This window comes from Cricetulus griseus, chromosome 3, assembly GCF_003668045.3.
Source record: "Cricetulus griseus strain 17A/GY chromosome 3, alternate assembly CriGri-PICRH-1.0, whole genome shotgun sequence".
Taxonomy (NCBI): Eukaryota; Metazoa; Chordata; class Mammalia; order Rodentia; family Cricetidae; genus Cricetulus; species Cricetulus griseus.
In genome coordinates, this window is record NC_048596.1 from 31,201,726 (window position 1) to 31,490,083 (window position 288,358).

The 288,358-nt window shown below is 41.7% G+C and overlaps 4 protein-coding genes, 2 non-coding genes and 2 pseudogenes across 6 annotated transcripts; 3 read left to right on the forward strand and 5 right to left on the reverse strand.

Moving 5' to 3' along the window:
- Positions 1-21,522: 21,522 nt before the first annotated feature.
- On the forward strand, positions 21,523-21,623 carry LOC113834794 (annotated as a pseudogene).
- Positions 21,624-25,098: 3,475 nt separating this feature from the next.
- On the forward strand, positions 25,099-112,115 carry Gldc (glycine decarboxylase). The gene is made up of 25 exons (XM_027406416.1): positions 25,099-25,359; positions 25,882-25,960; positions 43,602-43,737; positions 50,639-50,803; positions 52,440-52,517; positions 53,849-53,996; positions 54,293-54,489; positions 56,272-56,368; positions 66,242-66,347; positions 68,652-68,791; positions 69,478-69,558; positions 72,984-73,081; positions 73,843-73,927; positions 74,084-74,125; positions 75,772-75,914; positions 84,611-84,686; positions 90,361-90,486; positions 92,548-92,697; positions 94,660-94,772; positions 96,042-96,183; positions 99,119-99,230; positions 105,774-105,869; positions 109,368-109,540; positions 110,654-110,734; positions 111,470-112,115. Exons 1-25 carry the CDS (start codon positions 25,099-25,101, stop codon positions 111,611-111,613), a joined length of 3,069 nt encoding a protein of 1,022 aa, XP_027262217.1. The 3' UTR covers positions 111,614-112,115.
- LOC113834791 lies at positions 47,824-47,930 on the forward strand. Its single transcript, XR_003483595.1, has one exon. It is a non-coding gene; the product is annotated as a U6 spliceosomal RNA (small nuclear RNA).
- Positions 112,116-118,348: 6,233 nt separating the features above from the next.
- On the reverse strand, positions 118,349-192,089 carry Uhrf2 (ubiquitin like with PHD and ring finger domains 2). Its single transcript, XM_027406417.2, has 16 exons — positions 191,684-192,089; positions 182,146-182,379; positions 162,143-162,402; positions 143,447-143,665; positions 139,203-139,312; positions 137,900-138,086; positions 136,179-136,302; positions 135,835-135,942; positions 134,148-134,252; positions 130,427-130,533; positions 126,117-126,279; positions 125,206-125,346; positions 123,958-124,054; positions 123,482-123,639; positions 120,338-120,436; positions 118,349-119,356 (listed from the first exon to the last, which is right to left on the reverse strand). Exons 1-16 carry the CDS (start codon positions 191,834-191,836, stop codon positions 119,210-119,212), a joined length of 2,412 nt encoding a protein of 803 aa, XP_027262218.1. The 5' UTR covers positions 191,837-192,089; the 3' UTR covers positions 118,349-119,209.
- Positions 141,532-141,682, reverse strand: LOC113834787 (annotated as a pseudogene).
- An 18,536-nt stretch (positions 192,090-210,625) lies between the features above and the next one.
- Positions 210,626-211,318, reverse strand: Tpd52l3 (TPD52 like 3). The gene has a single exon (XM_027406765.1). The coding sequence runs from the start codon at positions 211,316-211,318 to the stop codon at positions 210,626-210,628; it is 693 nt and encodes a 230-aa protein (XP_027262566.1).
- A 14,847-nt stretch (positions 211,319-226,165) lies between these two features.
- On the reverse strand, positions 226,166-226,330 carry LOC113834786. Its single transcript, XR_003483586.1, has one exon. It is a non-coding gene; the product is annotated as a U1 spliceosomal RNA (small nuclear RNA).
- A 25,861-nt stretch (positions 226,331-252,191) lies between these two features.
- Il33 (interleukin 33) lies at positions 252,192-266,747 on the reverse strand. Its single transcript, XM_027406419.2, has 8 exons — positions 266,591-266,747; positions 262,600-262,707; positions 260,187-260,312; positions 259,553-259,669; positions 257,810-257,920; positions 257,233-257,283; positions 256,156-256,253; positions 252,192-254,282 (listed from the first exon to the last, which is right to left on the reverse strand). The coding sequence occupies exons 2-8, from the start codon at positions 262,694-262,696 to the stop codon at positions 254,091-254,093; spliced, it is 792 nt and encodes a 263-aa protein (XP_027262220.1). The 5' UTR covers positions 262,697-262,707; positions 266,591-266,747; the 3' UTR covers positions 252,192-254,090.
- Between the last annotated feature and the right edge of the window lie 21,611 nt (positions 266,748-288,358).

Genomic DNA, 288,358 nt, shown 5'->3' on the forward strand with positions numbered 1-288,358 from the left:
CAGTCCATGTCCAGCTTGGTGCACAAGCTGCAGCATGCATACCCTATCTGGGATGGTCAAATGGCAAGCAAAATAGAAAGAAAGCAGCCAAAGACATGCCCAGAGGGGAACCCTGTTGTGGGGTTTCAGCAGACTTCTACATCTCTGTGAAACACCACCTGGAATGACACAGCCCATGGTCATTCTGGACTGTGGGTATCTCTCAGGGAGTCCTCTAGAAACTGAGCTGTAGCTGATCCGGCATCTAGGATTGCTCCCTCTCCTACTCAGAAACTTGCTGGGTGAATGCCTTCTCCTCTCTGGGCCATTGTTTTCTCCTTTGCAAAAGGAGGTACTTGGAGAAATAAGCTTCAACTCTCCCAGCTCTGGAGTCCTGCAATGGGATTGTTTAACAAGCGCCCCAGCAAGGTATCTGGCTTTCAGCACCATGGACAGGATGTGGCAAGCCCTGAGTGGGGTTCACCTGACTTGACTCTGCAATCAAAACTGATCATCACTGAGAACACCCAAGTGTCACGCAAATCCTGGGGCTCCCTGTGAGCCTATGGGCAGACAATGTCTCTTAAGGACTCGGTGCTCCTGGCTTCTGAAGCATAGCTGGATGGGGCTCACGTGGTCCATACCCTCCACCGTTCCCTGCTATCCTGCACTGTCTTATAGTGTTTTGATTTCTATGCTGTTGGTACCAGTGTTCACTTATGGAAGGAGTACAAAGAGGTTGAATGTTCCATGGCATCAATACTAAGGCCCTGTGGTTTACTGGGTACCTATATGTGACCATGCCCTGGGCTCTGGACAAGCAGGGACCTAGAAGAGAGAACTCGGTTGCTTAGGTTGTTATTCTTCACTCTCAGGTTAAGTCCTTTTTCAAGGAAGCAAATGCTTTCTTTCTAGAGTGATTAATTTGAACAAATCTCTGGACTTATCAACATTCACACTGTATGTACAATAATATGCCCTTTATCTCTTGCTCTGTTGATTTCTCAGATTCTTTTGTTATTAAAAATGAAAAAGACAGTGCACTGTGGCACATTCTTTTAGCCCTGACACTTGGGAAGCAGAGGTAGAAGGATCTCCATGAGTTCAAGCCCAGCTTTGTCCATATAGTATGTTCAGGATAATCTAAACTGCATAATGAGACCCTTGTCTCAAAATCTGAACTGTCTTTACCTTCCCAAGATGCCTTGTCAGAGAGCACTGAGGGGTGGTTTTCCATTGCTGAATTGACTTGCAGATGTCTGAAATGCTATCTTCCAGCTAAATTGCCCACCATGCTGGCAGCAGAGTCAGTCGTTACAACACACAAGTCCACATGATGATTTTCCTGTCACTGTGATGGAGTCTGGTCCCTTAGCAAGAAGGACAACAAACTGCTCCCTTTACTGCAGCATTGCATTAAGTCATCAAGCCACCTACTAGGTGTTCGGAAATTCACCAATAAATACAGAGAGCTCTATTTTCCTATCTAACAGAGAAAGCCAGGGTCAGTCACTTTCTCCTTGTTTGTTGAACCCTCCAATTAACCACCAACAATGATAGATTAGATATTGTATCCAAACATTATACATAGCCTAGTGTTTAGAGGAGCAGTAAACATATGACATACCTTTTGTAAATAATAATAATAATAATAATAATAATAATAATAATAATAATAATAATGTTTCAGGGCTGGGGAGATGGCTCAGTGCCTAACAGTACTGATTGCTCTTCCAGAGGACCCAGGTTCAATTCCTAGCACCCATATGGAGGCTAATCACCACCTGTAATGCCAGCTCCAGTGCCGCTACACCAACTTCCCTCATTTTTTTGTTTTCATTCCTTTCTTCTTTTTAGTTAGAAGACAATTGTACATAAAAGAATCATTTCTAGTTGCTAGTCTTGCTATAAGTACAGAACAGGAGTGAGGGTGAGAAAAATAAAGTTATATTCTATATATTCTATATTCGAGAGACTTAAACATTACAAGTACTGACCCAGAATGTTTCTTACCAAAAAAAAAGCCCTAGTGATGGACGAGGAGAGGAGAATAAAAAGGTTTAACAAGGCTGTGTGTTATTAGCTCCCCTTTGAAGGCTGTTGTGTAGAATCCCAGCTTCAGTGCTGAATGGCCCTGGCAGAATCACATCACTATTCCACTGATTTCCCTTCCACTTAAGATGCAGCCTCCAGTCCACTGTAGAAAGCAGATACAGTTGCTAGGCAACCTCCTCCTGGAGGTTGGGAATAGAGTTTGATGTTGGAGGAAGCAGGGTAGAATTCAGCCTGTAATCCAGCACAGAATGGCTGGGACAGACAGCATCTGCAAACTCTACACATGTATTTTAATTCCCCACAAAAATGATTGAATGTAACTGTGATTTTTTGTGCCAGTTTGACTATTGATGGGAGAAGATGAGGGTAGATGGAGAAGGTTGGAGGGGGAGGCCTTTCAGAGTCCTCCTACTTCTGCAATGAATAATTCATTCAATATCTTACACAGACAAAAACTGGGGTGGATAGGTCAATGTAAGTGACTTTCTCTCTGCAGAAGGGAGGGGCACAGAAGACATGGTTAGTTTTATTAAGGACCAAAATATGAGCATTGCTTTTTGTTTTTCTTTTTTCCTTTTAAAATGTTAGGTTAAAAAATAACCTAAGTAAGCCGGGCAGTAGTGGTGCACACCTTTAATCCTAGCACTCGGGAGGCAGAGGCAGGTGGATCAATGTGGTTTGAGGCCAGCCTGATCTGCAAAGCTACAGAGAGAAACCCTATCTCAAAAAGTAAAAAAAAAAAAATCATAAATGTTGGGTTTTCAGATTTTATACCTCTTCCCTGAAGACCTATTCAGAGGAGAAATTTTAAGATAGTGTTTACAGTCAATCAGGTCCCTTGAACCCAGAACCTGTGTCTTCCCAGCCCAGACTTCTCCAATCTTTGAAGGCAAGAGTGAGTACCATGACCTTGAGGTGATCAGCATCAATGTTCCACCTTCACAGGCTGGATCCTCATGGCTGCCATCTAGGCACTTGCTGGATTTGTCCCATGTGCTGACATCAGAAAGAAGCAAACTTCGGGAACACAGAAAAAGAGAAAGAAGCATCACCAGGGTATTTCAAATTAGAGAAAGTCTCCTAACATGCCTATGACACAAATTAGGCACCATGTGTTTTCACTAAAGCTGGCCATTAGTGCCTTGAAATTTGCTGACATTCGTGCTGTTTTTGCAAAACCATGTCTCTAAGAGGATTTTCCATTTGAATGCCCAAACATTTTCCTAAAGATGTCAAATGTCTTCCCTCACCCAGACCACTAAAGACAGATCTGTGCCTTTCCTAACCTTGTCTTAGCTGTAACGTGTAGAAAGCATCTTTAAGAACACAAGGTCAGAAGTTGAACTGCAGGACCCCAGTTCCCACATCACAGCTTCTTTGGTGCTCTTGGCTGAATCAGGACAGATAGATGGCAATGTCAGACATACACTCACTGGGATCACTCTGCTGTGAATGACCAGTGTGAAGATCAAAAACTCGGCATGACAAATGGTCAACAACACCTTCCCTGTGTTCACATGTCTCATTCGTTAATAGCACTAGCACATGAAGAAACTAATACCCAGTACCCACAGTCCAGTCCATAACTGACAAAATGGGACATGGCTTCAATGGAAGAAAGCAAAGGAAAGTGTCTCGAGATGACAGACTACACTGTAGTCTAAAGACCTGTTGGATTTTGTTCCGGGGATTTCAGTGCTGGGATAAACACTGGTCCTCACATGTGTTTGGCAGCTGCTCCATCACTGGCATCATACACAGTCCCTGTATTAATTTTTTTAATTGGGGGAGGATGGGTAGATATAGAGCATTGAACCCAAGGCCCCATGCATGCCAGGCAAGCACTCAACCTCTGAACTGCAGCCCACAAAATATGTTGAGAAGTGGTGGGTGGTCGGTGCAGTGCTGCAAACCCAGCTCCTGTCTCACTTCAATGTCCTTAAATCTTAAATCTGGTACCCAAAAACAAAATAGTATTAAAATTGTCCTTGCTGGGTGTGTGTGATTTTGGAAAGTGAACACTAGATGGCAGCATGTGGGCAGGTTCGTTTGAATCTCCTAGAAGCTGCCTCAGGCCCACATCCGGATTGCTTCAGTTGGAACCTCAATTGAGGAAAAGTATCTGTAAATGTAATTACTGTATTATGTGAGAGATGAAGGCAAAAATGAAACTTTTCTGACATTTGTGTCCAGCACTCACTGTTTTAAGCACTTCTTTTTCAAAGAGCAAATAAGGTCTTTGAGGACACAACAGGACCAGATGGACACACCTAGAAGTATCCTTACATAAATACTTATTTACATATATACACACACATAAGCATACATTCTACTATAAAAAATAAGCAAGAGGTGATTTTATCTTCACTGTAGTGAAAGGGTCATAGATTTTTAATCTCGTTTCTTTCCTGTTAGTCTCATTCATGCTTTCAAAAACTATTTCTTTTTTAACTTTCTTTTAGATTTATTTATATTATTGTATAGATGTTAGTGCTTTGCCTGAATGTGTGTCTGTGAACTACCTGTATGCCTGGTTCCCGCAAAGGCCCACAGAGGATGCTGGATTCCTTGGAAGTGAAGTTATAAATGGTCTCCACGCCCTCAACAACTATTTCTTAAGTACATTGTGGTCAAGGTATTAAGTGTAAGCCACCCCATCTCCAAATCAAAACCCAGTTCCAGCCAGAGTATGGCTAATATCCCACATGTTCTAAATGCCCTTGTTGTAAAACCATATGCATGCATCAAGGGATGGGGCCTGGGCTTGCTTACCTCTGAGCCTGAGGACCTGAGTTTGATACCTGGAATCCACTTGATGGGAGGAGAGAACCAACTCCCTCAAACTGTCCTCAGACCTCCACATGCACACCCAAATATGCACAGGAGGTTTCTCTCCATCTCGTTTTCTCGAGCTCTCTCTCCCTGAGATCCAGGCCAGCTTATTCTACATAGTGAGCTTCAGGAAAGCCAGAACTATATAATGAGACCCTATCTCAAGGAAGGAAAGAAGAGAGGAAGGGAGGGGAGGGAGGGAAGAGAGAGAGGGAAGAAAGAAAGAAAGAAAGAAAGAAAGAAAGAAAGAAAGAAAGAAAGAGAGAAGGAAGGAGGGAGGGGGGGAGGGAAGGAAGGAAGGAAGGAAGGAAGGAAGGAAGGAAGGAAGGAAGGAAGGAAGGACAAATAAATACAGCCAGGCATTCTGATAGGATAAGTGCCTGTAATCACTTCCAGCTACTCTGAAAGTAAAGGCAGGAAGACCATGAATGCAACACCAGGCTGGGCAATGTAGGGAGACCTCATCTTTTCTCACCCAAGATAAAACTGATTTGTTTTCCTGATAGACAATAGTATATGCACCTTACAGGATGGTAGAGTTTTGATAGGCCAGGTGCTGCAGAAAAGCATCTAGACATAGCATAACAAAGCACATGAAGTCCACAGAGTGTGGGGCCAGACAGCAAGTATTCTGGAGGGAATACACATAAATACAGCGCATCCCTTTTTAGACAGGATATTGCTATATAGCCCAGGTGGGCCTTGGACTCACAATTCTACTATCTTAGGGCCACAGCCTCCCAAATGCTGGGTTAGTAATAGATCACCATACTAGGCTAACAGCCATTTCTAATTTTTTTACATTTTGAGATTATAATTTTATTAATTTCCCACCTTCTCTTTCCTCCATCCACCCCCTCCTACATAACCCTCAGCACTACTGTCTTTGAAATTCAAAACCTTTTTTTCTTTAACTGTTATTGCATATATACATACATATAAATATACACACGGTATGTATTTCTAAATACACAAATACAACCTGTTCAGTCCGTACAATGTTACTTGTATGTGTGGTATGGGCTGACCACTTAGTACTGGATGGATAACCTTCTGCTGTGCTTTTCCTTGGGGAAGACGACTTCTCGCACTCTCGGGCATTCCTTAGCTGCCTGTGGTTCTTTGGGTAGGGTTGAGGTCTCATGAGTTTGCCCACTTGCACTTCAGCATATCCAGGCAGCATGCTCATGTTTAGGCAGCCATGTTGGTGGGACTTTATGGGTATAGCATCCCTGGTATTTCTAGAAGACATAATCTCAAAGCAAACTTCCCCATTTCTTTTCTTTTCTGTGTTTGTTTGTTTGTTTGTGGGGTTTGGGGTTTTATTTTTGTTTTTTTGTTTTTTGGGTTTTTTTTTTTTTTGGTTTAGCAAGACAGGGTTTATCTGTGTAACAGTCCTAGCTGTCCTGGAACTCACTCTGGAGACCAGGCTGGCCTCAAATTCACAGAGATCTGCCTGCCTCTGCCTCCCAGGTGCTGGGATTAAAGGAATGCACCACCACTGCCTGGCCAAACTCCCTGTTTGTTACAATCTTACAATTGGCTCTTACAATCTTTCTGCCTCCTCTTCCACAGTGATCCCTGAGCCTTAGGGGTAGGAATTGTGCTGTAGATATCCATTAGGGACTGGGCTCCACAATTCTGCATTTTGATTGGTTGTGGTCCTCTGGAATTGTGTCTATCTGTTGCAGAGAGAAGTTTCATTCATGAGGGGTGAGAATTACACTTATGTGTGGGTACAGGATAAATATTTAGAATATACTTAGGGAGTATGCTGCTTTAGTTAAGTGATTGCAGGTTCTGTCCCAAGATCCATGAAGTCATTAACCCTGGGTAATTGGCAAGGTTTCCAGTACCAAACATGATCTCCCTCATTTTGAGCAGGTCTTAAGTCCAATTAGAGGGATGTTGGTTACCACCAAGGTATGCATGCCACTAGTGCACCCTCAGAGTTATCATGCTATGCTGGTCATTGCTGTGGCTCATATGCATCAGAGCTGAGTAGGAGTATTGATTGCTTCCCTCCTTTGGGAGCTTGCATGACTTGCAGCCATTCTTTTAAGCAGACGAATTTTTTGTTTGAAATAGCCCCTGAGCCAGATGTGAAAATGCATGGCTGCAACTCCAGTGCTCTAGAGTCATGCAGGAATTGGCAGCTCAAGGTTAGCCTGGACTGTGTTAGAGAGACGATCTCACAAACAAACAAATAACAAGAGATGGGGGATGCCTACAAAGTACACCACGCCTGGCTTTGTATGCATTCATCTTAGTGTGTGTGTGTGTGTGTGTGTGTGTGTGTGTGTGTGCGTGCGTGCGTGCGTGCGTGCGTGCGTGCGTGCGTGCGTGCGTGCGTGCGTGCGTGCGTGTGTGTGTGTGTGTGTGTGTGTGTGTTTTCCAAGTTAAGGTGGGAGCCTGGGTGATTTGACTGCCTGGTACCCCAGCTATCTTGAGTGAAAGATTGTCAGCCAAGCCACCAGCAAGACTGCCCTCACACCTGGACTGGCTGCTTTGAACATTCCAGAGACACCTGGAGGAAGCTACACAATAGTTATAGCTGCTTACCGTTGAAGAACAACTTCAGGCCAGTAGATACTATGACTATCTCAAAACAGCTTGCTTCACATGTTTTGCCATCACAGGGCTCAGCGCACTCGAGGTGACCTGCTGGTCACTTTCACTCAGACTAGAAGGAAAGCACTTCGTCTGATGAGCCAACAAAAGGCCCGTGGCTGGTACAAGAATACATTCTCTTTTGCATGAGGAACTCTGTCATGATTGATGCTAACTGTCCTTCTAGGGACTGCTGTGACAGGTGCACATGCCCAGCCATATCCTCTGTTCCTGTCAGTAAGCTGTTTGGTACAGTGGCCATCTGGTAGCTGAGTGAGTTGGCACACATCTGTGACACCGAACCATGAGTGACGGCGATCTCTAGCACCCAAGGATTGAAGTTACATGCCGTATGCTTAATTTCAAGTGTCTGGCCCTTTCTTTGAAGCTCCTGCTTGCTAGAACTGTTCCTGCTTGCTGGTCTGCTATAACTTAAAAAATAAAATAAAAGAGATTGACCTAGCAAGTGCTGGCAGCGGAAAAGAAAAAAACCCTTTCTTGCCACAAAATGGCTGCCACTAGCAGCATCTCAGATTCCAACTCCCTGAAGGACCTACTCCACCCATTAGTCACCCCTTGAGTTACAAGATGTTCCCATGAACCTCCCTTCAGGCCCCACAACAGGCTATCCACAACCTTCTTCATCAGGACACTCCGCTCTTCACCAGGAGCCAAGCTGGACCTAACAAGGACAGATGTTTACATCTGTGCTTGAAGCATGCCGGAATATAATATGCCCCTTTGGCGTGCAGATAATTTTAAAATTATTTTAAACTAAAGGTCACTAAGAACAAGCCATCCTGAAATAGTGACTTAGGCAAACACAGGAAAAAGTTTATTAACCTGGGACTCACTTGGTTTGGGTTATACACACCTGTCCCCTCAATTATACACTTGACAGCCTAGCTCCTTCACCTAAACACACCAATACCCATCTACACCCCTCTCCAAAAAAAAATGCACTGACCATACATGCCTCTCTGAACAATGGGATAAGTTTCTCCTCTTAGGGTAATCAAGCTACTACTCAAATATATTCTCAATATATCTAAATTATGAGGGATAGAAAGGCTTCCAACTGATCTTGAATCCAAGAGTCTGGCTCCACCAGACCCTGAGCACTGGTGACGATAAGACTGAGCTTTTCCTTTGTTATGAATTTTTTTTGTTTTTTTTTGTTTGTTTGTTTGTTTGTTTGTTTTTCAAAACAGTGTTTCTCTCTGTAGCTTTGGAGCCTATCCTGGCACTCGCTCTGGAGACCAGGCTGGCCTCGAACTCCCAGAGATCCACCTGCCTCTGCCACACACTAAGATGAATGCATACAAAACCAGGCATGGTGTACTTTGTAGGCATCCCCCATCTCTTGTTATTTGTTTGTTTGTGAGATAGTCTCTCTAACACAGTGCTGGGATTAAAGGCGAGCGCCTCCAATGCGATTAGCATTTGTGAAAGGTATCTCAGCATCCCTCTTAAGGCATGGCACTAGGGACCATTGCAACTTAAATCTGCATAGCAGACCTTCCTAAACAGTACTGCTCACCATGCTTTTCCTCACCCATTGCTGGCTTCCCCAGGCCCTTAGTTTAGTGCAGGACACTTTAGAAACCCACATTTCTAACCACATTTTTGCATTCCATCTAGGTATTCCCGTGTGTTCCAGTGAGCTACTGATGTTAATAACCAGTTTGTCATTGCTGGCTTACACAGCTCCAACTGGAGAACCTAAAACCAAGGGAAGAAAAGTTGTTCCTCCTATAGTTGTCCTCAGCCTTGGCTGTCCCCAGCTTCCCTTTATTAACATGAAGACTATCAAGCCTCCATGCCCACATGTGGTTGAACTGTTCGTCCTCTTATTAAGTATTTAAATCCCCACCAGGGAGATGGCTCAGCAGATAAAGGCACTGGCTACCAAGGCTGCATTCAAACCCCAGGATCCACACTGTCCCCTGACTACTAAAAGCAAACTATAGTGCACACACACACACACACACACACACACACACACACACACACACACACACACACCCCTCTCACACACACACACCAAAGCAACAGAATTTTTATTTCATATTTTTATAAAAGTAAGATGAAGTCTCTAAATCCTACGGGACTGAATTCTGAAACACGCAGAAGAGACCTGTGTGCTCTTCCAGAGGTCGTTTATGTAGAGATCATGGGCCACCATGGTTTATTTGCTCTTTGCACAAGCTGGCCACAGAGTGACCTTTGGAGTTGACTCCCTGGGATCTGTTGGTGTAAAGCTCTGACCAGAGAGTACTGAATTACATCACAGGCCAACAGCAGCCAAGACACCTTATGTGGAGATGAGATAGGGTACAGAGGGGAAATTGAGGGGACACAGGAAGGGGCCCTTCACTCTAGAGTTTTGTTGAGGCCTCTCTAGCTGAGAATCAAGAATCCTGGTACAATTAACAAAATTTGCTGTGAAGAGACAATATCCCTTTTATGTAAAGTTTTTTTTTTTAATAGGAAAGAGAAAATAGGAAAGAACCATGCTTTGACCTAAGAGTGTATGTCCTTACTCCTTTCCCACATGTAAACAGCGATTTTCTGGGAGTCCCATAAGTAAGTCTGTAAAAATATCTTAATTGCCTTATGCATCCCTTGGAACCTTGATTTTAGCTTATTAGCTATAATCTTATCCAACACAGCTAAGGGACCACTCTGTAATCTTCTTATAAGACTCAGGGTCCCAGATTGTGACCCAATAAGTCAGGTTCAGCTACCTGATCTAGATAAACTGATTAAAAGAGCCAAAATAGTACTGAAAAGCAAAAAAGGAAAAATTATTTGATATGATCATATTGGGAAGGAAGACAAAGGGACCCAATGATTCCCACAAGTCCACCTTCAGGGTCCTAACCTGAGAGTAAGGTTTAAATAGAAGGTAAGAGATACCTGTGACTAAACAGTCCAACCATGGTGTGGGCACACCCATCATTGTCTCAGTCCCAACTCTTTCTTGCATGATCATCTGACAAGTTGTAAATCCCCAAGAGACTACTTCCTCCTCTGCCTGCCCTCCAGTGTGTTCTTCTTCCAGTTAGTGGATCTATTATTTGAATAGTTTGACAGACAGAGAAAGGGGCACACTTGTTTAAAAATCCGAGGTGCAAAGAGTGAGAGACCTTGGAACACTCTGTCCTAAATGCTATGTCTTCATTAAACTCCTCCTCTCAAGGCTCAGAAAACTGTATGGAAGAAGAGGTAGAGTCAGAGGGGACGGATGAATCGAGGAAACGGTGTCTTCCAGACATAACAGGAGTGATGCAGACACTGTGGAAGCATCACAGGGCCTACACAGGTCCAAGCCAGATGGGGTCCCAGCACTGAGAAGGGAACTGGACACCAACTCCCATCCTTAACCAAGAAGCTATCTCCAACTGAGATGCACTCACACCGGAAAAATCCATTTCTTCCAGGGAGTCTCAATGGGTAAGCAAACCACATTGATGTGCAGGCTCCATGCCCGGCAGTAGATGGCCAACGTAAGATGAACTCAAAGGTATTTTTGGAGGTTTTTTTTTTTGCGTGTGTGTGTGTGTGTGTGTGTGTGTGTGTGTGTGTGTGTGTGTGTGTGTGTGTGTTGTGTGTGTGTGTGTGTGTGTGTGTGTGTGTGTGGTGTGTGTGTGTTGGGTGTGTGTGTGTGTGGGTGTGTGTGTGTGTGTTGTGTGTGTGTGTGTGTGTGTGTGTGTGTGTGTGTGTGTGTGGTGTTAGGGTGTGTGTGTGTGTGTGTCTCATATTACTTCGTTGGGTATTTTTTATTTCACTGGGTTTTTTTTTTTTGCTGACACATTATGGTTTCCAATTTTGTGTTTTTATAGGTTATGTGTGCATGTGTGTGTGTTTCTCAGGCTCCTTCTTCCTTTATTCACTTTCTTTCATTCTTATTTATTTGTTTTATTTGCCTGGTAGTTTTCTTAAGACAGCAATAGTTGGAAGGGTGGAGAGGTGGGGAGGATCTGGGAGGATGAGGGAGGAGACTCCGTCATCAGAATGTAATATATAAAACTATTTTTAACAAAACATATGTTTAAAAATGTATTTTTGTCAGACAGTGGTGGCACACTCCTTTAATCCCAGCACTTGAGAGGCAGAGACAGGTGACTCTCTGTGAGTTCAAAGCCAGCCTGGTCTACAGAGCTAGTTCCAGGACAGCTAGGGCTACACAGAGAAACCCTGTCTTGAAACACAAATATTTTGTGTGTATGTGCGTGACGTATGTGTCTGAGTATATGTATGGATGTATACCACCTGAGTGCAGGAGCTCACAGTGGTCTGGAGAGATGCCAGATCCCTGGAACTGGAGTTGCAGATGGTTGTGAGCTACCGTGCAGGTGCTGGGGACTGAACCTAGATGTTCTCCAAGAGCAGTAAGTGCTCTCAACCAATGAACTATCCTCAAACCATGTTTCTTCAGAATATCTTATTTCTTCCAGGAAGACTGGTTATTTTACAAAAAAAGAAAGGGAGAATGTTCCTTAGCAAATGTTTGATGTTTCACTTTTTTTCTTTAATTACATTTATTTATGTGTTTGTATGTGTGAAGCTTCAATTCTTTTTTTAATGTGATTTATGTATATGAATGCTTTGCCTATGTGTGTATATGTCTGTGCTCCATGTCCATGACCAATGCCTGGGTCCTGTGGAACCTAAGTTGCAGATGGTTATGAGTCCAATCTGGGTTCTCCAGAAAGCAGCAAGTGGTTTTTACTGCTGAGCCATCTCTCCAACTGTAGAAGCTGGGGCTCTTGACTCTGCTACAGAAAAGAATTTCAGGAAGAGCCAGGAAGTTATTGATTGAGAAGGGATTTTAAAATAGCTTAAGCATGTAGGTTAAATGAAAAAGAGGCACTTAGGGAAATGATAGCACTTACCCAAGTGTGGGCAGGGGCTTCTCAAAAGAAAACCTAGCTTTAAAAGTCTTTGTAATAAACCAGTGGTGGTGAGCATGCCTTAGATCCCAGCACTCGGGAGGCAGAGGCAGGGGGAATCTCTGTGAGTTTGACGCCAGCCAGAGTAAGTTCCAGAACAACCTCCAAAGCTACAAAGAAACCCTGTCTTAAAAACAAAACAAAACAAAAAAGTCTTTGTGATAGCCATATATATGATTTTGGTAGCATCTAAAGTTATATCTCAAAATATTGGTTAAAACAGGAAATGATGTCCTACACCTGTAACCCAAGCACTGGGAAAGCTGAAACAGGAGGATTACTTTGGGTTCAAAGACAATACTAGAGCTATGTAATGAGTTCCAGAACAGCCTAGACCACAGAGTGAGACTCTGTCTCAAAAAAAAAAAAAAAAACAGAAACAACAGACTGGGGAGATGAGATGCCTCATCTGGTAAATGTCTTGCCACCGAGTCTGGTGACCCAAGTTTGATCTTGATGAGAACCGAATCCTGCAAGTTGTCCTGTGACCTCCATGAGCGTACACACACACACACACACACACACACACACACACACACACACACACACACACCATAGATAGATAGATAGATAGATAGATAGATAGATAGATAGATAGATAGATAGATAGATGCAAGAAAAATAATGACCATGTTTCCCAAGGGTTGAGCTCAGTGCTCACACCACTTTGATTTTCAAGTTCCATTTTTTCCAGAGCTGGACAATTCAAGCGTTTTCTTGCCTCGTCTCCAGTATGAAGTGTCATTAGGAGGTTCATGGTTGGGAGAACTAGTTTATAGTTTATCCCATCAAACATTCTTCCATAATCTCGCCACACTTAATTATTTTTTTTAATTTGAAAATATTTAGGTTTGTTTTTGCTTCAGGTTCATTTATTTCACATGTTTTGTTTGAATGTTTTGTTTGCATGTATGTACAAAAACAGCAAAAGCTCTTAACTGTTGAGGCTTCTCTACAGCCCCCCTCTCCACTTTTCAACCTACTTTATCACTCCATTGGCTCAAATTTGAGACTGCAATTGAAAACTGTGAGACCACCACATGGTGGTGGTGCACACCTTTAATCCCAGCATTCAGGAGGCAGAGGCAGGTACTTTCAAGGCCAGCCTGGTCTACAAAACAAGTTCCAGGACAGCCACCTGACTCTGCCTCCTTAGTGCTGGGACTCAAGTGTGCACCAACACACCGTGCTCAAAAGACCATTTTAAACATACCTCTCTCTCCATGCCAAAAGAGATATCCAGACTGAGCTGGGATGTGTCTTTTCTACTCACAGCGGGCCCAGCCTGGAACATTAATCTTTGTGGCATTCCCAGAGCTCAGACATGCAGCAAAATTAACAAACTGGACCTGTTTTCATGTTGGCTTGTTTTTTGTTCAATTCTTAAGTGGGGTTAGCACTCCGACTTGTTCTTTTACGCTTTTATGGAGGGAGTAAAACAAGTTGAGTTCCGGCTAATACTTAAGTGCTTATTTATTTAGTGAAATGGGTGAAAGGGGGTTTTGCTGCTGGCTTCTCCTGATGCTTTAAGTCCTAGGGCTCGTGCCCCGGGCAGACCGACAGAAACGCAATCCCAGTTTAGATAATACAAGATGAGTTTGGGGAGATTTTTACATCTTGTTTAATACTGAAATGACAAGCCATCAAATCAGTACTACAGCTGCCCTTCAATGTTAGGTAATAAAGAAGATATTCATTGGGGTTTAGAGGTAAGAAAAATGTCCAAGTGTGCTACCCTGTCTCCCTGACATCCATCATCTTATACCTGACATCACTACCTTGTCTCCCTGGCATCCATCATCCTATACCTGACATCACTTGGGTTTACCATAGCCCCTTGATCTTAGGAATGATCTGGCTTTTGCCATTCTGCATCCTGTGGTACTTTTGACAAGATTTGAACCCAGCAAATGACCAAAAAGGTCTTGTTCTAATTGCGTCATGTTGAGTCACCCAAGTTAGGAAAGTGTGCTGGAAGCAAATAGAAATAGCAGCCTGTTCAAATATTTGGCATTGTGAAGCCTAACACATTGGTAGTACAAGAAAAAATAAAGGGTAATGAAAATGTTTGTAACTCAATGGTATTCTTATATTAACATATATTAATTATACACAGTAACAGGTTCATGGGACATTTTAATATGCTGATATAATGTATTTTGATAATATCCACCCTCATTACTTTCTCTTGTCCCCCCACATACACACTCAACGATCTGCCTCCTCTTTCCAACTAGTCTGTCTTCCACGTTCATGTTTTTTCTTTTATTGTTTATTTTGTGGCTCTGTTTCATTATTATTATTATTATGTGTGCATGTTTATCAAGGGTTGGCACACATGTCACAGCTGCATTCGGAGGGCAGAGGACAACTTTATGGCATCAGTTCTTTTCCATCCACCTTTGTGTGAGTTCCAGGGATTGAACTCCTCACCAGGCTTTTACGGCCAGGATCTTTACCCACTGAGTCATCTTGCTGACCCTTCACTCCTCTTTCTAAAGATCCACTGGGTTTAATTGGGATTGCTTGAATGAGCATGGGTGAGGGAACATGGGCTAGCTACACTACTGAGGAAATTGTCTCCCCCTCCCCTCAGCAGACATTAGCGGCTGACAGGTCTTCAGGGAAGAAGAGTAAGGCCTCAGGAGCCTCTCTTGTCTGTGATGTGATGTGATGTGTCCAATCTTGTGCAGGTAATTCCAGCTCTTGTGAGTCCCCGGGTGCAATGGAAGACGGTGGTCCACACCATTCCTCCTCTTCCTCTGCCTCTTACATTCATTCCGTCCCCTCTTTGACAATGTTCTCTTGGCGTAGGGCATCCACAGAGAAGGCCATTAGGACAAAGAGGTTAAACCAATAGGAAGTCTTGATTAGTGAGCCAGCGACTACACTGGGTGTTTAGGATCCCAGTGTAGCCCCAAGCTTTTCTAGGGTGAGCTTTTAAGCATGAAAACTATAATCTGGGGTGTCACACTTCGGTTAACAAGAACAGTTAACCAGAAGCAGAACTAAAGAAGCCAGAAAGCAAGGTGGGCGTATTGAGAGACTTTCCCAGAACTATGGACTTTGATGGATTAGGTCTTTGTTTTCATTTTGGCAGGTGTTGCTGCTTATGTGCTGAATTTAATGGCTTGAATGGTACTTCCATCATGGCATCAGTTGCACTAAGGTCTGGGGGCCTGTCACACTCTGAGCCTTGGAGGGAGTGACATAGCTGTCCCATTTAAGGCTGAATATTCAGCACTCATGTTTTCTTATCATTTTGACCAGCTATGAAGTCTCTGCAGTAACCACTGCCCACTGCATCAAGAGAGAGATCATATACAGTTAGAAGATATTTATTATTTTTTTTTGTTTTGTTTTGTTTTTTGAGATAGGGTTTCTCTGTGGCTTTGGAGGCTGTCCTGGAACTAGCTCTTGTAGACCAGGCTGGTCTCGAACTCACAGAGATCTGCCTGCCTCTGCCTCCCGAGTGCTGGGATTAAAGGCGTGCGCCACCACTGCCCGGCAAGAAGATATTTAGAAACATGATATGTACTCACCAATATGTGGATTTTAGACATAGAGTAAGGGATTACCATCCTACAATCCACACTGCCAGAGATACTAGTAAACAAAGAAGACCCTAAAAGAGACAAACTTTGTTCCCTGGAGAAGGGGAAAGGGTCACCATCCCCTGAGCACATTGAGAACATGGGGAGAGGGGGTAGGAAGCTACGAGAGTGAGAAGGGAAGAAAAGGAAGGATGCAGAGGTCATGAGGGAGCAAAAAGGTTGAGTCAGGTGTAGATTAGAAGAAAGGACATATGACAGGTAGGATTTTAGTTGGGGGGTGGTAGAGGAGGAAGGGAGGGAGACGGGAACTGGGATCGTCATGCAATTCAATCTTGTTTGTAATTCAAATATATATATAAAAAAAGAAAAGAATGGGGAAAAGAAGATATTTAGATGTACACAAACATTTCCATTTAACAAAACAGCAGGACTATCTAAACTTATTGTATTTTACAAATGAGGGTCAGAAATAGAGCAAGCTTAAACAATTGGCTACAATGTGTACTTTCAGAAAGGGGAAGAGAGGGAATTCAGCGACTGAGAGCTGAGAGACAGAGACACCCTCACTCAGGCTAGAGTGGGAACACTGTCCATGTGATACTGTTTCCATTACAAAAAAAAAAAAAAACCAAAACACTGTATTTTATTATAAAAAGCTTCTTTATTCACAAATAATACTCTGGCCAACTGTGGTAGCACATACATATAATTTCAGTGCATGGGCGGAATGAAGGCAGAAAAATCAGGAGTTCAAAGTCATTATCAAACACATAGTGACTTTTAGGCCAACCTGAGCTACATGAAACCCTGTCCAAAAATCTGAAATAACATCAAAATAAGAACAAGGTTTTGAGGCTAACCTGGTCTACACAGAGAGTTCCAGGACATCCAGGGCTCTACAGAGAGACCCTGCCTCAAATTTAATTAATTAATTAATTAATTAGTTAAAATAAAAACAGTGCAAATTCAACAACAACAAAAACACAAGAGAAAATAAAGGAATGATACAAGAAAGAAATCAAATTTCTTTTTTTCCCTTTTGTGTGCTTGTGTGGGTTTATGTGTGCATGTGTAGGTGTGTGTACACATGTACCATTGCACACTTGTAGAGATCAGAGAACAGATTGCAGGAGTCACTTCTCTTCTGTTACCATGTGGGGTCCTGGGATCAAACTGGGGTTGACAGGTTGGCAGCAGGAGCCTTACCACCGAGCCACGTCACTGGCCACAAGTGGAATCACCTTCCCACTGGCTCCACAGATGGAACGCTGTGGACTGGATGTGAAATGTCCCACATAGGAGTGTGTATTTGAACAGTTGGTTTCCAGTTGGTGGAAGTCTGTCCCTGTAGAAAGAGGAGCCTCAATGGAGGGCATGGGTTACTAAAGGTAAGATTTGAGGATTTCTATTTTAGCCCATTTCCTGACTGTACTATGTTTGCCAAATGCAGACGCAGTGTCACCAGCTGCCTCACCCTTCATGCTTTCTCCATTATGATGGACTGTATCCCCTCCAACCATACGCCAAAACAAACACTTCCTCCCTTGGTTGCTTTCCATCAGGCGTTGGGTCACACCAACAAGAAAAGTAAGTGACACAGATTGAGGCTGAAAATAGGACCATCGCTGTGGTAAAGCTGACCATGTGGTTCTTAGGCCTCTGGAACTGGTTGTGAGAGGACTGTGGAAGAGTTTATAACTTCAGGCTGAAAACCCTTAGAATGCTAAGGGCAGAGCTAAATGGGCTGTTTTGGTGTTTGGAAGCCCAACTGCCAGGATTATGGTAATGTACCACCATGCCCAGGTCCATCACTCCTAATGTAGAAAAAAAATAAGTCCAACAATTGTTATTTATTATTTCAGATAATATTTAGACCTTACTTGTATGATACTCCAGATCACTGGGTTTTTAATTATACTTCAATTAAAACACATAACATCATTGAGTCCCAGTGAGGCCCCTGCCTCAGTGTCTCCCACCCCACCCCTATTGCTGAGGTTACAGTCACACAGCCACAGCTAGCTTGTATGTTAGTGCTGGGAATCTGAACTCAGGTCACCATGCTTGCAAAGTAGTCCCCCTTACTCACTGAGCCATTCCCTAAGCCTTTGCATGAACAAAAACTTACTGCAACTTTTATTTACTCTCAGAACACTCTTTAGTTTGAATTGTTTTTTCAGTTGATTTTGATTTTATTTTGAAGTTTCTTTTGGTTTTTTTGTGTGTATGTTTGTCTGCATGTATGTATTTGTACCACAGGACTTTGTGGTCCCCAAGGAAGCCAAAAGAGGACACCGGATCCCTGTTGCTGAGGCGGGCTTTGAGAATTTAAAGAATGGGCCACTCCCAGTGTGCATTCTTTGCTTCCTGTTTATCATTCAGGATGGGAGCCCTCAGTCTCTATTCCAACAGCCTTGCTTGCTGTTTCCCTGATGTAAGGGACCGTTATCTCTCTGGAAGTGTAAGTCAATAAATCCATTTCCCAAGATGCTTCTGGTCATGGTGTTTTTCACAGCAATAGAAAAGTAATTTGTAGCATGAATTCTAATTGGTATTAATAATAAAAACCCAGAGTCAGATATAGGGGTTAATGTTGGAGATCAGAGAAGCAAAGCGGCCAGCCACTACAAAGTTCTCACCTCAACCAACGCTCAGACGGAAGGGGTGATCCTGTCCTCAGATTGCATCCTCTCCACCAAACCTCAGACTGCACTGAGCTCCTGTCTCCTTCCACCTTATATTCCTCTCTAGAGTTGAGATTAAAGGCGTGGGATCCCAAGCGCTGACGCCACCTTTGTGTGAGCTCTGTTTCTCTTTCAGACTGGTTCAATTTCATGTAGTTCAGGGTGGCCTTGAACTAACAGAGATCCATCTGCCTCTGTCTCCTGAGTGCTGGGATTAAAGGTGTGTGCCACCACTGCCTGGCCTCTGTGGCTAACTAATGTGGCTAGTTTTGCACTCTGATCTTCAGGCAAGTTTTATCTGTTAGATCATCAGCAGAATATCACCACGGTAGCTAGTACAATACTTGTGGGAGAGTATGCCTGCAGACTACAACTTTGTTGCTGCGCAAGCGCGCGTGCACGTGAGCGTGCGCGCCTTTAATCTCAGCAGTTGCCCATCATCTGCCACCTACGAGTGATTCTGTTCCGGGTTCAGCTCCTTGTATAGTCACAGTTTGGGGGGTTTGTTGTTTTGTTTTGTTTTTTCTTAACCTGTAGTTAGCTGATCCTAACTTCCTCTTGGGGAAGGCCTGAGCCATTGGTGGGTTAGTCAAGTTTATAGTTTTGCCACCAAACATGGAAGTATGAGATGCTTCCAAAAATGCTCTGAATTCTAGATACAATCCCCACTTTGGTTTTTCGGGACGGGGTTTCTCTGCATAGCCCTGGCAGTCCTGGAACTCGCTCTGTAGACCAGTCTGGCCGTGAACGCTGCCTTCTGAATGCTGGGATTAAAGGTGTGTGCGTGCCACGGGCACAGCTTGATACACCCCTTTCTGTCCCTACTGCAGAGGGGTAAAGCCACTTCCCATTGACAAGCAGCATGAATTGTCCAACCGGTACAAATGATCTTCTCTGTTTATTGAGCCAGTGGCACAAAGAGCTACAAACATCCTCATGGCTATCTTAACGTCCAGTTCAACAGAATCAGTGTTCCTCCTAGAGGAAGATGCCTAAAATGACAGTCAAGGTGTAGGCCTTTAATCCTAGCACTTGAGAGGCAGAGGTAGGAGGATTTCTGTGAGTTCAAGGCTAGCCTGGTCTATGCAGTGAGTTCCAGGACTACATAGAGACCCTTTATAAAAAAATAAATAAACAGCTAAATGGATAAATGAAAATTATAGTGGTAAAATTTTGAAATGAGTCTAGCCTCATATTACTCATCCCATATTTAATTGCATGGCCTTTTTAAATTGAAAAATGTTACTATATTCTTATTTATTTATTGGTGCATATGTGTATGTGCACACGAGTATACACATGTGTATGTGGAGGTCAGAAGACTACTTGTGGAAGTCGGTTCTTGCTTTCCACCATGTGAGTCCTAAGGATTGAAGTCAGCTGGTCGGCTTGGTGGTAAGCATCCTTACCCGCTCAGCCTTCTCATCACCCCTTCTTCCATGTTTTTTGAACTAGGTTCTCACTCTATGTTCCAGACTGACTTGGAACTCACAGAGACCCACCTGCCTCTGTTTCCCAGTGCTGGGATTAAAACTGTGGAACCTTCTTTTTTAAATTGAAATCTATTCTTTTAAGTCCATACTAAATGCACGTGTGTGTGTGTGTGTGTGTGTGTGTGTGTGTGTGTGTGTGTGTATGTATGTAAAATGGGTTTTTCAATTACCAAGATGGATCATCCAGTAAAGGCACTGGCTGTGCAACCCTGACAACTCAAGGTCCAACCCTGGAAGATCAAAGCAGCGATTTGTCTCCAGAAGGTTATACACACACAAAAAAATAGTCTTTTTGAGGCAGGGCATCATCACTATGTAGCCCCAGTTAACTTGAGTTAAATTCACTGTGGAGACCAGGGGTGGCCTGGAACTCATAGAGGTCCCCCTGCCTTTGCCTCCTGAGTGTTGGGACTAAATGATGACAGCAGGAGGTAGAAAATGGCTACTCAAGAGTAAAAAGATTCCAAGGAAAAGCAGCCAGTTTATTTCTCTAAGCTAAAACCAGAAATATCTTTGGGCCTCTAAGTAGATTGTCTTTCCAGAGGCCAACAATGCAGAATATATTTGGGGACTCTGGACCCTTACCTGATTTCTAAATGACTTCAGGGTGGAAGGTTAGAGTAGAAAAAATCCTGGTCCAAGGAATGGAATCTCTGGCCTGGGTGGAGACCTAACATTCCAGTCGGTTCACTTTGGCTAAGGACCACCTCTGGGAAGGTGTAGTTACCTTAAGCCATGCTAAAGAGATAAGCGAATAATTGGCCCTTTTAGCTTTCTTTCACATCCTGGGCTTCCTTACACACTCTCTCTAAAACTTTCTCCCAAGTGGCTGCTTGTCAGTCCTGTGTCTGATCTCCACACCATCTTTTTCCTCTTTTCTCCATCCTCCTCCAGGCAGCTGCTGAGGTTTTATAACTTGCCTGACCTGAGGTTTAAACTCTAATAATACTGCCTTTGTGCTTCCATTTGACTCCATTCTTGTATTTTTGCTTGTGAGCTTAGCCTAGGGCTGCTGAGCCATCTCTGCAGCCCTAGATTCCATTCTTAAATTCTTTTATCAATGACACTAAGAACCCCAAGGGGAACCTAATTTCCTTCACATGAAGATACGTGCCACCACAACAGGCAATTTTAAAGTTTATTTTTATTTTATGTGTATAGGTGTTTGCCTGCATGTATGTCTGTGTACCATGTGCAAGCCTGGTGCTGTGTGAGGCCAGAAAAGGGCACCAGATCCTCTGTAACTGGAGTTATAGATGATTGTGAGTGCTAAGAATCAAACCTGGGTCCTCTGGAAGAGCAGCCAGTGTTTTAGCTCCTAAGCCATATCTCCAGCCCCCAGTTTAAAAAAAAAATAAATGTGCTCATGTCAGGACATATACTAAAATTTGGAAGGTACAGAGGTTAGCATAGTCTCTGTGCAAGGATGATACACAAATTCATGAAGCATTTCATAGCTTGGTACCTAAGAGTACTCTGACATCATAAGGTCTATGAATGTTGTCCTATACCATCACCTAGACGTCAGCTGATACATCTCTGCTGCTGTCATTTCACAAAAATTAATTAACTGATAAAAAAAAGCATGCCTAGACTTTTCTTATTGCAAGGATGAATACAATGACCCCATGACCCTTATGAAAAGGAATTAAATCCGTAAACCCTGGTCTCCATTAGTAAGCTGTCTTTCATAGCTCACTGTGGACTGTGGTCTGTTTCTGTGGATCTTCGGGGCTTTGTATCATCATAGAACCAGGTAACGTAATCCACCCAGAGTCTAGATAGTCTTGTTTCTTTGGTAAGTAGCCACAGGCTGTGGTGAAGAACAGGAGCAAGGTCCTGAGAGGCTCCCATGAACTGGGTCATAGTTCAAATGGGGTCTCTTTATCAGCAGCTTTTCAAGTTTTAGTTTATCAGATCAAGTAAAACGTTAGTGGGCTGTACAACCCTATAGACCATCTGGGCCACTGCCTGTTAGGCTGACGTTCCCCACCTTTCTGGTGGCCAGCGCTGCCATGGCTTCTACCACTCTGGGATTGGGTTATTACTAGTGTAACACAGGAGCCTGTTTCATCAGTGCCATCTTACACTATCAGTGCACCTGCAGGGGACAGCAAACACCTCACTTCCGATACCGCCGGTGTTCCTCTTACCCAAAGCTGTGGTGAAAGGCCTGTCCTCTGTAAGATTGATCTCATGCTCTTTCCTCATCAAAGCTTAGGATCCTCCCTTCTCAACTTCACCAATGATCATGTATGTTACCCCAATTTACAGGAGAGATTATTGTGTTGGCTTTCATCAACCAACTTAGCAGACCGAGGGCCACTCCAACTTGAGCTTAGGTATTGCCTTTTTTTTTTTTTTTTTTTTTTCCTTTTCTTGTTGCTTCGAAGAAGTGTTCTGATAGAAAAAACTCAGGGCAGGAGAAAGGGTTTCTTCAGCTCATAGTTCCAGGTTAAAACGCACCATGGGTGGGAAAGTTAAGGCATCAAAGCTTGAAGCAGCTGGTCACATTATGTCTACAGTCAGAAAAGAGCATGGTGTTCTCACTTGCTCCATTTTACACGGTCCAGGATACCAGTCCTAGAGATGGGAGCCACTCATGGTAGAAGGATCTTTCCACCTCAGTTAATCAAGATACCCCACAAACAAGCATGCCTAGTGATTCTAGATTCAGTTAAGTTGATTATTAATACTAACCATCACATAACTGAATGCATAATCTCTGGTGCTGAAAACACATCAGCAATTATTATTACATCAATTTTCACTTGCTCTGGAGTTCAATGTCAAGCAGAATTCCTGTCATGATAATGCATATGAGAAACATCTTCTGATTCATTCCTCGTAGAAGCTTGTCATCTGGCATCAAGTGTCTTATCTTCCTGGAGCATGCTAAGACCTGACTTTCGCTCAAGGTCTGGAAGCTAAATGATGTTGATAGGTTCTTGCAGGGCTAATGTCTTTATGGTGAACTTGATATAGGACCTTCAAAGAAGGTATGGCCAATCTGCTAACAAAGGAGAAACTAGTTCAGCAAGCCAGGGAGGCTCAAGGAAAAAAAAATTAGGTTAGGTGTAAGGCAAGGCCTCGTACAGGCTAGTCTGTGCACAAACCCCCAAGTATCCAAGGATGACTTTGAACTCCTGAGCCTCTTGTCTTCATCTCCCTAGTACTGAAGAATTTGCTGTTCAGAATAATCACATATATCCCAAACTACTAAAATGCCCTCATTCCAATGTTCAGATAGAAGATCAAATAAAGTCACAAAGTCAGCTTGCATGGGAATTTGGCAATCCATAGGATCAAATGCTGGGACCAAATGATTTGTTAGTTTCTTCCTATAGCAACAGGAATGAAGAAATTCCTTCTGAGCACTGAAGTCTCTAGTTTTCTGACCCGTCATTTTAGTCTGCAAACTCTTCAGGGGTCTTAGCCCTCCCTACAGGTCTTTCCATCGGAAAGGCCTAACTAACTTAGCAACTATCTGGTCTACCAAAGACCTGCCCGTAACAGGCACTTCAGTCACCACTGATAGTTTGGGAAGACTGTTTCTTATGTCTTCCCTAAGACCCGTCGTTTTCTCTTTTCCCCGTGACTGTAAAATCATCATCAAGTTTATGTATAAAGTCCCAGGTTTCTGTCTTTGGCAGTAAGTATCCTGAAGATGCTTTCACTTCAGCATCTGTTAAGTTTTATCCAGGGAAACAAAATATATTCAATATACCAACAGCATACTCAACTATTTCAAGTAAAGGAAGATTTAATTCAGGAATGGGTGCATATCAAACCATTGTAGAGGGAAGGAACAGGGAAGGGGAATGGAGGGAGGGGGAGATCCATTTACCCAATAAAGATAGGTGCTGGGATACAGCTCACTACTAGAATCCTTGCTAGCAGGTTGGAGGCCCAGGGTTTGATTCCCCCATCATATTGTATCTCAAAGTGTGTGTGTGGCGGGGGGCAAGAGAGATGCCTCAGTGGTTGAGAGACTCCCGGCTCTTATAGACTATCTGAGCACCCACATGGCAGTCCACAACCGCCTGCAACTCTGCTTGCAGGGGATCCGATGCCTACTTGTGACTTCTGAAAGCATTAGCATATGATGCGTACACATACAAACATATGTGCGTTTGAGAGCGCACGCATGTGTGCGCACGCACATGCACACACACAAACACAAACACATGAATAAAAATAAAATACATCTTCATGAAAAAAAAGATTAAAGCGAGTCAGTAAGAGGTTTTAGAGGCTGTGTTCTTTGCCCAGAATTTGATAACAGTTAAAGAACCTTCATTTGCACATAATGGTTCTCATGACATGTGACACTAAAACCAGTGAGTGGGGAGCAACTAACTATTGGAGTCTTCCTTCTGTCTCAGTGGATTGGTCCAGGAACTTCACGAATTTTAGGGCTGCCCACACTGTCCGTACCACAACGGGCCCTACACGCTGCCAGCGGGCCCACGCAGCATCCTGAATCCCACATCAGCATCCCGAACCCCATGTAAGAAGTGAGATTGGGGACCTCAGGTTCCCTGATATCAGACAAGGGGACTCCACCCAGTTGCTGAAGAGCAGAGAGAAGTAGGAGGAGGCGGGAGAAGAGGAGGAGAGAGAAAGGGAGGGGCCTGCCTCGCCCCCACTCCCCGAAATCCACTCTCATTGGCTAAAGGCTCCCTGGCCCCATCCTACTGCCCGCCTTCGGGCGACGCTTAAAGTGTGCGGAGCAGGTGTCTCCAGTGGAGGACGAACTTTGCCAGAGTTAGTGCAGTACGCTGCACCCATTCATTGCCTGCAAGCGTCTATCCTTCGGTCCGGCCCGCAGTCGTCGGGAAGGGAACCCAGGGACTGCAGCGGTCACTGGGTCCAGAGGAGGGCCGGAGAGCACCGCTGACCCTCGTGGGCTAGGGAGGTGACGGCGGCTGCGTCCATGCAGCTGTGTGCCAGTGCATGGGGGCTGCGCCTGGGCCGCGGCGTCGGGAGCGGCCACCGCCTGGCTCGGGGCGCGGGCTTGAGTTGGGCGCCGCAGCGCCGGAACAGCAGCAACGGCGGCGGTGGCGGGGACCGCGGCGCGGCTGGGGCCTCGCGCCTCCTGGAGCGCCTCCTGCCCAGACACGATGACTTCGCTCGGAGACACATCGGCCCGGGAGACAAAGACCGGAGGGAGATGCTGCAGGCGCTGGGGCTGGCGGTAAGGCCCTCCACCTTCCACCTTGCTGGGGCTCAGCCCGCAGGGCCTCCGGACTCCCACCTTGCTTCCTCTTGCGTCCCGGGCCCCAGTTTGGAAGCGAGCTCGCTTATTAGTCTTGGTGCCTCCTCCTATCTTAACTTTTCTGCTGTTCCCGCTCTTCAAAAGTGTATTTTAAAAATGTCCCCAACTCCAAACGAACCCCAATTTTGCAGGAAAAGGAAGAAGAACCCCTTCTTAGAGTGCATCAATCCGGTCAGCTTCAGTTGCAGACTAAAATCGAACCCGGAGTGGCGGATTTACCACCCGGTTCCATCATTTTTTTTTTTTTCCTTCCAAAAGATTTCTGTTGCCTGAAGTTCCCCTTTTAAAAGAAATCCCAATTAGACGATTTAGATGAGATTCCTACCACCCTTTGATGATGAAAAACACAGGGGTGGCTCTCTTAATTCAGGCATTATAACTCTGCTTGTCGTGCTCACCAATTTGCGTTTGTTTTGTTGTTGTTGTTTTGTAAAATTTTAGAGCATTGATGAACTCATCGAGAAGACGGTCCCCGCCAGCATCCGCTTGAAAAGACCCTTGAAAATGGAAGACCCTGTCTGTAAGTGGCCGGGAGGACCTCCTGGGGCTCTGCTTGTTCCGCCTTATTTGCCTCATATAATCCCTAATGGTCCGCTTTGAGGTAGGATTGGTCAGGACTGAAAACATGCAGTACTTAAGAGCCCTAAAACTGGGATTTTACTTCCCGGGAAGAATTCATGCATCTCCTTTCGTGGTCTGCATCCCTGGCCTGCGGAGGCAGGTACCTACAAGCTTCTGCAAGGAAGGCCATGCCAAACACGTGTGGCTGACTCTCTGCTGCATTCACCCCCACCTGAAGGACTTTGAGGTCCTTTGAGCTGGGAATGTCATTATCTCTATAGATCAGGTGAGACTCAGAAAGGACAAAGGAATCACCTAGGCGGTGCATTCATTCGGAAGGAGATTTAAGACTTCTCAAAGTTCTTTGCTTTTCTTTACAAAGTTTCAAACTGTTCTGTCTTGCACCCACCCCACCACACACACACACACACACACACACACACACACACACACACACACACACACACACCTACTGAAAGGCAGTAGTGCTTTGCAGACTCCGAATGATTTTTCTAGAAGAGCACACAAATATGGTTTATGCTTGATTAAGAAATCTCAGGCAATTTATAGACCTTCCTGTTTTAATTTTAAAAAATTTTGCCTGCATTTATCTGTGTGCACCACGTGGGGTGTTGGGTCTTTTATAAACGGAAGTACAGAGGTATAGTTGTGTTGCGTTATGTGGGTGCTGGGGCCACACCTGAGTCCTCTGCAAGAGCCGCAGGTGCTCTTAACTGCTGAGCCATCCCTCCAGCCTCCTCAGTAGAAATGTCTTTTAATGCTCTAAATATTGTTTGGCGGGTATTTTTATATGGTATTGACTTCTACTAGTGTGGGGAAGAATCTAGACGCCGAGGGCGTGGTCAGAGTTGAAGAACTCTTTAAGAAAGGTTAAAACCACCAAGCTCCTTCACATGGTTATGCTTAGGATAGAAATACTTCTCTTTTACTAAGGCAATTGTTTTGTTTTGTTTGTTTGCTGTTGCTGTTTGGTTTGGTTTCTGTGAGAGGGAATATCAGAAGCAAACCTGATTTTCTTTTAAAAGATGATGCTAGCCTGTTCTGGCTGCATCTGGGGAATGCTGTGCCTCAGTTCTACCCTTGTCGCTGTTGGAGTCCAATAGCAGGGAGCTTGCTCACCTGCCTGAGACCCAGAAATAGCCACAAGCTGCAACTATCTCAATTTCCGGAAATCAGAATTCTGAGCCATCAAATGTGGAAAAAGAGAAGAGGTTGCCTTGTTTTTGAAACAAAGACTTTCTTGCAGCTTAAGCTGGTCTCAAATTTGTGACTTCCTGGTCTTTACTCTTATGTGTACTACAATGTGGAACAACTGTATTTATTTGTTTGTTTCTGAGCAAGCAGTTCTGTGGGTGTGGTTTGTTTCTGTGTTTCTTTTTCTTTTTTCTTTTCTTTTTTTTTTGGGGGGGGGGGTCTCAAGACAGAGTTACTCTAGCTTTGGAGGCTGTCCTGGAACTCACTCTGTAGACCAGGCTAGCCTTGAACTCACAGAGATCCGCCTGCCGTTGGTCCCCCCCCCCCCCAGGATTAAAAGCACACACTACCACCGCCCAGCCTGTGTGTTTCTTTTTTAAAGTTAGGGCCTCACTGTGTTGCCCTTGCTGGTCTAGCTATGTAGATCAGCTGGGATTAAAGGAGTGTACCACCATGTCCGACCCTAGTTGTATAGTTTGAAAGGAAGCCATTGGTGGATATTTGTGCAAATAAATACCTTCTGAGACTTTAAAATACAATATGCTCTAAAGTAAGATGTCCTTTTCAGAGTGTTAAAGCCTGGAAAATTAGTCATTATTGTCTCTTTTTCTTTTCTTTTTTTTTTTTTGCTTTTTTTTTTTTTTTTTTTGAGATAGGGTCTCCCTTCCTATCTCTGTAGCTGGCCTGGAATTTACTTTGTAAACCAGTCTTATCTCAAATGCAGAGATCCACCTACCTTTGCCTCTTGAGCGCTGGGAGTACTAGGCTTAAAAAGATGAACTTGTTTTGTTGTTGTTCAGTTCAGGTGACTAATTTTTCCATCAAGCCTACTCCCCCTAACCCCCCCCCCCAACCCTTGAAACAGGTTCCCAAGACATTGCAACTTGAGTATAGAACTTAAACCTAGTAGCTTCTGAAAGATTTTAGGTGGGTCTGTCTGCTTAGTCTGAAGTGACTTGGAGAAAATATTGTAGAGTCAAGATTCCCACCGCCCCTTTTCTTCAAAGCTTACTTTGGAATAAGGAACAATAATGTGAGGGTTAGAGCTGCTGAATTCACAAGACTTGGGTGTTTTACTCTGCTCTGTCATGCCTAATGAAGAGTTTCTGTTGAGGAAAGCCAGTTGATTCTTGCTGTCTCCAGTGGGAGCAGTTTGGAGTGAGGCAGCTTTATTCAAACCTTGCTTCCTATGAGTGCTGATGCTTTTGTATACTTGGGAGGAATTGTGCAGCAAGGATTGGTCAGCCATGGTGGCTGTAGGAGCAGGTTGCTGTCTTTAAGAGCCTCATTGTAAGCAGTGAGATACCACCGGGGTTAATTCTTAAGCGTAACTGGCTAATCTTAAACATTTATAAAGTGCTTCCCATGAGCACTTTTGAAAAGTGACCTCTGTGTGTTACTTATTCAGTCCTCATCATGACCCCGCAAACTAAGCTGGTCTTTCTCACTCTCTGTCCTCTCTTTTGGAGACAAGAGTCTCAACTGTGTTGCCCAGGCTGGTCACAAATTTATGGACTCAAGTGGTTCTCTTATCTTCCCTTCCCAGGTATCTAGGACTAGAATCCCTCACCATCATGCACAGTCAGTATCCCCTTTAAAAGGGAAGAAACCAAGGTGTGCAGAGGCCCTTTAACTTGTCCAGGTTCTAGCTAGTGACCTCGAGATGGGAGCAGGATGCAAACTCAGGCCATCTGTCTCCACCCTCAACATTCTCCACATTCACACATCTGTCTTCATGGTGTCCCAGGAAAAGCAGGAACTCTTACCCTGACTCTTCTATGGTACACAAAGCTAAGTCACATTGCAGTCACCCTTGCCATGTGCAATCTTCCCCAGCTAAACGAGACATCACGATGAGGGCTAGGGCACAAGTATGGGAGCTCTCAGTTCTACAATTAGGGTGAAGAAGTGTAGTTAGCATTGCGGGCCAGTGCTTGCATGGATGGGAAGCAACCCCTTGGTAACAAGCCTGGAGGATGATCCTGTAGGCAGAGGGGCCAGCTAGTAATGGACAAAGCATAAAGGGTCCCAGCAGTCTGGAAAGAGAACTTTCCTCTCAGACACTTCAGAAAGTGCCTTGAAAAATACCTTTATCTGTTAGTCTCTCAGTAAGACATTATTCAAAGAAGCAAGCAATGCCACTCAGTTCAAAATCCTGTTAGCTTAGTTCCTCTCAGGTGAATTCCCCTCCCCCCCAAGCCACCACCTTGCACCCAAATAATAAATAAATTAGTTTAAGAAGTATATTTTAGTGGGAACATTGGTGTCTCTTAAATGGTGCAAGCTGTCTTTTAATTATCTTGTATTCCTGCAGTAGTATCTAGTAATGTTATAATTAATTAAAAAGTACGCCAGAAACCAAGCGGATGACTTTTAGTCATGCTCTGTTTTGCTGTGTAATATTTCCAGTCAAGTCATCTCAGAGAAGCCAGATTAAACTAGCCCAAACTAACCGGACAAACAGCATAGAGATTAAAGTTTACACAAAATCTCACACTTCTTTTCCTGGGCATGCTTTGGGAGAGAGAGGAGAAGCAAACCCTCTAACTTCAACTTATTCCACGGGAGCTGAGCTGTCAGAATGAGAGTTCTGATGGGCTTGTGAGAACTGAGTGTCCTAAGATGTGTCGCCAGAATGAATTTTTAAATAAATGTTTAATGGAGTGCAGTGATCAAGGGAGGGACATTATGCAATGTGGATAAAAGTGATGACTTTATCACCCCGGAGGGTTATGTAGTCCCTGAGCTGAGCTGAGCACTTAGAATGGGCAGCTATCCTTCCCAAATCAGTCTTGCCTATGGGGTCCTCAGTCTATCCTGAGGCTCTCTTGGCTATTTCTGGCTTCTCCCTTTCCCAACATATACCTCATTTATAACTAGAATCATTGAAATTTTTTCATCTAATAAATATCTGGGGCTATAAAGAGTAAATGACAAAGTCAAGGTTATTTATTCTGAACTTATGGCAAGAATTAGACTTGAAGCTGGGCATTGGTGGCACATGCCTTTAATCCCAGCACTCGGGAGATAGAGGCAGTTGGATCTCTGTGAGTTCGAGACCAGCCTGGTCTACAGAACTAGTTCCAGGACCTCCAAAGCCACAGAGAAACCCTATCTCAAAAAACAAACAAAAAAACAAAAAAACAACAACAAAGAATTAGACTTGAATTTTGGGGAATTAAAAAAAAACGTTTATAGTGTGGGGGTGAGTGGGTTTTGAGAATGTTCCAATAGGAGGCTGTTGGCTTCCAGGACACTATAGAAGGGTTAATGAGAGGTGTAGTGATAAGACACAGCTTCAGAAGAGATGTGGTATATATGGCTTCCTCTGATTGTCCCTGAGCTGGAGGTGGTCTTTGCAATGCTAAGAGTCAAACCCAGAGCCCCTGGACTGCTAAGCATCCCAGAAATTCCAGTCTTTATGAAGTTTATTTTTAGTATTGAACTTTTCTTGTGTTTTGATATATAAAACCATGCTAACCACACTGTTGGAAGAAATACCTAAATATTTCTTTTCCAAAAAAAGAAATTATGTGTGGGGTTGGGGGTGGGGTGTGGTCGTGAGTGTAGATGCCCTTGGAGTATGAAGAGGGGTGTTAGACTCCCTGGAACTAGAGTAAGCAATGGTTTTGAGCTGCTTGACCTAGGTACTAGGAATGTCTAAGCCATCTCTCTAGCCTCCATCCTCTTAAAGAGACATGGAACCCAACCAGAATCAACAAAGATGGATCTAATTTTTTTTTTTTTAATTTATGGGTTGGTGAGGTGGCTTAGTGTGTAAGTCTGAGCAATCCCCAGGACCTCGAGGTAGAAGGAGAAAGTGAACTGCACAGATTGTTCTCTGACATGACTTTCTCATCTTCTCTGAGCACACACAAAGTGCAAACTAGTCTTTTAATGATCATATTTTACAGGAGTAACATTCCTAACATTGTTTTTAAGTGAACTGTTCTAGAAAAACTATGGGTGATCCATTGCTACTTAGAAAGATTGCTCAGTGGGAAAGAAACAGGATTTGGGTCCCAGCACCCACATGGCAGCTTACAACCACCTGGAGCTCGGTTCCCAGGGACTTATGGTGTGGGCAGAGGTGAAAGTGTAAAAACACATGGCTGTTTGAGGACTGGTGGATCCGCTGTACCTCACTAGCGGTCGGGAAGATTGTAAACAAGGAGTGAGTTACCGCTCTGCAGGATTCAGAGCCAAAAAGTTCATGTGGCATATGTTAGATATGAGATGGTTCAGTTCTCCCCAGAAACAGACACCGAGATGATGTAAGTATACAAGAAGGGGGAAGCAGAGATGGCAGGAGCCCTCAGGCTGCTGCATGTCCGACCCTGGTGGAATGAACAGAGGTGACAGGACACTGAGCAAAGAGACTCTTAGATGGCTGTACAAATCTGGAAGAGGTAGGCGTTGAAAAGCAGAGAGAGCTCAAGAGAAAGATGTGAGGTGACGTCATAGACTTAAGAGAGTCTGCAGTGACTTCATGGGAATAAGTGATTTCCCCGATGGAACGAGGAGAAGAAAGGCTTGATGTGCCAACGTAGATAAAGCATGCAGAGGGGGGCAGAACAGTCAGGCAGTGTCACCAGGGTCAGGAAGACAATTCTCCACAAGACCTGCGGCCCCTGTGTTGCATACTGGGCCTCTCTTATGTCCAAGAAGGAAGAATGTGCACAGAATCAAGAATGCCCCCCTAGTGTGGTAGAGTTTGGGAGCTGCCTGCTTGGGGTTCTCTTCGCATGGTAAGCAGGAAGAAAAAGACTGAATGAGGCAAAAGTGGAGTTTCAAAAGCATCAGCATGTCTGTCTGGGTGGTAAAAATGGAGGTCACCCCTCACAGAGAGCATGATGAGGTCAAATGGCATTGATTCTGCCAGGCATCATTTAGTAATCCCGGAGCAAGAACCAAGCATTGAGTACAAATGAGGTTGAGGACTGGCATCCTCAAGTGCCAAGTACTTCAAGGTCTATCAGTCAGCTCGGGTCACTGGGTTCAGAGAGAGATGGAAAGGCTCATCTCATCTGCCTTGCACCTAGAGTTTCAATGATCAACTTCATGAAACGGGTCCAGGACAGGAAGAGCGCACTGATTCTCAATCAGAGGCTCTGGGACAAGTGCTAGATCCCAAGGTTATGCCCCGCTCTCAGTATCTGCCTTCTGATTTTGTGTGTCTTTGGTAAACCACCTGCCCAGTAGCTCCATGCCTTGCTTTATATATGTTCTATGACCGATGAAGACTTACATCTCTTTTAAGATTTATCTAAAGTTATGGCCAGGCATAGTGGCTCATGCCTTTAATAATCCCAGCACTTGGGAGGCAGAGGCAGGTGGATCTCAGTGAGTTTGAGGCCAGCATAGTCTGCACAGTGTCCCCCCCCCACCCCCCCCCGCAAAAAAAAAAAACACCAACAAAAGAAAATATTGGGGGGTTTTTTTTGGTTTGTTTGTTTTTAATTTATGTGCATGTGTGTTTGTGTGTGCACTTAGAGGTCAAAAGAAGGCGCTGGATTCCTGGAGCTGCCCAGTGTGGGTGCTGGAAGTTGCTCTCTCATTCTCTGCAAGAGCAGGAAAGCCCTCAAAGCCACTGAGCCCTCTCTAGCCCCTTAGATCTCATTGTCACTGCTCAGGCCTGTTTCTCTTATTAATCCCTGGATATTTTTATAATATAAACTGAGAGTTTTAGTAAGGATTCCCCATGCTGATTAAACTATGATGAAACCTCTGAAAATCTAAAATTATTAGAGGCAATGATAGGAACTTTGCCAATAGTGTCAAGTTTCCATTTATGAATGTTTTTCAAAAGCTTTTACTGGGAGGAATATTGTTGAACCACACATGAAGACAGTTTTCATAGCAGCCTACTCTGGATTCTGTAATAGGTAAGTTATTAGGTGTGCTGAACTACCTGTATGGGAGGCCTTAGGTGATTTTCATTGAAGCATACCATTCATGTTCCTGCCTGCAAAGAGATTACAGTTCATTACTTAGTGAGATTATAAATTAAGCCAGATCTCCGCATTGACCGTTCCTTTGATCTGTAAAAAGTTGTCATTTGCCTTTCCCTCAGGCAGAGTAAGTTGTTCGAGTTGAGCTCTTAGAACATACACTTCCCCTTGTGCTCTTGCTCTGCAGGCCATAACAGTGTGCCCAGGAGGCAGAAAAGAGGGAAAATAAACCCTCCCCAGATTCTCATGTCAATCTGGCCATCTGGCCTGACTATGAATACATAGGTCATCTGGTGTTCTAGATAAATATTATGAGTTGCAATGTTTCTCTGTTTGCTTAAAAAGAAAGAAAGAAAGAAAGCTAAATAGAGACGCCATGTTGGAGGGCTCTCTGAGAAAGGAGAGATTTGAGTTTGAGGAGGAAAATAACAGACATGATGTCCCTTCATCTTCTCTCCACCACTGTGGCTGCTGTTCTGTTGATCTTGAAGCCCTGTGTCTTTCAGCTGAGCAGGGCCCACTGCAAAGGACTCTGGCATTTGCAGATGTGAAGGAAGGAGCCATCAGACACTCAGAGACACGAGAGGTGGTGATGGTGTGAGGAGTCAGGTGGTTGCTAATGGAAGAGTCTGACCAGTGGAGGATGAGGGAAGGAGGAGTAGGGTAAGGGGAGGTTAACCTGTGTGTTGCTCCTGTTACCTGGCCACATAGTAAAAACCATGTGATTTTTTTCATATTAATTGTCAATCTGACATCGTCTAAGCTCATCTGGGAAAGGAATGTCTAAGGGGGAAGAATAGGTTGGCCTGTGGGCACATTTGGGGCAGAGATCACCTTGATTACATTAACAGGAACCATGATTGGAGGCACCATTCCCTAGGCAGGGGGTCCTGTGTTGTTTAAAAGTGGGAATGATGATCAGAGCAATGAGGCTTTCCTTTAACAGCTCTCAGTTCTTGACTGTTGACTTGAGAAGAGCGAATGCCTCAAGCCTCTGCTGCCTTGACTTCCCCACAGTGACTGCGACTGAAATTGTGGGCCAAATGTACTCATTCTCCCTTAAGGCTGCCTGTAAAATGTTGGGTATTTTTTATCCATGTAACAAGAATTATCTAAGGGCCTTCCATTTGAGTTCCCATTCTACAGAGGCCAGAGAATCTGGTGTGGTTTGGCTTCCTGTAATGAAAAAATTCTGTGATTGAACAGACTTTGATCATGAAACCCTCCACTGCCCAGGGAGGAAACTTGACACCAACACATACATGGACAGGTGTGGCAGGGGGTGGCTTAAGCCATGTGGTTATGGGTAAGATAAAAAGGGTGATATAAATGTCTGGATGCGATGAAAACAGGGCTAAGTTTTTAAACATTCTGACCTTTCCTCAGAAAATCATAATACACAATATCACTCAGGAAACTTATTGCATTTATACCTGCCCCTCTCCCCCATGGTTCCCACATGGATATGCATGCTTTGGAACCAGGGATATGCATGCTGGCAAGAAAAATCTGCCAAGGCAATCCCCACCCTCACAGTCTGTCTCCAGCTTTCCTCTTCAACCGGTGGCAAAGAAAGACCTTTCTGAAACTGGTGACATTGTCTGGGGAAACTCAAATATGAGTGTGCTGGTTGTCAGCACTGATGATTCCCTTGGAGCCTTTCTTAGTGTCTTGTCGCGTGTAGGAGGGTGACAATGGGAGGGAGACTTGACACTGCTTGCTGTCTGCTCTATTAAGAAGCTGCTGGCTGGGCTGCCTGGGAAACAGTGTCACTCATGGAGCTTCGACATCGGTCTACTTCACAAAGACTACTGCGTTGCAGGAGTGATGTCACCACTTAATCTTTATCATAAACCATATACGCTCATTGTCCAGAACTCAGAAGCACAATATTTTTCAAGGGAAATTTACCAACTTTCTGTGAATCATCCCCAAGATGCTCCACTCAGTTCAAGCACGAATATGTTTATCTTCTGTTGTTATTATGTACTTTGTGTGTATGTAGGAATATGTGTGGAGTTCTGAGGACAATTTGCAGGGGTGGATGGGACTTGGTTCTCTCCTTCCACCATGGGGGTCCCAGGGATTGAACTCAAGCAGGCTATCAGGCTTCGCAGCAAGCACCTTTACTGGCTGAGCCATCCTACCAGCCCTATTGTTTTGTTTCCTGGAGACTCTAGTTAGTTAGTTCAGGTTGGCCTTGAAATCAGGGCAGTCTTCCTGGCTCAGCTTCTTAAGTGCTGGGGATTACCGCTCGTATCTATTAGTTCTTTAAGAATATGAATGATGCTGGGCGTTGGTAGAGCACTCCTTTAATCCCAGCATTTGGGAGGCAGAGGCAGGCAGATCTCTGTGAGTTCAAGGCCAGCCTGGTCTCCAGAGCGAGTGCCAGGATAGGCTCCAAAGCTACACAGAGAAACCCTGTCTCAAAAAACCAAAAAAGAAAAAAGAATATGAATGATTAAAAAAAAAAAAGTTTAGACATTCTCAGGGTAGAATGCTTGCTTATCATGAACAAGGACATTAAGTTTAATCCCTTATACGACACACAGACACATACACACACACACACACACACAGAGAGAGAGAGAGAGAGAGAGAGAGAGAGAGAGAGAGAGAGAGCACATAAGCACATAATCATGATCTAAGCAGTGTATAGGACCACAGGAATGCCATCTTTAGATGACAGGGACAAAGCCAAGCATGAATATATCTTCCTATATAATTAAGACCAAAAAAAAAAAAAAATAGGTTTTGTCATGAGTTACACAGAGAGCATGTGTTCAAGTGGGCATATGCTTAGACAACAGCACACCATCTTGACTCACTTTCAGAGAATTTCTTTTTTTGTTGTTTTTGTTTTGTTTCTTTGAGACAGGGTTTCCCTGTGGCTTTGGAGGCTATCCTGGAACTAGCTCTTGTAGACCAGGCTGGTCTCGAACTCACAGAGATCCGCCTGCCTTTGCCTCTGAGTACTGGGATTAAAGGCGTGCACCACCACCGCCCAGCCAAGAAGAGAGTGCTTACCTGACCTGGAATTGAACCCCAGGCCTCAGGGGTGTGAGGGCCGAATCTTAACCACTAGACCACCAGGGAGCAGCATTTCTTGTACAGAGACATTTATCTGAAAAATCTCAACAGCCATAGCAATGGGCTAAGTGTATAAGACCTATGCTGTTATAAAATGTTTCTTTGAATCAGGTGTGATGGCACACACCTTAATCGCAGCACTAGAAGACACAAGCAAGCAGATCTCCAAATTTGAGGTCAGCCAGGTCTATTTATCAAGGGTTCCTTCCAGGTCAGCCAGAGCTCCGTTGTGAGACCCTCTCTCAAAATGAAAAGAAAAAAATTATTTTGTGCAGAGTCCTGGATATTTTGGGCACACAAAGTGAGGAAGCTGCTATTAGGAAGTCTTTCTCATTTGGAATTACATAAGGAGGAAGAAGGCGTACTCAGTGAATTCCAAGAAGACGCTGCAGTCCCCTCCTGGAGCCTCTAGAAAGCAGAGCCCCAAGGGCGCTGAACTCTGTCCTCTGGCCATCAGGACCAGGGCATTATGCAATGATCTGAGGCAGAGGCATAAACAGGTTAGGAGCAGGTATTTGTTCCACAAGAGAAAAAAAAAAAAAAAAAAAACCCTGCTGCTTGGATCTGAGAAAGATTGCTTAAGCTCCTGCGCAGTTGGGGGTGCACTGCACACAGTCCAGCAATCCTGCAGGGCTGAAGGCTAATGAAAACGACAGCTTGTCTCCAAGTGGTGGTTCTTTTTTTTTTTTTTTTTTTTTTTTTTTGTTCCCGTGAGACAGGATCTCACTGTGCAGCTCAGTCTGGCCTCTGACTCACTATGTAGCCCAAACTGGACTTGAACTCATGGCAATCCTCCTGTCTCAGTCTCTGAAGTGCTAGGATTAATGGCATGAAGTACAGTGCCTGACCTCCTCATGGCTTTTAATGGATGTCGCCTTCCTCATTCTGTCTCACTTCTCTCTTAGTTATTTTAATTGTTCCCCACTCAAGAATCAGTGCCTAGGAATTCCTGTGCCTAGGAACATGGTCTTTGTGTTAAGTTGGGAGGAAAAACTCGAGGAAGGTGCGTGCACCTTCTTGTTCTGGGCTCTGGTGTGAGAGCAAGGGAATCTGTTCTTTTCCCTCTTTCCTTTGTCCATACAGCTTCCTGGGGATGGGCTTCCCAGGGATCGGGTGCCACAATCTCTTGTGTGTGGTCTTCTCTTACTAGGTATAAGGCAAAGGCTGCCACTTTGGGATCAGAGATGTCATATTTTCTGTAGAAAGGGAGGCACTTTCCAAGGCACATGAGAAGTGGCAGTGACAGGCACTGTGTTCTTCCAGTGGAAATTAGATTTGATTATGGCCCCAAATTTAGTCCTGGAGACATGGTTCTGCTCAGTTCCATCTCTACTGGTCCATAGTCGACCTCTACATCTCTATGAATTTTCCCCTTTCTCTCATCTTCTTCCCTTCTTTTGCTGTGTGGGCACACAAGATGACAGCTAACTCTGGGCTTCTAAGTACATTGGGATGCCTCTTCTGCAGATATACTCAAGTGACATTTTTCTGAATGGGTATGAGAAATAACAGTGGTGAAACATTTGAAGCTAGTAATACACTAAGCTCTGTGTTCGGAGAATGGTTTTCCTTATGTGTGGGTGAGGAAGCCTGAGGTCTTCGATTTTTATCATAGCAATGTCCTAGCTTCTAGTTGGGGAGTTCAGTTATGATAGCAATGGATGACTGAATGGGAACAGCTCCTCACAGCAGTCACACTTTCGGGAGCGTGACCAAGAACTGACTGTTTTAGTTTAAGTTTCCAATTGCCGTGATAGTTAGTCTAACCAAATCATTTAAAGGGAGAAGGGATTTGTTTGGCTCAAAATTCTAGGTTCCCAGTCCATCTTTGTGCAGAAGTGAAGGCAGCATAGCAGGAATGTGAGGAAACCCAGCCACGCTGAATCGACCATGGAGAGCAGAGAGTGGTACATTAGTGCGTGCTTCATTAATGCTCCTTCCTGGAGGATTCAAGAATGTGTCAAGTTACCAATACCCTGTGCTGGGGATAGAACCCAGGGCTTGTGCATTGCTGTATTACTGAGCTACAACCTCAGCCCTTTGCTTTTTAATGACAGCCTCTGCCTTCAGAGAGCTAGCAATCACAAAGCCACAGCATGGCTGGCTTACATACTAACTATGGTACAGGTGTCTATTATCTTGATGGACAGGACATAAAACACTCTATTACCTCCCTTTGTTTTCAACAGAAAGTAAAAGAGTGCATAAAAGATCCGGCTACACTAAGTTCGCACAGGAAAGAAATCCTATTTACACTACCTGAGTAGGAACAGAACCAACATGAACTTGGTAAATTTGGTTTTTCCTGTAGGTAGGTGTGAGGATACAGAAGGAAGAGAGATGAGAACTAGAGACTCTGGCAACTGGAGTTCAGTATTCCCCCATTACATCATCAATTATTAAAGGTTTGATTGTGGCTCCTTAACTATTCTAGTTTAGAGTCCAGGGTTTCTAGAAATGTCAGCATCTCCCTTGGTAGTGTTCAAACTTTCCCACTTGAGATTTTTCACAATGTTTATGTTTGTTTTAATGATGATCTCATTATATAGATAGCCCTTGCTGACCTGGAACTTGCTTTGTAGACCAAGCTGCCCTTGAACTTACAGAGATCCGCCTGCCTCCGCCTCCCAAATGCTGGGATTAAAGATGTGCACCACCATCCTCAGCTTAAAAAGCATTTTTATGCTTCTGAGTATAATTAGTTTGTTCCTCATTTATGCTGAATTGCCTTTTTAAAAAAATCACACAAGCCAGGTGGTGGTGGCACACGCCTTTAATCCCCCTCACTTGGGAGACAGAGACAGGCGGATCTCTGAGTTTGAGGCCAGCCTGGCCTACAGAGTGAGTCCCAGGACAGGCTCTAAATCTACAGAGAGACCCTGCTTGAAAAACCAAAAATAAATAAATAAATAAATAAATAAAATAAAAAATAAACATTTTATGGGTTTCTTCACATTAAGGTTTCTGCTCCCTTTTTTAAAGTGTCTTAGTTCCTATGTCAAGTGAAAAGACAGTCCTAGCATTTATCCCCTGTAAGATTGTCACTGGATTTAGTCTTACCTGGTCTTGAGAGTTGGGTCTTGTTGGACTACTTATAGGGAGTGAGATAATAGATGATATCTTCCTCCAGGGTTCCTAGACTACTCTCCTTGGGGAAGCTGGCCCACCTCTCTTACTGATCCTTGGGAGGGTCCTCCATTGCAGATCTATAGTAGAAACTGTCTTTCGTATTATTGGGAATGAACACACACACACAGCAGACATCATCAGAGGACTAGAAAATGAAACCTTATGAAAACGAAAATAAAGAATGAAAGAATAAAAAGAAAATTCCTGCTGGCCTGATGGCAGAAATCCAACAGCACAGCGGAACTTCTTCTACCAGGAAGGGCAGTAGCTTTCTGTTGAAGAAAACAGACCGGAAGTGACTGGCAGTGACTGGCCGTGTCTACTCTTCCAAGGGAAGAGGTCAATAGGTTGATTTGGAGCTCCTGTCCTGCCTCTGACCTGCTTCTGAATCTTTGAATTTGAGTTTTAAAAGCACAATTTTGAGGGGCAGCAAGATGGCCTATTAGAAGGATGCTTGCTGTGTAAGCTTGGAGACCTGGGTTTGCTCCCAAGAAGCCATGTAGAGGTAGAAAGGGAGGGCTGAGTCCTTGAAGATGTCCTCAAACCTCCACACATGAGTTGTAGCAGGCATGCGCACACACACACACACACACACACACACACACACACACACACAGAGAGAGAGAGAGAGAGAGAGAGAGAGAGAGCACATTTTTCAGATAATGTGACTTAATGAGAAAGGTGGGTCCATAATTGTGGATCTTGGCACAGTAGCTATTTTTCTATCTGTGAGGCTCATGTGTTTCCACAGATCACCCCTTTTCCACATAGTAAAGAGTCCTCTGTGCTGAATGAATTGTATTGGTAGTCTGAGTAAATGTCAAAACCTAGAGGTTTTCCTGAAGTTGAAACCACACTTGTCAAATTTGAAACATTTGTTGCAGTTATTTCTGCTCTAGTTCTTTCAAGACTCAACTGAGAAAACTAAAATATGAGGGGAGGGTTTCCCCAGTTCTTTGATGGTTGTGTCAAAAACTAATTCATCAAAGGGGAAAAAAAGCCAAGCAGAATCACTTGACCAGCATCCTGTGTGTGAGTGAAGGTGCTTGCATGCCATGCATGGCACATGCGTGATGGTCAAAGGACGCCTTCCCACAGATCAGTTCCATCCTGCTACTGTGGATTCTGGGGATCAAACTCAAGTCTTTAGCCTTGCATGAGAAGCATTTTTACCCAGAGTCACCTTGTCAATCTTATTTCTAAGCAAGTCAATAACATTATATTAGTCTTTGCCAGGCATGGAGCCAGCCAGAACAGAACTGCTTATGCCACCCAGTTCAGTTATTTGTGGAGTATGACTTCAAGATTCTCCTGCCTCCCCAGGATTAGACTGTGAAGATGAAACAGCAATGCCCAGAGCAGATCTTTTTATTTGTTTATTTGTCTTGAGACAGGGTCTCCTATGTGGCCTTGGTTATCTTGCAATTTGTTATGTAGACCAGGCTGGCCTCAAACTCAGAGGTCCTCCTACCTCTGCCTCCAGAGTGCTGAGATTAAAGGTATGTGCTACTATGCTGGACTCAGGGCAGGGCAGATCTTGGGACTGAGTAATTGATTAGGGCATTTGCCCCAGTCTCCTTGAGGTGGTGTGGGAAAGCACTACGCCTCTGCATTTCTTCATTTTTCTCTTCTTTTGATAACAGCGTTTCCCTATGCCACCTAGGTTGGCTTCGAAGCCTCCCCAAGTGTGTGCTGCCTGGTTTTTAGTTTTTAATACAATTAGAAACATAGTACCAGCCATAGATAGTGTCAGTAGATAAACATCTTTTAAACTATTTGGGCTGGTTACTTTGGGTGATAGAAACTTCATAATGTATGGAAATTTTTTTTTGTCTGGAGAAGACCTGAAGACCAGCCTGGCCTGCAGCTGTGGTTTAAGTGTCCAGTAGGGCCCATCTATTCCACAGCTTCTCTAGAAAACATCTGAGGCGATGTCTTTATTGTTCTGCTAAGGTTGCTGAAAGTCAAACTGCAATCTGGATGGCTCAAGCAAAAGGAATTTGTTCTCTCTTAGGCTGAGTTCAAATGCAAGGTGTTGACAGGTTGGTTCCGTGTTGGCACTCTGAGGAAGGATCTCTTCCATTCCTCTCTAGCTTCTAGTCATTGCTTCGATTCCTTGGCTTATCCATGTATGACCATAGTCCTATGTAAAACAGCATTCTCTTTGAGTGAAAAATGTCCAGTGTGCCCAAGTTGCCATGTTGGATGGAAGATGACCCTGATCAGTAAGACCTTGTTTTAATTTGATTATGTCTGTGAAGTATCCATTTCCAAGCAAGGTTACATTCAAAGATACCAAGATTATGATTTTGATGTATTGTTTTAGGAGACACAATTCTATTAACAATACATCCATCTCCTTCCTGGACTGTGGTGCTAACTTTTACCCATGTTTCTCAGTGGCCAGAATCTTTTCCCTGTGGGCTCTCCATACCTTATATAGAATGATCTTCCCATGATACAGTCGTATTCTCCGTCGAATTTAAGGGCTAAACTCTTGATTTGGCCAGCAAATCCTTTCAGACTGCCCTCATTTGAGAGCCGGACCTTTACCCAGATGGCACAATGTGTGGAACCTGTCCATCTCGCACAGGATCTTAATTGAAGCAGGGTTGGCCTGCCAGGCACTGCTAATTAATCTCCTCTCCCACTGGGCTTTTGAATCAATCACTCTGCCCCTAAGAAGATTGTTTGGGAAGTGATTGGATTTTCTGCATTCAAGAATTTTATAATTCCTTGCTAACTAGGTCCCTCTATGGGAACACCAGTTGAGAGTTCATGTGAGTTTTTCATTATGATTGCTATTTTATATTTTGGGATACCAACTAGGTTTTGTTGTTGTTGTTTTTTTTTAATAGCACTTCAAATGACAGAGGGAAATATTCAGTTCAGTAGAACAATTACAAACAAAATTTAAGCCGTGTATTATATAAGCCCTTGCCTGCTTCCAGAGACTGTAAGACAACAGAAAAAGAAAGAAAGAAAGAAAGAAAGAAAGAAAGAAAGAAAGAAAGAAAGAAAGAAAGAAAGAAAGAAAGAAAGAAATGGGGGAGGGGAAGAAGGAGCAAGAGAGGTGACTCCGTAATTAGGAACCCTGACAGCTGCTGCAGAGGACCGGAAGTATGATTCCATGCACCCACAATGGGCAGCTTGAAACTGCCTGCATCTCCAGATCCAGGGGTGGTCAAACAGCTTCTTCCAGATTCTGAGGGTACCTTTATACACATGCACGCATACATACATACACACGCAAATACAATAAAATGATAAAGTTTACAACAGAAGAACATTACTGTGAGAAGACGCTTTGTTTAGAGGAAATAGAGCAGAAATTTTAAAAAATGACAGAAGAAACATGGAATTAGGCAACTGTTAAAGAATTGAATAAAGATGGATGGTGGGACACACACCTTTAAACTCAGCACTCGGGAGGCAGAGGTAGGTGGATCTCTCTGCCAGCCTAGTCTACAAAGTGAATTCCATGACAGCCAGAGCTACAGAGAGAGACCCTGTCTCAGAAAGCAAAGCAAACAAAGAGTTGAATAAAGAGGCTGTGGGTGACGGTCCTTGCCTTCAATCCCAGCGCTGGGTGGTGGGCTGATGGCCTACATAGTTCCAAACCAGTGAAGACTGCATAGTGAGATGTCTCAGAGAGACAGAGACCTGAATGAAGGAGGAGGAAGAGAGAGAACCAAAAGAAGAAGAGTTAAGAAGAATTCTGAGGGTCTGGGAATGGCTCAGTGTGTAAAGTGCTTGCCACAGAATCATGGTCCCTAGCACCCATATAAAGGCTAAGCATGACACAATGCTGTGGAGGCTGAGACAGGCAGATCCCTGGGGCTTGCTGGCCAGGAAGTTATCAGAATCTGTGAGCTCTGGGTTCAGTAAGAGACACTATCTCAAAAGTAAACTGGAGGATGATTAAGGAAAGCATCAGCCTCTGGCTTCCATTCGCACGGGTAAGCACGTGCACCTACACACGTGTAGACATATAAATGTGCATATACACAGATGAAAAATGATGAGAGACTAAAATTGAGAAACCAAGTGCCCTTGGGGGATCCTCCCACCAGATTTCCATATACAGTTTAGTGACTGTATTTTCTGTGTAGCTGTCGGAACACCCAGACTACATGAGTGAGGCTTTTCAGCTGTAAGTGGAGCTCCCTGCTGGGGCATTTTCTCTAGTAACCTGTCTCTTTTTCCCACAATCAGGTGAGAATGAAATTCTGGAAACTCTGCATGCCATTGCAAGCAAAAACCAGATCTGGAGATCGTATATTGGCATGGGCTATTATAACTGCTCAGTGCCCCAGACCATTTTGCGGAACTTACTGGAGAATTCTGGATGGTAATGTATTGCCTCACTAGAGAACAGGACTGCTAGACTGGTGGTCCCTGTGTCTCAGAAATCTCACACTGATGCCTGCCCCCTGCTGCTCTCTAAGCTCCAGGAATCTACCTGCCTTCTCTAGCTAGGAAATTCATTGCAGGGTGTTGACCATAGATTCTTTTCCTTCTCATTTCCATAAAGTCCAAAGCCAATGGTCTCTTCTGTGACAATCTGAATCTCTATGCCACTTTTGAACAAGGCTTCATTCCTCTTTGGTGACACCCTGGGGCTTTTTAGACTGTGTCTGAACTTAGTCACTCAGTATTGCAGCCTGGGAAACAATCTTGGGCTTTTGTCTTTTGCCAGCGTTTTCAAAGGACAATACTCATGTTCCTCTTCTCCCTACATTTCTTGGTCCCTATCCAATAGAAATGAAGTGACATAGTCTCAGAAGAATGGACACAGTAACATCAGCTTTATTGGCGGCACTTTATTGAGAAAGTGAACGTATGTCTGTGGACAGGTCTGCTCTTGTACGGCCACCTTCTTGTTCCCATCTCACCTTGCCAATCAGATAATTCATTTCCACCCCTGGGAGTTCTGTGTGTCGGAAGACGATCCCAGGAGTCAGTTCTCTTCTGCCATGGGATCTGGGGATGGAACTCAGGTTGTCAGGTTTGTCCAGAAAGCTAGTTATCCCGCTGAGCCATCCTGCTCATTTTGCCTCATCTTTACAGGAACCCATCTGTTCGCACCCTCATGCCTGCCCTCCACCCCATGTGGAGATGCTCACTGCAATATATTCTATTTCCTTATTAATAAGAGAACAAGAAAGCAGGCCCATCCACAGAGCGAGTGTTTCAGTTTCCCGGAGATGCATGAATGTGCTTTGTGAGTGTATTTGCATTGCCGAGGCTCTGGTGAAAGTTTGCATGGTAAACTCTAAGGTTGATTTCAAAAACAAATAGCCGTTCTCTCTCCCCGCTAAAAATCAAAGCCTCTTAACTGCCCATGAATGGGCTGCAGCATTCTCTGTCTGAGCTCTGCCCTGTGGCCTTTGCTCTTAGTGAGCATACAGAATATCTGCCATATTTCTGTCTGGCTGTATGCTAGTTAATGTGCGGGTAGCCAGTGTTTTGAGAGGGAGACAATACTCTGTCTTTTCAGTCTCTGGCTTTGGGTGCATTTTAAATATTGCTGTTTTGCATTACCCAGAAGCTGCTCTGAACCCTAGCGGGATCCTGCACCCTGCCCTGCTGATAGGCAGGGCTGTGAGCACATGGGTGGGAGACTTCACTTTATACTTCTGAATGGTTTCCATAGCGATGGAGCCAACAAATTCCGGTGACGTGAGGTGAAAATAAATGGGTCACATAGACTTGAAAGAATACAAACATTTGGGCTCTCAAAAGAAACTGTACGCTGGGTCTAGAGTCTGTCTCATGTGGTCCACTATCCCAAAATCTCAAATGCCCATAACATCAATAATGAGTACCGACATTTGCATTTTCCTTGTGGCTTTCTGGTTTTTATAATCTTGGCAGTAAGATTATATGAGTTTTATGAGCCCTCCTGAAAGCCCCTTACTTTTTCCCAATTCTAAAAGAAAGTAATAACCAAAATGATAGAGAAAACTGATTATTTTGAAATAAATGCCAATATCATGTCCAGTATATTACCAAGGAACCTATTTCAGAACTGTAAGCCTTCTTAGATATGGAGATACTTTTAAAATACATATATTAAAATGCATCTAGAAGAAAACCATTTGAATTAATGTCAATTAAGACATAACCATGGAGCCGGGCGGTGGTGGCACATCTTTGATCCCAGCACTCGGGAGGCAGAGGCAGGCGTGGATCACAGCTACCATTCTTTCCTCTGTTAATTCTTCCTGGAACCTGAGATTGAACACTTATCCTCACACTTGTCACTGTGAGGGACCACTGAGCAACTTTTGCACTTCCTCAGATAATTTTTTTGTCCATTTTTATTATTTGTTTTTCAAGACAAGCTTTCTCTGTAGATTTTGGAACCTGCCCTGGAACTTGACCTGTAGACCAGATCAGGTTGGCCTCGAACTCACAGAGATATCTGCCTGTGTCTCTGTCTCCTGAGTGCTGAGATTAAAGGCATGTGCACTACCGCCCAGCTCAGACAATTGCTTTGTTTTTGTTTTTGTTTTTTCGAGACAGGGTTTCTCTGTGTAGCTTTGGAGCCTATCCTGGCACTTGCTCCATAAACCAGGCTGGCCTCAAACTCACAAAGATCTGCCTGCCTCTGCCTCCTGAGTGCTGGAATTAAAGGCATGTGCCACCAACGCCCGGTCCAGACAATTGTTTTTAAACACATTTTTCTTTGCTGTATATATGACAGCAGCTCTTTGGTAACATCTTTTAAAATCTTTTTTTTTTTTAATATGTTAAAAATAATTTAGTTCTGTGTGGGTGCTTGCCTGAAGGCCTTTCTGCTCCACACGAATGCCTGGTGTCCACAGAAGCCAGAAGAGGGCATAAGATCCTTTTGGAACTGGAGTTACAGAAGGTGTGAGATATCATATCAGTTTTGGGACTTATACCCTGGGCCTCCTGAAGAACAGCCATTGAGTGCCCTTAACTGCTAAACTGTCTCTCCAGGCAGCCTTTGATAGGGTCTCACTATAACCCTGATTGTCCTAGGATTTGTTGTGTAGGCCTGGAATTCTCACAGATTCTTCCACCTCTGCCTCCCGAGTGTTGGGAATAAATGAGTGCCATCATGGCTGGCTTGGTAGCATTTTTAACCCTTGAAATGCAGGTTATTCTTTACTTCCTTTCAGAGGCCATTGCTAAGAAAAACATGTATGCCTGTAATATCTCCCCTGAGTAAAAAACAAAAACAAAAACCTGTAACTATTTTAAAAGTTAAGCCAGGCATTGGTGGCACACGCCTTTAATCCCAGCACTCGGGAGGCAGAGGCAAGTGGATCTCTGTGAGTTCGAGGCCAGCCTGGTTTCCAGAGCGAGTGCCAGGATAGGCTCCAAAACTACACAGAGAAACCCTGTCTCGAAAAACCAAAAAATTAAAAGTTAAAAAAAAAAAAACCCAAGAAACAAACAAGCAAAACACATTTTGGCATTTTGATAGGTTTTTTTGTTTGTTTCTGTTGTTTTGGTTTTTTTTTTTCTTTTTTCTTTTTTTTTGGTTTTTTTAGAGACAGGGTTTCTCTGTGGCTTTAGAAGCTGTGCTAGAACTCACTCTAGGCTGGCCTCGAACTCACAGACATCCACCTGCCTCTGCCTCCCAGGTGCTGGGATTAAAGGCGTGTGCCACCAATATCCGGCTAGTTATTTTCTTAAAAAACTTAGAAATTTTCATATGTATGTGTTTGTGTTTGTATGAATAGGCCTCATGTAGCTGGCTGCTAATCTTGACAATGTTTCCACCCTCATTACCCTCTGTATATTTGTTCCAGATAACAACTGTCTTGCCTCTTTGAAAGATTTAGGTTTGGTGGTGGTGGTGCCGTCCTTTAATCCCAGCACTCAGTAGGCAGAGGCAGGTGGATCTCTGAGTTCAAGGCCAGCCTGCACCTAGAGAGTGAGTTCCAGGACAGTCAGGGCTACAAAGAGAAACTGTCTTGAAAAACCAAAGGGAAAAAAAAAATTAGATTTAGCTGGGTGTGGTGAAGTATGTCTTTAATCTCAGCTCTGAGAATTTAATCTTTTGATTTGGAAGCCAGCCTAGTCCACAGTAGACAGTTCCAGGCCAGCCAGAACCACACAGTGAGACCCTTTCTGCAAACAAAAAACAAACAAACAGAAAGAAAGAAAACTTGTCCATGGGATAATGTTAACTGAAGAAAAAAACAAGACCTCACACAGACTACAGTTCTGCTTCTTACAAGTGTAAATATGGTTATTATGTGGAATAGAAACTGCAAAGGACACCTAAATGCTGACTGAGTTATCTTGAAGTTTGGGGATTTGGGATGCTTTTGCTTCTCCAACCCATTCCAATGAGCGTGTTTAATATGCAACAACAAAAGGTACTACAGATAGCAAATGTCTTTGACATTTGGGGCATGCAGTAATGAATTAAATAATTGTTTAGTGTCACCACACAGTGCTCACCTCTGCAGCACATATACTAAAAATGGAATTGCACAGAGAAGACTAGCATGGCGCCTGTGCAAAGATGACACACAAGTTGGTGAAGCCTTTCATATTTTAAATGACACAGGCTTTGGGCTTTTTGACTAAACCTCATTTGTTAATGTTCAATAACAAGCTCAAGTTGTTGGTCTGTTAGGTTGGGGAAGAGAACAAGATCACCCAGAGGAGAATCACTGTTTACCTTTTGGTTCATTTGCTTGCTTCTGTAAACTTACAGAAATGAGATATTTTATATTTTGCTTTTTAGGGTCTTTTATTCCTTTTATTTGTTTGAGTTAATACTCTGCTTTTAAAAATGAATATATTACAAACATTGTCTCACATCATGAATATTTATAGCATTGTTTTCACTGACTGCAAGCATTGTGTGCACATGGTTTAATTTGCCTCACCATTCCTCTTTTAACAGTCACATAGCTGGTTATTCATCTTTTTCTACAGTATTTATTACCATGCTGAATTCTTTGGGAATATTTCTCTCTCCTAGTATATTCTATTCCTGAACATATATTCAGTCTTTCCTATTCATCAGCTGGGGTGACTGGTATGTGCACTTATTCTTCTGTGGGAGTGTGTGTGTCTGACTACCTGTCTAAATCTCAAATGATGGCTCTGAACACAATCCAAGTGTCCTGCTGGGCAGTCAGTCTAAGCGTATGGCAGGGACAGTGTCACATCTGTCTTCATAATAGCAAGCTGCGTGTGATGATCTTGTCTGGCTGGAGATCACCACTGCCTCATTGTCTAGGCTCTTGTGTGACCTCCTTTCTCTCATGTTCCTTTCAAATTGCCTGCCCTGTGTATTGTATTGTATGAGTCCTTCGTTCCAGTTCACCACTCAGTTAGAATTTGCCTTTACAATTTTGAATCCAGGCTGTTGAGGGAATTAACTGAAGTAACAATGTGCTCTGCTGCGCGCACACACACACACACACACACACACACACACACACACACACAGAGAGAGAGAGAGAGAGAGAGAGAGAGAGAGAGAGAGAGAGACACCAGTAAAAGATTCAGAAAGTTATTTCAAAGTGCTGATGTAGTACTGTGTGCTAAGCCTGTCTTCAAAGCTAAACCATGTTAAATAAAGCCAACCTAAGCATGCTTTCAAAGCCTGTGTATAATTACCAGGACAGGAGAAAAAAGAAAAGGATAGAAAAGTCAAAGCCATAAATAAATCACTTAAAACTCTTTTGGTTTGGTGTCTTAGTATTGCTGGGATAAGACACCATGACCAAGGCAACTTCTAGAAGAAAGAGTTTATTTGGGGGCTTACAGTTCAGAGGGCGAGTCCATGGCCCTCATGGCAGGGAACCTGGCAGCTGGTGGCTAGGCAGGCATGGACTTTGAGAGCAGCTTATAACAAAACACATGCAGATGCCCTAGGGAAATAGCTCTGTCAAGTGTTTGCAGAGGATCTGTGTTCAGATCCCCGGAACCCATGTAAAAGCAACTAATCCCTGTACTGAGGAAGTAGGTATATCCCTGGATCTCACGGAGCTGAACTCCAGATTCAGTGAGCATTCGTGTCTCAAAAGATAAGCTGCAGAATAACCGAGGAGGACACCCAACATTAACCTCTGCCCTCCACATGCACATACAAAACACATCCGAAATACATGTGTATAATAAGATAATTAAAATAGTACTGTAACAAACTATAGTGTAGAGAGCGGGGCCTGATGGTGTACACCTATAATCCTAGAACTTGAGAGACTGAGGAGGGAGAACCAAGGCCCATTTAAGGCCAGCCTGATCTACCGAGTGAGTGACAGGTAGCCTGAGCTACATAGCAAGATCACATGTTTAAAAAATAGTAACACAAAATGTCAGGGGGCTAAAGAGCATGTGTTGCTCTTGCAGAGGGCTCAGATTTGGGTACCAACACCCACATGGTGGTTCACAATTATCTGTAACTCCAGTTCCAAGGGATTTGATAAGCTCTTCTGACCTCTGTGGGCAGTAGACACACATGTAGTGCTCATACACACATGCAGGCAAAGCATTCAGACATGTAAAGTGAAGCAGGTAAGTCTTAAAAACATGCCCAAAGAATAATATTGTTTCTATGAAAATTCCGTTCTTCCCCATAAAAACCCAAAGAAAGCATGCCATTTATTGGCTTTTTATTGCTGTGACCAAATACTCAGCGTAAGTAAGTTAGGGGTGGATGATTTGTTTTGGCTCAGGGTTTCATCTATTTGTTTAGTGTGTTGGGGGTGGGGGCTGTGCTCCCTGAGATCTGTGCCAGGGCATGCACATGGAGGTAGGGCTACTTGCCAAGTCAGCTAGCTATCTCTTACCATTTGGGTCTCAAGGATTGAACTCAGGTTGTCAGGCTTGGTGGCAAACACCTTTACCTGCTGAACTAGCACCTAGCCAGGTTCATCACAGATGTCAGTCTGTCATCATCGGGGAGGGAAAGAGCAGTTTGTGTCCTGGCAGCTAGGACCCCGCCTTCTTTTTTAATCCAATCAACCTATTGGACGGTGCTGTGCAATCCAGGGTGTGACTTTGTCCATGTTCTGGCTGGGTCTTTTACTTCAGTTTCCTTTCTGGAAACTTCCACACAGACACACTCAGAAGTGTTCTTTATTGATTTTTCTAAGTCCTATCAAATTGATCATCTCAGAATCTTACTGTTGGATGTGTTACATAATTCTCAGGAGATTTAGGCATTCAATTTACAAACAAAGGAATTTCATGCACTTTTCTGGATAGGAGAGGCACAGTTTGGACATGGTCTTTTGTTTTCTTCTCAGGATCACCCAGTACACTCCGTATCAGCCAGAGGTGTCTCAGGGGAGGTTGGAGAGTTTGCTCAACTACCAGACCATGGTGTCTGACATCACAGGTTTGGACATGGCCAACGCCTCCCTGCTGGATGAGGCGACTGCGGCTGCAGAGGCGATGCAACTGTGCCACAGGTGAGAGGCTCTGGGGGAGAGTCCTTCCAGGAGGAGGGTATCTCCTAGTCCCCAGCATCTTAAACTGTGCATTGCAACCTCATGTGGTGTTCCTTAGATAAATGTAGAGTTTGAAAAAAAAATTGTTTTCTGAATGTGGGGTGAAAGGGGAGTCCAACCTGAACATCTCCCAAGTGAAGGAAATGGAGAAGGCTTGTAGATTCAAAATACCTTTATTCAGATAAATACCAGCCAAGCGCAAGCCAGAGTGTGCCCAGAGGTAGCAAGGCAGGGAGGCCAGAGAGGGGCCCCCACGTGTCTACAGCACCTTAAGAACCTAACATGTGTCATCCTGACCTTCCCTTGACCGCGCCCTAACAGGGATGGTCAAGCACATCTGTAGCCAGCCCTTTGGAGGCGTGGTTATAGTGTCTCCCGACAGTGGGGCAACCAAAAATTAAAATAAAACACTGAGGTATTTCTGGTAGAGCTTGAATTATCTGACTTCATTGCAGCCTTGGTCCTCAATACACATGACACATGTACACTTTGTACCTCACATGTCTTCATGTCACACACTACCAACAAATGTTACCTGAAACATCTCAGCAAAGGTTCAAGGTTATTGCAAGTATTGCATGATATGAATTAGAGGAGTGAGGGTTTTGTTTTTGCTTAGTTTTTGGTTTTGTTTGTTTGTTTGTTTGTTTTTGGTCCGGCCTCAGGCACCCTAGGCTGGCTATATAGCTGAGGATGACCTTGAACTCCTGATTCCCCTGCCTCTACCTTCTGAGTCCCAAGTTTAGGATTATGGGAATGAGCCACCATGACAGACTGAACTACAGGAGGCAATCTGTGCACACTCACTCTCTGAGGCTAGGAGGCAATCTCTGTGCACACTCTCTGAGGCTAGGAGGCAATCTCTGTGCACACTCACTGATGCTAGGAGGCAATCTGTGCACACTCACTGATGTTAGAAGGCAATCTCTGTGCACACTCACTGATGCTAGAAGGCAATCTCTGGAAGTCAGTTCTCCTTCCACTCTGTTAAGGCAGAGTCTGTCTCGTTTTGCCCAACTGAGACTCTAAGCTGAAGTACCCCAGTGACAACGAAACTCTAAGATGGGTTATTTTAGAAGACTTTTTTTGGTAGTCATCTCAACTTCCTATTCTATCTAATACTTGCCCTTTTATCATGATATAGATTTTTTAAACTGAATTGACTTGTTAAATTGTGTAAGAACACAATTTAATTTCAGTGAGTTGCAGTCACGAACCACCAGTCATTAATCACTTGTTTCCTTTTACAATATTCTTCGATTTTCCCTCGCTGCTTAGAAACTCTGATTTTAGTTCAGGGAAAGTGGCTCAGATAGATAACTTGGCCTGGATTAATCCCCAGCACTACCCGTACTAGGCTTAGTGGCGGCACACACCTTCAATCTCATCTCAGCACTGTGGAGGCAGGAGAATCAGAAGTTTAATAGAGTTAGCAGCCAGGCTGGGATACCCAAGACACTGTCTCAACAAATAAAAAATAAAAGAAAAGAAAAGAAAAGAAAAGAAAAGAAAAGAAAAGAAAAGAAAAGAAAACCCCTGATATTTGGAAACTCCTTTGGAAATGTTCAAGTTTGAATGTGGTTTTTCTTTTCAACAGACACAACAAGAGGAAGAAATTTTTTGTTGATCCTCGCTGCCACCCACAGACAATAGCTGTTGTCCAGACTCGAGCCAAGTAATTGATTTCATTTGTGTTTTGAACCAAGGGTAATATCATGTGACCTCTACCTCATCTGTCTTCCCCGCTTCCAGTCTCCCTGGAGGTGAACTTGCTTTGCACTGTGTTTGCCGAGTTTTCTTTTCTTCCCTCCTTTCCTCCATGGACGTCTCTGCTAAGTACGTCGTCAATTCTGAGGGCCAAATGATCGGTGAATTTAGTAGCCTTTGCACCATAGCAAGTTACCATGCTATTCTGTTATCTTTTGGTAAAACTTAAAATGCTAACATCAGCTTGAGTCAGGAGGATTTTAAGTCTGAGGCAACAATGAGCCATGTAGTGTAAACAATAGATGTTGGGCCTATAGCTTAGAAGTAGAGCACTGGCCTCAGATGGGTGAGGCCCTGGGTTCTATCCCTGGCACCACGAAGGACCTGACTCACAGTGGATAAATTCATAAACAAAAAATGAAATGAAGAAATTTCATCAGTGTTTTTGGACAGTTGGAAAAACAGAACTCCTACACAACTGCTATGGTTTCCCGTGTCCTTCGGGCAAATGTAGTCTCTAAGGAATCCACACAACACCTAGAGGAGTAGTGTAAGCAGCTCTAAGTTCCTTTGCCATCTGGAAGTTTAGTCCTGTAAGCAGCTGAAAAAGCCCCAGCTCAGCTACTGCTGTATTTGCTTTCTGCGTTGGAAATGCGGGTCATCCTTCTGCCCCTATCCACGCTTCAGAAGGGATATTGAGTCTTTGTTAGAAGGTTTTAGGAATCGTAAGGAAGCCCTTCCTAGCATCAGGAGGTTTTTCTTTTACCATAGCTGACCTGGAGTAAATGTCACAGTGATGGCTCGGCGGCTGTGGGTGTTGGATCTTTAGCTCTAGGGGGTGATATTCCTCTCAGAGTAGGTTGCAGAGTTGAGGAGAGGGGAGTGAGAAGGACGGAAGAAAGGGACAGAGCAGAGTGAGGCATGCATGTGAGTTGGTGTGGAGCACTGTTACTGAGGAAGGGCCAAGTATGAAGTGAATTGGGCTGGAAGGACACAGAGGTAAGTAAAACACAGGAAGGGAATAGTTTCACTGGAAAAAAGCTGGTGCTCATTGAATTTCTGGGCTGGCATCATGGCCTGGTTGGCCCGAAGGCCTGAGATCTATCACCAGAACCGAGAGAGCTTACTCTCCAAAGTTGTTGCCCTCTGGCCTCTACACATGTGCCTGGGCATGTGAGCATCTGCACTCAGAAACACATCACACACATGCGAGCACACACACACACACACACACACACACACACACACACACACACACACACACTAATAAAGAAAACAATTTTTCCCTTCTACTTACAGATATAGGGGGGTGCTTGTTGAGCTGAAGTTACCCCATGAAATGGATTTCAGTGGCAAAGATGTCAGTGGGGTACTGTTCCAGTACCCAGACACTGAGGGGAAGGTGGAAGACTTCACAGAACTTGTAGAAAAAGCCCATCAGACTGGGGTAGGTAAGCCCCTTGTTGAAGCCCAGGAAGGTATGTCCCAGTTTTCATATCTGTCTGCCTTTTGGTATATTTTCATTTCTTTCCAATTGCCACATGGAATGGTGAAATTCTCTTGCCCTACTCCTTCCTCTTTGTTAATGCCATTCACTAATGTCTGGTGCTCAGTAGCGTTCAGTAAATATTAGTTACACGAATGCACAAGCAAGTGGAATTGGCAGGGATGCAGCCTCCCCGCCAGTGTGTCTGCAGTGGAGATGACTCCTGTGTCCTCATGACTTCTCCATTTCCTCTCCAGAGCCTGACCTGCTGTGCCACCGACCTCCTAGCTCTGTGTATTTTGAGGCCACCTGGAGAGTTTGGAGTGGACATTGCCCTGGGCAACTCCCAGAGATTTGGGGTGCCACTGGGCTATGGGGGACCACATGCAGCCTTTTTTGCTGTCAGGGAAAGCCTGGTGAGGATGATGCCTGGAAGGATGGTGGGGGTGACAAGGTAAAGTTTCACACCCTCTTATTGTGATTATGACCTTCCTTGTTTACTTTTTCTTTCACTTTCATCTCTCGTGTGTGTGTGTGTGTGTGTGTGTGTGTGTGTGTGTGTGTGTGTGTGTGTGTGTGACTGTATGGCATGTGTGCCTAAGTGCCCAAGGAGACCTGAAGAAGGCATCGGATGATAGATCCGGAATGTCCTTCTGTATGATGTGAATATGTGTTGCTTTCATTGATTAATAAATGAAGCTGTTTTGACCAATGGCCAGGTAGAATATAGCTAGTCGGGAAATTCAGACAGTTACAGAGAGAAAGAAGACAGAGTCAGGGAGCCGCCTTGGAGCTGCCATAGAAGTAAGATGCCAGAACATTACTGGTGAGCCACAGCCATATGGTGATACACGGATTAGTAAATATGGGTTAATTTAATTGTGAGAGCTAGTCAGCAATGTGTCTGAGCTTTTGGCCAAACAATTGTAATTAATTTTAAGTCCAGAATGACTAATAAGTGGCTATGGGGACCAGTGTGCCCGAGAGAAACCGGTGCAGGGTAACTGGGCAGGACGAGAAACCTCCAGCCACAATCAGGTCCCCTGAAGATGGAGCTATAGGCATTAAGAGTTGTGCAGTGTGGGTGCTAGGAAACAAACCAGGTCTTCTAAAACAAGCAGCAAGTGCTCCGCAGCTGAGCCACCTCTCCAGCCCCCAGCCCCTCCCCGCCCCTCCCTGTTTTTTCCCCTCTGATTTCTCTCTAAATTTAATTGGCCCATGTCAAATAGACTAAAGACAAGTATGACACAAATTAAGAAGAGGGAATCTGGGTGTGCACCGGTACTTCTGCACACTGTAATTCAGACAATATGGAAACATGTGTTTGTCCTTCGTAAGGCATGAGTATAATCATGTACAGCAATCTCGGTTGATAGACAGCCTGGGGAGGCCTGCATAGTTTAAGTGCTTTGTGCCTAACCAGTTTCTTAAGTATCCCATTGTGGAAGGAAGAACTCACTTATGCAAGTTGTCTTTTATACACACACACACACCAAAAACAAGTACAGAGAGGAATTAAAAACACAAACCGAGTGTGATCCAATCGGTGTCTGGAGATTCCTGCCATGTGGCTTTGAGTCTCGATGGCTTCCCTTGGATGGTGCTTCCTTCCTTCTCAGTTTTACCACAGTCCCCCCAAACTATTCATCTATCCATCCATCAATCCTTTCATCCATCTGTCCATCCATCCCTATCTATCATCTATTGTCTAATATTTCTTTATCATCTATGATCTATCTATATCTATGATCTATCTGAATATCTATCATCTGTCTATATCTATATATCTATTTATATGTTATATTAAAGAAGGGAAGTCTTTATGAGGTAAGTAGTGAGACTTTTTTTTTCCTTTCTGTTTTCTTAGTAAGCATTCAGTCTCTTCACACCTTCAGTGGAGAAATCGTTTTCTTGGCTTATCACCCTTTCCCCTCTGTCAGCCATGGAGATCCAGTGACGTATACTCCTTGGTCCCATCATCCTATCAGGCAGAGTAATTCCTGGGAAATTTTCTTTCACTGTTCCAGGCTTGATTGTATATGCCTTGGTGCCTCAAAGCTCAAATTAACAACCTATATATAGTCCTATTGAGAAAAAGGGCATTTGGGGGCTGTTTTTTATGAACTTGCACCCACACCGAGCTACTGAATCCCCTTCAGCTTTGAGAGCAAGTACATCTAGGACAATCCCAGTGCTGAGATTAGCGGTGCTGACTGGATGTGCTGTCTTGACCCAGGGATGCCGCAGGGAAAGACGTGTACCGGCTTGCTCTTCAGACCAGAGAACAACACATTCGGAGAGACAAAGCCACCAGCAACATCTGCACCGCTCAGGTAAGTGTCATATCCAACCTGACTGCTGCATGATGGGAGGATCTCACTCACTCTCTCATTTCCTCACTCATTGTCCACCTGCTGAACCATGAGGAACACGAGAGATGGCAGATCTTATTGACAGAGATGTCTGGTCTTATATCTTACTGCTATCCTATATCACATGCATTGCCCATAAATTCATTTCATCATTATTAACAAAACAATAAAAAGTACAACATTGGGACCAGTGAGATGGTTCAGTGGTTAAGAATGCTTGCTATTCCTCTAGAGAATCCAAGTCAGGTTCCTAGAACCCATGTTGGGAGGCTGCCTGAAACTCCGGTTCCAGTGGATCCAAAGCCCTCTTCTGGTCTCTGAGCACACCCTAACACATGTGACATGCATTCACAAAGACACACACATGCATACGAAACACCTACAGATAAATAAAAATAAATCTTATAAAAGACTTTGTGTTTATTTTTGCCTAGAATCACGCCTTCAACATCTTTTTTTTCCCACTACATTATTTTATTCTCAGAAACAGAATACTCTTTAGTTCAATAAGAAAATTAGTTTCGTTTTTGTTTATTGTCCGTGACTTTAGCTTAGTGACATAGTACTTGACCAAAAAAGCACAAGGCCCTGGGTTGGCTCCTAAGAATTACATCAAAATAGGAGTTTTAATTAAGTCTCACTCAAACATGTTTAGTTTTGTTTATCCCAGTGTTTTCCCAAATGCATTGTCTTGGCTAATCTTCTTCTTTTTTTTTTTATTTTATTAGTTCTAGTTAGGGAACAAGCTTATTTCAAGTCCCTTCTCCCTCTCCCTCCCCTCACCCCCAGCCCTCCTTCCCCACCCCCAGTCTACCCCCCACCCCATCCACCCACCACTCCCCAGGCAGGGTAGGGCCCTCAACTGGGGCTCTGCAAAGTCCACCAAGTCTTCCTATGCTGGTCCTGGGCCCTTCCCCATGTGTCCAGGGCCAGAGTGTAACCCTTCATATGGGATGGGCTCTCAAAGTCCCTTCTTGCACCAGGGAAAAATACTAATCCACCACCAGAGGCTCCCTGGAGTGCAGAGGCCTCCTTATTGGCATCCATGTTCAGGGGTCTGGATCAGTCTTGTACGGGCTTCCCGGACAGCATCTGGGGTCGATGTGCTCTCCCTTGTTCAGGTCAACTGTTCTCCAACCTGGTACAGACCCCTTCGCTCTTCATTCCTCCCTCTCTTCAACTAAATTCCCAATTTCGGCTCATTGTATATCTGTGGATGTCTGTCTCTGTTTCCATCAGCCACTAGATGAGGGCTCTAGGATGGCATAAAGAGAAGTCATCAATCTCATTTTAGGGGGAGGGTTTTTAGGTTATCCTCTCCACCGTTGCCTGGATTGTCAGATTGTGTCATCCGTGTAGGTCTCTGGAGATCTCCCTAGTTCCAGATCCCTTCTCGGGCCTATAGTGGCTCCCTCTGACATTGTATCTCTCATCCTGCTCTCTTTCCTCTATTCTTCCCCCAACTCAATGTTTCTGCCCCTCCATTTCCTCTCCTCTTCTCCTCTTCTCTTGCTCTTATTGTAGCAGCTCCTTTCCCCCCCACCCTCATGCCCCCAATTAGTTCGGGAGTTCATGCCACTTCCATTCCTGGGGACCATTTAACCCTTAGAGTCCTTCATGTTTCCTAGTTTCTTTGGTGAAGAGCATTATATACTGGTAATCTTTTGCTCTATGTCTAAAATTCATATATCAGTGAGTACATACCATGTTTGTCTTTTTGTGACTGGGTTACCTCACTCAGGATGGTTTCCTCTAGTTCCATCCATTTGCCTGCGAATTTCAAGATTCCATTGCTTTTTTCTGCTGAGTAGTACTCCATTGTATAGATGTGCCACATTTTCTCAATCCATTCTTCAGTAGAGGGGCATCTAGGTTGCTTCCAGGTTCTGGCTATTACAAACAATGCTGCTATGAACATGGTTGAACATATGTCCTTGTTGTAAGTACATGCCCTATTTGGGTATATACCCAAGAGAGGAATGGCTGGATCTTGAGGTAGACTGATTCCCATTTTTCTGAGCAACCGCCATACTGATTTCCAGAGTGGTCTTACATGTTCGCACTCCCACCAGCAATGGAGGAGTGTTCCTTTTTCTCCACATCCTCTGCAGCATAGATTGTCATTGGTATTTTTTATTTTAGCCATTCTGACAGGCGTGAGATGGTATGTCAGAGTTGTTTTGAGTTGCATTTCTCTGATGGCCAATGATTTTGAGCACTTTGTTAAGTGTCTTTCAGCCATTTCAGATTCCTCTGTTGAGAATTCCCTATTTAGTTCTGCACCCCACTTTTTAATTTCATTGTTTGGTGTTTTGGTGGCTAGCTTCTTGAGCTCCTTATATATTTTGGAAATCAGTCCTCTGTCAGATGTGGGATCGGTGAAGATCTTTTCCCATTCTGTGGGTGGTCGTTTTATCCTACTGACTGTTTCCTTTGCCTTGCAGAAGCTTCTCAGTTTCAGGAGGTCCCATTTATTAATTGCAGACCTCAGTGTCTGTGCTTCTGGCGTGATGTTCAGGAAGTGGTCTCCTGTGCCAATTTGTTCAAGGGTAGTTCCCACTTTCTCTTCTAGAAGATTCAGTGTGGCTGGATTTATGCTGAGATCTTTGATCCATTTGCACTTAAGTTTTGTGCATGGTGACAGGTATGGATCTATCTGCAATTTTCTGCATGTCTGAATCCAATTGTACCAGCACCATTTGTTGAAGATGCTATCTTTTTTCCATTGTATAGATTTAGCACCTTTGTCAAAAATAAGGTATCCATAGGTGCGTGGGTCGATATCAGGGTTTTCAATTCGATTCCATTGGTCTATCAGTCTATTTTTGTGCCAATACCAAGCTGTTTTCAGAACTATGGCTCTATAGTAGAGCTTGAAGTCGGGGATGGTGATGCCTCCAGAAGATCCTTTATTGTAAAGAGTTGTTTTGGCTATCCTGGGCTTTTTATTTTTCCATATAAAGTTGAGTATTGTTCTTTCAATGTCTGTGAAAAACTGTGTTGGGATTTTGATGGGGATTGCATTGAATCTGTAGATTGCTTTTGGCAGGATTGCCATTTTTACTATGTTAATTCTACCTATCCAAGAGCATGGGAGATCTTTCCATTTTCTGGTATCTTCTTTAATTTCTTTCTTTAAAGTCTCAAAGTTCTTATTGTACAGATCTTTCACTTTTTTGGTTAGTGTTACCCCAAGATATTTTATGTTGCTTGTGGATATTGTGAAAGGTGATGTTTCCCTGGTTTCTTTCTCATTGGATTTATCATCTGTGTATAGTAGGGCTACTGATTTTTTTGAGTTAATTTTGTATCCTGCTACCTTGCTGAAGGTGTTTATCAGCCGTAGGAGTTCCCTGGTAGAGTTTTTCGGGTCACTAATGTAGACTATCATGTCATCTGCAAATAGTGAAAGTTTTACTTCATCCTTTCCAATTTGTATCCCTTTGATCCCCTTTTCTTGTCTTATTGCTATAGCCAGAACTTCAAGTACAATATTGAAGAGATATGGAGAGAGTGGACAGCCTTGTCTTGTTCCTGATTTTAGAGGAAACGCTTTGAGTTTCTCTCCATTTACTTTGATGTTGGCTATTGGTTTGGTGTATATTGCGTTTATCATGTTTAGATATGTTCCTGTTATTCCTGTTCTCTCCAAGATCTTTATCATGAAGGGATGTTGGATTTTGTCAAAGGCTTTTTCAGCATCTAGTGAGATGATCATGTGGTTTTTCTTTTTCAGTTTGTTTATATGGTGGATTACATTGATGGATTTTCGTATGTTGAACCATCCTTGCATCCCTGGGATGAAGCCTACTTGATCATGGTGGATGATTTTTCTGATATGTTCTTGGATTCGGTTGGCCAATATTTTATTGAGTATTTTAGCATCGATGTTCATGAGGGATATCGGTCTGTAGTTCTCTTTCTTAGTCATATCTTTGTGTGGCTTGGGTATCAAAGTGATTGTAGCCTCGTAGAAAGAGTTTGGCAATATCCCATCTGCTTCTATTGTGTGGAACAGTTTGAGGAGTACTGGAATTAGCTCTTGTTTGAATTTCTGGTAGAATTCTGCAGTGAAGCCATCTGGCCCTGGGCTTTTTTTGGTTGGGAGGCTTTTGATTACTGCTTCTATCTCATTAGGGGTTATAGTTCGATTTAAACTGTTTATCTGATCTTGATTTAATTTTGGTAAGTGATATTTATCCAGAAAGCTGTCCATTTCCTTTAGATTTTCCAATTTTGTGGAATACAGGTTTTCAAAATATGACCTAAAGATTCTCTGGATTTCCTCAGTGTCCGTTGTTATATCTCCCTTTTCATTTCTGATTTTGTTAATTAGCATGCTCTCTCTCTGCCTTTTGGTTAGTTTGGCTAGAGGTTTGTCTATATTATTGATCTTCTCAAAGAACCAACTCTTTGTTTCATTGATTCTTTGTACTGTTTTCCTAGTTTCTACTTTGTTGATTTCGGCTCACAGGTTGATTATTTCCTGGCATCTACTCCTTGGTGTGTTTGCTTCTTCTTGCTCTAAAGCTTTCAGTTGTTCTGTCAATTCTCTAATGTGACTTTCCTCCAGTTTCTTCATGTGAGCACTTAGTGTTATGAACTTCCCTCTTAGCACTGCTTTCCGAGTGTCCCATAAGTTCGGGTATGTTGTGACTACATTCTCATTAAATTCTAGGAAGTCTTTAATTTCTTTCTTCAACCCAGGAATGGTGCAATTGGGAGTTATTCATTTTCCACGCAAATGTAGGTTTTCTGCAATTCGTATTGCTGTTGAATTCTAGCTTTAATGCATGGTGGTCTGATAAGATACAGGGGGTTATTTCAATACTTTTGTACCTGTGGAGGTTTGCTTTGCTGCCTACTATGTGGTCAATTTTTGAGAAGGTTCCATGTGGCGCTGTTATTCTTTTGTGTTTGGATGGAATGTTCTATAGATATCTGTTAAACCCAGTTGTGTCATAACGTCTTTCAGATCCTTTGTTTCTTTGTTAAGTTTCTGTCTAGTAGTTCTGTCCAATGGTGTAAGGGGGGTGTTGAAGTCTCCTACTATAAGTGTGTGTGGTTTTATGTGTGGTTTGAGCTTTAGTAATGTTTCTTTTACAAAAGTGGGTGCTTTCATATTAGGGGCATAGATGTTCAGGATTGAGACTTCATCTTGATGGACTTTTCCTGTGATGAGTATGAAATGCCCTTCTTTATCTCTTTTGATTGCTTTCAGTTTAAAGTCTAATTTGTTAGATATTAGGATTGCTACCCCAGCTTGTTTCTTGAGCCCATTTGATTGGAAAATTTTTTCCCATCCTTTTACTCTGAGGTATCGCCTGTCTTTGAAGTTGAGGTGTGTTTCTTGTAAACAGCAGAAGGATGGATTCTGTCTTCGTATCCATTCTGTTAGCCTGTATCTTTTTATGGGTAAGTTAAGACCATTGGCATTTAGGGATATTAATGTCCATTGTTCATTGGTTCTTCTTTGTTTTGGATTTATTGTTGGTGGTATCATTGCGCGTGGATTTTGCCCTCCTGTTTCTTTTTGTGTTTGGTGAAATTAGATTAACTACTGCCAGTGTTTTTGTAAGTGTAGCTATGTTCGTTGGGTTGGAATTTTCCTTCCAGAGCCTTCTGTAGTGCTGGATTTGTGGATATATATTGTTTAAATCTGTTTTTGTCGTGGAATATCTTGTTTTCTCCATCTATAGTGATTGAAAGTTTTGCTGGGTACAGTAGTCTGGGTTGACATCCATGCTCCCTTAGTGCTTGTAGGGTATCTATCCAAGACCTTCTGGCTTTCAGAGTTTCCATTGAGAAGTCGGGTGTGATTCTGATTGGTTTGCCTTTATATGTTACTTGGCCTTTTTCCTTTGCTGCTCTTAATATTTTCTCTTTATCTGTAGATTTGGTGTTTTGATTATTATGTGTCACTTCTTTTTGTGGTCCAGTCTGTTTGGTGTCCTGTAAGCTTCTTGTACTTTCATAGGCATATCCTTCTGTAGGTTGGGGAAGTTTTCTTCTATGATTTTGTTGAATATGTTTTCTGTACATTTGAGCAGTGTTTCTTCACCTTCTTCTACATCTATTATTCTTAGGTTTGGCCTTTTTACGGTGTCCCTTATTTCCTGGATATTTTGTGTTAGGGATTTGTTGGACTTGAGGTTCTCTTTGGTTGATGAATGTATATCCTCTAGCATGTCTTCAGTAGCTGAGATTCTCTCTTCCATCTCTTGAATCCTGTTGGATATGCTTACATCTTTAGTTCCTGATCGTTTATCCAACCTTTCCATTTCCAACATCGTCTCATTCTGTGTTTTCTTTATTGTGTGTATTTCAGCTTTCATGCTTTGAACTATTTCAAGAGCTTCCTTCACTTGCTTGGATGTTTTTTCTTGGCTTTCTTTAGATTCTTTAAGAGATTTATTTATTTCTTGAATTTTTTGGTTTGTCTTTTCCTCCAATTCGTTTAATTTTTTGTTTGCTTTCTCTTCTATTTCTTTAAGGGATTTTCTTGTTTCCTCTTTAAAGGTCTCTATCAACTTGCTGAGATAATTTTTGAGGTCCATCTCATCTTCATGCTCTATGTTGGGCTTTTCAGCTCTTGCTGGAATGGAGTCCCTAGATTCTGGTGGTGTCATATTGGTCTTTCTGTTGTTGGGTGAAATCTTATTCTGTCTTCTCCCCATATCTTCTTTTAGTGGGTGCAGGTGGGTTCTCTTATCTCCTCTTGTGGCCCAGTGGTGTGTGGGGGCTAGGAATTCAATGTCCATAACTCTAGATGATCTTGACGCTCCTGGTAGTCTCCTCACTAGTTCCTATTTCCTCGGTCGTTCGGCGGAATGGAAGAGTGGGGTGCTAGCAGATTTGGGGCGCAGGGAGCTCCTCCCTGCCTGGGCGTGTGGGCAGAAACTCACTCACCTAGTTCCTGGTCACAGCCGGCAGGCACAGGCGGGGGTGGGAGGATGGGGGTGGTCGGGTTTTTCTGGCCTGGGGTCGGGAGTGGGCAGAAACTCACTCACCTAGCTCCTGGTCAGTCGACGGCGGCGGAATCGCCTTCAACATCTTGAATTGATAAAGTTCAGAGAAACCATAAAGGAATGCTCTTTAATCTCCATGTGCTTTGAGTGTATTTATTCTGAAGTTCTGGCTGGGTTCATGGTCTCATTGTAGTTCCATTGAGCTACAATGGAAGATCTCCAAGAAGGGGGCCAGGAGGGCAGAGGCGACATGATGTAACATGCTTTTGGGGGTCATGAACAGTGTTCCTGACATTGACAGAGGAAAGGTAGTGATTCTGGGGCTTCTGACCTCCTTAAAGAGACTCAGCCGAGGCTGAGTGCACGTGTACGCACGCACGCACACATCCCCCCAACAAATAGGCACAGCTAGGTGTGGTGGTATATGCATTTAATCCCAGCACTGCAGGAAGCAGGTATAATCTTCTGGAAGAGTATCCAGTGCTCTTAACAGCTGAGCCATCTCTCTAGCACCTATTCTATTTTTCAAATGTTATGTGTGCATGCATGTGAGCAATGTGTGTGTGTGAGGGTGGATGCACGTGTGCCATGGCACACTTGTGGAGGTCAGAGGACAACTTGCATGAATCAGTTCTCCCCTTGCACCGGAGTATCTGGAAATTAAGCTCAGGTCATCAGGCTTGCACGGCAGTTCTCTTACCCGCTGAGCCATCTCACTGGCCCTTCTGCTTCAAACTTTGAAAGTCATTTTCCCAGTATCCTGGCCTGTAATCGCTCATACTACTCCAGGGTTGCTCACTGCAAGCACGAAATTGATCTTCTGCTGAGACATGGCTGACCTTTCCTGAGCTGTGCCCTTTGTGATATCTTTGAGGATCATCTATTGGTACTTCTATCTACTGTTGCTTGTTCTTAGTCATGCGTTTTCTCAATTAGCATCATGCCATCCACCCTGAACTTCTGTTACTTAAATTTGCATCATTGAAAGAGCATGGCTATTTTTTTTCATCTCTGAAAGTCTGTTAATGGATTATATTTCAGATCTTTCTATAACTTTGTGGCCTAACTGATATAAAAAATCCTCACCATGTTTTGTGCCCCACTTCTTTCTCTCACTTTTCTTTGAAACAGGACCTCATGCATTCCGGGGAGCCTCAAAGCCACTATATAACTAAGAATTCTCTTGAATTTCTGATCCTCCAGCTTCTAGAACTTGCAAGGTAGAGAGGCAGGAGGATCATGATATCAAGGCCACCCTGGGTAGCATAAGACCACTTTCCCCAAAGAAATATAATAGAGATTTATTTTCAATATATAAAACGTTGTGTGTGCTTTACAGGAGGCAAGATAATGTCTAAGCAAAGCATAGACAAAGAAAATCAGACATCAGAGGATTGGACCTGGAACAATGACTATTTAGTGTGATCTGAATGTAAGCAAAGATTTTTTTTTAGGTCTCCCAAAAAGCCAGGCATGTCTGAAATCTCTGCAGTAGGGAGACTAAGGCAGGAGGATTCTGAGTTCAGGGACAACCTGAGCCATACAGCAGGATCCTGTTAACAATAGTAAAGAGGAGCAGAGGTGAGATGGTTCAGTGGGTAGTGCTCCTTGCACATAGAACTCATGACCCAAACGCCATCCACACAGCCTACAAAGTAGCCGGGGCAGATTGCCTTCCAAGAATTCTCATCTTACTTCTGTGGGCTTGTTCTCTCCCTTTCCCTCTTTCCCCCATACTCACACAAATAGATAAATATAAAGGTGTGCAGGTGAATATACAATATATAAATACTTTTTAAAAATTACAGAGCCTGCCAGGTGTTGTGGCACATGCTTCTAAGTCCAGGGTTCAGGGGATAGAAGTTGGCATATTTTTGTGAGTTTGAGGCCAGCCTACATAGTGAATTCTAGGACATCTGGGGTTACATAAAGAGATCCTGCCTCAAACAAAACAAAAAATAAACAAATGACAGGGCCTGGAAAGATGACTCTGTGCTAAGATTCCCTATTGCTTTTGCAGAGGACCTGGGTTCAGTTCTCAGCATCTGTGTGGTGGCTCACAGCTGTCTGTAACTTCAGTTCCAGAGGATCAATTCCTCTTCTAACCTCCATGGGTCCTGAATACCTGTGGTGCACATACGTGCACCCAGACACACACATACATGGAATATTAAGTGAATGAATGTTTTTGAAAGACATTTATATATTTAATCTGTGTGAGTGTGGGCACACACATGCCATGACACTTGTGTAGAGGTCAGGGGACACACCTGTGTCAGGTGTTGCACTTCTGTGTCTGTGGTTATGTGGGTTCTGGGGATCTAAACACAGGTCCTTACACTTTGGGGTAAGTGCTTTACCCCTTGAGCCATCTCCCCAGGCTTCACCGACCTGTTGATTACAGAAGCTCAGTCTCTCATGCTTTAGCCTCAGAAGAATTGTTTTCTTGGAGTGTTCAGGTGTTTGGAAATTGCTTGTTGTTTTGATTCTTGGAGAAATGTTGAATTGTGCATAAAATCTCCAGATCTCACTTTTTTCTCACTGAGGTCTTTACTGCTCCACCGCCTTGCAACAGTAGATGTTGCTTTTTGAGTTGATAGCAGCCCGTGCTCCCCTTATGACTGACATGCTCCTATTGTACCAGTGAGACCCCCTTAATAAGGGTTAGTGTGATGACTCCAGTGCCATTTTCCCTCAGGCTTTATAAACAGTCCTTGGTTGTCATAGAGAATGCAGGATATTAAATCATTTTGACTCAGTTTTCTTCCTTTTGGACATCCTAAGTCAATCATTCCCCCCTCCCACCACCTGTCTTCCAACATGTTGCTGTCATTGTTGATACCATAAACACTCTTTCTTTTTTCAGGCCCTCTTAGCCAACATGGCTGCCATGTTTGCCATTTACCATGGTTCCCATGGGCTGAAGCACATCGCTAAAAGGGTTCATAATGCCACTCTGATTTTGTCTGAAGGTGAGTCAGTTATGTTTCTAGCATAACAAGAATGATACATGTGACTAACTGCATGCAGACTTGGAGTGTGTCCAACACTGAATACAAATAAAGGTCAGATAAGAAGGAGGACAGTATTTTCAATGTCTACAACAGTATGGCAGACTTTTTTAGAAAGGCTCTCACTATGTAGCCCTGGCTGGTTTGCAATTCGCCATGTAAACCAACTGGCCTCAAACTCACAGTAATACCTCTGTCTCTGCCTCCCAGGTACTGGGACAAAAGGCATGAGTCACCACACTTAGTGAGTGTTGATATTTGTAATAGATGAATAAACATTTCTATGAGAAAATGAGCAGAAGTTATTATACAATTTAGAAATAAATAAATATACAAATAGATGGCCAGTGGACCCTATAATTTGAACCTGATTATTAATCCAGGAATTATTTTATCTTTTTGTTGTGTTCTTGACAAAGTCTTGTGTACAGCCTCAAACTTCTGATGTAGCAGAAGATAACCTTGAACTCATAATCCCCTGCCTGTGCCTTCCAAGTGATGAGATTACAGACATGTGCCATCCATGCACACCGTTTTATTATTTTTAAGTTTTAGTTTTTGTATGGTTCTGGGGATGAAGCTCAGGACTCTATGTGTGTTTTATCACTGAGGTAGGCCCCTCAGCTCTTGTTCCTTTACGATGGGGACAAGGTAAAGAAACAAGATTAAGGAATGTCAATACCCTATTGGTGTAGTTTTTTATGGATGACAGTTAAGTATTGTGTATTTAAAACTTCTAAAGTGATGTGGGGAAGATGGCATCACAAATACAAAGGAGATTTATTTGCCCCAGAGTGACAGAGAACAGAGATAAGGGACAAAGACAGGAGATAGAGGAAGAGAGGTAAAGGGGAAGGGAGCAAGGGAAAGGGGGCAGGTGTTGTCCCAGAGGACAAAGGATTGCCTCTAGATGGAGAGGAGACAGACATGGCACATAGAAGAACGGTGGTTTATAAAGGTAAAGGCACCTCACATTAGGATGAGATGTTTAATTTTAATTGAGCATGTTCATTCGGGTAGCCAAAGGGAACTTTTGACTGATGGACTTCAATACTTTGATAACTGGACCTTGGTAGTCAGCCTTAGAAAGAAGAATTGGTCAAATAAGGGAATAGACCTTGGCGGGTAGCTTTAGGCATGTAATTTAATGTTTTTTAGCAAGGCAGAGGGAATTGGGGAGAATTCCCTGCTAGAACCACATGCTCCATTCATAGTTCAGATCTTCAGATTCCTCTTTAAAAGCTGAGGTGTGGCTCAGGTTACACTACATGGCTGTAATCCCAGCAGTGGAGAAGTATTGACTAATCCCAGCAGTGGAGAAGTATTGACTAATGATTCCTGGTATTTACTAGCCAGCTAGTTTAGCTGAGATGGTTCACTTCAGATTCAGCTTGACCCTGTGTCTGTCACAAAACAAAACAAAACAAAACAAAACACAAACAAATGGTAGAAAGAGATTGAAGAAGACAGTGTTGACCTCTGGCCTCTACATGCACACATTGCACACACATAAAAGTACAGTTGACTAACAACTTCTAGCTGCCAAAACAACAGCAAAAAAAAAAAAACAAACAAACAAACAAACAAAAAACCCTTAAAAATGGTGCCTGCTGCCGGGCGTTGGTGGCGCACGCCTTTAATCCCAGCACTCGGGAGGCAGAGGCAGGTGGATCTCTGTAAATTCGAGACCAGCCTGGTCTACAAGAGCTAGTTCCAGGACAGCCTCCAAAGCCACAGAGAAACCCTGTTTCGAAAAACCAAAAAAAAAAAAAAAAAAAATGGTTTCTGCAATTTGATCCAGCTACACCAATATTAGGAATTTATCTAAAGGAAGCAATCAGATAAATATCCCAGTTGTGGAAGCAGATTAAATGCTCGATAATTACATAATGGTACATCCATATGTTTGACTACTATACAGTTATTGAAAATAATTATGTGGGAATCGATCTATAGACATGCACACACACACACACACACACACACACACACACACACACACACACACACACAGCCATTTCTCATATGTACATCAAAACTTATTTCTGGTTGATCTGCTGGTGGTTTTACTTCCCTTGTTTGGTAAGTATTTTATTATTTTCTATAACATAGTGATAAATTCATTTAATACCCCTTTAAAACAACCACCAGTGTACTGACCAGGAGAGGCACAACCTACAGTAGGGGTCGCCTCTTGGCATCTGTGATGTTAGTGGCTATTTTGCTCAGAGCTCCGAGATGACTGTGTTCCCTGTGCTGTTCTAGGTCTCAAACGCGCAGGACACCACCTCCAGCACGACCTGTTCTTTGACACTTTGAAGGTTCAGTGTGGCTGTTCAGTGAAGGAGGTGTTGGGCAGAGCAGCTCAGAGGCAAATCAACTTTCGACTCTTTGAAGATGGCACAGTAAGTCAAATGCTTAGTATTTTTACCAGTTCTTTGTGCTTTCATGGATTCTCTCATGAGATACCTTCTATTTTTGTTTAACTAATATTGGGATTTGGAGTCTTTTTTTTTTCCGAGACAGAGTTTCTCTGTGTAACGGTCCTGGCTGTCCTGGAACTAGCTCTGTAGACCAAGCTGGCTAGGAAGTCACGAAGATCGACCTGCCTCTGCCTCCTAAGTGCTGGGATTAAGGACATATGCTGCCACCACCACCCGGCTGGAGTCTTTTTTTTTTTTTTTTTTTTTTTGTAGTTTTTAATTTCGAACTTGCACTGTGACTTTTTCAAAGAGGAATGATTATCCTCAGCTTTTCTCAAGACTGTTTTTTGTGTAAGAGACTATTCATGATTAAACCTCTAAGTTAGCAAAGAGAATTAAAGGATGAAAAAGCTTACTATGTTTAGTTCCTGTGGGAGCATCCTGAAGTCATTAATTAGACTGTTAATGTCTACTCCAAAGCTTGTCAAGTCAGAGACTGGTCTAGTCACTTTCCATTAAAGATCAGTGTGGTCCTAATGATATCCTGGTGTTCTAAAGTGGATGAGGAGTTTGACCAGAACCTTCTTCTGCTTTGGTAACTTGTATAGTTTCCTGCAGTGGCCTGGAGTTTGGAGCTGATGATTTCCGTCTGATTTCTGTCTCTGTAGCTTGGCATTTCTTTGGATGAAACAGTCACTGAGAAGGATCTGGATGATTTACTGTGGATCTTTGGCTGTGAGTCATCTGCAGTAAGTAAAGACGCAAAGTCTTCATACTGATTATTAGATATGGTGTCAAGGGTGGCTCTGCTCTGCCTCTTGCGGGTCTGAGTATGATGAGTGAGAACAGGCTCAAATGTGGCAATGACCAGTCTGCTGTTCGAATTACGGCACTGCCTGTTCCTTTCTCCCTGTAACTGCTGATAGCTAAAGGTTCCTGTTTACGAACCCTTCCAGGCTAGGGAGTCCAGGCTAGGTGGATTATTAGTGATATGACACCCTGATTTCAAAGACTTGTGACATTGTATTCTGGGAAATGTATTACACTCACTCATTTAATGACTAATTTTCAAGGATGTAATATGTACCAGGTATTATGTTATGCCCTGAGGTTATGATGGCAAAACGAACATGGTCCCTGACTCCACTAAGAGTCTAGACCAGTGAGGAGCCAGACACATAATCCCAGCATGTTCCGTGAGGAAACTGTGAGCAGAAAGGGTCAGTTTCTCACCAGGGCTTGGATCAGTTTCCTACTCTAAGATCTGAAACATGAGGGTGAGTTGTTTTACACCAAGATGGTGTGACAGAAGAGGAGGAGGGTGGGTTCAGATGTCCCTCTCTCCTGGGGAAACATCCATAAAGGCTAGGAGGAGAGATAGTCCTGCAACAATGAAGCAGTTCTTTGTGGCTGAGTGGGTTTCCATAGCAGTGAACTATCAGGAATGAGCAAGGCGGGGTTACCCTTCCATAGGATTGAAGTGAAAGAGAAGTCAGTGGCTCCCTAGACCTCTGGTGAGATCTACCCAGAGCACTCTACACACTTTCTCCATGGCTTCTTGCATAGATGTGACTTTAGTGACTATCCGTTAAATGAGCCAGTGAAAGGAAACTTTTATTATAGATGCTGAAATACCTTCCAGAGTGCTGAGTGGTGATCCATGGTTGCCTGGACTCTTTTGAGAACATTTGTTAGCTCCAGATACCAATTATTTCAAATTCCCAGGAAGCTTCACAATGTTCCCCCAATGTTGAATTTTATTAATTAAATAGGATCAAGTAAACTCCTTCCCCCGTAGAACCCTGAACTGATTTTCCTTAAAGCTATTGATCTGTGTGCATTTGAGGGATGTTTCTATTAATACAAGACCCAAGGTAACTGTGTTTCCATTTGGTTTTGTTGCTGTCATAGCACACTGACCAAAAGCAACTTAGGGGCAGGAAAGGCATGGCACACCATGGAGGGAAGTCAGGACAGGAACTAAGGTGGAGACCAGGAGGGAGTGCTGCTTACTGGCTTGCCTCCTCACACAATCCACGCCCTCCTATCAAGTGTGGCAACATTCAAAGTGGGCCACACCCTCCCTCATCCATGTCAATCAAGAAAGCACTCCACAGACTTGCCTGCAGGCCAATCAGATGGAGGCAATTCTCAGCTGAGATTCCCTCTTCCCAGGTGACTTTAGTTTGGGTCCTGTTAACAAAAACAAACTGGCACACCAAGCCATTAGCAAAGAGAGGGAAGGGGAGCTGGCCATGCATTTAATCAGATGTTCTAGATAGAAAATCCTTAGGATCTGCATATGTTTTCTCCCGTTATTTGAGCAGCTTCTTGACTCTCTGGCTAATATCACTAACAAGGTTTTTGTTGTTGTTGTTTTATTTTGGCTTATTTATTTTGTTAGCCTAGTGAATAAACTCAGGACCTCACACACACTAGACGAGTAAGAACTTGACTACTGATCCCTTCATTTACAGCTCTTGGTTGCTGTTCTTTTGGTGGAGTTCACTAGGTTTTTAACTTGGGCCTTGGTTATCTGGTCCTGAGCTACACCCACAACTCAATTGTTCTTATTATTTATTTTAATTTGTTGTTGTTGTTGTTGTTGAGACAAGGTCCAGTATAGCCAACCATTGAACAACTTTATTTTTTAGATTTACCTATTTTTATTTTACACGTATGAGGGATTTACCTCCAACAATGTATGTGGTCGGAAGAGGGTGTCAGATTCCCTGGAACTGGAGTTACAGAGAGTTGTGAGCCACCATGTAGGTGCTGGCAACTGAACCTGGGTACTCTGGAAAAGCAAGCCATTGCTGTTGTTAACCACTGAGCCATCTCTCCCTCTTCATCAAGATTGACCTGTTAATCTTCTTGCCTCTACCTCCCCAGCACTAGGATTATACGTGTGTGCCACACATCCAATTCCTGCTGTTCTGTAGGTAAAATGCAGATCTCATGCATACTTCAGAAGTTTTCTACCAATTTAACTACAAACTCAGCCCCTCAAATGTTTTTATTTTTTTCACTTTTTTTTTATTAGAAAGAAAATTATTTTACATGTCAATCCCAGGTCCCTCTCCCTCCCCTCCTCCCCTGCCCCCCCCAACTAACACCCTACCCATCCCATACCCTTTCTGCTCCCCAGGAGGGTGAGGCCTTCCATAGGGGGTCTTCAAAGTCTGTCATATTCTTTGGGATAGGGCCTAGGCCAACCCCCTTGTGTCTAGGCTCAGGGAGTATCCATCCATGTGGGATGGGCTCCTAAAGTCCATTCCTACGGTAGCAATAAGTACTGATCCACTACAAGAGGCCCCATAGATTTCCAAGGTCTCCTCACTGACACCCACATTCAGGGGGTCTGGACAAGTCCCATGCTGGTTTCCCAGCTATCAGTCTGGGCAATGTTTTTAATTTTAATGAAATACAAGTCTGCAACATCCTCTGTGACCTTCATGGAAGCAGAGAGGTGAGCTAAGGGAGGTAAGTAGTCACTGTGACTCAACACAACTCAGCTCCTACCAGTTTGGTTCAAACTTTGGGAGTCTGACCCCAAGTGGTTTATTTTGGGTGTATTTAAGCACAGCACAATTTGGTGAAAATTATTCTGGTGATGATTAACTCAATCCCGACTATACAACAAAGCTCATATGTAACTACATCGAAACTCTTTGTAAAGTCCATAAAGATAGTTTTTAGTGTTTGACTGAGGAAAACAGATTTGTTTACAATTGATTGAGAAAAACAAATTCACAGTAAGGATCTAGAAGAGGGTCCAGTGCTGGAAAAGTCTCCAGTCATGAAGATATTGACGATAGCACATTAAAATCATTGTGAAGGTTAGACATGGTAGTGCAATGTACCCCTTTAATCCTAGCACTTGGGAGACAGAAGCAGGTAGACCTTTGTGAGTTCAGGGATAGCCTATCTACATAGCGAGTTGCAGGCCAGCCAGGACTACATAGTGAGGCCGTCTCAAACAAATAATAACAAAGGACAAGAGACTATTGCGAAATCATAGGTCCTGTATGTCTGTCCCTCAATTTTCTTCTAAGTGTTCAATTAGTTTGGCTTTTAAATGAATGTCTTGATACACTTTCTTTTTAAATTTTAATCTAGCCTGGAAGCTTCCAGCCTTGCCCCTGTCCCTCAGTTCCCATGGTCTCTCTTGTAGGAATTGGTAGCTGAAAGTATGGGAGAGGAATGGAGAGGTATCCTAGGGTCTTCACTCAAGAGAACCAGCCCATTTCTCACACATCAGGTGTTCAACAGGTTTGTGTGGCTTCAGTCAACTCTGCATTTTGTGTCCAGGCAGTGATCCAGGGGCATGGGAGGGCGTTACTTCTGATGTCAATGATGGTAGGTCCTGGGTTATTGCCACTCAGCTAATCTTACCAACATATCCATGCCAGAAAGACCCCATCCCTGGTGTGAGCCAAGCATACCTTGTCTTCTGGCAGTTCGCTGTGCTGGGCCTGTGATAGGGAGGGGAATTTGCAGATGTGCTTGCAAGGCTGAAGTTTATCTCAGGGCCTCTGTCCTCTTCCCAGTGTTCTCTCATTCTTTGAAACATTAAGCTAACTAATCATTATCAATAAAAAGTCAGGAGTCAAATATCAGGGTAAGAACCTGAAAGACCAGAGAAGTAGGGAGCAGCCACCAGTCACCTCCTACCTCTTCTGTTCCTCCATCCCCAAAGGGTCAAGATCCTCTCTCTGCATTGCCTTAGTACTTCCTGTCTCCTCTCTGTCTACAGTCCTCCACACCTCTATGGTTAGTTTAAGTCACCTAGTGGCTAGCTCCGCCCTCTAACTCAAGGCAAACTTTATTTGTCAGAACTCAATCAAAATATCACACAGCAATTCTTAAAGGTAGCGTCTTGCATCAGGTGTGCTCTGAGACCCACTAGAGTCTCTGCCCTTCCCTATGACATTCCATTAAGGCATGTTTGGAGTTAGGAACTCCTTTCTTACTTTGTGTGAGGATCGTCACGGCTAATTCAATGGCTCTGACCTTGTGTTTTATATTCACAGCTATCACTCAGAAACCAATCTGGTCCGGTATATGAAGAAATTGGAGAACAAAGACATTTCCCTTGTTCACAGCATGATTCCATTGGTACTGTTCGTGGCCTTTCTTCTCGATTCAGCCCCATCCCTGCATCATATCTAATACAATGCATGAGGGAAGAAGCTGTACCTTGAGGGGAGGTGGGAGGGTTCGTGGGCTATAGAAAATCATTAATGTGATGCTTCTTGGATCTGCTTCTTCAAGGGATCCTGCACCATGAAGCTCAATAGCTCCTCCGAACTCATGGTAAGTAGGGCTTATCTACCAAGTGGGTATTCAGGAACAAATTTCCAGTTGTTCAGAAATGGATGAGAGAAACCTACCTGGATGGTTACTATGTGCTCTAATGATCCTTTACTTTGCCATTCTGCAATCATGGCAGAGGCCCTGATATTTCCCTCAACTTGATCAGTTAAATTTACGGATAAAGCCAGGTGTTGGTAGTACATGCCTTTAATTCCAGGACTCAGGAGGCAGAGGCAGACAGAGCTCTGAGTTGAGGGCTAACCTGGTCTAAGAATCAAGTTTCAGAACAGAGAAAACTTGGCCTCAAAAAAGAAAATAAAACAAGAACAACACAATTTATGGATAAAATTTATTCTTATTGTCAAAGTTTTACCTCAGGATAATTTTAAAGCCACCTATATAAGCAATTGTCCCAGCTCAGGGTCCCAAATAGCTAGGTCTTACATAGTGGGGCATATGTAAGATTGTCATTGTTATAATCTTTTATAGATTTGTTTAGTGTGTGTGGACATGCACATGCATGCCACAGTGCATTGCAGTTTTGTTTAGTGTCTGTTGTATGTGTGTACATGCACATGCATGACACAATGCATTACAGTTGTGTTTTGTGTGTGTACATGCACATGCATGCCACAGGGAACAGTGGTTCTCGATTCCACTCTGTGGGTCCCAGAGATCAGTCAGGTCATCATGCAACATCATCATTGAATCACCTTGCCTACCCTGTAAAATTAATTTTTCTTTTAAGTTAAAATAGGTAACTAGTTTTTGGGTCTTTTGTTTTGTTTTCTAAATCTGAGTTTTTCCACACTCCTATTTTTATCAGTTTGTATTTAGTCTCAAAGGTAGACTTAAGAAGATAAGCATGGGCTGGAGGTTGGCTCAGTGGTAGAAACCTTGCCAGGCATCTGTGGACTGCGGTTTGCTTCTTAGTTACAGCAAAAGAGAAAAAAACTAAAGGTCTAAAGCAAACTTTTGGCAGTCACATGCCTGTAATCCCGGTACTTGGATAGCAAAGGCGTGATCTTGAGTTCATGTGTCAATAACCAAACAGAAAAATAAAAATATGCCTCTTTCTAGAAATCTATTCTCAATGTCAGAAGGGTGAGATTTGAGGTTTACTTTTATTCTCTGTATCAACAGAAATTTGATTGACATGGTGTTGTGAGAGATGCTCATCTATAAAAGGCCAAGATTGTGTCAACAGAGTTAGCATATTCCTTTTATTTCTTGGGAGTACTAGGAACTGATTTTGGATTGTATTAGGGAGAGTCTTTCCTATTTGCATTTCTGTTCATGGCTGATTCTGTTCAGTGAAAAGAAAATATGAATGCATGAAAGCACATGTAAGAGTTGGATGAAACTTACTGTTTCATGGATGTAAGTCTGTTCTGGGACCTTTCTGCTCCTGGATAAGTAGAATGGTGTTTCTGTGTGAGTTTTCTTTATGGCTTTCTTGTCCCACTTGTACAGAGTAGATAGTAATAGTTCTTATTTCATTAGGTTGTGCAGAGAAACCGAATGCATATTCTAAGGGCCTTGACAGCCCGTGGCCCCTTGGTGTTGCCATATTGTCATCATCATTATTAAAATCATTGCTACTTTTACAGTGCACGCATGCTTATATTCCTCTTCTTGCTCTTCAGCCCATCACATGGAAGGAATTTGCAAACATCCACCCCTTTGTGCCTCTGGACCAAGCCCAGGGATATCAGCAGCTTTTCCAAGAGCTTGAGAAAGACCTGTGTGAACTCACAGGCTATGACCAAGTTTCCTTCCAGCCTAACAGGTAAGGGGCTTTGTTCCCTCATGTCAGCAGCTTATACCCACTTCCAAAAAGCAAATTGGCATTTCTATATGTCCTATTTTGTCATTTATTACCATGCATCACCAACGCCTGGTCCATGAGCTCCTTGTTAAGGTCAACTGTTTCTGTAGGTTTCCCCAGCCTACACAGTGTTTTTTATCCTGTTGGTTTGTTTGTTTAATCCCAGTTTTTCCATTTATTTCCTTAAAGTATAAGCCTAGGGGACATTTATAGCCTGGCTGAGAAAAGTCTAAATACATACATACATACATACATACATACATACATACATACATACATACATATCTTATTTTACATACCAATCCCAGTTCCCTCCATCTCCTCCCACCATCTCCCCATCCCACCCCTCATCCATTCCCCAGGGAGGGTGTGAGGTCTCCCATGGGGAATCATCTATGTCTGTCACATCATTTGGGGCAGGACCAAGGCCCTCACCCCCGTATCTAGGCTGAGCAAAGTATCCCTCCATAGGGAATGGGCTCCAAAAAGCTAGTTAATGCACTAGGGATAAATACTGGTTCCACTGCCAGAACCCCCATAGACTGCCAAAGCCCCCCAACTGACACCCACGTTCAAGGGTCTTATGTAGGTTCCCTAGCTGTCAGTCTGGAGTCCGTGAGCTCTCACTTGTTCAGGTCAGCTGTTTCTGTGGGTTTCTTCAGCATGGTCTTGACCCCTTTGCTCATCACTCCTCCCTCTCTACAACTGGATTCCAGGAGTTCAGTGCAGTGCTTAGCTGTGAGTCTCTGCTTCTGCTTCCATCAGCTACTGGATGAAGGCTCTATGATGGCATTTAAGGTAGTCATCAATCTCATTCCAGGGGAAGAGCATTTAAGATACCCTCTCCACTATTGCTAAATTTCTTAGTTGGGGTCATCTTTGTGAACTCCTGGGAATTTCCCTAGTGCCAGGTTTCCTCATTAATCCCATAATAGCTCCCTTTATCTTTCCTTGCTCTCCCTTTCTGTCCTTCCCTAACTAGACCTTCATGATCCCCTATGTTCTCCTCCCCCTCTCCTTCTTCTCTCCCCTCTCCTACCTCCCCCCATGCTCCCAATGCACTCAGGACATCTTGTCCCTTTCCCTTTCTCAGGGGTCCATGTATGTCCCTCTTAGGGTCCTCCTTATTTCCTAGCTTCTCTGGGGTTGTGAATTGTAGGCTGGTAATCCTTTGCTTTATGTCTAATGTCCACTTGTAAGTTAAGTACATACCGTGTTTTTCTTTCTGTGTCTGGGTTACCTCACTCAAGATGGTTTCTTCTAGTTCTATCCATTTGCCTGCGATTTTTTTTTCCCCCGCTGAGTAGTACTCCATTGTGTATATGTACCATGTTTTCTTTATTCATTCTTCTGTTGAGGGTCATCTAGGTTGCTTCCAGGTTCTGGCTATTACAAATAATGTTGCTAGGAACATAGTTGAACAGCTGTCCTTGTGGTATGAGTGTGCATCCTTTGGGTATATGCCCAAGAGTGGAATTGGTGGGTCTTGCCTTTCCATTTCCCAGTGAGCCCAGCATGGCTTGCTTCAACTTGTTCCCAGAACTCTTTTTGCCATTCTTAAAATCACTCAATAGCATACAACAAATACACTCTAGAAACCTTTGGCTCAGAATCATGATACAATGTTTAAGGCAAACAGAAACAAGAAGTGAATCATCCAGGGACACAAAGTGAAAGGCAAGCTGAAATTATTGTCAATGTATTTGGCTTCTAAAGTTGAGGAAGTTGCTGTGCTGGCTAGTTTTATGTCAGCTTGACCAAAGATACAGTCATCAACAGAGGAGGTAGCCTCTATTGAGAAAATGCCTCCATAAGATCAAGCTCCAGGCAAGCTGGTAAGACATTTCCTTAATTAGTGCTTGATGGGGAAAGGCTCAGCCCATTATGGGTGGGGCCACTTCTGGGCTTGGTGGTCCTAGGTTCTATAAGAGAGCAGGCTGAGCAAGCCAAGAGGAATAAGCCAGTAAGCAGCATCCCTCCATGGCCTCTGCGTCAGCTCCTGCCCTATATGAGTACCTGTCCTGATTTCCTCCAATGATGAACAGTGTCATGGAAGTGTAAGCCAAACAAATCCTTTCTTCCCCAATTTGTTTTGGTTCTGTGTTTCATCACAGCAATAGTAACCCCAAGACAGTTGCTTTTCAAAATCCAAAGTGCAAATGGGTTGGGGAGATGGCTCAGTGAGTCCAAGTGCCTGTTGAGCAAGCCTGAAGCCATGGTAGCAACCCAGGCTCCTACAGTGAGATGGGAGGCAGATGCCTCAGAATCTGTTACTGATTTTTGTTGTCGTTTGCTTTTTTTTGGTCTGTTTGTTTGTTTTTAAATCTAGACAAGTTCTTCCTCTGGAGCTTATGCTGCCATCATATTCAGAGCAATTTTCCCAACTCAGTATCCCAAATGCTGAAATTATAGCCCCAAGCCACCAGCCCAGCTTCAGCTTTTTAACTGTTATAGTCCATAATATAACCTTTTCTGTAGGGATTATTTTAAACTCTTTAATTAATTAGTCATGGTAAGAACTCACTATGTAGTCCTAGCTGGTCTGGAGACTCAATATGTAGACCAGGCTGGTCTCAAACTCATAAAGATCTAACTGTCTCTATCTCCTGAGTGTTGGGATTAAAGCTGTGCGATACCATGCCTGTCTCATTCTCATTTTTGGTGTTGGGTTTGATGGAGGGCATCATGTATTCTAAGTCTGATGTCTGCCACTGCAGGTCTTGTTGACCCAAAGTTCCTTTTGACTTATAAAAATGCAACATTCTGAGTTGGACATGGTGGTGCACTCTTGTGATCCCAGCATTGCAAGATGGAGGTTGGGGGATCAGGAGTTCAAAGCCTGCCTGGGCAACATGAGAGCCAGTGGGAGAGCTAGGGACAGCTGATGTTTAGTGTGTTCTCACTGGTGAGTTCTATGTTGCTTTGTATGTGGAAAATATGTAGAGATATTTTTCATAAAAATACTGGCTATAGTGACATGTTTCTCCAAATATTCCAAAGCAGCTTTAATTTGAGAAATTTCTATGGTGTCCAAGAAGTTTAACATCATACTCTTCTTCAGACCCAAGGAAGGACTAAATGTACAAACCTAGATAAAACTAAGCTGAGTATGTGGCAGCTACTTCTAAACCTCAGGCTCTTCACCCAGGACTCCTGGCAAGGAGGCTCTAATTAAAAAAAAAAAAAAATCACTAAACCGGGCGGTGGTGGCACACGCCTTTAATCCCAGCATTCGGGAGGCAGAGGCAGGTGGATCTCTGTGAGTTCGAGGCCAGCCTAGTCTACAGAGAGAGCTCCAGGACAGGCTCCAAAACAATACAGAGAAACCCTGTCTCAAACAACAACAAAAAAAATCATTGAGCTTTATGTAGCCTTAAATTTTTATTCCACTCTTAGGAAAGGAAATTTCAGATTTTATAAACTACCTCCCTATCTCTGAGTACAATTTATGATTTTTTTTTTTAGTTTTTCCTAATTCACACTGACTAGCTGTTCTTATACACTGGTGTCCAGGCACCTGGACATGGAAGCTTTGCTTTAGTCAACCACAGAACAGAGGGGTCTCCTCAACTCCAGCCTCTCACCAGCTCTTTGGTTCTTGACCAGTTTTTCTGGTTTCATATAGCATATTGAATTTTCTTAGGGATTCTTTGAAGAATAAGTACTAGTTTTCAGGTGAAACGGTTCACTGGTTTCCCTTCATTTTGCACTAAAGAGTGAAATACAAGCCACTCCTTCCTTTGCCCGAGTGACTGCAGAGCGTCCAAGCCACTGCTCACTCAGCACTGAGGCTCAACATCCCTAAGCAACCCCCTCCCCGCCAGCCTGCCATGAACTTCCAGGCCATTAGCTTTTCATTTCAGATGGATGTGACAGCTGCTATCTAAAGTTCCCTCCACATGAAACACTTTCTGATCGTCTCTGCCTGCTTTACACAGAAAAGCATTTTTTATAATACTTTTCCACCAAAAGGTGGCACTCATAACTTTACTTAATGATTCCCCTATAGTTAGCTTCACATGGTATTCAAAAGTACCTGTGATATTTAGATGAGACAGCTGATATTAAGAGCATCTAAGGCAAAAAGGATTCGGCATTTCCAGCCTTTCACATAGTACTCTCCTGTTGGATTACTGGCTCTTAGGTCCAAACAGTGTCTTCTTCAAAAAAAAAAAAACAGAAACAAAAGTCTATTTATTTGTATATGAGAAAGTGTGTGTGTGTGTGTGTGTGTGTGTGTGTGTGTGTGTGTACCCATATACACAGCATTCATGTGGTTAGAGAACAAGCCACATAAGTTGGTTTTCTTTTCCCTTTCCACCATGTGGTCCCTGGGGATCAAACTCAGGTCATCAAGCTGGGTGGCAAGCTCCTCTTTAATTGGCCCATCGAGCCAACTCCCAGCATCTTCTTTCAATTCTCTATACCTGTTTTTACTCTGCCACAAAAACACGGTGAGTGGAAGATATGAGAAAAGGGTAGGGGTATATCTAAAATACATTTTTAAAATTCTTGTTTTTGAAAATTAAAGTATCTGTATCATCCTCCCCACCTTTTCTCCCTCCAACTCCTTGCCCTACTTCTTGCCCCCTTCCAAATTCATGACCTCTTTTTTTTCTTTGTTACACACACACACACACACACACACACACACACACACACACACACACACACACACGGTGACTCTGTTTAGTGCTGTTGGTGTGTCTCTGACTTTAAGACTGATCGCTTTGTGTTAAATAACAAATGAGGGGGAAAACTACTTGCCTGTCATTCTCTGTCTGGGGGTGGAGCCACATGAGAAATTTCCCCTTCCATGTTAGCATATCTATTGGTGTTGTCTTTGCTCATCTTGTGTTTAGGCAGCCATATTGTTGAGGTATCATGGGTGTGGCTTCCCTGTCATTTCCAGGAGACACATTCTCATGGTTCTCTTGTTGTTCTTAAAGCCTTTGTGCCCATCTTCCTTAATGTTCCCCAGCTTTAGTTAGGTTCAAGAGGTGGCTTTGTAGATGTGTTTTTCACTGACCCTGGGCACCCATGGTCTCTTGTTCTCTGCGTGTTGACAAGTTGTGGTTTTCTTCAGTGGTCTTCATCTGCCATAAAGAAAAGCTGCATTGGTGAGGGGTGAGAGCTGCACACAGCTGGGGTGTAAGCATACCTGTTTAGAATGCAGTTAGGGATTGTGCTGGTTTAGTAAAGTGGTAGTTGTAGGTTCTCCAGGATTTCACTAGCCCTGTGTAGTTGTCTAGGTTTCTACTGTCAGCGTGGTTTCCTTCCTGTTGGGTAGGCCTTCAGTCCAATTAAACAGTTGTTGCTTACCTCTAGGGTATGAATGTCACAATGAAAGAGCCCCGGAGGCTCAGGACCCCAGGATCTCGGTCCAGGACTGCAACGACCCCAATCACCAGGTGGAGGGGAAAGCTTGATGCATACAGCATGAGGCTTTATTGTAGTTGTTTAATGAGCTAACCCCATGTTAGCACGTGCCTTTCATCCATCCACCATGGAGATTGGCTAGGAAAGACGGCGTGAAGCCACGACATAGAGATCTTATAGGGCAGTGTAAGGGGAGTGTCTAAGGGTATGCCCAGGTTCAGGATTGGTGTGTCTCCAGGCTTGCCCTGTGTTGATTGGTCAACTGGTTGTTATGGCCTATAGGCCCTCCCAGGGTGGTTGCTATGCTCTGTACATCATTGCTGTGCACTTGTCCGTAAAGCACACCCAGAGCCGGAAAGCATAGCACCACCAGCTAACTTCTGATTGGTTCCTTGCCACGAGGCAGGCATCTGATCTCCTAGTGACCAAGGCAAGGTCAGGCAAGCATGCGTTACTGTCATGGCTGCCAAAATGGGGAGCTGGTCCTTCAACTATTTATTTTTTTAAAGTCCCTTTCTACAGGGGAGAGGATGACTTGTGTGTGAATTGCCTGGGCTGAAGGGCAGACTTCTATTTGGAACAAATCTCCTGAGCATTTATTACAGAGCCACTTGATAAAGATACAGTTCTTTAGAGTCCTTGTGGGATGCCAAATCCAGACCCTGCTGTCTAGTGTCTGATTTAGCTGAGATAAGGCAGGCACACAGTGTGAGCCCTGCAGTAACTTTCCATGCACAGTAGGTGCAAAGTAAGTGCACAGTAGGTGTGTGGGTTGGTCTTAGGTCATGTGAGCATGTGAAGTAGTATGAAATGAGGTTGTTTTTTTCTTAGATTTTCAAGACAGGGTTTCTCTGTGTAGCCCTAACTGTCCTGGAACTCATTCTGTAGACCAGGCTGGCCTGGAACTCACAAAGATCCACCTGCCCCTGCCTCCCTGAGTATTAGGATTAAAGGTGTGTGCTAACACCACCTGGCTTCGTTTTTTTTTCAGGATCTCTGGGTGTGGGTGTGTGTCCGTCCATTTGTGTCTCTGTGTGTCTGTCTGTCTGTGTCTGTGTGTGTGTGTGTATGAGTACCCGAGGAAGTCAGAATAAGGTGTGAGGTCCCCCAGAGCTGGTGTGTTTTAGGCAATTGTAAGCTGTTCAGTGTGGATGCTGGGAACTGAACCAGCCCCTGGAAAGAGCAGAACTGTTTTGTCTCTAGCCCCTGCAGTAAGAGTTTGCTGGAGGAAGATCATTCTTTCATCAGTGTTTATTGAACATCATTTTCCCTTTTTTTTCATCAGTGTTCTTGGCACAGAAAATAAAGTTAAGAACAAAGTGGACAAGAACTTTGCTTTCAGGGACAGCCTTTTAGGAACCTTTATATTGAAAAGTCCACCATATGAGGATCTGAAATAGTGTCCAGCACAAGGACCTTGTGTGGAAAGCCCCAGCATGACAATTGGCTTGATATTGTTCAAGAATGGCCTAGGCAGCTGAAGGATAGTAGAAGTAGGTATAAAAGGCCACAGGAGTGGGACTGAGATGGCCTTGACAAAGAGTTGGGCAGGTGGCTTTGGGAAGGCTTGTAGAATTGGACTAGTTGAATAATGGGTAGGATTGGAATGATACACTTTGTGTGACTTCCTCACCACTCAAAATATCTGCAGTTTTAATCCTCATTTAGCAGATGACAGAGCAAGCAGCACAGCGGGACCATATAATGAGTGGTGACAACAATTTTCAAAGTGCCATGTTCATTTTCTTGTTCGGAAGTAAAAAGCGTCATCCAGGCAATGATGGTGCACGAAGAGGCAGGTGGATCTCTGTGAGTTCAAGACCAGCCTGATCTATAGAGTGAGTTCCAGGGCAGGTAGGGCTACACAGAGAAACCCTGCTTGAAAAACAAACAAACAGCAATAATAAAAGTGTAAAGTATGCTAGTTCTTTGGTTTCAGAAGTCAATAAAGCTAATGAGTAGTAGCTTTTGCCTGAGGAAAAGCAGAGAGAGGCAAAAACAATGTTGGGGGACAGCTGCAAGGTGTCTTGGTTGTTGTCAGACATATGGGGTTTTTTGTTTGTTTGTTTGTTTGTTTTTGCATTTAATTAAAGCCCCCAGTTTAGCCAGTCAGTGTCTGTCTCCCCTACCCCACCTGTCTCCCTCACTGGTGATTTAGCATAGGGCCTCAAACTTGCCAGGCAAGCACTCTACCCAAGTCTATGCCCCCATCCCAAGAGTTTGCTCTTTCGACGGTCAGTCCTGAGGACACTAACATACTCAAAGAGCAGTTCTATTTGCAAAGGAAACCTGTGGCTCCTTGACACAGGCCGACCCCATTCCAAACTCTCCACCAGTCACTGTTAGCCCATTGGACAGGTGACGCTCTATCCTCAGCTTCAGCCATAATATGAGGGAGTGGTGGGATATATTTCAGGGGGTGCAGACTGGAAGGCAAAGCATTGTGAATGAGACAGAGAGACTATTGCTCACTTCCCTTTCCTTGCTTGCTTCCTGGAGTACCGGAACATTGACCCATTTGCAGTTGACTCAGCCTTGCAAACAGGAACATTAGTCATTAAGAATGCTCTTCAAGTGGTGCCTGCAAGATAATGGTAGAGCTTCTAGCAGCTGTGTAGATTCAGGGCAGGACTGATGCCATGACAACAGCAGAAAGTTGCTGTGGAGATAGTGTGGTCTTTGTCTGACTCAGTATTTGATAATATTAGAAAAAATGTATTATTCTAGCCGTGATTGTGGCAGTCATAATTTTAAAATATCTTTCCTTTGATATGCATATTGGTTTGATCATGAGCCTGAGCTTTGTTTTATAATTGCTTAATTCAGCATGAAAGGGTTTGGTAAGTGAAGCGTGTATTTAAAAATAAGTCATCATAAACTAATCTGTATGTTTTCTTACAATTTCAAAAGTTCCCCCTTGTTATTGCTGGGCAATGGGCTCCTTATATTTCTTCACAATTTTTTTCTTTGGTTTTTTGTTTGCTTGTTTGTTTGTTTTACTAGCCAAATTCCCCTTAGTTAAACCAGATCTGTTTGTTGGTCCTGAGCCGTTAAGCAAAAAGCCTGCCTTTTGTTAGAGCCAAGCTGTTACTTTTGTTCCTGTAAAGATCCTAGATGAACTAGGACTATGTTCAACTTGTGGTCAGTATCTGCTAAATGCTGAACGAATGAACCCTAGGACCATGACTGCTTAAAGTATGGTTAGTGTTTGGTAAATACTGAATGAACAAGTGAAAACCTAAAGAGCCCAGCCCTGACTCTTTTCTTTGTCTTTGCAGCGGAGCCCAGGGGGAGTATGCTGGACTGGCTACTATCAGAGCATACTTAGACCAGAAAGGAGAGAGGCACAGAACGGTGAGCATGGCAGGTGGCACTTTGCTCCCTGTGGGTGGTCGCACGCTCAATCACAGGGTGCCTTTTGTTCCTTGGGATCTGCCTTTCCAGTCTTCTTGGAAGTGGACAGAGAAACAAATCAAGAAGCACATTTCTGTGTTTCCTTGCCTCCAGGACATCCCATGCAATCTTTGTGAGGGGAAACCTCAGAGATAAAAGGCTTTTGTGCAAACCCAGCTTATGGAGGCAGCCAACTGGCCTTGGAAGTGCTCTCTAGGGAGCACAGGGAGGCAGGCAGCAGGATTGTTGTCATTCTTGCCCTCCTCATTGGCTCAACCCTAGCCCTGGGCCTAAGACCGTAACAATTTTGAGCCTAAGCATCCTCAAAAGATACCCAGTGAAGAAATATGATCCCCATGGGATTGCTCTTAACTCTAAACAACCACGATAGGGAGCAGTGGCATTTCTGCTATGCCACTTGCTTTGAGCATGGGAGTCAAGTTTGCTAAAGTGACTCACTCCTCAGATTTCCTGGGGACCAGCTGATGCTACCGGGTACCATTAGTGTCCCAGAAAGATGTATTGTGATCTAACCAAAGCCTCTAGTTATGGCCAAAAGAGGCCTCAGTTCCTGGTCCCTCCATTTTGGAGGTCAGCTCTGTGCTAGGGTTTCTAGAATGCTGTGGAGCTGCAATTCTTAGAGGGGTTTTAGGGAGGGTGGGTGTCAGGAGCAGGACAAAGGCCCCAGCTGTTCCGGAAACTTCCAGAAGGTTCCTACTACCTGAGTGAGTACTACCAGTGATTCGTAGGCCAAGCTCAGGTCCTTTCTGAGTTTATTGAAGCTGAAAGGGTGTTCTGGCTAGTCTGGATTTTTCAGTGAAGACTTTTGAAACTTTCACTTCCTCCTTGGAAAAAAGTGGAGAAGGAACATTGACTCCCAGTGTCTTCCCATTGGGAATAGAATTCTTTTTTTTTTTCCTTTTTGGTGCTGGTGATTGAACTCAAGCCTTTCCGACACCAGGGCAATACTGTATACATTACCAACAGTTTTTGTTTTGTTTATTTACTATTATTGTCACAGACATATAGCCTGGGCTGGCCTCATACTCTCTGTCCTATTGAGAATGCCTTGAACTCCTCACTCAACCACCTGTCTCCACCTTCCAGGTGCTGAGATTATCTTCCTGAGCCCATGCCTAGCTGGTTTTGGTATTTCGAAAGTTCAGGCTGGCCTTGTACTTGCAAATGTTTTGCCTCAGTAGCCTAAGTGCTGGGTTCACAAATGTGTCCTAACATAACTGTCATTGAACTGACTTAACAATCATTGAAACAAGCCATTTATGAATCCAGAAATTACTGGACCCTGAGCATGCACAGGGACTATGTGTTTCCTGAGATCTGATGATACAGTAGACAGACATTGGAATTTGGATTTGTTCAATCAGTTTTCTTGGGATCATAATCTCTTAACTGTATGAGAAATGTTCTTGAGACCTGAGAGACGCATAGAATCAGAAGAGAACTGTGGAGCTGAGATGTCCAGTGAGGGAACACCAGATAAGGAACCACTCCTGGTTCCTCCATGGTTCCCAAATACCCATATGCCTTGGAGCTCCTTGTCATTGACTCTTCCACTGTTGTTTGTTTGGGTCTTGCAGGTCGTACTGTGAGACAGAGAAGCCATCAAAGCAATGGCTTCCTAATGCTGCGACCCTTTAATGCAGTTCCTCATGTTGTGGTGACCTCCAATCATAAAGTTATTTCGTGGTTACTTCATAACTGTAATTTTGCAACTGTTATGAATTGCAATATAAATATTTCTCAGAGATAAGGTTTGCCAAAGAGGTCTCAGCGCACAGGTTAAGAACCACTCCACCAAACCCCCACACTGGCAGTGTCTGTGGAAGGCCCATGACTAAGCAATGCTAAAGGGCCAGACAGAATTCAGATTCACTCTGCCCAAGCCTCAATATGTACCTAACTCTGCATTCTGATACCTGGAAATAAGTTTCTTTGCTATAGGAGTTGGGGACCAAGTCAGAAACTCCAAATTAGAGATCTTCTGAATTGGGTAGACCTGGATCTCTGGTGATTGGCTTTCTATGGCTCTCGCTTCCTCTCTGAGCATCCCAGTCTCCTTCTCTGCTCCCCATGCCCTGGATGTTATATCTTCCCTGGCACCGCTGCGCACACTGTCATCACAGAAGGCTGAGAGGACATTCCATTAGGAAGTGTATGGTTCTGCACTTCTGGACAGTAAGAGGAGAAAGGCAGGGAAGCCCCCCCAGCCACTGAGCTCAGAAACATGACGGAACTCACCAGTCTGGAAACAAACATTGGCTTCCTTCTGGACAAGCAGTTTTAATTTAAGCCCTTTTTTAGAGAAGAAAAGAATGACTTATTATTCAAATAGCCAAGGAAGATTTTCCACATTAGTGATGTCTAAGGCAGCTGCTCCCACACAATAGGCTCAAATGGAGCTCGGTTAAACATACCCTTCTCTTTTGAAAAGGAGTTGGAGACAGTATGTGCAGAAAAACCATAAAACAAAACTGCCTAGGTTACTGATGGTTCTCTGCCTTCAAGCTGCTTTTAGAAGTTATTTCACTTTTGCTCTTTGGTCAAGTTTCAGAGGCTCCTGAAATAGAATGCCCAAGTTCATGATTCATAGTTTAATTTGGGAAAATGAATTATTTAGCAATCTCCATGTGCCAGGCACAAAGCATTTTACAGCTCATCTCTCACTTTGCTGGTCAAATCTCAACTCAAGTGTCCTGACTCGTATAGAAAGGGAAAACATTGACCTCTCACAGTACACACCTACACCTCTTTGTTACTTTTGAGACCCGTTTCTCTTCTTAAATGCCTGAGGCAGTCATAGCCTTTAATTGTCAGGTTTTAATCCCTGGCAAAACACAGAAGTTTTAACTTGGCATACATTCAGTTCTTTGAGGATGAAATCTGTAGTTCTACACCAGGTTTCCTGGAAATTAGGACATAGCTTCCTCCTACAGGATATAAGCATACCATAGTTGGATTCACCTTAGACGCTAAGGCTTGGAGAAACCAGTACATCAAATCTGAGTTCTAATACTTCTGTGTCTGACATAACATATATGATTTTAAAGAGAGGTAAAAGTAACACTGTGAAAGTAATGTAAGGTCCGCAGATTTCCCCAAACACAAGCATGTCTACAGTGAAAGTAACTTGAAGTCCTTAGATCTCCTCAGAACACAAAAGTTTCTACTGGGAAAGTAACTTAAAGTCATTAGATCTCCCCAGAACACAAGAGTGTCTACAGTGCCTCTCTCCATTGTTCCAGGGTCGGATTGATTTTTCCATGGCTGCTCTAGCAAATGACTGTAAACTCAATGTCTCGTGACAGCATTCAGGGACTGTCCTACAGTTAGAGGCCAGAGTCAGAAACTGTCCTCATGATGTTGACAGAGCGCTTTCCTTAGACCGAGCTAGGGAGGACCTGTTGCCTTTCCTAGTTCCTGCAGGCCACCTTCCCTCCTGAGCTCATGTCCTCTTCTTGCTATTGCACAAAATTCTTGCTTTGTCCATCGCAGCTCCTCCCTCTATGGCCAGATCCCTATGATGGACACTTGTGTGCACACTTAGGAATAGCCGAAAGTTCAAACTCAGAGTAATCCTCTAGCCTCCAGGTCCTTCTGTCTTCTCTGCCATAGATGCTGACCCTGGGTTGTTCCAAGGCCTTGGTCAAGAGAACCTGGGAGATCATTACTTGCCTGAACACAGGACAGTTGACATTTTCAGCTCTTATTATTATTTTTTTTTTGGTAACCCCCTTTGTGGGAATTCTTAATTTTGTCCCATTAGGAATATTTTATATTCATTTGTAAGATTCTCCTTTCCTCTTCTTTTTTAAAATTTTTCATTTTTTTCTTTCCTATTCTTTATCAATATCCTGTCCTAAAGTGTTGCTTTCATCCTAGGATGTAGTATAAAAATAACTTGTGAGAAAGGATAATGCCTCCAGCGTTGGTCCTGATAAATGAAGGAAAAAAGAATTTAACCACATAAAAGAAGTGTTTGAAAAAGAAAAAAGGATTGAGGAAAATTGAGCATACACAGTGGATGACTAATAGCTATTTAAAAGGAGCTTAGTCAGTTAGCACGAGGTTGACAACTAATTTTATTTGCCCTTTGCTTAAAGTTCTGGATGGTGATGGTGTGTGTGTGTGTGTGTGTGTGTGTGTGTGTGTGTGTGTGCTCGAGCATGCCTGCACATGCACATCCTGGAGCTAGGAAGGTAACAGAACTAAGGCCCTCCTCAAGAGCAGTACACACTCTTAACTTCTAAGCCCTCTATCCAGCCCCTCCCCCATTTTATGTGAGCGCATTGGTGTATTTGAGTTTGTGTTTGTGTGTTTATCTATGTGTGTTTGTATATGGGTTTGTATGGGGGTAGTTGTGTGTGTTTGCACACGCCTTTTTCTTAAGTTGACCATTGTTTTGGAAGAATCAGCTGGAAGCCACATTTTTTTCCTTCAGAAGCCCATTTTTATAACCAATCTCCAGAGGAGTTGCCATACTGGTTCTGAGATTTTCAAGGTAGGCTCGCATCACTTGAGTTCTGTTGGGGAACTTCTGCCCTGTTGTGTCTTATTATGGTTCTCCTTGAGATCTGTAAACTGCAAGTTTCCTGTATTCACACCATGTGGAGGAAAGGAACTAAGAACCTGGGCTTGCAGCACTGTTCCTACCATCTGCCCAATGCTCATCAAAATCCTTTGTGGGGCTACAGCTCAGTGGTAGAGCACTTGGCTTGCCTGGCATGCATGAGATGCCTACTCCCTCTACTCCAGTAAAAACAGATAGATGCAAAACATCTTCATCTCAGTACTGAAATCCAAAAACAAAATCCAACAGATCTTTTAGTTTAGTGTCATCTGTATTCTTGAGACACAGTCCCTTGATTTCTTCCACTGAAGCTGTGTCCCATTTTGTCAGTTGCCTACTGTACTGTGGATAGTAGGCATTTATTTCTCTGTGTGCTAGTGTTAATAATGGATGGGTCATGTGAGCACAGGCAGGTGTCCACCCATCATGGTCCATCCGGGGTTTGAGATTCTCACACAAATCATTCACAGCGGAGTAAGCACCCAGGGAGTGCTGGCACAGTTGTGTTGATCTGGAGAGCCCTGGGGTATGTCTGTCATTGTCATCTATCTGTCCTGGTTCAGCCAAGAGCACCATAGAAGCTATGATGTGGGCATTGGAGTCCTACAGTGCAACTTCTGAACTTGTGTTCTTAAAGATTCTTTCCATATATTACATCTAAGACAAGGTTAGAAAAGGCAAGGCTATCTTTAGTGGTCTGGCTGAGGGGAAGACATTCTGATATCTTGTATATACTCTGTATGAGGGTGTGGGATATTCTGGAGCTGGAAATACAGACAGTTGTGAGCTGCCATGTGGATGCTGGGAATTAAACCCAGGTCCTTTGGAAGAGCAGCCAGTGCTCTTAACCGCTGAGTTATCTCTCCAGGCCTGACATTCTGATATCTTTAGGCAAGTATTTGGGGATTCAAAGGGCACTAGTGGCCAGTGAAAACATGTGGCGCCTAATTTTTGTCACAGACATGTTAGGAGACTTTCTCTAATTTGAAATACCCTGGTGATTTTTTTTCCTTCTCCTTTTCTGCTTCCTTTCTTTGTGTTCCCAAGGTTTGTCTCATTCCTAAGTCAGCACATGGAACGAATCCAGCAAGTGCCTACATGGCAGGCATGGAGATCCAGCCTGTGGAGGTGGACAGATACGGGAACATTGATGCCGCTCACCTCAAGGCCATGGTACTCACTCACTCTCCCCTTCACAGATTGGAGCCGTCTGGGCTGGCAAGACACAGGTGGTGGTGATGGGGCACAGGGAGTATATGGATGGTGTAAACATTGCCTTCTCTTGTATGTTATTGAAAGACAACAATTCCTCCTCTGAATGGGTCTGTGGGAAAGAGTACAAAATCCAAAAAAAAAAACCCAAAAAACAAAAAACAACCAACCAACCAAACAAACAAACAAACAAAAACCCTAACAATCTTTAAGGGAAAGAGAAAAATAAAAAGCAATTGTATTTTGGGTCCCCATTTAAAACTGGCCGTGTCTACTCTCCCCCTCACTCCCTGGCAGAGAAGGGTCTTTTCACTGGGCCCTTCATACCCTGATTCTTCCACTTGAAATACAACGAGCGATGTATTCACTGTGATACCTTCATAAGAAGCCTCCACTGGCTGTCCTCATAGTCCTCCATTTCCAGTCACACAGACAGTCATGGATGTTGGGAATTAAAGTAAGCATGACACATTCCCATTTTTGTAAATGTCCCAGCCGTGCTGTACTGGATCCCAGGCAACATTCTACCCTGTTTCCTCCAACACCAACCCCCACTCCCAGCCTCCCAACCTCCAGGAAGAGGTTGCTTAGCAACAGTATCTGTTTTCCACCAGTGGACTAGAGGCTGCATGTTAAGTGGTAGGGAAATCGGTAGAATAGCGATGTGACTGTGTCAGGGTTATTAGGCACGGGTACTGAAAACCTACGTAAAAGCCTTCAAAAGGGCGCTGAAATGTAACAGCCCTGCACATCTTTTCCATTCCCCTCTTTCCATTGCCTTCTCTTTTTAACCACAAATATTCTGGGTCGTTTACTGTAGTTATTAGGATTGTCCAATATAGAATATGTGGACTATGACTTGATTTTTCTTCCACATCACCCTGCTCTGACTTGCTAGGCAAGAAAAAAAAAAAAAAAAAAAAAAAAACCCAAACCTAGAAATTATTCTTTATTTGTCCAATTGCTTTTTTGGGAGATAACAGTGAGAGAAGTACGTGTACTGAGGTAGTTCTCAACCCACTGAGGTGGGTCACAACCCCTTAGAGGGGGCAAACAACCCATTCACAGGCTTGCCTAAAGATCACCTGTACACAGATATTTACATTACGTTGGTTGTTAAAAGCAGCAAAATTACTTATGAAATAGTAGTGAAAATAATTTTATGGTTGGGGGTCACCACAACATGAGGAACTGTGTATTAAAGGGTCACTGGCATAGTGGCACATACCTGTATCACCAACACTTCACAGAAGAGTCAGAAGTCTAAAGCCATCCTTGGTTACATGTAGGTAGGAAGCCAGTCTGAGCTGCCTAAGATCCTGTCTCCAAAACACAACAATGTGGGGGAGATTTTTATAGGAAGTGTAACACTTCCAGGAGTCTGTGAGAGGGAGGGTAAGTGAGAAAGTATACACCAAAAACAAACAAACAAACAAGAACAAACGGAAAAGCTAGCTGGAAGATTAGCCATGTACAGAGATACCTCCCCACACCTGCCCAATAGCCTGGAATAATTTTTGAGGTGGCTTGAACCAAAGCAGAACCATTTTACAGGACTGGACCCAAAATATCCAAAAAGCTCCTGAGCAGCCTCTTGCTTTTTGTTTAATTTATGTTGAGACACAGTCCCATGTATCCCATTCTAGCCTCAGAGTTGCTGTGTAGCCAAGGATACCCCCTCCCTCCCCAATGCCATGGTTATGGGAGTGTTCCACTATGCCTAGTTTTTTATTTGGTACAGGGAGAAAGCCTAGGGCTTTGCACATGCTAGCTAGACCCTTATCAACTGAGCCACAGCAAAGCTGGATTTCTTTATCTGGACCACAGAATCCTGAGAGGACTTGCGGCTGCTTTGGGATGATTTCTGAAGGAGCAGTTGACTGTGCATTTTAAGCACTGTTGTAGACTGAGATGTTGTCAACAATTCAAACACAGAGACTTTGCATTTCCTAGCCCTTTAAAATAAAAAAGCAGTCTTGGCTGAGAAAGGATCACTTGCTCTCATCACTATTCTCCCCACAGGTGGATAAACACAAGGAGAACCTGGCCGCCATCATGATCACGTATCCATCTACCAATGGTGTGTTTGAAGAGAACATCAGCGATGTGTGTGCCCTTATTCACCAACACGGAGGCCAGGTCTACCTGGACGGGGCAAATATGAATGCCCAGGTGAAGACACTTATTCCTACTGAGAAAATGGATAATGATATTTTATTTATTTATTGTTAATTTTTAAAATATTGATTACTTTATGAGTGTTTTGCCTGAATGTATGTATGCGCACCAGTGTGCTTGGAGCTCACTGACGTCAAAAGCAGACATCAGATCCCCTGGAACTAGAGCTCACACATGGTGGTGAAACACCATGTGGGTGCCTGGACCTGAACTCAGGTCCCCTGCAAGAGCAGTAAGGATCTTTACTTCGGAGCCATCATTCTAGCCCTGTTTGGTTTTGTTTTGTTTTGCTTTGGTTTGGTTTTTGAAGCAAGGCCCTAAGCTTATCCTCAGCAAGGAAAACAATTCTCTCTTGGCTTCTTGAGAGTCCTCTTTGACACGAGACACTGAATTCAGAACCAAGGTTCTGTTCTTTCCCTTTTCCTTTTCTGTGTGATGCTGGGGATCAAATCCAAGGCTGTATGTAAGTGATTCTGTGAGGCCATCAAGTTGACTTTGCTGCCAGCCTTTCATAGGCCAAATCAGTTCCAATAGGGATTATAGATCCTAGAGGAGGTAATGGGGTGAACAGGGTACAAAAGTTGAAACAAAGCAGCGCTAGGGACAAACATGCTTATGTTGTCAGGAGTGCCGTTCCTCTGAGGACATACCTGGGCCAGGTCTCCTGATTTCCCTAGCTGATGAAGTTTAGAACCAAGTACTAGCCATGCTAGATGCCAAACTCCCATGGACCTGGAGTTTTAACTTCACTGGGACCCCAAGGGATTCAATCCTGCCTACTCCAGGTTGCAGGAGTGACCGAGAGTCTATGTAATGTGAGCACCTGCCCCTTACTTCTCTCCTTCTTTAGTGATTCTATTCATAAGTGTCATTCTGGAATTGCCTTCTGCTTTGGCAGCCTAAAGCAAACATATCTGTCCACAGTCAAAGTGGCGGGGTTACCACTTGAATACTGTAGCTGGGTATCTGGATTGTCTCAGGAAAACTGGTAGCCCCATTCCCACTTTCTCAGTTTGGCATCCTCTAGACCAGTCACGACCTTTCAGGGGTTGAACAATCCTTTTGCAGGGTTCCCAAATCAGATATTTCTATTATAATTCATAACAGTAGCAAAATTACAGTTATGAAGTAGCAATGAAAATAATTGTATGGTTGGGGTCACCACAGCATGAGGAGCTGTATGAAAAGGGACAGCATCAGGAAGGTTGAGAACCAGGGCTTTAGGCACTTTCAAGGGGCCATGTAGCCAAGCACATAATAAACACCCAGCCTTGAATTTGCCTGAGAATGTGGTGCCAAAGCAGCCTCCTGTTCAATAGTAACTTCAGGGTTAGTGGCATTTCCTCTCCTCCCTCTTTGGTTTTTCGAGATCGAGTTTCTCTGTGGCTTTGGAGGCTGTCCTGGAACTAGCTCTTGTAGACCAGGCTGGTCTTGAACTCACAGAGATCCGCCTGCCTCTGCCTCCCGAGTGCTGGGATTAAATTTGTGCACCACCACCGCTCAGCCCTCTCTTTTCTCTTAAGGTAGACATTTAGGTACAGACTACCCAAGTATGTATTTTAAATGGAGCTACATGGTCAGTTGCTGTTTCCATAGAAACCACAGTCACTTTGCCTGGGAGATGTCAGGTTGACTGCAGAACCTATAGGAATCCTTATTGATATTTTAAAATTACACCGTGTGTCTGCACAAGCGGATGTCAAAGGACAACTTGTAGGAGTCAGTTCTCTTCTGTTCGTTCATTGTGTGTGTGTCCTGTCGATCGAACTCAGGTTGTCAAACACCTTTATCCACTGAGCCATTTCACTCCCTAGGAAGCCTTTTCTGTGATCATTATGGATGTGGCTCTGCCTGCTTTCCTGGGAAGACAAACATCACAGAACAGTTTGCCCTTCCCTCATCAGGAGGGACCTTGCCAAGCTCTGATGTTTACTCTTCTCTTTCCCTTTGGGGTAGGTGGGCATCTGCCGTCCTGGAGACTTTGGGTCTGATGTCTCTCACCTAAATCTTCACAAGACCTTCTGCATTCCCCATGGAGGTGGCGGCCCTGGCATGGGGCCTATTGGAGTGTAAGTCGTGGGCTGCTGGCTGAAGGATCCTTTCAGAAGCAGGATGGCCCTAACCATGTTGTTCTTCCCATCTGGGTCTTCAAGTATGGAGAATATTTTATAGGCAGTGTGCCCTCCCCACAGCTGGATGCAGAGCAGGGCAAGCAGCATTTTTAGAGTGTGTCCAAAGAAAGCACAATTGTCTTAGTAACCCCACTGTGTGTGTGTGTGTGTGTGTGTGTGTGTGTGTGTGTCCTGCCTCGCTGAGCTCTAGAGTAAGCTTGTCAACAGTCATGAGCAGGAACTTTTCTAGTGTGAGAGGTCAGAACTAAAGTGTGAGCTCCTGTGTCACAGATTTGCACCTAGATTTCCAAGAGCTTTATAAAAACATATGTATTTTCCTCATTTCCTAGAACATGAGTAGCTGGTAATATTGAGAGTAAATTGGATGGAAGGCACTTAACTCCTTACAGCTTTAATTTTTATTACATCTGTGATAAGTAAGGAGGAAACAAACTTTATTGCTAGAGATAATTGGATGAAGTCACTGTTTACTGAAGGAATATTTCTTAGCAGTTGATAGCATCCTCTCTACAGTAAGAACAGCCTTACCCAGAACATCTGGAGTTTCCTTTCTTTTTGATTTTTATTTTTTCCAGACACGGTTTCTCTATATAACAGCCCTGGCTATCCTGAAACTCACACTGTAGTCCAGGTTGGCCTCAAACTCTCAAGAGATCTGACTGCCTCTGCCTTCCGAGTGCTGGGGTTGAAGGTGTGTGCCACCACGGCCTGGCTGTTCTGGAGTTTTCGGGATGTGTGGTGGTGGTCAGGGAAGGGCAGTGTTCAGGGTTGCTGGGAGCCTGACTTTCTTGCTTCTCCTTTGATTTGTATTATGAGTGGGTGTTCTGGGTGGTTCAGAGGGTGTGTAATGGTATGGTGTTAATGTGTTAGCCTCCAAGTGGAGTGTCCAAGGCATCTCTTTGGCAGCCTTCTCTACCCAGTAGACAGCTTTAGAAGGATGTGGAGGCTGCTATGAGAGACCTCTGTAGGCCTGCCTCTGAGAAGTCCTCCACCACAGTTCTTGGAAGCTGTTAGGTGGCAGAAAAGGGAGGAAGGAATCTAGAGATCTCTCCTTAGTTGTTTCCTTGTTGTCTGTCTCCCAAGAAGTGTCAAGTCCCTACAACCATCAGCTTGCCCCTACTGAGATTAGAGTTCCTAGAGTACCACCCATTTAGTTCAATTGTATCTTTTTGCATCATTTCAATGTGTACTTTAAAACCAACACAGGAAGAAGCATCTGGCTCCTTTTCTGCCCAGTCATCCCATTGTTTCCATAAAACCGAATGAGGACACCTGGCCGGTGGGGACTGTCAGTGCCGCCCCATGGGGCTCCAGTTCCATCTTGCCCATTTCATGGGCTTATATTAAGGTGAGGCCTGTGAACTTGTGTTGCTATGGGACTTGAGACTTTCTCAGAGGGTTAAAAATGAAGGAGTCTGTGACTTGAGAGTAGGATTCAGTGAACACTGCTGGTGACTGGGGTCACTGCCAGTACTGGGGTGGAAGAAATCCTGTAGAAGACCAGCTAAAATTGTTTCATCTGTTCCTTTGGGTTCTCGTGATGGGTTTACATTTTTCCAGACACAATTAAGTCCCATGAGTCATGTGAATGTACTGGCCACAATATGTGGTTTCCTGTCAGCCTCAGACAGAGAGCCACACAAGCGAAAAGCCGTGCACATAGTCATTATGACACTTTGCTGAGACCCTGGCGAACATGTTAGGGGGCATTTCACTTCACATTGTGTGTCTTGTCAGCTCGGAGGATGAGAAGAGAAGCAACGGGAATTTGTTTGGGGGTGGTTTCCAAAGCGCTGCACTTCAGGGCCTAGGGAACTGTGTTTTCAGGGGTAATTGGGCTTTGTCAGAGAACAGGCTCCCCCCTCCCCTTTGTCTTTCTCCACAGAAACACTCAAGCCAGAACTGATTTTATGCAGCTTGTTAAGACTGGCCTGCCACCTCCTAGAATGTCAAGACTGGATAGGCACAGTTGCTAATTAAAGAAGCTTTTTCAAGCCGATGGCCTTTGTTAAAGGAAGGGTGGCCGCTGCTCAGACAACCCCAAACTAAGCTACACAAATTGTTCTGGGTGACTGCAGAGCTAGCCGGCTATTAGTGAATTCAGTGACATTTATGATTCTTCATTTTTTTAAAAGTGCATTTTCTGTTTTGAGCCACAGCCTCCTTATACTGTTTCATCTGGACACAAGTATAGGACTATAGGCATGAATGGGTCGCCATAGCTAACTGGCATTTATGATTCCTCTTTAGATGAGATCTTGAGACATTGTTTATTGTATGTGTATGGGTGTTTTGCCTGTTATATCTGTGCACACCGTATCTATGCAGTGGCTGTTGGGTGCATCAGATCCCCTGGGATTGGAATTATGGATAGGTATGAGCTACCACATGGGCCCTGGAAATTGAACTTTACTGCTGAGCCATCCCTCCGGCCCCATGATTCTGTTTTTGTTTATGTTTTTTTCCCTTCCTAGTTTTGTTTCTGAGATTGGGTCACATGTATAAAAGCTGTCTTTGAGCAGCTAATCTAGCCATCTATATTGCCCAAGTGCTAGCTTTGCAGGCGTGTGTCTCCATGCACAGCCAGCACCATTTGTGATTGTAGTGAAAAGTTTCTTGGAAGCAAGAGCAGCAGTTCTGTACCTCGGAGCTTTGAAGCTTCCTTTAAAACATCAGGCAAGTTGTTTGCAAACTAGAGGAACAAAAACAATGAGAAAGAAAAATCTGCTTCTTTGCAAACAGCCAAATCCCCAGTTCCCTTTGATCCATGAGTTACATAAATATGGATTATTTGTCCAAACATTTGGGCCAGAGATGGCTTCTTACATATAGAAAATAAAGGCCCCTAAGGCTGTTTTGGCCATATGCCTAGAACACAGAACAGAGCAAGAGTTTTAAAACAAAATAAATAGTGTTTATTTTAGCCTTATTTCAGGCTGTTACTTCTCCCCTAGACACTAGTTGGAGCCTCCTCCTCCTCTAATGCACTGTGGAAACTCTCTAAGGATAGTCTCTCCCTGCCCCCCACACGCCTCCTGACTTCCCACCATCTTCACTACCTGGTCTCACCAGCATGTGCTCCCACTCCACTGAGAATAAAATCCAACTGATGGGGACGTGTGCTTAGAGCATTTAGAGACTGATGCTCGGTAACCGACACGTAGCATGACAAGAAGCAGTGGGCTGGACCTAGCCCATGTCAAAGCAAAGGCTTAGAACATGAGGTCCCAACCCATGTTGCTATGGTGACTTCCAGATGACAGTCATGTGCCTTTCCCACACTTGTGCCGTGGTCAGTCCTCTCTTTTGGCACGATTCCCCTTTCCCTTTAGAAATACAGCCTCCACTCATGGACTCACTTTCAAGGTCATGGTAGAGTTCAGCTTTGTCTTTAGAAAGCCTACTTTGACTAACCTGGGGCCACGTTGTTCTCTCTTTGCTTTGGACTTTGTAGCACTGTTTTATTCAGTTAAGTACTTGGATGTGAGGTCACTCAGTCATGAACGTTGGTGTAATCTTGACTTTAAACCCTTTGCTCTTGGTGACGTTTATCCTGGATGACAGCAGGGAACTCAACCACCAGCATGAGAAGAGATTGAATCTGGCAGTTGGCAAACATGACATGAATAATGTTTATGTTCCCCACTGCAGACAATGGAATGGCAAACCACACAACATTGATGTGATGGATTTTGACCAAGCTCTCAACAGATTCCCCAGAAGTTTCATCATTACATCTCAAATTCATAGTAAACACAAAAATAAACATTGCAACTCTTCTAGCCTAAAGAACAGTGCTTTTTCCTCTTCAGGTAGCAGTGGTATGCAGACAGCTGAGCCCTGCTGTAGGCTCTGTTATATGACCTCTACCCACCCACACACACCCCAAAACAAATAAAATTAGTGCTTAAAGAACAAAAATTCTTTCAGCATGGAGGAGACTGACACATCTCCTTCCTGGAATTTCCATTCATTTTCAATCTACAGTGGCAGTGAACTCTTTTGGTTATTGTTTGTTTGTTTGTTTGTTTGTTTGTTTTTCTGATACAGGATTTCTCTGTGTATCCTTGGCTGTCCTGGAACTCGCTCTGTAGACCAGGCTGACCTCAAACTCAGAGATCTGCCTCCCATTGCCTCCCAAGTGCTGAGATTAAAGGTGTGCGCCACCAATGCCCGGCCTGGTGAGCTCTTTTGAGTGAATTTAACTGGGGGCATCTGCTTAGTGTCTTGACCATTCACCTCACCCAGTCAATGGTTGATAGCTCTTTTTCTCTTTGTTGCAGATGATGGGAAGCAAGGGTCTCAAAGAGGCCACAGAAATTGCTATTTTAAATGCCAACTACATGGCCAAGCGATTAGAAAAACACTACAGAGTCCTTTTTAGGGGTGCAAGAGGCAAGTATCAACTCTTTGATTTTCTTTTTCTTTCTTTTCTATTTTATTTTTGTCCCTGCAGGCAAACTATGCTTGATGTAAATGTGATTTTGCAAGGTGGGGGCGGGGGGAGGCTTCTATTTCTTAGAATATACAAAGGAGAGCGTAGAATTCTTGGGAAAATAGCCAACTTACTCATTACTGTACATAGGACCATCCCAGCCTAGTCTACACAGCCTAGTTAGCAAGGGGTCTAAATCACAGACAGAGATATTCACATAAACACCATGAGCTGATCTTTCACAGAGTGCTGTAGAAGTGTCTCGGGGAGTGAAACCACTTGGACTAGGCAGAGTCTGGGTGGAATAGTTTGATAAAGAAAGCAACTATTTAATATGTGCAAGCAAGCATACAGGAGCCAGCCAGGTAAAGAGGAAGGAGTTCCTGTAGCGTGTGCTTGACTTGAAGTGGGATACGAGGAGAGGGCCCCAATGAGATGAGCTTGGCACCTTGGAGATCTTGGAAGAATCTAGACTTAGAACCCCTGACTCAGACCATAGCCCTTAAAGGTTTCCCAGCTTGAGGAATGACGTGATTAGATTGATTAAAAGGCTGAAATTGTCAAGGCGATGAGTTGAACGGGTTCTTGGAAGTACAATCAGTTGGACTTAGTTACTGGTTAGTGCAGTATGTTAGGTAAACATCTAGACTTACATTAGAGAGTAAAGCCAACCTAGAAGTGATAGGTGATGGACGTAAGAAGCAGGAAGGGGGGGCCTAGAGAAGGCTTAGCAGTTAATAGCACATTTTGCTGCTCTTCCAGAGGACCCGAGCCATGTTCCTAGCACAACCACCTGCAATTCTAGTTCCTGGAGATCCGATGCCCTCTTCTGGCCTCTGAGGTCACCTGTAAAGATGTGGCACACACACACACACACACACACACACACACACACACACTAAAAATAAAAAAGAACCAGGTAGATAGTAAGAGATGTGTCTGCTCTAGTTGTGGAAGGAGAAACAAGGAAAGGACACTTGAGAAAGGAGAGCAAAGCGCCTCTAGCAGATAGTGGCATTTAGGATGATCAGTGGTACCTGCTTGGGCTCTTGGCTCCTCCAGCCCAGACAGAGTGTACATCCACATTGCCTATAATCTCTAAAGTAAAGGCCGCTCTGGCCTTATAAGTATGGATCCAAGGGAGAACTTCAGGAGTTGGCAAATAGAAACAAGTGAATAACCAGAAGCCCTGGGTAGATGCTCGCCAGAGAGTAGAGAAGGGTGTGAGGAATATGCTCCAAGCAACACAGAAAAATGCTTCTGCAGGCACTAATTAGCTCAAATATAGCTCCTGTACTGTGGAATGAATCCTGATGTGTGTTTGCTTTAATGATTAGCTTAAACATTTATTTTGTCTGGTTATAAAAGTGAAATATATGGATTGTTCAATTCAGAAGTTTTGGGAAATAAAAAAGCATGAGAAAGAAAATCTAAATACTTGCATCCATCAGCCAGATAAAGCTACCATTTAATGCTCGGCTATCTCCCTTCCTCATTACTCTTGAACATTAGACTAACATCACAAATTCGGTTTGGGGATTTTTTAATGTCTCTGTGTGAGAGAGTGTACAGTAAGGGAAGGGGACTATGCTCCCTTATGGGCACATGTGGGAGCCAGAGGTTGTCATAGAGGTGCCTCCTGCAGTAGCTCATTCACCTTATGTTTTGAGACAAGGTCTCTCAGTGGACCTGGAGCTCACCATTTCAGCTATCAGCCAGGTTGGCTGACTAGCAAGCCTCTGGGGTCAACCCAGCTTTACACACACAGACACACACACACACACACACACACACACACACACACACACACACACGCCCACGCGCGCAGGCATGCACACACACATACCCATCATCTAATGTCTTTTTACAGCATTTGCACACTGAGACATCTACACAGCCCCACAAAATAGTATCTATTCTATTTTTGTGAGCATTTTCTCAATTGACTAAATATGCTTTGACCTTACAGTGTGGATGACATTGTGTGACTGCCCTGTGAGTCTAGTTATATTCTCAATTGTTTACATTATAACATTGCTACAAGAACAACCCTTCCAGTAGTTTTTTTTTCTTTCTTTTTTAAAGAAAAAAAATCTGATTATTTCTTTAAATAACTGATAGAAAAGGGTATGGATGCTTTAAACTTTTTACACATGTGTCCTCAATTATTTCCCCAGATACACTGTGCTAATTATTTTATGCTAGTAGCATTGAGAGTGACCACACCAAGAGTCTATCGAGAATAGACTGAAAAAACAACAAAAGTTAAAAAAAAAACCTTTGCCAATTTCATGAATGAAAGATATTATTGTTTTGATTTATAATACTTAAGTTGAAGTTTTTCTTTGATTTCTTTATTATTTATTGATAGTAGTACTAGGTTTCAAACCTAGGGCTTCATGCTTGCTAGGCATGCGCTCTACCAATGAGCTGTCTCAGTCCTTGATTTTTTTTTTTTATGTTTAACTTTTGGCAGCATAACTGAGGTAGAATTAATAAACCTTTCATACAATTTGCTCATTTAAGCTGCATAATTCAACAGCTTTTAATATGTCCACTGACTGCAAAGTCTAGATTTAAAAGAAGGAAATAATGACTTAAACTGAATGGGGGCGACTGGCACCCATGAGAGAAGGTCAGATGTCACCATGCACTTAGCATTTATGTAGTGAGTGGCTTTGGGCACAAAGCCCCACCCCATCCTGTGGGACTTAAAAGTACAAAAAGATGGATGAAATTTCCATTTGTTTTGACAGTTTACCCCAGAATTAAATTGCAAGTAGCATTTCTCATCCCAAACTGAAATGAATGGTGATTATAGACTAGATTTCTCAATCTTAAAATTGGTCAAACCAAACATTGCCCCATATTGGCCTGCTAAATACATTTGTTACACAATTTGAAATCTCATATTTTAGAGCCTGGGAAACCAGCACCATTGTACCTCCTGGGAGTCAAAATAGCAATGTTTTCAATAATCACATTGTATTCTAACGTGTCCAGCAGCACTAGTGGAAGACCAATGCTCGTCTTAATCATATTTACTGGCACTAAGTCAGACTTTGGAATGACAGATGCCTGCGAGGCAATCATTTTAACGAACTCCAGGCTTACCAGCATCAGCTGGGTCTCTGAGATTTCAATGCTGACTAAACTCTCTAGGCTAACGGCTTTTGAAGCAAACAGACACGACAGGCAAGATTTAGGTAGAGAAGCTGCAGAAGTAGTTATTCTTCTAGGATTATTGTTTTGTTGGTGGTGTTGGTCTGTCTCTTTTGTTAGATGGTTTGTAGGATTTTTTTTTTTTGTGTGTGTGTGTGTGTGTGTGTGTGTGTGTGTGTGTGTGTGTGTGTGTGTTTTGTTTGTGTGTTTGGTTTTTTGTTTGTTTGGTTGGTTTGGTTTTTCAAGAGAAGATTTCTCTGTGTAGCTTTGAAGCCTGTCCTGGCAGTCTCCCTGTAGACCAGACTGGCCTCGAACTCACAGAGATCCACCTGCCTCTGCCTCCCAAGTGCTGGGATTAAAGGTGTGTGCCTCCACTGCCTGGCTCCCTCCTCCCTTTTTTTAATATAGTATTTTCATTAATTCTAAGAGAACTCCATACATGCACATACAATGTATTTTGATTGTATTTACTCCCAATTCCTCCTCCCCCAAATTTACCCTCATCTTCCTACCTTTTCCCAACTTGGAGTCCCTTTTTTTCACACCACCCTCCCAATTCAACAAGTCCAATTTATGTGTAGGTGTGGTGCCGCTTGTTCGTGGTCCACCTACCAGAGGCCACACCTTCAGACTCTCCCCCAGAATTGGCTCCTGAGCTAGGAATGCTGGCCACTGTGTTCTGTAGGTCTCGTTCAGGCACCCTACAGCTGCTGTGAGTTCACGATGGTCCTGTCATCTTGAGAAGACGCTGTGTTTCCACAGTGACTCTTCTGATCTCCCCACCTCCTCCCCCTTCCCGTTTTATGCTCCTCTGACTTGGTATCTTCACACTGTTAGCCACTGCCCTGGTTAGGCCTAGAGGAAACAGCAGCTATCTTAGATTTCCCCAACCTACCATATGCCACAGTAAACCTGTACATCTTTTTCTTGAGTCTGCAAAGAAAGAAGAGTATCTTGGGATCCATCTCCTGATAGCCACCAAGTTGAAATGCTATGTCTTAGAGAGAGAGGGATGCTCTTGGGATGAGAGTGTGCATGTAGAAAGTAACATCTGAACCTCATTTTTGGAACAGTGCTCTTCCCAAACCACTTGTCTGTGGTAGTGGGCCTGCAGATGGAATCTTGGGTTTAGCGGCGCTGGGCTGGGTTGACTTGGTCAGATGGACTTTCAGCTATTGCCACTGAACCTCTGCTTGCAAGATTCTCCTCTGAGCCTGCCAACAAATGACTATTCTGCTGCTGACGTACGTTCCCAGCCTTGGGCTAGCCACAGGCCCTTCGGAACAGTAAACATCACTGGTCATCTTCTTGCCAGGGCTGTAGTGACCAGGGTAGCAGCCAGAAGAGAAACGGCATAGGCTGACACTGGACTCTTAAGAATCCTGAAATTAGGAGTCAAAAAAGTCTCAGGGTTTTTGTGATTTTTTTTTCTTCCTCAGACTTTCTAATGGTTATTCCATTGAGCACATTTTTCTAACTTTACTCACCCAGAAATAGACCTTTCTAGTTTTGAGTCTCATTCTTAACCAGTTCCTTTCTTATCATTGTTAGAAACCATATTTTTAAAAATAGATAGCTTTAGTGTATTAAGTCTCACACTTATACTCCTGTTTTCAGACTAAAGCCATCCTTGCTGTGTTTATTCATTGTAAAAGAAGCAGAGTGGTTCAGACTGCCTTCAGGGGCTGTCAGTGACTGGGTTTTTTTGTTTGTTTGGTTGGTTGTTTTTTTTTTTTTTTTGGTGTTTTTGAGACAGGGTTTCTCTGGGTAGCTTTGGAGCTTTGTAGACCAGGCTGGCCTCGAACTCAGAGAGATCCACCTGCCTCTGACTCCAAAGTACTGGGATGAAAGGCGAGTGCCACCACTGCCTGGCCAACTGGAGTTATTTTGGAATGCTGGTTTGTCAGTGGATTCATCGTTGGCGCGAGCTGACAAGACAGGTTATTTGGTTTGGTCTGATGTACATGTTTCTGGGCCGTATGTGTATGCTGTGAGCATGTGAGTGTGTGGGCAGGCATGCACGTGTACCGGGAGGTCACAGCAGGATGTTGGGTACCTTTCTTTGTCGCACCTTGAGGTGTTTAGGCTGACTAGCCTGTGAGTTCTTGGGTTCTACTCCATCTCCCCCCACACCTGCTACCACCCTTGCTGGAGGATACAGGCGTACATTGCTGTGCCCAGATTTTACATGGGTGCTGGGGATTTGAACCCAGATCCTCATAGAGTGAGTATTCTTACCCATTGGCCCGTCTTCCTAAGCTTGTAAAACCAAATAAAGACACTTATCAATGTTGATTGATTATTAAAGCTGACCTACTTTCACCGGTTTATTCATACAGATTTTATTTTCATTCTTTTAAATTATGTATATTGTATGTTTCTGGGTGTGGGTTTTGCAGAATGCATTTCCCTCAGAGACCAGAAAAGGGCAACAGATTATCTGGAGCTGGAGTTTAGATAGCTTTGATCTGCCTGACATGGGTGCTGTGAACCAAATTCGGGTCCCCTGGAAGAACTGGAAATGCTCTTGTCCACTTAGCCATCTCTCCCGCCTATCACCAGTTTAGTTAGTAGCTCCCGATGGGTGTAGAAGAGCAGTCTGTTTACAAAATAGATTGAAGTGAACTGACCCCATAGATTTCAATCTCATGGATTGTTTGACAGTGCCCCCCTTCTCCCACTTTCTTTCCTTTCTCTTGTCTCTATTCTTTCTTGTGGGATTTTGTTTTAAGACAAAGTCTTGATTAACAGCCTCAAATGTATGGTTCTCCTGCCTCTGCCTAGTTCGAGGACTACAAGTAGGCACCACCGCATCTGGCTAGCAGTGCTTATTTCTAATACTTGGTCTACAGTCTGAAATCAAAATATTTGAACACTCCTTTGAAAAATCATATAAAAGTATATATGTGTTCTGTGAATATGTGTGTATTGACATTTCCTTACGGAGAAAGTTATTTAACCTTGAAAGTGAATACTGATGAATGCACCCATGAACCTTTAGCTCTAGAGAGAATTTGTATTAAAGGATCAGGATTGTATTTAACCGTTCCAAGTAGATTTTTAAGTCTTCAGAAGAGAAATTCTGGCTATCTCCTGCTACGTGTTCTAGTAATGCCCCTACCTCCCTTCATCCAATGCCAGGGTCACTGGTGTGCGGTGAACTGCAATCAGATGTGCTTGTGATAGAGTAGCTGAAGTCTTTATTGCCAACTATGACCTTATCAAGTTCTCGTAGACGCTTGGTCCCCTGGGCTACAGAAAGAGCTGAATTGCTTAGTTGTCCATTTGAGTGAAACAACAAGCTGATACTCAACTTCACCTGACACTGTGTTCTTGAACAGGGTACGTGGCTCATGAATTTATTTTGGACACAAGACCCTTCAAAAAGTCTGCCAATATTGAGGCTGTGGATGTTGCCAAGAGGCTCCAGGATTACGGTAAGTGGCTTTTGACAGTCGCACAATTGTTCTAACAGGCTATGGACCATTTCCTAGAAGCATAAATGGAGGTACAGTCACCTGGTAAACTAACCAATGGTGTAAGTGGGACAGCCTTCAAAACCACAATGAAAGACTGACTCCCCCTGTGGTTACACACTCCTTTCTGCCCTGCAAAAGATATCCATGTGCATCTTGTGGAATGTCAAACAGTCAAGATGTCTCGTTAAAATTTAAATCCCAGCTGGGCAGTGGTGGTGCACGCCTTTAATCTCAGCACGTGGGAGGCAGAGACAGGCAGATCTCTGAGTTTGAAGCCAGCCTAGTCTACAGAGTGAGTCCAGGAAAGCCTGGGCTATAAAGAGAAACTCCATCTAAAACAAAACAAAAAACAGTAAATCCCAAAGAAAATGATTGCTATTGCTCTTTGCCTAATAACGTCTCACTCCTCTCCTGGGCCTGGTGAAGAGCTCGTGAAAAGGCAGGCTGGTAGGTGAGGAGGGGACTAGAGCAAAAGCAAGTCACCTGCAGAAGTGGAGAGCCAGGTGACTCTGGGGTTGCTGTATCAGCTGCTTCCGAACATGAAAAGCAGGCATGTATTTTGCACAAAAAAACAGATTCCTTTCTCTGAAGAGGTCTAAACCTCTTCTAGGTATTATGGGGTTCATTTATCAAGGTCCTGGTTTCAGCTTCCACTGTGGATCCTTCAGCTCTCAGAAATGTGAGGGTGTCTTGAGTTTTTGCGTGTGTGTGTGTGTGTGTGTGTGTGTGTGTGTGTGTGTGTGTGTGTGTAGTGTAGTGTATGAGTGTGTACAAGTTCTTATGTGCACATGGGTGTCTATTTGCACATGTGTACCCATGCATTCACAGAGTGTCTTCCTCTATTACTATCCACTTGATTTTTCCAGACAGTCTCTCACTGAACCTGGAGCTCACTGATTTGGCTACACTGGCTGGCCAGCAAGCTCCGGGGATCCATTTCTCTGCCTTCCTCCTAGCTCTGGGATTACAGACGAGTACTACTCTGCCTGCTGGTGCTGGGGACCAGATTCAAGTCCTCAGGCATGCACATCAAGTACTTTACTCATTGGACCATTTGTCTATGAATAGATGTGGAATGCTATCTGAAGCTAGTAGCTTTTTCTTCCCCCACATGTTTGCAATTTGCCTACATGGATGTAAGTGCTGCACATGTGTGCCTAGGCCAGAGTCGGAAGAAAGTGTCAGATCACCTGGAACTGAAGTCTGAAGTTATAAGTGCTTGGTTGTAAGCCACCATGTGGGTACTGCATGCTGGGAATCGAACCTAGGTCCTCTGCAAGGGCAGGAAGTGCTTTTAACCACTGAGTCATCTTTCCAGCTCCTTAATGAGTTGTTTTAAGAAGAAATGTGCATTGGGGAATTCTAAACAGTTTACCGATGCATCTTCAAGAGAGGCCCACACATGACTCCCCATAAATGGATTATGCTATTGTGTAGAATCACACACAATAGACAGGAATAGCAGAGAAAGTGGTTATTAATGAAATTAACAGTCAGTTCCTCACTGTCTCTTCTTGGCAGCCCTTTGAGCTGACGGCAGCAGTCCCTGCCCCTTCCTTCTGGCTCCCCTCCTGGCCAGGGGTTGAGTAATGACCAGTTGGGGCCAGCACATGCATTTCTTAGATATGCTGTCTAGTTATGTACCTACTTGCAGCACATTCATAGGAAAGGAGAGACCAGGAAAAGTGGCCATTGAAGTTACTACCCATTATTTTCAAGTCCTAACATGCTCTAGATGTTAACACGATTCTGATGTTTGATGGAAAGATTTCCACCCTCGTCCAAAGCCCAGAAGTGTCCAGGTTCCTAGTACATAACATGTTTTCATAAGTGACAGTGACTAAATAGCCATGTATACTAAGAAACTGACAACTGGATCCTCAGGAGAGGCTTGGTCACCTATACACTTAGGAAGTACACTGTGTAGTAGCCTTCACAGCCTTTGGGGAACCCTATCTTGGGACCAACATTTCAAAATTATCCTAGCTTGCCAGGAGTTTCTAAGGCTTATGTTTTACCTTGGGTACCTCTCTTCCTGAGTTAGGGTCAAGATCCAGGATTCTGATTCTAGAATAATACGTGAATGGTTCCAGGGATGGATGATTCCAGATGTGGGAGCCACTAAAGTAGACTATTAATTAAATTTGCTCACACAAGGTATTGAGGACAGATTTAAATGGGTAATTAAATCAGTTTATGCTTTTAAAGAACAAAACAACTTGTCTCTGGTTAGGTCAGCTGTATGTTGTCAAAGCCCATTAAATGGTTTAACTAAGATGTGCATATTACATTGTAAGGTTTATTACGGAATACTCGAATACTGAATTTTAGTTACTGATGGACATTCTGAACTGCTTACAAAATGAAGTGTTCTGATAGTTGCAGTGTTCTTTGAATTACATAAAAAAAAAAAAAAAATAACACTGGGCTGGCATTATGGCTCAGTAGGTAAAGATTCATGCTGCTAAGCCTGGTAGCCTAAGTCTGTCCTGGGACCCAAATGGTTGAGAGCCAATTCCTAGCGCGCGCGCGCACACACACACACACACACACACACACACACACACACACACACACACGGTAAGTACATATAAACCTATTTTAAAAATAAGACAGATGGAGGTGTGGCAAAGCAGACATCATCTATGGGGGTATGTGGGTATCTGTAAACAGTGCTTTGAAATTACTTGTGTACCTGAATATTTTTATTAAAATAATGTTGGAGAGCTGGTCGGTTAAGACGAGGAGGGATGACAATAGCCCCAGGGAATGATAAGACCTGCCAGAACTTGGGAACCTTTGTTCTCTGGAGCAAGATTCTCTGGGAGGTACATCAACAGGGGAAATTGTGCTTCATCTTGAAGTAGTTTCAGAGATGGCGTAGGAAATCTACGTGAACATGAGTAAGGCTGTGGTTTCGATCTCTTAGTGCTACACACCAAAACCGGGCCCACAGATGTGTCTGTGAAATGAGGGAAAGCTGTGTTCTTTGCTTTGGTCCAGAAAAATCTCTTTGTTCCTTCATTTTACAAATAAAAACTTACACAGCCACTTCAGATGTGTTTCTGCTATGTTCAGGAGAAGGCAGAAGTTCTACACATACTGACCAAGCCTTAGTTTCTTCACATGGCAAATGGGGATAGTGATTTGCTTGCCTTCTCATTAAATTTTGATAGGTTGTTTCTCTTCATTGTAACACATCATCATAAAAAGGGCGTTTTTCTTCTGTTTTTTTTTTGAGGTGCAGTGGTTTGAATCTAAAGTCTTGGGTATGCTCAGCACATGCTCTGCAGCTGAGTGTCAACTTTAGAAAGATTCTAAAACACCAGTGAAATGAAAACCCCACTCTAATTTTCTCACAATAGCCTGTTAACCCTCGATACTTGTCCTTGTAAAATGCCATATTAAAAAAAATTATACATTTATGTACTTTGACTTACATGTATTCCTTTGCAGGATTTCATGCCCCTACCATGTCCTGGCCTGTGGCAGGGACTCTCATGATTGAGCCCACTGAGTCAGAAGACAAGGCAGAGCTGGACAGATTCTGTGATGCTATGATCAGCATCCGGCAAGAAATCGCTGATATAGAGGAGGGCCGCATTGACCCTAGGGTCAACCCCCTGAAGGTACACAAGTGCTAGTAATTTATTCAAAGCATCCCACAGAATTGAACGTGGTACCTGAAGAATGTGCTTACCCTTCCCTAACTCTCTGTGAAGATTAGATTCCCTAGAATGAGACAATGAGTGAGCTAGTTATGAGAAACGAAGTTAGCAGTTTCTATTTTCTTGAACAGCGCAATGGTGGTTAGTGGACCCTGGTTGTAGGAACCGTGGTCTCCACCTGTACCCAACTGACTGAAAGGAGGGGGTGGAGGAAGGAGGCTCCCTAGTTGGAGAATTATCACTGTTTGATACGGTGTAGTCAGAGTGTGTCACAGTAGCATTTGCTCACTTCCTTCCTGAATGCTCTATATAAATAGTTTGGTATTGGCATAGCAACCTGGGAACAAACTAATTGGCATTTGATTCAGCTTGGGAGTTTTGCAGTGCTTATGGCCCATGTGGAGGAAAGTTCAACATTTCCCCAACCTCTTCCAAAATACATTAGAAAACCCCACATTTCTGGTTCAGTGTAAACATTAATCAGGAGGAGACAGCTTGAGAACACACCGTGGGCAGCAGTGGCATCTTTATGGCTATAAGCTAGAGAATGAGATGCTGAGGCATGTTCAGAACCACCTGGCTGCAGGTGCATTGTGACCTTGCTTTGAAATACTGCACCAAAGGGAGAATGCTCCTCATAGGGTGATGCTACATTGTCAGGCCAACCAACTTTATGCATAGGATAAAAACAGTGGGAATCGTAGACCCCAGATTCAGGGTTAGTGGTCATCACGGGAGAAGATGGGGATGGAGAGGCAGTGTGAGCATGTGGGCAGCGTCACCTGTGTCTGCTATTTTACGTTAAAAGGTGAAGCAGATGTGATTTTTTTTTTTTTTAAGGGGGAAAAATACTCATTTGCTCTTACTGGGTGGTAGATATGCTCCATAGATTATCCAACTTTTCTATTTGACTTATTTCCTCATAAAATTTGTATCAACACCTCCACCGACTCCCCAGTTCAACAAATAAAGGAGCTTCCTCTCTGTAGGCTTCCTTCCATCAGCTCTGTGCTTGGGGTGAGGGTGCGGGAGAAGGCAGCACCTTGTTCTGACTGCCACCATTTCTCTGTGCAGATGTCTCCACACTCCTTGACCTGTGTCACATCCTCCCGCTGGGATAGACCATATTCTAGAGAGGTAGCAGCATTTCCACTGGTAAGTTCTCTCAACTGAACTCTTCAACCAGGGTGTTACTATAGCTCCCTTGCCCCTGAGTGTTTCCCTCCTACAGTCTCATCAGGAAAAGCCTATCTGGGATGGCTGGTGAAATGTGGACTGTGATGAGGAACAGAGGGCAAGACTTGGCCTTCGAGGGTCCTCTGAGCTCCTTCCGGGCATCAGTCACAGACTTGGGAACCCACGGAAGCAGGGAATTAGCACTGAGCATCAGTCCTGATGAGTGGATCAGTGTGCTGTCCACTGCATCCAGCAGGGAGGTGGTGGACCCCAGTGTGATCGTGTGTGTGTGTGTGTGTGTGTGTGTGTGTGTGTGTGTGTGTGTGTGTGTGTGTGTGTGTGTGTGTGTGTGTATGTATGTAGAAGCTGGTAGAGGGAAGAAGAGGATATCAAATTCACTGGAATTTGAATTTCATGTGGTTGTTAGCTACCAGGTAGGTACAGGGAATCAAACCCAGGTCCTCTTCAAGAGCCCTAAGTGCTCTTAGCCATCTCTCCAGGCCCCTTCCTCTCCTCTTTTGGTTATGTAGAAAAGGCATCTTGTAGTCCCAGAGGTGTTGAGATAAGACTCCAAAGTTGAAATTGTGAAAAATGTGGATTTTAGCATCTGTTGGGCCAGCAATGCCCTAGACTGTGGGAACATGAATTGCTACATCCTCCTCCCCCCAAAGGAAAGCTCAGAACATCCCCCATCTTCCGTCTTTTCCTTTTCAGCCCTTTGTGAAGCCAGAGAACAAATTCTGGCCAACCATTGCTCGGATCGATGACATCTATGGAGATCAGCACCTGGTTTGCACCTGCCCACCCATGGGGGCCTACGAGTCTCCATTTTCGGAACAGAAAAGGGCCTCCTCTTAGTCCTTCCTCTCTAAGTTCAAAGGACTAGTTTGATGCTTCTTTCTGAAGCATTTGACAAACAAGGATATTTCTTCTCTTGCGCTTGGCTCAAGCAGGAGGTTTATATGTTGTATATTTCCATAATCTTTCAAGGTAATGTAAACACAATTAGCATGGTGAGTGGTGACAGCTGCTATTCATGTTGCCTTGATTGGGAGCCATTTAGTTTTATGAATACAAAATCTGGGGTGCGCTAGCAATTTTAACTTTTTAATTCAAGAAATTTGCAGAGGACAGAGCCTATGCTGGGAATTCAATAGACATTCTTTTTGTTCCAAATAAGTCCTTGAGGACTGTGCCCTCTGGGAACTCCCGGGGCAAATGTTTACATTTTGTATACACTGAAGAATTCCTCCTCACTAATGTGCCTGATCTGTCACAGCATTTCTGTTTTCCTTTCACTATGTGGAACTTTTTTATTATCTGCTTCATTAGTGTTCTAATAAAAACTGAATTTGAATAATGCCTTCCCATTCTATTTTTATACCCATGATGCCCCAGACTCAGAGGGAACTGACTGCAGGGCAGTGACAGCACCCAGGCCAACAGCTACATTTACCCCTGGCTGAAGACGGTTTGCACTGCCCGTTTGCCAGAGAAGGCCACGCTGGCCCTCTTCATTATGGGCTTTTGCAACTTCACTTCAGTAGCAGTTTGACTCACTTAGCAGTTAAGTCCAGAGACAGTAAGCCAAGGGCTGGTGGTCCTTTATGGAGAGGGGAGGAAGCCTCGAGTGAACGGAGAGGGGGTGGAGAGCCAGAATTTGAACCTAGCTCCAGTGCAGCGGTCGAATAGGAGTCCATGCTGCCATGGCAACAGCAAACCTGAAGACTGCCTTTTCCAAGCAGGAAACCATTTTCTGAGCGTAGGCGGGCACCGGCGCACAGCGGTCCTTTCTCTGCAAGTACCGGCATGTGAAAATGGATGGAGCCAACAGCAGTGCTCCACTTTGCTACAGTGCTTGCAGTTGGTTGCTAAGGCTGCTTCCCCAGCTAGCCATCTATTATTCATCTTCAGAGTGTAACACCGGTAACCACTTGTCCTGCATTATCATACCTCTTGTGTTTACCTCACGCTTTGCCAGTCCTCTCCCACCTCTGGGTCCTGGCCTGAAGGGGATTTTTCTACTTAAAACACTGTCCCCTCAAGCCCCACCCCGGCACTTGGTTTGGCACCTGTTCCCTTCATCTCAGTACTTTGTAAAGGTTTTCCTTGAATTCTGGGGAAATGGGCCACTTCTCTTATCTCCACAGTTTGTTTTCTCCTTAATTTTTTTTTTTTTTTTTTTTTTATTTTCTGCCTCATAGACTAAGTGCCCTGAGAACAGGACCACATCTGTCATCACTGGACTCTTAGCAGTGAGGGCTTCCTGTGCTGTGTTCAATTAGAACTAGTTAGTATCTTGTGACTAGAGGCATGATCCTGAGTCATATTGCATGGAAGTCAGTACTTGCAGTGTCATTTGTGAACAGATCCTTTTAAGAGTGTAAAAACACCAAGTCTTGAAGACAGCCTCTGGCTTCTTGTAGAATGTGCCCCTAATTAAAAAAGTTTTTGTTTATTCCTCAAGATCAGCCCTCCAGCTATTCTTAGCTATACAACAGAGTTGCATTTAATACAAAGCTGTGTGGCTGTGCCTATGAGTAGCTTAGACTAGGAGTCTGTGAAAGGTCTGTGCCTGCGTCCTATCAACTGGGCATCCCTCTGTCTCACGGTCCTCATCTTACAGGACACAAGGGGCCAGGGGGCCCTGGCTCATAATGAAACAATGGACTCCATATGCTTGGAAACATCCCTGACTCAGTAATTGGGGCCCAGTACTCTGCAGACCACCCAAAGAGCTGACATTTCAGTTTCCAAACCACTTGTCTCGGGTGGCTTGTGCACCCAGAAAGGGACACTTGAATCCTGTATCTGGTCAAGAAACTATCTTTTGTCACTGAATATACCACACCCCTGTTCTGGATAAAAGACTGTGTTTCATCTATCTTTGCTTATGGAGATCTTTCTAGAATGCAGGTCAACAGATGGGTCTTCAGAGGCTGGGTTTTTGTCAGTCTTGTGCTAATTTGTGAGGTGGGGTGAGATGGACCAGGAGAGTCCTGGGGATCTAGCTGAAGGTGTCCCTTGCCTGTTTTAGGCAAGCATTCTACTTGAGCTCCAGCCCCGGCCCTTTAAGGTGAATCTTACTACTTTAAGAAGAGATCCTTTTGACTTGGCTGAGACTTTCATAGCTGTTCCCAAATGAGGTACTGATACTCACTGTGCACTCTGATCTATGTCCTCGGCTCAGTCCTGTCTGAACCAAGCCAAGAAAACGCCACCACCGCCAGGTTCCCTATCTCCCAAGCAAGTAATTGCAATTGGAAGGGTACCATGCAGGAGCCCAAACCTAAGGCCACTGATAGGAATGTTGGAGGCAGGGGAATGAATGCCCCAAGGCCTTGAATTTGAAAATTAAATTTGGAGAGCAGTGCTGATAACAGTAGCCTCAGGATTGTCATAGAAACCCTGAGTGGTAGGTGGAGGGGCTAGAGGACCAATTGTTCAATACTAGTTAAGGGTGTAGGATGCTCTAAAGATTGATAATCATGTGATACTTCCTCCCTGGTGCCTTTCTTGTTCATAATGTGATTTCTATCTGACTTCATTGACTGCTTTGTCTTGTCCTTACTCCTGTGGTTAATTTTGATTGGATCTGGACATTTCCAGGAAGGGGTAAGGGCACCATCTTCCATCAGCAGCCCAGATATGAGGCAGTCCTACTCTGCCTGCCCATCTTTGCTCCTTGCACCTGAGCCCATCTACTCTGGCTGTGGCTGCTGGGGCCGTCCAGCACTTCTTTCAGCCTCCCACAAAGTGGACTAAGGCCAGTGGTTCTCCAGGAATCCCCCAGCCTTCAGCAGTTGCTGGGTTCTCAGCCTCTCCAGTGTGCAGTCATTGTTGAGACTACCCAGCCCCTGTGTACACTGGTGTAATAAATCCCTTCATAATTGTCTGTCCTATTCCCCCTGAGACTCCCTATTCATCTTCAGAAGCATGTTCCCTGAAGCCTCTCCTGCTTCTCAGGGTGGGCAAGAAATCTGGAATTTTAAAATTAGATTTCTCTTCTCTAATGACCCAAAACATAAGTATGATCAGAAAACGTGGCAGGAGGCAGGATCTGGTGCTGACCAAGGACTGGTGAAGGTTTTCCATAAAAGCAGTGCTTTTTAAATGAGAGTGTGGTGGCTCTGACAGGCAACCCAGTAACCTAACCTTTTCCTCTACATTACGGTTGCTAAGGGGAATGTTCACACAAATCCATTAAACATTATTTTAATTTACTCCCTGTCAAAGAAGATGCCTTGTTTTTCTGTTAAAAATTAGCTTCTGAAATGAGAGATGTTGGGCTGGGCTTGCAGTTCAGTGCCAGAGCCTTTACCCTGAATGTATGAGGGCCTGGGTCCAATCTCCAGCATCACAAAGCGAAACATGCCAACATAAGTAAGCAAACTGAAATGAACATTGGAGCGAGCTTATAATTCTTTAACAGAATCTAAAGTAGATGAGCCATATTGTTATGGATTTCAGGAATAATGAACCAATATTTGTTCATCCGTTGAAATCAACACACAGCTAATTAAGTATTAAAAGCAGAGGGCAAGGCAAGGTGCCAGCTGCAGGGAGCTCAGGGTACTTTCTGCTCAGTTCTGCAAACCTAAAACTGCCCTGAAAACTGAAGTCTATTTAAAAAGCAATCTGTGCACTGATCTCATTTCCTTATTTTCTAAAGACATGTACCTTCTTTCTGAGGTACACCACAGACACAACATAGACATTGCACAAGCAGGCAGGCAGGCAGGCAGGCAGACAGCAGACACACACACACACACAGTTGTGACACTGACTATTGCTTGCCTGGCTCCCCACATCATTCATGGTTCCTGTGGTGAGTTGAATCCATATAAACTACACAGGTTAATTTGATATGCACAAGTCTGGGTAGCAAAGGATCCAGATGAAATTGGTAACAAACGACATTAACTAAAAATATCTCACATCTTGCGCCACCCTATATGCCCTTTGGTGTACACTCAGCCTGTCACATAACTTAAAGATGTTTTCATAGCTTCTTGCATCAGTTTTACTGTTTGTCCTTGTTGGTACGGGTGTGGGGTATTATGAATGTGTGGAGGGCAAAGGCAGATGTTATGGATATTTCCGTTATGGTTTTCCATCTTTATTTTTTGAGATGGTCTGTCACAGCACTTGGTTAGGTCAGCAATTCAGTTAGTCTAGGCAGCCAGTAACCCATGTTTCTGCTGCCATGCCCAGCCTTTTACATTGGTTCTAGAGGACTCAGGGCTACATGCCTGCCTGTCATGAACTTTACCATTTGAGCCATCACCCCCAGCCCCACAGATCCCCATTCAACAGACAGCAGTGTTATCACAGGCACCTTAGTCTGTATTTGACCCATCTGGTCTCTTGCCCTTTGTGGGAAATCTAGAGCTTTATTCTAGTAAACAAAATAAATATAACTCAATGGCATGAGAACACTGATGGACACTCCCACTCTATCAAACAGGCTGGGCTTGGAAGTACTCGAGTGTTAATCCAGGGCCATTTTTAAGAGTAGGGCAGCTATGCTGTGGGTCGATGTAGGAATAAAGGTTGGACCAAGTACACAGGAAACAGCAGGGGCAGGAGAGAATTCTAGGCAGCATACTCTGGGGGAGCAAGAGGGAAGTGAGGAGAGGAAAAGGGATTCAGCAAAACCCCTGTGGTGTGGAGATGTCTTTCCATGGAAGCAAACTCTCTTCAAACTGCATGAAAGGAGTCAACTCTGTGCCATTAACAGGACTCATGCTTTTTTTTTTTCTGCAAACAGGGTTTCTCTGTAGCTTTGAAGGCTGTCCTGGAACTGGCTCTGTAGACCAGGTTGGCTTCAACTCACAAGAGATTCGCCTGCCTCTGTCTCCCAAGTGCTGGGATTAAAGGCATGCACCACCAACGCCCGGCCCAGGCCTCATGCTTTCACAGCAGATGCAGAGAAACTTCAGTGTGGCTTTAGTCTTGTCCACTGGACTTTCATCGCACTAGTAAAAGCATTTGGGTACATCTGAGTATGACGGTTTGAATTTTCTTCAGAAGATGTTTTGGAAGATTATTGAGAAAAACCAAAACAATTGGTGAGACCAAAGTGGTTTTATGTAACAGATGAAGTCATGAACTCCTAGAGAACAGGGTGGAATGCAGAGTGCTCAGTCGTCCTTGGGAAAGCGCAGACTTCCCCAGCAGTGCTGCCACTGAGGGTTTACCCACACTGACTGCTGAGCGGCCACAGGGTCAGGCACAGGCATTCTTTAAAGTATGGTATAAGGGACAGGCTAACAGTATAATCAACATGCTTCAACACAGAAAACTATGAGGAATAGTAAAACTCACAGACAGAAAAATCTAGGTGTTTTAATTGATTAAAAGAGGCTATTTCAAAAGATAATGAGGAATATACTTTCCATAAAAGACCGATGGACAGGCTATTCAATTTGCCAATAGAAAGGAGGACAAGCTAGTTTCATCTTGGAAGAAGGATCCTCACTTGAGAAAATGCTCCCTTCCCATTGGCCTGAAGGCAAGCAAGTGGGGCATCTTCTTGATTGATACCGATGTGAACGGGTATACAATAATCACTCCATTCTATTGGAAAATTTAATAGCCAATCATGACACTTTCCCAGAACCTTACTTTAAACTGGATGTAGTAAAGCAAAAACCAAATATTAGTTTTCCATTATCTTGAGGTGAGAGCCTACACAGGATGAAAGTACAGGTTATAGATTTGGACTCTAGTTATCCCAGTCTACCACACAGGTAAGGGTGGGCTTCATAATACCTGCCTCTTAATGGCTGGAAAGACTATGTTAACACACATAAAATACATCTGTCTGTCTGAGCATACAGGAGGCAGAGGGAAGCAGACCTCTGAGTTCCAGGTTAGCCTGATCTACTTAGTTCCAGGCTGGCAAGGGATGCATAGTGACACCCTGTCTCAGAAAAAAACAAAACAAAACAAAACAAAACAAAACAGTGTATAACAAACTTTCAATATTCATGCTGAATATTAAATACCAATATTCAATAGCAAATAATAAATTGTTGACAATAGATGTTTATAAATCTGTGTGTTTGATCCAGTTTTTGAAATATTCTCATTTCAGAAATATAGAAGTAGCACTCGAAATACTATGAAAAAAATAAGATAAACCCTGCATATAGCAAAGAATGGAGATGGCTCAGCAGGTCAGAGCACATGCTGTTCAGATCCCAGCACCCACATTGGGTGGCTCACAACCACCTGTTACTCCAGTTCCAGGGGATTTGAAACTTTTTTCAGGTCCCTGCAGGCACCTGCATGCATGTACAGAGTATACATACAGACATGCAAGAAGACATACATACCCATAAATAAAAATTAATGAAAAATTTCAAAAAGTAGTTGCATATCATAGAATAGTCAGCCTGTTCTTTTGAAAAATATCCCCATTTACCATTAAGCCACAGGTGAAATGTGTCCTTACTGTGTCAGACTTCATTCTAGCTTTCATACCAAAATCAGAGTGAAAATGTTTCAGCAAGACAAAATGAAAACCAAAACTGATTTACAAAACTCCACAGAACTAGCCAGAAGAATATAAACAAGTAAAGTTAAATGTGCCATTGTCTGATCATAAAATATTTATTAAGGAATACTCTTAAGGAATATAGTGAATATAAAATTTAGGGTCACAATGTGAAGCAATTTCAATCTTCTCAAAAGTCAGCACAGCCCTCATAATCTGCAGATGGAAAACAACTAGTAAGAACTACTAAAAGCAGCCAGACTTTGACAGAAGTGGCTTTTCGTGAACATTTACAACTAGAGCTTCAGACACCTCTGTCATTGCAAAATCACACCACATTACACTAATGTAGCAACAATGCATTCATATTGTTCTCATTAGTCATTAGTAGTCAATTTGCATAAAACACCAGAAAAAAACCACAATGGAGATCACAAATGAGTTAAAAAGTGAACCTGTTCTTGTAAAACACACAATGTGATGGAAATAGACACATTTAAAAAGTATTATGCATATAACAGAAGCTGTGTTCATTCTGATAATCTCATCTGTCTTCTTTACTGGGAAAGCAAATTACAAGAAACAGGCACAACTAATATTTGGGAGGCAGTGTGTAGCTAAAATCTCATTTAACTAATTAGTCAATTTTTAAAATCCCCATAAATCTTTTCTGTCCTGAGGTAGTTGCAAAATAAATCATAAATTGGGTATCAACTACAGTGGAGGCTTTGACGCTTCATTCATTAAAATGAGTTGTTACGAGAAGAACTACCTTTTCATATCTAAAAGACAGTTGAGAATGGGCCTCTTACTACACACAAAGGAGGATGGCTGTGGGAAAGAGGAGCAGCTGCTTCCGGATGAGAGACATGGTCCAGCATTGCTTTAACCCTCCCCACTCATTTGAGACTTGATACTGTCCAAGAAGCCACCAGGAACAACACAAACACAGATCACCGCCCTTTGCTGTAGCCAGGGAAGAAAAGGTCAAGTAGAGCCTGCAGAGTCTCATTTGGAATCATGACATAATCCTGGCCGAGATCATGCCGGCAAGCAGGGCAGGAGAAAACCTGGGCCTTAAAGGAGCGCTGTAAGCAATCCTATGACAGAAACAAAAGAAAAGGGGAGGGGAGGAGGTGGCGGGAGGCAGACGGGGTAAGCAAGGAAAGAGGGAGAAAACAACTATGATTATATGGAGAGATCATTCAATAGTTATATTCTTAATAAAAACTAGATACCCCCTGCTCATTACAAGAGAAAGGTCTAGGAGGAACAGTTCTGAAGGCCCAAATCTGCACCATACTGTCTACAGTCACAGCTTTACTAACACATGCTGTGAGACTTCAGGTAAGCTAAAGTAGCTTGTGGTTTGATTTCCTCACCTAGTGAAGTGATTGTTAGAGACTATGCATGCTTCCCACAACCTTAACTTTCATGGCTGGATTTAATCAGGTTCTGCTGCTGAGAGTTAAAATATATTATGAAATCATGAAACATGATAGGTTCTCTCAGGTATATCTAGTTATACTCAATCTAGAGCTTAGTGACATATGGTTATGGGTGAATATGTATGTCCATTTCACAAAGGAAACTAAAGTCCTGGAGTCAGATCAGTGCACAAAATCACACTTGGTACAGCAAGCTTCTAATCCTGCCTTGTCTAAAGCTTGATTTTCTTCTTCAAGTGCATTGGCAGCACAATCCTCAATTCACCTGAGCAGCCTGCCAGAAAGGACTTCTTATTAAATACATGTACTCTCTCAGCTTGCAGTATAGTGTGTAAGACACACAATCACTATTAAAGAGAAAAGAATAGGGTACTGTGGTGTCTCATTCTCCACTTTAACCCTTCCTCAGTCCCAAGCACAGTAAAATACCTCTAACTGTATGGATGAAAATTACTGCTACTATGAAATTTTAAATTGCATTTACCATCAAGATGTAAATAAAAAGTTTTCTAACTTTATAGTAAAGGGGCCATAACTATCCTTCATGGAAAAATGGTTGTTCACATGCTAAAACAGGTGGCACCCACTGTGCTGTCAGACTAGAACATAAAGGGAAAGTGGCACTGGACTCACCTTGCAGACATTGTGAAAGCACTCTGTTGTGACAGGCTGATACACCAGCTCCTGGCAGCACACACACATAAAAGACTGTTCCAGTTTTTTCAGAAAATTCTACAATGGTACCCAACAGGAGAAAAAGAAGGAACAGATTAACAGGTCAAATATACTCATGAAAATCTTTGTCACAATTAACATGCTTTCCACTAAGAAAAAAATCAAGTAGTGACTTCCTAAGATAACCTAAATGAAGGAAACTAAGGAAACTTCCTCAAGTCCCTCAGAAATTGCAGTCTAGTGGTAATAACTATTAGATTTTGTTTGTTCCTTTTTTTTTGGGGGGGGGATGCTGTGCTTAACAGAGAGAGGTCTTTCCTAGAACAGAGCAGGCCATAAACTATTCTTCGTTTCTGCATATTTGCAGCTTCTGCCTCTTGAGTAACAGGAAAGTGCTTCCATGAGCAGCTATTTTTGACTTAAGGGGTAGGGATGTGGGGAATTAGGAGCAGCCAGATGGCTCAGCAGAAAAGCAGCTTGATGTCAAGCCTAACAACTTGAGACTCACCACTGAGAACCAAATGACATGAAGTGAGAATCAACTCCCATGAGTTATCCTGACTTCCAGAGGTACACCAAGAACCACACACACCCACACACATGCCCCACACCCAAAAAAGTGGTATACCACTTGCCCAGCACTGTAAATACAACAAAAAACAGGCAGCTCATCACACGGCCAATCAGTATTGTGTTCTTTTTGTTCTGTAAGCTCCACTGCACAGATTCCAGCAAAGAAATACATTGGCTGGTCAGTCTTTCCCTGTAACAAGCTACAATAGTTTTTCTGGAACTAAAACAGCATTAGGCAAAAACTCTTAAGAGTTCAGTGTTGCAAGAAACCTATTTATCATCCTAAGATTCTGTGTACTATTTTGCCTCTATTTCCAAATCTTGTATTTTCTAGGGGGCAATATTTATTTAAAATGAAGTACAAGTGCAAACATAATCAAATGATGCCCTGCATCTTCAAAAGCTATCATTAGTTCCAATTTACCCTGGCTCTCTCTCTCTCTCTCTCTCTCTCTCTCTCTCTCTCTCTCTCTCTCTCTGTGTGTGTGTGTGTGTGTCTGTGTGTCTGTGTGTCTGTGTGTGTGTGTGTTCTTCCTTCCTTTCTTTTTAAAAAAGGTCTCACACTATGTAGCCCAGGCTGGCCTGAGACTCAGAGATTGACCTTCCTCAGCTTCCTGTGTGCTGGGATTAAACACATGTACCACAATGCTTGGCTTGTTTGTGTCTTAACCTATAAAAAGGAGGTTTTCAAACAGTCATAAAGGTGATCATCCATTTGGTTTTTATAGTAACAAAAAGATATTCTTTAGATTCTTTTTACTAATAGAAGGTAGAATTTATAAGCTCTTCAAATTAAAACATCAACATACATGACATTTTAAAAGATGTATTGACGCTAAGTGGTATTTTAACATAGACTATAAAAGTCAAGTGAATTACAAACCATTAATGTGATACATTAAAAGAATATACACTACATGTTCACAGTAACCACCAGCTGTCAAGTCATAGCAGTTGGATGCAGGCATGTCAGGTCTTGTTAAGAGCAGGACATTGATGCCCACACATTCATGTTCCCTCAGGTGGCTTTTCCCACAGCAATATCTGCTACTTTGTCCCATGCTCATCCCTATCTGGAGTTCACTGAAGTTATCTACCACTAACCAGTCATATCCTTCCCAACAAATCTAACTGTTCACCTAAGTAACGGTTAACAACTATTGTGGCCCAAGGGAAATGAGTCTGACCTCACACTCTTTATATCTGGGTCCCTTCCCTAAAAATCAGGTAATAACTTTCACAGAACAAAATCTCTATACTCAAGGCTAACCCAAGAGATAAATCACATTTACAGGCAAAGGAAATGGGAGACTTCTGACATAAAGCCAAATAGTATTTGATAACCTTTCCTAACAAACTTAATGCAATAATGTTAATTATCTCTCAACCCAAAAAGGTAAAACAATCACAGGAGACCCTCCAGGCTAGATGGGGAGCAGGTACCTCTTACTTTACTCCCTCGAGACACATGAGACGTTTTAGTTGTTGCAAAAAAGGAAATAAAGGCAACAGTCAGTATAGGAAGAATTACAAAGAGATGGGAAAATATAATTTACCTAGAGCTCTGTCACAGTTACCATCATATCACTTCAGAAGAAAAGATATAAAGCTACTTTACACAGAGAGATCAAATTAACAAACAAAACAGGAGATACAATAAATCAAATGTGCAAATAGCTCCCATTTGAAGATTTAGCATTTGGTGAGCTCAGTTTAACTTGAAACCCCCACATCAACCTTATTAGCTCTCCCTCACCCCTTCTGAAACAGGGTCTACGTAGTCCTGGATGTCCTGGAACTCGATATGTTGTAACCCAGGCTGGCCTCAAACTCACAGGCCTCTGCCTCCAGAGTGTTGGGATTAAAGGTATGTACCATGAGGCCCAGCTGCACTTTAATTATTGCAAAGTCAAGAAGAAGAAAAAAACCCTAGATAAAAAGTCTTTAAAATTACATGTCCATTTGTATGTGTATGTAAGGTGGAGTATCTGTGCATGTGTGAGGGCAGGTGTCCATAGGGGTCCAGAAGAGAGCAATGGTCCCAGAGACAGAATTACAGGTGGCTGTGAGCTGCTCAACCTGGGTGCTAAGAACTGAACTTGGGTGTTCTGCAAGAGTACTACAGGCTTAACCACACAGTCACCTTTCCAATCAAGACCGGTTTACTTTACTTCAAAGCTGAACACACAAATTTTGAAAATCATACAAACTACTTAAGATACACTATTAGATATCTTTAAATTATAACAAATCTTTCTGAGTTTTAGATTCAGTTGTCTGAGTTTTACAACTGAAAATTCTTCCCCAAAAGAGCATCCCAATGTCAGTTAATCAGTTCATGATTAAAAACTAACATTTTAGAAGTTCAAAATAAGTCTACAGGTGCTTAAATTTAATGACTCCTGTTAGTTCTAAAAGGTGGTGAAAATGGATTAGAAAACTACCTAAGATATAGTCTGAACTGACTTGAGAAAATCACTGTTTGCATTTTTAATATCAGAGCATCAATATTGAAGAAAAACGTTATACCGGTCCTTCTACAAGAGACGCAAGCACTTCATCCCATAGCTTCCGGTTCTGAGAGTCTTCTCTTACTAGGCGCTGCTGCTGAGGGCTGAGTTGGAAAGCCTCTACTGCCTCTGGTGACTCCGATGTCTTCAACACTTTGGAGGCACTTGGACACTCATCTAGGATTATTTATAAACTATGTCAGCAGACTTTCATAGTTCTGCTTAGAAACTGTAACAAAGGTTCACTGGTACCAGCAATGTTTAGAAAGAAGATGAGCACATGGTGCAGTGTCCTCGAGTCTAGAATACTTTCTTGACTTGTTGCTGATATGGTTGTAACTCTATTAAAGAGACTCATCCTCTCAGAAAATAAACAAAGAACCCCCCCAAAAAAATCCCTTTATTATAATTATTTATGAACCCCTCAATTTAGCCACTCTATATATCTCTCTTTATGAAAATGTGTTATTAATATGTACCCTCTACACTGCTTACCATCTGAAGCTGGCCTCTTGGTGGCTTCATTGGTCTGCTTCTTTGACTGTCCCTTTGTCTTCTTCCCTTCCTTATCTGATGGGTAACCTGCTGGATACTGATGAGGGGAGTAAAAAGACAACGCTGAGTTAAATCCTGATGGAAAACTTTATAGAGGGAAGGGGCAGTTGTCTATACATTCTCCATATTTGATTTACATAAAGCAAATATACACTTAAAGAATTCAAAGAGCAAAAGACAATTAAAATCTCAAATTCTGCCTAAAGCCTTGCAGCTTGGACTGTTACAAGGTTTTATATTGCAATGACCTTAGTTGCAGATCGAAGAGAAAAATCTTCACATGCTTTGTTTGTGATGAAAAATTTAAGAAGGCTAGAAGTGGGGATCAAACATGGGGCACAGGAAAGGATATTCAAATAGACAAGATGAAAATTGTGGGTTCAATCTCAAACAAAAAACTGAGTGCCAAATTTCTCATCTCCCAAAAGTATGGGCTGGAAGGAGATTTTAGAAACTCAAATGGAACTAAATTAATGTTGTATGACAATCAGGGAGCCTGTTGTGTCTGAGCTAGGTCCTCTGCATGTAAGTTATGACTGTGTGCTTGGTGTCCTTTTGGGACTCTTTACAGTGGGAGTGTGTGGGGGGGTGAATCTGACTTTTGCCTGTTCTTAGGACCCTTTCCCCCTTTCCTCCTACTGAGTTGTCCCACCCGGTCCTGATGTGAGGGTTTTGTGTCTAGCCTTACTGTAATTTGCTATGACATGTTTGGATGATATTCCTGAGAGGCTCCCCCCCCATCCCCCACCCCCATTTGTTTTGTTTTGTTTTGTTTTTTTGGAAAATGGAGGAGTGATCTGGGGAAGAGAAGAGGGCATATGCGTGTGTTAGGGGACTGGGAGGGATGGAGGGAGGGGAAACTGTGGTGGAGATGTAATGTATGAGAATAATTAAAAGAGAAAATAATTTAAAAAACCTTAAAAAGCAGTGTGTGTGTGTGTGTGTGTGTGTGTGTGTGTGTGTGTGTGTGTGTGTGTGGTGTGTGTGTGTGTGTGTGTGTGTTGTGTATGTTCTACTTTTCCCCAGCATGGTCACAAGATAACCAGGAAGCCACCTTTTGTGTGGTTTCCTTCTGCATCCTTTACATCTCAGTCTACTGACCCATTGATACACGTACAATGTTAAAGGAGCAGAGATGGCTGTACATTTTTTGTAACACACGAACAGTGCAGACCGAGAGGCTCTAACCTGCAATCGCAGACACAGTCTCCTTGATCGTTCTATTCCTTCTGAGGTCCAAGGAGCAGGTTCAACATCATCTCTTCTTAAAAGATAACGCCAAACCAAGAAGCCATGGCTGGATGAAATCTCTGGCCAGTATTTCACTACCTATATCATGACATTTCAGGATGACATTGAAATCTAAAGTTTAGACTAATCATGACACCATCACATTAGTAGTTTAAATAAATCTGCTATAATTAAATGCAACTTCAGAAAAGTTGCTTTGCTATAAGAACCGTAAATTAGTCAAGAATATTATGAACACATTGTTATGAGCTTATTTCCTATTAAGATAGTTCCCACTTAGGGTTATAATATAAATTTAACAGAGTAACAAGTTAACAGAATTTTGCAAACTAAGCAGAGACAAATGGTGGTAGCTGATTTGTTTATTCTGTATCCAAGGACATGAACACAGTTTTAATGCTATAATGTATACAGTCTGCCTTGGAAACTCTATTGTCATTATTAAAAGTATTTTAAAGATACATAGTAGTTAAGATATATAGTGGTCAAATTACATACATGATTTTATTATATATACTATATACTAAATATAGAAATTTTTATATATTTCTAGAGTGGAGTGCTGGCCCAAACAAGTCGTGGAGTTGAGACCCTCAGTGCCAAACAAGAAACAGACAAAAGAAAACCAACTGGGCGCAAACTATAGTTCTGCCTTAGGAATTTCAAAGCCCTTTTTCCAAATCTTGAAATTAAGAGTTCATTCACTTCACGTATCTTTTACATTTCGAAGTAGAAATGCCAACTGAAGTAGCCTATCCTTTCTCTAGCCCACCCAGAGTAGTTCCCTTTGGTAACCATGTCTTAAAAGCCCCAGAATGACCAAGGAGATATCATGCCAGATAGAGCACCTTATAAATGCCATCATATCTGTTGCCTTCTTCTGGAGCATATTTGCTGATCTTCCTCCCTTTAAAACTGCGTATCACTCTGACTGGCTTACCAGCTCTCCAATTCCGAGATTCTGCTCCAATTTTATCATCCAATGGAGCATCACAGTTTAGGGCCAATGCCCTAAAAGAAGATAAAACAAAGTCTTTATACCAAGCAATCTTTCTTCAAGTATATAACTGAGTCATTAACTCAATTAAAAGGTAAATTATGCCTTACCTGATGACTAAAATTCTATGATTCTTTCCATATTATTCCAGACAATAGGATTATGCTTTCCCCCACCAGCAGAGAAGACAAATCAGTTTTCTGATGTCAACCCCAAGCGAGGGGATTGGACCGTAGGGTTCTTCTGAAAGTAGTAACATCTGTGCCACGTATAATAGAAAACAACTAGAAATACATGGAATTTGCTTAAAATAATGTTTGTTGAGAAAAGGGAGAATGGTGGGAAACTAAAGCAAGTAATTGCTTTAACAGTTAATTTTTGATGAAATGAGATAAATTTCTGGAATAATGTAGAAAGAATCCAGAAAAATAAATTTTTCAGCAAGGTACAAATGGCTTTTCTAGATTTTTCCACATTCCAGACAGTAGAAATTCTGAAAAGTCTAAAGGATATTGAGAACAAGTGTGACATGAGCATATTCTCTGAAGACCTCCACAGAAGGATAAATTTAAGTGCATCAAAGTGGTGGGGAAGTCACGACAGTGAAGAAATTAGGTTCCTTGAGATTACTATGGTTTACTGATGACACACAGCCACAGAGGACCACTGTGTGGGAAGGAGCATGTCTTGGTTAAGGCTCCCCCTTAGCATGCAGTGGTAAATCAGTGACTGGATTGGATGTTGTAAGAACTTTTGAGGAATATATAGTTCTAAAACTAGCAGTCTACTTGGTGGGGATATTCCTTTATGATACCCTACTTCCTAAGCTTGGTGAAAGAAAACCATGGCTAACACACAAAGGTTAAATTGAGTTGGCTCACTAGGTAAACTGCCACATTGTAAGTAGAAGGACCTACGTTTGGATTCCTAGATCCTCCATAAGAAACTTCAGGTCATAACCATGAGTATGTGGGCAGCACACACGGGAGTCAACAGGCAGTGGGAAGATATGGGAAACTTGGAATGGACCCAAGAGGGGTTGATGGGGAGAGTAGGGAGCGAATATGATCAAAAAACCATTGTGTATATGTATGCAAATCTGAAACTGATGAAAAATGTTATTTTTAAAACAATGACTGGTGTAGTAATGGGCTTATAATGTGGCTATAATCACAATGCTGTTAAGTGGAAACGTGGATCTCTGGGGCTTATTGATCAGCCAGCATAGCCTACTTGGTGAATTCCAGGCCAGTAAGATACCCTGTCTCAAAAAAACAAAACAAAACAAAAAAATAGGGACAACACCTGAGGTTGTCCTCTGGCTATGCATGTGCCTCTTCATACACACATACAAATATACATATATACATGCACAAACTTAGCAAACTTGATAAAATCAAATATAATACAAAATATTTTGGGGTATTTTCTTTGTTGTGGGCTCAAACTAAAAAAAAAACAATAAACAAAAAAAAAACAATCTTAAGACTGTGACTGACCTATTGATAATGAATCTCTTAAATACAGTCATCTTAAGGCAAATGGAGTGTAACTTTTCCAGATGTGCTGAAAATTCAGCTTGCTAAAGTTATGTCTTTTATCTAAAGGGGAATCATTTTAAAACACCAGGAAGTAGGATAAAATATAGCCATTATGGCTCACAACACCCAGTGAATATCCTCATCTAGCCGCCTCAGGCACAAGGCACACATATGGTTGGTACACAGACAAACATGCAGGAAAAATATCCATACATATAATATAAAAATTTTAAATATTAAAATATAGCCATCTAACTATAGAGTTATTGTTTTTTTTCTGTTTTGCTTTGCTTTGTTTTGTTTTTTGTTTTTTCGAGACATGGTTTCTCTGTGTAGCTTTAGAGCCTATCCTGGCACTTGCTCTGGAGACCAGGCTGGCCTCGAACTCACAGCGATCCACCTGCCTCTACCTCCTAAATGCTGGGATTAAAGGCGTGCGCCACCAACGCCCGGCTTAGAGTTATTGTTGTATCTTACATGGAACACCTCTCAAATCATCACTCATCTTTTTAAAGAGAGAATAAATACTACCTTCTCATCACTGAGTGGCATACTTTAATGTTCACAGGTACCATTAATCATAACTATTGCTGTCACTACATACGACTACATCCATCATTTTTTACTTCATATAAGTATACAGACTCTTGAAAATGTGAAAGGAGTCTGATGTATAAAACAAGACAAAAGAAAAGCAATGAAGTTCTTTTATTATTGTATATATATAACTCCAGCAATCAGTGGCCTTGAATGGCCCTGGCATAAAGAACAGCTGTATAGCTTGATGTCCTCTTCACTTTCTGAAGCAGCAGAGTTGGGAAGAAATGGGTATGGTTCAGAAGCAACAAAGTGTCAAACTTCCTCTTAGTAGAGAAGCAAGAGTGAATTGTACCATATACTGCTTGGTAAAGAGTACATGTTTGTGGACTAAGCTAGAGACCTTTCATTTCTGTTTTCATGTTCATAAGGCAAAATAATTCTTTAGAAGATTTATAATCAATCACAAGGCACACACAGCTCAGTTGTCTAAAGTTTAACCAACATCTAGTTGGTTAACTATATGTTAAGGACTATAAGACAAGTCAATCCCAAATTGTTTTCAGTCTACTGCATTTTTACAACCCTCTTTTTAACAGCAAACATTTTTATTGTTGCCAATCATTTTCTAAAGAGGTTGTAACATTACTTATGGGATTATCCAAAAATCTAAAAGGAATGTACTATGTATATTCCAAGTGTTGGTAATTATGAACCAAAGTTCACTCAAGCAAAAGTGTTATAGAACAGAAAAATAAAATTCTTATACTTAACAACCCAAGCCATTGTTAATTTAAGATGCATGGTCACTGACAAAAATGTGCCATGCTGGGTTCTTTCTGATTTCCAAGGTTATATCTCTTAAAGAGCTGTTCTTTTTGTAGTAAAAGGAAAGCAAGGGATTATATTCCTGTCTCAGGAATGAGATTTCACCAGCAAATCTGACATGTCTCCTCTACTAGTTCAGTAAAATAAACCTACTGTCAGAAATAATACAGAAGATATGAAAACAAGAGTCTATGCAACCTGGTATGCATACTCTTGAAATAATACTTGTATATTCTTTATTTGACATGATAAAAACAAATTAAAAGTACACTATTTAAAACTTAGTGCTTTATATTCAAAGTGCAAAAATAATGATTTTTACTCAATGCCAAAATACTCTTTATAGGACATAAAACCTTGTAACTTTTATATAGTCCATGAAACTTTTACTATGACAAGTGATAAAGCCATCTTTGCTATCTAGGGTTTTAGTTATTTTGTTAACGCCAGCATGGATTTACAGAATAAAATATTTGGAAATTAAAATTTGTATCCTAGTAAGGGTAACACTAATATTAAATGTCAACGCAATTGGACCTTTTAGATAAAGGGAATTTAATTCAAAAAGATGACTTTAGGGGGCTGCAGAGATGGCTCAGAGGTTAAGAGCACTGATTGCTCTTCCTGAGGTCCTGAGTTCAATTCCCAGCAATCACATGATGGCTCACAACCATCTGTTATGAGATCTGGTGCCCTCTTCTGGTGTGCAGATATACATGGAAGCAGAATGTTGTATACATAATAAATAAATAAATAAATAAATAAATAAATAAATAAATAAATAAATAAATAAAATCTTAAAAAAAAATCTGACTTTATAAATTGAAGTCACTTTACTAATACAAATTCTAACTGCTTGGAGTGCAGAGTGATTAAGTTACCTGATATTTTACTTAACTATTTTCATAAGCCTATTTCACATTAGTGAGTCACTCTAAAACAAGCTTGCACAGAAAAGATATATGTGTTGAGGAGAGCATCACTTTAGTTTGTCACTTACAGCATACTAAACATGCCACCTTATCTTCAATTTCATGTAAATCATATATGTTCCTTTCTTTCACAGGTTATCAATATGTTTCAACATGTATAGCACATGTATCAAGTAATGGAAGAATAATGTCACTTAAAAATTAACAGTATAAAAAACAGTGGAATTTTAATTTCATGTAATTCCTACAGCTTAAATAACAACTTATACTGATAGGATCTAAGTTTCAAGTAACCCTAGATTGTACAGCCTTTAGAACAGCACCTGTTCATGTTTGTCAGTGTCTGATCAGCCGATGGTGCACCGATTCTTTTATTACCAGCAAGATTTTTACCACCACTTCCAGTGTACGTGAACTCATCACCTCGGTCCTACAGGGGAAGACATTTTTATAGTGAGATATTTAAAACTGGGTATAATTTCACCAATTCTCAATATAGAATCAGAACATTAAGTTAAGATGCTATTGACATCTTTCTCAGAGAACTTACCAAAATACAGCAAAATACAATCATGCTTGTAGTGTACTTTCAAGCTGATTTTGCTTCAAAGTTCTAGTTTCCAACATCATCAAACAGCTATTCTCTTGTGTGTATGTATCTAAGTAATCCACACCATTTTACAAAATAAGGGCTTATGAGTTAGAAACATTTTATTTAATTCAATAGAAACTGAAATATCAACAGCAGCTTGCAGGTTCTTTATGAAGAGTGTCACGTTCAGAAACATTCCATGATGGAATTCTTGGCTGTCAACTACACCATATAGAATTTTTTGATGAATATTCAAAATTTGACACGGACATTAAATTTTATAAACTAAGTTTACACAAACGCTTCTCCTTATAGTTCTAAAAGCATAGCAGTTTTTCCATATTTCATATTATGAATTCATCCATGGTACACTCAAGGTTTAAAAAAATAAGAACTACTACTAAGAAGAAACCTGGAAAATAATTTGAAAATTAAATGCAGTACTTATCACCTATTAAATTTTGATAAATATGCCCAAAGGTGATGTTAGAAGAACCAACAACCCAATCATTTCTATGGTAACTACAAATTTATATAGGTGATAAATTTAGCTGATTCAAAACTCAAAATAACTCAAGTATCAGTTATAATTTACTCTAACAATACTAGCTGGGTAGTTGTTTTATATAGCTTTTTCTATTTCCAGCATTCCCTCAGTTTGTGTTTTCTTTATTGTCTCTATTTCAGTTTTTAGGTCCTGAACTGTTTCCTTGAGTTGTTTAATTGTATTTTCTTGGCTTGGCTTGCTTTCTTGCCAAGGTTTTGGTTTGTCTTTTCCATTTCTCTGAAGGATTTTCTGATTTCCTCTCTTAGGGTCTCTATCATCTGCATGACGTTGTTTTTAAGGTTGCTCTCTTCTGCTTCATCTGTGTTGGAATGTTCAGGTCTTGCTGGTGTAGAGTCCCTAGACTCTGGTGGTGTCACATTGATTTTCCTGTTGTTGGATGTCTTCTTAAATTGTCTTCTTCCCATCTCTTCTTCCAGTGGGTGCAGGTGGTGTCTCTTCCTTTCCTGGTGTGTACCAGTCCAAGGTTCTCTTCCAGTGGGTTCAAGAGGGTCTGATACTCTGATGGGTCTCAAGGTGGATGCAGGCAGGTCTGAGGCACTCGCTGTCCAGGTAGGTGGGAGCAGGACTAGTACAGAGATGTCAGCAGACTCAGGGTTGTTTGGTCCTCAGGGGCCGAGTAGACCTGCCTACAGACCCCAGAATGGGAGTTCCAGTGGGCCCAAGACAGAGGCTGAAGCAGCTCACTTCTGCCTTCTGTCCTGAGAGGGGGCAGGAGTAGCCCAGCGATCTCAGCAGACTCAGGGTTGTCTGGTCCTCAGGGGCCGAGTAGACCTGCCTGCAGCCCCCAGGATAGATGTTCCCAGATTAGGCAGACAGAAGTTGGGCCCAAGGCAGGGCCGAAGCAGCTGACCTCTGCCCTGAGTGGGGGCGGGAGTGGCCCAGCGATCTCAGCAGACTCAGGGCTGCCTGGTCTTCAGGGACAGAGTCGTCCTGCCTGCAGACCCCAGGGCAGGAGTTCCAGAGTGGGCAGGCAGAAGTAAGGCCCAAGGCAGGGGCGGAAACAGCTCACCTTTGGGAGGTGGGGCATGTACATACCACAGCCCATGTGTAGAGGTCAGAGTCATTTCTCTCCCTCTACCATGTGAGTCCTGGAAATCAAATTCAGGATGCCAGGTCTGGTGGGGTAAGTGCCTCTACCTACAAGCCCAGATTTGTTCTCTTTTTTCTTTTTTCTACTGTTAAAAAAGAGAGTGGGTTTTTCTACTAAATTAATACTTTTTTGAAGGTTTATTTCCATACTGTTTTTTCCCTTGGGTTAAAGCCTATGTAAAACCATGTGCTTTTTAAGTGTTTTTATGAGGCAGGCATGGTGGTGCATGCTGTAACCCCAGCACTGTGAAGTATGAAGAAAGAAGATTAGAGTTCAAATAGGGGGGCAACTTGGGCTACACAGTGAACAAATGAATGAACGAATGCTTCTACTGGCTCCCAAGCCTTCAATTTGCAATTGATAATGAAATGTTTAAGTTCTCCATTTTTTAAAATAAGGAGTTAAGTTTAATCTATAATGTGTATTTTATTTGAAGAACTCTAATTAACAAAATCATCTGTGATGGCTCAGAGCCCTTTTCTTCCTTTTTCTCCCTTTCTTTCTTTTTCTTCCTTCCGTTCTTTCTTTTCAGTTTGTCTGTCTTTTGTTCGTTTTTTGAGAAAAAGCTCAGGCTGGTATCAATCTTACTGTGTAGCTGAGGATGACTTTGAACTCCTGATCCTTCTAGGTATGTGCCACCATGCCCTACTAAAATACTTCCTAAATTGATGAGAAACAATCTTTCACACTGTATCTGGATTGACTCCAGAACACCCACATTAATAATCACCAATATTAAGTTACAATAATGAGAGTGCTATAATGAAAAAGTAGTGAGCACATTAACAGAATAGGCACAACCAGCTAAACAGTGATGGAAACAGAAGAAGAAAAATATTCTGAACATTCTTCAAGTAGCGAACAAGCAAACCACGTTAAAAGTCTACACTATACCACTAATACATATACACTTCAATCATTATGCCAACAAAAGCTTTCTATTATGGTGGACAGAAAAAAAAATTGTTGTGTTTTGTGGGCCATCAAGTAGCTTGTGCATGACTGCTGCCTAGGAAGAGTACACACAAAGCTATACCTGCTCAAGGATATGATGCTGCCACCATCAATTAACAGAATTTCCCATACTCCCATCCTGGTACCAAATCCATGGCCTTGTGTGTTTTAGGCTAGTACTCTATCTATCAAGGAGCTACATTTCCATTTCCACAATTTTCCAATTTCTATTCTACCTCACAATCTGCTAAAGGATCTATCTAAAAATAGACTGTTGTACCTACCATCAGTCTGATGGCAGGGAATCTGATACTTTCACACCAATGCACATAAAATAAAGTTAAATTAAAAGAAAGTTCTTGAAATGATAAGACTATACAAATGAGAAACAGATTAGTAGTTATCAGGGGTTAGAGGGCCTGGGGACAATATAACAACAGGAATGGTGAGAGCAGAAACATTTGGCATCCTGACTGTCAGAGTCAAGATCTTGGCTATGATAGTGTCTAATAAACAATTCAGCAAAGGACTACTCTTGAGAAAAAAAATGCATATAATTTCTAATGCTGTTAACTGTGAAAGTATAATTATTTCAAAATAGACTTAATTTTTTAAAAGAAATAAGTTCCACAGAGTATATCTTTCTTTATATTAGTTATCAACTGTTTAGGCTAAGCCAGCATATGTAAAAAAATAGACACTGCTAATCTTATACCTTATATAAGGACCAATAACTTAAACAAAAACTATGCTAAGGAAGACAGCTAATGTATTTCAGACACAACTTTTGTACTTTATGAAGTGATTAAGATAGGTTCTAAAGATCATATCATTACTTACAACTTCATCTGCAAATCCTCCAGCCAGGACAAGAGAATAAGCCCCATCATTGCTGCGACCATGAATGCCACCAACATGAGGCCTATGAACACCTGCTTCGCTCACCTATAAGGTAAAAGAAAAAATATGATCAAAGTATATTATATGTGTATGAAATTGTGAAAAATAAATGAGTAACAACTAAGTTAGCCTTATAAATGCTTTAATGTGTATTATTAAACTCTAAAGCTCAATCATGTTTCCCCTAGATTTTGCTTTCTCATTTTAGTTTGCCTAAATTCTGAAGGTCCTGGGTTTTTTCCAATTCTAGTACCTAACCTTGCTTTCTACATTATCTTATTTTGTTCCTTTCAAATTCAGTCTATCATAAACAGAATGATCCTTCTATAGGTTTATTTCTAGACACAGAGTCTTACAAAGCAGCCATGATTGGCATCAAATTCACTATGTATATCAGGCTGGCCTTGAACTTGCAGCATTCTTCTGCCTTTGCCTTCTAAGTGCTGGCATCACCACAGGCATGAGCCACCATACGTGGCTCAGAATGGTCTCTATATGGGTAATTTTTGGTTGGTCTGGGGACATGGCTTAGTGCCACATACGCAAGAAGACAATTGTTTGGGTAAGTATAGTGGCCTGTCCGGAATTCCTGCCTCAGCGGCAGACAGGGAATACCTGGAGTAAGCTGGCTGGCAAGACCAGCAGTACCCGCAAGCTGTGGGTTTCATTAGAAAACAGTAATTCTTGACATTACAAAGCTGGTCAGAGCTAGGCGTTGGTGGCGCAAGCCTTTAATCCCAGCACTCAGGAGGCAGAGGCAGACGGATTTCTGTGAGTTCGAGGCCAGCCTGGTCTACAGAGTGAGTGCCAGGATAGGCTCCAAAGCTACACAGAGAAACCCTGTCTCGAAAAACAAAAAACAAAACAAAGCTGGTCAGATGCCTATGGCTGGGGAGGTTAAAGACCATATCAGAGCTGCTGCTGTTTTACTACATAGATATGATGTACCAATCACAATGCCTTCTAAATAACTGTATTTATGCTTCTAAATAACTGTATTTATGCCCAAACATTATTGCTGTTGTCAGCTCTTGTCACAGAAGTTTCTTTTCTGCAGTGGCCAGTATTTGCTACAGACACTCCTAATAGCCAAAGTACTGAGAATAAATGAATGTTGAATGCCCAGCCATAAGCAGGACATCACATTACCCACTCCAATACCCAGGGAGCATTGTCAAAGAATGGATGGAAGGAACATAAGAGACCAGGGAGGTGAGGGAAGGGGAAGAATTTTAGTGCCGGATTAACTGGCACTAACTGCCTCAAACAGCTTAGTAATTTATTCAAGAAAAGTCTCAAACTTTAAAAGGAAACCCAAAGTTTAATGACATTAAATAAGAATTTATCACGTAACTTAAAATTCTTTTAAATATTAATTTTTCTAAAAGAGAAAGCTTACCTGTACCATGCAAAACAGAACAATAAAGCAAAGTGGTAACAAAGGTAACTACCATCTTACTCTAGTGGTTGCTGTCTGATCATGCCTGGAGAAAGACAGTCATTCTAACGAATGATATGTGCTACTTAGTTGACACCCACTTGTAACTTAAAACAAATGTTAACATCACTTCAGTTTTAATTATTTGAAATTTTTTTACCCTATCAATTAGGCCAATTAAATGCATACCTGAACTCTGAATCTCCAAGTTGATCCAACAGGAATACCAGGGATAGGTCCATAATGATTTGAAGGGACAATAGTACATTCTTTTGTGCGGCCAACACAAGCCATTCCCTGTAAGTCACAAAATAAGCTGTTGGCGAAATCAATTACATAAAACTTTTGAAGATTTCCAATTCTTATAAGATGTAAATGAAGTAACTGGATCAATGAAATAATTATTTATCCAACTTAATTATCACTGATATTAACAATTAAATTGTTTAATCTCTTATACTACTACTATCAATATTGAAACACTATTTACTATTAATTGTTAGTAAGAAAATGAGAGGGAGTTTTATTTTTACCCTGCCCCAGTCTCTCCGGCTTTCTGTACTAGCTGAAGGCATCTTTGCTTTCTTCTTACTCATCTTGAGTCTTTCCCCAGCTTTTACAACCTCACTGGAGTCAGTTTTACAGGAAGGACAATACCTTAAAGGAATAAAAAAAGAACAGAGAATACTTGGTAACAGCACACTAAAACCAGTAACAGAATAATGGCCTTCCTACATTAAGGTAATTACTAGAACACACTGGAATATACTACAGAGCCTAGAAAGACTAAAGAAAAGAGATGTGTATTCTGCACATTCATACTTGCTAGCCACTTGGAACATCATTTTTTTAACCATTATACCACTTGCTTAAAAACCTTCCATGGTAGCAGAATGTGGGGGTGTGGGAGAGAAGTACTAGAGAAGCACGTAATGCTCTGACAGAAGAACCGAGTTTGATTCCTAGCACCTTCAAGAGGCTCACAACTGCCTCTAACTCCAGCTCCAAGGATTCCAATGCCCTCTACTGGCCACTGAGGGGCACTGCACATGCACATGTGTCCACACGCACAAAAGCATACATAATTAAAACAAACACATGTAATTTTAAAAATACTTTAAAAAAAGACTCCTTACTGTGATTTCTTACAGGTTTATTACATCTTGGCAGTGGTAGTGTACACCTTTAATCCCATCACTCAGGAGGCAGAGGCAGGCAGATCTCTGTGAGTTCGAGGCCAGCCTGGTCTACAGAGCTAGGATCCAAAGCTACAAAGAAACCCTGTCTTGAACCAAACCCCCTCCAAAAAGAATCTTTTAAAAAAAGTTTATTATAATTTGGACTAGGCACCTTTTCCCTTATCTTTTATAAGTGGTTTGTTTCCAACTATCACTATACATGTAAATTTAGATTATGGCAAGTATATTTAATTATATTGGAGCCTTGTTCTATTTAAGAACTCAGTAAGATTGGATACAATATCCATATAAAATATTTAGTATATATTAAGCATTTAATTACTAAGAACATAACAGGAAATCCAACATACGAGGGGTAGAGAGCCATATAAAGGATGATTAGATATAAGTGAAAAGGATGAATATTATCTTAAAGCTAAGCAAACAAGAAAAATGCTTCCAAGAAGAAAATGACTCAACTATGAAAACAGAAAAAAGATTATGACTTGAAGAGTTGAAGGAGAGTGAATCTGGCTAGAATGTAGAGTATTTAGGGAAATAAGGGAGAAAAGTAGTATGGCATGAAGATGAAAACACAACTAAGCAAGCATTCCAGGTCCTTTAGAGGCAACTTAAGGCCTTTGAAAAACAGACGTAACAATCAAATTTGCACTTCTGAATGACTCCATACTACAGCATGACCAGATAGATAAAAATCAGAATCCAGCTCAGAGTTATTACAGTAAATGCATAAAGGTACTAGTGCTAAGTGATGGCTTTCTGTGACTCTTTAAATAATTTAATGTACTATGCATCTTTAGAAATTCATGTTTGGCCAGGCATGGTGGTACAGTCCTGTAATTCCAAGCACCTGGGAGATATATGTAGGCAGATTTCTGTAACTTTGAGGCCTGCCTGGTGCACATAACAAGTTCCAAGGCAGAGCTACATAGTAAGAAACTATCTGAAGAAAAATTAAAAGAGAGATGGAGGGAGGGAATCCATGCTTGGAAGATCCATTTTATTTGTAGAAAAACAATAATTAAAACGGAAAAGACAAAACCAGGTGATAGTACCAGTACTCCTCTTCCGGGACTTTATCCAAAGGTGGGCTCAGGCAGTAGATGTGGTACGCCATATTGCACTCGTCACACAGAAGCTGCATGTTGGGATCCCGCTTCTCTCCACACTTATGACAAGAACACATGTGACATGTCTTATCTGGGTCTCCACCACACAGGTCACATTCTGGGTCATTTTTCCCTATAAGAACAAAATTTTGGAAATTTTATCTTTTTATATCTATTATTCTCATAAAGAAAAAGAAACACTGAAACAGCACACAGCCTTTTTTAAATAAATAAATAAAAAAGAATGTACTGAAAATAACAACCCAGGATAAGGTTTAGTAAGTGCCTCAGACTAGAGAGATGGTTCAGTAGGTAAAGGCACCTGCTGTCAAGCTGGGGGGCCTAAGTTCAGTCCCCATAACCCACATGATGTAAGGAGAGAACTAACTCCAAGAGTCCTCTAACCTCTACACTGGTACTGTGGCACGCATGCATGCACACACGCACACAGGCGCGCATAAGCACTCTTCAAAAAAAGAAAAACAGGAATGAACAAACAAATGCAAAATGCTTCACCCCAGACTTACTAACTGAGAATTTCATGGCACGGGCCCATTGGTATGCCAGAGTGTGCAGGATGGGGTGTAATGGCAATAAACATAGGCAGTGTATATTCTTGCCATCAATTGCAGTATATACATATTGATTCACAGGTTTCCCTACCTGTGCACCAGCATTCCCACAGGAAGTACAGAGAACTCACTGAGTACTATATGATACCTTAGAGCCTGTGGGCCTCTGATGCTAAAGATGGACAAGGACACACAGAAACAGCTGGTAGTAATGCACAGAGGACCAGCAAGCTGGCTCAGCAGGCAAAGGCACTTTGCCACCAGACCTGAGTTCAAATACCAGAATCCATACATTGGAAGAGAGATTTCCTAAAGTAGTTCTCTTACATAAACTTGCACACACATATAAATAATTTTAAATAAAACCAATTTTTAAAAAGAACATACATGGTGAGGAGAGGGAGAGGGAGAAGGGACTTAAATGTGAAACAAGCTTGTTCCCTAACTTGAACTAATAAAAAAAAAAAAATTAAAAACAGAACATACATGGATAAGCATCTGAAAGACCATTTTACAAACAACAATAACTTACTACAAATTATTAACTTTTCCTTGAAAGGAGGTAAATTTGTATGGTCTACTATTTTATAACTCCTCCAAAAGTTATTCATTGGTCAATAAAACTTAATTTCTATGCCACAGCACATTGAGTCTAACCCTAAAAGAGAAACTCATACTTAAAAACTTTCCATCAGCAAGGGAAAGAGGACGGGCTCCAGGCGCCTCAATCTTGAAGATTTCATCTACAAATATCACCCGGCAATCATTTAATGTTCCTTCAGAATCCCTGTTTAAAAAGAGAAAGAAACACTAATTTCTAACAGCAGAATTTAAATTATGTGAAAATAATTTTAAGTCATTGTGGAAATTCATTTTTTCCAACTTATAACTTGAGCTTATAGCTCTGGTCTTTTGTTTTTGATAGCAATTACTCATCAAAGTTAGATATAATAACTTCAAAGTAATATCAAGAAAAAAGAAATTCAGACTTTGTTACTTAGATTATCTTGTAAGAAGTACCTGTCTTATAAGCATAGCATAAACACTATATAAAATGCTTTCCTGTTAATTAAGATTCAAATATACTTCCAATATTTCTAGGCAAAAATAAGGCGCCCTCTTATTAGATCTTTTCAAACATGAAGCCAGTTACTTTAATTATACTTATTTGCATATTCTCCAGTGCTTCCCTACTGTGACTGTGAACCTGCTTCTCTCCTTTAAAAACATTATTATGAATTATGTGAATATGTGTGGGTTTGTCCAAGTACCTTCAGAAGCTAGATGCACTGAATCCCCTTGGAACTGGAGTAAGCTGCCTGACAAGGATTCAAATGGGTCCACTATAAGAAAAACAAGTATTCTTAACAAGAGCTATAATTCCAGTTCTGTTTATCCTTTTAATCATAGCTTTTGCTTTGTATTTGGAAGACATGTTATTTGGTACACATAGATTTAAGACTTTTATTTATTTGATTTTGGCTCTTATCAATTCTGTATCATATCTACTTCCTTTTTTAAAAAAAGAGAAAGTACCATCCATTTAATTAAGACTTTCTCCACCTTTACCTTTTCTTTTGAAAATTTTACATCAAGTGTAATACAGAAAACTACACAGGTAAATGGATAACTCAAGCAACTGTGAGGTACATATCCTTTGCTATCATCAGTGACGACAGCAGACAGAACTGTCATCTCTTCACATCTTCTCAAGAGTTGCATTTACCTTAATTTTCTGTAGACTTATTGCTTGTCTACCAACCTAAGCTTCTCAGTCTTGGTTTTGACATTTGCATTCCTAGGGAAGTGATCCCTTAACTAAAATTAATATTAAAGACACTCTATAACCTAGCATTCTACATGTGTGCATGAGCCCGGAGGCCAGAGAGGGCACTGGATTTCCTCAACTAGAGTTACAGTTACAGTGATTATGAGATGCCCATGTGAGTGCAGAGACCCAATCCCATGTCCCCTGCAAGAGCAGTAAGTACTACTAAGCCATCTCTCCAGCCCTTAGGAAGATTTTTAACTATGAAATAAATACCTATCTTCAAACCACCCTTTCTTTTATGGCTCTTATGTTGCTAACACTTCTAGTAAAAACTTAGTAGTGCTTTACTGTTGGGCTAGCTATAATTAACTGTTATAACAGTTAATATTTGCCTGTCCATTGTTCTACTCATCCTTAGTCTAGTCACCAAAGTAATTTTCTACCTCAGGATCATTCAGAGAAACCTTTTTAAAATAGCAAATTTTTTCTTTTCCTTTATTTTGTTACAGGGTCTCACTATGTATTCCTGGTTGGCTTTGAACACAGAGATCTCTCTGCCGATACATCTCAGTGCTCCAATTTAAAGGTGTATGCCACTATACCCCAAATCATTTCTTTTTTTTAAAAGCTCAATGCTATGAGTTTTATCTGTTGTTCACACCTTTTTTTATACTTCCTACAATCAAATACATTATACGGTTCCCTATATGGTCAAGTTATATTGGTGGCTTCTTCAGATTTGTACATATATCTGAATTTTAAGCTGTTTAGAAATCTGTAATTCTGTTATATCCTTAGTTGAGTAACAAAATCACACTTGTATTTCTGTAGGAAGGTTTGAAATCTGTTTTCTAAAATATGAACTTTGATTCTAATACACTCTAATATGAAAATAATAAAGTTAAAGCTTTCTTTAGCATGCCCTAATAGTTTTATCCTTATTTCAGGGTTAGTAACTATTTTCATGAAGGTTCAGACAATAAACAGTTTAAGCTGTGCAGTCAGATGATCACAGTTGCAGTTCCTCAAACAAAGCTGTTGGTACAAAACCAGTGTAGATAATAGTCAATGGGCGATGCTGTGTTCCAGTAAAACTTTATTTACAAGCACAAGGAGCAGTGGGCTGTAGTTCATCTAGCCTTGCTTTCTACTATTCATAAAGAAATGTCTGCTGCTCCCAGATTTATCACCTTCTGCCATTAATCTAGCTAAATAAAACATGAAAAATACATAAATGTGGCTCTCTTAACAAGCAAAATCTGTTAATGCCATGCTAAATTCTCACTGCTTAATATATCAAATCTAGTATATATTCATTATAAAGAAATGAAATGCTGATAAGAACAGATACCATACTTGATCTTAGCCAAAAGGCCAAGAAGCAAAAGGCCTAGGCCCTGCTCCAAATGATATGACAGACTTTGAAGATCCCCCATGGAAAGCTTCACCCTCCCTGAGGAGCAGAAAGGGGATGGGATGGGGGTTAGTAGGGGTCAGGGGAGGAGGGGAGGGAGAGGGAACTGGGATTGACATGTAAAACAAACTTGTTTCTAATTTAAATAAAAAAGAAATGAAATGCACATAGAAGGAATTTATGAGGAAAATTTACAAACTCCTTACTACATATTATCTTTTTAAAGGGCAACTCATTGATTATTCAGTCAATAAAAAAAATGAGAAGCAGCTGGGCAGTGGTGGTGCATGCCTTCAATCCCAGCACTCAGGAAGCAGGCAGGCAGATCTCTGTGAGTTCAAGACCTGCCTGGTTTATACAGTGAGTTCCAGGACAGGCTCCAAAGCTACAGAGAAACCCTGTCTCAAAAAACAAAAATGAGAGAGGAGAGGGACACACACACACACACACACACACACACACACACACACACACAGAGAGAGAGAGGGGGGGGGGCAGAGAGAGGTGGTATTAATAATTTCTCAGGTATAAAAGCTCTTTGTAAGACAGTACCTACTACCCTATCACTTGAAAGTCCTGCAAAGGTACAAGCTACAAAAGAAGTGAAGCGGTCATCTACATGGTTTCTAAGTGTTTCTGTATATTTTTGTTTCATCTATAAGAATTCTAAGCTGGGTGGTGGTGATGCTTTAATCCCAGCACTTGGGGGCCAGGGGGAGATGGATGTTTTGTGAATTCAAGGCCAGCCTAGTCTACAAAGCAAGTTCTAGGAAAGCCAGAGTTGTTATATAGAGAAACCTTGTCTCAATAAAACAAACCAGCAAAAAAGAATTTTAGATGTTGGGTTGCTAAAACTTGTAGCAATAATGGAGAGGGTGCCTGAATGGGCCTCCCCTTTAATGAGATCAGTGACTACTCTAATTATCATCATAGACCCTACACCCAATAACTGATGGCAGCAAATGCAGTGACTCACAGTCAAGCACTGTGCTGAGTTCCTGGAGTTCAGCTGAAGAGAGAGAGAAGGGATCAGAAGAACAAGGGGGGGGGGGGGGGTCAGAAGCATGATGGGGAAAACCAGAGACAACTGACCCAAGCTAGTGGGAGCTCATGGACTATGAACTGACAGCTGGGGAAACCTGCATGAGACTGAACAAGGCCCTCTGAATGTGGGTGACAGTTATGTGGCTTGTTGGGGGGAGGCTGGCAGTGGGACCAAGACCTATCACAGGGGCTGAACTGGCTTTTTGGAGCCCATTCCCTATGGTGGGATACCTTGCTCAGCCTTGATATAGCGGGGAAGGGCTTGGTCCTGCCTCAACTTGGTATGCCAGACTTTGTTGACTCCCCAAGGAAGGCCTTACTCCCTCTGAGGAGTGCATGGGGGTGGGTTTGGAAGGGAGGAGGTGGGGGGGCAGGAGAATGGGAGGGAGGGAAATTGGGGTTGCTATGTAAAATGAAAAAAAAAATTTAAAGAAAAAAAAAAAGAATCATAGGAAGCACAGGCTTGTCTAGTAAGATGCTTTCATAGCCAAGGTTCTCTAACGTCATCTTTAACCTTAGAGATGAAGATGTATTTGGTCTCAATAAAAATCCTCAAGAATTTATGAAAATATTCTCCTATAAAATGGAAATTTCTCTTTAACCCCACTTTCTTTAATATGAATGTGCGTTTCACATCTGAGAACTACATTTCTAATTGAATAGTTAAATAGCATTAATGACAAGGACCTTACCCCAGGAAAACTTTCACTCGAACTTCCTTTTTGGTCCTTGAGATTGTCTTCAGTGTGGTAATTTCAGCATCATACCAAAATCCTCTTTTGCTTGGATTTTCTACATTGTAATTCACCATTACCACATCACCAACATTCAGTTCATTCCATTTTAAAGTGGTCCTTGCTCGTGGCCGTAGATCCTTACCATTCATTTCTAGTATACCACTTTCTGGATATCTAAGGGAACAGGAAAAGACAGAGCTCAGAATTATTTTCACAAGAGGCTAAAAATGTATGCAATACATAGAAAGACCTAATTTGCAGAGTTGAGAGAAAAAGTAAAATTTCCAGTGTGGGTGGTGGCACATCCTGGGAGCATATGCTAAGGACACAAAAGCAGTAGAATGAATTTGAGATCAGCCTGGACTATACCTTAAAATATATGCACATCTATAAAGTAAACAGGTAGCAACATCCCTTCTTACTGGGTACATTTCTTACCTGTATTGTGACACTGACAGGCTGGTATCTATAAATGTGAAAATAAATGAACTCTTCCCTACTAAGCCTTGGACAGGTGCCTAGGTGCCTTTTCTTCATGGCTTTCAGTGTTAGGCAACTACAATCCCATGTTCTGTATCCATCATCATACTAAGTTGGGGTTTCTCCCCAGACTCCTTTTTCTTTTTGTGTACATGCATCATATCTCATGGAGCTGGAGTCACGGGCAGTTTTGACAACTCAGACTGTTCATGCTGGAAGCCAAACTCAGCTTCTTTGGGAAAGCTGAAAGCACTCAACTGCTGCCATATCTCCAAACCCTGGGGTTTCTTTATGTAACAAATTGATTCTGCACTTACTACTGTTATAACATTCTAAATGAGATAGTGTATTTTTCTTGATACTTAAATGATAAGAATTAATGATTTTAATTATCACAGAGAATTCCTTAAAGCTGAGGAAGACATAAATCATTTAATATTTAGTTAAATATTAATTAAAGGAGTATTTAAAATATAAAGTCTTTTTTCATACTTATGTTTAAGAATTACATTAAAGAGGTTTGGAGAAATACCTCATCAGTTAAAGCACTGGAGGACCTGGGTTCAATTATCAACACCCTCATGGCAGCTCACAACCATCTGTAACTCCAGTCCTATGGGATCCCACACCCTCTTCTGGCATCTGTGGGTACCTGGCAAACACACAGTGCAGGGACATATATGCAGACAAACATCCATACACATTAAATAAATAAAGTCAATAAGGCTGGAGAGATGGTTCACCTACAGAGAGCATTTATTGCTGTATTAGAGCACTTGCTCTTACAGAGGACCAGAGTTCAGTTCCCAGTACCCACGTGGCTGTTCACAACTGCCTGCAACTGTAGTCCCAAGGGATCCAACACCCTCTTCTGAGCTCATGGGCACCAAGCACATACATGGTGCACAGACATATATACAGGCAAAATGCCCATACATATAAAATAAAAATAAATCTAAAACAATTTTAATCATCACCATCATTTTATCCGACCTAGATGTCAGCTTCTCCCTGATCTTAGAGCCAGTTTATCAAGTGTCATCATTTGTTTATTCATGAACCAACAGCTTCCATTTTCCCAAGAAAATACTCCTGTTAAAATTATTGTTCTTAAATGTAGTAATGCTCCCTAGTAATGCTTAAGGGCAAAAAATAAATCAAATAAACAATCCCAAATAATTTTATATGTAGAGGAAGTAGAAGCATGAAGGGGCATCCAACATAATCCTTGACCTTAATCCCTTAAGATTTATTTTAAATCCAGCATGGTGGTTCATGTCTTTAATCCCAGTACTTGGGAGGTAGAAACAGAGAGATCTCTGTAAGTTTGAGGCCAGACTGGCTACATAGTAAGTTCTAGGACAGCCAGGGATACATAGAGAAACTGTCTCAAAAAAAAAAAAATTCTTTTAGGCCAAACTTGTTGACATCGTCAGCCCAAAGACAGCAATCAAACAATACACCTTGGCTTCTATAAAATTAGGACCTGCTGCAGCCTTTGTCTATTATCTATTACAAAGAAATTAGAAGCACCTGCTTCCACTCCTAAAATGTTCAATCAATGGAGGTGAGCCACACTACTTTGTAAAGCCAAAGTGTGGTTTACACACTAGGATATTATCACCATCTGCAAACTCACTAAAAAACACGTTCTCGAGCTACACTTCAGGCCCAAGTAAGGAATTCTGGAAATCAGACTCAACGTTAAACTTTTACAGATCTTTCAGTCATTCAAGTTAACCATATGCTACAGGAATACAAAAATATTCATTATACCCTGGGGAATCAGCATTACTAAGGTAGAAATTGTCAGCCAGTGGTGGTGCATGCCTTTTATCCACAGGCAGGCAGATCTCTCTGAGTTCAAGGCCAGGCTGGAGCTATTACACAGAGAAACCCTGTCTAGAAAACAAAAAATAAGAGAGAAAAAGAAAGGAGAGAGAGAAAGAACAAAAGAAGGATAGATAGAAGGCAGAAATTAAGGAATGAAAACTAGCCCTGAGCCAAATAAGAATAGCATGTTCAGATTCAAACTGATCTGTAGTTGGAAGGGGCTCCATCAGCTGGTCATGGGTCTTCCAAATCAAACACGGGGCTATGCAAGCCCATGACTCTCATAACATATCTGACTTGCTTACAATGAGTACCAATACTGTACGAGATCTTTAATTGCCCAGTTTAATCAAGTCTCTACGTTTCAGTTAATTGGACCAGGGAAAGTCCAATATTGGTGAATGGCCCCAGAGACATTCTGGTCCATTTATCCTCAGTACCATAATTCCTTTTGGCAAAACTTCTGAATAATTAGCCACTGTTCAGACAGTAAATGATGCAAGCAAAGCCTTGTCCTGACACAGTTCTGATACAGGAAAGAGAAGGTAGTTGACACAGAAGCAGAGAAGTATTTGGAACTTATTCATATCTTAATTCCATGAACAAATCCAAACAATCTCTTCAGAACAAACCATTTGAAAGCCTCAAACCTTTAACTCATACAACAAAGTTCTTATTTCTTTTCTATCTTTGGGTCTTCATTCAAAATATGTTCCATTTTTACCTTGTCTGGGTTTACAGTTCCAACTTGGTTTCTTGCTATTGTGTACCCTTGGGAAAGTTATTCTAAATCTGTGACTATTCCTCATGCATAAAAACATGAACTTAGTGCCTTACCTGTGGTTTTAAAAACTAAAAATTTTAGGCCCTTTGAGTGCTAAACACACACACACACACACACACACACACACACACACACACACACACACACACACACCCCACCCCCACAAACACCCATAGGAATCTTCTTTGACAAGTGCCATTATATCCACCATTCTCTTCATCTAGTTCAATGGCCAAACCTAAATATACAAATAACTGACATTTTCCTCAATATACAAAATGAAGTTAGATTTGTTTCTTTTTAGAGATGGGGTCTCACTGTAGTCCACACTACATGGAACTCACAATGGAATTACAGATGCAAGCCACCAACCCAGTTAACTAAATCTTTTAAATTTTAAATTGTGAATTCATTTTCTGCCTCATTTTAAGATGAAAGTTTCTGTTTCAGAGGGGATTATTTTCTCAGCTATAATGGAAAATTATACTTTAATACCATAATTTCAGTCTGAAATTTATAAAAAATAAGTGAAGAGCATGTTTCAACAGCAAAACCCACCCTCCATTTGTCTTAAGTTTTTCAAAAAGTATATACTCAGAATGTAAACATTTTGAAAAAAATAAAGAGTTTGAACAAACTTTTTCTCCCTATTTGGCTGGTTTTGTTAATCTGAGATAGGGCCTTACTTGGTAGCTCCAACTGTTCACCAATTTGCAATCCTCCGATCTTGGCCTCCAAGTATTGGGATTACAGGCATTTACTACCCCACTAGCCTCCTATTTTACATGGATAGGAAGGAATTCTGAACAATGACAAGTAAATGCTATTGTGATCATTGGGCTTCATGCAAGATTTGTGATTACACATTATGTCTTAGAGTTCTTAAGACCATCCATAGGCAAGATTCACCAGACTCATAGAACTCCTCAGAACACAGCCCATCTATGGCTATGATCTTTCATGAGCCATCTCTCCAGCCCATAAACAGACCTTTTTAAGGATTGTAGTCAGAGGTATGATGTCAGTTTGTTCCTAGAAATGCTAAAAATAATCATTTTTACCTATTTGTTGGCTGATGTTTTGGGAAGCAGATGTTAAGATGAAGGTAACAGTTCAAAAAGATATGGAAAATTTTAACTAGGTAATAAGGGCCTTTAGACCATGATGATGGTCAGTTGTGTAGAGAAAAAGGAAAAGGGGGAGTGTAGGACATGGAAGGTGTCAGAGACCTGGGTAGGTAGTAGCTAACCCAATACTGAACTCAGGTACAGAAATGAACCAAAGCACCACACTGGTCAGAAACTGACAGGCCCTAGAAGTTCTGTACTCAGAAAGAAGATGACCTGGGTTCAAATGCTGTGCTTATAGTTGAAGGTTATTTTAACTCAACTTCTTGAAGCTGATGGCTGAATTCTTTCTTTGAGCTCTGAATAGGGTACCCACCAAGGACACTAAGATGCTACTCTGTACTTTTCATGTGGTTACCACACCTATTCCTCCAATCTACTCTGCTCCCTCATACATTCTACATAGCACACGCCAGGAGTTATTCTAAGTGGCTACAGATTTTTATAACAATCCTATGACAGAGAACCCTGCAGATGAAGTACAGAAGTAAAATAACTTATTTAAATGGTAAGAAGCAGATGCTTCAAGCTCATTTTGTTCTAGAACCCATACTCTTAAACAAAAGCGGATAAATTATACCATGTGGCTTTTAAAGTCAGTATTATTAACACATTGCCCTAATAGTATTCTCAGCTAAGTAATAAAGTATAGCTTAATTCGATTTTTTTATATTCTGGGTTGTGAGCCTAGCCTTTAATGGCTGAGCCATCTCTCCAGCCCATTAATTCGATTTTTTATTTTCCTTCTGGTAACTTTTCTTCTTGGTTGCTGCTTAGTGTTCTAGATTCTGTCAGTTATAAAACTCGTCTGTACTCCAAAGCTACACAGAGAAACCCTGTCTCAAAAAAACAAAAAACAAAAAACAAAAACAAACGTCTATAATTAGTTTTTTAGAATTTCTAATTATTCATTTTGGATTTTCAAAATTCCTTTCCTAGAATGTTCTGTCTTTCCTATCTGAATGGTCTATGCCAATTCCAATATTTCATGGTGGCATCTCCTTCCATTTTCTATTATGTTAAATACATTTCTTATATACTCTACACCTCTTTCTTGGGTTAAACACAGTACAGTAGAAATGACTAACCTGCTCCCTAACACAAATTAACCAAGTCAAACATCCCAGGCCCCATTCACATGCCAACTTCCAAAGTACCCAGTACACTTAATGCCTGAGCCTTTCTAATGTTCTCCAATGCCAGTTTGTTTCTGGTCCAAGGATTTCAGCTTTTTCTGGAATGTTGCCAGATCCTAAAAGTCATCCCAATTAGTCACTACCTGGGAATCACCAGGAAAGAGAAGACATTGTGACAGATCTTTAAAATACTATAGTTGACTGTTATCAGCTAACTCTTGAAGCTCATCAGAATTCTTTTCTGGAGATAAAAGCAGGGTGTCCACCAAGGTCACTATAGACACATATAAGGCATTCAACCAAATAGTTCTTAGCTTTCAAAATTCTGTGCTTTCTTTTCTGTCCTCACAGGGGGTCATTTACTTATTCTTTTACTGTCTTCTAGGAAGGTACAGAAAAGTTAAACAAACCCATGCATCTTACTCTGGACGTTTAACTGGAAATATGCATTTGTCATGTCATGCTGTAGTATGGGCTTTCATTGAATTCACTAAGTAGCCTAGCTGGACTACAAATTAATGCTTCTTCTGCCCACAGACTCCCAAGTACAATAATACCCATAATTTTAATCTATCTTTAGAGTCATTTCTTCTTACCACACACCCTTGGCAATCTAGTCATATATATCTACTCTCGAGCTCATTTTATACTTCTCCCACTGTTTTCCTTCCAGATCACAGAAATACACCCTTCTCTAGCTTGTATTCCAATTGTAAATACTTGATCACAGCACTAACAGTAAAATGCCAAGTTTTCACTGAGAAGAAGGCAGGTAGCCTGTTGCACTTTACAACACTTGGGATATAACACACTGAAAATGGGAACATTTTCAGCTTGTTAAGGAAAAAAAAAAACAAAAAAACCATCTGCTTTTATATAATTAAACTGCTTTTAATTTTTTTCATTTCATGTGTATGAGTGTTTTGCCAGCCTATATGTATGTGGGCCATGTGCAGGTTAAAAAACAAACAAACCCATGCATCTCTCTCTGGATGTTTAACTAGAAATGTGTATTTGTCATCTATGCTGTCCTAGTCTCCAGAGGCCAAAAGAAGGCAACCACGGCTGGAATTGGAGTTATGTATGGTTCTGAGGTCATCTTGTACATGCTGGGAACTGAGCATTGGTCCTATACAAGAGAACTAACTGTTCTTAACCTCTGAGCTATTTCTCCAGCTCCAACGTTTCTTAATCAATTATCATACACAGTAACCACTATATTTGAAATTGATTTTTGATTATGCTAGTCCTCTTCTTCCCAAGAATCCTTGGCCTAAGTAGTTAGGTGGCAAATTCATTGGTCTGTTTGCATCACTGTAACAAAACAGCCGAGGTTTCAAAATTTCATAAAGAGTTTTTTTTAATTATTTTTAGTTTGTGTTCTGGTCATAATTCAAGATCAGGTAGGCTCCACTAATTTTTCTCTGGTGAAGAATTAACAGCAGATTTGTCATAGTGATGTAGCACAATAGTGACAGCATGTTTGAGAGGAAGTAAACCCACCTTGAAATATAAAGTCAAAAGCCTAAGTCCCATAATACATTTCATGGGCATCCCTCCAATTGAGCTACAGACTTAAAAGTAGGTTCCAACCTAAAAAAGTTGGTCAAAACAGTTCTCACTCTGTCACAATCAATTAGCTGCAATCACACGCATCCTTGGGTAATAGACTTAAGCTATATCCAAACTATATCTATGAGAACAGAAATGTATGCAGTGCTAAGAACAATATACTTAAACTTTTGTCTTCAGTGTTCTTAAAATATCAAGTAAAATATCTGTAAGTAGCTAAAATTTTAATTATACCAGAATTTGATAAAGTCTATTTAAGTGCAGGCAATTGCTAACATAGCATTCCCTTTCCCATGAGGCTTGAAATTATTGCAAATTGGTCCAGGCAACTATTTCTTTCAGAATTTACACTGAGAAAAACTGATGGTGTAAAAGACACCAAATAATCTAGGGAAAATGGAAGCTTAAACAACTTCTAAACAAATTAACATATTCATAAGGAAATGGAGCAATGGGTCAAGGGCAACTTTCCTTACTACTGTACCAAGAGGACAATCTTCATTCTTATAGGAAGAAGAACCTAAGGTCCTTTCCTATTTCTCAGAACCTGGAAGTCAAGGCATTATTCCACAGATCCAAGTAGGTACATCTTGGATTTTATAGCACTTTGGTGAAATTCAGATTCCCAATAAACATTTAATAAACCAAAAGCTTAAGTTTTCCCAATAAAGTTGCTTTGCCCCAAATGTAATAAAATTCTTTGAGTTACCCTTCAGAGTATGTGCTTTTAATTATTAAATGACATCCTTATCAACTAAAAACAACTCATTTTAGCTAACAGCTATTGATTAGTAGAGTCTACAGAATTCCATTCCAGGGGAACAGAAATAGGTTTGCATTCAATACTGAAATTTCATTTTAGTAAGTGGCTTGTAAGCTAAAAATTCCAAGATTCAAAACTTTTAGACAAAGCAGTTACCAATGAAACTATCTCTTCAAAACACTGCTTTCTGAAAGAAATATGATGAAATAAGGACACCATTCATCTGTAGGCATGTTCTAATTTAGAAAATCTTTAATATCAAACTGCATGCAAAAGAAAACATTTCATATTTTAACAGAAAACATTATGACATCCCATACCTTAAATTTAGAGCTTACAGACAACAGGTTACTTAGAACTACTTATATTGGGATTTTACAAATTGTATGCCAATACAACTCACTTTCAAACACATTAGCAATGATGAATTATTATTTTTATAAAGATAGAAACACAATTTGGTTAAACACGTCTAAGCCAAAAGATACTTACCAAAATAATGTGAGTTTATTCAATAGTTTAAAAAGGCAGAGCATTCCACTGTTAGGTATTTTTTCAAAGTTGTAATAAAAAAAGACACACTTCAAGTAAATGTTTATGTAAGGAAATTAAATTTTAAAAAAGGTTTAAGTTTTAAAGCAAGCAAATATTATTCTATTTAGTGCACACACTATTAAACTGCTCTGAGATGTTCTCTTGGAACTCACTCTGTAGACCAGGCTGGCCTTGAACTCAGAGATCCACCCTGTACCCAGGGCCTTGTGCTCACTAGGTAAACACCACCATTGAGCTACATTACCCCAGTCTCTGAGTTCTCATTACAGCCATAAATAAGTGCATCCCTCATTCCTCATCAGAGAAGCATATTTTGGCATATGGTGATTAATACAGACTCACAGCTGATTAGTTGGTAGAGAGTAAGGTTGTCTTAGTGCCCAGCTCTAAATGGATGTACCTATTACAACCTCCTCCCCAAGGCACTGGGTTTATCATAGAAGAGAGGATGGAAAGATTATATTAAGAGCCACCAGTAAGGAATGTTCCTAGAACCACATAAACCAGTGTGGCACCATGTTTCTTAGCCCCATATTCACACTGAAGAGAAGGTTGGAGTAGAGTTAGTTAAAGATAATCCTTGACTACACAGAAGTTTGAAGCTAACTTAGGATATATGAGACCATGCTCTAAAACAACAAAAAGTTTTCAAACAGGCCTCATCTTTCTCCAGTAATCAGGACTTTGTAGTGTGAGCCAAGTGAGATAACTGCCCTCACAGGTAAATTGTGTATGCTCATTAATAATGAGTGTTTAAAAAACAAAACAAAACAAAAACAAAAAAACACCTTGAGGATTCATCAAAATCTAAATCTCCGGATAATAAATTTCCCTCCAAATACCATGTTGATAAGAGTTCTAAAAAACAAGGAATAATAGTCAAGTCTAGGGAAGCTACAAACAACTACTTTTGTACCAGGCACTTTGTTAACTGCACATACCTTTAGCTGTGGCAGGATGTCAATCACAGCTAATAGCCTAATCTAGGCTGTAATACGACAAGCTATACACTCTTCCTAAGAAGTCTTTGGCCTATGTTCATCAAGGAATCTTCAGAAGAGATATTCACTAATGTCAAAAAAACACATCTTAAAATATGTCAGTATGACTTTGCATGAACTCAATCTCTGTCTCTGTCTCTCTCTAATATATAATTTCTTTTTCTGAGTTTTGAAACAGGCCCTCTCCACATAGTCCTGGCTGTCCTGGAACTCACTATGTAGACCAAGCTGGACCTGAACTCAGAGATCCATCTGCCTCTGCCTCTGCCTCCTGAGTGCTGGGATTAATGGTTTATGCCACCATGCCTAACTTGTATTTATAATTCTGAGAAAGAAAATATCAATGATTTCAAGTTTTCTTGGTTTGTTTTTAAAGTCTTTCTACCTAAAAAAAAACTTAATTATGAAACATTTATCATTTTTCATGTAGATTAAGAATTGTTAGCTCTGCCCTGAGTAGAAAGGAATTGAAAACGAAAGGGAATACCAATTTAACCTTTATCTGATTCAAGTAATTTTGTTTCAATTAGTCTCCTTTTGTAGAGAATTCATTTGGTCTGATAATATAGAAGACCTGACTTTTACTATAAAAATAGCTTTTCAAAGGACTCGGGGTTTACATCAGTAGTAGACTATTTGCCTAGTTTACTATTGCCCCAAATTCAATCTCCAATATAGGGAGTGAGTTGTTGTTTATCCAGGCATTATAATTCTAGAACTCTGGAAACTGTCTGGAAAATCACAATTCCAGAAATTGGAGGACTCTGCCTCCAAAGTAATTATTAATTAAAATGTAAACAACTTGAGTAATTAAATTTTAAAGTGATGATCAGATGCTTATCATCTAAGAATTCCTTTGTTAAATTTCCCTCAGTGTTAAATCACAATTTATGTAAGCTCTATTGCACTTGTCCAATCCACTGCAGCACTCACAAGTTAAATCTGCAATTAAAAAAATAACTGAATGTAAACACAGTTCACTGCACTTGGGAGGCAGAGGCAGGTGGATCTCTTTAAGTTCAAGGCCAGCCAGCCTACAAATAGTTCCAGGAGACAATAGACAATAGTATTATACAGAGAAACTGTCCTGAAAAGCCACCAAAAAACCAAAACCAAAACCAAAACCTCCAAACCCAAACCAGATCATTGAGAAAAATGTAGTGCTTAATCAGTATCATAAAAAGGATGATTGGTAGCCTATCTGAAATATGAAGTGTTCTGAAAATAAAAATTATAGTGAAGATGAAAGTCACTTAGTGTAACTACTAACTTTACAAATTCTCTTTGCAATCTATCTTCTACAGCTAACAACAACCATTGCTTATTCAATGGCAATGTCAAGTCAAACCATTCTTTCTTTTCAGAGATGTGAGGTTTGGGTGCTACTGTAGTGTTTGTACAGAACCTCCTTCGAGATGAAGCTTTTACAATAAAAGCTTAGCACGATTCAAGTTCTTCAAGTTAAAGATTTAGTTCTCAATTGTTCTTCATGACAGTTTCACATTCTTACATTTTAAGTTTTACTCTGAATATGAGCCTGATTTTATAGGTGCTATATTAAACACAGGAGCTAGAAGACAATATTCCACATAGGGAACAACAACCAGTCCAGACTGAAGCACCACCTATTTGACAGTCACATTCTACTGCCTCACTAGGATCTTGTGACCCAGCCAAAATAATTAACTACAGCTTGTACAGTGGCATTAGCCTGTACCCACAGCTACTTTGGAAGCCAAAACAAGATGGCTGTTTGAGACCAAGAGTTTGGGGTTAAACTGAGTAACAAAACTGATCCTGTCTCTTTTGTTTCTTTGGCTATGTTGTTTATTTTAAAACTAGTATCTTAGCTAGGCCTGGTGGCATACACCTTTAATCCCAGAACTCGGGAGGCAGAGACAGGAAGATCTCTGAGTTCAACGCCAGCCTTGTCTACAGAATGAGTTCCAGGACAGCCAGGGCTACAATACAGAGAAGCCCTGTATTAAAATAAACAAATGAAAACCTGGAGTCTTTATTTGTGGCTCAGAGAGGCCTTAAACTCATGATACTTCCTCATCTGCTTCCCATGTGCTGGTAGTATTCACATGTGCCTCAGGAATGATGGACTACATGTAAAAATAAAAAAGGTTTAAAATCTGTTTATTTGGGACAGCAGGAGGAGAGGTGAAAGGGAGGTTGGAATTAGAATGAAATTTAAAAACATAAATTTAAAATTTTATGTTTATATTTGTACTACTAGACCAATACTTTTCAATGCATTCTCCATCCAAAGATGAACTTGTCTGATGATGATTAAAGTCAACAAGTAGTTCATTCTATTTTAGAGTTCATTTTTTCTAATGACCATAAAGGCTTAACAAAAATTACTACCACCTCCATGTTATGCCATAATGATCCATCTTACATGCTTCTACCAGACTTCTGTTACCAAGGACTTTGTTACAGGAGCTCAACTGTTTAATACATACTACACCACATTTTACATAGCTGTTTTCTTTTTGTAAAATGTGTGATGACGTTTATCTTCCACTAAGTTTCTGATAGTTTTTGTTTCTCAAAAGTCCAGCTATATAATTATCTTGAAGTTGCCAGATGTGAAGCATTTAATTCTATCACGCAAGATTTACTGTAGACTTCCTGTGCATGTTGATTTGACTCACTTCTAGTATTAATTCTAATCAACAAGACTTTCAACATTAAAAAACTTCAGCTAACTATGAAGGTTTTCATGTTTTATGTTCTAAAACCAAACTAAAGCACACATCCTCTACTATTCTGAAGTAGTGTTACTTCTAAACCATTTTCCAGGGCCTCTAAAATTATAAAATTGAATAAACACTGGTTTACTTTGTGTTTAATGCTTAAGGTTCTATCCCTACCTGTGCCTGCCAAATGATAAAATGTATTAGACAGAATAAAATCTCAGGTAGCAGTTTTCCAAATTATTTTTTTAGTTTAATCAAAAGATAAAGCTCCAGGCTAGAAAGGCAACTCAGTGATTAAGAGTACTTGCTGCTCCTTCAGAGGATCTGGGTTCAATTCTGATCACCCACAATGCAGCTCACAACTGGTTGTTTATTGTTACTGATTTCTTTTATGTTTACTTACTATAAAACTAAAGAACAAAATTTAAGATAATAACCTGAGGTGGGTCGCAAGCTACTGCAGAAAAATTCTATCGCTTGCTTCCCCAATGTCCATCCCTAATGAAAACCCAGCCTCGTAGACCAAATGCTCCTTTCAATTGGCTAGCAGACCAGTCAGTAACAGAATTGCTATAGTATTTCCCCCTTTTTGTCTAATTGAGAAGGAAAGATTCTAACTCTAACACAGTAAAAGTATATACAGTAAGAACTACCAAGTATTGTCCAAATAAAAAGGAAGGGTAGTAACCTTAACAAAAAACTATATGCAAGAACAATTATCAAGTAAGAAATGCATTTTCAATGTCTAGTCCATAGGATTGGCAAATTTATACAGATTATTCCATTAGCTGTTCTTTCCTGAAGAGTCCAAAGTTTTGTATGTAATATGCTTTTAGTCAAGATTTGAGAGAACTGTAACCATTTAGTCTTCAACCCCATCAAAGACCTGTGAAGGAAATATTATTTGAGTAAGCAGGAAGTGCAAGCAAGCAACTTCCAAAAACTGTGAGAAATGACGCAAACTGCTGGCTGCCTGGACATTACCCAAGGTTCCTCTGCAACACTGGGGCATCCATCTTTGGCCTATAGGCCTAGAGCACCTGACAGAATTTTTAATAGAAACACAAAATTTTGAGGGACTGTTTTATCCTGTCTTGGCAAATTTCGACAGTCACCTTTCTTTGTGTCTTGCTTGTCCAGTTTGGACAGCATACTGTCAGCAGTTGAGGCAAGGGCAGTTTCTTGCCCTAATGATTAACTTTTGCCACAAAGAAAGCAAAGTTCATATGGAATTTCTTCGATGCCCATCATCCTCTTTAAAAGTAGACAGGCGTCGTCAAGAGCAGATGTGTCTCATGTCAAGAAAAGTCTAAGTTATTAAAGCATTTTACATGGCATATTCTGTAGGTCTTTGAAGCATTGGAAGATTAGCTATCTGAAAAATGTCTGTATACCTAGAAACCTAATTACATGACTACAAGTTTGATAGTTATGGGTGTCAGCCTATATTTCTTTATTATTTTAAATAGCTTTTAATGACTAAAACTTCACATTACATAATTAAACAAGCCGTATAGGTAATACCTTAAGCAAAAATAGAAAGAGATGTATAGTATGAGGATGACACCCTCAAATTTGTAACAATATACAAATATCTTAAACAGAAGTAGAAACCTTAGAGTGTAACAAAAATAAAATTTATAGAAATATACAAAAGTTCATACTACTATAAGTTATTTAAGACTAGTAGATGCTTTTTTTAGTTTGAAAGTAGATTCAATAATCTACCTTTATAGCCTATCATAGCTATCCCCCATTTTTTATTAACCATCCCCAGTAACAACTCCTAACCAATCTCCCCTACATGATGACAAACATCTATAACCCCCACCTCTTGGGAATGTGGGTGGCATGATCTTAAAATCACATCCTGTTGTCTGGAGGGGGGAGTTATGGCATCTCTAGGGAGACCCTGAAAAACCTGAAACAATCGTCAAGTCCTGGGAAAAATAGCTGTATCATTTGTTGCCAGTTTCTGGGCAATGGGAAACCATAGGGCTTATCTGAAGTCCTGGCTGGAGGAGTGCATGAGGGTGGACGATCTCAGCTAGCCACTTTGGAATTATCCTAAGCAGTTTGTGTCCAAAGCTGATCTTTGTGTGGTGTTTATCAGCTTAGTGGCATTATCAAAATCCAGGTAGAATCATCATCTTTTTGGAGGCTTCAGAGATCACTGTTAGAAATGCTTATTATTCATTGCAGAAAACTTAAAACATGTTAAATGTCACATGCTGTAAATCTCAGGGAGGTCAAAGGATTATGATTAAATACCCCTGGATATTTAAATATTAAATATTTAATATTAAATAAATATTAAATATGCCCTGGATATTGGATAAAATATCTGTTTAAATTCACGTACAGGAAGCTACACGAAGCCTAAGGTTAGAATCAAGTTAGTACTTTATAATATTAATATCAAAACAAAGTTCTTTTTATTGGTAATTTTCATATGGTTTTACCTTTTCTTCCCGATGTCTCATTTGTCCAGAGGTCTTTAGATTCCTCAGTTGGATGTTTTTATTTTCATGGAAAAACAAAAACAAAACCCTTCCCAACCTAATTTGGTAAGTTTTCCCATTCATCAGGTTGAACTGCCTCATCAGCTGGTGAACTATCACCTCTCCTAATCAAGGTCTCTCACGTTCGAATCAAATCTTTATCAATTTTGATCATAACCACAGTTTTTCTTCTTATGCAGAAACAAAAGCAAAACCTCTTTTCCAATGTAACACATATCCGGGTTTCCATTCTGAGTTCAACACATCTTTAAAGTATACTGGCTGATTTAGTTCAGTGGGGTTTTTTGTTTATTTTTATCCAGTGTCCCTCTGCAGATGTTGTTCCCTTGTCTTTAGCATTAAAAATTTAGTCAATAAAGCATTGTACACAATCTATCTCTAAGGGTCATTATTATCCTTTTTTGTTTATTAAGTATTTTTAAAAAGTGCAACTAGATCTTTCTATAATTGCTTATACTGTGGGATTGTGTAATATGTGTTATGCTGTAATATGCAAAAAACCCTTTCATTTTACTAGAGACACAAGCTGGAGTATTGTCAGTCTTAGTTTGTACAAGTATTCCCAAGATGGCCATAACTTCTAATAGATGTGTAATTATAGACTCAGCCTTTTTAGAACTCAAAGCAGTTACCCACTGAAATTCTGAATATGTATCTATGGTATGGTTTACATATTTTAATTTTCCGAACTCTGCAAAATGAAACCCATTCATTTCCCAAATCTCATTGTTGTTAATCTTTCCCCCAAAATGACTGAAAGCTCTTTGTAGATGTTCATTTTCTATCCATAAAGAGGAAATGTTGCATTAGCAAAAGATACTACAATTTCTGTTGGTTCCATTCCTGTTCATTGACAAAAGTCTAAATTTTCCTTTTAAAATCTATTCAGAAACCTTTTCTACATATGTCTTCAATTTTTTGCTTTGTTTGTGTGGCAAAAATACCTATTCCAGAATATTATTTTCTCTCTGGGTAAGAATTTCAGTGGGAGAATGGGTGGAAGGTAGAATAAATAGGATACAATCAAACTCTGGATCCAAGTGATCCACATGTGCATCCTGTAATTTTTTTCTCTACCAGAGTCAATTCTCTTTCAACTTCCGCTGATAATTTTCTTAGACTATCTGAGGCCCTGTCACCTTCATCTCTTTACCAGGTAGTCCACTGTAACTGAGGATCAGATTCCACTACTGCTGCAACTAAATCTTTCCAGTCTTGTGGAGTAATTCTGTTCCAAGTGGACCGTGAATTTAACATCTGCCTCACAAAAGGTGAGTGTATACCATATCAAACTATTACTTCCTTAAATCTCTTCAAATCTAACCTTTCTAAAGGATCCCAGTTAACTTCTGAATAGCCTGGTGGTTGTTCTTAAATGGTATCTGGATAAATTAAAGTTTGTTTTCCAATAACCTTGGGCTACTTATCTCTAATTTAATGATGTACTGGTGGATTGGTTCTCCTCTAAATTCTTCTCTCTGTATCCGAATATTTTATTATCTGTTTTAATAAATTTTTCTAAGGCTTGTAACTTATCAGCCCAAATGGTACTTTCTTCAGTAATTATTTATAGGGCTTGAATATTATCAATAGTAACCTTTTCTGAGGCTTGCATCTTCTTGAATAGTATGTTTTTTTAAGGTTTGCATAACCAGATTTTTACTCTCTTTATCAGTACATATTTGTAAAGCTGTTATTTAACAGTCAAAACTGTATTATTCTCCTTAGAATTATCTGCAAGGCTTGCATATTTAACAGTAGGAGGATTAGGTTGTACAGATGTAGTGATGATGTTTGACCAGCAGGCAGAGAGGATGCTTGGAGGACTGGGCTGTGCAGTATTTCAAATGTAGTGATGATGTTTGACCAGCAAGTGGAGCAGGTGCAGCACCATGGCAGCAATTGGAGGTCCAGGAAGAGGGAAGCTGCACTGACTCAACACTATAATCTGACTGTCATCAAGCTGGTGCTAACCCATGGTGACAAAATTGAGGAGGTTCATCCAAGCAGCCAGGCAGAACTGGCCCCAGAGTTGTGGCTATGTTAAGTACCTTGACTTTCTGTCCACTGCCAGCGACTTGGCAATAGTAGACGCAAAGTTCCAAGTCTCAAAAGGGTCTCGAGGAGGTGGAACTCAAGAGCTGAGCTGCCTGAATTTGCATCAGAGAACCCACTAATTCGGGAAAACAGGACAAAGGAGCTGGCGGAAGGATGCTCACCCTCCATCACAGAGTGGCACAGTAGTTGGATGCCTCACATATTTTTAGCAATGCCAAACTTTGGGCATTAGATGTTACCGATTTCCTTTTTGCTTATTTATTACAAAACTAAAGAACAAAATATTTTAAGATAAAAAGCTGAGGTGGGTCAGGTTTTTTCCTGGCTTGAAAAGACCCATGTCCCACCCCCTCCCCAGATCACATCCATCCCCAATGAAAACTCCACCTCTTGGACCAAAACACTCTTCTCAACAGGCTAGCGGACCAGTGACAGAATTCCCATTAAAACACTCTGTAACTCCATTTCCAGAGAATCCTATGCCTTCTTCTGTACTTTATGGGCACCAGGCACACAAGTGGTACACAGACAGAAAGCTGACACACATTAATTTTTTTAAAAAAATTAAGATAATACTCTTTCAAGAACTTAGACATTACTTGTTGACAGTAGACAAGTCTACCACTATAGTAACTTGTCGCCATGCCCTATGCCACAGCATTTATTTATCATCAGTTCACTGACTCCAGACCCTTTCTATACTAGCACCAACTCACCAATATTGCCAGTCCTGGCCAAACCCATTATCTTTATATGCATTCTCAGTGTTGATTCTACTACTGTGGAGTAAAATTAAAAACAATACAATGACTCATTTGAGATAAGTAGTATGGGTAGGTTAGCCCAAACCTTAAGTATCAGAAGAGCAAAAATTTTATCTACTTTTGCTTCCATATATCCTGGAAATTGAGTTTCTGCCAAGTTGTTGCCTTCTTTTTAAAAATTCTATTATTATTCTTAGTATTTTTATCATCATCATTATTATTATACTTGTATGGGTGTTTGGGCTACATGTATATCTGGGTACCACATGCATTCCTGGTTCCCCACAGAGGCCAAAAGAGGGCCTTGGATGCCGTGGAACTATAGTTATAGACAGTTGTAACACGTGGGAATTGAAGCTGGGTCCTCTGGAAGAGCAGTCAGTGCTCCTAACCTCTAGGTGATCTTTTCAGCTGCCCCTACTAAGTTTTCTTATAACCAATTTATACTAGAAAAATATACACTCACTCTAAGGTTTGAGTTCATAGCATGTGACAAGAATTTTCTGTGTGCTTAATAATATTTAAGTGGGGCTGGAGAGATGGCTCAGAGATTAAGAGCGCCAACTGCTCTTCCAGAGGTCCTGAGTTCAATTCCCAGCAACCACATGGTGGCTCACAACCATCCATTATGAGATCTGGTGCCCTCTTCTGGTGTGCAGATATACACGGAAGCAGAATGTTGTATACATAATAAATAAATAAATAAATAAATAAATAAATAAATAAAATATTTTAAAAATAATATTTAAGTGTATCCAAATAACTTTTTGTTCCATATTTTTAATAAGAAAATTTGGTGCTAGAATCTGGACTCTCTAGGCCAAGTTCCATCATAATATTTCAGATCATTATTTAAAGAAGGAAGGCGGCTAGAGCATGACTTGTCAGTGCATATGAGACTTGTTAATTTGGAGTAAGAGTGGTAAAAAAATTCTAAATTTTGTGGTAATGCATAATCCTGTGAATGTATTAAAAAGCAATGAATCATTTCCTTCAAATGAGTAATCTGCATGTAAATTATCTCAATAAAAAGCAGTTCTATATTTTGCCTCATTCTAATGTATGCTATAAGATGCTTCCTAAGATATTAAATGTAACCAACAGACAAAGAGAAACCTGAACGTCCTAAAATAAGCCAATAGTACAAGTCTCTTAAAAGCCAGAGATGACTAACAGTTAAAGGGCCCTTACTTGTTGGATAACAATCACTAAGCAAGCAGAAACAAAAAGACTGAACATGACCTCTAAATAATTTCTTCGGAAAGACTATTCAAAATATCTTGAAATGCAAAGCTTTGCTTCTATACACGAAAACATGAATGAAGTCCTCAATAATATGAGCACTTACTCATCATACTCGATATGATAAATAACGTCTTCATCAGCAGCAACAGAGTCTGAATTAGACGTAGAGGGTACATTGTCCAATTTATTTGTGTTCTCTTTGGTATTATGATTTACATTTCCATTAGTCCTTTTATAAGAATTGCCATTCTTCAGTGGAGTTTTGCCACGTGAATGTCCATCAGAAGCTCTAGTAACACTATGTATATGTGCTTCAAACCAAGCACCAAGGCCGGCATCTCTGGCATCCACCAATTCATTTACCTAAAAAAAGTTTAAAATTAGTTAATGAAGCTTAATTTCATCTACTGCTTCAAAAACTTTAATATAACTCAAGTTATTTGAGAGTTATTATAGTAAACATTATATATTGCTTCTCATGTGTGAAATGATTACAGATTAGATCATGGCTATTCTTTTAAGTTTTGTTGTACTACCTTAATCTTATATTTACTAATAGAAAAGTTGAACTTCTTCCCAATTTCCTTCAGTGAAAATGTTTTAATTCTTTCATACCCATGTCTACATTCTACTTTTGAAAACAGTGATTATGTATCTAGGAGTCATGTAAGAACACCACTAATACAGAACCAGCACTTTTAGCTATTAAGACAGCAATTTGTTCTATTAATTTCTTCATAACCTTAAAAATAACTTACACAACAGTTCAAACAGAAGCTAAGTGAAAATAAAAGTTGAAAAGGAAAGGATTATTCATAAAGGACAACAGGAAGAGTCTGCTAAACTAACATATACAAACTGGGGAAAGTTCTACCTTACAATCACAGGGCAAATATATCCACTTATCACATCAAAGAACAAAGACAAAGTGTAAAGAGAGAGGTATAAGACACAATATGTCCAGTAATGATCCAGATCTAGCCAACAAGTTTTACAAACAGCAGTTATTGAAAAATATGTACATCAGAATCAAGAAACAGAGGCAGGTTAAAAGATTTCTTCTAGTACTTTCTGTTGGACTGGATTTGTAAATAGATAATAGCTTAATTTAATTTTATCATGGAATATCTTGTTTTCTCCTTCTGTGGCGACTAAAATTTTTGCTGGCTATAGTTGTCTCTTAAGAGTCCAAAGGACATCTGTCCAGGCCCTTCTGGCTTTTACAGTTTCCACTGAGAAGTCAGGTGTTACAGAGACAAAAAAAAACAAGTATCAGGTGGAGAGAGAGAGCCCAAACTGGAGATATCTCCATCAGGTCTCTCCCCTCAGAACTCAAGGAAACCATGGAAGAGGAGAAGGAAGAATTGTAGGGGTCAGAAGGGTCAGGACACCAGGAGAACATGGCCCACAGACATCAACTAAGTAGGGTTTGAAAGGGCTCAAAGAGACTGAAGCAACCATCACAGAGATTGCATGGGTCTGTGGTAGGTCCTCTGCATATATCATTTGGCTGTTAGCTTGGTGGTTTTGTGGGGCTCCTAACAGTAGAAGTGGGGGTATCTCTGACTCTTTCATCTACTCTTGGGACCCTTTTCCTCCTACTGGGTTGCCTCGCCCAGCCTTGATATAAGGGTATGGCCCTAATCGTATTGTATCTTGTTATGCAGTGTTTGGTGGATATCCCTAGGAGGCCTACTCTTTTCTGAAGGGAACCATAAGAATGGATAGGAATTAGAGGGGAGGTGGGGGGAGAAACTGGGGAGAGGAAGAGGGAGGGGAAACTGTAGTCAGGATGTTCTGAAAACAAAATATTCTCAAAAGGTAAGGTCACTGGTAAAAGGCAGGTTTGTTTTCTTTGGGGGGGGTTAGGAGAGAAAACTTTTGAAGCTTTCTTTTTTTAAGTCTTTACAAAGAAAATATGAAATCGCTAACACATGGTCATCATCTCAATCTAGCTTTCACTTCAAGGTGAAAGAAACCCACTTAATATAATTCTAACAGATGGTGATGGCTAATTTTTATTGTCAACTTGATACAACCTAGAATCACCAGGGAAGACAGAAGCTTAAACCAAGAGCTGCTTCAATCAGACTGGCCTGTGCAAATGTCTGTGAGACACTATCTTGATTGATGCGTGATATAGGAGGGCCTGGCCCTTTGTGGGAGGCACTATCCCTAGGTCAGCAGGTCTGAGATATATAAGAAAGCTAGCAGAACCATTCCCAAACCCAGAGAATTAAGTAACAAAGGGGGGTGCAGCACAAATCTCAATGGGAAGGGGAAATAGAATGGATATTTCAGGTGGACTGGGGGCAGGAACAGAAAGGATCGGGTTGGGGAGGGGAGAGAGAGAGAATACTGAGAGTGATGACTGGAATTGGGAGGAATTTCAGGGTGAGACAGAAACCTAGTGCAATGGAAACTCTCAGGAACCTATGAGGATGGCCTAGCAAAGACAGCTAGTAATGGGGAATAAGGAGCTTAAACAAGCCATCTTCTGTAACCAGGCATGGCTTCCAGAGGAGGTACTGGGTCACCAACCTAGCCACAAAACCTTTGACCTACAATTTGTCAGGCCACGAGATGTGCTGGGTTAAGAAGAGTGGTGAAGAAATTCTGAGAGTGGCCAACCAATGACTGGGCAAGCTTGAGACCCATGCCACAAGAGGGAGCATACCCCTGATACTGCCTATATGGCCAGGAACCAGAGGATGGATAGCCAAGAGTCCTAGGATAAAACTAAACATAACTGGCATAAATAAATAAGCAAACAAATAAATAAATAGATGTCAATGAAATGATTCCTAATTACATTCTGCTGTATTCATAGATCAGTGGTTAGCCCAACCATCATCAGAGAGGCTTCATCCACCAACCAACAGAGCATATCCAGAAACCCACAGCCAAACACTAGGTGGAGCTCAGGGAATACTGGGGAAGTGGGGGAAGGGAGGAAGGATCATAGAAGCCAGGAGTCAAGGACACAAGAAAACCCACAGAATCAACTTACCTGAACTCATAGGGGGTTCACAGAGACTAAATCAACAATAGGAAGCCTGCATTTACATACAGCTCTCTCTTAATTATTAACCATTAACTATTAATTTGTGTATCTTCACATAGCCTTATCTTACCAGAGAATGCCTAGGTGTTCAACCTTCCCAGTGGCTATATGGTATCTCCCTCTAGTCTGATCCCTACCTTTCCTCTTCCCAGATTCTTATCTGGTAGCCCTGCCTATACTTCCTGCCTGGCTACTGGTCAACTGGCATTGATTCATCAACCAATAAGAGAAACATATACTCACAGCACCCAGAAGGGCATTCCCCCATCACCTCTGCATATATGTTATGCTTATGTAGCATGGTCTTCTTGTGGTACTCCTAACACTGGGAGCAGGACTGTCTCTGACTCTTTTGCCTGCTTTTTGGACCCTTTTCTTCATACTGGTTTGCCTTGTCCAGCTTTAATAAGGGGAGGGAAGGTGTTGAGTCTTATTGCAACTTGATATGCCATGTTTGGTTTATATCCCTGAGGGAAAGGAGGAGGAGCCTGTCTGAGGGAGAGAGGTGGGGAACTGGGAGGAGAAGAGGGGAAACTGCAGTTGGGCTGTAATTTATAAAAGAACAAATTTTAAAAAGAATAAAGCTAACAGACAGAAAGCTAGAGAGATGAGTCTAAGCGGCCTTTCCCCATGGTTTCTGCTTTAGTTCCTATTTTGAGTTCTTGCCCCAATTTTCCTCAATAATGGACTGTAACAAGGAAGTGTAAGCCAAATCAGCCCTGTCTGCTTCAAGTTGCTTTGATCAATGTTTTATCACAGCAACAGAAAGCAAACTAGAACACAGATGGTGTATCTTGGAAATGAAAGTGTGTTCTAGAAAAATTTATACCCACATATGCCAGGTAGTATGTAATGTTCTTCACTTAGGTTTGCTTAATCATAATGATTCTATCAATTACTACTTTATAAAGAAACAAAGGCATCGTTAGCTTGTTGTAGGCAAAAGTGTGCATTTCACCATTATATTAAGAAGCTTGTTAAATCTGACAAGATAAGGGAGGGGAGGGGAGGGGAGGAGAGGGGAGGGGAAGGGAGGGGAGGGGAGGTAGAATAACTACTACTACTACTACTACTACCACTAATGATACTACTAATGGTCAAGTAAGTTAGGTATAACAGAATCAGAGATGGAATATACTATTTACTACAGAAATTGATTTATATATTAAATGAAGAGACTTACTTCTTCCACAATAGTAACTGACAAATTTTAAAGACAGTCTCTTGTAAGTAACAGAGCTAAAACAAAAATAACCAATGCTAAAGTTTATAAGAATAAATAAGTTACTCTTTACTCACAATAAGCCAAAACATGGTGTTTCATTTAGCACTCCAACTGTATCATAACAGGGAATATGATATATGGTCGACAGTAAAACAACAGCAGTAAAAAACACACATTTAGCCTCAAGTATGAGTGGAGTGGTATACTCTGTAATCCTAGCACTCTGGAAACTTAGGCTAGAGGATCACAAGTTCACAGCCAACCTAGGCTTTATAGGAGAAGTTTGTCTCACACACACACACACACACACACACACACACACACACACACACACACACACACCAACCACATGAATATAAACTCCACTATGGATCAGTAGGCAGTCAAAATGAAATGCTAAAATTTGCCTAGCAGTATTTAAAAACCAGCACACAGAGATAATATTTAGATAACCTAAAATAAGATGTATTAGTTCATAAAGATAGGGATTATTATTTGAGTAGAATAAATCTACACTTAGAGCTGGAAACTGAAGTTTTATTAGCCTATTCACCATAGCAAGCCATTTGCAATAATACATAAAAACGTGGCTGGCAGTGCTTTTAAATTGTAAATATATTGTAAAATACATATACATGCTAAGGACAAATTTAAATAGGTTAAATTGCATGTAGGAGATAAAACTTTTGTAGAGCCTGGGTTTGATGACAGTTCAGAACGCAAATTATTAAACCACAAAATTAACACAAAAACAGAATACTGTCATGGTATCCTTTTAAGTAACTTAGTAGGAACTAAGAACAAAAAGAAGAGAGTGGCAAAACTTAAAGAGACATCTGGTAGCATGTTCTTGTAACCCCAACCCAAGGGAGGCTAAGGCAGAACAATGCCAGTCAGAGTTACATAATGAGACCCTGTTTCAAAATGTGAAGACACAGCATGACAAACAGAGGGGGATAATGTATGAGTAAAAGTGTTCAAAGTATATACACATGATTTTAACTTATAGCATTAAAATGAAAAAATAGAGATGTTAAGTGTTATTAAAAGAAAATTTCAATTCAAGGCCCACATAGCAAAGCATGAGGTTTGCTCAAGAGACAGAAAAAAAACAAGAGAAATCACAGTCCAGTGCTTTTACTGTGTCTTCTTTGGGACAAAGCAGGGCAGGACGGGGCAAATGATCTAAGACTACTGAGGGTGAATGTGACAACAAGCTTCAGACTATTGGGGAGGTCTCTAGCTGTCTGACAACTAGAGATGATCAAAACAGAGTAGTGTCTCAACGTGTGTGACAGAGAAAGGAGGGGTGGTTGGGATAGGGACTCAAAATTATCTACTGTATATAAAAGACATGCTTTCTGACAATATGTCACTTATTTGTAGGAATTCACAAAACAAAAGAATTCTCTAGTTCTAGGAAAGGCAGTCTCTTCCCTGCCAGTAAGATTTCTTCACAGATGCCCAAATAGCAAAAAAATACAGTATTTTATATATTTAAAAACTACACGAATTTGTATAAATGAATAGTTGTTTAGGACTAGAATTTGGAATGGAGTGGAAAAGTCACTCACAATAACTTAAGAGCTGACCTTATTCTTATTTAAAAATATAGCTATAAACACCAAGTGTGGTAGTACACACTTGTAATCCCACAAGGTTTAAGTATACATGTCCATTTGCACCTTAAAAGACAAAGACATAAAAGGCTTTAAAACAAAACAAAACAAAAACCAAAACTTGCATTTTTTTGTTCAGATGATCAAAGCCAGTGTGTATATGTGTAGCACAAATAAATAAAAGACCCAGAGACAGATACTGAGGTTCAAGCTCTAAGCTGAAGTTCAGAAAAGCAAAGCATCCAGCCACTAGCTCTCACCACTACCTCAGACTGCTGTCTCGCCTCAGTGTGGCTGGAGAATCCTCAATGTGGCTGGAGAATGAAGGTCCCTATCCTCAATGTGAATGCCTTATAAACCTCTCATGAGTACTGGGATTAAAGGTGTGAGCTATATAATTCTCTTTTAGACAGATTCAATCTTGTGTGATTCTTCGTGGTCTTGGACTCAAGAGATTTGTCTATCTCTTAATCCTGAGTCCTAGGATTAAAGGTGTGTACCACCATCTCCTAGCTTCTGGCTGCTGAGATTAAAGGCGTGTGCCTGGATTCTATGGCTTGTGGTTGACTTTGCTTTCTGAATCCTTGGGCAAGCTTTAATAAATCATAAATATCACTACATATATGTGTGTTAATAGAAAGGATCATAATTAAACCTTCTTTTGAAAGATGGTGGTGTGTGCCTATAATACAAGTCCTCTCAATACTGGGGCACAATAAGTGCAAGATAGCCTGGGCTACATATTGAGATTTTGTCTCAAAACATAGAAAACAAGCAAGCAGAAAATACACATGTATATACATACACATATACATATATAATCTCCACATAGAAAAAGCCACCCATACTTGCTATTTAATTAAAATCACTAAATTTTTAAAAGAGAAAGATAGAAAAACTAAAGCATAAGAATCAAGGTTAACTAAAAATTAAGATATTATGGAACATCAAATACTAGAAGGATTACTGCTCATCAAGCTTTGTCTGAACACAACTCTGGTACTAGGGACTGAACCTACACATGCTAGGCAAGTACTGTACTACTGAACTACAGAATAACCTTTTTTAAAAAAAAAGGTCCTCCTCACGGTGTGCCCACGCCCTGAACTTCCAATTCTCTAGCTTCAGTCTGAGTACCTAGGGCTACAGATTTGAACTACCAGGCCTAACTCTTTTACTTTTTCTTTTCATTTTTTCCTTCATCTTTGAGGGTAATAGTGGGGAACATGATCTCACTCTGTTGCCCAGGCTGCCTGAAACTTGTGATGTAAAATTTTAGGCTGGCTTTGAATTTGCAATCCCGTCTTAGCCTCCCAAGTAGTTCAGACCATCAAATACATTTCTAAACACTTACTTTGTTCTGTGGAAAAACAAAGCTCTGCAGATAAATCAGCATTCATGTCTTTTAATGATATAATCTTTAAATAGTAATTTTGTCCCGGCCTCATACTTTTGCAGTTTTAAAATATACCTATCAATGCATTTCAGAATACCCAACCCACTAAGCACACAATTAATGTGTACAGATTAAACAACTGTCTTTTTTCACTAAGCATTAGCATATCCAAATTTGACTCATTAAAACTTGGCAATCTTATTTGCCATCGTCTGCTCAGTAAACAGCAGTTTTTGATTATATAATTACTTCATTTAATAACTGTACTATGAAATCATTCCCGATTTCCAATAAAGTATAGACATGAAGCGTATGTGTCCTCAAAGGACATACAGTGAAGAGTTGGAGGAATGGTGGGAAAGCACCTGCAGCATCAGCATGAGGACCTAAACTTGAATATCAGGAACCCACATAAAGCTGCTCACAGTAAGACAAAGCTGTAATCCCAGTTCTTCTATGCAAGATGGGAAACAGAGACAAGACAACTCCCAAAAGCCTGGGAACCAGACAGCCTGAAGTATACAGCAGTGAACAATAAAAAGACTATCTCAAACAAGGTAGGAAGGAAAGACCAACACCCAAGGCTGTCCTCCAACCTTCACATGTGTGCCTTGGCACCCGCACTTAACATACATGAACATACACATATACATACATCTGGTATAACATAAAATACATAAAGTTAAAAAATAGAGTGATGTTGGGAACATGGGTTTCTTCAACTCTAAACATGACCCTTTCATAATATCTAATTGGAAATACAAATTTTAAAAATGAAATATTTTTTCATTTACATAAAACTCAGAAACAGCCAAATTAGGATTGCATAAACATGTTAGATGTTAGTAAGTTGTTAAAAACTGCAAAAGACCACAGAAAAGACTACTGCAGATGTTTGGGTGATGGTTTCAAGAAAAGAATATGGAATTAGGGGCTAGAGAAGGCTCAGTAGTTCAGAGAACTCACTGTTCTTCCCAAGGACTCAGGTTATCTCACTTCAAACATAGATATACAAATGCATGTATACAGTTAAAAAACAGATATAGAAATGCATGTATACAGTTAAAAACATAGATATACAAATGCATGTATACAGTTAAAAAGAAAATGCTCTAAGGATATGAAATTACAATTAGGAAAAGGAACATAGGGAATTCTTGGGGTATGCTATTATTCTGTTTGATCATTCGGGTGCTGCTTAGAAATGTTTATAGTATTTCATTAAACTGTTCTTTGCATGTTACTATTACATTGTACTATAGACAAATGGACACAACATACTAAAATATCAACACCTTTACATGGATTATTGATCATTTCTCTTTTTTCTATATTTCCCAAGGAACAAAAATGGCATGCAAAAATTTACTACACCTTCAGCTAAATTTAAATGCTTAGCATTTTAAACACATCATTTAGACTGGATGACAACTATTTCAAAGTCAGAAACATACTTGAACCATAGAAACTTTCCTCATTCATAAACAAAAAAAATTAAGTATGAAAGTCTACCATCTTTCTGAAAATAAACGTATTCATAACCTAGTTTCAGTGATTCAATATATGTACAACGAAAAATAGGAATGGATAATCCTGGCTCCTACACAAACATCTCCAGGTTCTTCAAATAGGTTTGGTAATAACTAGCTCCTCACAGTAACATGCAGCAAACTGAAAGTTGGTCACGTATTGCTCAAGGTTAGCAAATACAGCAATATAATAATGATGCTGAATAAATGAAAACTTAATGCCAGCTTTAAAATTAGTCTGAAAATTCACCAGCTCCTCTTGCTATCAAACAATATTTAAGTCAAAAGGAAGGGGGGGAGAAGATTTGTTTGTGTCCTACAAAGAAATTTTAATTATAGAACTGTATAACTGAAAAATGGGAAATCTGAAGCTACGAGGTGTTAAGTAGTTGAGTTGTAGACCAAGTCTTAAAAATCACAAGGTCTTGGGTTATAGTCCCAGCACTGTTCCCACTACCCTTAAAAACCTCCCTACAAAACAAAATGACATAGACCCCCCCACACACACATATTCAAGATGAAGGGAAGCTTCTGAATTGTTTGTTGATTTATTTTTGGAAGCAGGGTCTCACTACATAACCCTGGCTTAGCCAAAAACTCCTTATTGTAGACCAATTCAACCTTATGTTAAACTTACAGAGATCCATCTGCCTCTATCTCTGGAATTAAAAGTGAAGATCAACATGTCCAGATACTTCCCAGATTTTAACAACAAAAATTTTATATACTAACTAATCAAAATTCCATTACAGGAAAGAAATTCAGAAATAATTAAAAATAACAGCTTTTTCCCCAGGTTTACTTTGTGTGAGTGGTTTACCTATTTGTCTTTATGTGCACCATGTGCATACAGTTCTCACAAAGGCTAGAAAGAGTGTGTCAGAACCTTTTGGAATGGAGTTACAGATGGTTGCAAAATTAGCAAATGCTCTTAACTGCTAAGCCACTCTTCTAGCCCCAAAGTAATAGCATTTAAAAATGTTTTCAGTTTACCAACAAAAATTAACAGCTAAATTTTCAGGAGTCAGAGCAAAATATCATTTGTCTACTTCTCTGTTCCTAATACCTAAACAAATGTACACTAAATACACAAATATTCATGGAATAAATCAACTATCCAGAAATAAGCACTTCTAGAGCAACAGACAAAACTTCAAAAATTCTTTAACAGTCACTTCATTTTAAACTGAAAAGGGAAACGAATCTTGGTTTCTGCAGCTAATAAAGCTAATTATGTGCAATTTTAAAATATTAGAGTATGGCCAGGCAGTGGTGGCAAACACCTTTAATCCCAGCACTCAGGAAGCAGAGGCAGACAGATTTCTGTGAGTTTGAGGTCAGCCTGGTCTACAGGGAGAGTTCCAGGATAGGCTCCAAAACTACAGAGAAACCCTGTCTTGAAAAACCAAATAAAAAAATTATAGTATGAATACCATAGTAGCCTTTTTAGATCAAGTGCCAGGTCCACAATGTTCCTAAACGGAAAAAATAAACTGCCTTGTAAAAGTTTATACAACTACTGAACAATTTAACTAGAATTTGAAACCAGCTTTGACAGTGAAGTCTCTTTTTGCCCCAAATGGCCAGACCATGTAGTAACAAAGATACTTAGCATCTATATTATATATTAACATGAAATATATGAACTATTAAATAAAGCCTGACAACGGTACACACCAAAATTTGGGTTTGCTAAGGCAAAAGGTTCACAAGTTCAAGGACAACCTGGACTAAATACTGAAGACTCTACCTCAAAACCATCAAATTAGTTGACAATCAAAGCATTAACATAGAAAATAAGAGAAATCTGACAAGAAAGCTAGTTTCTTATGAAACTAGGAAAAGGAACAGAAGTTTGCAAGAGCAAAAGAACTGCTAAGTACATAAGTGTCTACTGTCTCTTCTAGGAAAATGAGTTTATCCCTTCACTGCCTTCAAAAGCAGTAGCTTCTGACCAAGTATGATGATGTGCATCTGTAACTCCAGTGTTGGGGGGGGGGGCAGGAGGAGCTGGATTTTGAGTCCGGCCTCAGGCATAACCTGATTTAACACAACAGAAAAACTATCAATGGTGTCTCTACCACCCTACCCCCACCCCACCTTCCAAAAAGGTAAGAAGTAGTACAGAAGAGATGATTCAGCAGTTACTAGCACTCCTACGCTTGCAGAAAATCCAGTTTTGGTTTCTAATACACAAACTATGACTTACAATAGTCTGTAACTCCAGTTTCAAGGCTTCTGGTGCTGTCTTGTAGCCTCAGTGGACATTGCATGCACATGGCATACATACATACATGTAAGAAAATGTTCATATTCATAAAATAGAAATAAAAATATTTTTAAAAAGGTAAAAAGTAATAATAATTAAAGTTTAATACAGACACCAACAGTGACATATATATTCAGCTACAGTATGTGTGAATATATACACATCCACAAAATTATTTTTAAAAATTTCCTTGCTCAGTTATCAGGCCTCTGATAACCCAGGAACAAGGAACAACATACAAAACCTTAAAAATACTTTAAAAATGATTCCTTAATGTGATTACTTAAATGTTTATTATAATTTTGACTCAGCACCCTTTTACTTTTTTTTTTTTGGGGGGGGGGTTTCAAGACAGGGTTTCTCTGTGTAGCTTTAGAGCCTATCCTGGCACTCGCTCTGGAGACCAGGCTGGCCTCGAACTCACAGAGATCCACCTGCCTCTGCCTCCCGAGTGCTGGGATTAAAGGTGTGCACCACCAATGCCCGGCTTCCTAATCTTTTTTTAGTGGTTTGCTTCCAACTACCACTACACATGAAAACTTAGATTATAGCAAGTATATTTAATATTGGATCACTGTTCTACTTAAGAACTTCATAAGATTAGCTGGGCATGGTGTCAGGCATTTGTAACTCCAGTGCTTGGGGATGGGGGTAGTAACAGGCAGCCTACTCAATCACTTGGGCTCTAGGCTCAGAGAGAGACACTGTCTTACAAAATAAGGTTGAAAGTAATGAGAAACATATCCAACATTGACTTCTGGCCTCAATAAACAAATGCACATATGCACACACAAACCCACATAAACACATACACACTCTGAGGAGGAAGGAAAAAGAGAAACCAGTGTCCCTTGGAGAATGGCTCGTTACATCACTGTAACAGGAAATATGCAAGGTAACTCTGAAAGAACTTATAGTGCTAGAAAACAGAAAGAAACCTCACAATAATAGTATAATAAGGAGACATAAGGGCCATGTTTTAAAAAACAACTTTCATTGGTCAAAAAATAGGTGAGAAAAAGACAGATCTCCCATGTTATGAACTCTTTTTATCTCCTTTATACTCTGTCCTCAAGGAAATGGAATACTCAGCTTCTTCTGTCTACAACACAAGCTATACAGTGACTCCCTCTCAAAGAATTCAGTATGAATTTTAAAAAGGAAAAGAGACTTCAAGAGCCCATCCCACGTGAAGGGATGCTCTCTCGGCCTGGACATATGGGGGAGGGCCTAGGCCGGGCCCAGGACGATGTTGTTGTGGAATTTGGGGAGCCCCCGTGGAGGGCCCTACCCTCCATGGTGAGTGGAGGGGAAGGGGAAGGGGCTAGAGGGGATTGGAGGAGGGGGGAAGAAGGAGAAGGGATTAACATGTGAAATTATAATTTTGTAAAAATTAAATAAAAAAACAGGGAGAAAATAAAGTTTATTTTTACTATTTATATATGAAAATAGTATTTTTTGTTTCACACTTATATCATTTGAATTCATTTTTTACCAACGTATTTCATTGCTAAATAGGCTATCACTTTGTTAGTTCTTTCATGAAATGTCATAAACTGTATTTTAAAAACCAGTCATTAGCCAGGCAGTGATGGCACATGCCTTTAATCCCAGCATGTGGGAGGCAGAGACCAGCCTGGTCTACAGAGCAAGTGCCAGGACAGGCTACAAAGCTACACAGAGAAACCCTATCTTGACAAACCAAAAGAAAAAAAAATCAGTCATTGCTGAAGAGTAACACAATATGACATTCTTTATTGTATTTTCATCAATTTTGCTGAATTAATAGTGAAATCTCTTAAACATTTTATATGCATTGTAGTCAAGGTCTTGTATGATTTGAGACATCTTGAATTCCTGTTAATCTGGCACTTCATCATGACTTACGGAACATAAGTTGTCAGGATGTAGGGTTTCTCTTTTATTTTACTAACACTAGAAATAACACATCTCCAAATTTTAAGTTAAAAATTCACTGTACTTCTTCAAGTGCTCTGTGCATTGCTGAAGAAATGAATGGCAAATCTAGACATTGCAGTACCTATCACACAAAGTTTCCATGTGGACACTGACTGTAATTGTATTTAAGGAACCAATTAAACTGATTTAAAGAGAGAGAGAGAGAGAGAGAGTGAAAGAGAGAGAGAGAGATTAACAGTGGGAAAATGTGAGAAATATTACCTCAGCCAGGTGATTAAGGTTCACATCAACTGTGTTACCAAAATTAAACTCCTACTAATGGAAAATCCAAATTATATTTAACAGCATGTTAAATATTGCCAGCCCTAAAAGTGATGTGATAAAAATAGCACTTTATACTTCTGTAGTCTTTGTCTCAAAAACAAACCTAGCCCACTGATGAGAAAAATAACAGATAAACCCTGAAAGAGACAAATTACAAAAACTTCTTGACCAACCCTTATAGCTTTCAAAGTAATATGCATCTCTCTGAGTTCCAGGCAAGCCCAGTCTACATAGCAAGTTCCAGGTCAGCAAAGGGTACACAGACAGACCCTGTCTCAAAATAAATAAATTAGGAAGTCTGGGAAGGTATTACAACCAAGAGATATGATGTCATGTCCTAGGTAGGGTTCTGGAATAGGAAAAAGATATTAAGCAAAACCGAAAGAAATATGATTCATTTATTATTACAAATGTCTCATACTGATATGACACTAATAGGAAGAACTGTGTGTATGGTACATGAGAACTGTGTATAATATTTTTATTATATTTTACTATAAACCTAACTAAAACTGGTATGTCCTGAGCTACATTACCATTATGGCCTGAATATGAAATAACCCCAAAAGACCCATGTACTAAATGCTTATAACCGTCACAAAGTGCTAGCACTACTGGGGGGTGGGGAGGAGGTTGTCTGTGAACTTTAAGAAGTAGAACCTAGCTGGAGGAAGCAGGTCACTTAGGATTTATCTCTCAATGTTACACCTTGTCTGTTGCAGAATATTTGTTTACACTGTGTGAAGATGTGTCACTGTGATTGGTTTAATAAAGAGCTAGATTGTCAGGTAGGCTCAGTGCTACCAGGGTGCAGAGGTGCAGAGGGGATGGAGTCAGCCACCAGCACAATGTACTAAGCGAGTGAGGTGGTAAGAGAAATGCTGCAGACACACAGCCAAAAAACAAACAAACAAAAACCAAAATAAAAAACAGAAAACAAGTTCAGGCTAAGAAAACTTCTGAACAGGTTTCAGTGTGCTTGAAAATGTACTTAGGTGCTGAAAAAAGAAAAACAAATAATGGGTATAGACAGTCATAAACTAAATAAATAGTTTAAAAATAATAAAGTCTTTACTGAATCTACTTTTAGACTAAAATGCAACTACTAGTCTCAAACATCTCATATTGGCACAGATTCTTGTATATTGATTCAAATTTAAGATTATTTTTGTTATACTATAAGGTTTCTACTCGTTTTTTTAAGGTATTGTACCTATGCAGCTCATTTTAAAATTTTAAGTTCTAGTCCTTGAGAGCTATTTTTACAAACTGTTTAGGATAATTTAAAAATGCATGTTAGTAGTCACCTACAACAAAATTGTAGTCATTACACATTACATAATGTGTGTCTTGTTTCTCTCATACAAGATACTTTAACTCTAAGTCTCTGAAACTGATTTGTGGGAAAGATTTGGAAAAGTTTGGAGACACCGACTAGAGAAGTTTTAGAATGCTGTAGGCTCTACTTAATGGGCAATTCCACAGGAAGCTTAGAAGACCAGAAGGAATGCCTGCTATGCAGACCAGGCTCCCATCTCTCATATACATGCCCATGACCTAAGAATTGTGCAAAGCTGAACATTTTAAAAATATCTATTTTTATTTTATGTGTATGGGTGTTTTGCCTACATGTAAGCACACAATGTGCATGCCTAGTGTTCATGAAGCCAGAAGAAAGAGCTAGATTCCCTGGAACCAGAGTTACACATGCCATAAGCTGCCATATGGGTACTGAGTACAGACACCAGGCCCTGAACAAGAGGACTAAGTGTTCTCAACCACTGAGCCTTTTCTCCATCCTCTGTAGAAAGCTGAATTTCCAGGAAGACTGACTAGAGTAAAAAGTTTGAGAAATTCTGCAATTTGGTAAGAAAAGCCTGCTTAAAGTTGGGGCTAAGGAACAAACTGTTTCTGAATAGCTAGATTAGTGTCATTAAAACGAAGCCAAATACTTTGATAATAGAAAAGACGCTTTAAAGGTAGGTTAGGAATTGGTCATACTTTACCCACTGAAGATTCAATGGATATTACCATTTAAATTTCCTTGAAAAATCCTCCTCTGGGAAAAGAGTTAACTCCAGGATAACCTGCTTATACCAAGATGGGCCCCTGAGAATTTCCCTACATTCATCAATCCAAGCCACTGCAGCTATGGGCAAAGGGGACTGACTGCTCAGGCTGGTGGCAGAGCTTGACATTGACATTGTCTATGTGATTTTACAGAGATATAGGATGTAAAAGTGACGGAAGCTGCTAGTAAGATTTCAACACAAGGCCTGGGAAGACAGTTAGTATGTGCCAGAAGCATGATTTATACAGGCAACCCAAGGGAATAATACATAAAGCTGCAAGGGTAAAACCTACACTCTGGTGAAGAATCCAGGGCATTGAAGATGCAATCAATATAGAACATGTGCTGAGAAAGCCACAATTAGTAAAGTCACCAGAGAGCTGCCATGTGGGCTTCAAATGGCAAAGTCACAGGGGTGAGGCTGCCTAAGACCATGCAGCTCACCTGTTGACATCACATGTCCCAGATGCTAGAAATGTAACTATAGAACTCAGTATTTGCACCTCTGGGTTTTAGCACTGCTTTAGCCTAGCCCTTTCTTTGTTTCCTGTTCCTCCCACTGCAGTGGGAATGATTACTCTGCATTAAGTATACTTTTTCCTGACAGAGATTCACAGTAAAGATTCCACCTTCAATATCACAGAAGACTTTGGATTGAAGACTAATGAATAATGCTGGAACTGTTAAAACAATGGAGAAAGATTAGCAATTATGATACGGCCTTGAATATGAGATGTCTCCATCACACTTGTGGCTAAACTCTTGGTTCAAAGCACTCCTTAGGGAGGTTCCAAAACTTTAGGTGTTGGAGAAGATTTGAAATCAGGTCTCATGGGTGTGTGCCTTTTAAGTTCATACAGCTCAATCATTTCCCATCTTACTCTGGTCCCATAAGCAAAGAAACTCCTTTACCAGAATTTCCCATAATTTCCTATAGCCATGATGTTCTGTCAAGATGCATGGAGCCAAGCAAGCATGGACTGAACTTCCAGAAACTATGGGTTAAAATAAATCCTTCCTCCTTTTAAATTGTTTGTTAGGCACTGGGCCACAGCAATAAATTGTAACTAATGCGTATCTTTAAAAAAAATCCACTTTAAAAGTAACAACATGAAAGAAATGTAGAGCATTAGTGTTTGGAGTATGATTGCCCCTCTAAAGCTGGTATTAGAATTCAGTCCTCATCAAGGTGGGACATGAAGAATGTAGAAATTCAATCAAGTATGGTATGTTTGTGGTATAAGCTACTCAGGAATAGGCTGAAACAAAAGGATTGATGGAGCCCAGAAGTTCCAGGACAGTTTGGGCAACATAACAAGACTATCTCTCATAAATAAACGTGGATGCTTAATTTGTAAGAGCAAGACCACATATACACATTCTCTCTCTCTCTCTCTCTCTCTCTCTCTCTCTCTCTCTCTCTCTCTCTCTCTCTCTCTCTCTCTCCTCTCTCTGGGGGAGGGGTCAAATGGGGACCACCAGCAAGAAAGGCATCACCAGTGAAGCTCATTAACATTTTACTATAACCATAAAACAAAGTAAGTCTCCCTATACATCACTTGTTCTGCCTTAGTATATTATTAACAAAGGAAACAAACTAGGATAGATGTCTACAAGATATGAAAAGATAGTGCAGACAAAATGGCAAGTTGGGTTTTAGTGCTTTAAATACAACAGTAGTAATACAACACTAGTAGTTCTTTTGAAATCTCCATAAATTAAATAACTCAGTTGTTTGCCAATGTAACTAAAGGCACCTGGAATAGCAAATTTACACTGTGTGCTTGCTAAGAAGTATTTGTTGAAAAGAATACAAGGAAGAAAGGCGTACAGAAGGAAGAGAAGAATGGAAGGAAGACAATACATGGCACTACTTTTCCCTAATAATAAGGTACAGCAAAGAATACTACTAGTATTGCAATATTAGCTTCGGAAATGACTATCTTATTGTCAGCTCATGTTTTAAAACATTTATTTTTTTCCAGTTGTCCCAATAAACAGTTTTGTTTTGTTTCATGGTGATTTTGTTCACCTGCTTCACTATATTATCTAGCACTTCCAGAGATGTCAATTAACAGCAGCTTTGGTTAGCTTTCTTTTTTGTCCTTTCTCTATACCCCCATAAGCTGGTCTCATGCAGCCCGGAAAGACCGTGAACCTCCTACAAAGTGCTGGGACTACAAATGTGCACTACCATGCTGACCCATTAAGTTGCTTTCTGACTGGATGTATCTAGCTTTTTCTCATCACTGAACATGATGCCAAGTGTGGTTTAACACATGCATCTATTTAAAATTCTACTTAAAATCATGAACGTACTCAAGTTTGCATTTAGATACAGAAAATATTTTATACTGGGTACATTTTCTTTAGTTTACTACAATACTGAATTTATACTAAAACATTTTTGAATAACTAACTATCTCCAGTTTCTGGCAAACTATATTTTGTCAAGATAGTTTCTAGCACATCATCAGGATACTACTTGATTCTACTTGATAAATATAAATTGTGTTTCAAATAGTGTGAGAATACCAAATTACTTCTGGACATGTTTTAGTAATAAAGTTTCTTTCTTTATGCTGTGGGTCAATTCATGTAACATCAGAATCATATATATACTCCTTAAATGTTTAAAACAATCTACCAGTGCAGCTGCCCATGGCACTACAGCTCTTTACTAATTTTCTTGACTACTATACTTATGGATGTTTGCATTTTTCACAGATTCTAAAGTATTTCTAATTATTTAATTTATTTCACCAACAAATTTTTAATCTTGAAAATGCTAAGTCTAGGTACCCATTTAACCCAAAAGAAAAATGAGTTATAAGGACCAGAAAGGATGAAACAACTGTCTTTAATTTATTAACAGAATTTGAAAAACTCTTGAATACCAAAGTCAATAAATAAGCCAACTGAATTTCTACGTGCCAGAAAATAAGTGACCATTTAAATAGCATCAAAAACATAAAGTTATAAAAAATAAGTCAAACATTCATTAAAAGATGTCAAAAAGATTAATGGAAAGATCTCTGTCCATGAATTTAAAAACTCATAAACATGCTCATTCTATAAGCTAGAGAGGCGATCACCAATTAAAATTTCAGTAAGGTACTTTGTAGTTTTATATAAGCTAATTCTAACAATTTTTATTGGAAGTTTGATAGAGAGCCAAAATGGCAAGAAGTTCTTGAAGAGGTGTTACATTTGGGAAGTGGGAGAAAGAAGTTATCAAAAATTTCTAGGAGTCGCCATGTTATCCCAGGAAGAAAGGACGCTAAAGCCAGCATCCCCAATAAGATTAAGTCCTTATAAAATATATGGGTTAGTAGGTATGGTTGATAATTAAGACTGAGCTAGCATATAAGAAAAAAAAATTCTGTAAAGCTACAGTACTTAGAATAGGATGGGCACAGGGACAGACAAATAGACCAATTAAACAACATAAAAATCTTGACAGCATACTGAGTGAGTCATCAGCACCTCCTTTTTTTAATAGAATTTTTTAAAATTCTAGAACATGTGTGGTGATATTTTGTTTATGATCTAACAAATAAAGCTAGCCACACTAGTTAGCCACGGAAGCCAGGCAGTAGTGGTATATACCTTTAATTCCAGCACTTGGGAGATAGAGGCAGAGGGATCTCTGTTAGCTCAATGCCATCTTGGGCTACACAAAATTGATCCAATCTATTCTAAAAGAGAAACATAGCTCACACAAAGGTGATGTCAGCACTTGGGGTGACATGCCTTTAATCCCAGCACTAAGAAGATAAAGAAAGGAATACGGCTGGGCAGAGAGAGGAATGTAAGGTGGGAGAAGATAGGGTGCAGTCTGAATAGCAGGCAGGCAGGCAGGCAGGCAATCAGTCTGAGTATGCATTCACTATGATGATTCCTGGAGACAGGACTGCCCATTTGGTATGAGGTGGATGTAAGAGCTAATGGCTGGCTGCTTTCACCCTAATAGCTGACTCCAAGTTTTTATTATTAAGAACAATCAGAATTTGTACAACAAAAATGCACACCATGGCATATACGGATTAAACAGCATTGTTAAAAACTGAAGCTAGAATACTGCCCAGGCATCTAATAAATACACACTAGACATATTTTACGATGTTGATAAAGTAGAAAGCAGTATTATAAAGGAATAAAATACAATTACATACATAATAAACATCAATGTCAAAGAAAAGCAGAACTTCATTATAGAGATTCAGCTATACATAAAAACAACATATTGTTTAGACACACATATATATAAGTAGTAAAGAAAAAAAAACCTTGCACTAAAGTCACTGTAAGTAATTCCCTTGGGAGATGTGGGAGGCAAGGCAAGCAATACCCTTTTCAGAAGTCCTGTCATCATTCTACTTCTTCACCTGGTATGTTTGTTTTATTATTTTTTGAATGTACATATTCAGTTCACATTTTCCATTACAATAATTTTTCTTCCTGGTAGTGCTGAGGATCAAACCCATTGTCCCACATCTGTAAGAAAAGCACTCACCAGCTCAGCTATATCCCGAAACCCATGGTAAATTTTTTCAAAGACTACTTCTGACAAAATATCAACAATTGCTGCAATCTTTACTTAGTGAAAATCAATGATTACTACTCATTGCATCATGCAGAGAACAGACATTTGTATTCTCACAACTAACAAGTCTGAAGATAACATACCTTATATAGTCCAAAGCCAGGATCAGTAAGACAAGTGCGAGCTGATGTAGATGGCTGACTGGAAGATCCCCCTCTGGCTGTTTTCTTTACTTTAGGCTGATTATTAGAACAGGGTTTAGTCTGAACATCATTCTGCTTAGATGTGCTAGGAAGACTGGAGTCTGGACGAACTAGCAGCTGAATTATATCATTCAGTCCAACGTCGTAGTCAAATAAAGTATATCCATTCTCCAACTAGAAAAAGAATAGACAACTAAACTGAAGTGCTTACAGCAACTTACTTTTCTGTTTAGTTTGTCTAAATATCCTAGATAAACTATTAAAATTGACAACACTACAAGTGAATGATCTTGAAATGGTTCTTACCATGGCTTCTAATATCAATATCCTCTCTAGACCCCTCTCTAGACCCCAATAAATCTTAAGAACCACTCCAAATTAACTACAGGTAACACTACATGCCAACTATAACACTATTAAAATAAAATCTGTGGTGGAGAGGATAACCTAAAAACCCTCCCCCTAAAATGAGTTTGATGACTTCTCTTTATGCCATCCTAGAGCCCTCATCTAGTGGCTGATGGAAACAGAGACAGACATCCACAGATATACAATGAGCCGAAATCGGGAATTTAGTTGAAGAGAGGGAGGAATGAAGAACGAAGGGGTCTGTACTAGGATGGAGAAACCCACAGGAACTGTTGGCCTGAACAAGGGAGAGCACATCGACCCCAGATGCTGTCCAGGAGGCCTGTACAAGACTGATCCAGACCCCAGAACATGGATGTCAATAAGGAGGCCTCTGCACTCCAGGGAGCCTCTGGTAGTGGATTAGTATTTTTCCCTGGTGCAAGAAGGGACTTTGAGAGCCCATCCCATATGAAGGGTTACACTCTGGCCCTGGACACATGGGGAAGGGCCCAGGATCAGCATAGGAAGACTTGGTGGACTTTGCTGAGCTCCCGTTGAGGGCCCTACCCTGCCTGGGGAGTAGTGGGTGGATGGGGTTGGGGGGGTGGGCTGGGGGTGGGGGAGAAAGTTTGGGGGTGAGGGGAGGGAGAGGGAGAAGGGACTTGAAATAAGCTTGTTCCCTAACTAGAACTAATAAAATAAAAAAAATAAAATAAAATAAAATAAAATCTGTATTACAGCTGCTTCTAACTCATGCTATAGCCCACCTACCCCAAAAAAAAGTCATGTAAATGGAATGGTAACTTCAAACTAATAACACTGTTTCCCCAAAACAGAAGCCTAGGACATTTCCCTAGAGCTACTAGCTATGAGAGAGCACGTTCCTACTGATGACACCTTGAATTATTAACTTTACAACTGAGATACTGTTCTACTGCTCTGTTACAAGCAGTCTAGGAAACCAACTGTGATAGTTTGAAAGTATTTGGTCCCCATAATCTCATAGGGAGTGGCACTATCAGGTGTGGGTTTGTTGGAGTGGGTATGGCCTTGGTAGAGGAAGTGTGTCACTATGGGGGCAGGCTTTGAGGCTTCTCATGCGTCAGGATACCGTTTGGTGTCAGTTGATTTCCTGTTGCCTGCAGGATATAGCAGTTTCACTGCAGCATCACCTCTGCCTGCACACTGCCATGCTTCCTGTCCCCACAATGACTGACTGCACCTCTGAAACGGCAAGCGAGCCCCTTCAATTCAGTGTTTTCTTTAGTGACCCCATGGTCATGGTGTCTTTTCACAGCAATGGTAACCACAAACTAAGAAACCAGTCTTCTATTTTGTTTGTCAACACGTATATTAACAATAGCTGACTATTCAACTGGTACAAAACACAAGAAATTAAACTCCTTAAAGATGGAAATGACCATTTCTTCAGAAATATCAGTTTAAGCATTGCATTCACCATTCTTATGTTCAATATCCATCACCACTCACGGTGTAATACATTAACATGATATTTAAGAATTCAACTACAGAGAAAGGGCAGAGAAAACATCTGTCCTTTAATTCACTAATGTGAGATTTAGGTGACAGACTCAAGACCATAACCAACACAATTATACAGGTTACAAGTATTCATATTTGTTAAATAGAACAAGGAATCAATATTTCACAACCTTTCCAGTAGAAGGATTAAGGAATTAAACTAGGTATCACCTCACAGCTTAGTTAACATATTTAACCAGAGGGGCTCAAAGTAGCTCAAAGAGTACAGGCACTACTCTTCCTAGGGTCAATCCCCAACAAGAACCCCTCCCCCTCCCCTCTCTCAGTACCAAAGGCAGTAAGCCTTCGCATAAATGGGAATGTTAATATATTTAAATTATAAATACCAAGTCTACTACAAAAGCTTTATCTACAATGGTGTACTACCTGCAAGGTATATGCTAGGGCAATGATGGTACACAGCTTATGGGAGTAACCAACCAGTATCTGATTTGACTCCATGAGATAGAACCCATACCCAACACAACTTGGTTGAGCAAGAACCTGAGACTAGACAGTCCAAGGACCTAGAGTAAAACCAACTAATAGAGAAGAAAAAAATGTGGTGATAAAATGACTCCTAATAATATTCTGCTATAAACATAGACCAATGCCTTGTTCAGCTATCATCAATGAAGTTTCCTCCTGCAGAAGAGGGAAATATAGAAATCCAGAGTCAGACATTATGATGAGTGAGACACCTTGAATACTCAGGCCTAAATGGGATGTCTCCATCAAATCCCTCCCCTCAGAGCTCAGTGTGGGATGGAGGACACCAAGAAAACGAGGTCCTCTAAATCAACATGATCAAAGCTCATAGGAAGACACAGAGACCGAAGCAGCATGAACATGGCTCATACCAGGTCCAAGTCCTCTGAGGATATATTATGGCTTCCAGTTTAGTGTTTTTATGGTATTCCTCAGTGTATGAACAAGCAAATCTCTGACTCCTGTGCCTATTCTTGGACTCTTTTCCTTCTGGTGGTCTGTCTCTTCTGACTGTGATATGGTAACTTTTATCTTATTCTATTTTTTTGCATTTTCAAGAGAGAGAGGGGGGGAGGGAGGGAGGGAGGCAGGGAGGGGAGGAGGAAGGAGAGGAGGGAGGGAGGAGGAGGGAGGGAGGGAGGGAGGGAGGGGAGGGAGGGAGGGAGGGAGGGAACAAGCCAGTCTAGCTATTTAGGGCAAAGGTTAACAACTAAGCTGGAAGACTTACACCTGATGGGAGAGGGAAAATCAAGTTTTCTCCAAATCACTCCAGCACAGGCCTCATGTTCAGGAGTACCTGACCAACATATAATGGACTCCAGTTTTTTTGTGTGCTTTTATTTGGTTACATTTTGGTGTATCTTTGTTTTACTTGTAGTTTTACTTGTTTCCTTGGTCTTGGGGGATTTTGTTGTTGTATTGACAGTTTTGTTTGTTTTTTTGAGAAAGAACTTAAAGCTGGGAGGGTAGGGAGGGGGGTCAGGATCTGGAAGGACTTGGGGGAGGGGAAGAATATTATGAAAATGTATCAAAACTAACTTGTTTGAAATAAAGTGGGGGAGGCTTTGAGATGGCTTCGAGAGTAAAGGTTTGGTTGCCAAGCCTGAGGACCTGAGTTTGAGCCTCAGGATCCACTTGGTGAACTGACTCCTGCAACTACTTCTCTGACCTCCACATATGTTACAGACAGCACATGCACACAAATAAATACATGTAAAAGTAGTTAAACAATGATAAAAAGAAGGTACTCTTGGGGATGGAGAGATGGCTCAGAGGTTAAGAGCACCGACTGCTCTTCCAAAGGTCCTGAGTTCAATTCCCAGCAACCACATGGTGGCTCACAACCATTCCTTATGAGATCTGTTGCCCTCTTCTGGTGTGCAGATATACATGGAAGCAGAATGGTGTGTACATAATAAATAAATAAGATCAAAGAAAGAAAGAAAGAAAGAAAGAAAGAAAGAAAGAAAGAACTCTTTAGTCCTAAATCTTCCCTAGGAAGGAGGGGAAGCACTCGGAAGAACAAAATGTGGCCTTTTCCTCTTCCAGGACGGTGTTTACAGGCACTCAGAATGGTCCAAGCGTTTGGCATACCCTCGTAGGCCTTCCTACAATATAGCCTCTAACCAAACTAGGCTGCCTCAAACCCCTAGCAACAGGATTGTTTACCTTTAGACCAAGAAGGTTGGGAAAGCACCTAATTCACGTGTGGTATGCACTCAGGTAGACTTCCAGGGTTTTGTGCTTCGAGACCCTTATAAGATTGGGTCCGTAGGGACTACAGTGGTTCCATGTGTGCCAAGTGTGTTCATGACAGGACCAAGCAGGCTTTCCTTATCGAGGAGCAGAAAATTGTTGTGAAAGTATTGACAGCATAAGAACAGTCAGAAAGTAAAATAAATATGCAGCTTTTTTAAATAAGTCAAAGCTTGGTCAAAAAAATGTGCATTTATACCTTCATTTTGACATTCTTCAATAGCCAAAAATAAAACACCTTAATTCTGAAACAGTTAAAAATGTACAATTTTGTCTAAACAATGTAATGAACAGGACAATTACTTTAAAATTTTAAAAGTAGAGAATCAAAACTCTAAAAGAGCATAAACCATCCAAATGTATTAGTAATCCATTCCCAAAAATTAAGACAGACAATACATTAAAGAAGTAACATTAAGATAAATATTGAGGCACACATAATCCTTCCACTCTGTAGGATGAGGCAGAAGGATCCCAAGTTTAAGGCCAGCTTGGGCTTCATAATGAGACCTAGCTTCAAGGGGTGGTGGTGGTGGTAAACAATTATGAATTGAAGATATTTTTATTAATGTTTGAGACATAAGAGTCAGAGAGACCTTAGGAGTGAATATGCCTACAAACCTTAACTACCTTCTACCCAAGTAACTGCCAAGAATAACTTTAAGTTGCTTTCAGTGGTGCTTTCTGAACTTGGTGTGACAGGAACACTAGGCATATCAAGGCAAGAAACTCTAATAAGACAGTTGTCTTTCCTCATGAACACTAACACACACATACACACACACACACACACACACACACACACACACACACTCATTCCTATGTCATAGACAACATTCCAATCCTTTTAAAAGTCACTATTTTTCACTGCAGTTTTATTCAGTAATGCTTCACATTCTGTTGTTTTTTTAAGAATGTTGGAATAATTTACCTAGACTACTGAAAAGTTCTTCTGTATTTAACGTAAATTCAGATCCAAAGTTATTTGTTACTCAAATTATGCTCTGAAAGAAGGAGAAAGGGATGGGATCACCTAGAACCCAGCTCCTTAAATTGTTGGTTGTGAGTCCATATGGGGTCCCATAACTGAATATGGGGAGAAGGGAATATCACATACACAAAATGACAATAGTAAATGTTTTTAAATGTGCAATGTCCAAAATCTAATTCAAAATAAAAAATGTTATGTCTAAAAATGAGATGTCTCTGGCAAAAGTCCATGCTGCATAGCAGTGACTCCACTGCAGTCTTGGTTCTGAAAACACAATGTGCACTTTGTACTGTGCATGCCATAGTGACAGCACCAATGGACACTACCTGGAACAACCTTACGCAGATTCAGAGCAGGTAGCAGGTCATGAAATACAAGGTTTTCTGCTTTTGTAGGAACATAATGGATTAACTTCAGAAAAGTGACTTTCAATATTTTCCTGCCATCATTCCTCAGCAAGTACCAAATTTTTATGCTATTATGTTATTTTGTTTAAAAGTCTGATTTTAAAGACTACTCACTGAAACATTGGTCAGATTCATTTTAAGGTGTTGAATGAATTTATGATTAAGACAGAATTTCTGACATCTTCTAGAAGCACCCTAAACGTATTTGTCATTTTGTACCACATTTTTACGAAAAGCAGCATTCTCATCATTGATTATAAAATCAAAATTATCAAGTCTGCAAAATGCTGAGATGTTCTATGTCCTGAAGTATCACATATTCAATCCACATTTAATTCTTCATATAAAAATAAGCATGCCCACCTAGTAAACATGCAAATTTTCTTGTTTTAACAAATGATAAGATTATATAGATACCAAATAATTTCAAAATTAACTGATTTATTAGCAGCATATTTGACTGGCATACCTATTTTCAATAGCTATATACCCAGTGTTGCATAAAAATTTCTTGGGCCAAAAGGAGTTCCAAGTAGAAAGTTTTACAAGTCCTGATCTAGAAACTACAAACACCTATAGGCTCGAAGTATATAACTATAGTCCATCAATGTCTTACAAAAGTAAACAGTTCGGAACTATCTTTTAAGAAATGCAAGGTGCAAGATTTTCAATTCCGAAGAAAGAGAAATGGTTAGGACTTTGTCAGATATACTACTGAATTTTTACTGTGTTAAAGAAGAAATTCCAGGAAATAGGAAAGGCTGTAATAACAATGCAAGGGAAACCAAGGGAGATGGGAGTTGAACTGGCAGTGGCCAAAAAAGCAATGGAAAGTAATTTCCACAGCACTGAGCAGTACTAGTGGAGGACACTGCAACTGTTATTTATCAGTCATAGACTAGAGATACATACATATACACATTCTTCAAATAGACAAATACTTTTATTTCTTTATGTGAAAAAAATATGGAGGTGGGTGTCAACTGTTTAGTTTTTCTTCCAGTATGGTTCATATTCCACATCTACAATCTATTTAAGGCTATCCCAATAGAGATGCCAAGAGAACGCAGGGAAATGGAATTCTTTTAGAAGTCTCAAGAGCTTTAGATTCTAAGATTTAAAGATCAAAGCTTGGTGTTTGGTGTGTATGAGTAGGATTCACTCAGCGGACAAGAGCACTAGGTTACTCTTCCAGGGTTGACTCCCAGCACCCACATAGCGGCTCAAAACTGTCTCTAATTTCAGTTCCATATCTGACGTCCTAATGTCCTCTTTCCAGCCTCTGCAGCAACCAGGCATTCACATGGTGCAAAGACAAATACTTGTGCAAAGCACCCATCACATTAAAAGAAAAAAAAAGGTGGAATTTCTTGCACTGCTTTTCAAACAGAGCACCTGGAGACCCTGTAAACTACATAGTATGCTTCAGTAGACCATTTTGAGGTGTCCATGCAAAATGAATGCTATTGGCCCTGAGAATGCAGAAAGCCCACTTTGAATAGAAAGAAACAAGTAGGAAGCTAACCCTTCAGAAATTCATTTCAAAGTCTGATATTCATAAAAATTTCCTGTGAAGTTGGGAGTTGGTGCCACACATCTCTCATCCCAACACTCAGGGCGAAGAGGCAGGCAGATCTCTGGGACCTCTGAGCTAAGGGCCAGTCTGATCTACAGAGTAAGTTCCATGACAGCCAGGGTTACAAAGAAAAACCTTGCCTGGGGAGTTGGGTTCCTGTGAAATCTGGTTAAATTCAACTACACTCCAAAGATTAAATCCAGCAGAAATAAAATATTAGGCCACACTAAAATTGGATATATGGTAATTTTTTTCAGATCAGGGTCTCACTGTGTTACTATGCCCCTTAAAATCCTGAGCTCCAGTGATCTTCTGTATCAGATTTTAGAATAGCTGGGAATACAGTCCCCAGCTTATGTAAACATTTTATTTATAACATATATAACACATGACAATAAAATATCTTGAGGAAAGACCCGTCTTTTTTTTTTTTTTCAAGACAGGGTTTCTCTGTGGTTTTGGAGGCTCTCCTGGAACTAGCTCTTGTAGACCAGGCTGGTCTTGAACTCACAGAGATCCTCTTGCCTCTGCCTCCCGAGTGCTGGAATTAAAGGCGTGCGCCACCAACGCCCCGCAAGATATCTCCTTCTATTAAACATAAGCTCAGCTTATAGGAAACAAATAGCCATGTGGTACCAATTATCTGCTACCAGCACACTTTGCTATCTCCATCAACTGGAGAATATAAAGGACAAAACTAGCCCTGGCTAGTTGTCATCTATACAAAAGTAAATAGTCAGGAGCAATGTTTTCCTTTTTGATGTCCAACTCTATGGCTAGCACCTACATTCTATTTTCATCCTTACTGGTTCATTATTCAGCTGGGGAGAGGGAAGCAGTGCGTGATTAACAGTGTGTGTTGGGGGGGGGGGGTTATCTATCCTCAACCAGGAAGCATTTTCTGATGTTGTTAAGTTCTGGATTTAAACCAATGTCTACCTTTACATTAAGACATCCAGACAAGCTCACTTTAGCATTATTTCACTATTACACTTTTCGGCTGTTGCTCACTAATGTATTCTCATCCTTCATGTCTATGCCATGTTGAAGTCACCCAAATATCCTGGGAATCAGTGTACAGTATTATTACTACTTGGAAAATTCAAACATGACTACTTAGCTTTTGACTGGTAACCACAAGGAAAAGTTATCAGCCACTTTCAGCACAGTAACACAATGCTACATAGTATTTAATGCAGATACAACTGTTAAAAAAAAAGCTTTCCAGTAAACTCTTCACTAGTCAAACACTAAAGAATCAATATAAAACTGGCTACAACAGGAGCAGGAAGTACTATAGGTTTTCCACAGGAGAGGCTCCCCAAACAATAAAACAAAGGCCTTTCCTTTCCCATTGTATAATCTGTTACTTTGAAATTTTAGTCTAGTCTTAGAAGTTGTAAACCTGTGAAGGAAACAAAATATTCCTTCAAAACCCTTTGTGGCTTATAGGCTACTTCCACCAAATCAGAGAACTGCTTTTATTTCAAACCCCAAGACAGGAGCCAAAGTGTGATCTATGGACTGCAAGATGCCAACTTTTTAGTGGACTAAAGACAACACAAAGACAAAGGCAAGAAAAGCAAGATGGGTCTGGGTATCTAATCATAGACTCTGAGACTCACAGGATGGGAAATATCTTATCCTAATCAGGCAGGGCGACATTTAAAAATCAACGGAGATGCCCCTTGTGGCCCAAAACTACTTTCTGTCTTCTGAGTTACTGCTAGTTATGCCTGAAGGGCTGAGATTTAGAAGCCTGAACACAGGAACATTCGAAGGTGAGAGGTGAAGTCTGACTCTGTCCTCAACAGATTTAAACCCGACTTCCGGTTACCAACATCGTTCCTTAAACCTAGGTCTCTAGGCTCCTACAAAACCAACTCCCAGTCTGAGACTGGCAACCAAGAGGAGGGACCCGGGCATTCAGTGACCTTTCTAATCTTCAGCGTGCTCATATCCTTCCAGGGAGGAAACAGAGTCACGGCGCCTCTCTTTGCATCTCGCATCTGGCAGCCCGGGGCGGGAGTCAGCGTTGCGGATGATGCCAGGCAGCTTGTTCGTTCGCTCGCTCGCTCGCTCGTTCCTCCTGGCCCTGGCGCGGCTGCCCCGCGCCCGCTGCCCTTCCTAGCTCCGATCCCCCCCAGCGCGGGAAGCTAAGCATTGTGGCCGCTGGCCCTCTCCATACAACAACAGCTAGGGCTCGGGGCCCTGCGCCGGGGGCCTCCAGACCCGCTGGGAGAACCTGTAGTTGGGGCCCCCGCAGCCGTAGGCCCGCGCCCCGCATCCCGGGCTCCGCACCCCGCGCGCCCGGGGCCCCGCCAGCGGCCCGGCCCGCTACCCAGCCTCGGCCGCGGGGCGCCTCACCTGCTTGCCCCGGTAGAAGAGGCGCTGGCACTCGGGCCGCACGTCGAACAGCGCCCACACCCGCTCGCGCAGCTCCTCGATGGTGGCTTTGCGAGAGACGTCCTCGATGGTGCGCGTCTGCGAGCCATCGATGGTGCGGACCTGGATCCACATCGCGGCCGGGGGACACGGCTCCGGCCCCCTTTTGTCTGGCCCTGAGCTCCGGCCGCCGCGCCGCCCAGCGCCCCGCCCGGCACGGCACGGCCCCCGCCGCCGCCTCCCCCGGAGGGCTCGGGTTCTCCGCCGCGGGCGGCTCGGCGAACGCGCGTGAGGGCGAGGCCGGGCGCTCCAGACCGCGGCGACCGCCCACCCCCTCCTCCGAGGCGGAAGGAACCCGGAACCCGCCCGGAGCGCCCGCCCGCTCGCTCGCCTGCTCGCCCGCCCGCCCGCGCAGCCTCCGCCTCGCAGGCAGGGACGGACTGTGGCGCGGCCGCGCGGAGTGTTTACTTATAGAGCTCCAGCGCCCACATGGAGGTCACGGCGCCAACCCGGATCTCGCGAGATCCACGCGCCCCCCCCCCCCGCCTCACGCACAGCCCCGGGGCACCAATATAGGCAAGGGGCGGGGCTTTCGGAGCCGTTACTCGGGGTGGGGGCCGCGCGGGGTCCGGCACGCCCTGGGCCCGGCGTCCTCGCGTGCAGCCCGCCCGCCCTCCCCGGCTGCTGGCCGCGTGTGCACGCACCGCGGTGTCAAACACACACGAAAAATAAATACCCCGGATGCGCACTTGCACGGCCGAGAAACTGGGGGAGAGGGTTCCGGGGTGGGGGGACCGTCACTCGAGGATGTGGGAGCCCGCTACCGGGACGGCGCCCGCCACGCGGCCTGCGAAAGGCGCCGGGCTGCGTCGGCTTCGTGGGTTCGCTTCCCGCGCGGCCTTCCCGCGGAAACCCGCTTCCGGGAGGCCCGGCTCCACGCGGCCCCGCGCAGGCTCCACCGCGGCGCCCCCCGCTCCCCACCTCCCGCCGGCGGAGCAGGCCCTGGAGGTGACCGAGTCGGCCTCCTGCGCTAAGGCCGCCCTTGGCCGCAGGGATTCTGGGTTTACAGAGCTCCGCACACCTCCCAGCCAAAAACCCGAAGCTCCGGGGCGGTGGGGGGGGGGGCACACGACCCTCCACACGGGGCCAACGCAGAGTGAAAAGCTTTTGAGAGAAAGCAAAACAAACGTGTGTCCTGCATTCGCCAGTGCCGGCTGCGCGCGGATCGTCCGTCAGTCCAGTACCAAGAGCGCAGATTTGCAGCCACCACCAAGATGGCCTGACGGGGAAAGGCCGGAAACGTGGCGTGTACATACACACTTCGTGTGTCTGCCAGCTTGCTGGGGAGGAAAAAAAAATCATATTCACCTGCTTCCTAATTAACTAAAACATCTAGCAGACGAAGCGATAGATATATCTGATCTTACCCGAGAAGGGACGGACCGTTTGGTGCCACAAGGCTTTTGCAAGCCTCTTGGGCAGTTAAAGTGTGCATGACGCACTGTGTGACTGAGTTTAATGGCGTGCTGCGGGCATCTGAAGCCAGCGCTGAGTGTTGGGGCTCCTGGCTTGAGTGAGACACACAAGAATTGCAATGCTTTTCTGCTTAAAATGTGATCTTGAGCAAATTGCTTGGATTTCCCCAGGTAAAACTGTGCATATAAACACCTAGTGAATGTTAGCTTCCTGCTAATCCCTTAGTGGTACACAATAGGGTATTTTGGAGCGTTTGTTATCAAGAGAATTTAGATAAACCGGGAATATTCAAAGGAGACGGGGTGCTTAAGCAAAGATTGGAAGTGTGCCTTTCACACATCAGAAAAGACTGCATATCAGAGAGGTTGACTAAATAAAGAAGGGCAGTGTGCGAGCATTAGCATTCAAAAGCAGGCTTTTGTAGGCCTCAGGGGGGAACCTAGGCTTTTTAAAGGCTGCATTGAAGTGTTTAACTCTTTAGGATGACGGTAGGAGTGTAGAAGGATGCCTTAGGGGAAAACGCAAACTGTGGGAAGGTGAGAGAGGCTGAAATTTAGCCAAGAGGCAGCTGTTACCCATTTTGGAAAAAACTTGGAGACCGTGAGAATATGTTCTTGAGTGTTCTAGGAAACTGAGCTCCTGAAACTTGAAGAATTTGTGGATGTGAAGAATGAAGACAATGGAATGTTGACAGCAATTCTCAGAGATGGGTTGGATAAATGGTGTTCTTAGCTAGAACAGGAAGCAAGCTGGGAGAATTCCTCGATTTCCCCTTGAGTTGTGCTGCTTTTGAAATAGATTCCAAATGTACCTAAGATGAAGCTGTCTGAGAGTTGGAAATAGCTGTCCAGGAGAGTGAAGGGAAGAAGGGAGGTAAAGGACTAGTCTTTTGGTTGTAATAGTGTTTGATGGAGACACATTTTGGATAATAGAGAAATCGGTGGTATTGATATGAGAATATAAGGGGATATTTTGTTTGTTGGTAATGTTATTATAACCTGGGGAGTGACTGTGACAGGGGTGGGGATATATGTAAAAATATATTGAACACTGACTGTTTATATGCTGTATTTTATATATGTTTACAATCACATTTATATAAAGATCCTTCTTAGAAAAAGTAGGGTTTTACTTTCTATCTATTGATGGTATATATGAAAGTATAAATCCTGTCACTGTTTTTAGGGCTGATCTGTACAGAAATACCACAAAAGAAGTTTCCTCTGCTCTCTTAGTGATTAATTTGGAAGAAAGCCCAAATGTAAGAATTGGATCTAGTTAAAGGGTTTTGTTGTTGTTTGTTTTTCATTCTTTTTTGCTTATTTGAAAATCTCATGTACCCCTGACTGAGCTCAAACTCATTGTGTAGTGCTTGGGTCACATATAGCTTAGACCACTCAATTTAAAGTCTGTGGGTTATGCTGTTGATACTGGTGAAAGATTAGTGGCTTTGGAAAGGTAGTGTTTATGCACCCATGCTTGTGTGTATAGATATACACGGATACTCTTCCTCATGCACCTGTCATTTGCACAAATATATTCATATGAGTATGCATAAATGTTTGCATGCACACACATACTAAGTTTGCCCGTGTGTGTGTGTGTGTGTGTGTGTGTGTGTGTGTGTGTGTGGTGTGCACATGTGTATGCATGTTCAAGTGTGTGTGTGTGTGTGTGTGTGTGTGTGTGTTCAGCAAAGGTTAACAAAGGTTTCACAAAAAGGAGTCAAGCTTTGAGTCACAAAACTGAAGGTTATGCTGGGGTTTCTGTGTTCTGATAGTCTTATTCACCTTCCTATGATCATAAGATTGGGGGACAAATTAGAGCAAGATTTGAGATAGGGTCTTGTGTATCCCTGGCTGGCTTTGAACTTGCTATGTATCTTAAGCTGGCCCCAAACCTCTGACCCTCCTGCGTGTACCTGCCATGCTGGGATTTCAAGCGTTTATCACCACACTCGATTTTATGGAGTGCTGGGAATTGAACTCCAGGTTTCTTGCCAGGTAGGAGAGCACTCTACCAATTGAACTACTTTCCTAGCTCAAGACACAATTTGTTGTTTCTGTTTTTCAAGACAGGGTTTCTCTTTGTAGCCCTGGCTGTCCTGGAACACTTTGTAGACCAGGCTGTCCTCAGACTCAGACACCTATCTGCCCCTGCCTCTCAAGCGCTGGAATTAAAAGTATGTACCACCACCATCATGCATGACACAATCTTTGTACAATCTTTTTTTTCCCCAGCCAAAAATATAAGACACAATCTTTTAAAAATGTGTTACATTTAGTGTGTGTGTATGTGTACCTGCATGGCACAGCATTCATGTGAAGGTCAGGTGACAACTTGCAGAAGTCACTTATGTCCTTCCATGATTGGATTCTGGGTTGAAACTCAGCTTATCACACGCTTGGTGCCAAGTGAGTTTACCCACTGAGCCATCTTTCCAGTCACAAAAGGCAGTTTTTTTGTTTTTTGGGTTTTTTTTTTGTTTTGTTTTTTAATAAAGAAGAGGGAGGGGCTGGAGAGATGGCTCAGCAGTTAAAGAGCCCAGGCTGATCTTCCAGAGGACCTGGGTTCAATTCCCAGCAACTGATGGCAGCTCACAGCTGTCTGTAATCCAGCTCTAAGTGATTTGACACCCTCACACAGACATACATGCCAGCAAAAACACCAATGCACATAAAATAAAAATAAATCAAAAAAAAGAAGAGGGTATTGTACCCAAAATACAAACCTTGGGGGTTGCAGCTGTGCTGAATTATTCATGGACCCATTGGCTAGAAAGGCTGTGGCCAGGGACTGGGGATGTAGTTTGATAGTGGAGTGCTTGCCTATCATGAGGGCTGGGAGTCTATCACCAACACCACTGGGGAATAAAATGTGGTTGAAATGGATACACATATAATGCCAACAAATATGCTAAATGAATTTTAATTGTCAAAAATACAAAGTAAATTCAGAGTGAGTGTGATGCTGCAGAGAGCATACCCTTGTGAGATGTTGCACCCCCATAATTTCAGCTCAGCGGGTTTCTCTATTAAAATTTGAGCAAAAGGTTTTCATAGGTCTCAAGGTGTAGTCTGTAAGTAGGCTGAGTAGAACCCCCACCCCACCTCTGTGCTCGAGTCACCACCACACACGCTGTTGCCTTTGAAGCAGGAAGTCAACCCAGGCCAGTGCTAGAATGAAGATGATACAGAGGAAGCATGGTCTTCTGTTCTCATTTCTGGGGGCAAGCCCAGTCCTCGGACACAGAGATTTACGGTGGAAACTGAATACAGACTAGTTTTCAAGCAGTCGGCTCAGCCCAGAAGAGTGATTAAGCCGATCACCCACAGCTGGATGATCTCTGTTCTTAATTTTTGTGTCTTTATCCTACTAAAATATACTTTCAATATTTCCGTCTTTTTAAATGAGTCAACAGCAAACTGTTGGTTACATAAGACTTCACAATATAGTCACATCCCTTTAAAATTCTTTTCAGAGACAGGGTTTCTCTGTGTAGCCTTGGCTGTCCTGGAACTCTGTAGACAGGCTGCCCTTAAACTCAAAGATCTGCCTGCCTTTGCCTCCCAAGTGCGGGGATCAAAAGTGTGCACCACCACTGTCTGGCCCACATCCAAATTCTTTTTTTTCTATTTTATTATTATATTTTATTTTCCAAAAAAAAACAGTTTTTAAAATTTTATGTATATGACTGTTTTGTCTTCCAGAAGAGTGCCTGGTGCCCTCAGAGATCAAAGAGTGTCAGCTACCTTGGAACTGGAGTTCGGATGGTTGTAAGCTATTGTGTTGGTGCTGGGGACCAAACCTGAGTCCTAAGGGCAGCAAGTGCTTTTAGCCACCAAACCATATCTCTAGCCCCTAATTTTATATTTTAAATTTATTTTTCTTTGATATTTTCATTGATAGATACCATGTATTTGAGCTTAAACTTCTCCATTTCCTCCTCTAACTCCTCTGAAATACCACCCCCAGCACATCCCTCTCTGAATTTTTTTATCATTTTTTTATTTTTGTGGTGTGTGTGTGTGTATGGAGGACAGAGGAAAACTCAGCAGAGTTGGTTCTCTCCTTTCACATTTGCGTGGGTTCTGGTGATCCAAGTCTGGTCTTCAGACCTGCATCCTTCTTGCAGGTTCACCAGCTGAGCCATCTCTACCAGCCCATCCTTTTAATTTCTGGGCTCTGTAATGAACACTTAGAACAAAAGCTAGGAAACAAGATCGAGGCACTCTTGCTCAATGTCCAGACATCAAAAGCAAGCAACTGGGAATAACCAGCATCACCCTGGGAGCAGATGCCCCTGCACCAACCAGGAACATGGACCAACAAACAAGTTGCAAGGAGGAGATAATAAGCCTCTGAGGGGCCATGAAAACCCAGGCTCCAGGCAGTTGCTGATCTCCATTGTCCTTCACACACATTAGCAACAAAGGGCCCTTCTGGTGACCATGCCACCTGCAAAGATCTCCTGCCTCTGGCCTTGGTGACTATTGAGAGTCTGGACCCTGGTTGGCCGGGATAACCACAATCGAGGCCATGAGCATCTAGCCTCTGTTGCTCTCAAGGAATATAAACTCCAAGGAGCTGGAGCAGCCACTCACTGTCCTTCCCCAGTGATGTGGTGGTTTGTTGTATGTGGGCAGACTTCTGAGCCACCCTGGCACCTCTGCCTTGCCTGCTCTAGTCAAGGGAACTTTCCTCTGAATATTAGTAACATCACTTAGATGCTAGATGTTAGACTGTTAGGTTTGTTTAAGCTGTTAACTGTGCCCCCCACTTTGTTTTTTGTTTTTTGTTTTTTGTTTTTTCTTCCCAAGACAGGTTTTCTCTGTGTAGCCCTGGCTGTCCTGGGACTCCATCTGTAAACCAGGCTGGCCTCAGATTCATAGAGATCTGCCTGCCTCTGCCACCTGAAGATTAGGATTAAGGGCATGTGCTACCAACATCCGGTTCCCCTCCCCACATTTTTTTATTTTTGTATTTATTTATTTATTTATTTATTTATTTATTTATTTTAGGTTTTCGAGACAGGGTTTCTCTACATAGCTTTGGAGCCTATCCTCGCACTCGCTCTGAAGACCAGGCTGACCTTCAACTCACAGAGATCTGCCTGCCTCTGCCTCCCAAGGGCTGGGATTAAAGGCATGCGCCAACAATGCCTGGCTAATAAACCATTCTTTTAAAAAAGACATCCACCTGTCTGCCTCTCTGTGCCAGATTAGTTGTGTTCAAGAGAGCTTCATTCGAAGACCTTGCCATCTTCTAACAGAGACAGCAGTCATACTGAATTAGGACTTCATCAGAATAACCTATGTAACCTTAATTGTCTAATCAAAGCCTCTCTCTCCATATAGTTATACCAGAATCTAGGTTTTCAAAACATGTATTTCAGTATGCTAGTGTGTAAATTGAGGGCACAAATAAATCCACAACAGATTTCCAAGACTCTTCCAGGACTGTCTGGTAATACTCTATTTTTTATATGTATTTATTTTGTATGTGTGTTTTAACACACATGAGGAAGAGGACAATTCTCCCTCCCACCTGGCATTGCCTCTTTCTTTCCAACATGTGGATCTGGAGTGTCAGACTCAGGTCATAGAGCTTGGTGGCAAGCAACCTCACACACTGAGCAAGCTCTGACAAGGGCATGCTCTCTGCCACATCACATTCACTGTCTCGGAATTTGTTTTGTACTTTTGACAATTAAAATTCATTCAGCATATTTGCGGCATTGGATAATCTGTGTATCGATTTCAGCCAACTTTATTCCCTTAGTGGTGTTGGTGATAGACTCCAAGTTCTTATGATACGACAGAGCTTTATTGTCAAGCTACATCCCTAGCCCCTGGGCTACATTCCCTTTCTAATCTGTGCTTTTTCTCCCAGGAATAAATCAGACTGTCACCCTCAAGGAGTGTATTTTTGATGTAGTACCCCCTTTTTAAAAGATCTGTGGAGTTTTGTGCTGTGTGTGTGTGTGTGTGTGTGTGTGTGTGTGTGTGTGTGTGTGTGTCTGTGTCTGTGTCTGTGTCTGTCTGCCTGCCTGCCTGCCTGCCTGCCTGCCTGTCTGTCTGTCTGTCTGTCTGTCTGTCCAGAAAGACAACTCAGTGGATAAAGAGGCTTGCCACCAACTTTACACAACTGTAACAGAGGTAACATTCTCCTCCCATTTGTTCTAATAGCCACACAAAACCTAGTTCTTATAGCCTCATACATGCACTTAGTTCCCTGAATTCCAGGGTGTTTGTGGCAGGAACTTAAGGGTCCTGCTGAGTCACCTAGATCCAGTGAATGGATAAGTCCAGCGGTACTATCATCCATGGGGCACACATGACTAAAGAGATGGGAAGCAGGAGGGAATGAGCAGGACATTCTTCTCTGTTTCCCTGACCATGACTTGAAGACGTGGCAGTTCAGGCGGCCGCTTCTGGAGAGGTCTATAACACTGAGCAGCTGTATGTCTTATGCAGCTTAGGGGTCTCCTTGGTAATATCTACTCCCTTTCCCCATTCCACTTCTTTTTCTTCATTCTTGCTTCCTTGGCATTATGCCTTCCACCGGCATACACATTACCACAGACGATTGGCCACTGTTGGGCGGCAGTAGTGGAGGAAATTGAAGCTAAGAAAATGGGTTCAGGAATTAGCCCTAAAAAGCAAACTTTCAGGATGGGATTTTAGTTACCTACTTGATTGAAGGCAATAGGCAGTTCACTGTTGATGGTGAGCCCTTTATAACCCCCCGCTGATTAGCCTGTGGTTAATTGGGAAGGAGATTCAAGGCATTAGGAGATCAGTAAGCAGGAAATAATAACCATAAAGCTTATGAGATGGGTGGCAGTTTCTGTAAGTCATATAAAAAGAAAACAGTGCACCCAGGACAGCTAACTGCCCGTTTAAATACTCCCTGGACAGTAAGTCTCAATAGCAGTTAAGTCTCAGGGTAGAAGCGGCTGAAAATCATATCCAAATCCTAATTATGAATATACCACACTGAAGCTAACATCTAGACGGCGAGGAGGGCAGTTAGACCTGGGGTAAGGACAGCTGAATGCACAAAACTAAGGATGCTGAGCTGAGAATGTCCTTGAAGGTTTCTGGGCTAATGGATTTTCTCTGCTCCTTCTCATCAATGGAGAGCGGTTCTCCCTTGCCTTGAGACTGTGAACCTCAACTGAGGCAGGCACCCAGCTGGTTGATAATTGTACTACTCAAAAGCTGCCTCCACCAAATTTGACTTGTTTGTTTGGGTTGTCTTGGTTGGTTGGGTTTTTGTTTGTTTGTTTGTTTGGTTGGTTGGTTTTTTCCAGACAAGGTTTCTTTGCATAGCTCTGGCTGTCCTGTAATTCTGTAGATCAGGCTGGCCTCGAACTCAAGAGATTTGCCTGCCTCTGTCTCCCAAGTACTGGGATTAAACATGTGTGCCACCACTGCCTGGCTCTAAATCTGATTCTTTCCAGACTAATAATCAGGATCAGCATAGTACAGCCTGACAGGGAAGGTGCAGACTCCACTTGAGAAAGAACTAGCTTACCTAGAAAATAAATAACAGAATCTGGCAATTATGTGTGACAGGAAGCAGAAGCATGTGTGGGAGTGGGTTTTGAAGATGCCAGATTGGGAGAAGATCACTGAACCGGAAATTGGAGAGTTCACTGGTAGAGGATAGTCTCCATGACTAAGGAACTCAGTGTTCTAGGATGGAGAGCTTCTTTACACACATTGGCTTGTTGGCTCCTTGACACTTGCACATGACAGTGGCTTAGAGTCTGTGAACCAAAATTACCAGACAGCTTGACATTACACTGAGCAAATGGGACCTGGATCAGAGAAGAAGCATATCAAAATGGCTTCCCTGAAAATACATTACCATGTTCACTTGGAAGGAACAGAGGGACATTACTATCCACAAGGCAATAGAAACTATTCTAGAATTAGGTACATTAGTTTACTTAGGACCTCAGGGATACCTGTTTTCTGCAAGCAAGGCTTACAGATGTGGCCATGGAATTGGGCTGCCTACTATCAGCAGGATGGTAGGGTTCCAGAATGACAGAAACCAGTGTCAGGACTTAATTCTGAGAGGCAAAATAACTGTAATTATTATAACAGGCATCGATGCCAGAGTAGCAATTAGAATGCTTTAATCTACACAGATTTGTGACTATTTGGGGGGAAAGGCAGATAGAAACCCTACAAGGATACTGCTTGATTTGTAAGATGAAAGAAAAGGAAGAGCTGAAACTCAGAAGGCTGACATCAGTGTTGCAGTGGGGACACCACCTAGTTTCCAGAGACAAACTGAGTCACACACCACCAGAGTCTACTGATGAAGTGAGATACCTTTGAGAAGAATCTTGACGATGCTTCCCAAGGAAGGACTCTGAACCTTTCCTAGATGGACTCTTGAACATTTGCAAGAATAACTGCACTAGGGACTATCAGCTTGCACTAGGGTTATTCCCCCAGTCTTTGAATGTGTAAATGGAAAAGATCCTGAACTGTGGATTAAGGGCTTACCACTCCCACTGACACCCTATATCCTAAAGGTTCTACAGCTTCCCCAAACAGTGCCACCCATCTAGGGACAAAGTGTTCAAACACTCATGTCTGTGGAGACAGTTCAAACCCTCCCTTGAGAAACTGCTGCCAGATTTGAGAATATACAGTTTTGCATCTTTTCCTCTTTTTCAGCTTCAATGTCTTTTATCCATCATTCTGGACTCCTTGATATGGAATCTCCAATGAACAAACACAAAGATTGTTTTGTGTTCTGTTTCCTTGGAAAATTCAGTTTAGAAAATGGTCTGCACACCCACAGAAGGGAAAAGATCTTCACCAACCCCACATCTGACAGAGGGCTGATTTTCAAAATATACAAAGAACTCAAGAAACTAGTCACCGAAACACCAAATAATCCAATTAAAAAGTGGGGTACAGAACTAAATAGACAATTCTCAATAGAGGAATCTGAAATGGCTGAAAGACACTGAAGAAAGTGCTCAACAGTCTTAGCCATCAAGGAAATGCAAGTCAAAACAACTTTGAGATACTATCTTGCTCCTGTCAGAATGGCTAGAATCAAAAATACCAATAACAGTTTATTCTGGAGAAGATATGGAGAAAGGGGAACACTCCTCCACTGCTAATGGGAGTGCCAAATCATACAGCCACTTTGGAAATCAGTATGGCGACTCCTCAAGAAAATGGGAATCAGTCTACCACAAGATCCAGAAGTTCCACTCTTAGGCATATACCCAAAAGATGCACATTCATACAACAAGGGCATCTGTTCAATTATGTTCATAGCAGCATTATTTGTATTAGCCAGAAGCTGGAAGCAGCCTAGATGCCCCTCAACTGAAGAATGGATAGAGAAAATGAGGTACATTTACACAATAGAGTAATACTCAGCAGAAAGAAAAAAAAAAACATGGAATCTTGAAATTCGCAGGCAAATGGATAGAACTAGAAGAAACCATCCTGAGTGAGGTAACCCAGTCACAAAAAGACAAGCATGAGGCGTTGGTAGAGGTTAAGAATTCTCTAGTGTCTGGCTGCTTTGCTTCTCTGTTCATCCAGCGTTAACCACTATATCTGACTCCAGGTTTTTATTATTAAGAACAATTAGAATTTGTGCTCCAATATTTTACAAATGGGAATACTAATTTGTCTCAAAGGGCATTACTGGAGATTGAAGACAGTAATATATGTGAACTCCTTGTCACACAGCAAATTTATTGGGCGTTATTGCTGTTCTCAATAATTTTTAGATAGCTCCAGGACATATTTTATACAAAAAATGGTACAGAAGTGTTATATGAGAAAACATGCTTCACCTCTTGTTGTTTTCATATTGTAGTCTTTTGCCTTTCTCTCCCGCCCCCCAGAAAAACCTACAGGACTGAGGATGTATCTCAGTGGTAAGGGGCTTGCCCTGGGCCTTGACAGCTAGCATATTAAAGTAAAAAAGCAAACTTCAGTGTAGAAATATTTCCATGTGCTAAAGTTGTGCTAAGGGTCCCAAAAGGACTAGTGTAGTATGTTGTTTGCCTGCATGGAAACAGCGGCCAGAGCTCGCATGACAGTGGCACCCTTTTAGAATCAACTAGGCTTTCAGCTGTGTGAGTCGAGCTGTCTTTCTTTGTCTCTTCCATGTGCATAGGCATTAAAGTTGCTAAAATGGAGTTTATAACCTGAGTTTAGATAAAATGTGCCTGTGTTCAAAGAGAACAATCAACAAAGTGAAGAGGTAGTCCACACAGTGGGAGAGAATCTCTGCTAGCTGAACAGCGGATTAGTATCCATAATATATTTAATGAACACAAAAAACAAATATTCAAGAGAACACGTGACCCAATTAAAAATGGGCCATGAATCTGAACAGAGTTCTCAAAAGAAGAAGGGGGCCAGGGAGCATGGCGCACACCTTTAGTCTCAGCACGTGGGAGGCAGAAGCAGGCAGATTTCTGTGAGTTCAAGGCCAGCCTGGTCTACAGAGCGAGTTCCAGGACAGCCAAGGCTACACAGAGAAACTCTGTCTTTAAAAAAACAAAACAAAACAAAACAAAAAAGAAAGCTAAGAGAGATCTCAAAAAGTGTTCAACATTCTTAAAAAATTAAGGAAGTGCAAATGAAAACTACTCTGAAATTTCATCTCACCCCAGTTAGAATGTCTAAGATTCTGACAACAGATGATGGTAAGGATTTGGAGAAAGGAGACTCCTCAGTCACTGCTGGTGGAATTGCAAACTGGGACAGTCACTTTGAAAATCAATGTGACAAATTTTCCAAAGGCAGAGAGGGAGGGGGGAAAGAAGGAAGAGAGAGGCATGAAGTTGGGTGGGTTAGGGGGATAGGTGGGGAGAATCTGGGGGAACTGGAGAGGGGAAAGAATATGTTTAAAATTATGTACAACTTCTTTAAATAAAAAAACTAATAAAACATAAAAATAAAAATATATCTTTGTTTATTTTTTCCATTTAAGGTTTATTTTACTGTTAATTATTATGTGTATCTGTGTCTGGGTATGCATACCTGAGTTCAGGTCTTTGGTGATGCCAGAAGGTGTGCAGTTCCAGACAGTTGTGGCTACCTGATTTGGGTACTAGGAACCAAACTGCTGTCCACTGCAAGAGCAGCAAGCACTTTCAACTGACAAGCCATCTTTCCAGCCTATTTCATTTTGAGATAGGGTTTTACACTGTAGCTCTCTCCGGCTTCCTAATCATAATGAACCTCCTGTTTTCCTCCTGAGTGCAGGAATTACTTGTATGAGCCACTATGCCTAACTAAATCGTGCGGGATTTTATTAGATACATTTTTCTAGTTTCTGGGGTCAGAATGCCCAGATAAGCTAACATCAAACTTCCTTGTTGGCAGATGTCGTACACCTGTGATCTTAGCACTTAGGAGGCTGAGGCAGGAGAATCATGAGTTTGAAGACAGCTTAGTCTACATAGAAAGAACCTGTCTTGAAAACCAAACCAAAACAAAAATAACTCGAACTTGTACGCTTCAATTTTTAAGTTGTTAAGACAATAAACATTTTATTAATTAAATTCCTTCACTTATCTTACACCCCAACCATAGCTTCCCCTCTCTCCTCTCATTCTATCCCCTTACCTCCCCTCTGTCCCCCACCCCAAAATCCACTCACTCTCTGTTTCTGTTCAGAAAGGGGCAGACCTCCCATGGGTGTCAACAAAGCATGACATATCAAGTTGAGGACTAAGCTCCTGGCTTTGTATTAAGGCTTGGTAAGCAGCCCAGTATGAGGAATAGGTTCCCCAAAGCCTGCCAAACACCAGGGACAGGTCCTGTTCCCACTGCTAGGAGTCCCACAAGTAGAGCAAGCTATACCACTGTCTCACATATGTAGAGGCCTAGGTCAGTTGGTTGTGGATCTCTGCATCTACTTTCATCAGATTCTAGGTGAAGCCTCTCTGATGACAATTAGGGTAGTCATGAATATGATTACAGGATCAGGTTAGCCAGTTCAGGCTACATATCCACTATTGCTAGGAGTCTTGGCTGGAGTCATCCTTGTAGATTTGTGGGAGTTTCCTTTGCACCAGGTTTATACCTGACCCTGAAATGCACCCCAATCAAGACATCTCTTTCATTACTCTCCCCTTCTATTCTACCCCAAACCCAATCTCTCATGTTCCCATCCCCACCTGCCCCCAGTTTGCCTAGGAGATTTATTCTATTTTCCCTTCCCAGAGAAATCCATGTGTCCCTTTTTTGGCCCTCCTGGTTACCAAGCCTCTCTGGAACTGTTGATTGTAGCATTTACTTTATAATCCATATCCACTTATGAGTGAATACATATCATGTTTGTCTTTCTAGGTCTGGGTTACCTCACTCAGGATGATTGTTTTCCTAATTCCATCCATTTGCTTTCAGATTTCCCGATGTTGTTTTTTAACAGCTGAGTAATACTCCATTGTGTAAATATTTCACATTTTCTTTATCCATTCTTTGGTTGAGGGACATCTAGGTTGTTTTCAGGTTCTAATTATTAAGAATAATGCTGCTTTGAATACAATTGAGCAAGTGTCCTTGTAGAAGAAACCAAAATAATGCAATGGAAAAAGCAGAGCATCTGCAACACAGGGTGCTCGTCTAACTGGATGTCAGCATGCAGAAGAATGCAAATAAATCCGTATCTATCACCCTGCACAAAACTCAAGTCCAAGTGGATCAAAGACCTCAACATAAATCCAGATACACTGAACCTGATAGAAAAGAAAGTGTGGAATAGCCTTGAACACATTAGCACAGGAGACACCTTCCTGAATATAACACCAGTAGCACAGACACTGAGAACAACAACAATCAATACATGGGACCTCCTGAAACTGAAAAGCTTCTGTAAGGCAAAGGACACTGTCAATAAGACAAAATAAGGCAGCCTACAGAATGGACAAAGATCTACACCAACCCCTCATCTGACAGTCTGATCTCCAAAATAAATAAAGAACTCAAGAAACTAGACATCAAAAAACCAAATAATTCAATTTAAAAATGGGATACAGATCTACACAGAGGAATTCTCAACAAAAGAATCTCAAATGCCCAACAGACACTTAAACAATTGTTCAACATCCATAGCCATCAGGAAATGCAAATCAAAATGGCTCTACAATTCCATTGAACACCTGTCAGAATGGCAAAAAAAAAACAAAAAAAAACAAAACAAAACAAAAAAACCCACTAATGACAGCCTATGTTGGAAAGGATGTGGTGTAACAGGAACACTCCTCCACTGGTGGTAAGAGTACAAATTGTACAGCCACTTTGGAAGTCAGCGTGGCAGTTTCTCAGAAGTTGGAAATCAATCTACCTCAAGACAAAGCTATACCAAAATTGGGCATATACCCAAAGGATACTCAATAATAAACATTTTCTTTTTTTAACATTTTTTCATTTATTTTACATACTGACCACGGTTTCCTCCTTCTTCCCATTCCCTCCCCATGGCTCCCTTCTACCCTCCTCCTCTCTTCCCCATCCACTCCTTCTCTGTCTCTATTCTGAAAGGGGCAGGCCTCCCATGGGCTTGAACTTACCATGGGACATCAAGTTGAGGTAGCACTGAGATCCTTTCCCTGCATCAAGGCTGGGCAAGGTAATCTAGCATGGGGAACAGGTTCCCAAAAGCCAGCTAAACACCAGGTACAGTTACTGATCTCACTGCTAGGGGCCTTACAGGCAGACTAAGCTACACAACTGTCACACATACAGAGGGACTAGTTCAGTCCCATGCAGGCTCCCTAACTGTTGGTCCAGGATCCATGAGTTCCTACATGCTCAGGTCAGCTGTCTCTGTCGGTTCCGCCATCATGACCTCGACCCCCACAGGCTCGTACAATCCCTCCTCCCTTTCTTCAGGAGGACCCCCAGAGCTCACTCAGTCCAGTGCTTGGCTCTCTGCATCTGCTTCCATCAGTTACTGGATGGAGTATCTCTGATGACAATTAGGTCAGTCACCCAACTGATTAGGCACCCTCTCCACTATTGCTATGAGTCTTAGCTGGGTTCATCCTTGGTCACATCTAGGTCACATCTCCTAGTACCATCATCATGACAGTTAGGATTTCACCAAGTGATGGGGGAGGGCCTGGCTGTTTAGGCTACTTTCTACTCTCTAATCTCATATTTCTGCTAATACAGGTGATACAAACCCAGAAAATGGCAAGCCACGGGGAATTCTGTTCAATATTCTTCAGTCAGTGCTTCTCAGGGTTGAGCCAACAAAGCAATGGGTATCTTCCAGCGTACATGTATTCCAGAAATTGTTGGAAATTGCATCTTAAAATTATCAATTTAAATTCAATAGGCGTAAGCTAAACTACAAAATCCAAAAGCCTAAATGAATAGATGTGATTATGAAGGTACACAAAACAAAGAACAGAGGGGACCCAACACGTGTAGTAGAAGCAGATGGTAAAAAAAAAATGGAAATGGAGAGCAACCTTTATAAACCAAAACCATGTTGTGAAGGCATTTTATATGGCCCTCCCTCCCATTGTTACACCTATGCTGAAACCAATTTAAAATCCAAAGCAAAATGAATATGCTGTTTCTGTTTCATAGTTATACATTCTTATTATCTTGCAAATGAATTCATCTGTCTCTTCCAGGGTGTTGCCTCCTCAGCCTGAGAGTGTCTTCCTCTTAAATAGTTCTCAGTCTACTTCTCTGGCCACTGCTACTTTGCACTGAAGTGCTCCAAACCCTCCCCGTTTCTTCCAGAGTAAGTACCACTGCCTGCAGCAATGCAAAAGGCTACTTACTGGTGATTGGTGCCTGCTTTTTTCCATACTCAACACTCATTATTCTGACTTCAATGACTTGCAGGTATTTCCTGGAATGTGTCCTCTGGTGCATTCCTTCATGGCTCAATATACACCGTATGAATAGTAAGTATACTTGTGTCTGTCTGGAAAACTTCTACTCTTTGTAAGGTTTTGTGCTCCTATAAAGTTTGCTTACTTATCCTGAGATAGAGTCTCCCTGTATAATTCAGGCTGGCTTCAAGATCATAATCCCCTGCCTCAGACCCCCAAGTACACTGGCCACCATGGCTGCCTCTATAGTCCTTACTGACCTTCCCAGATAGAATGGCACACAACTTTCCTGAGGACTTTGTCTGTGACACACAGCTCTGTTGAGGCACCTACCACAGTATAATCACAGTGGTGTGTGTTTCTGAAGAATGTAGGCCACATACATCCATACAACCTCTGTGCCTTCATGACCCGGCACAGCTCCTAACACACAGGAAGGCGTGTGTACATTTGAATACCTAAAATGCCTCAAACAAAGATTACTTTTGTTTAAAAGCAGGAGGTTCCTGTGTCGGTTTATATTGTTAATAATCTCGTGGATCCAAGATTTGGTGTCTACTCAATGTGTGATATTCTTCCGTTAATGTAACGAGAACTTATTGACTATTTACTTTAACTTAGACATGGTAGGATAATGACTGATCAACAAAATCAGAAATGTGCTTTATCATAGAATTGATAATTTATTGAAGATGTTCGGGCACACTGGGACATGACTGTAATACCCTTGCTCAGAAGTCTGAGGCAGGCAAATCAAAAGTTTGAAGACAGTCGGGGCTATTATATAGTGAGACCCCCATCTCAAAAAACTATTGAAAAAAGTTCTATTGTTCTTATGAGTTATTAAATAAAAGATAATATATTTTAGCTTTGGCCTTCGGTACCAACGAGACTGTCCATGATACAAGTCTTTCTGATGTGTGGGTTGCTGCCTATCAGCTTACTTTTCACTCTTTCTTGTTGATTTGTCTTTTGTTCTCCAGTCTAGAACACTATCTCAGTTGATAACTACAATAAACCAAGAAAGAAATGTGCAAAAGACTTGTACATCTTATTTTAATCCAAGCAAAATGTGGCCTTTGGGACTCCATGGAGGGCTGGGAATTTATCAATGGCCTTACAGTTTTATCAAGAGTTTCTGCACTGACAGCTTTATCTAGTTTCATGTTAACAAATGAGATGCAAAAGAAACACTCAAGAAACAGCAAAACAGGATCAGATGCTTGGACAGGAGGGCCAACTTGTAGGCATTGATGGGTTATTGAAGTAGACTCAAGCAAATAGCAGACTGCTGTGAACCAAGGCCACACAAACTCCTATTTCAGACAGTGTGGTGAGAGGAAAGAAGGAAGCTACTGGAACGAGCGTTTTGAAAGGAGAAAACAAGAAACAAAATCCAAACATAAACCCAAACCAAAATATAGTTCCTATGAAAATCAGATATTAGAACGTTTGAAAAAAAAAAACTCAAACCAAGTTCCTACAGGTTCCTAGAGATCTGCTACCTTGGCAGGGTTGGTCCTTCTTTCTTCTGGGCTAAAGTTAAAACCAAGGGCAGGTTTAGAGTCAAGTAGAATAGTGATACCCATTCAGGTAGTTATGCCAGTTCAAAGGCATAATAGTCAGCACTACATGGGGCTGGTATTATTTTCAAAATGTTTAAGATGGAGGTGAGGGAGACTTATCTTTCTTAAATCTGGCTATATTGTGTCCCTCCTGACCCTTAGCTGAAGGTGATTACTAATTAGCAACTGCTGAAGAATAAGATGCAATTTGTGGTGGAGACATGCTGCCACAAGGGTTAAATGTTGAACCCCAACTTTAATATACAAAAAAAGCAAAGTACACACAATGTAAATTTGCATTTTCACTTTGAGTCCAAAATAGTAATCGCCTGAATCAAAGCTAATTTGATTTGCTGAATTGACCACTTTGAAAAATAAAAGGTTTTATAAAATGTATAGTTCTAGGACAACCATCAGCAGCTAATATTTTCTCCACTTTTCTGAGGAACTTAAGATGGACGGTTTTCTTGACTGTATTTTAAAAACAAAAACTATGAGGCCAGGGATGCAGTTAAGGCGTAGAGAAATTGCATAGCATGTGTGAAGTGTGGGGCTGCATCACCAGCAGCACAAGAAAATAAAGGTTGTAGGTCAAGTGAGTGGTGCTTGAAGGAAATGGAAAAAATATACACCAGGTCATTTTACACCTTTTCCCAATCCCAAATACAGGTCTCTCTGGCCTTCTAATAGGCTAATATTACAAAGAGTCTGGGATCTAGATGGTCTGGGACTCCTCTGGAGTCATTACTCTGTCCGTTAAACTTAACCTCAGAAAAGCTAACAGATGCATTTCATCTACAAACTGGTGTCAATAACGACTATAAAACTTGGGGCTTCTCTCTCACTTAAGAGCAGCAAATATCGTACACAAATGGGTATTCCTGATATCAAAACTGGATTGTGACCTCACCCAGAATTATAATAGCTTTACCATTGTTGGTTGATTGCTTGGTTTTGTTTGGTTTGTTTGATGGAAGAGGATTTCTGTACTGGTTTGGCAGCCAAGCAAGGCCAAAAAAAGCCTTACTCTGGCTTCAGGACAGAAAGCAGTTCATCTCCGAGCCCTGGAACAGTTTCATAGCCACTCCTTGGAACTGAGTATGGATCATTGCCACTCACTGATGAAGAAAGGCCACTGCCAAGCTCTCTGACACCTGCAACTCTTGACTTGACTGTCTCCATCAGCCCCTCTAGAGATCTGAAGGTGGACGACTTCTTCACGTCTTCAAGCTTCCTGCAGATGGCAGAGCCCACCGAGGATAGGGCAGATGAAGTCTTTTGCTTCATGCAGGTGTTGGAGGCCTGGACATCATGCCAGCTCTTGGACAGATTCTGCCTCAGTCCCATCAAAGCCATGCATCCTAACTTCCTCCTGAGTTCCCCACACTGCTTCTCTTTGGCTGCCAGCACACTGCGTAATGTTAGGATCTCTTCCTCCAATTTCGTGAGCTCAGATTTGAGCTCCATTAGTTCAGCCTCGGTCAACTCTGGTTCTGAAGCTGGGTGGGACTCATATGTGGATACAGAGGACTGTGTCATGGCATCTGGAACAGGCAGGGAATCGTCTTCATCCAGGGAGTCCAGGTCCAGCTCTTGGTAGAGCGAGTCTAGTCCTTGGTTTGTGGAGAAGTAATTGGGGCTGGTGGAGTTGCAGTCTAGGCCTGCAGGGTCAGAATTCTCGCCAGTGGGATAAAAGTCTAGGTGAGACAGGTCCATATCTTGGGTAACAAAACTCATTGCGCTGGCTAGTGAGTCTAGGTCCTTGCCAGAGGAGTGGATGCTTTGGGTGAGGATCCACTTCCGGTTGGTAGGGGTTGGGTGGGTGAGGAGGTGGAAGCTAGAGGTGGGACTTCCGGTCCAAAGGGCTGCCAGTCATCCAGCACCTCTCTCCATTGCAGACTGCTCTGTGGAGGTGATTCAGTGGGTTGTTTCTGCATCACAAAGACCTTGTGAGGTAGGCAGAGCCCAGATCATTATTGAGAGAAATGCCTTTTCCTCTAGCAGTAGTGACATAGGCCAGGTGTTCACACCAAATTGTGTGGTGCCCCTTTTCTACACACGAGTGATTTTTCAAACCCTCAAAGATCACTTCGCTGATAAATTTAAGAGGAAGCCCAGGACATAAGTAAATACTTAGGATGGGGTGTGGAGCTCAAAACTTCCATGCTTGTCCGCCTCCCCATATTCTTCACCCAGGTTTCCAAAGGAGCCCGGAGAAACTGCGTGAACTCTCCCGATAGATTCGAAAGTACCACAGAAATCAGTAGTGGGTAATAGAATCGCAGTGAGGTATCAGCAGTGTCGGAGGGCTGCAAAGCAGTGTTCAGAGAGTAAGTCTGGGCAGCCGCGATGGCTTATTCTGAGCGATGAGTGGAAGGGAAAATTAAACCGGTAATAGTGATTTTTGTTTGTTTGCTGGGTTTGGGTTTTGCTTTATTTTGGAATTAGGCTCTTTGAAAGCAAAGACTAAATTTAAATACCGATGTTGTGTTTTTCTTTTCCCTACCTGCATCTTATTCATATTTCTGAAAGCATGTCTGTCTACATTTAATGGTTGCCAGTTGTGGGAGCTGGTCTGCTCAGCAAACCAGAGCCAATCAGATGGAGTCTGAGAGGGCAACCCACTTTTTCCCTCAATTCACCCCGAGTTTGTAACTCATAAGCAGAGGGATCAGAACACTAATCCAGAAAGGGAATGTGTCAAGTATCACTTAGCTCCTTGTCTGGTTGCCTATTCCCAGGAAATATCCTTGATCAAGCCTTAGACCCAGTGATCTTGTTGAATATTCTGCTCATCTTTGCAAGCATGGCATTGTGGAACGTAATACATCCCTCCAGATACTGAAGGAATTGTTTTGTTTTGTTTTGTTGTTGTTGTTGTTGTTGTTGTTTTTCCAGACAGGGTTTCTCTGTGTAGCTCTGACTGTCCTGGAACTCACCATGTAGACCAGGCTGGACTCAAATTTACAGAGATCCACCTGCCTCTGCCTTACCAGTGCTGGGATTAAAGGTGTGTGCCACTACCGTCCAGCCAACTAAAGGAGTTTTCTGTACCTGTGACTGCATCCAAGCCAACTTTAGCCCTCTCTTGGGTTTATATTCAATAACCCTTTCACCCAACCTGGTACTGCTTATAATTTTTTTTAACCTGGGAGGGTGTGCTTCCCTTGTTTAAAAAGGATAATGGTTTTATTGAATGTATGAAAGCTGGTGTGGGATTTGACTGTGTGTAATGAAGTTCTGAAAAGTACAGCATTATGTGCCTAAACACCGTTTTGTGACTGGATAGACTTTTCCTCCTTTGCCTGTTTAAACTCTAGTGGTTTCAAAAATACTTCCAGACTCTGACCTCTCTCTGCTCATCCAAAATTGATAAATAAAGGTTTTTAAAAAAGCAAAAAGGCCCTGGATTAAGCTAGTTAACATGAACCAGACATTGGTCATTCAGAATTGATATTTCAAATTACCAGGTCAGAATTTCCATCTGAATTTTTCCTCCTTGGATTGTTTTGACCACTAACCTTGCTGTCCATTTTCTTGTGTTTATGTTTCCCCACTCTCAATTAAAAACACAATTCTTTGTTAGTTTTGATTCCATCTGATGCAGTAATGTTTTTTTCCTCATAGGAAAACTGGGTTGGCCCATTTCTTTTTTCTAAATTAAATTTTATTAAAACTAAAAAGATCTTATTTTACATACCAATCCCAGTTCCCTTTCCCTCCAGCCCTCCCATTCCCCCCACCAAACCCCACTCCCATCCCCCATACACGCCTCTGGGAGGGTGAGGCCTCCCATGGGGGGGGGTCATCAAAGTCTGTCACATCATTTGGGGCAGGACCTAGGCCCTCCCCCATGTATGTAGGCTGAGAGAATATCTCTCCATAGGGAATGGGCTCCCAAAACCCATTCATGCACTAGGGATAAATACTGGTTCCACTGCCAGAAGCCCTGCCCAAACCCTGCAACTGACATTCCCCTTTAGGGGACCAGGTTCAGTCTTATGCTGGTTCCCCAGCTGTCAGTCTGGGGTCCATGAGCTCCCATTTGCTCAGGTCAGAGAGTTGGTCCATTTGTAATAATTGGTTTCCAGAACCCAGATCAAGACAGGGCATCTCAAAGGAGGGATCCTAGTTGGCAATGTTCTCATCTCCTGAGCAAACCTAGATAAATAAATGGAATAGAGGAACAGTCTATTTTGTTAGGCTTATGTTTAACCATATCCAAAATATTTATATTTTGAGAGAGATCTATGAAATGAAATTTCATTTAGTTTACAGGGCTTCTAATCAGTTGTTTTCAAAGCTATCCTTTTAAGGTGTAAAAATAGCACACAGTGAAACAAATCTGTGTGATATAAAAAGACACAAAACTCCTCATCAGAAATAGCAAGCAACAACAGCAATCAATTCAGGAAACTAGTGGCTTTTCTAGCCTTTATTTATAACAAAGCTGAAGCTGTTAATGATCTACATTTAGTAAATTATTTACCTAATAAGAGTGATGGGTTTATCAAAGTCCCTCCAAATGTAAACAGTAAATGATAATTTAAATAAAAATTTCTGCTATGTCTAGAAACCTATTTTATTAATAAAAATTCTTGAATATAAGTACAAAACACCCCCCCTCAGAGATCCATTCTATCCAGACATTTGACTAAAATTTCTTCTTTACATACTGGGAAAGGATAGCATTATGGAAAATAAGCCTGACAAAAGAATGTAGATAAAGCTGGCCTGTGAGTCAGAAAAGGCTTGGTTCATCACATGGAGGAAGATATAGGTTGCTTCCCCTGTCAAAGACAAACTAGCTTGGCATGTTTCTCTACTTATGACCTAGAAATGCAGAAAATGCTCTAGAAGAGATCTGGGGCTGGGCACGATTCAGATTGCCACTGGGTTCTCATGACCCTCTCCAACCTACACTCTGCTTGAGCTGCATGCCTTTCCAGCAGAGGCATAGACCATGCTGTATCCGAAGGAGCTAGTGGCATGTTTCTGTATGTCTGACTCATTAGTAAAAAGGAAAGTTTATCTACAGACTATGCAGATCTTGAGTACCAGGAGACTGGGTTCTGTAAGGGCAGGGTTCAGAGTAGTGGCAGGTATCCTCTGAAATGACTGGGTAAAGGGTGTTTATCTGCCTAAAAAGAGAACTGAGATACCAGAAGGGTTAACCCTGAGTAAAGAGGACTCCCAGAAATGACGAAGAGGAGATTCAGAGTGGGGGCTGTGTGTGTGTGCATGCATGCGTGAACAGTGTTTATATGTGCCTGTATGCTAAATTCCTGAAGCTCAGCATTGAAGGGTTAGAATCAGCAAATTGGGGCCAAATAATTCTGACTTCCTTGTATCTAAGGCTTCAGGTGCCTGAAGATACAAAGGCTATTAATAGAACTTCCAAACCCTTTAAAGGCTATAACGCAAAATCCCCCTCCATACCCTGGACTGCACTCCCTAGCAGCTTAGCTATTCTTGTCTTAAAACTGTCGCCTTGCTATGGCAACGGCATAATAATTACTTTACTTGCTCAATCCTGGGGCACAATCAATTATTAGGCACATCTTCATTTTAGTAAGAGGTTTTTAGAAGGAAAGCCCAACAGTATTAAGTTGCACATTGATTTCTAAGATGAAATCCTGATTTGGGGGATGCTAAAATGCCCCAAAATGGGTATTTTAAAACTGGAGAACTGCAGTAGTGATCAGTGGCTGCAGACATCAACACTGCTGTCTGGTTCTACTGCAGCTGAGGCCGGGCTGTCATTCTTCTTCCCATCCTAAGAGAGAAGACAGACGGGGAAGTGCTTTCTCTTTTCATCTATGCCATAATAATAAAACTAACTGAAGAAGAATAAAATATATTGATATTTATGCATGAAAATGCCACAATGAAACCTTTTATTTTATATGCCAACTTAAAAAATTAAAACAACAACAAATAGAGGCAGCTAATGTTTACTGACTGTGCCCCAGGAATTTTTAATGTTTTCACTCCTAAATATTCTTTTTTTCTTCTTTCCTTTCTTTTCCTTCCTTTCTTCCTTTTTTTTTCTCTGTGTAGTCCTGGTAGACCTGGAATTCACTCTGTAGACCAGGCTGGCCTTGAACTCAGAGATACACCTGTCTCTGACTCCCAAGTGCTGGGTTTAAAGGTGTGCACCACCACTGCTTGGCTCAATCCTAAATATTCTTGAGAGTGAGATATAAAAATACTATTAGGGGCCCAGGAGATGGCTCCACAGGTAAAGTATTTGCTGAACCAGTGTGAGGACCTAAGTTCGAAACCCCAGAATCCATGTAAAATCTAGGCTCAGTGTTTCTGCAGCAAGATGAGAAGTGGAGACAGGAGAACGCCCTGAAACTTGTGGGCTAGCTAATTTGGTATATGCAGCAATGAATGACAAAGAAGACACCCTGCCTCAAGTAAGGTGGAAGGCAAAGACTGACATGCACAAATCTATACTCACCTACATGAATGTGCACCTGCACACAAACACATGCATACATCACAAATATACATATGTACATCATACATTTTTGTAAACATATACATCATACACTTTTAAAGTTTTATTTCTGTTGCTGTGGAAATACCATGATCAAAAGTAACCTTGTGCAAGAAAGGATATATTTGGCACAAAATTCCAGGTCACAGTGTATTATTAAAGCAGAAACTTGCAGACAAGCCTTCTTGATGTTCCAGACAGCTTTATCTCTGACCAAGAAATTCACTTTATAACAGAAGTACAACAGGAAGTCTGAAGGGTTCTGCTTGCCGGCTGGCAGGCAGGTTTGTGCTCAGTTAGCATTCACATACAGCTTAGGGTCTGGTACCTAGGGCATGGTGTTGCCCACAGTAGGCTGAGCCCTCTTATATCAATTAACAGACAAGACAATCTCGCACAGACGTGTCCACAATCTAATCTCATCTAGACAATGCATCAGTTCAGATTCTCTTCCCAAATAATTCTAGATTATATCAAATTGACAGCTAAGACTAACCAGGTAGTAGACACACACGTGCACACACACACACACACACACACACACACACACACACACACACACACAGTGGTGGGAGCAAGAAATGAATATTATGTGGGTTAAGAACCTAGATCCCTGGCTCTGGTTTTGAAGTCCAGCCTTGCAAAACACAAAAAGCTATTAACGTCTGTGGGATAGTCTTCCCAATTTTATAGGTCATGAAGTGGCATTACCTAGAGGACAATTGTCAGATGGTACACAGTTATTATTTGTGAACTCAGGATATTAATCTCCTAAGATAGATTGTTTAAAAAAAAAAACTCATATTAAAAAAAAAAGAAAGTCTTGCTGGGAGTTGGTGGTGCATGCCTTTAATCCCAGCACTCGGGAGTCAGAGGCAGGCAGATCTCTGTGAGTTTGAGGCCAGCCTGGTCTCGAGAGCGAGTGCCAGGATAGGCTCCAAAGCTACACAGAGAAACCCTGTCTCGAAAAACCAAAAAAAAAAAAAAAAAATCTTTATCTTAAACTTTCTGAAATGTAACACAATTCTTTGCATGCCCTTCTTGTTCTCTTTCCTTCTCTCTAGTTAATTAACACCAAAATTTAGATTGCCATTCCTTTTTTCTTTATAGCATTTTACCAACTCTGTATCAACAGGAAATGTATTATTTAGTTGTGTCTGGCTTTGAACCTTATACAAATTGAATCATATCTATGTATTCCTCCCTGACTTGCCCACTGTTTCTAAGATCCATTCGTGTTGATTTTGTTACTGTAGTTTATTCATTTTCACTGATGTATGGTATTTGATGATGGGCCTCAATCTGAATCTGTTTATGTATTTTATAATTGATGGACATTTACTGAGACACTGGGTGACTCAAAGGTCAGCTTCTCCCATGTGCCTCCCCAAGGTTCAGGTCCATCTAAAGTGTATTCTCATGCATATACTGAGTGTTTTAAGGCATAAGCAATTCTATTCACAATTAGACTTCCCCTTTCCTGAAATACATCCTGATGCTCATTTAAGGCTCCTTCTCTAGCCCCATTTCCTACCACTTCCCAGGACTCATTCTATACTGGACTTCTGGGCTACAGCTAATTGCACTTCTTCAAACTGTAAGTTCCTTCACACTCTCCCGTTTCAAAGTCTGTGCCTGTGTCCTTTGCTTGCTCTGCCTGAGAGTTCATTGCTCTCCTGCCTCATTCCCACTTCTTAGGTGTCTCCTGAGTAGTGAAGCCTTTTTCTAGTTTGGAATTTTCCTTGAGCTTCCAGAGGTCCTGCTCTCATTATCTCAGGATCTATTCATTTGGCTTTCAAAAATTGTCAGATCTCAGGAAGCAGAACTCCATGACCCTTTCCAGCGCCTGGAAAGGCATATCAGTTCTGCTTCGTGTAGTTGTAACTGTGATGGGCAGGAACTATGGAAACACCACTTAGCATTGTCAGTGCCTAACTTCTCAAACTCCCTTGGTTAGGATGAAAGACCCCTGAAGGCTCAGGCCCCCAGGATCTCGGCCCAGGACTGTGGTGACCCCAATCACTAGGTGGAGGCGAAAGCTTGATGCAAATAGCAAGAGGCTTTATTGCAGTTGTTTAACAAGCTAACCCCATTAGCTCCGGCCTTTCATCCACCCACCATGGTGGATGGCTGGGAAAAGACCCCGAGAAGCCACGGGACAGAGATCTTATAGGGCAGCGTGGAGTGTCTAGGGGTATGCACAGGCTGAGGATTGGTGTGCCTCCAGGCTTGGAGGACTTGCCCTGTGTTAATTGGTCAACTGGTTGTTATGGCCTATAGGCCCTCCCACGGTAGTTGTTACACTCTGCACACCATTGCTGTGCACTTGTCCATAAAGCACACCCAGAGCAGTAAAGCATAGCACCACCAGCTAACTTCTGATTGGTTCCTTGCCACAAGGCAGGCATCTGACCTCCTAGTGACCAAGGCAAGGTCAGTCAAGCATGTGTTAAGCTGTTATGGCTGCCAAAATGGGGAGCTGATCCCTTTAAGGGCAAGTGCTGTGGGATATTTGTTGTCTTGGCCCAGCATGTCTCAGCCCCAAGCCATGGCAGCCATGAGGGTCGGCCTGAATGGGGGAGCGTGGACTTGGAAACTCCTAGCAACCCAATGGTGATAAAGACCAAGCACAGGCATCTTGTCATCTTTAGAGAGCTCTCAGTTCCCTGTGGCAAAACTGGAGTCTCTTGTTTATTCAGCATCTTCCTGGCTGTCTCCTAACTATGCTTCCAAGGCCAGGAGGCTATTTTTGTCTCCTTCAGCTGACTCCTCTCTGTTAGATAGCTCCTAACTCTCTGTCCTCACTTGTTACTCACACACCTAGCCCTCTCCCCAGGTGCAGGCCTATTCAAATGCTTAGGCCCATAGAGATGTAAACTAGGAGGCATTCTACACTGATGCCATGGTATTCAATAGCAGACTAGCTCACATTAGCAATACAATTGTAGGCCAGAGCTCCTGGGTGCTCCTGTTTACTGAAACCAGAGACTGGACTTTAAGACATTCCATAATGGAACTTTCTTGGTCCCCAACAATTTGTACTCTGTGTGAATATATATTGCTGTGATTGGTATAATAAAGAGTTGAATGGCCAATAGCTAGGAAGGAGGTATAGGTGGGATTTCTGGGAAGAAAAAGGAAGAGGAGGGTGAATCTAGGTGCTCAGGAGACACCAGGAGACATTCTGGGGAAATAGGAGATGCAGGATGAAAGAAAGGTAATGCTCTGTGATAGAACATATATTAGCAGAAATGTGTTAACTTGAATTGTAAGAGCTAGCAAGGAACAAGCTTTCATAATTAATAATAAGTCTATATGTTGTTATTTTAGAGCTGGCAGCCCAAAGAAAAGTCCACTTACATATGGCACCCAAAGTCTGACCACATATATCCACAGAATATTTGTGAGCTATGTGAAGATGTCTTTCTATGATTTGTGAAATAAAAAGCTGAATGGCCAATAGCTAGGCAGGAGAGATAGGTGGGACTTCCTGGCAGAGAGAGGAAGAGGAGACATCACTAAGACATGGAAGGAGCTGGACACACAGAATGGAAGAGATGGAAAAGCCACATAGTAGAATGTGGAATTAAAAATATGTGTTAATTTAAGCTACAAGAGCTACTGGAAAAAGGCCTAAGCTAAGGCCCAGCTTTTATAACTAAGAAGTCTCCCAGTTGTTATTTAGGGGCTGGTGATCCAAAGATAGTCAGATGAGAAAGCTTGCTACAGGCAGGGATACAATTTACATTCTTGTTGTTAAAAAGAAGATGAATCTTTAATTGAATTTAAGACCCACTTAACAAGAGAGAAATTATGTCTAGTAATGGAAACCCAGTTAGCAACCCAAAGCTGGTGAAGTCATGGATCTTGGAAAAGATACTACAACCACCATTTTTCTCAACCAGCATAATTTCTAACTACATTCTAAATATTTATTCTTCTCTATACAACAAATGGAAACCATTATAGAAAACCACAACCAATCAAAGTGCAGAGTTGTGGAGCCCAGTCCCAACGCATACTTCTACAATATACCTTCTGCTCCTAAGACTCAGGGATCAATTTGGAAGAGGGAGGCAGAAATATTTTAAGAACCAGAGTAATGAGAAGTTTGCTGTGATTTTATATCTCTTAGAAATGTCAGAAGAAGCTACAACCTTGAAGTCTTCCCAACATGGCTGCCTAGGACACTGATAGACACGCTGAAGGGAAAGGGGGCGGGGATTCAGAGGCCTCAATCCTACATGGAGAACTATAGGCAACTTAAGAATTCGAGCAAGATAGTCTTATCCAGGGAAAGGCACATCAATCGGTTATCAAAACCAAATAATCAGCCCTGAACACATACATACAAGTAACATACAGACCTAGCAGGTTGTATTTTTATATTTAGGAATACACACACACATACACACCACCACCACCACCACCACCACCACCACCACCACCACCACCACCACCACCAGTTAAAGAAATCGAGGCCTTGAACAAATCTTGGGGGAACACATGGGAGGTATGGGAGGGAGGAAAGGAAGGGGAAATGATATAATTGTATGCTAATCTCAAAAAATGTTTTTTAAAAGGATATGGATAAATCACAGGTTTTTGTTTTGTTTTGTTTTGTTTTTTTAACTTGTTTTCAGGACAAGGAAACTCCAGGGGACTTTCTCCAAAAGTAGGTAAATTCACCCTTTTTCATAGGAGTTGGTTTTATTCCATTAGAAAGGAAATCTCCCATTTGGTTTCCTCTGCATTTATTTTATGCCAGCTGCTTATCTGCTGGACATCTCACTAAGAATCACCCGAAGGGTTAAGTGGAGATGGGAAGTTGGTTGCATTTTATTTATTTGTTTATTTATCTATTTATTGTTTTTTTGAGACAGGTTTCTCTGTGGAATAGCCCTGGCTGTTTTGGAACTTGCTTTGCAGACAAGGCTGGCCTGGAACCATCACAGAGATCCTTCTGCCTCTGTTTCCCTGGTACTGGGATCAAAGACATGAACCACCGTACCTGGCAAAGTTAGTTGCATTTTTTTGATGAGCTCTTCACTTTAGAGTAGTTAAGGCTTACAGGAGAGCTAAAAGAGTAGAGAGAGTTTGGCCTCTCACTCAGTTGATTTTTTATCTACCATGTACAGTTGTCACAGCTAAAGAACCATTGGTTTCTTGCTATTCACTGAGTGCTGCAGAGATGTTGTTTAGGCCCTCAAGAGTATTTGTATTCTCAAATCCCATCCACTGTACTTTACTACATTTTCTCTTAATTGCATTCCTGGCTTCTGCTAGTGTGTGGCAATTTTTCAGACTTCTCTTAGTTTTGATGTCCTTGCAGAATTCATTTCAGGTATTTTATACAGTGTCTGTCAATTTGAAACTATCTGATGCTCCCAGTTGCAGACAGCAGTGCTGCATTTTGGAGAAGGTGATCAGAGAAGTAGGCTAGCATTGTTTGCACTGGGTTTACTTCAATTGTTGTCTTGGTTCAAAAGCCTGGCAGTGAAGGCACAGAGAAGCTAGAAGGCCATTCAAACAGAAGCTCAGAAATTTATTGCCTGTGCAACTTTGGAAAGTTATTCCATCTCTATTCTTTGGATTTCATCTATAAAGTAGAAACAGTAATTCATTAAGTTATCCAATGTAGAAAAGTCACTTAGAGTAGTGCCTGACAAATGGGAACCTTGATGTATGTGTGTGGGCATATGCATGCTGTTGTAAATGTTCCTGGATGGCACGAGAGTTACATGCTTCTATTATGTACAGCTACCAGGTCTCTTTATCTCAGACAAGTAAGCTATTTATATTGAGTGGTGAAAATTTAAATTGTAAACGTTGGCAGTCAAAGATCTTCGTCTTGCTGTTTCTGGGAATTTTTAATTTACCCCTCAATAGTTTTTCTTAAAAATTGTGTCATCAGGACTGGAGAAATGGCTCAGGAGTTATGAATGTTTGTGTCATGAGGACTAAAGGTTGGATTGTTACCCATGTAACAATCCAGGCATCCTGCAAATATACACAACTCCAACTCTGAGAGATCTGATGCCCTCTTCTGGCCTCCATATATTCACAGGCACAGGCTCCCTCCACAAGTGTGTGTACACTCACACACCACACACACCACACATACCACACATGCACCACACACACTCTCTCTCACACACACGCGCACACACACCACTCACACCACACACATACACACACCACACACACTCACACACACACACACCACACACACTCTCACACACACCACACTACACACACACTCACACACACACACACCACACCGCACACACCCACACACTCACACACACACACACCACACACACACTCACACACACACACACACACACACACACACACACGCCACACTATACACATACTCACACACACACCACACACCACACACACACACTCACACACACACCACACCACACACACACACACACTACACTCACACCACACACATACACACACCATACACACACACGTGCATACACCACATCACACACACACACCACACACATACCACACACACACCACACCACACACACACACCACACACACACACACCACACTACACACACACATCATATACCTGTGGGTGCTTCTGCAGAGACTGTTTTGTGAATTTTCATTGTCACTTTGTACAGTTCACATGTTAACCTGCTTTCATATACCTATCAATTACGCACTCACTTTAGCACCCTGGCTCTTTCACCCATTGACCCATTGACGTGCTTTGGACTAATAATCTAGGATTGACTTATGATTGCTTTCTTCCCTTTGGCCCAAGCAAAAGGATCCTCAGCACTTACTGGTATTAGAAACAAAGACCTAACATCGTTCACTGACTGATCCCGGTTGGTGCAGAGACCTGTACAAGGAAGGCAATTACAGTTGCCAACTGGTCAGTTTTCCAATGTGCTTCCCAGCTTTCCATCTGTGACTCTAAGTGACCACATGAAATGCTGGTTCCCAGTGTGAAAGCATTCCTTAGCTGTTTGGGTTTCTGCAAATTCCCTTAGAAACTTCACAAAAATGTTTGTGCAATTCCAAATGTGCACTTTTTTATTTTTAAAAAAGACATAAGTCATCCAGGTATTGGTGGTGCACGCCTTTAATCCCAGCACTCAGGAGACAGAGGTAGGCAGATCTCTGTGAGTTCGAGGCCACCCTGGTCTACAGAGTGAGTGCCAGGATAGGCTCCAAAGCTACGAGAGAAACCCTGTCTCGAAAAAACAAAACAAAACAAAAAACAAAAAACAAAAGAAAGAAAGAAAGAAAGAAAGAAAGAAAGAAAGAAAGAAAGAAAGAAGGAAAAAGAAAAAGAATATGAATGATAAAAGACATGTCTCACTGTCTAACCAAGGCAAGCCTTGAACTCACTGTGTAGTCCACACTGGCTTCAGACTTATGGTTATCCTCCTGCCCCAGCCTCCCAAACCCTAGGGTTATAGGCATGAACCACCATGCTTGAAAAATGTACATTTTAATATATTTTGGGTTAAATCTTAACTTATTATTTTCTTAAACTCTGGATTTTACAGTCTGTTTTGTTTGTATCTTGGTAAACTGGGCAAGAGGCAACAATGGAGACACTTGTGGAGACTCTTATGAACTCCGGGTGTACTGTGTTTGCAAGTTAGTGCCCGCAGATGGGCAGTTTATGCATTGAAAGGAGAATTTCTGTTTTCCTTCAGCAGAAGGAACTTAAATTGAACACTCACTGCAACCCATGGACACATTAAAACCTAGCACATCCCATTCTTACCACAGCCCTCAGAGGACAGAAAGATTGCTGCTCTCATTTCTGCAGGTAAAGAGGCAGAGACAGAGGCAGGGAGGTTAAACAGCTTTCTCACATTCACTAATAAGTGGTAGGACTGGAACTCAAACCCAAGGCACATCTGAGGCATTGAAGTCAAGGAACTTGAAGATATGTACACACCCATATTACCATCCCTGGACTCCGGAATACCGTCTGAGGCCCCTTTGCAATCATAACCTGCCCCACTTATACCTAACTAGCAGCTTTTCTGGCTTCATAGCAACACACAGCATTTCCCTTGTGTCAGCATGTGTGGACTTGTCAATAAACACTCTTCTGCAGCTTCTTTCTAAAATTTTATTACATTTGTGTGTGTGCGTGTGCGTGTGCGCACCTACAATTGTGAGACGCGATTCTCTTCTTAACCACGTGGAACCTGCAGAATTGAACTCAGGCCATCAAGCATGGTGGCAAAGTGACCTTACCTGCTGAGCTTCCTCACCAGCCCAGCTTCTTTTATTTGAAACAATTGCTACGGGGATAATTCTTGCTCTTCTGGGGCTTTTCTGTCCATTTATAAATAGATGTGAGGGGTGTGTTTCATTCGTATTACTTTCTGCTAAGTATAATAGGCTTTCCTTTTGGTGCGGAGGATTGAACCCAGGAGCTCGGGCATAGCAGACAAGCGCTCTGTTGCTGAGCTACCTCCCCAGCCTCTCAAAGCTGGCATTCCCTTTTGGCTTTGAAAGTAATATTTTCAAAGCAGAACATTAGGAAATTAGGGAAAGGCACACAAAGGAATTCTGCTACCCAGAGATAATCATTAAAACTCTTGATTATACCCTCCCAGCATGCTTTCCCTGTGTGCGTGTGTTTGCTTGCTTTGGACTATATGGACACTTCAGTTTTATAACCTGTTATTTTCTCTCAGCAGTTCATATCAACATTCCCCATGTCATTAAATATGCATTCTTTTATAGTGATTTAAGACTATTTTAAAATCCTTTTGTTTTAAAATTATCCTTTTAAAAATGTTAGTGGTGGGGAAATATGTAAAACAGTCACAAGACATAAAGCAGTGTGACAGAAACCCTGTCTTTCCCCTCCTGCTCCAGGCTCCCCAAAGTTCCAGGCCTTTCCCTTCCAGTGTCCAACTCTGCCGCTATCCTGGACATATATAAATAGATACGGGGACAGATTGTTTTTCTCTTCCTTATGCACAAATAAAAGCATGCTGAACTAATTTTACCCTGTGCTTTCTTTGCTTAAGGATTCTGAGAGGATGCTTTGTATTAGAATTTAAAGAGCTTTCTTGTTTTTAAAATGTAGTATTAAAGGCTTGCACCGGTACAGAGTACAGATACATTGGAGGCCATTTTTCATCTGAACGGCAAAACCAAAATGGTGTTCTGCTTTGTCAGTGGCATCAATCACATAACACAGGGAAGGTACACTGCTCTTATCTCTGCAGAGAGAAGTTAGGCAGTGCTTATAAAATTGTGCATGAATTCTGATCAATAATCTACTTCTAAGAAGCTATTTCCCTGTGTACTGTCCCCACGTATGACATAGTGTCAATGCATGGGTTTTGTTGTTTTCATTTCCTTTAGAAATATTATATTCTATCATAAATACGCAAGGCTTCTTGACTGTATACACACATTTAGGTATCTTTTTGGGATGGTCTGATTATGTGGCCCAGGCTGCAATCTTCCTGTCCCCCTAAGTGTTAGGCTAACAGACATCTTCAATTTTCCTATCCTCCACCTCCCCAAGTGTTGGGATGACAGACATGTGCCCCAAATATCAACACTTTATTTTAAAAAGCTAGAAAGTACAACACAAAATTTTCTTTTTGATTTTGGCTCCAAGATGACCAAAAAACCAAGGAAACAGCATTCATACCAAAAGGTGCTGCTTCGGCCATGTGCAGTAAATTTGTGCCCCCAAGGACAAGGCCATTAAGAAGTTAGTCATTTGGAACATTGTAGAAGCTGCTGCTGTCAGGCACATATGTGAAGCAAGAGTCTTCGAAGCCTATGGGCTTCCCAAACTCTGTCAAGCTGTATTACTGTGTAAGCTGTGCTATTCATAGCAAGGTAGTCAGGAATCAATGTTGTGAAGCCCGGAAAGACTGAACACCCCCACCATGATTTAGACCTGCTGGTACTGTACTGCAACCTCCACCAAAGCCCATGTAAAGAGCCCATGTAAAGACAGAAGGAACAACACCTTGGAGAAATAAAATGGAAGTTATACTGAAATTTTTTTCTAACGTAGACAACAAAATACATAAAGGAAGGTGTGAACACAGCCCCTGCTACCACAAATCATGCAGTCACAACACCTGAATCTGGGGAAACTACAGAGGTACCAGATCTAGAGTACAATGCGGGGTGAGCCTCAGAGTGAGAAGACTGCCTTTATGATCATAGTATCTCCCCTTCCAGCTAAGCATGACACTTCAATGTTTTAGAGGAAAAATGCTGGCTAAGAGACTTTCAGACTTCGAAAACAATACTTTGAAATACTTCACATGGTCTGAAAGTTACCAGTGTAACATTGTCAAAGAAGCAATGTTTCTGTACTTTATGAAGACCATTAGGAAGAAATATCATTTAAAAAAGTAAAGTAGGCCGGGCGTTGGTGGCGCACACCGTTAGTCCCAGCCCTCAGGAGGCAGAGGCAAGCAGATCTCTGTGAGTTCAAGGCCAGCCTGGTCTACAGAGTGAGTTCCAGGACAGATTCCAAAACAATACAGGGAAACCATGTCTTGAAAAACAAAACAAAACAACAACAAAAAACTAAGGTAGGTGGCTAATGGCTCCGCAGCTAAAAACACTTGCTGCCAAGCCTGAAGACCTGAGTTTGATTCCTGAACCCTACATAATAGGAGATTTGACTCCAGCATATTGTCCTCTGATCCCCACACACATGCTGTGGCACATGCCACCCTTCACCAAATAAATAGAAAAAAATGTAATGTTAGCAATAATAATAAAGCAAAGCAGAGTCGTGGGTAAGATCTTTTGCTACTCAAGCATGAAGAACTGACTTTGAATTTCTAGCTCACACATAAAAAGCCAGACATAGTGTGCAACCTTGAAGCCCCAGTACTGTTGGTGACAGGACAGTAAGATTTTTTGAGGTTTGCTGCTACCAGACTAGCTCCAGATTCAGTGAGAGAGCCTGTCTGTAGGAAATAGAGAAGAGAGGCATAGAACTGCCTTCCTCTGCTTTCTGCATTCACACTTAAGGGGTTCACACCTGGGCATGAGTGAGTGTGTACACCACACACACACACACACACACACACACAAACACACACACACACTATGAAAAATGCTAGGAGCTATATCGAAGGCTTTTTAAAAAGTTATTAAATAATCTACTCTTTTTGCCAAATCATAGTCTGCATCTGCCCTTGTGTCTTCTGCCTTCTCAATACATCTTTGGCTTAACTGAAATGAAAGTTCCCAAAACATGAGTATTTCAATAACTCGAAGCCATTCTATACACAGTTATGTACCTACCAGAGCTGAGCTGCCCAGGAAAAGCAGCAGTCCTTTAATTTCTCCTGTGATATAAGCAAGATATGAATCAAGAGAAAACCCAGGCTCCCCATGTTCCCATTTTGCCACCCAACTGTGTCAGGTGGAGGTCAAGTAGGTCCCAGCCAGTGGAGCCCTGAGCTAGAGGTTCTTGCATTTTTACAATGTGGGGGCCAGGAAGAGGGTGTTAGTAGGAAACACATGTCTTCTGAGTCAGAGTGGTGAGAAGGGTCATCAGGCAGGCCTCCCTGTAGGAAACTGGGAAAGGCCTCTGTTGAAGGAGCTCCCCCACCCAAAAGAAAGAGGTGCCTGAATGAGGATGCAAAAGGGCCCAGCTGGCCAGTGGGACCTGAGTCCTTGATAGAGACTCCTGTCTGAGAACACAGTTCTTGACTGTGCTCCAAATGTGGCGTGGGAGTGCAGATTTTTTTCTCATGTATTCTGTAATTGCTTCTGGTCAGGCCTGAGAGATCACACACAGGTTTGGGGACAGAGATCAACTTCCTCCCTAAGATTAGGAACAATTTAAATGTTCCTCACTAGGGAGTTGACCATGGCAAACCCGTACAATGTTTTACAACATAGTAGAGAAACCCAAGTCTGTGGCAGCTTGGTCGGGAGCCTCGCCGGAAATAGATGATTTACTTGAATGATGGAAGAGAGTGTGCAAATGTTTGAGGAATGAGGTGGCTGTGGGGCTAGCCACATGGAGGCCATTGCTGCCCCTAGATCTGACTGAGTGCAGGAGAGACTGGTGAGAAAAGCTCCTGAAGGGATGTGTGGTTCAGTAGACAAACATAACTTCTTCTGAGCCACAGCCCAGCAAGGTGCCTGGCTGTAAGTATCCCAAGGGGACACTCCACAAAGAAGACATCTGTCTTTGCCTAATGCTTTTTATCTGCCTCACCCAGCTGAGACCAGAGGGCCAGGAAACCAGTTTGATGTGGTCTGTAGAGGAGTAGGATGTAAAAAGTGGAGAAAGAAGAGAAGGTTGAAGTTGCAGAGGCAAACAAACTGTCCAATTCTGCAGTTTTTACTGCATGTTCAATTTGCTAACCACTCTGCATTTAGTGTGTTTGCACATTACCTTTTGCTCACTATTAAGTCCCTTAATTAAATATTTGCATGCCTATTCTAATTTCCCTAAGGTGGGTGGAGAAGAGTGGCTGATAGACCTCCAGAAAGCTAACACTAACTGGCTGTGGATTGGCTTGTCTTCCTGTGTCTTTGTTCACTCTAAGTATAATTATTGGTCTTTGTCATTTTAATAGAAGGAAATTCTGACCTGTTCTTTTAACCAGCATGTCTTTAACTTCTAGTTTTACACAAATATACAAGACCAAGTTGCTTTTGGCATATCACATCACATATGACACTAGAACTCACCTAATATCTAACGGTGAAGCCCACAGCTCACCTACTATTTACTGATGAAGCCCACAGCCAGAGCTATGCATTAATGTTCTAGATCCTCCCTTTTATTGTTTGTTTGTTTTTGTTTGTTTGTTTGTTTGTTTGTTTTCTGAGACAGGGTTTCTCTGTGTTGCTCTGGCTGTCCTGGAACTCACTCTTTAGACCAGGCTGGCCTCGAACTCACTGAGATCCATCCACCTGCCTCTGCCTCCTGAGTGCTGGAACTAAAGGTGTGGGCCACCACACCTGTACATCTTCACTTTCAAATATGAGCAGGCAAACAAAGACAATCAGATATTTGAGGAAAGCTGTATAAAAAGAAAGGTTACAAAACACAGACGAAAAATAAACTTGAGGGCTGGAAATGTGCTGAGTGAATAGAGGCTGTTGTCACCAAGTCTAAGGGCCTGAGTTTGATCCTTTGTACCCATATGTTGGAAGGAGCCAATTGGTTCCTGGAAGCACTGACTTCCACACATGTGCAGTGGCCCACCCCAAATAAATAAATAAATAAATAAATAATAAAAATTTAAAGTAATTTGGAGAAGAAAATATGGGGCTGGTGTAGGGCTGGTGAGGCCATAGCTCACCTGATAAGTATGCAAGCATGAGGACCCGAGTTTGATACCCGGCACCCACTTAAAAAGCCGGGAATGATGGGGCATTCCTGTAGTTCCAGTGTTGACCAGGCAGAGACAGGTGATGCCTGGAGCCTCCTGACCACCACGCTTAGCCTTCCTGGTGAGCCTTAGGTCCCAGTGAAAGACTCTATCTCAAAACAAACAAACAAACAAAAAAGATGAAAAACAACATAGATGGCTCTCCAGGAATGATACCCAAGGTTGACCTCTGGCATCCACAAGCACACACACAACGGCGCCTACGTGTGCATCCCACACACATGTGTGGGGGACCAAAATCTTTCCGCTATGGAATATTTTGAGATCCGGCCTTTGGTTTCACTAAACATGGAGCACCAGAAGCTCCGACCCACTATTGTATTGTTAATGCCAGTAAGGCTACTACTGTTTACCATGGCCTCAGGGTAATATGCCTCTTATTTGCATCTGTATGTGCCAAAGCATCTGAATAGGCCCTCTCCTGGGCAGACGTGCAATAGGTATGTGAGTAACTTGTGAGGACAGAAGGTGAGGAGGAAGAACGAGTGCGGAGAGGAGAGAGGGAACAAAGAGAGGGATGATTCCCTCGTGATCATGGCAGGACGGTTAAGAAACATCAGAAAAAATGGCTAATAAAGAAATGACTCGAGTTCCACAACATGGAACTGAGAGCTCTCTGAAGATGACAAGATGCCTGTGTTTGACCTTTATCGTCGTTGGGTTGCTGGGAGCCTCCAGGTCCACACACCCCCACTCAGGTCGAACCTCATGGCTGTTGTGGGTTAAAGCTGAGACAAGTCAGGTCACGACACACATGCAAACCTAGGTACATGTATCTAAGCCATTCCCTCACAAAAGACAATTGTAATATTGCATTTTTGTCTGTGTTAGGATATTGAATCTTTAAGGCCTATGCCAAGGAGTGGTATAGTTTAGGATGTAATAGAAGATCTGTCTACTCTTTGCCTTCTTGAGAATTCTCCTCACTGATATCCATAGTGGCTGCACCAGATTGAAACCAAAACAAGAGTGAATGAGGGTTCCTTCTTGGCATCCTTGCAAGCATGTGTTGTCATTTGTCTTCTTGATCTAGCCATTCTGACTAGGGTGAGATGAAATCTCAAAGTACTTTTAATTTGCATTGCCCTAATTGCTAAGGATAGTAACTCTTTTTAAAAATAATTTATTTTTCTCTTGTGTACATTGGTGGTTTGCCTGCATGCCTATCTGTGTGAGGATGTCAGATTCCCTGGAACAGGAGTTACAGACAATTGTGAGCCGTCATGCGGGTGCCAGGTATTGAACCCAGTCAGTCTTCTGGAAGAGCAGCCAGTGCTCTTGACCAGTGAACCATCTCTCCAGCCTGGATAGTAGACACTCTTAAAGGTATTTCTTCCTTTCTTTTTTTAAATGGGGTATTTATTACCAGTTTTTGATTTCTTCTCGTGAGAACTCTGCTCAGATCCATAGGCAGTGTGTGCTGTCTCTTCACTCCATTGATTGTTTCTTTGCTGGAGGGAAGCCTTTTTGTTTTATGAAGTCCCATTTGTCAGTTGTTGACCCTAATTCCTCAGCAAATGTAGTATTGCTCATAAATCTTTTTCCTGCGCCTGTATCCGGTAGGGTCCTACCTGTGTTTTCTTCTAGCAATTTCAGCACTTCAGATTTCAAACTGAGGTTTCTCATTCATTTGGAGTTACATTTTGTGAAGTGATAGATACAGGTCTAAAATCATCCTACTACATATTGGTAAAACATGTTATTTATTGAAGGTGCCATCTTTCCTCTAGTGTGTGTTTCTGGCATTTTTTTTTCTGTCAAATATCAGATACATTCAGATTTGGATCTCTTGTATTTTTCCAACTATCTAATCATTTTGCGTTTTACTGTATATTTCCATGTGAACCAAATATGCTACTCTCTGAGGCCTCAAGGCTTAAAGTTGTAGCCTTTGTATTTAGACAATTTCCCAAATAGACCCCTGCTTCCTTTACATTGACAGTGGTCATGTGGTTGTGTGTTTTGTTTACGATCTAACAAGTAAAATTGGCCTGAAGATCAGAGTGTAAAGCTAGCCACACTAGTTAGCTATAGAGGCCAGGCAGTGGTGGTACACACCTTTAATCCTAGCAGCCATACTAGTTAGCCATAGAAGCTAGGCAGTGATGGCACACACTTTCATTCCTAGCACTTGGAACACAGAGGCAGATTGGTCTCTGTGAGTTCAAGGCCTCCCTGGGTTAAATGAAATTGATCCAGTCTAAAAGAAAAACAGAGCTCACAGAAAGGTGATCCCAGCACTTGGAGTGACATGCCTTTAATCCTAGCACTAAGGAGATAGAGACAGGAAGGGATATGGCTGGGCAGAGAGCGGAATATAAGGCAGGAGGAGACAGAAGCTCATTGCAGCCTAGACAGTCTAGACAGTCAGGCTGAGCAGCATGGTTGATGCCTGTGATATGGGGTATGGATGTGATATGAATGCCCTGACATTGTCTGTGTTGGTGACTCTAAGATGGATTCTCCAATTACCAGTTAGAAAAATGCCACTACTTATCCTAGTGTTCTTCTCATGTTTAGGTTGGACACACAAAGGCACATTCAGAGAACACACACAGCAACACGTGCACACATGCGCACATACACACACGCACACACACACCACACACACCAATACACTCTACACATACACCCCCACACACCATACATACATACCACACACACTCCACACATACAGTCACACACACACACCACACCACACCCACCAATACACTCCACACACACACACACACACACACCACCACACACACACACACACACCACACACACACACACATATACACACACCACACACTACACAACCACACATACACCCCACACCACACACACACACACACCAACCACACACCACACGTACATACTACACACATACACCCCACACTTTACCAAAACAGAGGTTTGATGAGAATTCGTAACCCTGACTTAGTTGTTGTTCCACTCAGACGTTTCGCTGTCAAGAAAGGAGCCATGACACTGGCTCTGTGATTAATGTGCTGAGCTCACTCCTTTAGATGCACTAACCTGACATGGCTGCATCATGTCACCAATGTTCACAAGCTTAGTGCAGAAACGAGATTCTTTTAAGAAATCTAGCCTCAGATGTTAGACTGTTAAGCAATGGTATGTCCACCATGGCCTGATTGTATAGCCAAACATTTGCTTTAGAGATCCCAGCAGGTTTTCTCCTAGGTCAGGGGGATCTGTTAGTATTGGCTAGATTGCTTGCTTGGTTGAAATATTTTGTAAGGCACAAATGTCTTTTCCCTAAATAAACCACTAGATGGTAGTGTGAACTCTCCTGACAGTGGACCATTTATTGAATTTAGCTAGGATGAATTCAAGTTTGTATTCTGTATTTATACCCGCGTCCTGAAACTTTCCAAACTGGTATTCGTTTGTGGGGAAGCTGACACTTATTCCCATCCTGGAAAAATTATGTGATATGTTATGTGATAATTGCTTTTAGCATGGAAAAATCTAAGAAAATAGTTAAACACAATTGTAGTAACTTTATACTTAACATCTTGAAAGAAATACTCTGCTTACTGCAAATAACCCAATTTTAAAAATTAAAATTCGGCAGAGAGTTCACAAAGGATGAAGCACAAATGGCTGAGAAACACTTAAAGAAGTTATCAAAATCCTTAGTCAACAGGAAATGCAAATAAAAACTACTTTGCGATACCATCTTATACCAGTCAGAATGACTAAGATCAATACAACAAGTGACAGCTCATGCTGGAGAGGATGTAGGGAAAGGAGAATACATGTTCTTTCTGGTAGGAGTGCAAACTTGTACAGCCACTGTGGAAATCAGCATGTCGGTTCCTTGGGAAACTAGAAATAGATCTACCTCAAGATCCAGCTATGCTACTCTTGGGCCTATACCCAAGGGACTCTACATCCTACTACAGAGACACTTGCTCATCCATGCCTTTTTTTTTTTGACTGCTTTATTAATAATAGGCAGAAATTAGAAACAATTCTATCAACTGATGAATGGATAATAAAAATGTGAAACTCTTACACAATGGACTATTCCAAAAATTATGAAATCTGTAGGTAATTAGATGGAGTTAGGAAGAATCATCCCGAGTGAGATTAAATCAGACCTAAAAAGACAATGCTGCATGGTTTCTCTCATATGTGGATGTTAGCTTTCAATATGCATGCTACATTCCATATAACCCCCGAAGTTAGGTATCTAGTAAGGAACTGGGGGAAGGGATCTTCTAAGGAAAGATAAGTAGAATATATTGTTATGAAAAGACAGGCTGGGGGCTGGAATGGGAGGATTACATGAGGAAAGGGAAAGAGGAGATTTGGTGGTTTGAATGAGAATGTCTACCATATGTTTGAATGCTTGGTCACCACTTAGTGGAACTTTTGGGGAAGAATTAACTGGGGGTGGGCTTTGAGGTTTCAAAAGCCCAAGCCAGGTTCAATCTCTCTCCCTGATGCCTCCAGTGCCATGCCTGTCTGTTTCCTCCTGTGATGATCACGGACTAACCCAAAAAATTGTAAGCAAGCTCCCACTTCCCAAAGGAAGTGCTTTCCTTTATAAGAGTTGCCTTGGTTATGGTGTCTCCTAACAGCAATAAAACAATAACTAAAGATTGGGGGGAATAAAGGAGAGACTATAGAGAGGGACAACTAACACAAGGGATTATTTGAGGACCATGTGGAAACCTACTACTACTACTGTAGAAGCTTCTTAAAATAAATACACACATATATGGAAGACATCTAAGTGGGGCCACCAAACAATGGTGGAGACAATGCTTCAACTAGACATCTTATCTTCATTTTACCAAGTGAAACCTCCACTTCCAGGAATAGCTGCATCTAGTTGAATTTTACACCAAAAAAAGGGCATCAAGGAAACCCCCACGCATCTCAGGCATTTGCCAAGACTATTGGTGGTGCTCTACAAACTGATGGTAATGTCCTATTGCTGAAGACAACACTTACATATCTCATAGAAGACAGAGAAGTCGAGCTGGTACCTAACTAGGGGTTTTACCCCTAGTGACTATTGTTCACTGTTCTGTAAGGTACTCTGCACATGATTAGAGGAGAAAGGTAACCATTAACCCAGCTTCAAACTCTGAGATGTACAATGGTGACATGCCTGCAAGATGTGATGCTGGCGGGATAGTGGCACACTGTGGGAGTAACCAGCTACTCTCTGATTGGATTTAAGACCCACACCATGAGGTGAAACTCATCCATGACAGTGATTAAGTGACTAAGAATGAGACTGGATACGTCAAGGACCTAGGGGAAAACCAAATACTCTTTTTCCACTGAAGGAACATAGCAACAGGATGACTCCTAACGATATTCTGTTATACCCTTAGATCAGTGCCTCACTCAGCCATTATCAGAGAAGCTCCTTCTTGTGGTAGGAAACTAACACAGAGACCCACAGGAGGGTAATTCACAGACAGAGATTTTGGAATACTCTGTCCTAAATGGGATGTTTTCATCAAGCCCTCACCTCAGGCTCAGGGAACACTGCTGAAGAGGAGGCAAAAAGATTTTAAGAGCCAGAGAGGATGAATGACACCAGGGAAATAGTGTTCTCTCAACACAACAGGACTGATACACAAATGAATTCACAGAGACTGTGGCAGCATGTACAAAGTCTGCACAGGTTCAAGCCATATGGGGTCCCAGTACTGAGTGGGGCAAGTGGACAATGGGCTAACCAAGAAGCTATTTGCAACTGATGCCCACTTTCAAAGGAAAAAATAGTTTCTACAATGGAATCTCACTGAGTATATTAACCACATTTCAGGGTAAGCCTATTCCCAGAAGTAGATAGTTAACACAAAATGAACTCTGGTACACACAAAAAAGATAAAAGACTCAGAGACAGATATCGGGGTGCAAGTTTCAAGCTGAAGATCAGAAAAGCAAAGCAGCCAAATTTTGAGCTCTTACCTCTACCTCAGGCTGAAAGGACTGATCCTGTCTCCACCAAGCCTCATACTGCTGCTTCTCCTAAGCATAACTGGAGAATCAATCATCAATCTCCACATGAGACCTTTGCTTTATTTATTTATTTATTTTTTTAAGGTTTTTTTCGAGACAGGGTTTCTCTGTGGCTTTGGAGGCTGTCCTGGAACTAGCTCTTGTAGACCAGGCTGGCCTCGAACTCACAGAGATCCGCCTGCCTCTGCCTTCGAAGTGCTGGGATTAAAGGCGTGCACCACCACCACCCGGCCAGACCCTTTGCTTTTTATAACTCACTAGCGATGGGATTAAAAGTGTGTGATCCCAAGTACTTGATCATCTTTGTGGGATCTGTTTCTCTTTAGAACTGGATCAATTTTGTGTAGCTCAGTGTGTCCTTGGGCCAACAGACCCACCTAACTCTATCTCCCAAGTGGTGGGATTAAAGGTGTGTGCAACCACCAGCTGGCTTCTATAGCTAACTAGTGTGGCTTGCTTTGCTTTCTGTACTCAGTCAAGCTTTAATAAATCATAAATAATATATCACCACAATTTCCCTTTTTTGTCTAATACAAAAAGGCTATAACTAACATAAGAAAAACTATAGATAGTAAGTACAAAGTACAATAAGATATATACAGGCATCAAGTTCATCAACAAAGTCTAGTCCATTTGCATTTGACAAATTTCAGAGAAAATATCTAGTCCATTTGCATTTGACAAATTCAGAGAGAATACTCCATTATCTATTCTGTCTTGGTGAGTCCAAATTCTTCTTGTTGTTGTTGTTTTGTTTGTTTTTTCAAGACAAGGTTTTCCATATTGCTTTGGAGGCTGTCCTGGAACTAGCTCTTGTAGACCAGGCTGGTCTTGAACTTACAGAGATCCGCCTGCCTCTGCCTTCCGAGTGCTGGGACTAAAGGCATGTGCCACCAATGCCCGGCTCACTTTACATATCTTTAGCGAGTTTCTTGCCGTAGTCTGGTAAACAAGAAAAACTATAACTATCTAGTCTTCAATTTCCTCAGAGACCTGAGAAGGAAATAATATTAACTGAGTAAACAGGAAGTGTGAGCAAGTAACTTCCAAAAAAATGTGAGAAATGACAGAAACAGCTGACAGTCACTCAATATTTGGCCTATATGCCTAGCAATTCTAACAGACATTTCTCTGAAGCAGGATATTCTAAAGGACTGTCCCACCCCATCTTGGCAAGGTTGGCAGTCACTCTTTTTGAAGTCCTATTTGTTCAATTTGTACAGCCTACAGTCAGCAGTTGAGGCAAGGGCACTTTCTTGCTCAGTGACTTACTTTTGCCACAAAGAAAGTAAATTCCAATTGGAGTTTCTTTGATGCCCACCATCTTCTCTGAAGTAGATTGGTGCTGTCAGGATCAGACATGTCTAATTGTCATAAAAAAGAACCTATGTTATTGAAGCATCTTAAATGCCATATTTTGTAGATTTCTGAAGTGTTTGGAGATGACCTGTCTATTTAAAATATATTTGTTTGACTTTGAAAACATACCTAATGTGACTACAAGTTCGATTGTAATAGGTGACTAATTACTAACCTGTATTTCCTTATTATCCTATATAGTTGGTTATAGTAACTTACAAAGACTAGAAATTTGCATTACCTTCATAAATGAGCTGTATAGGTACAATACTTTGAACAAGATTAGAAATGTATGTATAGTATGTTTTAACAAATTAATTCAAATTTGTATCAATATACAATATTTGTATACAATATATAAAAGTCCAGTCCAATGTAAATTATTTAAAACTAGTAGTTGCTTTTTAAAATTAGATTCAATAATCTACCTTTTTATCTTATCATATCTATATTGTCCCCCTTTTCTTTTCAGAGTAGATTCAATAGTCTACCCTTTTATCCTATCATGTCTGTATTCCTTTTCTTAAAAAAATAAAACTTGAATCTAATCCCCTTTGTCCAACTTTCTTCCTGGCCATAACCAACAATATTTTGTAACCAATCGCCTGAACAATGACAAATATCCATAACCCAGTGAGTGACCAAAAACCATCCACCCCGCTTCTTGAGAATGTGGGTGTCATGTTCTTAAAGTTACTTCCTGCTGTCTGGGGGACTGTGGCATCTTTAGGGGATCCTGAAAAGAAAAATTTGCATTAACTGTCAAGCTGTATTATTTTTTTTCCAGTCTCTGCATAATGGGCAAGTGCCACACTGAGGAGAGGCAGCAGTCCGAGGCTTGGAGGAAAGCTTATGGAGACAGGAGTAATATGGCTGGAATATAAAGAGGAGGAGACAGGAACTCAGAGCTTTTGCCTCTAGGGATTCTTGGAGATAGGATAGCCCTGTCAGCCTGCGGTACAGGTAGGAGCTAGTGTCTTGACTGCTTTGCTTCTCTGATCTTCAGCTTGAAGCTTGAACCCCAATATCTGACTCTAGGTCATTTATTTTTTGTGCTACAGAACTCAAAGGTATTTTTGTCAACTTTTTGTCTCATATTGCTTTGTTTGGGGATTTTTTGTCTTATTATTCTCCTACTTATATATTATGGTTTCCATTTTGTGGGGGAGTAAATTTCTGATTATTTTTGTTTGTTATTTTTTAAAGAAACCAAGGCATGGAGTTGGGTGGCTAGTGAGGAGAAAAGTGTGATCAGAATATATTATATGAAAAATTTTAATTAATATTTTTTAAAGAATAAGAAAGAAACGTTCTGCTTTTTATGATTTTTTTCTTAGCTACATTAAGGGTAGAAGCATGAGTTATGCATGTTCTAGTGATCTCTCTCTCTCTTCCTTCTCTTTCTTTCTCTATTTCTATCTCTTTTCCTCATTGTCTCTTCCTCTCTTCTATTCCCCCTTCCTTTCTCCTCCACATACTGCTCACTCTTTTTCTTTGGAGAGTCATGATACATACAGCTAATAAGGGGATGGTTACAATAGCTTACTTTAAAACGACCAATTTAGCATACAAAAAAGAAACGGAGTTAAAGCAAATGGAAAGAGAACTAGAAACCACTTACCACTACTGCGGTCTCCCACCACAGTTGGGCTTCTCTGAGGCCTTGTGAAAGGAGGTGCCCATCTGTGACCTGCACTGCTGTGTCTCTAATGCTGCCCACAAGCTTTGCCACATCATAGGCACTTGATAATAGGTTTGGTTGAATCAATGAGTGGTTTTGAAGTCTTACAAACAGATGGGTAGATGAGCGTATGCTCAGCAAAATCCAAGGTCCACACACAAGTTCTACATCCCAGCTTTAAAAAGTTCAATCGAAAGATAAAACTGTGGACAGAACTGTCACAGCACAAGAAAGCTAATGAGATCATTAACCTGTTAAACCTCTCCTTAATCATCAAAGAAATACACTTTATTAAAACAGGAACAGAGTGACCCCCAATCAATGAGACTGTCAAAAAGTTGCTATTCTAACAATAAAGTGTGGGTAAGAACATGGAGCCAAAAAAGAGAATGTATACATTATGCATAGGAGTGTGAACTGGTGTGACCACTTTAGAAAACAATATAGCATAAAAATGTCTTCTAATCAGGATTCAAATACCAGATAGAAGCAACCTAAAGGGAAAAGGCTTAATTTTGGCTCACAGTTCAAAGGGATATATAGTTCATCATGACAAGATGATAGAGAAGTGGCCCAGGGCTGAGACAGTGAAAACATGAAACGACTGGTTACATGGTAGTGGCCAGGAAGCAGAATGTTCAGTACAAATGTGAACCTATCTTTATGCTCCTGAAGCTAAGTCCTGACATCCAAAATGCTCTACAGCCTCCAAAACAACACCAAATGGGGACCAAGTATTCAGATCTAGAAGCCCATGGAAGACATTTTTGTCCAAACCATGACATACTCCTTGAGAAACCCTTGCACTTATGTAGCGGGAAACATGAGAAAAGTATGGGAATGTTCAGAGCAGTGAGGTTTATGATGGAAAGAAACAGAAACTTGATCAATACCTATCGATAGATATAAGTCTCACTATTGATGAGCAAAGAAGAAAGATGGCATGGCGATACCAGCTCCTGTATAGTCCCCAAACAATGTCTTTTATACTGTCCAACCAGAAAATGCAGAATAAATGATCTCCTAAGTCCAAGCAATGTCGTTTAGCATCTCCTTTCTTTTTCCCTCCACTTTCAAAAATGATTTGTAAGCCAGATGTGGCAGCTTTAATCCTTGCTTTAAGTCCCTGGAGAGGTAGATGAAAGCTATGAGTTCTAGGCCAACCTGGTCTACCTAGAGAGGGTGATATAGTGCGGCCCTGTCTACAAACAAACAAACCAAACTAAACAAAAAAACTTACTGTGGGAAGTATGGCTGTAAAAAAGAAACAATTTGCCAAGTGGAAACCCTGACTTTAGAAAGTCTAGAGTGTGAGTATACAAGAAAATACATTTAAAAACAATTTCATGACCAACTTTGAAATAAGTTTGTTAGCCTCTGACTTGCACACTGACTTTGTCTTCATTTTGAAACCACTTACACCCTAACAAAATGAGCCAGAAAAACCATGGGGAGGGTGTGGTCAGTTCCTTTTGCAATAGTAATGACCTAATGCCTGAGAGAACTGCCCTTTCCTCATAGTTGAGGACATTTCAGCCACTGATGAAAACAGCAAGTTGCTGTAGGACGTGTCCCCTCCTGTTCAGCCAGTACAAATGGCTCTCTCATTGAAGGCACCAGTGCCAAGGAGGCTGTTTACTCTGCTAAGCCCAGTTATGAGAATACCAAATGTGCCCTCATAAAAAGCAACATCAGTGTTAAGGATTGAATTCCATCTCTCAGAAACAGAAGGATGAGGAGGAAGAAAAAAAAGCCCTCTTGGGAAACAGGAGACTGAGTTAATATGGTAGGGGAAAAAAACTTGTTGAATTCTTAGATTATCTTATTATGTAAAACAATAGGCTCCAAGCAAAGAGTGGAAAGATTAGAGGGATCAGACACATTTGACTTCTGGTGCTGGTTATTGCTAACTAGTCAAACTCTGGTGCTGAGTAGTTTCGAGAAAGCTGCTTAAAATGTTAGACCTTGGCTCCTTTATTTTTAGACTAGACAAAATAGAAAAGCCACCTTGAAGCGTTATGAGAATTTAGTAATGCCCACCTCATTCCTAGCCTACTCCATGGAAGGGACACAATGACCTTAAGAGGGGGGTTCTGCTTCTGAGTTGAGTGACCCATTTTATTTACCAAAAGTTGCTTTAGAAGTCTCTTAAAGGGTCTTTTTACTGCTAAGTTCATGTTCTGTTTTTAAACCACAAGCTCATGATGGCTATCTGGAAGACACAATGACAATGTATATCTGCCATTAAAAATGGATTAGGTAGCAGCCAACCAACAATGGTGCAGATTTTATCTCTGCGAGTGACACTTGCAAGCTCCAGAATCCTACATAGAAGAACTTGTTTGACATCTGCACATGGCTAACTTATCTCATCCAAATTGAAACTCTTCCATCAATGAGTCGGTTCTATCTCCATCTCAGTAAACTATGTTTTTGTATATCCAGATGCCTAACCCAGGAATCTTAGATTCATCTCCAAGTCACTTCATCCCTTTTAAAAAGTAATACTTTCAAATCTAACAATGTATTTTAATCATATACTCTCCTCCCCCAACTCCTTCTAGACCCATCCTTACCCCTATCCACCCAATTTCTAATTTTCTTCTTCTTCTTCTTCTTCTTCTTCTTCTTCTTCTTCTTCTTCTTCTTCTTCTTCTTCTTCTTCTTCTTCTTCTTCTTTAAAACAACTTTTGAGTCCTGTTTGTATTACCTAACTACTCTTGGGAGTGGGACATGCCTTAGAATGTGGTCATCCTATCATGGATCATTTAAGAAAACTGACTCTCCTGATCCCAGCAACTATCAAAGGCCAATAGTTGGTGGTGGGGTCTCATGCCTACCCCAACCTCTTCCATGATAGCATTTTGTGTGGCTTGATCTAAAGTAGGTCTTGTGTATGCTGTCACAGTTGCTGAGTTTATATGTGCAACTGCCCTGCTGTGTCCAGAAAATAGTTTCCTTGAGTTATCTATCACCTCTGGCTACTGCAATCTTTCCACCCTCTTTTCCTTGAAGATCCTGGAGCTTGAGTGGAGGGGATTGATACGTAAATCCCATTTAGGGTTAAACATTGCAGCGTTCTTATTGTCTGCATGATGACCAGTTGAGGGTCTTAGTCTCAGTATTAATTACTCTCTACTACAATCAGAAAGTTTCCTAAACTCGTCCCTTTAAAAAATTGTTCCCCCCCCCATCCCACCCTCTATTTACTCCTCAGAGGGAATAAGGCTTCCCTTGGAGAGTCATCAAAGTCTGGGATACCAAGCTTAGGCAGGACAAAATCCCTCCCCCCAGAATCAGGCTGAGCAAGGTGTCCCACCATAGGTTAGAAAGTCAATAATACATAAACCAGTCCTTGCTAAAGATATTCAATAATGGAGATAACTTTATTTCCAGGTGAATTTCTCACCTGGTCTTTGCTTTCTCTTTATTTGTTCTGTGTGTCACTTAATGAGTCTGCTCTCCTGAGAGTCCTCTGTAAGCCCTTCCTCCCCTCCCTTGTCTATGCCATGGCTTCCAGAGTCGCTTTTTTTGTTGTTGTTTTGTTTTTTGTTTTTCGAGACAGGGTTTCTCTGTGTAGCTTTGGAGCCTATCCTGGCACTCGCTCTGGAGACCAGGCTGGCCTCAAACTCATAGAGATCTGCCTGCCTCTGCCTCCTGAGTGCTGGGATTAAAGGCATGTGCCACCAATGCCCGGCCCAGAGTCACTTCTATTCCACTCTTCAATGGTGCTCGTCTCATCGCCCTTTTCTTAGCATTCCCAGGACCTCTTTGATGGCCTCTCTACATCATGATAAAGCTTCTCTCCCCTTCTCCTTGCAGGTTCTCTCTTCTCTGGGCCATGTTGATGGCTTCCAATAGTTGATAGCTTTCATAGGAAGAATGGCTCCATTTGTTATTCTTCCCAGAACTCTCATAGTTTTAGAGTCCTGGACTTGGGGCAATTGAGATGTATTTTAGTGGAAGAACACTTCCCTATTATGTTCAAGGCCTTGAGTTGAGCCCTCCATACTAAGAAGGAGGAAGGGAAGAAGGGAGAGAGTGAAGGGGGAATGGAGGGAGGGAAGAATTTTCTTTGGCTCTATTCCTTACGTCGTGTGTGTGTGTGTGTGTGTGTGTGTGTGTGTGTGTGTGTGTGTGTGTGTGTGTGTGGTGTAATCTTTCTTGGGCATCCTGAAGTTTCTGGAGAGAGAGAGAGAGAGAGAGAGAGAGAGAGAGAGAGAGAGAGAGAGGGAAGAGAAGGTTTTTATGAGTTTTGTATGTTTAATTCTGCTTTTCTGAAAACCTTTCTTTTTAATATATTTACTCTCCTCTCCTCTCCTCTCCTCTCCTCTCCTCTCCTCTCCTCTCCTCTCCTCTCCTCTCCTCTCCTCTCCTCTTCCATCTTCTCCTTTTTCCTTTTCAAGTCTACCAAGTCTCATGAGAGTTTTGCTTTTGTCTGGTTGTTGGTAACATTAAGAATTCAGTTAGGCTGGTTGTCTTCACCCTGAGTTGCAGGGTTCTCCTGTAATGAGACTTTCATACTCATTTCTCTCCACTACACCTTAGTTCAGTACAAAGCCATTGGTTCTCGTCGCCCCTGTGTTAACATGACTACATCTAGGACAGGAATGTGTTGCACATTTTGAACTTGAACAATTAATTAAGTGCCAATCTCAGATATCCATGTTACCTTTGGCATGTTCTGGGGGAAGCTCCTTTCTAACTTGTTTCCTTAGGATTTATTTCTCTTTGTTTATGTTTTAATTCCCAATGGGGCATCACACAGGAAATTTAGGCCATTCTTTACTTATTCGTGATAATCATAAGATGATTCTTGTTCATCAAACTACAGTTGTATGACTTCTTTTTACTTTTTTCATCATACGGTATTTTCCATTCTGAATCTACACCTTTCTGACTCTGCTTTTTGGGGGAAGATGAAAGTCCTTTTCATACATGAGACTGATGATGGGGTTTCCCAGCCTGGGGTCTAAGCTGGAGAGGGCAGTGGCTAGGTCTGTGCGCATCACCACCAAGTCCTGCTGCCCTTCAGAACCACCCATCCATCGCTTCTTAATGTGGTGTGCTACTTGGGAATTTCCAAGAATTTGGAACATACTTCCCCAGAACTGTGAATAATGGCCAACCATCTCCCATCTCTGTTCATGTATTCTGAAATGAAATCATGCTTTTAAAATTTTTCATAATATAAAAATTTTGTCTCGGCATTCCAAAGCACACTGGTTTTCAGAAGGGTGTTTACAGTTAAAGGGAACTTTGAATCTGTCATCCAGTCTTATTTTAAAACCTGGAGTAAGACAAATGGGATAAAAGTACAAGTGAAATTAGAGGGCTTCAATAGCAGAAGCGTAGTGGAAGAGTTCTTCCTAATTTAACCTTGATAAAAATTCAACAAATTGCTGCAAACATGATTTTTAGACATAGAGCAAAGGATAACCAGTCTACAATCCACACTGCCAGAGGAGCTAGGAAACAAGGAGGACCCCAAGAGAAGATTGCATAGTCCCTCAAAGAAGGGGAGGGGGACAAGAACCCCTGAACAAAGTGGGAGCATGGCATGTGGGTGGAGAGGAAGGACATAGGAAGGGAAGAAGAGGATGGGGGAGGAGAACAAGAGGACTGAGACAGGGGAGGAATAGAGGAGGGCAAGAAAGGAGATGCCTTGATAGAGGGAGACAGTACAGGTTTGGAGAGGGGTCTGACACAGGGGAAATGTTAGGGGATCCACGGGAATGACCCCAACTAAGAATCCAAGAAGTGGTGGAGAAAATGCCATTGGTACCCTTCCCCTACAATGAGATTGATGTCTACCTTGGTTACCATTCCTAGGGCCTTCATCCAGTAGCTGTTAGAACTAGAAACAGGCACCCACAGGTAAGCGCTGAACCATACCCCTGGAATTCAGTTGTGGAGAGGAAAGAGGAATGAGCAAAGGAGCCAAGACAGGGCTGGAGAGACCTGCAGAAACAGTTGACCTGACCTAGTGAGAGCACAGAGACCCTAGTCATAAAGCTGCAGAAACAGCATTGGACCAAACCAAGCCCTCTGAATGTGGGTGCCAGCTAGGAGGCCAAGACAGTCGATGGGACCTCTAACAGTGGAGCCAGTCTTTAACCCTAGAGCACAAATGGACTTTGGGAGCCCACTCCCTATGGAGGGATACTATTGCAGCCCAGATACAGCAAGGAGGGCCTAAGCCCTCCCCCAAACAATATGACAGACTTTGAAGGTTCCTGGTGGAGGGCCTCACTCTCCCTGGGGAGGAGTTGGGGGATGGGTTGGAGGGGTTGGTGGGAAACTCGGGAGGATGTGAGGGTAAGGGGATGAGGGATGGATATGTAAATATGAGTTGTAGTAAAGAATTAAAAAAAAAAAAGAAGCCACAAAGTTGAAGCAAGCTGCATAGGGTTGGCCATATTTCCTAAGTCCTGATGGACGGAGCCTGTTGATCTCAACCTGTGGCCACTGCCACTGAGTGCAGAGAGCAGCCTCTCTGCAATGCTTTCCAGGACCCTGTCTACACTTAACACCAACACCCACAAATGAGGCTCCACCTTGTACACACCTTTGAAGTGGGAGCTGGGGATGGTGAGGACAGCCACATCTGATTTTCCAACTACATTTCTTGCTGCTAGAGATCTATATAGAGCTTATTTGTGAGATTTACTATCAGTTCTGTACCATTAATGGTGTAATCTTGTGGAAATGATTTCCACTCTGTAAGAATCACTTCATAATCCAAGATTTTTCCATTGGCTTCAGAAAGAGGTAATTCCTATAATAAAAATGTTACCAAAAATTAAAAAAAAAGATACGCTTCTGTCTTTTGTGTACTATGTATATATGTAAATAAACACACACACACACACACACACACACACACACACACACACACACACACACTTATGTAACACCATTAATAAAAACCCAGAGACAAATATTGGGGTTCAAGCTCGTCACTAGCTTTCACCTCTACCTCTGACCAAAGGGCTAATTTTGTCTCCAGGAGCTCTCACCAAGCCTCAGACTGGTGCCTCTTCTCAATGTGGCTGGAGAATCCATCTTCACATGAGATCCTTTGCTTTTTATACTTCCCTAGTGCAGGAATTAAGGTGTGTGATCCCAAGTGCTGAGATCATCTTTGGGTGAGTTGTTTCTCTTTAGAACTGGATCAATTTTGTGTAGCTCAGTGTGGCCTTGAAATAACAGAGATCCATCTATCTCTACCTCCCAAGTGGTGGGATTAAAGGTGTGTACCACCACTGTCTGGCTTCTATAGCTAACTAGTGTGGCTGTCTTTGCTTTTTGTACCCTTAGGCAAGCTCTAATATATTGTAAGTAATATATCACCACATACTTATTCTCACTGTATGGCCCTGGCTAGCCAGACTTGCTATCTAGACTAGGCTGGCCTTGAACTTACAGAGACTGGCCTGCCCCTGTCTCTTGGGTGCGGAGATTTAATGTGTGCACCACCATTCCCAGCTTTTATAATACTTTCATAAAGTGCTTCACCTAGCTAGCAAAGTGCCTTTACATACATGATCTTATCTGGGATTTACAAAAGATGTATGTAGGTTGAGCTGTCTCCCATTTTAAAAAGCAGGTAAAATAAACAAGGTTGAGAGTAGTTAATGATTTGCTGCTGGGCGGGACCCATGTGACAAACTCTGCTGTCCCCTTTTAACCTTCTACAGTACTCGTATGCAAGCAAAGATACCACTGACCTAGTAATAACATGCCTTAATGTGGATTTATAAATATTAAAAATGAATGATTGAAATTTATCTGTACTCTGAGGCCAAGAGTTATTGTGAAATAGGAGTTAAGATTATGTAATGTAATCAAAAATAAATATCTGGGCTCCTTCCATAGTTATTGTGCATACTTCCTTAAACACTTGATAAGAGTATCTTTTGTATGCTAACAAAATAGTTGGCGCCTCAAAGTGCTCCTAGAGAACTTCAGATTAGCCAAAAAGAGGGGTCATAAGTGGACTATTGGCACCCTCACACTCCCTCCTCATGTGTCTTAAAGGGAAAAGGGCTGAGGTGGTGTCAATCACCAGTGGGGATGACTATTCCATATATTTGTAATGGCATCAGCCTGAAAATCTCTGAAAGAGAGACTTCAAAGAGCTTCCTGTTGGGTGAACACAGGAAAAATGGCATTTCCGGAGAGACCCGGGAACCTCCATACCCCTGCCCATTTGTCTTTCTTCTTACTGCTCCCAAGCCGTATCCTTTATAATAAAATGACAATGGCAGGCAGAATGGTTTTTGAGTTCTGTGGTTCACTGTATCAAATTACTGCAGGTGTTCCAGAAACCCCTGAAGGTAGTCAGACAGGAGGACCAAGGTTGGGGTTAGGGTATAGCTCAGTCGGCAAAGCGCTTGCTTTTATAAACAGACTCTGGTTTCCATGTCAAGGAATTGGGGTAGAGGGAGATGAAGCAGAGTGCCAGTGCCAACTTGGGACTTGTCTGTAGACTACGAGGCAGGGGTGGTTTTGTAAAACTGAGCTTCTGTGGCAGAATTCAACTGTAGAATACATTCATGGTATCTGGAGCGTTGGAGAAGTGGTTGGTTAGAAAAGCAGCCACAGCAAGTGTTGTGGGTAGGAACACTTTGGAATGCTGTTTGTGCTGTGGGGCAGAGAGAAATCCAGTGGTTTACATCGGACCTGGAACCTTATCTCATTTAGGCCTCCTTTGGTAGAGCTTTCACACAGTCTTCTAGTGAGATAAAGACTCTCAATACTAATAGGAAATCATGAAGAAGGTAAACCTGGATGTTCAAGTGTTTTATGCTGGATACTGGGAGCTAAAAGATGAATTATGCATCGTCTTACTTCACTTGTGTTTGTTACAGACCAATTTCTTTCCTCTAAGGAAAACACTGATAAATATTTATGTCTGAGCTCTATATTTATAGCCTCCCATGCTGGTAATATGTGACCAGTGGAGTCCTTGATGCCTCAGAGGAGTGACCAGGACAATTACTAAGAAAATGAACAGAAGAGCTGGAGAGATGGCCCAGCACTAACTGCTCTTGCAGAGCACCTGGGTTTTATGTCCGGCACCTACATAATGGCTCACAACCATCTGCAACTCCAATTCCAGGAAACCTGACACTCTTTTCTGGCCTTCACAGATTCTAGGCACCCACGTGGTATACAAGCATGCATACTGGCAGAGTGCCCATACACATAAACTAAAAATAAATCAATCTGAAAAAAAAGAAAATGAAATGCAAATCCACAGATTCTCTTATGAAGGTGAGATGGGCTGGAGTTCGGGGGTCATCCATGTCCCCCCTCCCTTGCCAGACACATGTGAATGTTCCTGTTGTTTGCCTGAATGGGAGGTGTCTTAGACGTTGCCTCAAATAAATTCTTCAAGAAAGAGGTGCTTGCTGACCGATCCAGAGGAATGCTACAGGTCTAGATTCAGTGCCTGGAGCCTGGTCAGGGTGAGTGGCTTTAGGGACTCCTTAAAGGAAAAGAAAGAAAACAGGAGCTGAAAAGTAACCTGGTGGTAAAGTGCTTGTCACACAAGAATGAGGACCTGAGTTTGGATCCCTAGTACCGACATAAAAAGTTGGGCATGATGCTGTAAATTTGTAAACCAGAGGTGGGGGTGGGGAGACAAGCAGAGCCCTGGAGCTCATTGGCCAGCCAGTCTGCCCAATCAATGAGCTCCAGATTCAATAAGAGACTCTGTGCCCCTAAATGAGGAGAGTGGTTGAGAAGGACACATCATGGTGACCTTGGACCTTCACATGTATGGGTACACATACACACACATGAACACATAAGCAACACACATGCACGAAGAAAAAGAAGAAAGAGGGGGTGGGGGAGGAGGAGGAAGAAGAAGAAGCAGAAGAAGAAGAAAAAAGAGAAGAAGAAGAAGAAGAAGAAGAAGAAGAAGAAGAAGAAGAAGAAGAAGAAGAAGGCAATAGTGACCCAAATGTGAATCAAGACTCTAAGACATTTTATTCCAGAGTTGGACCACTTTCACCCATGTACTTAACCAAACTGTTAATGCTTTCCTTATGTTCTTGGAAAAGATAATGATAATAAATAATAATAGTATGAGAGTACGATTTATGCCTCAGGGCATTTGATAATTGGCTGTGTACCCTCAGAGTAGCTGACCTTAAGGAAAACATTTTAAATGGCAACTTGGTTACGGTTTTGCAATAGATCCTTAATTTAGATTCTTATGCACAGAAAACACTGGCTCTAGGCATTGCTGCTACGTCCGTGAGGATAGATTTATTTTGCTTATACAGCCCTATATTTATTAGGCAGATGCAGATGCATTTGGACCATCTACTGCATTCTTGCATTCTGCTGAACACTAAGAATAAAATGGTAAATGCGGTGTCCTCAGGACCAGAGAGAAATGCCTTCTAGTCAGGAGAAGGGAGCATGATGCCCTGCTGATGGAAGGGGGAGGTGCACGCCCGAGGGGAGAGAGGAGGTGAGGGTGAGTGATCAGGATTCTTGGCCTTTTCTGGTAATTTTCCTTAAAGACACAATATCTTTAAAAAAAAAAAAAAAAAAAAAAAAAAAAAAAAAGACCAGTGACAAATAACGATTCTCAAAGTTGACCTTTACTGGTAGCTTGGGCAGAATCTCTTGCCTAATTTCTTCAGAAGTAAAGGAAATGACTTGAGTGACAAATTATAGATTCTGCAGAGTCACAGGCAAGCTAAGTATTTAACTTTGTATTAAGGGTTGGGCCCAGCGTACCTTGACAAACATTCGAAGCTTGCCAGATTTGTTCCTTCCAAGTATCACACTTAGAAAAAGGGAGGGCCTACTAGATAGCCTTATGAAAGGGGCAAGTTAAAGGTGGGTATTAGTCCTGTTAGATTATCTGCACATTTACGTATTATGTAAACAGTTAAAAAAAAACAGCTTAGTTTAGCAACAGCAACCTAAGACCAAGAGTAAATTTCTTAGAAGTTTTAAAATAATAACAGCATAGTTTTGTTTTTAACACAGATTATCTTGTTCATTAATTTTAGTAAGCACAGACAAAAATTTTTATGACATTTTTCTGTATAGCTGTGTGTGTGTGTGTGTGTGTGTGTGTGTGTGTGTGTGTGTATTTGTGTGTGTGTGTGTGTGTGTGTATTTGTGTGTGTGTGTGTGTGTGTGTGTGTGTGTGTGTGTGTGTGTGTGTGCTGGTATGTACATGTGTGGATGTTGTGCATGGAGACCAGAGGGTCAGCCTCAAATGTTGCTTTTCATGACTCAGACTTCTTACTTTTGGAGACAAGATCTCTCATATGTGTTTCAATATGAATAACCACAGAGGTTAGGTAGCTCATAAGAGACCAGTGGGGAGGAGAGTCTAGTGTTATAAAGAGAAAAGGAGGACTAAGTAGAAAAGAGGATGGGAGGGCAGGGTAAGGGAGAGAATATGAAGATGGACAGCTAACAATGAAGACCATTGAAAAGCCATATGGAAACCTACTGTCACAGACACTTCCATATATATATATATATATATATATTATATATATATATATATATATTCTTTCATATATATATATATATGGAGTCAAAATATAAAACCTCCACTACCAAGAATGGGTTAAATCTTGCTGAGCTGTTGGCCAAAGGGATGCATAGGCTACTCCCAAACATCAGGAGCTATTGCTAAGACTATGAGTTACTGTCCGTATCTAACCTGATAATACAGCCCTACTACTGAAGATACAACTTCTTTATGTCATTCAATGTGGAGAAATGGAGCTGGTGCCCAACTGAAAGTTTCACCCTACTGACAAGTACTCATGGTTCTGGAAAGTTCTTTGCTGACTGGCAGGAAAAAGACATTATCAAGTTTCACCCAGTGGTCTATCTGTCTGCAAGATATACTGGTACAACAGTGGTCCGAACATTATGGAATAACCAACCACTCTTTAAAATTTGACTTAAGGCATGGAACCCATACCTGATACTGCTAAAGTGGCCAAGAACCTAGGACTAGAGAGGTCATAGGCCTAGGGGAAAACCTGCTACTAGTTTTCTGCTAAAGGAACATAGCAAGAAAATGATTCTTAGTGACGTAATGCTATACCCACAGAGCAGAGTATCACTTAACCCTCATCAGAGACGCTTCTTGCAGTAGATGGGAATTAGCAAAGAGATCCACAGTCAACAATGTACAGAGAGCAGGAAGCTTTGGAGCCCTTAGCCCTAGGTGGGAAGTCTTTATCAAACTCCTCCCTTGAAAGGTCAGGGATCCAGGTAGAAGAGGAGACAGAAGTTGTGGATGACTCCAAGGAAACTGTCTTGCAGACACAGCAGTGCTGATAGACATATGAACCCACAGAGTCTGTGAGAGCATGCACAAGACCTGCACAGGTTCAACCCAGACAAAAATCCCAGCACTTAGAGGGGACGTGGACATAAAGTCCCACCTCTAACCAAGAAGCTGTTTGTAGTTGATACCTGCTGGGGAAGGGAAATCAGTCTCTACCCCATCCCAGAGTGTCACTGGATATGTCAGTCACACTCCAGGGCAGGCCCCATGCCCAGGAGTGGTGGGGGCAACATCAAACAGCCACCATGCTTTTGTGTGAGCTTTTGGTTTTGTTTTGGCATTTTTTGTCCTATCTCCTTTTTTTGTTGCTGTTTGCCTGTTGTTATTTTCATTTTTTGTTGTTTTGTTGGTTCCATGTTTTTCTTTAGAGAAAAAGAGCAAGAAAAACAGGAAGTGGGGTGTTGGGAGGTGAGGGAAAATCTGAGAGGAGTTGGTGAAAGGGAAAGAAAAAAAAGCAAAATTAAAAAAAATAAAAGCCCCCAAATACACAGAAACTTGCAGAATATAAAGTTACATAGCTGTAAATTTTGAGATAGCTATCAGATAAAATTATCATTTCTGCTAAAACTTACCAGCCATCAAAGCAATGCGAGTAAGACAAAATGTCAGTACACATTTGAATATTTTAATCAAATAACATTGATTGTAACAGTGTGGATAATACATATGTGTGTGAGATGTGTGCCTGTGCACGTGTGCAGAGGCCAGACATCAACATCAAGTGTCTTCCTCTATTTCTCCTCTGGATTTTGAGACAGTCTCAGAATCCGGAGCTCATCCCATTGGCTAGGCTGGCTGGCCAGCAGCCCTCCAGGATTAGCCTGGCTCTATCCATCTCCTAGCACTGGGGTTTAGAGTCACTCTTGGCTTTTATGTGGGTGCTTAAGATCTGGACTCTGTTCCTCATGCTTGCTTAAAAGTCTCCTCAGTTCTAAAAATGTCTTTTAAAAGAAAACAAAACAGAAAATAAGGTAGCTAAGTGAAAGCCACCTAAGTAAGGAGTTGGAAATTTTAGGTTAATTTCTGATTCAGGAACTTGTGAGTGTGTGTTTGGGTTGGAGCAAAAGTGAAAAGTCATTTTAGGGAGGCGAGGAGGTCTACCACAGTGGACACGAGGAGGATGAAGGCAAAGTCCACACAATCCCTTCTGTGGGAAAGTTGAGTTATAAATACCACGAGTTGTCAAACAGCCTGCTCAATCCATTTGTCAATAGTGATGGACTGGAGTATGTTCATTTTCACTTAAGAACTCAGAACGTTGGAGCATTCAGTGATGAAGTCATGTTCACACGTGATTTTGCCAAATAGTTTATTCAAAGTTATAAACAATGTCACAGATATAGTCGGCTACTTAATTATTATTTTTAAGTATATTGTACAAATTCATATAGTCAATGTTGTGGTTTCTAGGGGTATGACATGGATTGTGTTTTTATTTTTGTCTCTGTTGTAAAACAGTGAAAATTAATGAAAAAGTTACATCATGCTATAATTGTTATGATCTTACACAGCAATTCCCCAACCTTTTTTACCATACGTCTCATCGGCTGTTATATACATTAGCTTTTATCAACTGAAAACTAATAGCTTACACTGTCAGAAATGGTCATGTTATATTCCATCAGTTTTCTGTTATCATCTTTCACATTTACTGTACATCTTAAGTCAATAAAAATGTAGTAGAAATTGCTGTTGTCTAGGTAAGCAAAGCTATTCCTTTAGTAGATTAAAATATTACTATATGGTTAACATAAATTATACTACTTTAGTAACAGTAAAACACACACAAAAAAACGTTTAGTGAACAAACTTGAAACCATTAGGTATACATAAAATTCTGAAGTGCTAAGTAAACAAAGCAGAATAAAAGTGTTGGCATATAGATGTCAGAGAAAACAAGAATGACGTTTAGGGAGGAGGAGATATGTTAAGGATATGTTGGTCAAAAGAACCAAAGAAAGAGCAAAAGTTAAGCTAATATATTCCACAGTGAGCAGTGCCAATGTGAACCCAAACAACAAAAGAATTTTTGTGTAAGGAGAGCAAGCCATAGAGAAATTTCATCCAAGTTGATGCACACATCCAAAGTGATAGCTCTTGGGAACTGGTGAGAAGGACACAGCAGGGCGTGAACATAGCCCATAGCCAGTGATTGAAAATCTGAAGTTAATTCAGTGTCTTTCTAGTAAGAGGACCGCACAGTGGAATCCCATTCTACTTAGACACCCTGATGTATGTCCTGGTCAGTACTTACAGAAGAGTTTAAGTTTGTTAAATATGGCCAATGATTTCAATCACAGTTATGAATGAAAATGTGTTCCATTTCCTAACGTATGCTTGGCTTACTTAAACTGATATCTTTAAAAACATCAGAATTCTAAAAAGGAAACAAGTAGCCGGGCAATGGTGGTGCACACCTTTAATCCCAACACTTGGGAGGCAGAGGCAAATGGATCTCTGTGAGTTCGAGGCTAGCCTGGACTACAAAGTGAGTTCAGGACAGCCTGGACTGTTACACAGAAAAATCCTGTCTCCAACCACCTGCCCCAAGGAAACAAGTAAAGGTAACATCATTCCAATTCACAAACACTGGCTTTTTTCTCTTTAATTTTTCAGTTATCCTGTCTTTCCACACATTTGTCAAACCTGTCTAGGTGTGTAGGTATTTGGAGTGCTAGATTTCTTGACAGAAAGAGCTGGTCTGAGGGTTGCCTGGGGCATCTATCAATACATTTGTTGCTTTGTTCTGAGTGAGAAACAGTCACCCTGGGCAACAATGGTCCTCAGCTAGCTGCTCTAGTATTTCAACCTTTTGTTTAGAACTGGATAAAAATTGTGTATTTTTTTAAGGCTTTTAAGATGGACCCTTGTCTAAAGCATAGCATGAGCTATGGTGCTTGCTCATCTGGAGAGATCTGCAAGTGTGAATTTGTTCAGGACTCAAAGCAGACAAAAGTAAATGCCAAGGCTGAGTGTCTTTTGGTTTCTTTACCAATGCCCTATGCCATATATTCATGTTTTTATTGCATTTGTAGTTGTACAGAGGAAAAGAAAAGTATTTTTATATACAATAAGATAAACATTCCACAGCATCTTAACCATTCCCTTAGATGTCTCTTTCTTTCTCTCACTCTTTCTTTAGTGGTAACATTTAAGTTGTTCAACCCAGAGCATACAAGCATCTTATTCCATTAAACTTTAGAAATCTTAAACATGATATTTTCACTTTCATTGTTCTTTTCTTCTACTAGAGCAAGCTGGTTGTCTTTCACACCTATGTATGTCCCACGTTGATTCTTACATTCGAAAGAAACATAGTCAGAGGACTTTTTGTGAAGGACGAAAAAGACCTCTTCTGGCAGAGGGGATTGACACTTTTCCAGCTGAGGGAAGAAGAGAAAAAGCCAGTCTGTGAGTGGGAAGTCCAGGGCTAACATTGCCTCCCTGCGCTAGAACCCATGGGAGAATAATCATTTGTAATTTGGTCTCTCTAGCAGGTGTATTTGCTGAGTTAAGGATGGAGGAGTAAGCGGTGGAGGGAACGGCAGGGGGCAAAGGATGGAGTGGAGTGATTCACTTGGTACATTTAGAGCAGCTGCAGCTGCGTGGTGTAGACTGAGCGGATCTGTATGTGATCCTCTGGATTGATGCTCCTCTTTTGCTTTTTATTGTTTCTAATACAGAGAACATGGCGCTTTATCTAGCAAACTTCTACTTTTCTTTTTTTTTTTTTTACATTTTTTTCATTTTTTGATTTTGCTTTTACATTCCAAGCACAGTTCTCACTCTCAACCCTCCTCCTACCCCCTCGCCCCCGCCTCCTTCCACCCCTCTTCATCTCTCCCCTAGCCCATTTCTCATGGGTAAGGGCTCCCATGAGGAGTCAGCATAGTCTAGCACAATAGGTTGGGGCAGAGCCAGGCCCCTCTCCTATGCATTAAGACTGAGCATGGCATCCCACCATAGGGAATGGGCTCTAACTAGCTAGCTCATGTTCCAGGTTTGAATCTAACCAGCATTCCCCATAGATTGGTTCATTTCCAATTTAAATACAGACATGTTTTCATTTAATTTTAATTAGATCAATATTATGATTATTGATGTTATCTTTAGGGATTTATTTTACTTTAAAATATAGACATGTGAGTATGTCTCTGTGTGGGTACGTGCACATAAATGTAGACACCCATGGAGGCCAGAGACATCTGACTGTCTCGCAGCTGGAGTTAGAGGTGGTTGTGAGTCACCTGACAATAAATACTGGGGACCCAACTCAGGTCTCAATCTCTAAGGACCTACAAGTGGTTATTATTTTAATCCACTGAGTTTTGAGATAGTTTGTTGCACAATAGCTGACCAGTGTAATTATTCCATCATACACTTAACATTGAGGATTAAAGAGACAGGGCTTGTGAAGCGTTAAGCAAGGACTTGTACCATGACACTCTGCCCTTATTTTTTATTATATATGCTAGATCTTACATTATACACACTTGAGGATATCCTCTTGAGCAGAGTGCTGACCACTGTCTGCTGCTTATGTTGATGTCTTACATGACTGGATCACTTTAAATTTGGCATATTTATAGAAATTGTCTTCCTTATGGTGCTGTCCTGTTTTCTTCCTAACTTCCTGCTCTGACTTGTTTGCTTGTCAACATGCTCCTAATTTTTTGTCATGACCAGTGTCTACCTGCCATTTACTAAGTAAGAATGGATCAGATGTAGAATTTTGTGATGCTAATAACTGCTGATGTATGGACGTGCTTGCTGCCCTCTCCTTGACAGACTTGGATCGAAAAATTAATGAATGTGTAATTAATATATGCTATTTATAATATACATCAATAATATATAACATGTAATTATTACGGAATTTCTGGTGGAACACAGCCAAATGGAAAGCATGCGTGACCCTTCTGCATGAAAGTGCCTCTCAAACTGAAGTGAAGTGATGAAGCTCCTGGGGGGATTGGTCAGACTTTAGTTCAGATCCAGTTGTGGGGGAGCCTGACATCCTGCTTTCTAGCAAGTTCCCTGGTGAGTCTGTGCTGTTGCTAGAGACCAGACTCGTGTTGACAAGGCCACACCGTACTTTTCTCCTTCCCCTCCTTCTGAGCAAGTCATTAGAAGTGACTGACTGTTTTATTTACAACAGCATGCACACAAACTCTGTCTTCAAAATCTCCCTAACCCTGAATATACACAAACAGGTAGAATCAATTTGTGACGGTTACGTAGTCACATTTCTGTTACCTTCACAGAGTGGTTCTTGTCATTGGCATGCAGCCTGATGTCTTTATCTTTGATAGGACTCATGTTCACCATCAGTAGCTTACCATCCACACCATCACCTTACAATGAAAAAGATAACATGTGAAGCAATGCAGTTGCCACTTGGCTGCACTCTACCATTCTGCAAGGTAGAGATAGACGACAGCTACTTCCAAAGCTCCTGAGAGATGCTTCTGTGGTTAAGAGCATCTGATGCACTTGTAGAAGACCTGGATTCAGTTCCCAGAACCCATAGGGTGGCTCACTTACAGGGCATCCATTGCTGGCTTCCTCAAGCACTGCATGCATGTGGTACACTTTTATACATGCAGGCAAAATTCATACACATAAAAAAATAAAATCTTTTTTAAAGTCTCCTATTGTGCATGATTAATACAATTTTACCTATCAATTAAAAATAAAAAGAACAGAAGAAATTATAAGTGGTCCAAGAGGAGGAGGTTAGGTTTTTAATTTCTGTTATTGTTCTGATTTTTTCTAATCGAATTGGTTCCAATGGACACGACTTTGGACTTCGGCTCGTCTGTGTGCATATGAAGCCACCACCGAGTTGTCTTTTAAAGATGATAATAGAACATTTCCCTGCCTGTGTTCCCATGGCTCAGTGTAGCTTTTGGGCTAAGTTCTGACCAACTAAAGGATGAGAAGACATGGGATGTGTAATTTCTAGTGTCCTGGAAGGGAAAAGGAATGTACTCACTCGCCTTCCTCTCTCTTACTGATCGGCATAGTAATGAGACATGAGACACGGACACGATGATGATATTGAAGGAACTGTCTCTGGACAACCTTTGAGCAGAATCTTTCTAGCTGAGGCGGAAGACCGGGCTGTATTATTATAAGTAGCTTATTATTATTATATGTAGTTAAGCCTTTATCCTGCTAGTTCAGAAATAGATGGGGTGGGATAAGTGCTCCAAGAAGCTAAGATCTTACAATGAGCGTGGGGTTGAGGATAACCTTTCGAGCCTCTCCTTCTTTATTAGGGCCACTTTAGATTCATCCCTGAATGAGAATCCAAGCCCCACCTCCACATACCTGATTCATTCGAGGAACGGGGAGACTCATAGTAACGTAGCAGCATCTTGTCTGAAAGACAACATGGTATCACTTGGTGAGAGACAATTGTGTCTAAAGGCTTCCGTTCCATCATAAACAGGGCCAAAAAACCTTGCCCTATACCTTGCCATATACCAGTGAAAGCAAAACTTTAGTGGTTCTTACAAAAACTTCAAAATATATTATGCACTGATGAATTCTTCAGCATGGGTGTTACTGCTTATGGCAGAGAGGTATGCTTTCACAAAAGATTTATGCTATGGTGACACTGAGAAGACACTTGGAAAGACCTAGCCATAATAAATTCATGTGGTCTCTCTTTCCATATTTCTCAACAGTTATTTCTCAACATTTGTATTTCTTCCCTGAAGAACCTGCCTACATGGAACCCTTCTTAACACAGGAAAGACTGGAATTAGCATAGATGATGAAACCCATTGCTGTTGAATACCTCAATTAATCAATTGTTGATAATTTAGTAGATTTTTTTTTTTTTTTACCTTGCCAGTCATCATTACTGAGTATAGACATGAGGAAATAGTCTAAAATTTCCTACCTTTTTCTTGGTCTTTTCCAGAGTCTTCAACATTGATCACATAGCGTCCATTCTCCAAAACTTTGAAGCTAACACATTGGTCATTGTATGTGCTCAGGGAGGCACAAGCCTCTGTAAAGAGTGAAATTGCTGTCAGTAAGGATAAACAACAAACCAACAATCCTAGCAACAATTTTCTTGGCTATTTTTTGAAGCAATTCCTCTAAAGATTTTTTTTTTTATGTGAGCTATACTTTGTCATTGTAACATGGGCAAAAGCCATGTATCATAGTTGGTACCAGGGTAGAATTATAGGTGCTAGCTTCTGGCATGGTGGGGCTGGGTTGAGAAGGAGGACAGCTCCATTTTACCTTCCTACAGTCTAGGGGGTTGTGGAAAAGAATGGTCATGTTTTGGAAGACATAGGTGAATGTATGCCCCTTTATAAAGAATGGTTACTTAGAGATGCCCAACGCTCTAGGAAACTGGTTCTCAGCCTGTGGGTCATAATAGCCCTTTTGGGAGTTGAACAATTCTTACACAGGGAACAAATACCAGCTATCCTGAATATCAGATATTTGCATTACAATTCATAACAGTAGCAAAATTACAGTTATGAAGTAGCAACAAAAATAATTTTATGGTTGGGGGGTCACTACAACATGAGGAACTGTATTAAAGGGTCGAAGCATCAGGAAGCTTGAGAGCCACAGCTCTAGGAGATGTAGATGTAAGCTAGTTTGTGCCTTTGCCTGAGAGGCATACAGAGCACATGATACCATTTTTAAAGCATATGTGTGTAAACTGAAGCAGACTTGGACCACTGTGTGTGTCCTCCATTAAAATTTACTGTACTTTCTACAGGTTATTGAATTTTACAAATAAAAATAATACACAAAATAAGAATTTGTATGTGAACATCTAAAGCAAAGTAATTTAAAAACAGTTTATGACAAATGAATATTGATTCAGAGCTTAATATTATTTGTATTAAATATATATTAAGTACATATACTAAATACATACTATATGTGATACATACTAAATTGTTTTATATAATATATATAAAGTATATATTAAAATAACAACATGTGATTCTTAATCATTTCCTTAGTAGTAGGTTTTTTCACTTATTAATTAATTAATTTTGGGCTTTTTTTTTTGAGACAGTATCTCACTATGCAGTTCTGGCTGTCCTGGGACTCAGACAGACAGACCGGAACCCACAGAAACTCACCTGCTTCCCAAATGCTAGGATTAAAGGCACATGCCACTATGTCCAGGACTCACTTTTATTTTCCCCACATTGACAGAGATTAAATGCAGAGCCTGGCACGTGAGGTAAGTGTTCTGCCACTGAATTAGATTCCCCGGACTCGCTTCAGTTCTTGCTTATCACAGTTTTATTCGGAACTTGGCACAAATGGTAAGAACTTTATTCTTCAAGCCATATCATGTTAAAATTGTATTTTAAAAGACAATAGTTCTTTATTCACTCTCATGCTGAAAATTGTGAAATTTGGGGAGTAATGCAGTTTTTTTCTCTCTCAAAGGATAATTCTTTTATCAGGACTAGCATAGACATGATTCAAACCTACAGCAAGTATTCCAAAATATCAATGCAATGCTAACCAGAGAACACACAGGCACAGCTCCACCGCACCTAGCAGAACTCTTGAGTCTTCTGTGTGGAGTAGCACTGGCCAAGGCCCCGTGATTTATCCCACACCTCACCCCCACAAGGTATCCTGTGACCAGTCATACCTTGGATACTCTCTCTGTCAGGTGATTCGGCACTTTCTTGGAAACTGCATGTCTTAAACAGGGAGCGCTTCACAGCATTCTGGGAGTAGGCAAAGAATTTCCTTTCACGCTTTCTACCTGCAAGACAACAGTGGGGGGTGGGGATGAACCATCAGTCTCCATTCTGCAAAGATTCCATCCTTTTTTGACAGGTAATATGGCAGCAGCGGTAAGTGATCCCAGGGTGGTGCTCACCCAGTGGTCTAATGGGATCAGTACCTCTTTAAGGGTGAGGTCTTCACTTGACAAACCATTGTTTCCATTCACACTCCAGCAGAGCTTACCAAGAGGAAGAAAACTGTTTACCACAATTGCAACACTCAAAAGCAGCCACTGTGAACCAGATAGTGTACTTCCTCCATAGCAAAAAAAAAAAAAAAATCACCCCAAATGATTACGTACTTATTTATAATCTGTTTTCACTCACTATTGTATCCATTTCTCCCATGTGACTGAAATCCCCCTCTAAAATGGCCCACGCAGTATCATCTTTACTCCTTTCCTCAAGGAGAACTTGGATGAGGAAAAACTGTATAGATAGATGTGGAAAGCAAAAGCTACTAGATGCCATCAGTCTGTCAAGGAATGAACTTACCTGATTTTAGTGAATAACTTTCGGTGGGTTCCTTCTCAAAGTAACAGGTCTCCTTTCTTATGGTAAGGCCAGAACGGAGCCTCATATAGTAGACATGGCAAATTTCTTTGGTCTTCTGTTGGGATCCTAACAATAGGAAAAGAAAGCATAGTCTTCTGCAGGTCATATCCTATAAATATATACAGCACCTCCAACAGAGACTGTAGTAGTACTACTTGGCTAAAAATTAACTTGGCTAATTTTATAGTAAGCAATAGGATATGTTATGCAAAATGAAACGAAGTCTTCTACTTCTCGTTATTGGGACTTTGTCAAGAGGCAAATGAAAAGAGAAAAGGACTAGTTTTGCTCATGCTTCAGGTCCTTTATAGAAGGGAAGGTGTGGCTGCCTGCTCACATCTCAGCAGACCGTGAAGGGGAGAGAATAGAGAATAAATGGTGGTGCATAGCTGTCTTTATCTGTATCCTTTCTAATTGGCTCCGGATCCAGGCCATGGCACATTGCAGCTGCCCATTTTCAGGGTGGGTTGAAATTAATCCTGTCTGGAAAATGCTGTCGTAGGCATACCCAAAGATGCGCCTTCAGAATGCCTCAAGCAGTTCAATCAAGTTGACATTTGAAATTAACCATCACAGACCTTGGGATCTAACAGACAATAGGCTGGGATTGTTATTTTGCTGGCAAATGAACTGTTGAAACCTTTAGGTCTTTATTGTTGTTTTCAGAATGTCATTTGAGGGATCATGGCTCTATATTAAGCATGTATCAGCCCAGCCATTGCCTAACCCAGGGGAATGTTGACATCCATACGAGATTTGAGCTGTTTTCCTGTTCATCTTGAATAAACTTTTAATAATTTTTGGAAGAAGGCTGAAAACTATAAAGGGTATTGAAACTAAAATAACTGCCATTAACCAAGTATCAGCTCTAGGCCAAACACTCCGCCAATTAATTTCATAGCCCTTTTAATTTAGCTACTCATAATAATCTTAAGTGTTATTATCATAGCTTTACAATGATAATCTGAGGCTTCTAAGAATCACAACACTGCCCAAGATTACATGGTTTGTGAGCTCTTTAAGGAGTGTGTTAAATGTCATCATGAACTCTTGTGCTTGGATACTTGGTCCTCACCTGGTGCTACCCTTTGGGAGATTGTGGAACCTTTGGGATGTAGGGCCTTGCTGATACGCATATCCACAGGGGCCAGTCTCAGAAGATTATAGTCTGGTCTTTCAGTTTCCTCCTCCTGGTTGGTGCCATAGGAGAAACTGCTGCAAGTTTTGGCTGCCATAGATCAAACGGATCCAGCCACCCTCCATATCATGATGGACTGTACATTCTAAGCCACAAAGCAAAATGAATTGTCTGCCTTTAAGTTGCTTCTGTAAGTTTTGGCCATAGAGGTGTAAAAGTAATTAACATAGTATGTTTAATATCAAAGCTATTCATTAGACTCTATCACCACTGATGAAAATGACCACAGTCCAGATGTGGCCACGTCTCTAGTCCCAGCACTCAAGAGGTTAAAGAAGGAGGGTCCTGAATATTCAGATAAGTCTGAGCTACACAGAGTCTTATTTGGCTGGGGGTGGTGGTGGTGAAATCTGCCCTGCTAACCAAATACAAATTCAGTCAGCTGAACTAAAAAAATAAAAAATAAAAATAAATAAATAAAAAAATAAAAAAATAAAAATCAACCAGTTGTTCAGTAATCCTCATTTTACTTAGCCAAAGAAAAACAGAAAATTCCATTTGTGTCTTAGACATCATAAATAGCCTCTCAGGGTCAGGTTGAAACAAAGACTGTAGCATGTGAGTTGTAAGATCTCAATAATCAAAGTGAACTCTGGCATCAATGTCGGGAATTCTGCCATGTCTACTCCATAATGTGGTATCTATAATGGGCTTCATTTTCTGGATACTAAGACTTTGTTTCTCTTTCATTGAATTCTAAATTCTGAGTTTATTAGATTAATTGTATTTGATCCATTCTTCTTCATTTGGGGCCTGGGTATCTTCCTTTGTGTTTCTCTCCCTTATCAATAATGAGTAAATTGATACACCAAAGGTCTTGGCAAACATGTGGAGTGAGAGTGTATCAGTTTAGAGATGTGTCCGTTAATTAGGGGAAAGGTTTTGGGATTTGATGGCAGGAGCTGTGAGAAGTGTGAAGGGATTGATATAAAAAAGATTGTAGTTTACTAAGTTTACACTCATTAAAGGTCTATGTTATCTAATCCAGCACTGTCCTGTGCTGTACCCAATAACAACATGAGCCACCTCCCTTTCCCTTTCAGTTCGTATGTTCTTAGGTGTTACCGGCAAGGTAGCATGTCTGAACATTGAAATAAAATGTATTTGATAATACATTTCAAACAGCGTGTAACAGAGGAATGCTGATGCTCTTACTTCTTAGCGCGCATGGTTTCACCAGGGCTTTGCCTGTTGCGCTGCTCAGCGTGGCTGGGGAAATTCTGGAGGTTGAATATGTCATTTTAGATCTCATTTTTCAGGTTTCTGTGGGATTAAAGTACAATATTAGTACAACTGTATGTACTTGAAATCACCAGAAACAACCTTGCTAACTCAACATGAAATCGATAGCCATACAGAAAAAGTAAATAAATACACTTGGGCATAGTATCCTGACTGTGCCCTTGTGCTAGAATCTAGCCATAGAATGAATAGTAATTATTTTAAGAAAGCACAGAAAAGCCGGGCATTGGTGGCGAACACCTTTAATCCCAGAACTCGGGAGGCAGAGGCAGGCGGATCTCTGTGAGTTCGAGGCCAGCCTGGTCTCCAGAGCAAGTGCCAGGATAGGCTCCAAAGCTACACAGAGAAACCCTGTCTCGAAAACCAAAAAAAAAAAAAAGCACAGAAAAATCTCAAGCTGAGTAGATTTATTGTTAGTGGCAATGTTTGTATTGAGACCTTAGGATTGTTGTGTTGTAGTACATAGCAAAAATAGTAGCCATACAGATGTTGCATGATTTTCACTGTAGGGGGAAAAAATACAAAAATATGTAAATCAGAAGCCAAGACAAATTCCTTGTAATGATAAATTTAGTCGGTATTAAACGAATGCCCAGCAGTGTGTGCGCATATGTTGTTTTCTAAATATTTTATCTGAATAAAAGGAACCATGACTCCAGATACAGGGCCAGGAAAGTAATAATGAACGTGAAAACATGTTGCGTCAGAAAAGCGTTAGTTAGTTAAAAACTAATAAGGTTGTCTCAAAGCGTGCGGGAGCCACCTTGGAGTTTCTGCCTGTGGGATTTGGCATCCTCTGAATATTCAAAAAGTAATGATGGTGATCAAGAATAAGCATAATTTCTCAAGTTAGAAGATCAAGGTAACAGAGGAGAAACTATATTCCAAGGAGACAGGGAATCAAGGCGAGTGGGGTGGGTGGTAGCTAAAATGCATGACAAACTAAAAGATGACGAAAAGTAGGAAGCAGTCCAAAACTCCAGCTGGGCTCCCTGCATGAGTGGAGGATGGGGAGAGGGGCTGGGAGGGGTCAGGAGGGAGGGAAGCAGCAATCACGTGGTCAGCCCCGTTTGGGTGGCCATAATGAGAACAAAGGAGCCGTGCTAGCTACGGGAGAAGCCCATGACTGACAAGACAGCACAGTTCTCACAAGCGTTAAATCCAGGGCAGGCATTTGATCTGAGGTGAGTTCTCTCTCACTGCTGGCTAGCATTAAGGAGACATCTCCTCACTCTCTGTAACTTAGAGCGTTGTGATCAGGAACTATCTTCAAAGGGGACCTATTGTTTGAGCAACTCTGTAGATGAGAAAATACAGGCAGGTGACTAGTCAAGGTGCCTGGGAACACTCTGCCATAGTGACTGTCCAGGAGAAGACACTGTAAGAAGACGGGATGACAGATCCACTGAGAAGTTCCAGTAACCCGGAGCCTGGGCTGTGGAAGACGCAGTGATCAGAAATCCTGTCCCCTTGTGGCGAGGACTGTGATCTGTAGCTTGTGACCTGCCTAGACTGAGACCTCCAAGCCTGCAGCTGCAGGTTTCTGAAAAACCAAGGCAGGCAGATCATCACTCTCCTCCCATCACTCTCTAGTAAACGAGGTGAACTTTGCCATCTCGTGGACTGCAGACTGAGGCTCTCTGGAATGAATGGGAACCTGCCCAGCCTACAGGAAGTAGACAGCAGCGTGGGGCTCAAAGGCCCTACAAATGCAAACGAAGAAAGCCTCTAGACTTTATTATTAGAGTCTAGCTTAAACAGAGCCCTGATGCAGACGACATGCCCTCCACGCCAGCCTGCTTAGCAGGAGAAAACACAAACCCACTGCCCTCTCCACACGGACCTGGACAAGCCCTTCTGTCCCCCTTTTGATTTCTCTTCCATTTAAAAAAACTATTATTTATTATTTTGAATTTTAATGTTTTTCTTTTCTAATTTTATTCTTCTTTTATATTTGAGTTTTAAATCTCTTGTTATCTTCCGCATATCGTTGTCTTTCTTTCCTCTTTTTAAATTTTTTTAAAAATTAAAAATATGATTACCTCATTACTCAGGCAAATAGAACCATCTAATTCTTGACAGAGGTATCAAAAACATATAATGAAAACAAATAACCTTAAACATTTTTTTAACTGGGAAAATTGGATTTCCACATGTAGAAGAATTTGAAAGCAGAAACCTATTCCTTCTTACCCTGTGTAAAAAGAAAAAAAAAAAAAAACCCACAGAAACTCAAAATGTTATCTATTCTATCTCTCCATTACTATCCTACCTCTGTTTTCTGTTCAGAGAGGGGTTAAAAATTAACTACTCTATAAAAGTTATAACCATGTATTAAAGGAAATTATTTGTTCTGAGCCAGTGATGATGACTGATCCTGGCTCAGGAACATGGATTTGGGTTATCCTAATAATGCATTCCTAAGCCAAAGCAGTTCCATGAAGTCTGTAGGACAGGACAAAGGAAGTCATAAACCAGTATATACAACAACTGTATTAGTTAATAACTGCGGGGAGGGTTGGGTCGGAACTTGGGATTTTGTTTTAAACGTTCCTCTCTTCTTGTACTCAAAGCATATGCTTTATGAAGATATTGGCATAAGGCAGAGTTCCCTGAAGAAGCTGTATGCGTGCCGATTACCTCACACACTCTTCTCCTTGGCTGAGTAAAATATTGTGATTGTGGAGATGTGTAAGATCAAGAACCAGAGTGGCTGTCTTAGGCTTTTTGTGTAAGCAACCATTTCCTTTTAATAATGATACCCAATCTGATGCCCTCAGAATGTTTTGTTTATGCTTAGTGCAATGCTAAGGCACTGTAAGATAACATACAAAACCTACAAGAAAGATTTCCTCATTTTTCTATACCTACTGCTCATTGAATATGTTGCTTATGACTAATGCAGCTGTTGACTGTATTGGTTTATGACTTCCTTTGTTCATTGCCTGCAAACCTTCATGTAACTGCTTTGGTTTATGATTGAATTCTTTAGGGTGACCTGAATCCATATTACTGAGCTATGATTAGTCACCATTGCTGGCTTAGAATAATTGATTTTCTTTGTAGCAGACCTGTAACTTTTACAGAATAGTTAATTTTTAACCCTTATGCGTGGGATCATGAGGCTAGGTAAACATATTAAGGATAGGTTTTCAGTTGGACAGAAAATAGTTTAAATAGTAGCCTGTACCAGTAGGGAATGAGGTAGCACAGCAGAATGAACATTGACCTTCTGAGCTGCTTCAAAAACTGTAATGGGTTTTGTTTGCTCTTTCACCCAACAGTACATGTGTCCTAGAAACAACATTTTTCTAGTCAAGACATAGAAATTGCTTTTAAGGGGAGGGCGAGGGAATGGGGGGATTGATATGTAAAATAAGATTGTTTCTAAAATAAAAAAAAAGAAATTGCCTTTTAAATAAATCTATATGTTGCAGTCTATAGCCTATCTTCTTGGAGAGTTAGAATCCATGGTAGCATAGTAAAGACACCATAGCCCCCGACTGAAGTGTTGTGCCTGGCTTTGCTTTATTTTCAGTGATTATCATAACCTTCTCTCCCTTCGTTACTTCCATGGACTAGCCTGAGAAAACACATTTGGAAGAACTCTTCTCTAAAGGGCCATTTGCTTGCGTGGTTGAACAAGATAAAAACTAAGAGATAAACATTGATGTTGGAGTCATCAACGTAGAAAATCAGATTCATTATTACAATTACAAAATCTAGGGTATGCATGTAATCCGGATCTGTTTTCCAATCCCATTCTGAAAAACAAACCACTTTACTCAATAGCAAGACTTTAGTCTTTTTAGATCAGAACTATTTGAGAGCCTATAAACAGTACTGTCCCCCCCGCTGCCAGCAACAGAGAGCAAATATTCTTGTAGATTGGTGTGGCACTCACCTCCCTAATGGCAGGGAATAGCTGGTCTTGAATAATGTTCGTTCCTGCAGTCAGCACTAGCTGATAGCCAGCACAGTCACATTCCAGTTCTATTTATACGGTAGCTCAGATTAAGCAATGTAGGTGGCAGAGGCTGATGAATGAAGCTATGCAAATAGAGCTATCTGAATGGGCTAGAATGTGTGGGTGTGTAGCTTTTTCCTACAGGACAAATCCCAACAGAGTAGCAATTTCAGAATCATACTTAATTAGTAATTAAAAATATATAATCTTTAAAACAGATGCTCAATGGTGCTTTTTCTGGATTATAGAATAGTCAAGGGAACAGATTGTCTCTACTATAGAAAGTTGGGTTTTCTTTTTCTAGGTAAATTTTTTTTTCTGACAGTGAAAATGATATATGTGCCCTCAGAAAAATATGTCAATATCTAGAAAGTACTGATGCTATCAGATTTTTTTCCCTCCATGTGAAAAAGTTGCATGTGCACCTATTTTAAATTAGAAAGTAGAATCATACTGCAAATACTTTGTGAACCAGCTTTTTCATTCTCTAAAATTAACACTGTATCCTAGGTGTTTTCTGCTTTGAGTTATGTATCTTTCTTTATTCCTTCTTATCCCTTCTAAATGAACACATTGGCTGTTCTCAGGCTTTTCTTTTCTATTTCCCTAATACTAGCATTCCAGCAGGGGGTGGGGGAGTGCATGTGTGTGCTTCTTAGAAAACTTTGAAATTCGGTGGTAACATATATATCATAATAGCGGAATTTACCTCTGGATCGAGAGGTGCTGACATTTATTTATTTATTTATTTGCAGTTATTTCTATTTGACTTCTAGAAGCTTGTATTGGTTTGTAGTTTGTCAGCAGTCTAGCTGAGTTTCCTTATCCCTGGCCCTGAAGCAGCAATAGTTGTTGTCACCTTTGACACATTCACCTGTCTGAAGAATAGAAATACTTTCTGTTATGACTCCGTGTATTGGAGTCTTGGACTAAATAAAAAGGAGAAAATGAGCTGAACACTAATATGCATAGCTTTCTGCTTGCTGGGTGTGAATACCATGTGACCAGCTACTTCAGTGTTCCTGCTGCCATGTTTGTGGCCATGATGGGCTGGACAGACTATGAGCCAAAATAAACCTTTTCCTCTCATGTCCCTTTTGTCGGGTATTTTGTCAAAATAATGAGATATAATCTGTAAGTCAAGAAATTAAAATTAAGCCCATCAGCCCACTAGTGATGCTTGTTAAAACATTGTCCCTTAGTGCTATTTATCTGATTTTTTTTTTTTTTTTTTTGGTTTTTCAAGACAGGGTTTCTCTGTGTAGCTTTGGAGCCTATCCTGGCACTCGCTCTGGAGACTCACAGAGATCTGCTTCCCTCTGCCTCCTGAGTGCTGGGATTAAAGACCACCACCGCCCAGCTTATCTGATTTTTAAATGACATTTTAATCCATATGGTTCTTAAATATCCTGCGGAAATGTTTGATCAGAATTTTTGCTTAAAAATTCTGTGGTTTGTGTCTTAAGACATCTTTCTCATCTATGACTAAAAACAAATTTGCTTATGTTATTTCCGAAAATGTTTAACTCACTATTACTATAAGCATAGAAATGTAAGTTGTGGTCAGCCATGGTGACACACACCTTGAATCCCAGCCCTCTGGAAACAGAGTTTCCCAGAATGAGGTCGGCCACAAGTCTCTCTCTCTCTCTCTCTCTCTCTCTCTCTCTCTCTCTCTCTCTCTCTGTGTGTGTGTGTGTGTGTGTGTGTACACATATATTTGTTGTTGCTGCTGTTGTTTTTCAACTGCTTATTCTGGTTACATTTGCAATCCAGCTTAGATAAAGTAATGCTTCAGTGTGTTGTGCTGTCCTCAGTATGTGCGGGGCTGTGGATGGAGTAAGGACAACGGATAGCCAGAAACTCCAAAACCTATTTATTTTTATTTTTGAAGCAGGATCTCAGTATGTCATGGCCTGGGATTCTCCGTGTAGACCAGGCTGGTTTTGAACTCATAGAGATCCATCTGCCTCTGCCTCCAAGTGCTGAGATTAAAGTGTGTACCACCGTGCCTAACTAATAGCAGAAAGCTTTTTAAACATTGATAAAATTATGTGAGCGTAATTTTCTGAATATGTAAAATCCCAAAGGAAAAGAGAGAGAGAGAAAAAAAAAAAGACCAGTTTGGTGGCAAATATCAGACAAAAAGTAGTGAAAAAAGTGATGGGGTCATGTTAGTAGGACCAGTGTGAAGTATAAGAAGCTGAACATGGACTATTCACACACATCAGAGTTCTTGGGTGTCAATATGAGGAAGTCCATTGTCCTAAGTCACAAAACAAACCGAAAAAGTGTCAACTGTAATCCGTTCTAAAGTGCAAATGTGTAGGGTAGCCTCTTTGGTTTTTAGAAGTCTACATTCAACAAATATTGCATTCCCATTTTAGACCAGGGACTATGGAGCATGAGCCCATGGAACACGATGTGAAATTTTCTTTTCACTTTGTTATATTATCTACATCTGGTCAACCAGCAAATCCTTTCCTGAAACCCCTATGTTCTCTTAGCTGTCTAGTGATTCCCTTTGCACTCAGAATGTTAGTCTGACTGTCCACCTTTCTTTCCTTAGTAGAATCCTTGTGAAAACTTGCTGAACCATCCACTTCCTATAATCAATATTGCTAAAATGTGAGGTTCTTAAGAAAGTTTTTATAAACTTGCATGCTCAACTTGGAAATTCTGGTTAATACTGAAAAGAGGGAATTCAACCTTTGTCACTCAAGAAAGTAATTAAGTGCTTTAGGCATCATTGCCTGGGAAGCCTAACTTCCCTGAGGTCCTGAGGTCATAGCTGTGATGGGTTTGGGTCTGTTTATAGAGGGCTGCCTCATGATAATAACAATAACATGTCAAGTACTTCATTTCTAGGCTAGGTGTCTGAGCTGCAGTAGTGAACCAAATCAAAGTTCTGCCCTCTGAAGTTTACTCCGCATTGGGGAGGTAGCTACTGAGTAATTTTCACACAAATACATTCCTGAACACTGATGTCAGGAATCAAGAGTGGGGTGGACTAAGGAAGTGCGGTCACAACCTAATGTCTAACTAAGGTCCATCCAAAAGGTTCAAAGGGCCTGTGGAAGGGAGGGGCAGAGTGCCTTGTAGGCAAAGAACACTCCAGCACAAGGCACTCAATTCAAGACACCCACATCTGCTTAAAGAACAGGGGGAGCCTGGCCGAAGCACAGATGGCTACCAGGAACATAGTACGATGGGCTTAGAGACAGTAGAGGGCAGGAGGCAGGTTTGGTTGGGCTCAAGAAATCAAAGGAAGTACCTTGGCCTCAAGTTAAAATACAGAAGGAGCCAAAGAAAAATCTTTAAGTAATATGGATGTCATTTTCTTTTTTCATTATTCCATTTCATTATTTTTCATTTCCTTCCTTCCTTCCTTCCTTCCTTCCTTCTTTCCTTCCATCCTTCTGTAGTCTGGCAGAGATTACATTGACAATGGTAAGGGAAGCCAGATCTGATATCAGGATTTTTTCCGTAGGATATGGGGGACACTGATAGAATGGGGTGATGCTGAAGTCTGGGGCCCCAAGTTCCAGTTCACTACTAGCCAAGCTTTATGCTCTAACATGGGAAGAAGATGCATAAGTCTGTGGTGGGCTCTCAAAAACCTGTTGCTAGTTCATAGAAAAAGACAGTGTCCCTCAAATGGCCTGCCCTAGTTTTATTTGTATAGCTGTGCTAAAATACTCCCACAAAAAGCAAGTTGGGGAAATGAGGGTTTTAACTTCAGCTCACAATTCCAAGTCACGTAGTCCATCTTTATAGGGAAGTCAAGGCGGGACCTTCAAACAGCTGCTCACATCATATCACAGCCAAGAGAAGAAACGTGAATGCTGCTGACATGCTTGCTTGCTTGTACTCAGCTCTATCTCTCCATTCCTATAGACCAGGGCCCTGATAGGGAATTGTGCCACCCACAATTGGGCTAGATTCATTAACCCAACTACAACAATCCCCCACAGACATCCATCCAGTCTGGCCCACTACACACAATCCCTTATTTAGGCTCTTGTCTAGAATGGTTCTAGGTTGTGTCAAATTGAAACCATCACATGGTCCTAGCTGATAGAAAGGAGAAGAAACAGGGAGCATGGCTGTTTTCTCTCACACATCACAGGACAGTAATGATGCAGAGTGGCCTCTCACACCAGCCCTCTGCTTTCTTGGGTATAGTAGTTTCATTTCTTTTTCGGTGGAAGTGAGAATACAGGAAGCATAGGAAGGAAGGGAAGGCTGAAGTGAAAGCAACCTCCTCATTTGAGTTGAGCTGCTTTCTCTTTTTCTTCCTCCCACTGCTCTGAAATTTCCCTCTCCCAGGGAGAGGAAATGGTCCCTGGAGAAAGCTGACAAATCAGTGAGTCAAGACAGATCCCTCAGAAGGGAGGACAGGGATGATGTTTCTACTGGTAAGATTTCTTTAAAGTGAGAGGCGCTCAGTATTGTTTAAAATTATCTTTATCTGTAAACACACGTACACTCGAATGTGCTCAGACCACTTGTGTGCAGGTACCCAAGGAAGCCAGAAGAGGGTATCAGATCTCCTAGAGCTGGAGTTACACGAAGTTGTGAGCTGCCTTATATAGATCCTGGGAACTGAACTTTCTTCTGGAAGAGCAACAAGTGTTTTTAACCACTGAGCAGTCTCTCCAGCCCCAGCACTTTTTTCCTGTGAATCTCTGCTTTGCTTTTCTGTTCCTTCTCTGGATATAGCATTCTCCATTCACTTCCATATCTGCCAGGATGTGTTCCATCAGCCTGTATCACTTCCCTCCACACCCTCTACCTCACAGGACAGACTTGTCTTCCTTGGTACCCACCTGCTCTCACACCTGCTCACCATTGCCCACCTGCCCTCACACCTGCACACCATTGCCCACCTGCTCTCACACCTGCACACTATTGCCCACCTGCTCTCACACCTGCACACCATTGCCCACCTGCTCTCACACCTGCACACCATTGCCCACCTGCTCTCACACCTGCACACCATTGCCCACCTGCCCTCACACCTGCACACCATTGCCCACCTGCTCTCACACCTGCACACCTTTGCCCACCTGCTCTCACACCTGCACACCTTTGCCCACCTGCTCTTGCCAGTGACGCCTGATGACGTTTCAATTTGACCCTTGGAGCATAATTCAAACATTTATCACCCGAACAGCCCACAGCTAAAGCAACTTTATTGCTTCATCTCATACTTGCTTATCACTTCCAGCTCTGTTTCTGTGCCCCTTCTGTTGGAACTCACGAGGAGCCAGGGCCATGCTGGCGTCATCATCATTTTCCAGGGCACTATCCATTGAAGGTACTTAGTATATAATCTGTAGTTTGGATCAGTGCTTGCCTGGAGAATCTCCATGAACTAGTTAAGGCAGGTGTCACCCACTGAAGATATATTGAATATCACCCAAATCTCAAAGGTCTACAGAGCAGGGCAGATGGAACTCTGAGTTGACTTATACCAACCTGGCACCACTCTGCTGTTTTTGACCTACTGGGTCAAAACATCTGAACTCAGACTTCTTGTTCTGGGGTAACAATTCTTCCTAAAGCATTTAAAGTAGCTGACCTTCTGGCTGGCCCATGCTCTTTGATGTTAGATAGACCATTCAAATTGCTCATTTCAGGATGTTTCTTCATTTCTCGACCTCCTCTTGAACCCCACCTTGTACTTTATATATTTTGGATGTCCCCCATATGGTGGGTGCATTAATTCTGTAGTGATTTGAATCTCTTTCTCTCCTCCATGCATCACTTCCCCTTCTTGGTCCTTTCAGGGTTTCTATAGGTTTCCCATTTTAAAAATGTGTGAGCCTGGCAGTGGTGGTGCATGCCTTTAATCCCACCACTTGGGAGGCAGAGCCAGGTGGATCTCTGTGAGTATGAGGCCAGCCTGGTCTACAAATCGAGTTTCAGGATAGGCTCCAAAGCTACAGAGAAACCCTGTCTCAAAAAATCAACAAAGAAAAGTGTGCGTGCATTGCTTCCTGTCTCCCAGAATCCCCTTTCATACCTGCCCCTGCCCCTTGCTCACCCTAAAGATGCCATCCTGGTCCTCTTCTATTCACTGTTATCTCCTGCACACAGATGAGGCAAACAAGTCTGCAAAGGTGACTGCTTTGTTTTGTTTTTATGTATTGAGAGAGCTGTTGGTGCTAGAAGAAAGCCATGTGTAATGGCATGAAGGTTGTGTGTAACAAATAGACCTTAGGCTTTAGTTTAACTCTGAAGGGCAAAGCCAGTTTTTCTTCTACATTTAGAATGGTTTTTAAATAAAACTAAGTGAATACATAAATGACTTTTATAAAAATTCAAAATGAATATGAAATCCCCAATGAATATAGTTTTTGCTTGTTTGTTTATTCATTTTCTCTCTTTTTCCATGCCCGACCAGGAACACATTTTAAAATCTATACAATATAAATATAATTAACACTTGAATAAGCACCATGAGACAGGTGTATTTTACATAGTTAAATATATAATCTATATAATTAACACTTGAATAAATATTGTGTGACCAGTGCTTTGCTAAGTGCTTTACATAGTTAACTTGGTCATCACAGCAATCTCTCCAGGGTGGTACTATGTTATGTCTTATACAAATGAAGAAAATGAAGCACAGATATGTAAGTAATTCACCCAAGGAACAGCGGCTAAAAGCCCAAGCAAACACTTTAAGGAAATGGGTGGAGTGATCCAATCCTGCTACATTCCAGATCTCCCTCACCACCCCTATATCCCAGTAAACTTCCTCTTGCATTCCGGGCTTACATTTTTCTAGGTAGCAAAGGGTTTTGTGTTAAGAAAACCGAAACTATAAGTTTGGAAATGTGGCATTAGACAGTGTCATCTGGATTATTTGACCCCATGAGTGAGGTTCATACTTCGTATACAGGGGATTGTGGGATCTGGTCTCCGTAGAGAGGAAATCTTACAATCTCTTATAGAAAAGAGAAATCTACGTGCTGTAGCTAGAAGAGGGAACTCAAAACACTTTGAGGCAGGAAAGCCTTTTCTGAAAAACGTAGCATTTCATTGAACCCTAGTGGACAAGCATAAAAAGCAAAATCAGCACTTTATTAATGAAAGCATGGTTTCTAAGTTTAAATCATGTTGGGTCAATAGAAATTCGACTAAGCAAAAAAATGGTTTCCAGCATAATGGTGAATTAGTTACCATGGAAACCTTCCTGACAAGAATGCTGAAGCTAAAACTTTACTAAAAGGAATAATCAGGCCTAGGGAGATGACTCCGTGGTTAAGAGCACATCTTGCCTTTGCAGAGGATCTGGGTCAGTTCCCAGTAACCACATATTGGCACACAACTGTCAGTAACTCCAGTTCTTGGGGACCCAACCCTCTTCTGGTCTCCTGAGGCACTAGGCACATATGTGGTACATACGCATACATGCAAATAAAATGTTCATACAGATAAAATAAAAACAAACAAGTCTTTCAAAGAAAGAATTGAAGGCTGCCTGTGGTGGTGTGCAACAGTAATCCCAGAACTCTGGTAAATGAAGCCAGAGGATCTCAAATTTGAGGCCAGTCTGGGTGGGCTGTAGTGTCCAGAACAATGGCAAGCCGGCAACCCCAGTTTTCTTCTTAAACCATCTTTTATGTCCCAGAGAAAAGCTAGAAAGTTATACCAAGTGCCCAGGTTGGGGGATAAGGCCCAGGACATGTCTAACTTCTAACAGGAGCTTCTAACAGGAAGTTGGGGCCTAGAACATGAGTTCTCAAGCAGCTGTGCTGGGAGAAGAGGCCAGACTGAAATAGATAAATGCGGAACACAAAGGGGGCAGCTAGGAAGACTGTCTCAGCCACATCCCCTGTCTTCTCCTGACAAGTCAGGCCCCACATGAGTGTGTATCCTGACATCACAGTCTCTGCAATTCTGAAACACTAAACTAGAGAATTAAATGGAAAGCAGTTTTAGCATAGCAATGTCCGAAAACAAACAGGAACAGCAATTACAGAGCTTAAAGACATTTGCCAGACTAAAAACCACCAGCTAGTCCACAGGAGTTTCAGGGCAAATGAATACTGTATAGTCCGAATTTACAAAGTAAACAAGAGTTCTGATGAAGGCGAGAGTCCTCAGAGAAAAGCCGAGAGCAACCACAAGGCTCCCTTCACTGGAGCAATCTGCAAAGATGTGAAATAACTGATTTTAATATGTTTATTAAGAATTCTCAAAGAAATGGAAAATAGGAATTGGAAATAGAAACCTTGAAATAAAAACATAGCACTAAAACTAACACTGTGTAAACTAAGCAGCAGATTCGACACAGGTGAAGCAAGTCCATGTCCTAGGAAACATGTAGAAGTATTCGCTCAGCTGCAATCCAGAGACACAAACAGATGGGAAATATGAGGGGCAGGGAATCTGGAGGGTAGATGAGACTGTTTAATGTGTATCTGAGAGCAATAGTGAAGATAGAATATGGGAACTTTTCAGAACATTTTAAAGAAAGCAATTCACAGATTCAAAGATACCAAGGGATCATGAGCAGGAAAGGAGCGGGAGGAAGGAAGGGCTCCATATCTTTTGCTATTGTTGTTTTGTTTGTTTTTTGAGACAGAATTTCTCTGTGTAGCCCTGGCTGTCCCGGAACTCACTTGGTACACCAGGCTGGCCTTGAACTCACAGAGATCTGCCTGCCTCTGCCTCCTAAGTGCAGGGATTAAAGGTATGTGCCACTACTGTCCAGACCATAGCTTGGTGTATTATCTGTGAACCCGATAAACATTGAAAAAGGAGATTATAATATCAGTTCTGGAAGACAATGAAAATATTTGGATGAACAAAAGCAAAGTTTACTGTAGGCTTCTGGGTGGATGATTATGTCTTACATTACCCCAGATCCTTGAAGCTGACACCAGATATTTGCGGAAGTACCTCTGCTATTTATTAAACACTACTGAGACTGCAGGGATGGCCGCAAACACCATATTTAACTGGGAAGGCACATGACACAGTGAGCTGGAGTCTGCTGGACCCAGGACCAGGGTCCAGGTCATTCAATTCAACTCAAGGGTCAGTTGTTGTGAATATTTTGCTCCTATCTTCCTGGTATTTTTTAGCATGTTAAACAACAGCAAAGAAAATAAAAAGAACAAGATGTGAGGAAAATTGCAGTTTAATCTATCAGGGAGGTTTTTTGTTTTTGTTTTTGGTGCCATTCTTATTTCACGTATGGGATTTAATAATCTATTATACTGCTAGCCGCTAGGAAGACGGTGCTCTGCTGCCCACCCCATTCATGGTGGAAGGGAATGGAGCCTTGACTTGCTTCCTTCTGGTGTGGAAGAAGGTATGACAGTAGAAGAGGGAGGTGTAGACACATGTTTAAAGCTCAGGCACAGAAAGTTTGGCACAGCATTGGGTGGAAGGCAGCAGAGGACAGACAGGAATAAACTCTGTGTATCAAAGGCTTTGCTGAGAAATCAATAATACAGGGAAAGGGGGCCAACCCATTGGCTTTCAAATCCATCAGCTCACTGAACTGAGGTAGGAGAAATCCAGTTTGTTTTACTTCTGCTCACTTTAGAACTGGTGTGGCTTGCTGTCTAAAATGTTTGTGCCCTAGACCCACAAAGGAGACAGTTTACAAGAATAAGGAACAGTGACTTCAAAATGTATCACTCTGCTTATTCACAAAGAGAAAGTATCAGATGCACCCATGGCCAATTATTTCTAGTTCTTAGCTAATTTACTGCAGAGAGATCCCTCCAGGTTTGAAACCATCTGGAGTTGGCAGCAATACAATCAAAGGAGATTTCGAAACTGACGATAAGAAGAAGCTCACTAATGTGAGCCTGGAAACAGTGCCGAAATTCCAAAGCCTTAGATGGTTTCTGCAGCATGCACAGGTCCTGGTCCTAGCTACAATAGCTTTTCTGGCAGGGCTCTGACTTCTGTCTGGTGGCTTGCTGTTTATTTTTCAAGGGAAGCATGAGATTTTCCAGATTGCAACACTTTGGATTTGGAGCTAGCTCAGCCTCAAAGTAGAGTCCACTGTCTCTTTAAATTGATTGTCTCGTAAAGGAGGAAGCTTGTTTGAGTCACATGCTTTTCTCAGTTCTGGGTTTATAGTTAGAGATAGTGAAAGCATCCCTAACTCCATTCTTGGTGCACAGAGTGCTTCTAGAACAGACCCTATGCACCCTTAGACATTTTTCAAAGGCAACCCTAGAAAACAATAAGGACCAGCCGGAGGAGTTTGTGAAAGGGTGGGGAATGTGTTTATAGAAATGAAGAAAGAAGATTCTCTACTTTAACATCTAAGGCCCTAAGAAAGAAGCACAAAGTAGATACAATAACAAAAATCGCCCTGGTGGGAATGTGCTGGCTCCCTTTAAAAAGTTTTTATACATCTCAAATGCATTTCTATGTTTTCAGGCCAGGTAGGTTAGTTCACATCTATGACCCCAGAATTCAGGAGGTTTTGGCAAGAGGATTTCCACAAATTCAAGGCTATCATGGTTTACATAGTGAATTCCAGGCCAGCCCGGGTCACACAGACAGACATTGTTTCAAAAACATCAAATGATGGGGGATTTCCTTCTGTAAATACGTTTGTCTTACTGGTTGATGAATAAAACACTATTGGTCAATAAGGCAGGAAAATAGGCGGAACTGGGAGACTAGGAGAATTCTGGCAAAGGCAGGCAGAGGGAGATTGCCAGGAAAGTCACCATGTAAGCCGCCAAAGGAGTAAAAGGTCTGGGCATTCTCCAGCAAGATAAGACCATGTGGAAATACTTAGATTGATAAAAATGGGTTAATAATTAAGACAGAGCTAGCCAGTAAGAAGCTCTAGGCATTGGCCAACAGTTTTATACCTAACATAGCGTCTGTGTGATTATATGAGGCCCAAGGGCAGTGGGACCAACCGGGGCAGAAAACTGTCATCAGCAACAAGCAAATATGTATGTGTATCCTGATGGAAATGTATGTGTTTTCAAGAAAGAAAGTCAACCGCTGTTAAGTAAAGTGCTTGCTAGTTAACTAAAAGCAAATTTCTAAAACTTGCTCTGCTGAACTTTAAAAAAAAAAAGATTGATCATTTTGTGTGTATGTTTTATGTGTACCACATGCTCACAGCGCCTGAGATTTGTGGGCATCACATATGTGCAGTGCCCACGAAAGCCAGAAAAGGGGGCCAGATCCCCTGGGACTGGATTTATAGACAGTTGTGATCCACCATATGGGTTCTGGGAACCCAGGCCCTTTGCTAGTGCAGCCAGTGTTCTGAAACACTGAACCTCTGTCTACCCCAGTGCCTACCTCTTTCTACACCCACCAGAGTAAGAACTGTCCTTGGTGGGATGTGAGGGAGAAAGCTAACTGTACAGACTCACTCTGTAGCCAGTCAATCAGCTTGAGGAGCTTAAGTGTCGCATGTGTGACTTGGTTTATTAAATAGGATAAAGTAAGCAAAAAACAAATCATTTATTAAATAAATTGCATATCACTTCAGCAGTCTTATAACTGAGAAAATTAATGGGACAGATTATGATTGATTTGTAATGACTCAACAATGTCTTTCATATCATGCCTCCTGATCACACCCATCTCTCTCCCCACCGCAGAATAAAACAAAATACAATTTAAGAGAAAAAAGGGGGGAAGGTGGTGAGGGAGAAGGGAGAAGCTTCAGGATGACACAGTGAGTCACACAGTAAACTGCTTTATCCATACATTTTTACATGCAGGTGTTCATTGAGACGAATCAGGTCTGATTCGAGGCCCCTAGTCTTTGCTACAGCATTGACATTGGGCCCTCACTGGGACTCTTCCTGGACATCCTGCTGCTGCCCTATGTCATGGAGATCCTGCAGCCCTGTGACCTTCTTCTTTAAAAAAAAAAGAAAGAAAGAAAGAAAGAAAGAAAGAAAGAAAGAAAGAAAGAAAAAAGAAATTCTACTACACCAGAACATTTGAGACAGGGGCTATGAGAGGATCTTACTAGGTAGCCCAGAGCGACTTCCATCCATCTGTTCCCACCTCCCAAGTGCTGAGATTCAAACCCTCTGCCCCCACACCCAGCAGCAGAACATTTTAAAAAGGGCTTTTGATCAACTGTCTTTCCTACTGAAGCACAAGTGCAATGGGAAAGCTTGCTTCTTTTACTAATGTTTTCTCCCCTTGTCAACTGGAACATGGCAGAGGTGTGCTCTGTCCCCATACTCAGTTACAGGGGAGACTTTCTTTCTTTTTTTTTTTTTTTTCTCTGAAGTGTGTTTAATGCAAATCTCAGCTAGGGCAAAACCAAGCAAGCAATATTTCCTCAGACTGGCAGAACATGTTTCCAAGCAATGTATCAGAATAATTAAAATGAGAAAGATAGAAAAACAAAACACAAGCATTGACAAGTTTGTGGTAGAGCTGGAATTTTTATGTATGACTGGTAGAAATGCAAATTGCTACTACATCTATGGAAAACAATGTGGCCTTTGCCACTAATGCTCAAAAATTGCACATCTTTGGCCCAGAAGTTCTACTGAAGGTATGCACTCAATACTGAGGCCCAAAATGCTTACCAAGGAATGCTGTGCATGGTGCTGGCCATGCATCTCTAAGTAGGGAATAACACCCGTGTCCATCTGCCCCGTAACAGATACGCTGTGCTGCATTTATTTAGGGGAATTCTAATCAGTTGTGTGGAATTAAAAGCTTCTGCTACCTGACCAACAACAAAACTGCATCTTAGAAACATAAAGATGAGGGAAAGGCAGGACACAACTTATGGATCGTTCAAAACTACATATGTAAAACAGTTATGCATTGCTTAGTGATGGGAGCACGATCTGAGAAATCCATCATTGTGTAACTATTACAGGGTAGGCACACAAACCGAGATGACTCATGTGCCACATCGGCACTGTAATCTTCTGGGACCACTGTTGTGTTCTTCATCAACTAAAGCATTATTACACACAGAGGACCATGTATGACATTGGGAAACATGATAGCAATTACCTCTGAGATGGAATATTAGAGGGGGTGAATGAGGAGACTTGGGGCCCAGTAATCTTCTGATTGTTTATATAATTGCATAGGTTTGTGTAGTTTATGACAGTTCATTAAGCATACAATTTGTTCAATTAAGAGGGCTATCTGAACCAATGTTAGGAAATAGCTGACAGGAAAGACAAAATGCTCTCTTCTGTTAGACCGAAGAGAGCTTCTGATACACTTGATCAAACACTGTTTTCTGTCCCTAAAGAACTGAAAGTTAATCATACTAAAGGGAATAGCTGAGGTGTCTATTAGGCTATGGCAGAGTCCTCAGAGCAACTTTCAAAGGCTTCAGCTGCCCTTCTTAGGTGTAGACATGAAGTCTTTAAAAAAATGAAAAGCAAAGCTGGAGAGATGGCTCCATGGCTGAGAACCGTTGTTGTGCAAATACCTAAGGACCTGAGTTTGGAGTGCCTGTAACTCCAGTATGTGGTAATTATAAACAGATAATGACAAAATGACTTTTCAGGACTTTTAGCTGGAGATGATGGTTCCTGTAGTTTCAGCACTTGAGGGGGCTGAGGCAGGAGAATCATTAATCCAATGGCCAGCCTAGGCTTCATAGCAACAACCTGCCTTCTCCCCAAAAAGGACTTTAAAAATCAAATTCCATACAGTCACAAAGGAAAAGAGAGAGAGAAAGGGTGTGGAGAAGAAAGAGGCTGTTTTCAGATAACTGCCTAGGAGGATTTTTTAAAGTATTAGAAACATTTTATTGTTGTTGTTGTTAAAAATGTTTTATTATTTTTAAATTGTGTGTGTGTGTGTGTGTGTGTGTGTGAGAGAGAGAGAGAGAGAGAGAGAGAGAGAGAGAGAGAGAGAGAGAGAGACAGCATGCAAAGGTCAGAGGACAACTTTGGGGTGTCATTTTTCTCTCACACCTTGTTTTTGAGACAGGGTCTTTCCTGTGTCTACCACTGCATTGCATAAGCAAACACTCAGTGGCTTTCCTGTCTCTGCCTCCCATCTCGCCATAGAACTGTTAGGATTACAGACTGAAACCACCACATCAACTTTCTACGCGAGTCCCAGGGGTTGAACTTGGTTGTCAGGCTAGTGTGGCAGGAACCTTTTCCTATCATTGGTCCCAGGAACATTCTTTTTTATGGTGAGTGGAAAATACTTTTTAAGTGGTTTTTTTTTCTTCAGAATTTGCATTTACATATAAATTCGTTTTGTTTTTAGATTTGTTTCTAATGTATGAAATATTTAAAACCTTCAGTTAAACATTTGGTTCATATATGGAACTGTTAAACAGCCATCTATCTCCCCCAGGAGCTAATTCCAAAGTTAAAAGAAAAACTGTAAATACAACCAATATTAAGAGCAGGAGATCTGGCTCAGTGGTTAAGAGCACTGGTTGCCCTTGCAGAGGACCTGGGTTTGACTTCCAGCAGTCACATGGCATGCCACAACTATCTTTGACTCCAGTTCCAAGGAATCCAACACCCCTCTTCAGGTCTCCACTGCTACACACAGTACACATACACATATGCAGACAACCACTCAGACCATAAAATAAAACTAAATGCATCTTTAAAAGCAAAACAAAACAACAACAAAAAAAACCAACAGCTGGGCAGTGTTGGGCCTTTAATCCCAATACTCGGGAGGCAGAGGTAGATGGATCTCTGTGAGTTTGAGGCCAGCGTGGTCTATAGGAAGCCAAAGCTACCCAGGGAAACACTGTCTTGAAAAAACAAGAATAAAATAAAATAAAAATTATAAATAAATAAAGCCCAACATCAGTACTTAACAAGTAGAACAACTTGTCCAATTATGGCAATTAGACTCAAAAGAATAGTTGACTAAAATGACTTAGCCAAAACAATCATAAAACTATAAGTTCATAGTGGCATTCAAAAGGCAAAACAACTACAACATATTTTCTGATTAAAATATTGTTTCATAGTACCTTTATTCTAAAGTTAATTTAAATATATATCTACAAGATACAGAAAAGCTTTCCCTTGTACAAAGGCTATATAATCACTCCTAGTGTAGTTTTTATGGGTTTTCTCTAGTGTTTGTGATGTCCTCATTGGAGGGCAACAGAAACACTCACATTGGCTGTAGAGCAGGCTGTTAAAGGCTCTGTAATGTTACATGTTTCCCAATACATTCGCTGTCACACCTTCCCAAGCCAGCTGGCATAGTCAAAAGCCAAAACTGGAATCCCTCCCAGCACTGGCGTTCAGCTGCCAGGCTTCATAGACTTAATTGTGTAAGGCTGGCTCTTGCTCCTGCTTGTCCCCCTTCTTGGGCATCTCCAGCTGCATCCTAGCTCTCTGTTTTCAGTGTTTTTGTGTAGGATTCCTAATGGGCTCAGTCCTGATTACTAGAAGTGGGGCTGAAGTGAACACCTTAAGTTAAAAAGATTGTTTGTCGCACACTGGTCTTCTCAGAGGTGAGGCTAATGAACTGCATCGAGTATTGAATAATATTAGCTGATGATGAGACATTTGAAAGTTAAGAGCACAGGGGCTTTCCATACATAGATAATGAGAGAGCTAGAGAACCAAGCACCAATCCACACCTTGGATAACTCATCCCACAGTCTAATGATTATGCATTTTATGTTAACAGAAATGGTCTGAAGATGTACCAGCATTGTGTGGCTGACTTCACATGATGCAAAAAAGCATCTGCCAGATCACTGCCTCCATCACTTTAAATGGGACCCTTCAACAGGCTTAGTCTTCCTGATCTAGTTAATGGTTTGGACATGAAAACTCCCAAAGGGGAAAAAAAAAGACAGTTAAGTACCTCTCTTCTCAAAGATAACATAAAGATCCCGCCCCCCCCATTTATCAGAATACTACTGGCTTTAATCCATCTGTGTCTAAGACTGCTCTCATGGGTCTGACACTGAGAAGAAAGCCTTCCACTTGATGTAATGAAGAAGATCATAGTCAGATGTCCAGCCTGATCGTCACATCCTAAGCATGGCACTCTCCAAACAGTTAAGCTGTTTGTATTCATTGAATTAAAAGTGCCCAGTTTATTATATCAAGTGTCTACTACATAATGAAAATTATTATGTTTTCACAAAATATACTCTTAGGTCAGTGAAGAAAAAAATTATGCCTTCTTTAATAAAAAAGAATCTATGTATCCATTCCAGTAATATGAACTTTTTTATGGAAGTCAGAGCAGGAGGCTGAAGACTGTTGCTAAGTCAGAATCAATATGCTTACCAGTTTCTCTGGCTGAAACTTTCAGAAAATATTTGAAATAATTACTGTTCATGAAAGCTTAACACTGCTAGTAATAATTTGCCAAGACAAAGATGTTATATAGAAATTCAATGAAGTGTGTTTCTGCTTGTGTTTTGAGGCAGGCTCTCATTGTGGAGTCCTGGATGATTTGGAATTTGCTATGTAGATCTGAGAAGGACTTATAGAGATCTGCCTGCCTCTGCCTCTCCAGTGCCTTGATCACACCTGGCTGCAAAGTACTTTTGAAGATGATTAGTGTGAACATGGATAAGTCATATACAATATATGCATAAGAGATAACAGAAAATACAATCCCTGGGAGTAGAAATTTTGAACTAATAAATTCAGGTTTGAAGAAGTTCTGTTTGGTTGTGATAAGATCCAAGTGAGAACAAGTGATGAAAAACATATGGTCCTTTATGAAAAACAAAACAAAAACGTGTGTGGTGGCTCATGCCTATAATCCTAACACTTGAGTGACTGAGGCTGGGGGATTGCCATGAGTTCAAGACCAGCCTGGGGATTTCCAAGCTAGTCTGGGCTCTAGTGTGAGACCCTGTCTCACAGTCAAAAAAACAAACCTTTCTTTCAAAAGGGAAAGGGATGGGGCTGTCCAGAGAGCTCAGTTGGTTAAGGCATTACTATGCAAGTTCAAGGACATGAGCCCAGGACCCACATAAAGGAGGAAGGAGAGAAAAGACTATACAGAGTTGTCTTCTGATCTACACACACACACACACACACACACACACACACACACACACACACACACACCACAAAAGGAAGTATAGCTTGCTTAAACATCATTTCTTAAATATCTGTCACTAGCAAGTCAGTAAACTAAAACTGATTGAGACTGAGCAGAGCAGCCATACACAACTACAAACTTCTGTTAAACTCCTCACAAAAAACGTCTAGTCCCTATTAGGATTCCAGGGGAATTAACGAGCAAAACAGTCTTTTGATTATTTTTTAAGCACATTCTAAGATGAACTCAAATGGCTAAGGATTTTTTCTTTGGTAGTCATTTGATTTATGAAGTGTTGAAAGTGGAAGGGAATTACATGTAAACAACAAAGCACCTTGCCAAGTTTGTGGGCAGACCTGTCTTATTCATAGCAACAGGAATATCAAAAGAAATAGAGAAGAGGTGGTAGTTGGTGGAAACATTTCCCTCAGGTAGCTTGTGGGTTCAGCCCTGCCCAAATAGGTAGAAGTGCTTTTTCTAGTGCTTTCTCACTAATATTTTACACTTGAAAATTATGAGAATTTTGAATCATAAGTGCTCCTCCCCAGAGAGGCTTAGAGACATCAATGAAGTTGGTTTAGAAGCATGCTTACTTCCTTGTCATTTTTTTTTTCCTTAATGCAACTTAACCTTGGATTTTAATCTCCAACCTGAAATTTACTAACTTTGCCATTAGGAGTAAGTATAGTCTTTCTAAATCTCACTTTCTTGGTTTCACAAATCAGGGTGGTACTGCAAGAACTCCAGATAATGTCACATTCAGTAGATGTTCTGAGATGGAATCTTAGCCTCTGAGGATCACTTCCAACTTGTGGAGCCAGTCACAGAACTTCTCTTGAGTGGGATTTTAATGATGTTTATTTGATGCTTTTGTTTGGTTTCATATTTCACATCAGAGGAGGAAAAATCAAGTTCAGGAATGTTGAGTAAGATCAAAATTCACATAGCTAATAAGAGGTAGCTAGATGATGGACTTGAAGCTGCCACCAGAACCTGTTTTTGTTGTGTTTTGTTTTGTTTTTTTCTATTATACCACATCACATGTTTGCCCTAAAAAAAGAAAAAACCCTCAGGGGTATAACCTGACAATGGCAGAAGCAGTATGTGCCAGGAGTCTGCAGCAAGCAGAAGGTGCCTCAAACTTCCCACACCCTTTGGTCCCTCTCATCATGAGATCTGCCTGCCCTGTAAAGTTGTTCCCTGAGACATGCCTTTCAAGGGATATTCAGTCACACTTTGAACTCCGAGTTTGTGTTTGAGTTAATTAAATAAAATCAACATTGGGTCAAGAGGTCAAGTTAGCAGCTAGCTGACAGAAAGTAATCACAGGGTTATAGGATGTCAATAGATGCGATAAAGAGATGCACAGGAAGCAGTAGGTAGGGACTTTGTTTTGGCAGAAGAGAAGAAAGCTCTCTTTCAGAGAGATGTCAGCTACTTGCTACTCAACCTCTCTGAGCTAGCAGGTTTTCACCCCAGCCTTTCAGTTCTAAGTCTCATTGATAACTAGAAGGATAGAGATTTAATTAAAAGTTATATTTGGCAGCAGTGACTTAGCCAGTGCCTGTGGGAAGAGAATTTCCACCAAGCCACTGCCTGAGTGACCCAGCTGCTGCCAAAGAAGTATGCCAGTAACTGTGTAGCTGTTTTTGCTGACTAAAACAGATGTAGATCAAAGGCAGCCTCTGTGCCAGTGGAGAAACAAGTGCCTGCCTTAGGCTGGAGAGTAGTTCACTGGTAAGGTGTTTACCCAGTTTATCCAAAGCCTTGGGTATGAATCAGAGCACCACAAAACAAACAAAAAGAAGCTCCTGCTGCACCCAGACAACACCACCAGAGAAGTGGTAAGGAACAGATGAGACGAGAGGTTCTACCATAATTTTCTGAAGTCTGTGAACCAACCATGTTTTTGTATTTTTCTATGGCATTGTGGTTCCTTTCTACTGTTGCAAGTGTTCACATTTGATCTGATAGTATCTAACTGCCCCTTCTGCAAATTGATGCACAAAGGGGAAATTCTGCCCCCTACCTTTGGACTCACCGTGTTTGCAACAATGGCAACTGTTGCATAAATGATGCATTGATTTTTTTTTTTTATTGGCAAAGTCACACTTAGGTTGTTAAAAACAAAATAAAATATTTATCACTGGATTTCCTCAGCAGAAAAATTCCCGGTCACATATTTCTCTCCTCACAGCACTGCCCCTTTATACCGTTTCCTTTTCATGACTTGTTTTATGGATGGAATGTAACTCTTGACAGTTGATACTCCCATTCCCATAATCATCTCACAAAGCTCTTTTCCTGTAACCCTTGGCAGACCCTGAAGAGAAGTCCTCGTTTCTTACTGTTTTTTTTTTTTTTTTTTTTTTTTTTTTAATTCGCTTCCAGCCCTGTCTCAGCCTGTGCATGAAAGTTAAATTCACCATGGAACCGTTTTCTCTGTAAATGGGAAGCATATACTGTAAGTTAGCAGGGATCAAAGAAAAGGCTGAGGGAGCTGCTGGGAGAGTCGGAAGAACCTCTCAGAGAAGAATGGGGAAAGTGTGAAGTTCGAGCCAGAGAACCACAGTGCAATCTGCATGGCATGCTTACAGCTCCCTGTTTAAGGGGACTCTCTCACTGTGTGACAAGGTTCAGGGGCCCCTAAGACTGAGAAGTTTGGAAGGTAGAACTGTATATTATCGGGCAGGAAACCAGACGAGGGTTATCAGGTATTTGAAAGACAAACAGGAAAAGCAGTTATCCAGGGTGTTGTGCCCAGCGTGGGACCACAGCATCAAGGAAAAATGACTTGAGGAAGCAGTCACAGGTGGAAAGCAAGTGCAGCCAGGGAAGGCAGTCTCTGGCTCCTGTGTGACCACAGTATGGGGGCGGTACATGCTGTGCTCTTTACTAAAACAATCTGAAGGGCATACATGCATCTAGAGCAGTTTCTCAGTTCTCATAATAGTAGCAATATTACAGTTACGAAGTAACAACAGAATAACTGTATGGTTGGAAGTCACCACAACTGTATTAAAGGGTGGCAGCATTAGGAAAGTTGAGGACGCTATTTACAGAGAGGTAAAGAAAAGTCTAAGGAGGGAAACTTGTCAGGAGCATAAAGGGCAAGCAGGCTGCAAAGAGTCTCTTAGGTGAATGGGATCAAAACAGGTGAGTTTTTAAAATGTATCCATTTAGCTCCTTATTCTCCCCTGCCCCCCACCCCCAAACACTCTATTCTCGGTTTGTATGTGATCTTCCTTTTACTGAGATCCACTTGTAGGCAATTGCTAAGCATAAAAGTAAGAAGTTGAATTATCATCTTGTTTGGTAAAGTTTCACGGTGGGAAGTGATGTAACATTGTCTGATCACACACTTTATTAATGATTTTAAAAACCACCAGAAGGAAAGCAAATGGCATTATGAGTTAGTAGTGGCTATTTCTCACCCACTTCCATTAGCAACGATTTTTTTTTTTTGTCAGAAATAAGGGAGGGAGGGGGAGCTCTATAGTTCCTACGATATTTTCTTTGCAAAACCTGACTAAAAGTTTCCCACAAATTTGGCCTCAATCTTACCTTGGCGATCTTGTCCGGATTTCTCTCTCTCTCTCTCTCTCTGGCCGCTGCAGATTCTCCTCTGTGCAGAGAGCTTTGCCTCTTTTTATTACCCAGGATTTGGCAGAGAACCAGATAATCTTAGAAGGGAGATGTGGGAGGCAGGATTGGGGCCAGTTTTTCTCACTTCTTTTCAAAAAGCTAGTAGCGTTATTCTTTTCAACAGTATTAATGACACTCTGTCACCAACTAATATTCACCGATTTCTGCCCCCCTTCAGCCTTTTCTTTATATGTTGATGGGGGGAGGTGAGGGACAAGGTCTTGCTATCTATCCTAGGCAGGTTTTTTTTTTTTTTTAAGATTTATTTATTTATCATGTGTACAGTGCATGCCAGAGAAGGGCACCAGATCCCACTACAGATGGTTGTGAGCCAACATGTGGTTGCTGGGAATTGAACTCAGGACCTCTGGAAGGACAGTCAGTGCTCTTAACCCCTGAGCCATCTCTCCAGCCCCCCTAGGCTGGTCTTTAATTCAGGCCCTTCCCTGCAGACTCCGGGGCTGGAACTACAAGGCCAACACATTTGCTCTTCTTCTCTGTCTTGATTGTAAATTTTAATTTTCAATGATGGATTTTATGTGCCTGCCCCTTCCAGACTCACGCCAGACTTCCAGACTCATGCCAGAATTATCTCACATGTAACTCTCCTTCCATCTTCATGCCCTAATTCTTTCTCTGCCCCCACCCTTCACAGTTTGGCTCATGAATTCCAAACTTCTAAGTTAAATTACAAAGCGTTAGCTCTGGCACTGTTCTTATGGACGATTTGGTGGTTTTATATTACACTTTTGCCACCAGCTGATTTTGAAACCTTCAGATGTCACTTTTTTTCTTTCAAATTCCTTTATAATAAAGTCATTCCCTGTTGCATATCAGAACCATGCAGCTTATCTACAAATAAAAGCTCTTGGAGCTCCATGTATCTCAACATAGCTGATCTGCCTCCACACTCTACCCACAGAGCAATTAAGCTAGTGATGATGATGATGATGGTGGTAATGGTAACAGAAAAAGAAAGCAAACACCAGTGGTTTGAAGAATCAACACCAAGACAGAAGAATAAACCCTTCAGGCTAGCTAGCTAAGGTG

Excerpts from the sequence above, each read along its gene's own strand:
- Gldc (XM_027406416.1), top strand. The coding sequence starts at position 25,099 with ATGCAGCTGTGTGCCAGTGCATGGGGGCTGCGCCTGGGCCGCGGCGTC. Across the intron at positions 43,738-50,638 it reads TTACTGGAGAATTCTGGATG|GATCACCCAGTACACTCCGT; the intron begins GTAATGTATTGC and ends TTTTCTTCTCAG. Across the intron at positions 99,231-105,773 it reads CCTTTTTAGGGGTGCAAGAG|GGTACGTGGCTCATGAATTT; the intron begins GCAAGTATCAAC and ends GTTCTTGAACAG.
- Uhrf2 (XM_027406417.2), bottom strand. The coding sequence starts at position 191,836 with ATGTGGATCCAGGTCCGCACCATCGATGGCTCGCAGACGCGCACCATC. Across the intron at positions 136,303-137,899 it reads GTCCCGGAAGAGGAGTACTG|GTATTGTCCTTCCTGTAAAA; the intron begins GTACTATCACCT and ends TATTCCTTTAAG. Across the intron at positions 119,357-120,337 it reads GCTTTCACAATGTCTGCAAG|GATTGCTTACAGCGCTCCTT; the intron begins GTGAGTCCAGTG and ends TTTCTGTCATAG.
- Tpd52l3 (XM_027406765.1), bottom strand. The coding sequence starts at position 211,318 with ATGGACCTGTCTCACCTAGACTTTTATCCCACTGGCGAGAATTCTGAC.
- Il33 (XM_027406419.2), bottom strand. The coding sequence starts at position 262,696 with ATGAGATCTAAAATGACATATTCAACCTCCAGAATTTCCCCAGCCACG. Across the intron at positions 260,313-262,599 it reads GAAACCATGCGCGCTAAGAA|GATCCCAACAGAAGACCAAA; the intron begins GTAAGAGCATCA and ends TCCTATTGTTAG. Across the intron at positions 257,921-259,552 it reads TGACAGAGAGAGTATCCAAG|AGGCTTGTGCCTCCCTGAGC; the intron begins GTATGACTGGTC and ends CACTCTTTACAG.